Below are 288,358 nucleotides of genomic sequence, written 5' to 3' on the forward strand. Positions count from 1 at the left end.
TCTCACTCTGTAAATCCGTCTCATAAGCTCTTCCGCTGTGACTGTGTCCATCATGTCGAAACTTTTTAGCTTCCACAGTCTCTCTGATTCTCTCTTTTTTTCTCTCCCTCTGCCTACACAAATAGCTTTAAAACTTCTGGGTATAACGTACAGTCCCTCTTTTTTTACGGCTGTTGACGTGATAGAGGTTCAGCAAAACCTTGTGCCTTGTCTGCACCTCTCTGCAGTGATATTACAGATTTTTTCTACACGAGAAAGCCAAAGTATCTTTTTTTTTTTTCATCCTACATTTCACACAAAAGCCACGTAAAATGATCCAGTCGAAGTGCACTCAGGGTCGTTTGGCGCTACGAACAGTGAAGCTTGTACGCCTTTGTGCTTTTTTTCCACACTGCATGCTCGCACACGGTGTGTAACAAGTGGACTTCACTCTTGTAAGCTTTTAATTATCATAGATGTTTGGCTTGCACATAATTGTTAGTCTTCCCAGGCTGCACGCCAACTTCCATTTTATCCACTCAACCAAAAATAACTCATAAACCTCTTGTGTAAATAAAGCATTAATTAGAGCAACATAACGTCTTCTGATGAATCCCCTTGACCGCGGGAGATGCCTGCTGCATACATAAAGCTCAAAGCGATGGCCACTGTGGGTTTGTGCTTCACACTCCTGAGGGCGTGCTACTGTACGTGTGAGACAGAGTGAGGTGGGAGAAATGATCAATAGTGATGGAAGGCAGAGGAATAATGAAAATGTAAAAAAAGATTAATCAAAGAGAAATGATGCTTTGGGCCAAATTTAGCTATTAACAATTTTTCTATCTGTAGCTCCCGGCCCTGTCACAGGTTGTCATCTCCCTGAAGTTTACAAAATGCAGTCGGAGCGTTGTGTGGTGCGGTCCGCACCATTTTTTAAATTTTTTTTCGGGCCGAAAACCCAGATTTCTTTTCAGCGCGCACACAGAAGCGACAGCTAGCGGACGGTGCGGAAATGTTAGCTGATTTTTTTATACAAAACGTGTATTGCTTTAGAATTTGCTTACTGCCCCTTTAAGGGAAGTCCCTTGGTGAGAGATTTAGGCCTTAAGGGCATATGTGTGCGCACATGCATGCACACTTACAAATGTGTGAGAGTGGGATTAGGCGTGCTTGTGTGCACATGCATACAGTACAACTTTACGTCAATATGATTTAGGCTATACACAGGGTTTAATGAGAGTGTGTGTGTGTGTGTGTGTGTCTTTATATGTGATGATAATAACATTACATTTTACCTTCCAAATTATGTCTCAAAGTTCTGTTCCCACTTACTTTAGTTAACCAACGTCTTTTTCCTCACACACAGTGGCAGAGGAAGGTAATTTGGATTTTCCAATTTTGAGCAAGCACACGCCAGAGAGACACTCACTCATACCGCGCCATTGATTAACTGATTGCAATTAGCGCAGTGTTGCTCCTGTCTGGTCAGGCACAAATTGAAAAAAAGCCAATAAAAATTGCTTTTCTCCCGCCAGCTGCCATCTCACAAGAGGATGAAATGGCCGACGCGTGTCTCCCAGCCAGTGGCATCGACTGGCGTGTCGATACATCTGCAAACTTCTACTGGATTAAGTGAGGAAAAAAATCAAGGCGGCGGGTTCTTTAATGACAAAATAAATCCCGGAGGACGCTTTAAGGAATTGATATCCTGACAATAACAACAGTTACAAAGAAAAGGCGCTTCAGCAGCTCGCCGTGTCTGCTGCGGTAGATTAATAGACTACTTAGTCCTGTTTAGGCCATCACCGCAGGGAAAGACACATGGAGAATAATCACCTTCTTCCCCTTTTCTCTAATGTTTCATAGTCGGAGTCAGTGTCTAATCTTAAATCCATATTTTCCCTCGAATTGCTGTTATGACATGACGAGTCGTCACACGAGCACATAAAAAGGAAAAGATTGGAAAAGCTGGTAAATGAGGCTTTGTTTCATTTACTACCAAACACACAAAGACTTAAAAACCCCATCGTATCGGAGATTGACCAATAATAGATTATATAGAATATAACGATAGTTTGGAGCATGCACACGATTGACTCCATTAGAAATTGGATAACTGTCGAATTGAACTTCTAAGTAAAAGTAATAAATAACAAAATAATGAAAATAAACACATCTGGATCACTGAACATCAAACTCAAATGTACGCTCTGCTAAAACAGAATAAATAGATTAAAATCATCTGTATGAAATATACAGCTATTAGCTCTTTTTACTTTTGGCTTTGTATGTGATGAATAGCTTTTAAGATTTAAACGAATGATTAAAGCTGTAGTTTTATATGTGGGGAACAATTGGACTGCAGAAGATTTCTCTGCGAACTAATGAAAGCTTTCTCCAGAATTAGGCTTATGTTTGGGTAAAAACACAAAAAATGGATGCTTCTTGTGTAATGATGCCTGCTATTGGCGTTACACAAGAAGCATCCAAGACACTACTATAATCATATCTATTCTTTCATTCATGGTGTGCTTCACTTCTACAGTTACGGCTGGCTACTTTTGCATTCACCATTTTTAATAATCCTTTTTTTTTTCTTTCTTCATTTTTAAAATATCCTGAAGTCCAGAGACGAGCAGCTCTGTTACCACTCGTGCCGATAAATCAGTCAGACCGATTAATAGGCCGACCTCTGCTAATCGCAGCCGTGGGATTTGTACCTGTCAAGTGCAGTAGATTACATTCACTAAAATACGATGGCATTATAATTATATTATTACATTAGAGGATAATAATGGAAGTTTAAGGCAAATGCTGAGCGTACTACTTTTCTCAAACCCATTAAATGCAAAAAAAAATTTAAAAGAGGTAGAGGGGAAACATTTAGTGTGAGTGAGGAATGATGAGCAGTAGATGGAGTCGAGGAGGAGGAGGAGGAGAAGGGATGGATCGGCTCCCTTTTTGAGTTTTTCCTGAGGTTAGGTGTCAGGTGTTACCATGGGTGGTGAGGCAGGCAAAATCCTGGAGTAGATCAATCAGAAGGCTCCGAGTGTCTGGCCTCTGCCCGGACTTCAGAGATCAATGACAAGGAACGCCAACGGGCAGGTTGACCACGGAGACGATACAATACAGACTGGAAACACACCCCTCAGCTGAAGGAGGCGAGAAAAGGACTGGATGTGAGGAAGAAGAAGAAAAGCGGGGAGAGGAAAGGTTTGATAGAGCAAGATGAGGTCACGGGGAGACAAGGGTAACAGAAACTTGGGGTCCGTGCCGTTTCCCCTCACTTGGCCCTACCCCTCTGTTTTGTACGATCCCTCGTAGGGCAGGGTGTCCCTTTCTTTGGAAGATCAAGGGCTAGGGGCTATCTGCCCCTTCAAACGCAGGGTGGTCCGATGCTGTCTTCAGGTGGAGTGGAAGAATGGACGGGTAGTGCCCACTGAGGGGAAATGGGACGGACCCTTAGTGTTTCTGCTCACATCAGTTGCGTCAAAGCTTGGGTCGGGTTTGCACATGTGCCAGTCGAGTTCCGGTCGGGCGTGGTTAAGGCTTATTCACGCTCAACGTTAAATACGCGGATTGGAGGGGGCCTCCAGTGCGCACTCTGCGCTCATGCCGTCCGTATTTCTTATGTACGTCTGCACGGCACATTTTCAGAGCCACGTCCACAGTCGCCGTGTTGGTTGCGGTCAGAAGCTCTCGACTCCGCTTAACAACCGCGCCACGCAAGGGACTCATGGGAGCACGTGGGCAGTGGCGGTTGCATGGTTTGAAACGGACGTATCTCTAGACAGCATGAATTAGCCTTCATTACACTGTCAGACTTGGGTCAATCAGAAGTATGCGGCTCCTGCAGCACTCCACCGAACATGAGAGAACATCAATGAGTTACTTCCAGCGCATATCTCAATATGTTTTGAGGGCATTTTTTTTAGATGAAAGAGTGCAAAGTAAAAAACGAGACATTTTTGAAGCCGGCACCTATAGAACAACCTCTCTGGAGAACAGCTGCAGCAAAAACACGAAAATCCCCTCCAACTCTTCAAAGATCTGGCACTCGCTCCAACTCTGGCAAACGGGGGAATAGGGATGGTCCCACGGGAAGGCAAATGAATCTGCTCCTCCTCTTCGTCAGACACGCAGGAATACACAACATGCTCACACCAAGAACTTTGTCTCCCATTCAATTACTCAGCGTCACTCCACCCGTCCATCGCTCTCTCTGCGTCTAACCACGGTGCTACTCTGCCAAAATCCTCCCTTATCTGCCTCTCGTCGAGTGAAGGCCTGAGCAGTGGTAGATTTGGGGGTTGGAAAAAAAAGAGGAATAGAGAGACAGCGAATGCGTATTTCTGTTGTTCAGCAATTTTCCTGTATGCTTCTCATTCCTGCCTTGTGTCTATTGTCAACTGGTTTCTTTGAGTCTTTACGGAGCAGAGGTAAAACAGAAGTGTGCTCGGTTTTTAGTCTCCCTTTATTGGAGTGGCAACGGGAACATCACCTGCCTCCTCTAAACCTGGCGGACACACAGGCATCTCTCCTCCTCCTAAAAGCCCTTCGAAAGAATATGAAAAAAAGATCCGTGTCTTGAAGGGGTTGACCGTCAGCTCTTTTTCTGTTCTCAGGGCTCCTGCTCCTCCGATCTAATACCGCAGTGTTGCGGCAAAGGTCAACACCTGCGCTGAGCATGACTAGAGAGAAAAATATGTTTTATCTTAGAGGAATTATATGCAGTGAAAAAAAAAAAACTTGAGTCGTGGAGGAACAGCCATGAAAACATTCAGAACAAAAACTGAGTTGGATGTTTAAAATCACGCAGTGGGCACCGTCCTCCGGTGAGACACAGCGAAACCCCGGACTGGCCCCCGAATGGCTTTGCCAGTGTGGGAGTAATAGAGGGAGCGCTGCGTAAATGAATGGGGCTTTTAGAGTAAAGCGCCTTGAGTGGTCGTTAAGACTAGAAAGGCACTAAATAAATTCAGTCCATTTACCATTATCCTGCTGAACAGGCCCGAATTCCAGAAGCCAGCAAAGGCAAACTGGCCAAAATCTAAAGCTGGCGGAGCCCGCAACAAGCCAGCAGCCTCTGCTATCAGCGGCGAAAAGACCAAAGCCATTACGGATGAAGAAGTAGTCGAGGTTCATTTATTTAATTTGTAAAAAAGAAGAAGAAAAAAAGTTCTGCACTTTAAAAATGTTGACATTTGTTTGGGTGAGAACTTCAGTTCAGGCTTTTTAACTTTTGATCAATTTCAGATAACAAGGCAGAACTCACAAAGCTCATATTTGCCTCCCAGCAAACTGGACTCAATAGAAGATCTCTCATCAACAAACACAAACAGAGCTCAGATCACTGTGTGCCCAGGTTTCTTCCAGTCCGAGACTCTCATTAGAGGCTCTAATGACATACATCACGCAAAGACTGTTCAAACAAATTCAAACGAACTGAATCGCAGCGCGGCTGCTGCTGGCAAAATCAAAGAAAAACATCGACCGCCGATGATCGCCTGGACATGACGGACGTGCCCCTGACAACACTGGCTGTGAGAGAAAAAAGAGAAACAGAGATACAGTATTCCTTTCAGTGTCGTGTCCCGTGACCTATTGACCTTCACCCAGCGTGGCCCCAGCAGGAAGCCGAGTGGTAACAGCAAACAGCCAGACACTTGCAGCTTAGCTCCTGACCAGTGCTGGAACAGAGCCAGCTGGTATAGGAACCAGAGCGAGCGCAGCGAGGGCTTCAATAGAGCGCCTAAAAGGATTGAGGGTGCTCCCACTGTGTGATTCTTTTCCTTTCTTATGGGACACGGAGGGATGGAAATAAAGCTAAAGGCTCTTGAGGCCCAGAAAAAAAAGGAACATAGATTATTTGGTTGGTGTGAGGATGCACGAACAGAATCGTATTTCACTGTCCACTTTTTAAGAATGTTTCACAGACACAGCGGGTCTGCAGCCCTTCCTGTGTGCATGTGCAGCGCGGCACACAGTGAGTGCGCGAGCACGCTGAGCTGTTGGTTTCCACTCCGCTGGCGTCAGGTCACAGGCAGCAAGCGAGTATGAGGACAGTGCAGTGCTCCGTGCTGCACGGGGCCCCGTCTGGGAGTTTATTGCAGGCCCACAGCTCGGGGTCTCCGCCGCCTGTGACCCGGCACCAGGCTGACAAATGCCTGAGAGGTGATATTTAGAAAGAGCGAAAGCACCGGAGCACCCAGGGGGGGGGACAAACTATTCGAGACAAAACCTTCAAATAGATTCCTTTAACAGAGCTGTCAGAGCTGTCAACACACCCGAGTTGGAAAAATGACAGGGAGGAGTTGGCCGCTTGTGGCGTTATCAGAGACTTGTGGCTAAAACCAAGCAGACTGAAGTGAAATAAGGACACGGGGCTCTCATTCAAACTGTGCGCACCTCCAAACTGTTTTCCTTTGTAACTCACCATCAGCGTAGCAATGTGCGCACTTTGGCAAGCCTCGTTCTCCGCCCGAAAACACCCCCTCATGAATGTTAATGTGAAATGGGTCTCCGTATATTCACGCTTGAAAAAACCAGGCCTTCCTGAATCCTGCCACATCCTGGCATCATCCTGGCATTTCAACAGCTGCAGCGTCAGTAACATGCCGCCTGGCCCTCTCCTCCGCGCTCTCCAGAATGCGATGGTGGTGAGACGGCGGCGATGGAATATCGATTCAAGATTTGAGTCGGTTTATATCTTTTGAAATTGAAAAGGTGTTAATGGAAAAGCTACGGCTCACTAACACGAGCGCAAATAACACTGGTGCTGGTTTCAGCAAGTGGACGGAGTGATATGAAGTTAAATTAAATTCATTTGATTTCTCCACCTGGCTCTTCGATTTACCACTTTAGATCCCAACTTTTGCATGGGGCGGTGGCAATGGAATGAGAATAATTCAATTAAAAAGAAATATCTATTACAACTCAGGTCTCATTTTCCTCGCAGGGACCAACATAACAAAAAGCACTTTACTTAAGTGTAAAAGTAAAAGGATTTTTACAATGGACAGTTTTTGATAATGGCATGACATGAGCCCAGGTGAGAATACAGCAGGAAAATCTGGAACATGTCATGAGTTCATTTCTGAAAACAGCTTCTGTCCATCTTACTACTACTCTCAGAGGCGGCCCTAGCCTATATGGGGACCTAAGCAGAATTTGATTTTGACATTGCCTTTATCTTTAACTTCACACGCTACCGCCTTTTCCATCAACTGTCCGACTGACTATGGCCGTATCGTGCCTATAGTTACACTGGGCATGGGGGCGGCCCTCAGCAGCCGCTTGCTTCGCTTATGCCTTGGGCCGGCCCTGACTGCTCTATGGCCTTTTCGGTTTTGGCTGTAGTTGATTACTACTGATTACTTTGAGTCATAAGGTGCCTCAGAAAGAACCAACCCGCCATTAACTAAAAGCTCTGGGCTTATATTTTACAGCTTACTGCCTTGTTTACTCAGCAGCGAGGAGAGGAATCCAGCGTGCTCGCTCTATTATCTGCCATTTAGACTGTCAACCTGTGGCAGTGCTTTGAGAGGCGGCGGAGTACTTTATCATGGGGGGGGGGAGGAATTAACACAACGTTCTTAGTAACAGATGAGACAACATTTGAGAGAAGTGGCAGAAAATAAGGGGGTAGGGCGCTCACGCTGATGTACCAAATGCCTCATGGGAGATCTATTTCCACTTGGCTGGCCGCAGATCCAATCAGCCAGCAGAGAGAACTCTGTCAAGCAAATGTCAGACGTGAGGACACCGAGTCACCACCTGGACTCACATCCATGGATTGCTCACTGACTATCCTTCTTAAATCCATGACAACATCGAATTGCCAAATGAATGGAACGGATACCTTGAAAAAAAACGAGGCGTGTTTCACTAATCTCCGTGGTCTAATCTAAATGTCAAAATGAGCAACGACTCTCTGACACTAATCCGTATGTTTGGGTTCCATTGACATATTACACGAAGCCTAACACCCAGCTATCATCGTAGCCTGGTCTGTGTCGCAGTGTCAGTTTATTTACTCCTCCCCCTCCGTGCTCTCTGCTCCCCATAATTCCCGGGGAAGTCTCCCAGCGCCATCGCCAGCTTTGTCCCGTCTCCCATAAACTTCAAGCGAAGGCCAGAGCCATGTAAGGCAGCCATATTTACAGCGCCGGACGCGACCGCGGGTTGACAATGAGGCCTGGCTTCTGCAAGTTTATGAGCTGCCGCAAAATTGCCACCCTGATTAAAATCTCCGTCAGGTGAAAGACAATGGCGCAGCCCTTTCGTTCAACCCCCGTGTGAAGTATATCCTTACACTCGTAACACTGCCTTCGTCCTCTTCCTCTCCTCGACCTTGTCTGCAGACTTTTATCGTGGCTAACTTGCCTTTTATAGTCCACTGTCTTTAAAGGGGCAGTAAGGGATTTTGGCAAAAGCTCGTCTCTGTCTTCGGTGACGATTTTACTGCACTGACCGGGCCTCGAACCCGCAGCCTCGGGTAAGATGGACGCACTCACTGTGAGGTAGTAGATTTAAATCCCTTACTGCACCTTTAATGTCTGGGGAAGTGCACTGACAGTTGTTGGCCTGTAACATAGGGTTTAAGATATAAATACCTGATGGATTTACTAACCGTAGGTCAAATTTTGTATTTGTGATGAAATTCTCGAATGAACAAAAACAAGAAAAAGTGTTGGTGATCTCGCAGAACCTCACAGGGCGACTGTAATAATGTACAGCTAATGTACTGTGACTCTGCTGCTTCTCTCTACCGTGGAGGAGTGCGATGGAAAGTGACAAGATTTTATTGAAACCAGTGCCATTATCAATTCCTCTTTAGGGTCTGATTCTTTATCGAGTACCTCGACAATTCCTGATCAATTTTCTGCGGGGGGGAAAATAAAAGGGCCGACGCAGCTTCTCTTAAATAAGAATAGGGTTTTACAAAGGAATTAATTGGATACTAGATTCAGGGACTGGACAGCTTTGATGTGCTTCACACCTATCAGAAAACTGTTGTTGTTTTCTGTAGATGCAACATTATGTTAGTATGATGTCGAAAAACACACATGGATAGAACCGTTTTGTAAAACGTATAATTCAGATACTGGTAGGAGATTTCTTTTCATGCAAATATAAGGCTCTTCAAATCTAAAAAAGACATGACTTCATACATTAAAATGAAATGGTAGAAGGAAGTAGAGATAATCATATCTTATGTATTATGGAGGCGTTGACGGTAGTGTAACAGCTCACAGAAATGGATGGCGTTTTGTTGGAAAAGACAAACAATTCTAAATGCATGGGGAAAAAAGATTACAATGGACATTTTCGAAAATTGAGATGGTGAGAAGGACACATCATGCACCAGTGCACACTGAGCGTTGTGTGTGGTGTGTCTGAGAGTGTTACACTGCCCACGTTGTATGTTACTTCCAGATCTCTCGCCGATAAAGTTGTTGCACACGCAGTTCAGAAATCTGCGAGACTGTGATACAATACCAGAATATACACTCACCAAGCACTTCATTAGGAACGGAATAGTAACAGATCCTTGTTTACACGACTGCATCGGGTCAATTCTGCAGGTTTGTCAGCTGCACATTCACACTGCCAACCCCCCCCCCCCCCCCATTCTTCTACATCCCAACTGTGTTCTATTGGATTCAAATCTGAAGACTGAGGAAGCCATTTCAGTGCACTCTATGTTCATGGAACCAGTTAGAGACGACTTGTTCTCTGTGACGTGCTGGACATCGTGCTGGAAGTAGCCATTAGGAGACGGTCAATTTGTGGCCATAAAGGGACGCACGTGTTCTGCAACAATCCTCGGAGAGGCTTGTGGCATTCGAGTGATGAGTGATTGGTATTTAAGGGCCCAGGCGGTGCCAAGAAAACGTTCCACCTCACCATCACACCACCAGCAGCAGCAGCAGCAGCCTGGACTGTTCACACGAGGCAGGCGGGGCCCGTGGAATTGTACCGTTTTACGTGTTTGCTGCAACAATTTACTGCCTGCGTTCAAAAATGTATATTAACTACATAAGTAACCAATGTTATTCTTAATAACCAAAGGTTAGTTTCTGAACCTACAATTTACAGATGTCCCCTAAAAACCAGGTAGGGCGCCAGAAACGCCTCTTGGACCCATTCAGTTATTCCAACCTGTGTTTAAAAATAATAAAATAGGGAGTTCTAATATATTTATCTAAATTGAAACAATTGATTTCATTTACATATTTTATTTTATCTATAGAAATAAAATTGACAACAGTAATTACTAAAAGCGGCACGTCCCAGAAAACAAAACATTCTGAGACGACGGAAAGAGGAGAGAGCCGACGGCTGCCTGTCAAACGGAAGCGGGACGCACGTTTTAATCTATATCGTCTGTACTGCACTGTACATCGTTTGTGCGGCGTATCGATCAGCCGACAACCCTCATTACAGCAGGTCCGTTTGAATCAGAGACAGTTATTTTGAAGAGCGGAGGGGAGCTGCACCTCGGCCTCCGCCTGCTCCTGGCTGGCGCATAAATCAGAACACACCATGGTAGTCACAGAATATATTGTACAATATATTACTCTTTTCTTCCTCAATTTTTCCTTTGTGTGTCGGTCTGAAATACCATTTATCAAACATCCGAAACACACGTGTTCATTAATCTCTAAATCAATGTTAGTGATTCCCAGTCGTCTCCTCTCCTCTGTCTATTTTTGTGCTTGAGCCACTCTTTATTCCCCCCATGAAGGCCCAGCTGTCATCTTTTGCCTTCATCATTCATCCCTCTCATCGGGAACGTGGGATGAAGGGGAGGAGCCCATGAAAGCAATCTACTACAGACATAAAAGCACGGAGGGAGAGCGCAGAATCTACATCTCATCCACACAAGGAACACGCACACAAACACAGACACACAGTCCCACATACACGGCAGCTACAACTGGCATAGGAACAAAGAACACACCTTGCTTTATATAACCTTAATGTCAGGCTGTCAGACAAATTGGTTACCATCTGCCGGCAGCCCCGGAGGTGAGATGCACACAAACGCACAACTACACACACACACACACACACACACACACACAACTTGTGACAGTGTAAATCTTCCGCAGGTGGCCAGAGAGATATCGCAGGTCTTCCAAAAAGAAGAAGAAGAAAATAATAAACCACACTCAGTCGGTTCCGGTAATTGACCGACCCTGACACACTCTGTCAACCATTTAAGCTGCGACTTTCTGTGATTTACAGAAAGGCAAAATAAGGTGCGGAGGCAAACACTGGCTGCTCGGCTGCAGCCTTTCACCGCGGCGGGGGGAGAACTGTGATTTCTTCCTCCGCAGAAGATCCCGCTCCTCATCCGCCCACCTCTCCTCGACTTCTGATTCTCTCTTGTTTCCTCCGATCAACTCGCGTCCTCGTCATTTGACAACAAACGAGAGCGGCGGTGGACAAACTTCGCGGGCTCTTCTCGGAAACATTAGAGGGGCTTAATAAAAGAGCATATTAAACACACTAAACCGTCTCTCTCTCTATTCATCTCTCTAATGGTGCATTCACAAAGGACGCAACGGGAATTTTCCGCGTGGGTACATTACATGCACAGGCAATGCAAAGACGCAACCGGACGCAAATTCCGCTTCCTTGAGTCGGGCGATGCAAAGAGTTTTAAACGTGAGCGAAATATTCGTGGCCATAGCCAAATATATTTGCACACACACGTCCAGTGTCAAACTTATCTTCGGCCATCAGGCCTGGAAACAAGGACTACAGCTTTGACCTTTGGTTTTCCAAGAGGAGGACTGTTCTCACATTGACTGAAGGTGTCAGTTGCGTTGCTTTGGATTTCCTTGAGGTGTTCAGGTATTTGCTGAATGAGAGGACGAGAGACGCGTGAACCACATTGTGCTACACACACAGAGACACACACACACACACACACACACACACTCACACATTCAGAGGTCCAGCATTGCTGGAACAAAGAGCCGGTAAATGGGCGTGTGAATTATAGATGAAGAGAGATGTGGTTAGAGAGCTGAGCTGAAATGTCTTAAGGGTGAGCTGTGTTGACAAGGCACACTCGCACATTTGAAAGGATATAACGTAGTGCTTGTTACAGATAAAGCAGCATTATACATAACCATAAATGGAGCTTCGTCATATACTCCGCAGATCGTAAATCCAAATAAGCAGCCCCCTGTAGCGGCCAATTCCATCTCCCATATTGTAATTGTGAAGATTTAGAGCGTGTTTACCATCCAAGTATGAACACAGTTAATCTAAGTGATCATTATTTGGAGCCAGAACCGCATCTATCACGCGTCGTTTAGGGAACAAATGACAAAGCCGCGCCATTAAAATTCATCCGGGGCGTTCCATAAACTTTCTGACACATTTTAGTGACTTCAGCAGAATGCCGCTCGCAGCGCAGCCAAAAACATTTGAGCTCTAAAGCACACGACCGACTCATCCACGAGAGCTGCTTTTCATTTTGACTGTTGCAGAAGAGAGAAGCCCCTCACCCTATCAGGCAGGTTCGGAGTTGGGAGGAAGGCCGTTCACAAGAACCCCCGCCGGCTTTCCCTTCATCACTCTTATCTCTTCAAGCACATTTCCTAAAGCCTTTGCTTAAATCGATTTTGAAGACGACTGCATTTTATAGAATAAGATATATCGTCTTTTTTTCTCTTTCGGGCTATTCCCCCGTGGCTAGTCGACAGCCGCGCGGCGATATCGTTCTAATTTTGGGGTTTTAACTTTAACTGTGTTCACTCACGCAGCTACAGCCTGTGTGTAACCAAGTGCACGCTGAGCGTTGTGTGTGGTGTGTCTGAGAGTGTTACACTGCCCACGTTGGATGTTACTTCCAGATCTCTCGCCGATAAAGTTGTTGCACACGCAGTTCAGAAATCTGCGAGACTGTGATACAATACCAGAATATACACTCACCAAGCACTTCATTAGGAACGCCATAGTAACAGATCCTTGTTTACACGATTGCATCGGGTCAATTCTGCAGGTTTGTCAGCTGCACATTCACACTGCCAACCCCCCCCCTCCATCCTTCTACATCCCAACTGTGTTCTATTGGATTCAAATCTGAAGACTGAGGAAGCCATTTCAGTGCACTCTATGTTCATGGAACCAGTTAGAGACGACTTGTTCTCTGTGACGTGCTGGACATCGTGCTGGAAGTAGCCATTAGGAGACGGTCAATTTGTGGCCATAAAGGGACGCACGTGTTCTGCAACAATCCTCGGAGAGGCTTGTGGCATTCGAGTGATGACTGATTGGTATTTAAGGGCCCAAGCGGTGCCAAGAAAACATTCCACCTCACCATCACACCACCACCAGCAGCAGCAGCAGCAGCAGCCTGGACTGTTCACACGAGGCAGGCGGGGCCCGTGGAACTGTGCCGCTTTACGCCAAATTCTGAGCGTGCCATCTGTGTGCCTCAGCAGAAATCCAGATTCATCAGAGCGAGCTCCATTTTTCCCCAGTCCACCAACTGTCCAGGATTGACGAGCCTGAGATCCCTGTTCTTGGCTGACGGGAGCGGGGCCCAACATGATCGTCCGCTGTTGGAGACTATTTGTGTGTGAAAATCCCTCATGATCAGTTTCAGAGATGTACTCAAACGGGCTCGCCTGGCACCGACGATCGCGCCAAGGTCAGATTCACCGAGGGAGATCTAACTTTTTTCACATTCTGATGTTTGATGGGGGAATTAACTGAGGCTCCCGGCCCTGCATAATACAAACACTGAGAGCACGTCTAACAGAGATAGGCGCGTGGGCGTGCACAATCGGGTCCTCATATTGGGTGCCATTTCCCGATTAAAGCAAAACACCGCCGTTGATCTCGCAGAATAAATTGTACCGTTACTGATTCCTGTGTAACTCATCTTAATTCACTCCACACACGAGCAGCTTCTCAGGGACTTCCCTTTATAGCCCTCGCGTAATGATCCTCTCTCGCAGGCAGAGAGGTAAAAAGCTTTTTACTCAAGCTTTTTAGCTCAAAATACTAATAACTAGACCCGATACATCTCATTAATCTGTATCTGGGTGTCTGTTTACTGCCGTTTCTCCCCCGGGGATGTCGGCCTCTTCATATCACGCACTCCACCCCAGTGAAACATGCAACGAACATTTAATTACTGCCTTCACTCACAGCTCTATTCTTTAGCACTTCAGGTAGTTTTACAGATAACTGGACCTCGGGCGAGACACTACTTCAAGGTAGACCGCCTGTCACCGTGAGCGGCAAGTGGTGGGGTGGAAACCTGGTCGACGGAGGCGGAGGGAGGGAGGGGCCGATGATAAATCGCAGGCCTCAAGGCCAAACAACGACTGGTGAATCTTGAGAGGCTCAAAAGAGCCTTTTTTGATTTTTACTAAAGCAGACAGAAAACATCTCACTATAATTTGTTGACGTGATTTAAGAGAGTTGGGGTTTTTTTTTTTATGACTGCTCCTCTCATTCTGAGATTAAAACTTGTTGTCCTGTAGAGAGCGGACAACATAGATAAGCAGCGGTGTGTTAAATCAACATTACCTGAATGTAGCAGGCCTTTAACCCCAATTATCCCCTCCGCGCATGAATAAGGGAGATATCTCTCTTTGAAAATTCCCCTCAGCAGACATTCTAGCAGGCATTTGAACACAGAGCTCGGCAGAGACTCGGAGCGCCGGGTTGTCAAAGTAGTGACGGCATGTTTATCACAATTTTTTTGAGTCCTCGAGAACAATAATCCCCGCCTGGACGGCTCACGGGAACCGAACGGAGGGTCCTCATCTCACCACACAGCCGGAGCTAATGTGTTCCGCAGGTTCTGCAGGACTTAGAACTTATCCGTGGCTCCGGAATTGCTGCGCTTAACCCCAAAATCCGCACACTGTCGGGGGAAATAAGCATTAAAGCGCGAGGTTGGTCTCAGCGGCGTAGCCCCACTGCTGCATGTACCACGTTGTAATGATCTCTGGCAGCGGGCCCGAACTCCGTCTCCTGTTCTGGTGTCGGAGAGCCGTCTCCTCTTTTGCGTGTCGGCGTGAAAACTCTCACAGATATACAGCGAATGCTGGCGGAGGGCGGGTTGATTTGCATGATGTAGTCAAATTATATCTGAAGCCGTGGCCCCACCAGAGCTGGAAACGTTTCGAAAAATTGCAGTAGGTGGGGTGCAGAGGCTAAGCTGTAGAATGGGTCTCAGGAGAAAAAAAAGGTAAACTCCAAATCTGACTGCAGATGAGGCCTCTCTTCAATGTTTCCCCTTCTACTTTAGACGATTTCATGAACGCCTCAACCTGCATCCAGATTTCAGACCCTAATCTCTTTTGCATCACGGAGGGAGGGGACGATGTTTTTGGAGCACTAATCAGTGGGTGTAAAGAGAACGGAGCCCACAGTGTTTGACGATAATCATGATCCAGGGCTGGGATGGTTGAATTGCCGATGAGCTCCTTCCACACTCGCATAAGCAATAGAATTCATTGTTGTTGTTTAGTCAGAGGGGTGTGGGTGGGGTAGGGACGTGTAATTGGGCAGGAGCATCAGAAGAGAGACAACGGAGGAAGGAAGGGGGGGAAAAAAGAAAGACTTACTGCCGCCTCGTCCTCCCTGCTGTCGCTGGTGTCCTCACTCTTGTGGTGGCCGGCTGAGGAGCGAGTGTCCCTCTTGCGGCTGGCGTCCGTCCCCTCCGTCTGTCTCTCTCCATCTGGGCCAAGGTGAGAACACACGGACACATGCTCAGAGAGCCAGCAAGCACCATCATCTCCACTACTGTCGGCGTCACCGTCCTCATCTCATCTAATCATCAATCGCTAACAGCATTACTCTGGTTCTGATCTCTGCCGTGAACATCGGCGACGGCATGAATATCATTATGAACGTGGTAAATGGAATGTTTTTATATAGCGTTTTTCAAGTCTTATCGATCTCTCAAAGCACTTTGAAAGTACAAGTCAGATTCACAACACATTACCGCACATTTTTTATGTCACATTCATGCACTGCCGGACAGAGGCAATTCAGGGTTAAGTGTCTCGCCTAAGGACACTTCGGCATGCAGACTCTGCGAGGCGAGGATCGAACCGCCGTGGATGACCGTCTCTACCTCCTGAGCCGCAGCCGCCCCAAAATATCGTCATCATGATGGTCAACAACACTTTCAAGCCATCGCCCATTCTTCTTCCGACTGAACCTCTCCACTGTTATCAAAACACGGAAACGTGGAATGACTGGAAAAAGAAAAAAATGTAATTGGAAAAATGAAAAGAGACTACAAAGAAGAATACTAATTTGTCCAGGTGGCAAATGTGAAGAGAGGGGAGTGAAAATATATAGAAAAAAAAGGGGAAGAGATTGAGAAAATAGAGAGACATAAAGAATAGATTTTTCTTGCAGTGAAGTGGAGCTGTTGGGAGGCTGTCACGCCACAGATGGATTATGGGACTTTTGCTGCACAGTGATGACAGTTGCCCAGGCCGGAAGAGAACAAGCGGAATTTAAAGGCACTCATTACGAGTGTGGGCATGCGCGTGTTTTTTTTGGCGTGTCCGTCGCAAGAGCATATGGTCGAAACTGCCATTTCTCTTTGCTGGTAGCAAAACACCACCACATACACACAGACACACACAGTCATGAACAGTCTGAGCACATTTCAGTACAAGGCAATAACAAGATATTCAACACTTTATGAGAGCCAGGTAATTTGGAGCAACAAGGACTGAACAGACACTCGTAAAGTTCCCTACGAGGGTTTTTCTATCTCTCTTCGAGGGGGTTCATATTAAAATGGGGAATTCAATTCAATTTTTTTTTTTATTATTATTTGTATCGCACTGCATTCGATTCCATTTGGCTGACATGGCTCACAAATGCTACAACATCGCCGCAGCCGAGGTGGGCCGCCGTAAAAAAAAAGGTGGCGTCTGTGCCGTTGACTGCCCTATAAAAAGCGGGGGAGGGGAGCGCGCTGCGGTGTCCCAAATGCATTACGGTGAAAGTGGCTCATTACTGTCTGCTGAGCAGAGGTGGTTGGGAGTGTACGCACGTGCATGCGGCCACACACTCGTGGCCGTGCACGCAAGCACACACACGCACGCGCGCGCGCGCACACACACACAAGGGGATGGATTGTGATTAAAAGACAGAATAGGGAGAACGGGTGGCTATAAAGCATAATGAGTACTAATGGTTTTCCAATATGCCCCCTTAACAATGAGTCTGAGTGGGCTGAATTAGATGGGGGGCTCTGGGGTAAGTGGTGCGCGCGGGTGCGCGGGTGTGTGTGCGTGTGTGTGTGTGTGTGTGTGTGTGTGTGTGTGTGTGTGCGGATTGACGCAGCCAAGAGGAAGAGAAAAAGGCCAATAGGTGAACTCGTGCATGCTCACTTATTATTGAGGCACAGAGACAGAGAAGAGAAGAGAGGAGACTGAAAATACTGTGAAAATACAAAAACACACAAAATGAAAACAAAACAAAAATGTTTGTTTTTTAACTTTCGTATACCACTTGTTATGGTATCTCATGAAAGTGCAGACGATTGGTTTTCCTCATTTGTTCGGGAAAATCTTCCCGCCCGTCTCCTTCTGCACATGTTTACAATTTCACCGATTCCAGACGACCGCAATGAAAATCTGCCTTCGATCTGAAAAATCCTCTCCTTGCGCTGAATAAATGACAGAGCAGGAAACCGCTTCCCCATCGCTCTCTGATTGTGTGCGCTGCACGGTCGCGCGGTCGCTGTGTGTTCCTCGGACTCTTGTGCAGTCAGGGCACGGAGTGCACCGGAGAGGTCGCCTCAACTCAAAAGAAGGAGAAAAAAAAAAGGGGGGGGGGGGGGGGGACGACTCAAAACATAATACCAGACAATGGCAGGCGAGGAAGCCTTCAGTAAGCGGTTGAGCCTCGGGAAGCGATCTGCGAGAGCCGCTGGCCCTGTCGTCCGACTTGACATGGACATTGTGAGCGCGGCCCCCCGGGGTCCATCAGAGCACCGGCAGATCAAAGAGCGGACACCAAAGAGGAGCCGTGCTGAACTTCGGTCTCACTCTGAGCCTTTACTCTCCTTCCATTGTGCAGCCAGAAATAGCAGGACACTTCAACTTCCACGTCTTGATCTGTCCGTGTCCATTTCGGCAGCTTTTCTCGGGCCCGACTGTTCGGGATGCTCACGCACTTTGAATCTCACAAGCACAAAATCAAAATTGTCCAACAAAGAATTCAGCGAATGACCAAAAAATCTAAATCCTCTGCAATGGAAAAATGAATAATACATACACTTCTTGCCTTGCTATTTATCTTGGGCGTCGTTGTGCTGTGTATTTTTGTCCTTCCACACTGCATGAGTCACTGCCTGAGTCAACTGGCAGCACATCTCCCATCAACCCCTTTATTTGGGACTATTCTGAGCAGGCGATGCACCTGGGAGCGAGGTGAGACTCCTCTGCGCCGGGCCTCATTTGAGTAAGTGATCACCTTATATATGAAAGCGCTCGCAGAGCATAAAAAACCTCATATCAGACCTACTCGCGAATGAAATGAGTGACAGTTGCGAACACCCAAAATGGAGGCAGCAAACCTACCAACACTAAACATTACGATGGAAATAACCTTTTTTTTATTTTTATTTTTGAGTGTTGGAACAGAAAACAAGCATCATATGAATCTCAAGCTAATGACAATATATTGTGATTTACATGCCAAGGAAATACGGTCCTAAGCAGTACAGACGCTTTCCATAATATTGGGAGAAAAGATTAACTGCATCGGAGCGAGGTAAAGAAAAAATCACCTATGGAAACATCAGCCAGATGTCAGGAACCTGCAGATCAGAGAATTCAATTTCAAATAATTTCTCTTTTCCTTTTTGGGCCCCGTTGTCTTTTGATGTCTGAAGAGAATCATTTTGGGGCTGAGAATAAAAGTTCTAACGCACTAAAAGATCTACGCGCTTCTCTGCACCCGGTGCAGTATAACATGGAAACAACTTTCTGCCGCAAATTATTTCATAATAGTTACATATGAATCATTAGTGGCCCTTTTCAAAGAGTCCACTTGTATGGATAAATGTTTGAATATATTTTTAAAAAGGACAATCACTGCTAATATATTCTTCTATTCTGCAACCACGCCGAAAGCGAAAGATAATGAGAACTGCGTGGTGCCTGTAGTGATTGTGTGTGTGAATAATTGTGCCCCTTTGTGTTTGTGCGAGTGTCGCGTCCCTCACATAAAGTGAGCCTCATCTGCTGCTTGTCAGATAAAAGAAAATGTGGTGGTGCGACGAGGAGATGAGGACGAGATGAATAATGCTCCCTGTGGACAGGAAGCAGAGGTGTGATGCACAACTCAAATGGATACCGTGGTACCACGAGGCTGCGACTCCTATTCTCCGACGTACCCAGCATGCATGTAGCTCTAACTGCTCTCAGACGTGAACTCGCAGTCGGGCGCGAGTCAGCAGTCAGTCCCCTTGGACGGTGACGGCACTTCCTCGAGCCTCCACGTCGGCTATAATGATGTAATGAAGAGCAGACTGGCGGGTTAATGGGAGCCAATTGACAACGAGCTCCACCACCCGCAGGAGACCAGGAGGACTACTAATGATTCAGCAGCATCCTCCGCCCTCGTGTTCCGTCTAAACTGTTCCACAACCCCAGTCCTGTGAGAGCCGCAGCGCTCCGCTGTGCAGATAAGACAGTGGAGAGCAACTTCTGTAGCCTGCAGAGGACACTGGCTTTCGGAGCAATTTGTAGATTAAGTCTGCGACAGAGTACATTAAACACCACAATAAACATCTTATGGTCTTATCCCAAGGTTGCTGTGGGTGGAATCCGAAGATAGAAAACGGGGATTGGGGGGGGAAGACTTTTTTCCCAGCATCCTCTACTTTGCAGAGAGTAATAAGTTCACCTTGCCTCGCTGCCCTTTTTAAAAACTAATGATATTCCAAACTCGACAGCTTTCAGCCCGCTGCAGCTCTCAGTGCCCCCCCCCCCCCGCCTCCCGCCGCACACGTGTGCGCACGCGTGTATTTCGGCGCGTCTGCGCATGCGTGAGACATGCCGCGCGCCGGTGTCTCGTCTTATCTTTGAACGAGACTGACGACGACTGCTGCTGGGTTTCGCTCCCAGCGAGGCGGCGCTGCTCCTCCGTGCAGAAATGCTAAACGCACAATCAAAGACGCAAGGAACGGCGGCACGCGACGCGAGCTGCAACACAGGGCAGATAGGAGAGAAGAAAGGAGAGACAATTGAACATAAGAGAGGAGATTAACTGAGGCGGCCGAGGAGGACGAGGTCAGTCAAGTCATGACAATTAGATAATATGAATCTGTTTGGGCCACCTTGAGGATGGGTTCCATGTAACAGCCTCTCAGGTAAACAGGGGGAATAACAGTGTACAGTGAAGCACAGCAGTGGCTGCAGAACAATGTCAACGGTCATCATCACAATGTATTTGCCAGAGTGGATCCACATGGCCACACACTGTCACACAATGCTCTAACCTCTAGCGGAGGCCTAACATCAGACCACAAGCAGGAACAGATGCATCAAAGGTGTGCTCCACAAATGCACACGTGCACAACAGCCGGCCATAATCATTTGTTGATATTCAAAGTACCGACTTGTAGAGCATTATTTTCATTATCGATCATGTTTTCAATGAATCATTCATTTGTGCGAGAAAAATACTCCCACGCAGTTACGGTACAGTTACCGCTGGCTGGTTCCTTCGACACAAGGACGCACTGACGGACGACAAAACAAAGGACATTTGTGAGGCCTGATGAAGTATTTCCCACCATGTGGGACCACGGCGGCTTCATTGTCCCTTCTCCCAGTGCGGTTGTTGAGCCGCAGTCAGGCGTGGCCTTCAGCAGATCACCGCTGTACCGGGCGCTTTAATACCTGTGGCTCTGCTGTTAAAAAGTTCAGCCATCTGCCCCTGACCTTTCTCGCTGCCAAGGTGCTGCAGCTGACTGCACTTTTTCTTTTCTCTCTTCGTCGTACTGAAATCCCAGGGGGGGGGCGGCGGCTGTTTCTGAGACGCTGGAGGAAAAAAAAACGATCAAGTAGCTGAGCTTACGCGTCGCGTCCGTTTCCAATGGGCGGTTTTAACAGCAAATCATCCTCTTGGCCTTGTCTGCATAAGCGTCGCACTGATTTGCTGATTGGAGGAGCGGGCTATTTGCATCACTGGGAAAGTTTACTCGGTAAAGTTCCTCCCAAAGGAGTGGGGGGAGGAACACTAACCGAGGGGATGTGCACAGAAAAAATGAGAGGAACTTTGGGTCTGAGAGGAAGAACAGGCAATAGAGTTTTTTTGGGGGGGAATGGATGAGCCCACAGCAACAGAATGCTCTGTATTAATTATTGACGCGGCTGATCTCCTCTGCTCGGTGAGTAAACTGCATCCCAGTGACGTGCACAGCGCAGTTGGGGAATGCTGAACACGCCCCTCACCTCCTTCTCCCGCCGCAGGGGAGGAAGGATTAAAATTGCATAGGACGACGAAACAAGAGGCAGCTCCTTACTTTTTTTAAACACAAGAGTGGGAGACGGACTAAGAGATTAAGCCAGGAGAGAGTGGAGAATGCAAGAGGGGATTTGGGGAGGGGGGGGATTCAATTGGAAAGTGTGGGACACTGGTGGTGGACACCGGGAGAGGAGACCGAGTGGGACGCAAGGATGAGAGAGAAGAAGAGGTTGAAACCACAGGGAGAGAAAAGTATACCTCTCGCTCCGCGCCCCCCCCCCCCCTCCCTGCAATGCATTTTCAATGGACTCTGCTACTTTTTTTTTTACAAGCGGGGGAGCTTATAAAGTTTTACAAGGCTCATGGCTTTTTCTGCTCTGCAGTCAGACTTGACGTTAAAGACACGGTTGTCACAAGGCAACGGAGAAACTGTCAAACTGATGTGCCCGTATAGTTTTTTAATGACTCTTTTAGGCCCAACAGCCAAGCATTCATGCATACGCACACGCAGGGTGGCATGGCGGGGGGGGGGGGGGGGCAGCGTAAGTGCAGCCATCTTCGTGGGGCCGCGCTGGCCAAATGGAGCTTGCTAATTATAGCAAATAAACTGCACTGATCTGTACCATTAGCCAGTCAGTAATGAAACAGAGTGGAGGGCTGCTGTGACACTGATGAATAGCCCCGGCTCTCTGAGTGCAGCACTCCCAGGCCTTTAGTTCAGCTCTAACAACACGGACGTCTGCGGGAAGCGAGTGCATTAAGACAAGAGGCATAACAAGCCTTTTGGAGATGAGATAAGTAAGAGACAAAGGGACTGCGACAGCGTGGAGGAGCAAGGAGAGACGGACAGAACCTAATGGGAGGAGAGATGCTTTAATGTGCTATAATATGGGTCAGGGGCGAGAAGAAAAAAAAAAGGTCCCACTCTCTCCTAAGCTCATGTAATGTTTTGCACTCCATTAATAGCTCAGCGAAGCCACACCACTTAGGGGAAATTCAAATAACAACAAAACAAAATGCCTTGGATGGAGACAAACATATAAAATCAGAGCCCCGAGGCCCCCGGCGCACTTAAAGATTAATAGACAGCCTGAAAGAAAACGGAATGACCTTATTGCAGTGTCACGCTACAAACACACACACACACACACACACACACACACACACACTCAAAAGTGTGTGTGAATAGAATCAATTAAACATGCCTTCCAGGGTACATGAGTTTTGGTGATTTGCAACAACCGAGATGAGTGTGCGGTCTGCTGCATTGAGACGGAGAAGGCCGTTTCATCACTACTTACTATCGTTGAGGGATGCCGCCGAGCATTCGGCAGATTATATCCACAATCATAAAGGCTGTGAAAGCCAGGAAGCCCCCCCCCCCCACTGCTTATCTCGAGACCATCTGCACTCCAACGAGGTTTTTCCGTCCAACTTGCTCTCGACCCCGGAGCTCAAACACAAATATTATCTGCTCTTGAGGTTTTTGCACTCAGCTATATTACAACATTGGCAGCTCACCAGGGCCCGGGAGGCGATAGGCCTAAATCACCAGACATGGCCCGCAGTGCAGGGATTTCAGTCCTCTGATGCATACTAGATATTCTCTGTCATTAGCTGCTCTCAGACATGCAACGGATGTCTGGACGTCTTCCCTGAAATGTTACCAGGAGAAAAATGTCAGAGTGAGCCCCGCGTGAGAGTGCAGCAGGAGAAAAAGAGAAAAAAAGATCAGCGAGCAAAGTGAGCAAGTGCTGATGCCCGCAAACAAAAACACTCGCTTTTCGTATGGGGGGGATTATCCTGCCTCCAGCGTGCCCAGCCCGGACGCCCCGGAACACTCCGAAAACGTTCCTGCTGGTGTGAACGCGTCTGGCTCGGGCGATCTCCCCGCTGCGTCCGTCATTTGTGCGAAAAAAGGCCAAAACTCCGGTTGGCTCAGCTATTGATGAACCTCGCCCCTCTGTTCTTGACCGAGCGTGGCCTGGATTTCTCTATTCAGGGGCTAGTTAGCTAGAAACTCAGGTCACATTGGACAAACGGAGAAAAAAAAACAACCTTATATAACCGTCATTCTCCCGTCTAGTTGGTATTTGTCCATAGGCTGTGGAGCAAAACAGCCTGTTCCCCTGAGTGACCTTCCGGCCCACTCACCCTGAAGTGGGCAGAGACATCTCCTGCTGCTGCTTAGTGCCTCCGTGAATTCCACTGCCCGTCTAGAGGCCTGCGAGGTCTGCTTTGGCCCGACACTGGGTTGCCATGGAGACAAGCGTGTAAAATAGGAAACATTTCAATAATGTTCAGTGACACAAGATGGTAAACTAGAATTATCGCCCCATTCTTGTATGCCTCAAGTTCCAGTTCACCTCTGTCTCTCCTAAGACTAATAAAAGTTATTCATTGTTTTTGCAGAACGTTACCGCGTCCCTGTGAAGCCGACCTATTGACCTTCACGATGTAAGATGTCGTCGCGTCACCATTTCGTCCCGTTTGACATTTCGGCGCAAACTTTTTTTCACAGTTAGCGTACGAATTCCTGAATTGTGGCCAACGGAAACCTGCTTTGTGACCGTTGACCACCAGGATCTAGTACGAGTACGAGCGAGTGTTTGTCCCAAATTTGAAGAAATTCCCTCGAGGCGTTGTGTGTTTTCGGGATATCATCTGTGTTCCGGCTCGGCAAACCGGAAACTCAGTGCCTCTGGCCGCGTCGGCACAGAGGCACGGGCAAAAAGCTGGGGACGGAAAGAAGCTGCAGTCACAGAAAGTGCAGAGATGACGCCGCCGGAAAAATAGAAAGGAAAGTGAACGAAGTAGATGGACTTAACTTATGTGTCTGTACATTGCACAAACAAAATCACACACGCACACACACACACACACACACACCACTAAGAATCCCCTCAGTTGCCAGTGACACCAAGAGGCAGCTGCTCCAATCACAGCAGAGGAGATAAGGAGGCTACTCTGAGCCGCCGCAGAAACACGACTGTCACACTGGATGCGTCACCGGGGAAGGAATTAGAGTGAGCACGCAGGGGTCACACGATTTCTTAAGCCCTCCCCCCTTTTGCTCATTTGCATACATTTGTAAACAAAGAAACGGAGGCGACGAGGGCTCTCGGTGCTCGGCTAACGCGCCGCCACGCCGCTGCCGAGAGTCGGCGGCGAACAGGGCATCTAAATGAGGTGAGAGCGCCGGAGGAGACCTCGCTGTGATAATTCATCCATCTTCCGCGCTCCTGACAGCTGAGCTGCCGGGGCTGGGAGACAACGAGAGAGGAGCCTGGGGTTGTCTGCATCCGGCCTACATCTATATATATATATATATAAAAAAAAAGAAAAAAGACAGAGACTTGCACTAGATAAACTCGAGAGTTTGAGGTCTAGGTCTAACGTCTCCCGGCACCAAACTATGTGAGAGAGATACAAAGAAGAAAGAAGGGGGAAAAAAAAAATCACAATATTCCGGGGGGGAGCAACAAGAAGAGGAGAGACAGACGTGTTAGAAAAAGTAGAGGAAAGAAAGACAAATGGAATTTCTGAAACCTCAAAACACTTGAGACAAGACTGACCCCTAAATAACCCTTTTTGTCTCCCTCGCAAACACACACACACACACACACACACTTCTCCATTTCTCTTTCTTCTCTCACCACCTCATTCTTCGCCGGCTGCTCTCCTCACACGCCTTTCATCTTCTCTGCCCCTTCTTCTTCTGCTCTCCCTCTCAATCACTCTCGGCAGCCAATCTGACGTGTTCGCAACGATTAATACTTAAATATGGCTTCGGTGTAGAACCCCGGGTTGGTCATTATCGTCCGCCGAGAATCTGATTATCATCGCCCCTGGAGTCATCACCTTTCCTGGTCATACCGCCCTTTGTACTAAGACACGGAGATAGAAAGAAGAAGAAGAAGAGGAAGAAGGGTGGCAAAAGAAAGGAGGACTCGAGCAACAGAGAGAAATGGGAACAAAAGGAAAAAAAAGGGGAAGATGCGCCAGGGGGTTACAACGTGAGAATAAAAGATGAAAGATGACAGGAGGAGGGAAAAGGGGGATGGAGGAAGGGAAGAGGAGGAAAGGAAAAGGAAGAGAGGTGATGTGTTGCATGCAGGGGAGGGGGGGGGGGGAAGAAGGAGGAGGACAGAAACAATAATAGCCTTGTCTTATCACTATACAGTGATAAATCCCCTTCTCGTCAGGGAGTCAATGCCCCGGCCGGGCCCAGGCCTGATGACAAACCACCTCCACCCCGTGCCGCAGCCCTGGCTATTTACGATCAGGCGACTTTTACAAGTCGGCCAGGGGAAGCCAGCTGGGCCTATATTCGTCTAGGGCCGCCGTCTTCACTCCCGGCACCCGGTGACAACCTCAAATGGGGCCACTCTGTCACGTCTCATCCACCCACCCCCCCCCCCCCTGCCCCCACAGTCCCTTCAGCACATCACCTTCTGTTTACCGGCGATAACTCAGTACCGGTAACAACTATTTCACCTCGCCGCGCCGTCAACCGGACACACGTGACGGCAGCACAAATCACTCCAAACCAAATTCTGGTGATTCCGTGGATTCATTTGATCATAGAATTATTCACCACATGGATCTGTTACAGTGTTTAAATATAAATAATAATGCGCCCCACTTATTGGCACTGAGGAGGGAAATGCCTCATCAGCATCTCTCTAATGAACAGTCCAATTACAGCAATATTTAGCAACGACCGACTTTTTCATGATTCAACACAGCTGTTACGGTGGAGAGAAACAAAACACACAAAAAAACCCGTATGTGTTAGTGTTCAGCGAAGTAAACAGAATTATACAAAATTCGAACAAACAAATGCATGAAACTGCTCCCACGTCTGACGGCCCACCATCCGCACCATCGCTACGACGACAATCACCACGGCGCGTTGACCCTGAATCAGTCATGAAGGACGGAGCGCTCCGACAGGCAGGAGTGCAGGGCTCAGCCGGGGCAATTAATTCAATGCAAGCTGCAGCCATTGTTGTTGCATTTTGTTTCTTGTGTCTTGTTTGCCCCGTTTACATATTCCTGCGCGGCGTAAATTATTCATGGCTGTTCCTCTCTGTATCCTCTGGCAACAGCAGAGGATGCTCACGCTGCAAACGCCAAGGCAACAGCACAGCCCCATTGATCGACATCCCCCGACAACGACGACGGTTTGGGAAATGAAAAGGAAGGTGAGGGAGCGGGCGCGGGGAAGAGACGCATTAACCGCACACGAGGGGAAGGAGAGGGAGTCACAACCACCTGACAGAGAAATGGGACAACATTTGTATTTTGTTTAAACACATGCTGAGTGTTTTTGTATGTGCCACGTGTAAATGGCGGCTGTCTGGTCCTTGGTCATTACACTTAGATGGACTGGATTTCACATGGACTTTATCAGTATCACCAGTAGAATTCTGCAAATTGTTTTGGGTTTTTTTCTTCTAGAATGAAACATTACAGTATTTCACATCATGGGCCTCTTTTTTTTTTTAAACAAATATCACAACTGTAACCGACAAGATGGACGCGGATGTTTCACTGGACAAAGCTTCATCTTTAGGGTCTAGCAGTGTGTCCAAGAACAAAACCAGCAATAAACTAGTTATTTCCACACTTGGGAAAAAATAAAAGATTCCCGTGCTTCACCTGAGACTCTCTCCATGATTTCTCATTTTGTTTGACTTTGACGTCTCGCACCATCCAGGTCATCCAGGTCACCTGCCACATCCCATCATGAACACCCAAGATCGACCGGTTGCTCAGCAATGTAGATAACTCAGTCAATCAGTGTTTTAGCTTTTATTTATTTAATACAAAAATATAATTTAAAAATAAATGAAACCTGATTATACAATATAAAAAGATCTATGATATAATAACTTTTTATAAAATTCAATAACTGAGTAAACTGGGTAACCGGGTGCTGAACTTCTTTAATTCTGTTTGTGAATCAGAGTGGCGCTGCTTTGTACTTTTCCTTTCTCCACAAACCCAAAAAACTCACACATCTAGCACACATACACATCAGTTTGAGTAAACAAATAATTGAATGAATAACCCCAAAAAGATCCTGTGTATTTATAAACATCAAAGATATAAAAATGAGATGAGACTGTCAAACAAGCTGGAGGGGGGAAAAAACAACAACCTCGCGTCATGGTTTGTGAGAAATTGGGAAAAAAACTATCTGAGAGCTCTGCATCCATTTTTTTGAGGGATGGTCCAGAGGGATGGCCCCACCCGGGTGAGCAGAGGGCACCACCACATCACTTCAATGTGCCTAATTGAAGAGATGCCCGGCTCGGTAAGTGATTGGCTCAATTTCAGTGCGTTTGCCACTGATTTGCGGAGCCGCGGTACAACGTGTCCAACCGTGGTGTGAGAATATCTCAGGCTTCTGTGTCTCATCGCTTGGCAACGAAGACATCGCAGATACGCAAAGGGATAAATATACTCGTGAAACACTGGACAGATGTGGGATTGCGTTGCTGCGCATTCGTCATTTTTGACTTTGGTCGGATACCATCGGGTCGAGATCCCAGGGTTTTATATATAAAGTCAAAATCTAGCAAATTTCCTTTGGTGTGATTATTCCAAAATGATGAAAATCATCTTTTCAAGTGTTCACGTCGAGTCATGCATGTAGTTTCTTGGTTATTTAATTCATGGGGAAAGAATGAATGATGTATTCTCTGACACTAAATACATAATATGGAATATAACTAATAAAGTCATTTTATCTTACAACTTGAAGCGGCTGCTTTTTGTTAATTTGTGTGTGTAAATTTATGATTGTCATTTTCTTTTATCAGCTTGTTCGCAATTACTTTTTAGGTACTGATTGTTAAGCCCTATGAGGCAAATTGTGATTTGTGAATATATGGGTTGCACAAATAAAATTTGATTGATTGATGCATCTTCATTGGCCCTATACTGTATAAACTCCACTGACTGACAGACCTCATCACCTCTGTACCTGAAGTGTTTCCTTATTTCAGAGCAGGGGCGGAGTGAGGAGAGGAGAGGAGCTGCCACAGTTTATTCATTTTTGTGACTGATCCGCTTCGTGTTATGATCCATATCTGAATCTCTCATCACTATGCAGCGATTCAGAACCCATTGAGCCGAGCAACGTGCACCTGATAGGTAACGCTTGTAAACACACCGCTGTACAAATAAAACGGCCCCTTGCTCATCCTGTTTCACCCACGGCAAAATGAATGGGAGGGAAGCCAACATTGACGTCGGGGCGGAGGTTCGAAGCAGCCTCTGCTCTCATGGTCTACGGGAGAGCCGAGGACGCCTCGCGGTCGTCTCCCTGGGCAACCAGTCGATCCACCTGTAGGAGGATTTTATGTTGAAAACCGTCGCCCTGGGCAACCTCATTAGCCCGAGCATGAGCTGGAGGCCGAGAAGCATATTTCAATCTGTAACCCTTAGCAACACTCGCCACGCTCTCCTGTTGTTGACGTACAGACATCGACTGCGGAGCCAAAACAAGCGCTCCCCTGAGGTGTGGGCTTATATTAACCTGACAGAATCTCTCCGTCCTGTTTCCTACCATTCCTCTCCACTTCTGGTTGCAGTCGTCCTCAACCTTCAACCGACCTTAGTAGACAAAATAATGTGTATACTGTGACCTATTTAGTCATGATATCATTATAAATATGGATTCATTGTGTAAAATCTTTAGGATGTCAATAATGTCATTGCCGGGATGATAAATGTTGATTTGTTCCACATCCTTAGTCATCGTCAATCAGAAAAAAAATCAAAAACAGGGACTCAAAGACAACTCATGCCACATCTCTAATTTACAGCTTCTCCTTATCAGCGATGTGAAGTCACGGGGCAACGCCGTTGCGCGAGTAAGACTGCTGCCTAATCATTCACCGATCTGACACACTTTAATAGGCATTACACCGTCTTTAGTGCTCGCAGCTATCCAATTAAGCTATCCGGCAAGGCTCCTGAAAAGTGACCAGAGCGTGCCAAGAAGAGGGTATAGGAACATGAACGAAGTCTGCCGAGTTGTGGGGCGGAAAGAAAAAGAGGGGCGGACTCTCGGTGCTGAAGACAAAAGCCCCTTGAAATGCTCCCTGGAATGACTTCCGAAAAGGCAGAGGACATTGGATTGTCATGCCAGACAACATGGCATTGTGGGAAGCAGGAGGGCGCACAAAGATGGAGCTTGTTCTGGCTGCTGTCGCGAAAAAAAACAACAACCATCCTCTATGCAGGAGGGACGCTGGGGGCGAGGAGGGCGCGGACCACAGAGACGCGTGAGGGTGCGTGGGCGGACGCGAATGACAGGGAGAGAAAGACAAACACGCGTGAGCATTAAAGCCGCTGCGAATATACCGTACAAGAACAAACAATTGTATGCACAGTTAAAACTTTGAAAAAAAACCCGCATTGCCAAAGACAAAAGAGAACAGTGCGAGAGATTGAGGCAGTGGGCGGGATAATGCTCAGGGGGCGAAAGACGACCAGGAAAGGCCGACAGTGGGAGGCTCGGACAGAGATAAATGGCGAGAGACAGAGGAGGTGGGAAAAGGCTGAAGGAGCGAGACAAGGAGAGGGAAGGGAGGACCGTGGCAAAAGTAACGAGATGCGAACGAGGTGACCTTAATCAGCCACTCGTCTTAGAGTACAAGCGCACCACATACACACACACACACACAACACGTATACATTGAGACACACAACAAAATACCAACAAATCTGGCGCCCGCATGTGTGTGTGTGTGTGTGTGTGTGTTTGTTTGCACAGAGGTATTCTCCGTTTCATTACAGGCCCATTTCCCCCGCCTAATATCCGGACAGGAGCTGGCGATAAGGACTCTCCTCTGTGCACAACATCTCATTTGAGCGGAGGAAATTGGAAAGAAGGAGGAGAAAGGCGGAGAGCGCGGAGAGGTGAGGAGGAGCGCAGATGAGGGGTAAGGGGACTAAATGAAGGAGAGAGGTACGGCGAACGAATGTTTGCCGGAGCTGGAGATAAGCCCGGTCCACCAGAGGCAAAGGTGTGTGTCTGAGATTCTGAGTTCGAGGAAGGGGGAAAAGGAGGAGAGCAGACAAAGCCACGCAGTGCTCACTGCTTAGGACAACAGGCCGGCAGCGCCCACACTGCGGCCTGTGTCGAGGGTCACGGGGAGACGCCTTTTATAACTCGGAATCCAGTGACTCTGGGGGGCTTGTGTCAGGGGACGTGAGTAACACCAAAAAAAACCCCAGCCAGCAGCAGAGACGCGTCTGCGGAAGAGAGACGGGGGTGAGAAAAAAAAAAAACGTGCTCACTAGTGCATCTCCAGTCATAAGGAACTCGGCCCAATTTGTATTCATCCGTGCAAACCGGGGGCAAGCAACCGAGGAGGATAGCAAACACACTTGCATACACTGCAGGGTCCTCGCTCTGGGCGTGCAAACACATCAAGGATACAGCGGAAGGGAGTAAAACAAGCACACACAGGGCGGACGGACGGACGGAGTGTGTTCGAGTCGCATTTCTTTCCATCCGTATTGTTCCTAGTAATATGCCAGTAAGGTCTGCAGGCCTGGAATTTAAGACTTAATCTCATGTTGCCTCCAAGTGTAAAAAAAGAAAAAGAAATGCGAAACACATTTCGTCGTAGAAATCGGATTCCGTGGATGAATGAATCGCCGCAGTAAATCTGGACTCAAACAAATGCCATTTCCCTCCTTAGCAGCCGCCACCCATCTGCTCCGTGCTCTGCGCCACATCCATCACTGGGCCCTAATGGTGAACCGATACTGTCGAGCGCTTACTGCTCGGGATGAATGGAGCACCTACTCGCCACCCCCTGACCGTGCCCCTGCTTGACACCAGAAACCGGGTCAAGTTCTCAGACGAGCTGCTCGTCGCGTACGCGTGCACGTGCACTCGGAATGACACATGCAAGCAATCCGATGCACAAACACACACACACACACATATAGGGATGCAACAGTTGATCGATTAATAATCGATTACTAAATTAATCGGCAACTATTTAGATAATCGATAAATCGGTTTAAGTAGTTTTTATTAAATAAAAAAGGCAAAGTCTTCTGATTTCAGCCTCTTAAATGGATATTTAATTGAATATTTTCTGGCTTCTTTGCTCCTCCACGACAGTAAACGAAATATCTTTGGTGTGCAGGCAAAAACAAAACATCATCTCGAGGTTTGGAAACACGATCGACATTTTTCACCATTCTATGACATTTTATGGACAAGACAACTGATCGATTAATCGATTAAATAATGGACAGATTCACCGATAATGAAAAGGAGCGTTAGTTGCAGCCTTACACACGCGCACACATACGGTCCACCTGTGTATTCATTCAGAGCCAGCAGCATGTTGGAGATGAACAGAGGGGGCAGGAAGTAATTGCTGAATCTAAAATCAACCCCACAGGAAAAGTGATTCCTCTCGGTAATTTTCTGTTCACGCACGACTGACCCTCTGGTGAGGCTCCCGCCCGCCTTCATTTCCTTCACCTTCATAAAAAAGGAAGAAGAGGGGGTGGGGAGACGTCTCACTGAGATGCCCTCAGACAATCAGGGAGGGCTGGTGACGCACTATTATTATCAGAGAGCTCTACGGCATGATTACAGGCCGAGGCGGCCAATTACGTTGAAGCGCTGATTGCCATGATTCATTGATTCCCTTCTGTGATTTCTCGGCCAGCTGAAGAGACAAACAACTGGCCGGATGCTCTCAGGCAGTTGAAACGGTTTATTAGAGAGACAAAGGGGAAGAGGGGGCCGCGGCGAGATCCCAGGGGCCGAATCATTTGTGGATTTCGTCAAACGTATAAAGGGAGATTAAGGCAGATGCACTGGTCGCCGCTGTTACGTCAGTGGAAGTATTCGTGTTGCATTCAGGCACAATTGGAGAGAGGGACGCAGCTTTTTGTCCTAGAGGACCGCGAACTCATAACCAGGCAGCAAAAATGAAACTGTAGAAGTCAATGTAAGTTAGAGAACACGGACCAGACCCGAACTGTCCAGAGGGAAAGAAAATTGTCCCTGAATGGCACATGTTAAAGTAACACACGCTCACCGACACACAGTTTGGAGGCTATTTTAAAAATGAAGCAAAGATTGCAGACAGCGAGCGGGACACGGCTGGCCGGCAGGCAGACAAGACAATCTCAGGGAACCATGTTTCTATTCACAAACAAACACAAAGGGGGGCTTTGGAGAGCGAGCCCTCGGAGGTCGGGTCTAATCCTGCTCCAACTCTCACGATACCACTCAAACCCTATTGTTCAGTCAGGAAAAGCACGTGGCCATCTCCATAAACTGGTGTGGAAATCTACAAGGGTCAGCGCTGCTGTGCGTCCGCGTCCGAGCGTGTCCGAGTGCAGAACAAGAACACCGCTGGTTCTGCGGGGTCGAGCCTGAGTCGACTCTCATTATTTTCACATTGTGTTCGCGCCGCTTTTTTTTGTTGTTTTTTTGCCGTGCTGCCCTCAACTCGCTTGTTCGCGGCTTGTTTTTCGGCCGCGCCGCAAATAGTCGAAAGAGAGGTTTAATGACTTGTTAGGATTAAATCGGCTTTGTGAATTAAAGTTTCAGAGTTTGCCCGGCTGCTATTCAATTCAAAGAAGCCCTTTCGCTTAAATTAACTTTCAAACTCATTCATGACCGTGAGAGTGGCAATTCATTTTGCTCTGTTCAAACAAATTCGGACAAATTCAAATACGAAGTAAACAAGCCTGTTATGATCTGAGCTGATGCACACACAAAAAATGACTTGTTGAGTTACTCGAAAAAAGAGCAAGAACTACTTTCACAAGTATAATCAGCAGTACTGAAACTCAAACTTACCAATAATGGAGGCAGAACAGTGAAGCTGCCTCTGTATTTCAGGACACGTCATCTGAAAAACAGCATTGTGGACTGAGCACGACTTACACCTACATTACATTTGGGGACGGCGAGTTTATCCACATTGGCTTGGACATGCCCTCTGAGAGCTTGGTTTATAAAATGTGAAAAGGAAAGAGATGGTTCAGGGGCATCTCGCTCTCTCTCCTCCCAGCAAAGCACAAAGAGCTTGTATCAGCCGTCCTTACAATACGTTTGTGAGGGCAGTGTTTGGGATGAGGGACTGAATCACGCCCCTGAGGCCTCAAGTCCACTTCAGACCCAGCACATCGGAAATCATTACCAGTGTTTCTTTGTGTGTGTGTGTGTGTGTGTGTGTGTGTGTGTGTGTGTGCGTGGGGCTGGGTGGTTGTTTTGGTGCCTTTGTCCGTGGGCACCTCGCTGCAGCCCCAGCGTCAAGGGCATCTCCAGTTCCCACATTAGAGCCGGACCACCGCTTCCCTCAAGATTACAGGCAGCCAAGACAAGTCCACAGCCCGTCTGATTCCACGCCTGCCTGCCTGCCTGCCTGCCTGCCAGCCCGGGTCACGGTAAAGTAATTGGCTTGGCATGGTGCGGCCTTACCTGTACAGAACTGCGGGACCAATTTATGGGGGCAGCAATTCAACAAACCGTAATGTTCCTGTACGAATCTCAGCATATTTTGAGTAAATGCAATCATCGGGTTAATTGGTGCGTTTGCTAAAAACTATTTATATCTGCTAGAGCTACTTCTCTTAAAGATCACGCACTCTTCTGCATCAGTCAAATTGGCCGAGTTCAATTTGACTGATGCGGTGGGCAGGATCTCATTGAACACGCGGCTCCCGTCTGAATCGCAGCTCTTCCGAGTTCACAGTGATAGATTTGCACACCACCTCCGCAGAAAACGAAAGTAAGCAGAAGAGGGGAAAAAGAAGCCGCCACGTGCAGAAACAAGTCGCCATTGATTCCTTGATGAAATAAAAGCAGCCTTGGCGCGTATACGATGACACAAGAGCAGTTACAGTAGCTCCTTCCTCTCATGATGGGGGGTTTCTAATCAAACTGACAGGCCGGCAAAGCGGCAGCAGAATCACACACAGTGGCAGTCTTCTCATCATGTGCGCACAAAAGGCAGAGGCCGCTCCAAAGATTGTATCTACCGGGCATTAGCGGCTCATGATTCAATTCTTTAGGAGTGATCCAACCAGTGAAGCAATAAATCCACAATTATTCTTGTGTTCACGTGGAGTCAAATATATGAAATCATTAAAACAAGAATATTAACACGCCAGCCTGGCACGCAGGAGCGAGCCCGAGTTGATTTCCTATTTGTGATCATCTCAGTATGGTGATCCTCAACATCGAGACGGCCCCCACGCACTGCACTGGCTCTGAGCAAGGCACAGAGTCCTGACCACCTGCAGGACAGCAGAACCAAAAACACCCCGTCTCCTGCGACTTCACGTGTCGGTACGGAAACCTTAGGGGCAACAGGCAGAAGTAAGCTCACAAAATGATAGTTGAAGAAGCCAGCGAGATTAAAAGAAACCCACCCAGAGACATTTGGCGGAGCTGTACAACACCACGCAGACCCGGAGGAAAGCAACTCCAACAGTGAAAGACTTTTAATGAATTTGAAATACTTCCTTCTGGAAGACGACACAAGGTACGAACAGAGAAGAGAAACATATGTAAGCCTTTTTTTATGTCCCATCTTCTGTTGTCGCACTAAACAAATCATTTTGAACTAGCAGTTATTATTCTGGCACTTGGTTTACTACCACAGGCTCACTGTAAACTATCATATTTATTCCACGTATTGTATCAAATGTATATTCATCACATTTTTATGCCCATCTCGCTGGAGTAATCTCATTTATGTATGCATGCCTGAATGTATGAACTGTCTTTTGTCATGTGCCTCTTTGGCACACTGAGTCGCACCATGTGCTCGGCTCGTGGCCGGAGGCAAATTTCCTACACAAGTGGACAATAAAGATTTCTAATCTAATCTATTCCAATCTAATCTAAGGTTTTGTTCCTGCTCGATTAAATCCTATGCGTCAGAATCCACATTAAACATCAGCTGGGCAATCTGTCATCCCAAACAACCCCCACAACACGATGTGCAATGAGCGAGCGGGCTGACAAATACAAACTGGGACAAGTTGTCACGGCAGGAATATTGACCGGTCAGTGTTTTTCTGCAATGCAGCTTTTTCATCAAACAGGATAGATAAAAAGGACGTATTAATTTCAAACTACAGAAAAATGGTGATGGTGACAGTGCTTTGGCTTTCAGGTTTTCACAGCTTTTAGTTCAATGACCTTTTAATTCATTGATTTAAAGCCCCATACCAGTGTAAGGACTTTTATCTCGACGATGACACATCCCTAACCAGAAATAATAATAAAAACACGGGTGATGAAATGGATACGAGAGCAGTGTCACCGTCTCAGCGAGCTGCCCCGTGGTGCTCGGTTTCATCATCACAGCTTCCTTTCTTCTGACCATGAGGCGATTCTGTGCCATCCAACGTGGGGGTTGACGGCGGCAGCGGCGGCGGCGGGGCCACAGAGGGCAAACCCAGCGGGAAAATCGAGCTCTCTTTCTTTGTGTGATTCAATATCACGCTTGTTTACCCATGACTGAATGGCGAGACATACAAGTTCAAAGCCGGTGGTGCCGAGGCCTCGGATGGTTTTGGGAGAGGACCTGATAAGGGAAAAGCTCCCATGCACTTATGATGAGAAATGAAAAAATAAAAAGGGAGGGAATTATGAGGTTAAGTCACCAAGGAACCAATATGGTCTTGGAGAGAAATCCAGGGTGACTTTTAGAAATAATTAAGTGGCAGCAAGAGCGTAAAAACAAAGCCCTCGTGTGTCTGCCAGGAGTAAGAATTAAGGGGACTGCCTGTGCCATTGCTGAAAACCCCTTTTTCAACATCCAAGGAGTTGAAGACCTTGAACTGGTCTTGTCAGAAACGCCAATAAGCGCAGATGAGGGACCTGCAAATTGTCACCTGAAGAAATAACTGTTTTTAAACCTTCAGTTCGCTCCACAGTCGGAGGAGCAGCCCGCCGCACGAAACCCCCAACCCCCTTCCGCTCACACTCGCCGACCGTCCACACGTCAGTGCACATATCCCTCTGCGCTTCCGCTGCTCTCGGCTTTGGCGAGCTGGGCAGGAAGAGGGAATTTGTGAATTATGAAATTGGATTAGGAGTTCAGGGATTCACTGAGCCCCGTATTGTCTGTCAGATGCCCCGGAGAATATTGGAAGGGGAGAGAAAATATAATTTTTTCAGAGAAAAGGGTCTGACATGACTGGGTGCTTTGTATATGAGCATCCTCTCTGCTATTGGTTAATTGGTAGTTAAAAGCATAACGAGGGGAATTATACCTTCCTTATTTTGCTGCTTGTGTTGTTGTCGTCGTCGCCGACGGCGCTCGTGCCTTTGATGACCAGATAAAGGAAGTGTGTAGACAGGCATGCAAAAAACAGAATCGTGCTATACCATGCTATGCTATTTTTATGAATTTTATTGAACAATTTCTGAAAGAAAATCAACCTGATGATATTTTTGGGACTGAATATACGTCAAAGTGTCAAGATAACACCTGGGGAATTTACCTTGCATCCTGATTTAGTTTTCTGAAAATACACACTTTTCTTTTCCTTCTCTCTCACAGATAACTGGTCGAACTATACACTGGGCAAGAAAATCATACGGGAAGAAATCCATCGCTGAAGAGTCTTGTCACCAATATCATCACTTTGACAGTTGCTGCCGAATGCGATGTAACCGGAGCTTTCTTATTTCGCTAATCATTTGGTGGGTTGTTGTTGTTGTTGTTTTCCTTGCTGGGTTTTCACGAGGATAATAAAAGTTTAATAAATAAATACATAAATAAATAAAAGCCTCTGTGGGGTGAGCAAAGCAGAGAAACGGATAAGTGGATATTCCCCAGGGTGCGGGACAGTTTGTCAGACAACTTGGGCTGAGATCCAGATTATTGCTTCGCATTCTCTTGAGGTGAAATATTACATCGAGGCTGAGCAGTCACTGTCACTCCAAAGTCTTTGTGTTCAACCACTCCGTCCACTCCGGCCTTCCCAGAGCTGTTCGCCATCCGGGCAGAGAGGGGCAGGTTAAATAGGCTCTTATCTCTGGTTGTTAATCAGTCACGGGCGGATCTAAGTCCAAGCTTTAATCGGCTATAAAACACACTCAGTCTCCTTGTGCTGACGATGTTTTCGCTGCCCATCAACGATACACTACACTTTTGCACAATCCTGTTCTCCACAGGCTGCTGAAAGAGATTTGAGGTGGGAAACGAGGGCATTGACTACCTGAGGTAACGGAATGCGAGGCAGCCCCGATGGAAAACACCAGCGCATGACTCCTGCCGTGCCGCGGACCTCACGAACGTTTCTTTAACGAGTGAAGTTTGCCAGTTTACAAGTTGGACTAAGTAAACGTCGACTGACTCCCCTACTCTGTATTCTGCGAGACACAGTTCCTCAAACAGAGCAGCGGGGGGTCTCTCTGCCTCTCTGCTGTTCTTTGTCCCGTACTGCTCGGGGGGGGGGGGGAAGACAGGCATCAAGTTTGTCTACATGGAGGAACAGAGTTTGTGTGTTAACTCGGCCGTGTATGTTTTCCGTCTACCTTGGAATTTCGCATGAACACTTCAGGTGCCCGACAATCATTTACTGGTCTTCTTCGTGAAAGGTACTCGACCTTTGATCGTTTCAGGTCATAAAAATCTTCACGTCGTTCTAGTTACCTAACTTGTGTACCACTTCAGCAACATACAAAACGCATGTCAATTCTATAGCAGTTGCGAATCCTTCAGGAAGATCCCTGCAATTATTTAGTTTTTTGGCATCGGCTCTACCCCTTGTTTAATATTATGGATTGGCACATTTAAATCTCTGTTCTGCCTTGACCTGAATAAAGTGCCAAAGTTTCTGCAGGTCGCTGGCTCGTCTGAGCCGAGAGGACGAGAGGTCGCGAGACGAGACTGTCTGAGACGCTCAGTCAAGTGAAAACCACCACCACATAGAGTTTGTCGGACGGTAGACAGGGAGTGAAGCGATAATGGCCAATTTTTCAGCCCCGACTTTTGAAGTGATGTCCACTTCATTTATCTTCTGGAGCTGCTACCGTTGTGTGTGGGCGTGAGAGTACAGTCTTTCCTCGCGCGAGTGTGTAACTGTGAGTGTGTCCGTCCACGGGGATGCGGTGTCAAACTCCGCTGACTCACATGGAGCCGTGTGAGTCGACCTGCTGACAGGAAAATGTAGCAGAGGAAAGCTGATATTGGCCTCAGGTTGTTTCACTGTCATTTGCAGGATATAATAGCAGCGAGAGACACACACACACACACACACACACACACACACACACACACACACACACACACACACACACACACACACACACACACACACACACACACACACACACACACACACACACACACACACACACACACACACACACACACACACACACACACACACACACACAAAGCCTATAGAAACGAACACAGTGTGACACCCCACCTGATTTCAGCAAACTGTGTCCAACACATCAGCAGGATTCTGGTTTTCACACAGCAAGTATGGCACAACATAGATAACAAAGTGAAAAGCAATAAAGCCCCATGTTTGATGTGGCATAACACACTGATGGTATTCTCCTTTCGACATTTCTTCCTTCATAGCTCCTACACCTATTTTCCCTGCAGCTGGAACTCGGGGGTGGGGGGCAAATGTGAATGCTTCCAGCGTCGTGTTCTCTGCAGCTTAAGTATGAGGCACGCGAGCAAATTCAGCCCACAAATATGTGTGTGCCTGTGTGTGCATGTACTGCACATATACCCCATAGGTGCGGACTCCCACAGCCCCGGAAGGAGTAGCATCCAGCCAGCAAAACAGGAAACCCTTGTAGAATATGAATGAGCGGAGAGCGCTTGGGTGAGTGGAACGCACGGAACAGAGGGCGTGCGAGTGCGAGTACCAGCAGGAATATATCCAACACAGAGGTGCAAGCAGCTCGTGGCAGAATACAGGTGCAACCTTCTACGGACACATCACACACAGACACTATTCTAACTGTGGCACGGACAGTGAGAGGTGGAGGTGGTGGGTGTGACAGAGACAGAGCTGCCTTTCTCGGCACACTGAAATGAAAAAAGGCCAAACCGCACTCCGGCTTTTAATTAATAATCAGTTCCACCAAGGAGAATATCTGGCGCAGAGTAGCGAGATAAGCAACATTTCATCGCTTAGTCGACTAATCAAGCACAGCGCCGACACTGTGGTAAACAGAAAGAGGCGCGCCGACTTCACCGTTCGGCTCACTGGACTCGAAAAAAACAAAACAACACTTTCGAAATCGTGATTTTCATCACAACTACCGTCAACTGATCTTAACCAGGGTGGACCGTGTTGCAGTTGAACCACAATAATAAGACGCGTTTGTCTTGCAAATATGGAACACTGAGAAGAGTCGTGGCGCCGGCCAGGCCACGGAGATTCTGCACGAACGGAAAATTCTGTCACACGTGACTGCACCAAGAAATTATTAAGTCAATGTGTTCAGGGAGGTCATTTATGATCTACAGTATCTATGACAAAAAAAGGTACAGGGTGTTTTTTCAGCGCAACACCATTCCAACATTTTGCATTTATCATAGTTTGATAATAAAAATCCTGCTAGCCTGGTACAGTCTGGATTTTGCCAACTGTTTCAATAATGAAATCCAACATTGGCATAAAACAGTAGCGGGGGTCAAAAAGATAAGGGTTTACATTTAATCTGAGTTTCATGTCCTGCTTCTTACCTTCAGTCGTATCGCAACATACAATGCTTCTCAACCGCGCTTTCCTTTCTTTGTCATATCAGTGCAGCACAACAAAGCACTTGGTTCAACACTACCAACAAGAGACCGTTCACAGGCTGATGGAAACACAATGAGAGCAGAGACAGACGGCATCGACAGTCCGTGCTGTGCCGTTCGTTCAAGTAGAAAAAACTAACCCCCCGTACACACCTCTGGCTTAAAAAATGATAATAATTAACTTAACCCGGCTCAGTGAGGCGTTCGCCTGCACAATGAATGGCCGTGTCTCAATCCGATCGGGGTAATAAACGGAATCAGTTTCAGTCCGCGATGACTCCATTCTGTGAGGGCGGAATTTAGGACTTAACAGCAAGGACATTTCTGTTGTTTTTAATTATTCAGAGCACCAGCAATCATTAAAAGGTAGAATAAGCCACTCAAAATCCAACTCTTTTCAAATTTGGCCGGTCTGTTAGCAGGAAACAGAGTGGCTTGCGCCGCACCGCACGACCATCCGAGCCAATCAGATCAGATGCACAGGTAAGAGGAAAGGAGGGAGGAAGCGAGGAAAGGGAGCAACGGGAGAGAGAGATGGTAAATCTGGCACACACTAGTGTGCCGCAGCTGCCAGAACATGTGGTGTTTTGAGCGGGATTGTTCGCGCGACTGGCGGGGATGTGACGGCGACTGCATTGAGGCAACATCTACTGCCGACAGTGTGATGGCACCGCAGCTATGGGGCAAAAAGACAGACGCTGCAAGTTTAAACGTTAAAAACGGTGTCTTACATTTCAGGAAAACGCAATTGCATGTTCATTATTACAGCAGATATTGTTCTTCAATGAGGACTGAGGAGTAAAATGAACTAGTGTTGCATTGTGGGTGTTTTCGGGGGTTCGTCTTCAAGGTATTTGTTAGCCCATGATTAACCTGCAGGAGTTTCTGAAGGCTGCTGTAACATGTTGTGCTGCCACAGAGGATTTCAATTCACGACCAGTGACAATGAGTTAGCACTTCCCCCCTTCACTGCAGGAAAAAGAAAAAAAGGAAAAATCTGTCAAACAGCCAAGAATGTCTGTCACAGACGACGAGCGCAGAAAGACTGATATCTGAAAAATGTTCACTGTCAGAGAAATTGATTATGCGAGAGGAATGAGGGTGAGGGAGGAAACTACTGGCTACTGGAACCCAATCAGATGACAAGTGGTCACATTGTACATAGAAAGGGCAACGGTCTCCTGAGATGCACATCTTTGTTTTTCTTTTAAACAATAGCTGTTTTCCATGTCATTTTTTTTCAAAGAACTGCACAAAAGCATTTCATCTTTCATCCTGAACAAATCCATCGCAATGGATTTAGGAAACCGTATCTGGAGGGGATTCTGATTATTTGGAGTGTTTGCACTTAACAGATGTCAAGTGTGATGCCTTAGCCTTTCTGTCATTATTGGCACAATGGTTAGTGCCGATTCACTGGAAATCAGCCAAACCACCACTACACAGTAAATGGAGGGGGAAAGTGTTATGGCAAATCTCAAGCTTGAAAAACTGAAATACTCCTCAATGTGTTCAGTAAAAGTCCTTTTTCTCTCCTTCTTGGAACACGGCCTTTTATCTAAGTATAGGTTCTCCTGAACTTCTATTTCCAACCTGAGCTGTGATGCTGATCGTATTTTAACAACTAACTGAATATACATTGCAAAAGTTCAATAAAAAAAGACTCCAAAAGATTAATCAGGTGTCCAAAAACATGTTTATGATGAAACTTTAATCATATATCCAGTTGCAAGGTCTAGCATGACTTCACAAAGAAGGTGTTTTTCAGATAAAACCATAACATGCGTTTTATCTAAACCTTTGTAATGTCAGTTTTATAATGTCTTGATGCTTTGTCAACGTTCTTTTTACTGCTCTTTTTCCATGCAGCAATTTTTTTTATCATGTAGATTTTACTCTCCCTTTAAATGTGCGTGCACTGTAATGCTGCACTTCATTTATTAAGTGTATATTTTATGTTTTCAACAGAAGGGAGCCAGGAAACAAGCCCTTTGTTTTGCAGAGCCCACTGCATTATTTTTCATGGACAACACAATAAAACTTGAACTTCAGGTCAATATGAGCAGTGCCAACTCATCCCACGAACAAAATCCCATATGGCCTGGTATAAATTATGGAAACCATATCTCTAGTTAGTTTTATTTCTATATACATATTAGTTTAAATGTGTACACATGCTGTATATGTATAAAAAACAACAACATCTATCCAACATGTCAAATCCACCTTAAATGCAGGGCATTAGAAATCTCACTTTATTCTTCGGCACTCAATAATTAGGGGGCCTTGGCTGTTTTCTCTGTGTTCTTGAAATCAATGAAATGGTCAGTAAGTGCAAGACCAAATATTACACCCATCAGCTCATTGCCAATTCTCCTACCCTCTTTAGAAATACAAAAACATCTCATTTCCCGACTTCCAAAGAGTGTTTGGAAGATGGCAGCGTAGATCGAAACCATCAATTTAATGTAAAAGCTCTTACAAGACACTACAAAGTGCCCCAAGAATGAGTGGTGTTAGAAGCAAGAGTGTGCCAGGGAAAAACAAAATGAGCAGAGGGACAACAGAAACTCCCACAAGCCAAAGTAACCGGCCTAGAATGGAGATCGCATCACAATAACATCCACATCTGGGGAAGGTAAAGAAGGAAAGTTCAAAGATGACACTCGTTCATCAGAATGCTGAGCTGCAGATCCAACAAACCCACTGGACAATTGGCCGTAAAAACCTCAAGATGAAACCGTTTCAACATCCATTCTAGTTTATTTTCAAAAAGATATGACATCAAACACAAAACAGCCTGGACAAAGAAAATCGTCTGCGAGGTGAAACATGGTCTCATTTGCACACGACTCTCCTACCAAAGTGAACGATGCACTCAAGAGGGTACAAAGATATAGAGACAATTCTCAAGGAGAAGCAGATAAGTTTCCAAACACTATACATCCTGCCAACATGAGGATTCAACTGGAAAAATTAAGGAGTCCGAGGCTCAGAGATTTCCACACAAGAAAAATAAATCTCAAATGTCCGACTCTAGCGGTGCACGTGAAGGTGTGTGTGTAGACATCAGACAAAGTTTGCAGATTATCTCATTATTATTATCATCTGCTCTCCGCTGCTGCTGCAAGGAGCAAATACTCTCAGTTTATAATTGTATCTGATATCGATAAAACTATTCTGGTACGGTATTTTGGAGAATCTTGCGGCGTATTCTTGGACAAGCGGTTTTCATCGACGTGCCGAATGTCACTTTATTTGGCAGATCTGCCAGAGGGGAACAACAGCAGTGACTGCGGCGAAGAAAAACAGCAATCATTCCTTAAAGGTTACAGATTGACCCACCTTCAGTAGATGATTGGCCTGAAGTCAACCAAGCGATTATTGAGATGGAAAGAAAGACTTTCATTTAAAAAAAAAATACATATATATATATTTGAATTAGGAAGGTGGTCGTTGCATTTTCTCCTCTCATCTCCTCTTTAAAATTAAAATTTATGAATTTTCTGCTGTATGCTTGTCCAATCACAGAAAGAGTAGTGCTATATAAGGGTCCCCTGTCCATAATCAATAATACATAATGTCCGGAATCTCGATGTTATGGGTGTCTGGTGCCGGGCCACAATGTTGGACTGTGCCGTCATTTCCACCAGCAGGGCAGAAAGAGAGATAATAAAGTTGAATCTTCTTGCTATGCTAAGGAAAGTGAACCTCTGTGTCAAGTGCAGCCAGGTGAAAGGTTTGCATTTAGCCAATATTTCATTTGTTTACGTAAAAGTCCATAGATGTGTCACTTCACGGAGGAAAAGAGGTGGATGAGAGGCAAGAAAGAGAGATATAGGCAACCAAACGGAGGAAATTGGGACATACGTGTTTTGAGGGGGAGGTTTGGAGGAAGTGTGGCATTTCTGTCATGGATGCTTTTAAGAATGTTGTCTCAGACGGCCACGTGATGCAGAGAGAGTAGGAGCGCCTGATCCAAGCCCCCTCGGTCTAAATATGCTTTCACACATTTCAGAGATGGTTTAATAACGCTGGCCAAAATGTCACCGGGTGCACTTTCAGCAAAAACACAGGGGTCTCTGACAAAATGTCAGAATCCGGGGGAAATAGCCTATAAACTGAGCTGAGTGCAAAACTCAGCTCCAGCTTAAATGTTATCGGGAGAAAGGTGGAACAAAAAGAACAAAAAAACGTCCCACGTGGAAGACAACAGTTTCTGAGCTGCTAACTGAGGCCGGGCTGAGTGAGGGCTATCAACAGGAGAGTCAACTTGCCACACAGAGGGTGGCAACACCAAAGACATTTGAATGACAATCTCTCGATGAAAAACAACTGGAATAAGATGCCCGTTCAGTCTAGCATGACCACAATACCGCTGCGCATACAAAGCCGTCCATTTTAGATCCACTTGACCAATCAGAGGCTTTGTTACAGACTTGTACCAATCAGACGCTGTGTTGTCGACTGGTCGGAGAAAAAAAACAAAGATTTTACACTGAAAACAGGACCTCTCCCTCCTCCTGTTTACTCCTACCACTGACACTCCTCTGTGTCACAGCAGACAGGAACTGCTTTGCAGAATGACACAAGTGACTTTTTGAAAAATCAAAGGACTTATTTGTAGAAAAATGTACGTAACTTTTGATTTGCATTAGTAAGAATGTTTTGAATTGGTTTCCCTTATAGCCTAGGCTTCAAAGAACAGCATCATTGTTGTTTGATGTGTCATTATAATGAATGTCTGTGAGATTCAATTTCCGTTTAGTTTTTTTTCTTTTATCTTTATGGTCATAGAACTATTTATACATTCATGTGATGTCACTGAAGCATACATACTGTGATAGCCTAGGTTGTCCTGAAGAAAAGGATGTATATAACTTGACTGTACATTACAGGGTTGAGATTTGACAAGCATTATTACACGAGGCGACGCGGCGGACCAAAAGTAGTCAAAAATGGCTTAGGGTTCAGAGGGTTAAACTACTTTAAGGATTTCACACTCTTCGTGGAAAAAAAGGCAACATCAGCTTTAGTCCCCATCAAGTTGGATCTCAGGGGGACAGAGTCACTTTTGCCTTGCTCAGGAGAGGAGGAATTTATTGCCTTTGGCTGCAGCAGCCATCATCATGCTAGATAGAGAACACTGTGATTTACTGTACTGAAAACAAAGCCAATGGCGGCTGATATTTAAGAGCGATTCTCTCGTTGGTGATTTGATGAGCGCTGGCCCGAACCCAGTCATGTAATAGGCAGAGGTTGAACCCGAAAATGGCCTTTCCACGATATACGGCCAATGTAGAGAGGTACATCATTTTTGAATATTTTAACTGTCAAGTTTTAAAATATCAACAAAGACACAGGGGGAAACTTTGAGATTTGGAGAGAGCACATTTTTCGTTAGAAGTACCTCCAATCACCATTTTTGTTCACTTGAAAATAGTCAGAAGATTCTTGACAGCCTGCTTCATAACCTTCTTGTTGCCTGCAACTATTCCCCACAGCGGTTGCCATGTATAAAAAAAAAAAAAAAACTATTAAAAACGAAATGTTGTCAGTAAAAGTGACAAAACATTTTCTATCAACTGTACTGGTGTGATCGAGACTCACACTAGAGGGATAAACAAACAATGTGAGTACGGTACAGTGAATACTAAATCACAGCCAGTTAAATTAATGAATAATTTCAAATTCAGTGCACACTGGCGGGGCTCAAAGCAAGTATGCACAGTTATCCAAACACAAACATAGCTCCGGAGTAAACATGAAACTTTCCTTCTCTCCTTGAATATCTTTCCTTGTGACTGGCTCCAATAGAAAAAGTGTTTGACAGTCCTCAGAGAGCACCGCCACGCTCCTTCAGAAGGCAGCCACACAGTAATCACGCTGGAGAACAGGCCTTTGAGACTCAAAAACAAAAGGATGACAGAGCGTAACCCTTGTCCTTATTCTGTTCTTACACCCCCCCCATCCCCCCGACACGCCTACGCTGCACGCAGAAAGATTACATAAAGGATGGTGACAGACAGATGTAAAAAGACAACTTGGATGGCAGGTGAAATAGAGCCAGAGGCAATGAAAGATGAAAAGACAGAAGAAAAAAAAGACGCTGCAATGATAACAGAAAATAAGTAAAAAGGGGAAACATATAGCATTCAGCTCAGCTAAGCAAAAATCCCCGAAAAGCTCTGAGATTTTCTCAATTGGAGGCTGTCAGCAGGTGAGCTGCGTCCGACCCGCTGAGGAGCAGTGGGGAACCTCATCACCAGCGTTTTCCTATTCTAGGTGGTCTCATTCCTTTAAGATACATTTTCAGATATAGAGCACAGGATTTGGTTTTATCTGAACTGGCAACCAGACGTGTTCGAGAAAAAAAGCATCACAAAAAGGTGGAGTAAGTGATTCTGGAGAAAATAGTATTGGAACTCAACAGCAAAACAAATACACCTTTCCCTTCAGTGCTCCGCCCCCACCCAAAATCATGGACCATGAAGTTGCCAAGACAACAACACAATGGCAGACACAATAGCTGTGTCCAAATCCAGTCCAAATTCGGAGGCTACATTTGAAGACCGAGTGCACAACTCTTTAACGCTGCCTGATCATAACACCGCTTCTTCAACTTTTGTTCTTCTCTTCTTTGGCCGTTTGCCATCCCTACTTCTCGACAACGCAGATATGTTGCACAGTATTTAACCTCCATCACACCACCGCCGATAGACGTTCCTTCCCGGGTCTCTACGCCTCAGCGTCGCAGCCAGTCTCTCGTCTACTGTCCCGTTTGATCCCATTCAAAACTCCACACGGGGCCTGGCGGTGAAGGAAAGGTAAGACGGCTTCTTTTCCGTCACCTGGTAATCCTTAAACTGGCACTATCCATTAGCACAGCGCCCGACTTTACCCTCCCTGGCATCTCTTGATTTCTTCTTTCCCCTTCCTGTGCAGAAAGCTGGAAAAGCGTCGTGCGGCTCAGTCCGAGCATTTTACAGAGCTAAGTCTATGTGCCACAAACACTAGATTGGTTTTCAGCACACACAGGAAGAGATCACAGCAAGTGTATTGGATTTAGATTGCTTAGTCTACCTTTAAATGTCAAAGTTAAGAAAACCTTAACCTCTCCCTCTCTTTGCTCGACTTTACCCCAAAAAGCTGAATGGAGATGAATCCAACCTCCCGATTCTGATTATGTAAATAATAAGTGAGTGATGAACGGTGGGAGAGCGCGTCGTAGTGATTTCAACAGTAAACAATGGTGAAAGGGAATACGAGTGAGAACTACAGGAGAGATGCACACAGGGACTGGCAAGTTGCAGTCAAGTTACTCTTTTCTGTGCTTTCTACTATCTTACACTTGACTTCCCATCAGAGCAGTGAAAAAAGGAAATCCTCCAAACTTATTGCAATGCAAACCAACATCCGCGTTTTCCAAAAGTTCTTCCCTCTTCTGTCCGCGAGGTTCGTCGGTCCCCCTCCTGTGATCGCCCCCTCCGCCCTTTGTTGTGAGCCAGCGCGGCCTGGAGGAGAGGTGACCTTTTCCATTAATCGCCACTACAGAAAGCTCATTCTGAGCAGCAGGGAGCGCACAGGCGCACTCTTTGAGGATTGATTGAAACCCTGCAAGCACTGGATCGCTTACAGTAAGGCAACACCAGGGGCAGGTACGGCCCGGCGCTGTGCGAAAACCCCATGAAAGCGAATCCTTCCGCAGCGTAAAGAGCAGAACCGAGCACTAGGAAACTGACAAATCCCATCATGACAAGGATCACGATCGTCTACAGACGAAACTCCCACCTGTCATCTGTCTTCCTGGCTCCCCCCCCCCCCCCCACCCCACCCTTCATTTTTCTCCACCCACTCTCTTGACCGTTTCTTCATTTGTTAGAAATCGACTCACTCTGCTCTCCGAGTCTCACTCCCCCTTCCTCTCCATCTCCCAGCAGCGTCCTGGTAAATTGTCCAAATTGTGTGGGGGGTTTTTATGAGTCTCTCCTGAGGAAATTGTTTGCTAATTAAATCTTGATGGCATTGTTTAACAGTGTGACGGCTGCATTATTAGACACCCCTGTTGTATACGCCGGCTACACCTGAATGATTTTCAACTGTGTTTGTATACGCATCCATGGAAGGAACCTCGATTCCGTACGTAAACACATCACACTGTGAGGGGCTGGGTTTATTATGAGTCACACAGCCACATCCTCTTGCGATGCACCCTGCTGCATGTCCCACCTGTTGCGTGAGAAGGGTGTCCTTCTTCTGCCCCGTCCCTCCCTCCCTCCCTCCCAAATGCTCATTCCCCACTCGCAGCGAGCATGCCAGCGGGGCGGACAGTGCCATCATTCAGCTGCTTCCTCTTCTGCTCGGCTAAACACTGGGGGCTAAAGTGCAGACGGCAGCAAGATCGCGGAGGTGCACACTCGCAGACACATGCAATAACACGACTCGCGGAAAACAAGCTACATCGCACACGTACACGTTTCCCCCTGTCTTTTACACTAAATCTCACTTCACTCCCTTGCTCTCTCGCGCAAACACACACACACACACACACACACACACACACACACACACACACACACACACACACACACACACACACACACACACACACACACACACACACACACACACACACACACACACACACACACACACACACACACACACACACACACACACACACACACATCTCCTGCGGCAAAGCCGTGGCGGTGGGCCAGAGCTCTCATCTGCATGGGGCCGAGCTGGTACCGTGATGGTGGCTTGTTAGGCAGGCCAACATAAATTTCATTAACCCCGAAGGTTAACACACTCTGGATCCGTGTTTTTTTTTTCCCTCCAGCGCTTCCCCTCACCTTCCAACCTAACCTCCCTTTGTCTCTCGGTCCCGTATCACCATCTGCTCATCTTCGGCAACAGCACTTGGGCGCCCATGAAATGCACTGTGGGTAATTTAAATTTAAATTTAACTCATCCTGGAGTGTGAAATATCTGAAGTCTGATACAAACAGAAAATGCAAAATTGCCCTAGCAGGAGAAGTAGAGTGCTGCTGAGTGAGAGATAACAGGTACCTATCCTCACAAAAGGTACACGAGCCTGAGAATGAGTGAAAACATAAGTATAATGAAATGGAAGCAAATGCATGTGCACATTATTTCATCCCTCTGTTGTCTCCACCTCCACCAGGCAGCATCTTGGACATATTGAGGATGTGGCGTGAGTTATTATGGGGACATTGTTCAACCTCACGATGGCCTTACCCAGAGGGAGAGATTTACTGGGTTGGCCAGATAAGCTGCGGCGCAGATTCATGGTTGAGCCTGTGATATGTCCCAACCCTGGCTCCCGCGTGGGGACTGACAGCCTCATGTGTGCTTTTACGACGCCGCCCCTTTAAACGGAATACTGTGTCGGTTCAAATGAAATGAATGGGAACCGTTATATTTAGCAAAGCCATTTTTCAATCATCCGGGTTTCGGTTGGATCGGCATCTTCCGTCTGAAGATGGAACTACACGCTGACAAGTACAGCATCGGAAATACTTCTGTGAAGCCAGCCGAACAGAAACGGTCCAAAAGAAAAATAAATACCACCACTCCTTTTGGAACTTCTGATAAACACTGCTCTTCCACAAAGAGGCCCATGCTTCTCCTAAACGGAAGCAATCTTTACAAGTAGCACCACCCAGCTGGGTTCGTGCGTCCCATGGTTTACCTTGCCCACACCACTTTGTTGATGCAGACGTGCAGACTGCACCTACGCTGGGACTCGGCGCTCCTACAAAAGCAGCTAAATTCAGCTCCGTCAGAAGCACACCAAAAGACATACAGCACAACTGTCTCAGAAAATTGCTTTCTACTAAGCATGCCGGTTGTTCTGTTTGTTTCACTCTTTGTTCTGTTCTTGGCTCTCGCAATGACAAATTAAAGACGGTGCACGTGGGCACAGAACAGCTGCATTATTCACAAATCGGAAAAAGGTAGCGGACGAGATTAATCGTCGCATGAATAAGTGATAACGTGAAAGGTGCAGTCTATGAGCGCACACACACACACACACACACACACACACACACACACACACACACACACACACACACACACACACACACACACACACACACACACACACACACACACACACACACACACACACACACACACACACACACACACACACACACACACACACACACACACACACACTCTAAGGTGGTGTCTGTTACAATTTTGCTTCCAGAGTGGTTCTGGGCGAGGTAAAGCTGACCGACCGTGAGAACCACAAGAGCTAAAATTAGGGAAAGTGACATCAGAGGGCATGGTAACCATGACAGCAAGGCAGCCGGAGGGTGTTGCTGCTAAGATACAACAACAAGCCAAATCCTCCAGTCGGATTTGATACTGAACTGCAACTGCTGGATAGAATACCCAGGAGTGTGACTGTGAATGTGTGTGAGTGTGAGTGTGAGTGTGAGTGTGAGTGTGAGTGTGAGTGTGTGTGTGTGTGTGTGTGTGTGTGTGTGTGTGTGTGTGTGTGTGTGTGTGTGTGGGGGGGGGTTCTTTAAGTCAGAGTTACCTTAATACAAATTGAGACTGCATGCGATGTCAGCCTTCGAGTGGTTATTTAACACATCCAAGCTTCCTCAAAACCTTGTTCTTGACAAAATAAACTCGTCAAAAATTTCCCACCAGTCCACCACCACGCGCCCCCACCCCCTTGGGTTTTCTCTGTAGGCAACCAAGCAGCCGCTCTGTGGAGGACCCCTGAGACGTCCCCGTCCTCCCTGATGAAATGAAGCGCATGTGTGAAATTGTGCACCATTTTACAAAGATATAGGTAACGTGCTGTATTTGTGTGTTTGTGTGGGGATGGCTGGTTGTATGCATGTGTGTGGTGTGTGTGTGTGTGTGTGTGTGTGTGTGTGTGTGTGCTTGCACATGTGTAATCATAGTTGATCAATAGGGGCCTGTATGCCGCAGCCAGCCTCCTCCTCCTCCTCCTCCTCAGTGGACCTGTTGATGCTGGAAAACAGGGGGGCTGTTGTACAACTGGGTGGCCGCATAAATGTGGCACTCATCAAATATGCACCGCAGCGCTGCCTGCCAACACACTTCCTCATTGAAATTCTGATTAAATAAGGCCAGTCTGGCCAGTGTGCAATCTGAAACTATTAAATCATACCTCTTTGGCTTCCCCCAACATCCCAGTAACAACACCTACCTTGGCTTTAAAGAAGATGTGAATTAATTGCCCCAGGAAAAACACGGGACGATCAAAAAAAGTAATGTCGCTCTATTGCTCATAGTTCTGTGATAATATTTCTCTGACTGGCCTATTCATAAATAAAACACATATTTATAAATGACAGATATGAGCTGTGTGAGGAAAATAAGTTTCCTCTCTGAGGCCATTTGCTTTTTCAGGATAGGAAGTAAGTTCAACTTTTGGTTTTGTTAAAAATCTGCAGTCTGTACTTGAAATTTTTTGATATTCCTCACTTCTCAAAAATAATGATCATGTGCACGGTCATCATCATCCTGAGATTAGTTCCGCTCCCCTCCTGTCTCTCCCTTTTCTACTTTCTACAAAAATCACAAAGAAGGGGTGAGTGAACTGAATCACCGCTCAATCACGGCAGCTCCATCCTGTGCTGAATAATTTAGGGGCAGAAAACGATGGCTCGCTTCAGTACGGCTGTGTGGCGAAAACTCTGAGCGATACTCTGACAGCCGCTGAATCAAATTGACCCCATGACACCTCCGTGCCATCGATTCGTTGCATACAAAATCAAAGTGCTGTATTGATGGCTACGATGTGACTTCATGCGAGTCATGCAATGTCATGGCCGGAAGAGAGAAAGAACATAAAGAATTACCAGCAAGGTAAAAACACAAGCATTCCTCTTTGAAGCTGGGTCAAGGCAAATAACAGCTGGCAAAGAGTGTGTTTCTTTCACACACTGACTCCACGGTGTGATTTTTCCAATTTCCACAACCAATGCAGTCATGACCACGTTCCCATATTTGTGTGTCTTTTTGTCGCTCTACCAGGCCGACACTGAGGACTTCCAAACACATTGCTGCGAAAGGCGGCAACAGCAGTTGGTGGATTTAATGCACACACACAAAAAAAAAGCCCAAATAAGAGGAGAAAGCCACTGCAAACTTACATAAACAGGGTTTCAAATAATTCAAAAAGATATTGAAAAAGATATTTATGGAGGGAGTAAATGTGTTGAGCGCATTTGTTGAGATACAAACGGTGAGAAGCATTGAACACGTTCAAGAGCGCGTTCGTTTGCCATGTAGGGCTCCACTGAGAAGGCTATTCCCCACGTCTCCACGTCTCCGCTGCCGCATCATGGCGACAGCAACGATCAACACGGGAGCACACGGAGGTGAGTATAGAACTCAGTTTGAAACACCACCGCCCGCCAACCGTCTCCGACGCGCTCCCCCAAATCGTTTTTCACAATTAAATGGACGCGGCCTCAATGGGGCACTTTATGCCAAGATGTTTATATTTCTCATAAGTCGGCTGGACGCATGCCAGCGAGACATTAGCGGATGAAGTACGAGTAGCGTGTGCTCGCTGAAGGAGAAGGAACTTGGCTTAGGTCTCATGTCCTCCAAAATGGGGATAAGCGGAATGGAAGTTTGACAAATTGTCATTTCATAGGCAAATAAAAGGAGGGACAAAAATCAAATGGCTACCTGCCCCCGTGCACCTCGGCACTGAGAACCAATGACGGCTCCATGTGTGGAGAGAGAAACACTATACCAGTTTGGTATGAATATTTACACACTTCATAGAGCCCCATATTCCAGTAATGGCTACATCTCACTTAGAAACTGCTCGGCGCGAGAGGGGACATGTTATTCAAAAGAGGTTAAGTGAGTTGACCTGCTCAGATGCCTGCCAAATGGAAGACAGTCAATTAGACGCACAGCACATGGCAACAGCTTCCCTCCTCAACCAGACGGCCGCTGCAGCCGACGACGAGTCACAAAAGGCGGACCACAACGCTGCATCCTTAAAATTGATGAACGCGGTAATATCAGACAAAATATCTCTGTGATGAACGAAAGGCGACCTGTCGAGCTCTCGGGCAAGTTGCACAAAATCAGCGGGGCTGCAAAATCAGCAGGGCTGAAGAAGGCACGGCGCCATTGTATGGAGTCACCTGCTCATTACATCACCTTCAGTGTTTGCACACGTGGGAATGGATAATGTAACATGAACCGGCCTGTGCAACGTAGCCCACCGCAGCCCCTGCAATGACTTCTGCTTATGATGTTCCACTTTTCTTGAAACAAAATAAAGCAAGAGATGTTGCTTCATCAACGTAGAATACCCTCCCTCAACACGAACCCACAACTCACTTAGCTGCAGTTGCTGAATGCAACAAGCCCCGGAAGTGACCACCTTCGAGGCCCCGCCGTGTTATTAAAGCCCCTCATCATCAGAAAACTGACTCCAGTAGTCAGTTGCTGGAAGGAAAAAAAAGACCCCTCACGGCTAAGATCAGAGACAATAAAATGATCCCTGTGTGCGTGTGTGCGTGTGCCTGTGTGTGTGTGTGTGTGTGTGTGTGTGTGTGTGTGTGTGTGTGTGTGTGTGTGTGTGTGTGTGCCTGTGTGTGTGTGCGCATGTGTGTGTGTGTGTTTGTGTGTGTGTGTGTGTGTGTATGTATGTGTGTGGCGTATACGCTTCAAGGACATCATATTCACTGCTGGGTATCACTTTACACAGACAGCTGCAACGGACAGAGTACACCACCGGCCCATGTTAGATGTGTGGTAGGTGATGGTGCACTACAATCACCAGACACCTTTTTTCATCAGCATTTGTTTTTTCATTGATAGATTTTCCTGTGTAATACTAGAATCTAGCATCATCGTCCGATACAAACGGACACTCGTGCCGAACGCAATCAAAGAACCTTGGTAATAACAAGCATCTCAGCTGCAGGTGGATATCTGTCTGTCTGCCCCCCCCCCTCCCTAATATGTTTTTTTCACAAGGGTGACTGGCAAGCCTGTGACCTCTGAGGCCACCTTCCTGAAAAGCCCTTTGATTATTAATGTTGAAGGCGGCGTGCCCTGGCTTTTTCGAAACTTGGCTGCCCCCCCCCGACCCCCAAAAGACCACGGCGCTCAGTCTTTTCTTAGCCCGGAGACGATTGTTAATTCATGAGACTTCCTTCTTGTGGAGTATCTCTTCCGCACACCAGCGATACAACTCAGAAGCGAAAGTCCGTGGGGCAGATTATGTCATAAATTGCAACTAACAATATTTGTATAACAACCTTATTTACACTGACCTCCTGCGTGAGTTATAGAATCTTTCCCCCCCTTATATGACTTATGTGGTGAGTTCGTGGCCTTATGGCATTATTAATCGCCCGTGATGTCACCTCAATATTCCTGCAGGAGCTCTGGTGACTTGTCTCCCGAGGTGTCACCACAGTATTTTCACACATTAAATGTCCTTTCAAATGGTCTTAGACGACTTTTATGTTCTCATCCATCAGGCTCCAAGACTAAAGACCCCCCCCCCCCCCCCCCCCCCCCCCCCGGACAGGTGAATCCACGAGGCTCCGTGTCAGGACCTACCTTTGCCGTAGTTGAAGTGGAGTCTGATGGTCTTGCCCTGGTTGATGTGCAGGTAGGTGAACCACACGGCGGAGGTGAGCAGCACGAGCAGCAGCAGGAGCTTGAACTGCTTCCGGATCTTCTTCACGGGGAAGCGCAGCATCCTGGCTCGAACATCCTCCGGTGGCCTCACCCGGTAAATAGAGAGAGAGAGAGAGAGAGAGAGAGAGAGAGAGAGAGAGAGAGAGAGAGAGAGAGTCCAAACGGATCCCGCAAGGTTTGTCTCTGCTGCTGCTGCTGCTGCTGCTGTTTGTGTGTGTTTTCTCTGGCTGTGCCGACAGGGCAACCAACCTCTCCCCCCCCCCCACCACCACTCCTCCTCCTCCTCCTCCTCCTCCTCCTCCGGTCACAGCGATGGCATTCCAGGGCAGCCCTGCGCGGAAACACGGGGGAGCGAGCAACTTACTGAGCGAGTCTCATTGCCCCGGACGATGGAGCCCGTCGCGTCCTCAGATCCGAGTCCCAGCGCCTCTGTGTCGCTCATTGCGCATGGACGCAACCCCGCGGTTCCTCCAGCACCACCACCACCTCCTCCTCCACCACCACCCTCCGCGGGTGGCGTGGCTTCCCCCGGCAGGCGGGCAAAAGGGATCGAAAGCCGCAGTTAAGTTCAGCTAAGAAGCGCGTGTCACCCGGGTGGACAAAATAGCAGTCTGGCGCAAGATAATCTGCGCAAATCCTCAAGCCCGGCTCGTTATCGAGCGGATCATCCCTCACAACGTATCACAGAGCATCAAAGAGTGAGAGGACGAAGGAAGTTTCCGTGTGGGTGTGTGTGTGGGGGGGGGAGAGAGAGGTGCTCCGGTCACCCCGTCCCGCGGAGTGGGGTGTAATTTAAACGATGCCTTCCCGTCCCGTCGGAGAAACGTGACACGGAGCTGCGTCTATTGTGACCCGCGGCTGGAAGCTGACACTCTCTGTGGCTCTTTCGGATGGAGCGCGCTTTGGGTTTTTTCTCCCCCGGTAGAAGGAAGGAGGGGCGATCAGCTGTCATCCTCCCCCTGCTGCTGCTGCTGCTGCTCCTCCTCCTCGCACTCGGCTGCCAGGTTCGACGCCGCGCCGCGACGGGCGGACGTTGGAAAGGTGTAGATGGAGAACCGCGGTGGCTCCATGGCGACGGAGGGGTTGTTAGGTAGAGAAATGCCCGGATGCGACTTTACAACTGGAAGGGTCCGCCGAGCGGATGATTGCTCCCATGTGCTCGATCGAGGCTCACGGCAGGTGCATCGTTTTTTTTTTTGTTTGTTTTCCTGTATCCAATTCTCCCCCTGAAGTGCCCGAGTGTCCGAGATACGATCTCAAACAGACAAAAAAAAGGACCAGCAAATCCGGATGAAAACAGAATCTACAGACACCGATAACGTGTTTGCTGCTGCCCCGTGTTGTTATTCTGTCATGAGCTCTCTCTCCCGGTTAAAACGCCGCGATAGCATCGTCCGAACTCGCTCGTCACCGCGCGCAGGGAGAAGGAGGAGGAGGAGGAACAGACGGCTGAGCTCCAGCAGAAGAAGAAGAAGAAGGCGTCTCGGCGGCGAGCTGCGACGGAGCCGGGGGAGAACATGTTTTGGGTTTTTTTAGCTACAATGGAGCACGCATAAAGAGAGTATCCTCCTCTCGCTGCACACAGCGCGGTACGCCCATCAATTGAACATCTTTGACGCTGCAGGAGCAACCTAACCTGCGCGGACGCGGCGTCCAATGGCAAGCCCGCGAAGGGCTGCGAGGGGGCGGGACGACGAGCGAGTGGTGATCCGCCCGTCCAATAGCCGAGCGCACAAGCCTATGGGAACTTGTTAGGCCCCCCTCTCCTCCTCCTCTTCCTCCTCCTCCACCACCCCTTCCCCCCTTCCATTCAGTCCCCGCTGTCAATTCGATGAACAATGATAAGTCGTTTTCTGAACAAAAATACAACTACTGCTGCAATATGGGCCATTATCCTCCCCCTCTCACAGGATAAATGAGTGAGCAAGGCTGAAAAGAACTAACTGTGCACACGAATTATCCTTTTGTGTAATTAGTTTTGGGAGTAGAAAGTTCAAATGAGTATTTATTTATTTATTTATTTCTTGTCATGTTCTCCCCAGGTACATTAATTTCCCCATCCTGAAATCACCAAAACAACAGGTAATGTATTGTATATTATTTTTTACTTCAGTCTGATATGTAAGAGAGTATGATTTAGATACTTCATAGATTTGTTTTAATTTGGAGGCTAAAATCATAATGTTTAATGTGTGCTTGTCTGTGTTCGCCGGCCAGCAAGAGCGCTCGGCTGCCCCCCTCTGGTCAAAGACAGAAGAGCAATGACTACATCAAGTGAGCCTTCAGTAACCTCGTCGTTAAAGCAAGGTTGGTTGTCTGTTATGGGGCAAAATACATGTAGAGAAATAAGTTGACATGCTTTTTTTTCCATCTCACCATCCACCAAACTATACTTTAGGATTAGTTTCGCAGATTATAAAAACCACACCCAGGTTTACCTTCTAATATCACATTGGACAAAAATGCATCCAACATGTGGTTTATCCCCCACTTTAATACATGTCCAATCATCCAGCTGGAGCTGCATGGTAAGCTATGAGAATGTAGATAAAGGGATCAAAGGACTCGCAACCTGGCCCCCACAAGAGTATGACCTCAATTTAGTTTGTCCCAGGCTGTGCCTTCTGAATGTGTCGGACTACAACAATCCGTAATCCCCTGTCCTCCGTGGATTAATAATGTAATCTTCGGAGCAAACATTGTGAGCGTAGATGAAATGCTTAAGGTATATTCACCACGGGCCGTATTGAAATGAATTGGTTAAGTGAATGACCTCAGCCAAACATCATTTGCACTGAACCTAAAAAAAAAAAAAAAAAAACCTTCACAGCACTCACCTTCGTTGGGCGGTTGCTGGGAAAACTGAAGGTATTTCATCACACACACATCAGACACACATCACGCACACGCACACACACACTGGGTTTGAAAGTCATCCAAAGCATTTGATCAAATAGTTTCATGCACTGTTTTGTGTTTTTTCTTCTTTCTTTTTTTGTTCTCTCTCCTGGCTGCAGGACATCATTGTGCCTTTTGAGGTCCTGATTCCTTTTTATGTTTGATCGTCTGACTTGTTTTTGTCAAAGGGAAGGCAAAAACAACCCTGTTTTCTGCTCAGTCAGTGAACCTGATTTTCAGCCTCTATTTTCCTCTTGTTATTTTCTGTTTCATCCGAGGGCGGGCGGGCGTCCAACGCACAGCGAGGGACCTGCACTGTTTTAACTTTGCATTAAAGGTAGACAGAAAGTTTCACACGCTGCACGGCTCCATTTATTGGCGCGTAGCAGAAGGATGAGGCGTAAATTGGCCAAAGGAAAGGTTTTACACTATCCGAACCACTTTCACATTCAGCTGCATGTCTTCTGCAGTTTAAAATTTATCTCATGTTCTCTCTCTCTGTCTTACCCCCCCCCCCCCTCTCTTTCATGCCTGCAGAAAACATTTGGCACCAGGGTCCATGCCCCCCGGGGGATCCCGGCGTTTGAATCCAGGGGGGAGTCGGTGTGCGGAGGAATGATATGGACAGAGAGAGGGTGTTCAAGGTGGGGGCTGGGTGGAGGTAGAGGAGCTGCAGCCTGATGGGGTCTTGCAGAGACGCTGCCCACAGGGGAGGAGTGAACGCTCAGCTGTCTGAGACAGGTGTCAAAGGGCGGGGCACTGAGGTTGTGATACCGCCGAGCACAGCCGAGGGGCAAAGGCACCGCTGAGGACTCAGTATGCAGAGGGCATCAGCGCAGAGGCGCGACGGTGTTTGCATTTTGAATAGATAAGATGTGATTGCAGACAAGAAAGAGACGAGAAACTGGCCTCTTCATCGAGGCTGCCACAGTTTTAATCAGCAATTCATCTGATTCAAGACACGCAAGCTTCCCAAACTTTCCCTCCTGTGACTAATCCAACAGCTGCTTGTCTTTCTCGGTCCATCTCTGCCCGTGTCTCCGTCCCCTCCGCCTTCCTCTCCTTCAACGTCCTGCAGACCTCTAACCTTCCTTCTTTTCTTTTTTTTCTTCTGGGCAGCACAGCAACCTGCAGGCTCTGATGAGAAGTCTGAGCTAAAATGTCACAGGGATTAAGGGGGTTTTGCCTCCTGCATCCCACCAGATCAGTTATGGCTGCCCCTCCTCCCCGAAACAGGTGCGGAGCGGCATTTTCTCTCTCAGTTCCTCTGTGCCCTTATTGAATTTTCCTTCTGGGGAAATAACATTCCTCCGTGTTTACGGATGAGTAAGGAGGGAAACAGGAGTCGGGGAGAGGCGAGGGCAAGGGATGAAGAGGAATGAGGAGGAGAGCAGATTGGAGATGAAGAGAGATAAACCGAGGGGAGCACGGATCAGGGGAGAGGAGAAGATTCTTCAGGAAGAGAAAAAAGTGTTTCTACAGTTTTGTACAGTGGGACTATGCCTCGAATTCGATTGTAATGGTAGAAGTGTTTAAAAAGTTATAGTTTCATATGGTAAAAGTCGAATTTAATAATTTCTCCTTCCAGACACACACACACACACACACACACACTTTTCTGCAGCTGTTTCTTCAATAATACAGTTAGACAGATATGAAAATTGGATGTCTCCGGAGATGTCGAGGGGTTTTACATCACGTAGTTTCAGCTGCTGCCATACAGAATATAACATATTATGCAGGGTTCTCTTTCTGTCTGCGCAAAGTTAAGAGTAAGGAGCCCAATCACCCACATGGGTGACCCTGCCCATCTGCAGCAAAGGACACATCAGACCTTGTCAGTGGTGTTGTGCTCTGTTATCGTGAGCAGATAAAGTGTCTAAACACAGTAACGGTACAAAAAGTGTTCTCAGTTAAAAAGTGTTTTTGTTCTGAGGAGACTGTCCCGACGAAGTGGGCATCATCGGAAGACAGAGTGACTTTTGTCGACAAGCCTCGACAGCCTCTTTCTCCAAGCAGCGATTGGGTTCGTCGCAGGGCCAGCGAGAAAGCTCAGACATCTGAGACCAACCGTTGTAGTGTGTCACGGGTGTGTCCGTCATCGAGATCGAATGTCCATGCTTGGCCTCATTCTCAGATTCAACAAATGACGGGAAAGAGCAAAAAAAGAAAAATCCATCCAAGTCATTCATTGTTCTGTGCCGTGGGTGTAAATGTGCCAAGACAGAAATCTAGGTCATTTCTCCATCATTAGTATGCCAGCCAGGTGTTGCGCAAAGAGGATTAAAGGGAAGTAATGCCAACGGGGCTCTCTATGTCCTATCTCTCCTTCTTTCTCTGTATCTGTCTATCTCTGTCGGATTCAAACAAAAACAATCACACTCAGGAGCTCCTGCTGTCATCTATGAGCACCATATCCATGACAAGTAGTCCCAACTTGCAGTAAAACACGCATGCATCACCCGACTCTGATAATTGAACAAGGAATATTTCCCACATTTGAATTCTGACACTGTGTGAGATCGTGAAAGTGCTGGGGCCAAGTCGGTCTCCCCTGTGACTTGCTCCTCCCAGAGAACATCGTATTCGAGTCGGTGAAGTAGCGATGTTGTATTTATTCCAATTTCCAAAAATGAGCTGGAAGCATTGCCTCGACGTGGAAAAGCCCCTGATTAGCCCCTGGAGAGGTCGATGACAGGGAGGAGGAAGTCTTCATGATGGAACCCCAGCCAATCACGATGTACTTCAGTGAGTTGAATATCATCAGTTAATACTATGACAGCTAGGTGTGATTGTTAATATCATCATCATTCATGTGATAAATAAGCATATATTTTTTTCTGTTGTATCTTTCCTTTTCTACACCAGCTCGTGTCATTAATGCACTAAAAGTAGATTAAAACTCAGTAGCTGCATGTCACTGTATGTATCAGTAGCAACATGAAGTTGGTAAGGATCAATTGTTAACTACTGACTGTAGGTCATTAAGACTTATCCAACAGTGATTTAATTGTGGTCTGATTATCTTCAAATTTATTCTTAAGAAATGAATCTAACTGACAGTTCTCCATTTAAAGTTACGTACTGTATGTATTAATTGGCAGTGTCCTGGTTTGCTCTTTTGATTGTTCCCTCATTGGATTGTTTGGACCTGATTCCAAAGTGTTATCAAACTAAAGAATAAAGCACAAAAATAAGATGATAACTAATGATGACACCAATTCAATTCAATTCAATTCAATTTTATTTGTATGGCGCCATATCACAACATACCTCGTCTCAGGGCACTTTACATAGTGAGGTCAATATTACGATATTACAGGGAAAACCCCAGAAATCCCACAATGAGCAAAGCACTTGGCGACAGTGGAGAGAAAAAACTCTCTGACAGAACCGGACTCAGTTGTGAACACAATACGACTACTGAGAAAACTCGACCAACACTGTCGGTGTTCGCACAAGGGTGTTAATGGCGTCTGACAAGGGAGGATTCACTGTGAGATGGGTGTGAATTATGAAAAACCAAAGTCAGTGTGAAAATATAACGTGTCCTGGAAAATACGAGGATAGAGAATATTATTTGAAAAAAACTATTAAAAAAACCCATGTCACACAAAAGGTATGTGTTGCAATCCCACTTCAGGTCTAACAAAATTAAAAGAGCAATCTGTGAAGATCTGTGCGACTACAGTCAGTTTTCTTTTCTAAAACAGCTATGGTGTCACACTTGAATAGAAATGGACCAAAAGTGAATTAATAAAACAAATTAACCAAGAATAATAGACCGATTTTTAGCCTCTTCAAAAGAAAAGAGAATGGCATCCAGTGGAGCGTGTACAACCGCCAAGGCCAAACAATCCTAAAAATACGAAGGAAAAGGGAAGTAGTCTGAAATTCTGCAGCAATTTATAGATCTCAACACCATAAATATGTCTGATTTCTTTTCTTTTTTTTACATTATCATCTAGGTTGCACTGGCAGCGGGAGCAGCAGGAGCCGATGTGTGGACGGGGAACCAGGAGGAGGACACACAAGGGCAGGAGCTAGAAAGGAAACGGGGGTAGATTTTTGAATAAGTCCAAAATAGGAAAGAAAGCATGATATACGAAACTGTGAACGCAAGATTAGATTTGTCTGAGCAAATCCCCACCTTCATAACAACAGCCTGGTCCAGTGCCGGACAGGCTCACGACAGATTGTGTGAAGGGCACCAGGGAGTACACACAGGGTCACACACTAGCAGTGAATGATGATGTATAATTCATGCAGCACGGTGGAATTGTGAAATGATGCATTTTTTGTAATGCTGCACTGAGGCCTCTGGAAAAATAAGATGTGCCTCAAGAGACGGAGCCTGCTAGAAAGTCTCCATCACCACAGGCCCTTTGGAGAATGTTGACGTGGGGAAAATACGGGTCGACCTTCAAAACGACCGACCTGTGGGAAGCGTCATCAAGATGATTTCATCCAGCCCCTGCACAGGCACGGCGAGGTCCCTGAACACACCAGAGCCTTATTTGTCCAGAGACGGGACACAGCAGGTGTCGAGGCTGAATGCCCGGTGCCTCGGCTCATCCACCAAAAAGGGAGCCAAAGGAGTCAGAGGAGACCGGGCTGCTGCAGGATCACGCCGAGAGGGGAGCGGCGTGCGGACTGGGAGCATCATAAGAGGAGACATTTGGGCTGGGAGCAGTTGAGCCGGAGACCTGGAGTGCAGGCAAAATCTGTGAGGGAGAACAGGCTCTGCTGTAGCAAGTAAGTTTGGTTGTCTTGTTTTTTCTTTCTGAAATACTAGAGCCAAATAATTTTGCAATTTGCCAGGCTGGATACTCTGAGGCTCAGAGAGAGGGAGAGACCAAGGACGCCGAACAAAGAGGCCGAGAGGGAAGGGCAGGCAGAGACGTGTTCTTGTGTTTCACCTGCAGTGAGACGTCGCTTCAAGTTACTTGCTGCTCCTTCAGACTGTAGTTGAACCATCAAAGAGTTCGGTCGCCGCAGTCGCTTACAAAAACCCAACTTCCTTTGGGTTTAACCTCAAAGTCGACACAACAAAGTAGTTCACCGCCCCCGACACGAAGCGTGTTTGCTGCAGGAAGCAAAGCTCACACAAATGGTTTTTCGGGGATTTACATTTTTCTATTTAGACACTAATCTTGTGGTTTATTATTTCTTTGGCTCGTAAAGTGAAATGTGCATTTGCCTCTCTTTTTTTTCACCAGCTTATAGATATAGATGTCTTTATATCAGTGTGTGTGTGTGTGTGTGTGTGTGTGTGTGTGTGGGGATCTTTTTCAGTAGGTACAGTGGGTGACATATTTTTCAAAGAGATGCTCATGCTTGGCATTGTGGATTTACACATGTGTCCGACACTCTTCCTTCAGCCAGGGGTAGTATATGCATTCATCATATGCAGGCAAAGATGCACATGCGCGCCACTCCACAGCTTGACCGGACGCGAGAGAAGCAAATCCAAATCAGCAGCAGGAGAGGAAGAGCTCATCAGCTCATCCGTGGCACAAGCACAAAGCTTGATCTCACACAGCAGTCGTGTGAATTGCCTTTTTTTAATTGAAACGTTGAACGGGCCTGTCTGAGGCAAAAGGGCTATTGTTGTCACCGTGGAAAGGAAGACGACAGAGCAAGGGGACGAGCAGAGCAAGGGAGGTGAGTTTCAGTAAAAACAAAATTGGAGCGTGCTTCTGAAAACACAAACCTAATTACCAGCGAGACAGAGAGGAGATGTGTGTGTGTGTCCCATCACACGCAAGCAGACGCGAGGCCAGGTTTGCATCTGAACATCCTCTTTCGCTGTCCGAGTATGCAGCGCAGGATATTATCTGTGTCAGTGTGTGAATTTAGAGAGGACAGTTAGTATTGTCCTGTGCCGCGCCGGCCCACTCGAATCAGGGGTCATTGTCTGCCCCTTGCACAACAATCATTTCACATCAGTCTTTGTGTCATCAGGCCAACAGCCGGGCCCAGATTGGCACCAACTTGACATCATCAACATCATCATCATCATCATCATCATCAACATGGCAGCAGAGCTCCTCCAGGCCACCGGGGGCAGAAGGGAGCAGATGGAGCAGCAGATGATGCAGGTGTCCTCCTCCTCCTCCTCCTCCTCCTCCTCCTCCTCCAGCTCTTCCACTTTCACCTCGTCTACAGGCTCCAACAAATTGCGAAAAGTGTCCCAGGGCTTGCCAAGGACCCTGGAAGGTTTGAATTATTCATCAAGAGCGTATAATCTCCCCATCTGCCTTGTAATGGGATTTATCAATGGAGTTATCATTACAGAGAGGATGTATCATTGATGAATATCAATAGAGCATGACGTTTAAGTGACATTCTTAACAGTCCCACTGTTTAAAACACTATTTATTTTTTCTAAATTCTAAACCTTTAAAGTCATTTTCATGTAAGTCTGCTGTTGCTTAATTTGCCTGATTGTGATGTGCGTGTCCTCGACACGCCCTCAGAGCACTCGGGGGTTCAGCGCAGGGCCTCGGCCCTGGTGGAGTCCTTCAGCCAGGTGCAGAGAACCCCCCAGATCCCCAAGGGAGAGTCTGTCCCAGATTTCGAGGAGAAGCTGCGGCCCATCACTGCCCAAGAGGGTGAGGTGAACTTCTCCCCCCCCCCCTCTCTCTCTCGGGGTGCCTTGAAAATTCCGTAAATGCCCTTTGCATCCCCTCATATCTCTCTTCACATCACATTAGAAACAACCGTGAGCCCTTGAGACTGTGCGAGAACGACAGTACGTGCAAAGCTAATTTTAGATCCCTGCCCGCAGTTTGCCTAGAAACCTCAGATGACTAAACTCCACTGGGAAGTTAAAAAAAAAAGTTTTCTTTAAACTTCAGATAACAATTTGTCTCTCGGGGTGTGAGCAGGGTGAAGACACACAGAGCACAAAGACACTTAAATAGAGTTTGTGTGATGCTCGTGACCTCCGCCGAAGAAAACCGTGGCTGCTTCTGTTGAATACAAGTACCCGTTCTGTGTAAACTATGGGTTCTTGAGCCTTATTCGCCCTGGCTCTACCTGTGAATTATAGATTAAGGGGCTTGTAGAAGAAAGCCTGTCACAATTTTCGCAGAACTCTGCGGAGAAGCCACAGCATTAGTATTCATGGGCTAAACGGCGGCTCTCTGGTGTCAGAAGGAAAACAGGGAAAGGCAAGAGAGACAGAGTAGGTTGATCTGATCCGCATTAAACATGCATCATCAGTCCTCTGGTATCTTTAAATTGTTTTGGGCTCTTCCTAAGAAAAAGAAACCCAGTTAGTATTCTGCCTATATTCCCAAGCAGATATTGGGCATTGACCCGATGCGTCTCCGTGTCACCCATAGGCGACGGTGCAGCGTTCAAGGCCAAAGTGACGGGGAATCCCCGGCCCAGCGTGAGCTGGGAACGAGCCAGCGGGGGCCCGCTGCCCGAGGCAGCGAAGTCTTTCTGTGACAGCATCAACAGTCAGCACGTGCTCAAGGTTTGACGACACGAATACGTAGCTCGACGCGTTTCCTCGCCGTTGTGAAAGGGATCTCGCTTTGGGGAAGGAAACTCGAGCCTGTGATTGAAGAGAAGATGGAACAGTCAGCCACAACGACGTCGAATCTGGAGCCACTGGACTCGGCTGTAGCTCCTTGAAGACGTTTCACCTCTCACCCGAGAGGCTTCTTCTGTTCTGAATATGTTGTGGCGAAGCCCCCGGGTATTTAACCTCGCTGAATTAATTAAAGCAGGGTTAAGTGCCTGGGTGTCACCACAACTTACTTTGAACTGAACAAGCCTTCTTGGATTAGAGGTGAAGTCCAGTTGCTTCTGCTGTAACGCCCTTTTTTTATAGGATTTGTATTATTATTATTATTATTATTATCATTATAAATAGTATGTAGTTTTGTTTCGTTAAGATTCAACTTGCAGAACTCGGAGGCAGGTAAAGGTTTATTGAATTAAAGGTTTATTGAATTAAAGGTCTTTGAACTGGCTTTAAGATAAGACAAGATGAAATTCACCTTTTTTGATCCACGTAGGGGAAATTCAAATTTGACACATCAGCACAGAAGTGTAGCAGCACAAGGGGAATAAGAAATGAAATAAGAATAGAGAACTGAATCTAAGGCAAATGAGATAAACTAGAGAGACTACAATATACAATAACAAATACTGCACACAATAACAATTACAGTGCAAAGACTGCTTTTGTGCAATTTGAAAATACAAGTTGTGCAGTTTTAGATTTGCATTTTAAGATTTGCTTCTGTGGTGAGGACTTGGTAGTGGGTTAAGGTTCTGACTGACTGGACTGGAGAGTCAGGCGGGACAGGGACAAAGATGTAAACCGACAGGGCTGGAGAGACCTGACTTGACTTGGGGTTCGAGGCTATAGTTACGGGGGGGTTTGTTGGACAGCGGGACAGTCAGGTCAGGCGATCGACCAGGCGGGATTCGAGTCAAGAAGCCGTGGCCAGCGGACAATGGATTTAATGAATGAATCCACCTGCATTTAAACCGAAATATATCTCCCAAAAATGACAGCATATGGTCAAAATGCTTGGCCTCCAGACTCTTGCACAGAGCGGGGCAGCTCGACGGGCCCTGACATCTCGGTGTTGTCTGCTCTGACAGCACACCGTGCATCAGGGGGGAAAGTGGATTGGAAGAAAAGAAGAACTCTCTCTGATCCTTTTATCTATAACCACTCTGGAGTGGATTTAGCGCTTTCTCTGAACCAGCCGGGGAGCTTAAGTGAAGCCTAAATAGCTATTATAAAGCAATTAACTAGTGGGTGCTGACATATGCATCTCCCCTTGCCATCTGCTTCTCGGGTGAGGGATGACTGTTGACGGTGCTAAATGTCTGCCGTGTAGCGTGACACTGCCTCCCTTTGATTTAAATAAGTACTGCATTGGGGTTTAAAGTGTCCAGACAACATAATGAGTTTTAAATGGTCTTATAGTGTAATAAGCCATTTAATTAAATTTGATTTAACCTCCTAAATCTGTGTCCTCCACCTTTAGATCAAAAGCTTGGCCCTGGACGATGCTGATGTCTACAAGTGCATCGCTTCCAACGAGCACGGCGACGCCACTTGCTCCGTATCCCTCGCAGTTACCGAGAGTGAGTGTGCCAATTTCCTGCAACATGTAGCGCGAACCGCTCCAGTCCCGACAGTTGTTGATAAGCTTCCGTCGTGGTTTTTTTGCGTGCAAGTTTTGTCACTCGGATGCCGCGCATGAAAGTTTGCCTGTCTTTGTTTCCAGACCCAGCGTTGGATTTCAAAAAGATGCTGAAGAAGCGGTAGGAGCACGAGCCTCGTTGTCTGATAGCAACCGTGACGCTTCAGAAAAACCTGTCAAGGTTTGATGGAGCGCTCTCTGATCCACCCTCAGATCCCCCCCTTTTTTTTTCAATGCATCCAGAAATATCTACAGGATGGGATTTAAAGAGCGCCACCGTCTGCCACAGAGGCGTTTGAGCTGTCATCACACATACATAGACACCTTCAGATGCAGTGTCAGACATGCATACAAACACACACACATGCGCACTCATTGTTTCTCATCTGCGGTCTTCTCTTTGCAGCGTGGGGAAAAGAGAGGAGAGGAAGCCGCCCACAGAGGAGGAGATGTTGACGATCCTGGCTGGAGCTGACAGGAAGGACTACGAGAGGATCTGTGCCGAGCACGGCTTCACCGACTTCAGAGGCATTCTCAAGAAGCTGAAGGAGATGAAGAAGAAAGTGGAGGTGGAGGTGGGCCTGTCACACTCGAGAGTGTGTTTTCTCATGCCACAGGATCACATCAGGCTGAGAAAAAGGGTTGGGGATGTGATATGGAAAAAGAGAGAGCTTAAAAATAGGACAAAAGAAGGTAAAAAAAAATGAACTATCCCTCAACACAGCCAGTCCATCACATGACCGCGCTCAGGTCCGCTAATGTGAGGATGGGAAAAAATGCTTTTGGTTTGTTTATATGCAAATGAATGTTTGATTATTTTACCAGATGGTGCGCGTGTTAAAGCCCCTGGAGGACATCAGTGCCAAAGTTGGCACCAACGTCGTCTTCGACACCGTCTTGGAACTGAAGGATCCAAACATCAGGATGCAGTGGTTTCTGGTAAAAACATATACTGCATGCTGTAGTCTCAGCCGGGGAGCGGGAGGGCCAGTGGTTTGATAAGGGGCTCCTCGGGGTGGCGTATCAAAGTGTCCGAGGGCAAGATACTGAGCCCCCAAATGGCCGTGTGAATAAATGTGTGTGTAAATGGGTAAAATGGTTCATCTGTGATGTAGAGCAGCTTATATAAATGCAGAGTGCATTGACAATTCACCGTCCCCCCCTCATCTCGCCGTGTCATTTACCACCCAGGGCACGGAGCTGCTGCGGATCCAGTACTCTCACGAGAAATACGAGGCGAAGCAGATGGGAACCAAGCACATGCTGTGCATTTCGAGCGTGGGCCTCGGGGACACGGGCACCTACGCTCTGCAGATCGGACACAAGAGGCTGTCGGCCAGGCTTAACGTCACAGGCGAGTGCAGAACGGGAGTCAAGTCCTCCCCACCGACTTGCCTGTAACTTAAAAAGACAGTGTCGCCATCGATCGCCTCCACCCACTCTCAGTGTCACTTCCACTGTTTTCCCACACGCTGTTCCTCTCTCAGCACCTGAGCCATGTGGCGTTCAGGACTTATTAGACTCTCTTACAGACGGGGACAAGCTTGATATGAGCATAATGACCTGCAGATCTGTGCTGTGTTTTTTCCAGTCATTGTCAGTTCCCGCTTCCGATTGTCATCTCTCATTTCATCATGATAGACAAAATGGTGACTCTGGAGCCTTGTGGTAGTTGTCCCATGTGTCTCTGAACACCCACATATCAAAGCTCCGATGTGTGTCATGCCAGACCTCTTGTGCAGCTCACAGTTATTTGGCATGGTATAATTTTTTACGTGAGGTGCCTCTCATGATTCAGTATTTGACATAATAACAAAGCCTTTTTTTTTTCTCCCCCATCTTCCTTTCAGATGAACCTTTGAAATTCCTGTCCGACTTCAAGCCGAAGAAAGTGACAGAGCGCCAGACTGCCGTGTTTGAGGTCCGTCTCTCCAAGAGGACAGATGCGCCGCTCATCTGGAAGGTTTGTATCCCGACACAGAAAGACAAATTGAAGGGACCTAATCACACTTTTACAGAATCATCTTATATCCCATGTAGGAGATGATATTCAGAAATGTCTTCTTTGAGATTTTGGCATCTGCAGTAGGTTACTTGGATGAATAGAACAAGAAAACGCTGCCAACAGTCCATGAAAATATGATATTTCAGGGCATAAGAAGATTCACACTATCACGGAAATCGTTTTCCCACAACCCTTCTCTTGGGTGTTTTTCCAGGTGCGGGGAAAGGAAGTAAAAAGGGACGAAAAGTTTGATGTGACCTTGTCCGACGACGGTCGGACCTACACCCTGAAGATTAAGGACGTGAAAGTCAGTGACACCGGAGACTACGCCGTCAGCATCGGAGACCTCACCGCCACCGCGCCACTTTTCATCGAGCGTACGGACAAGCGCGGGGCTTCACTGTCATATTTTTTTTTAATGTTTTTTTTTATTATGCTTTGTTTTGTTTCTCCCAGAGCAGCCGTGTCTTCCTCTTTTAGTGGAGCTAGCAATTCTGAGGGAACAAACCTCCCCCCTCGGACTCAGTGGAGATGAGCAGATCTCCGTCCCCTGAGATTGGAGGCTTCGTTCCTTCATAGCCGCGCTGAACAACATCATCGTCCCTCTATCTTCCAAATGAAGACGTGTGGGCAGTGTAATAAATTCTCCCTCCGAGCGCCGAGTTGAAAGTAATCCATCCAAATCCCTCTCCACAACACGTTATTATGCCTCTGTCTAACAAGATGTTTACTTGCCCGAGGTGCAGGCTGGGGCATGTAAATATCTTGCAAGGACACGCGGGCCGTCCTCCGAGGTCACAGGAACGGAAAGCGCAGTCACTGGGGTTGTGTTAATTACAGTGAGCCATGAGTTTTCATCTTTCTTCTTCTTTAAGCATAATCCAAAAAATGAAGGTCGACTGTATTCGGCGAGACTGAACATGAAGAAGAAAGCTGATTGTGGACGTGGGCACGCAATTAGTTTGTGAATACTTCAACTCTATGATTACGTTTTAAATTTTTGATGCGATTGAGCTCAATGTGTTTGTAGGACATCATTTGGAGTGCGTCGTGCAGCTGAAGGCCACAAATACCCTCAAAATATCTCCCTTTCACTCTTTCTCAGTCTTGTCTTTTCTTTCTCATTCTTTCTCCAGGGATTCCCATCCACTTCACCAGCCACTTGAAGAGTGTCAGCGTGCGGGAGAGAGGTAAGGCCCACCTGGTGTGCGAGATGAGCTCCAAGGACGTGCACGTGCGCTGGCTGAAGGATGGGCGCGACGTCGCAGCGAGCCGCCGGCACATCTTCGCGCGCGAGGGCAGGAGGGCAGAGGTCACCGTCGAGGACTGCGAGCTGACGGACGGGGGAGAGTACTCTGTCGTCTGCACTCAGGACAATGACACGCACGAATATGTCACATCTGCCAATCTAACCGTGGATGGTAGGGAAAACCGTCTGTCTCTGGTCATCTGACTGAGAAATGAACTCAGAAAGTCAATACGCTTTCTTTTCCGTCGCCGCAGAGCGCTTTGCCTCCGTGAAGAGTGGCCTGTCAGATGCTCAGTGTCGGACAGGCTCCCCCGTCGAGCTGAGCCTTGTGCTCGATGACGAGAAGGTGGACGGAGTGTGGCTGAAGGACGGAGAAGAGGTAAGAGATCCAATTAGAGGTGATGAAAATGTTGAATCTGAAATGCACAACCCGTCTGTCAATGACTGACTTTGGTCCTTGCCCTTCTTTCCCTCAATGTCAAACACTTGATACTAAGTGTGTGTGTGTTTTTTTTTTCAGATACTGTCATAATCCCCAAAAACATTTGCTCTACTTCATTGCCTCCGTTGGCGACTCAATACAAAGAACAGTGTTTGTTTTCTGACAGGTTTCCGATCTGAGTGGGGTTCAGGTGGTCAAACAGGGAGCCGTCCACAAGGTGCTCTTCTCTGGTGTGACTCATGCCCACGAGGGCAAGTACACCTTCAGAGCCAAGGGGGCCGAGAGTGAGGCTGTGCTCACTATCGCAGGTCAGTGTGTGTGTGTGTGTGTGTGTGTGTGTTTGTAGCTTTACATTAGTATATGTATTCAAAAGTGGAGCAGATACTCACTGGGACAAGTTCCTGCCACCGTCGTAGAGTTGAACATGCAAGTAAATGCGAATTCTGTCACTTTTACTGTGCTTGTGTTGAGCTTGTTTGCCACAGTGTCTTTTTTTGACCACTAGGAGTCGCCAGACATCTTGTGATTTTACTGGAGCTACCGAACTCATAGTGTATCAAACAATCAATAGAAAACCGACCCGGGCGCATGTGAACTCTGTTTCCCCAGACCCCCCAGAGATTGATTCTTCCGCGCTGGACTTGTTGGGGGCCCGACCCGTGACTGTGAAGGCGGGACAGACAGCCGCCATAAAGATCCCCTTCAGAGGCAAACCGCCGCCCAAGGTCACCTGGTACAGGGACGGGGTTGAAGTGATGGAGGATGAGAGGACCAAAGTGGAGAGGACGGCTGACAGCACCTCCCTGGTGCTCAGCAGGTGGGTGAGCGGATTAAGATCGCACAAATGAAAAGTACCGATTTCTGAATATTTCTCCTCACCTTCTTCCAGATGTGTGCGAGAGGACAGCGGTGCAATCATGCTCCGTCTGAAGAGCGACTGTGGCACCGCCGTCGCCAACCTGCATCTGAACGTGATTGGTGGGTGACGACGCGTGTTTTCGGAAACCAAAGCTGAAGCAGTTTTTGACCTGAAATACTCCAACCCAGGTTTTTTTTTACCACGTTCTCGTCTAGATCGCCCAAAGCCGCCTCAGGGGAAAGTGGAGCTCCTCGAGTCGTCAGGACAGTGTGTCAAAATGAAGTGGAAGGCTCCCCGGGACAACGGCGGTAAGCAGGTGACCAGCTTTGTGATCGAGCGGCGGGCGGCGGGCAAGAAGTCCTGGACCAGGGCTGGCGAGGTGGACAGCGGCACCACCGTCTTCAGTGATGACAGAGTGGCGGAGGGCCAGGTGTACCAGTATCGCATCCGAGCCGTCAACGCCGAGGGAGTGAGTGAACCTCTGGAGACGGAGGAGGTGCGCGCAGGAGAGCCCGTAGGTGAGAGCTGACTTAAAAGTATAAATGATCAAAGTCCTCCCTCAAAAAGTGCGTCAGAGAGAAATATTTTCAGAGGTTCCGAGGTTAGTCTCGGGTATTCACCAACACTGTTCTCGTTGTTGTTTCGCCTCCTTGTGATTATCATCACCCATTAACATAATAATCTCATTTTGAAACTTCAACACCCTCCGTTGTTCATTTCGCTGAATTAACCAGAGCCTCCAGGCACCGCGTCCCAGCCCCAAGTGTCCGACGTGACCAAGAACACCATGACGGTGAGCTGGGCGCCTCCGGCCCGCGATGGAGGAGCCCCAGTTCTGGGCTACAACCTGGAGAGGAGGAAGAAAGGCGGCAGCATGTGGCTGCAGGTCAACAAGGAGCTGCTCACAGGTCAGACTCGGCCCCCCTCATGTCAAGCCGTCATGTTTCCTCGTCCATGGCAAACTGCTGCGAACTGTGTCCCCGTGTGTGTGTATATTTTTGTGTCCAGATACAAATTTCAAGGTGGACGGGCTGGTGGACGATGTGGAGTATGAATTCAGAGTCTCCGGTGTCAACAGGGCCGGAGCAGGATGCCCAAGCACCATTTCGAATGCAGTGCTGGCCAAAGACCCAATACGTGAGCCCCTTTGGCCGCCTCCTTCATTTTGCTTCCCCGTCCAACTATCCCACAATTAAAGTCCGCCTTTTTCTCCCGCTGTAGGTGCCCCCGGCCTGGTGAGGAACCTGTGCGTGACTGACTCCACAAACTCCTCCGTCTCTCTGAGGTGGACACCCCCCGAGCACGGAGACGAACCCTCGGGCTACATCCTGGAGGTGCGCCCCGCAGACGCCAAAGAGTGGATGAAAGCGTCCAAGTTCCCCGTCCCGGGTACGGCCTTCACCGTTGGAGGACTTCAGGAGCGGATGAAGTACCACCTCCGCGTCCGGGCTGTCAACGAGGGAGGGGTGGGGGAGACCGCTGAGCTGTCGGAAGGCGTGTCGGCCATGCCTCCACCTGGTAATGCGGCGGTGTTCTCTTGTAGTCTCCTTCGTCCCCTTTACTCTCTTTTGTTTACTGCTATTTACCATTTTGTTCTTCTTCACACTCAGTGGCGCCCAGGTTTGACCTCCAGGGAAAGCTGAAGAACCAGATGGTGGTCCGAGCTGGAAGCACACTTTGCCTCCACCTCAGCTTCACTGTAAATCTCCGAGAAGAATCAAGCAATGTTCCGTCGGGCCACATGACCTGCACGAACTCGCACGCGAGTACTGTTACAGGCCGATTCTCTTCCTCCCCCTCACAGGCTTCACCTCCTCCGGTGGTAACCTGGTCAAAAGATGGCGTCCTCACCACAGGAAAGGAAGTCATTACCAAGAGCCAGGACAACTCCCGGTTCGTCATCTCCTCCTCTGAGCGATCGGACTCTGGCGTCTACCGTGCCCACCTGAAGAACGACCACGGGGAGGCTCACTATGACGTTAGCGTGAGGATCACAGGTCAGTGACAGAGGCTATTTTTCTCCTTTTTGTACTTTCTTAATGGTAATTTACTGTATTTTGACAAACAACTGATCACTTAAGAGGGGTTTGCATTTCTGCAGCTGCTTCCATGGTACTTACATCAATGCCATTTATTGCGCGCTCACCCCCTTTCATCAGACTTTCCTCGCCCCCCGAAGAACCTCCGCCTGGAGGAGGAGGTTCCGGGCACGGCGACCCTGCAGTGGGACCACTCCCCAGACCTGTCCGACGACAGAGAGGGAGCCCACTATGTCATCCTCAAACGAGACTCCGGCACGGCCTCCTGGTTCACCGTGGCCGAGCGCGTCTTCAGCAGCCGGTACGCGGTCACGGGGCTGCTCCCCGGCAGGAAGTACCACCTCAGGGTCGTTGCGCACAACTCTATCGGGGCCAGCGATCCCTTGGACACCAAGGAGCCTCTCATCATTGCCAAGGAAAAAGGTGAGCGGTTTTCCACGTTATTCAATCATCATTTATTACAATTATTGCGAACAGACGTTTAAAATGTGTCTCTGTTCACATAAGAGTGCATCAGCAGCCTTCGGTTGAGAGAATACACCTTGCCGCCGCGTCAGGGGAAGCCTTCTTTCCTGCTGCCGCTCAAGGACCACGCTGTTCGCCGGGGACACGACTGCACCATGAGCTGTGCCTATCAGGGCATGCCGACTCCACGGGTATGAGCGACGCGTCCGAGCATTGATCATCGACATTCTATGTGAACTTTTCTTTGCCTTTTGATGTCATCTCCTACCCACCAAAGTGATAACGGTGTGTCCGTGGTTGCCCCTGCGCAGGCCTGCTGGTACAAAGGCGAATCCAAGATCTCTGACTGCCCTCGGTTCTGGCACAGCACGGCCAACGGGGTGTGCACCCTGGTCATCCCCACCTGCGCAGCCAAAGACGGCGGAGAATACACACTGGTGCTGGAGAACACTCTGGGGGTGGCCGAGTGCTCCTGCAGCCTGGTGGTCTTTGGTAAGAGTTCAACCACTAAACTCAAAAAACTAAAACAAAACTTTTTATTGTGCTTTAGCTGACAATTCTTTATGTCCATCGTGTTTCCAGACAAGGACGACATGGGTCTGCTGGAGAGTCTGACCAACCAGGCGAACAAGGAGAAGCTGATTTTGTAGGAAGTCTGCTTGAGCTGCTGCCACGACAGATTCCCTTTGCTCGCCTGCTGACCTTAAGCTGCATGCCACCGACAATACGTTTTGAGGTTTTGGACGTCACACAATAAAGATGTTTACTGACTCAAATTTCAGATTTTGATTAATCAAATATAATTTGCAGTTTTCAACTTGCCTTTACTAATTACTAATTGGTTCTGGCAATACATCAAGAGACCACAAGAGGTCAGACTCATTCTCATCTTTGTGTAGGGCTTTTTGCTCCAAAAGCAGATTAATGTTTGGTCTGATGCTTTGCTTTCTAAAAAGCAATCTCACTTTAATCTTTTCTCAGAATGAGTGTGTCTCCACACACAATTAAAAATAAATAAACCTTTTAATACACAGTCCACAATCACACTGCCAATATGGCGGTTTGCTGCAATCTATGCAAGTAAATGAATCTAAATGTCACTCATGCCGTCTCGCTTTCCCCAGTTTGTCCTGGTGTTTTCCACTGTGGAAGAAAAAAAAAAATGCCTCGAGATGTATTTCAATTAAAGAAGGAAATTATTTCCACCTTCCCCAAGAGAGTGCAGTGCAGTACAGTGTTAGTGTGTGACGCATTTGTTCCTTATTTTCTCTGCAATGCAATATATTATTGTGTTTGAAATGAAACAAAGAGGTCAAGGTGTTGACCCCCAGCTTCTAGGGCGTTATCGTCCACATCAGAGGAGTTGTGTAGGTGCTGGGGCCCTTTTGTCAAACAGTTTTTAAATCTGAAAAAAAGAAAGCAGTTATATTTAATATTCGGTTGCAGTTCCTTTTAAGGTCTGACTCTTTCCCGATGTCGGTGTTTTTCGGGAACTTTTTGCTCAGTTGGACAGAGTTGTGTAGGACTCAACATTGCTCATCCAATATGATATATATATATAATATAATTGTGCTATCAAATTTTATTTGAACCTTTTGATCCTGAAAGTCCATTTTAACCTCACTCTGATTGTTCATTTCAAATCCAATGTCTAGAATCAAAACAAAAAAAGTGTCTTTCCATCTGCAATATGCGCGATGGCTTCCGTGCGACAGCGTCTCCGTCCCCGAGTGGTCTGCTACATCCTGAGAGGGTCGAGTGTGGTCCGATGCTGAGCTGCCAGACGGACACATGACCACCCCTCTTCTCCCTGACGTCACAATGCTGGCTCCCACAGAACCCCATTTCTACAGAGCCACCGAGGGACCGGCAGAATCCCTTTGCCAGGTTCAAATCAACCAATCAGCGACTCGCACTGAACCGACGTCACTGGTACCTTCCGCCTCTTCACCGCTCGGCTGAAGCACAATAAGGCGGAAGTAGTGTGGAGTAAAGGCCTGAATAGCCAATCTAGGTATTTGACAGGAACTAAAGACTCCTGCACCAAAGGGGAACTGAACACTATGGGGTGTTGAATCAGTTTCCGTGACGTTTTTTTTTTTTTTTGCAAAGCATTCAAATTTCAAAGTGATACAGGATGAAACACCCATTTATTCTACAAATACACAACCTGAGCATAGAAATATTGTGCCGCTTTCATTTGTTTCTCTTCTTTCATTCATTTGGAGATTCTGCATTTATTTGATCAGATTTCACCAAAGGGCCGTTCCAGGAGATGCCTCGTTTTCACAGAAGACTGGAGCTCTTTGATGGCAGGACCCCGGCTGCGGGTGAAAGAAACACACTGGGAGCGAACTGGCACAGATCCTACAGGAATAAACTCTGTGTGTGTGTGTGTGTGTGTGTGTGTGTGTGTGTGTGTGTGTGTGTGTGTGTGTGTGTGTGTGTGTGGTGTGTGTGTGTGTGTGTGTGTGTGTGTGTGTGTGGTGTGTGTGTGTGTGTGTGTGTGGTGTGTGTGTGTGTGTGTGTGTGTGTGTTCTTTCTTTCTTTCTTTCTAGATAAGAGATAAAGAAGCATAAACCAGAGAAGAAGGAAGAGAGAGAGAGCTAGTGCCAGTTTGAATGCGTTTCCACGGGGTTAAAGGCAGTTGAAAGCACATTTTCCACCTCTGCCAGACAATAGAGTGCAGCAGTTACGAGAACAGAGTCCTCCGTTGTCCTCCAGCCCCGTTCTGCCTTGACGGCTCTTTAGCTGCGGAGGGCAAAACAGCTTCTGTAGAAACGCAAAACACCAAACTGTTATAAATACCAGCAGACATTTTCAAATGTGGTGCCTTTCGATTCAAGGATAAACAAACAAATGCGTAACAGAAGAAGAAAGAAGAAACCAAAGGGCAAACTGTGCTGACGTTGCATTGCAATTGCGTTTTGCATTTATTTCTCCAATAGATATTCACATTCATAGCAGTTTCACTACAGCAAAGAAACTATTTCATCTCTACAGTCGTGGAAGAAATAAATCACAAAGTGTAAATCGAGGACAACAAGGTTAAAGTGGATCAGGGAATTTTCAAAACATGTTCAAGAAACAATGCATCTTAATGGGCCCTCGAAAAAAATCAACAGTGGATATTTGTGGAAAATGAACCCCAGCTTTTTCCCACAGTGACACGCAAATAAAAGATAAAAACACATTTTGGGCTTCTTTTTTTTTTTTTTTAAACTTAACTTTAAATAAAACGATAACACTTCTTAAGGGGTTCGTAACACTTAAACAGCAATCAATGCCTTTAAAAGAAGAAAAAATGCTGATTCTTTCTTGTGCTCATACCAGCAAAGATAAAAACTGTCTTACCAACTCTTCTTCCATTTGAATCTCTTAAATGGAGAATAAAAAGGAAAGACGGGCATATGCTTAAAGAGAAACTACAGCACACGAACACTGACCACTTTCAAATGAGAGATTGACTGGCCTCACTCTGGGTTTCAGAGAGGTGCAGCGCACAGTGGAGAGGACAGGATACTTTACGAACTCCTCAGGAGCTCATACTGATGTTGGGTGTTGACTGTCAGTCGTAGTAATAAAAGCACCTGGGTAGTGTAGTGCGTGCGCTTTTCCATCGGCGAGCGAAGCTGTGCGAGCTTTACGGATTCGGTGTTTTGGACGCCGACTTATTTCGGAGGAGCGAGTGAAACCACGGGCCCCCTTCAGCTACCGGTTCCGGCTCGTCGATTGCGGCGCAGGCCACACCACACCGGCCTCCCGCAGATCTCCCAGGTGGCCTTTGTCTGCACGCACAAAGCCCAGAACAACAGGGCTGTTGACAGGCCGAGGTAAAGTGATGCAGGCCTGCTGGCCTGCCATCTGTGAGGGGGGGGGGGGGGGGGGGGGGGGCAGGATGGCAGCTATAGCGGCGCCAGATGGAAAGGGAGTCTTCCCCCTATGGGTCATATTTCACCCCCCTCACCTAATTCCAGCGACAGTATCCGTCGACATTAACCGCCTTCCTGAGTGGAAGGCCCCGAAAACCCCTCCAGCACCAACGAGGGGACATCTTGGCCTGCCGCTAGACAAAAGGTAGTATGACACACGAGGGGGCTCTAATTCTAACTCAGCTCCGCTCGGAGAGATGAGTTCGGTTTTCTATTGTGCTTTTGGCCTTGGTTTTCTGTGCCCCAAGTCAAATGAGGGAGGGAAACAATTGAGGAGACACAGTGGCTTTTGAAGAGTAAATCCTCCACATATAGGCATAATAACATTCTGGCTTTGTGGCTCGATTTGTGGCCGGAGTTTATCACTTGCCTTACAAGCTTCCGCACATCTATCGCCCTCATAAAAAAGTGAGATTTTTCCAAAGTGGGGGTTGGGAGGTACAAAATAATCCCAGAAATGCTTCAAAGTTAAGCCTTTTCTTTTGGCTTGCGGCCATTGGACCGCATGAACAAAAGTCAGGAGGCTTTAAGTGGCGGAGGACAAAGAAAGAAGTGCTCACACAAATTGCCCACATAGTAAGGACAAGTCAGACTGCTTGACTCGACCTCGTCGTCCCCCTCTGGGTTTTCGTACGCCACTGAACCACGATTTAAGACCGACGCAAGGCTTTCATTGTTGATGACTCTGTCGGTCGAGTGCTTTAGCATGAGCGCCGGACAAGTACTGCAGAGTGTGTCTTTGCAACGCAGTGCTGGGAGGAACGGAACGGAAGACGAGCGGCTGGTCCCACAGACGGACTTTAGACTGACGAAACGTCGATTGACAAAGCAGAAATACATTGCGCTGACACGCCAGAAAGGGGGATTGAGGAACCAACAGGCACAGCGGCCGTCAAGAATAACCACGCGGTCTGACACGGTGACGAGTGTCAACACCGCAGTCTGCCTGCAGACCTGTCGTGGTGGCTGATGTGATGCATGAATAAAGATTTGATTGTGTCTTTTCAGCATATGCGGGTGAGTCACCGACAGCTCCAGGGGTCATTGACCCAGCAGAGGGAACCGTTAACACAGATCTTTTCTTTTCCATGCGCGTACGTTTTATAGACCGCAGTTTGTGGCCTGAACCATTAGACATAGAAAAAAAAAAACTGTCCCCTTGTTTACTTTTTGTGAGGGAGAAATACTTTAAACTGCTGGTGTGCATTTTGAAATTGATGTTCTTGCGGTATTAATCGGAAAGTGACAAATACTCGAACTAGTGACACAATCAAGAGGGAGCGTGTTCAGCATGTGGAAATGCTCAGCTGTGGAAATATGAAGGATATATATCCCCTAAGTTTGAAACTACCCATTCAAATACTAAATGACAGCACATAAGTTATTCAGGGCATGCTGTGAAACACATAAAAGAGGCGAAGGGATGTGGAGGGAATACATGAATGATATCCAGCAGTCTGTGTACTCCACACGAACTATGATGGCTCACAGCATTTCTGGCCTTGAGTTGGTTTTGACTGGTCGCAATCACACACACACACACACACACACACACAGATGTTCACCGAACGGATAAAACAAAGGCAACAAACTCTCACACACACACACACACACAGTCAAAACATGCATATACGACATGCATACGAGGACAGAATATCTCTTAAAAATTTAGTATGACACTTAAAATGTTGGGAAGTAAAAAATGAAAAGGGAAGGCGAAAGGGGGAAATGTGTCAGAGATAAAAGAAAATGTAAGGCAGCCCGTCGGGGATTACCTCCGGTGGATTTTGCCGGATTAAAACTGATTAAGTGCCCTGTGAGACAGAATTATTGGGATTAATGAGTTAACTGTTCCATCACATGAGAAGCCATCTCCCTCCATGTCTGTTTTTCTGCCCCGGGGCAATGGGCATGAGTGAGTGACTCCATTCTGAGAATGAGACACACACTTGGGTTGATAAACAAAAAAAAGAAGATTCCAGCCTGCAGCAACACAGTCCTTTCGTTTCAGTCTCAATAGGCCAATGACAACATGGGTTAGGCTGAACGAGAGCAGCAGTAAGAGCCCCGTCAACTTTTTCAATAAGCAACCCAGCGGGAGCTCTAGGTGTCAGGTGTGCGGACACGACCACTGAAAGAATTCACGCTCTAAAAGAGGGGATGCACAGTGTGTTCAGTTGGCCACGACCACAGTGGTCACTGTGTTCTCTACGCGACGGCGGGGACAGTGTTGATAACACTCGACAGGAAGAGTCGCGCTTCCACGAAACAACCTCCACATCTCCTCTAAGATCACACCGAAGCTACGATACGCAGCGGTTGTCGCACTTCCCCTGCCTGCCCTTTTCCCCCTCATTGCCTTACTTCTTCTCCTGCACAACTAGAGAGACTGGGTATAAAATGTTAAGCGGTGGGGTGAACAAAAGGCAGGGTGGTGGTTGTTGTTGCTGCTGCTGTTGTTGTTAAGGAAATGGATAGTGACTGCAGATAAGACAAAAAAAAACAGGTGTGGATATGCTCCACGACTTAAGGAATAGCACCCTCGATTCAGGGGAACACGGAACAACGGAGACGGAACATGGGAAAGTCAGTAAAAAAGAGATAGAAAATAAGATGTGTTATTGGACCTCCTAAAATACATGTGTGTGTTGTATGTGATGAGACTGTGTGGAAAGCGAGGTAAAGGTGTTAATCAAACACACATAAATGCGCGCACACACACACACCCACACACACACACACACACACACACACACACACACGCACGCACGCACGCACGCCTGCAACACATACATAGAATTGCTCTCTCACAAACACACACACGCGCACGCACACACACTCCTTGAAGGTCCCCAGTGGCACGCTCCTCTTAAATTAAAACATAACGGTGAAAAGTAATACTCTCTATATATAGCAGGGTTAATATAACTGCACGTGTCTCCGTCGTAATCAGGTTGAGAGACAGATTATTCGAGAATCGGAGGAAGCAGGTAGGACTGTTGTCGGGAGAGGCTGAAGATAATACTACCCTGTCGTCGTGGTCAGAAGACAGGTGTGAGACTAATAATAATAATAATAATAATATAGTGGAGGTGTAGTAAGGTGATAGTCATGTGAAGACTGTGGTGGGCCAGTCGCCATGGTAACAGCTGTGTGGGAGCACCACACTAAGATGGAGGGCTGAGGGGTTGTGGGATCTGGCAGTGGGATGTGTCCATGATCACTTGGGGCTCGATTTTGTGGAATTGGCCGCCAGCCTCTCTGCGGAGACCACCGTGGTACCTCATATTCTCTTCCTGGCAATCTCCGCATCCTGGCACTCGACGGCCGACAGCGCTATCAGCATCTGCGCGGCGTAGTAGGTGGCCATGATGATGGCGCGCGAGTGGGGCACGGGGAAGCAGAACTTGTTGACGGCGATGGTGAGGTCGGAGACCATGAAGAGCACGGCGCCCAGGCAGGCGGACAGCTTGGTCCAGGTCCACACATCGTTGGCACGCTGCAGGCCTGCGATGGCCCTCCAGGCCATGAAGCCGATCAGGGCGATGTAGACGGCCACGAGGTAGGTGAAGGGGCCGGACAGGTAGGGGTACAGCAGCATGTAGCTCAGAGAGGACACGGCGGTGATCACGAGGCCAGCACGGACGTTAACAGGCTTCATCCCAAAGGCAGATGAGTAGAGGATGTGGGTGATGGCAAACATCAGGAGGCCTGTAAGATATAAGTGATTAAATATAAATTTCAATTTACATACAGTGGTATTCTATCTATCGATAGCTGTTTTCAGACACGGAATCCAGACAATGTCTGCAGAATTGCATCGGGATATCCTCCGGAGTTTGCCGTTTACATTATGACGAACGCAGCAGGAGATTGTCCGAGTCAGCTGCGTTCACAACAGCAGGATGATCTCCGGAGCATTCTATGATGTCTGTGTTTTTGTTTACGGTCACCAACATGCCCGCTCGCTTGCTGGCTGTGAATTCTCCGGAGATTCTCCTGCTGTGTCCCTCTGCAAACATTTCTATTTTTGTATACAAGCCCCTCCGGATAAGTTACCTAATTCATAAGGAATTAAAGGATCATTGAGTTTCAATTGAACATGGCTCTTGCAGTTGTAGTTTTGGCCAGTGTTTTGATTGGTTATGACAAAGTCATTTTAGGAGGTCTGGGAAAACAAATGATATAACAACAAGTCCAACAGGGCAAAAAAACCCATCAGCAGTCACACAATCAAACAATTCTCAAAAACTCAGTAATATGTCGTTCCACAGTAAATACAGGTCAAAGTTGAACCAGGAAGTATGTCTGCAAACAATGATTACTGTTTAAAATGGACAGTTTGGTGATAATTCTGCTATTTGCCTTTGTTTTCATTTTTCATGTAAGGTTGGCCCACCTAAAGGTTTGTCTACCCAACTTATACTTCCTGCCCCATTTAACTTACCATGACAGTACCTGGTGCGTTACCAGTAGCAATCATGGCCAAAACTAGTCCTGCAGATGACACAACTGCACCTATGTGACTCAGTGTGTGGGGGACTCCTGCTCACCGTGGACGAAGTAGCCCTGCTCCTGCCAGATGAGAAAGGCATCGCCCAGAGCCGAGAAGATGAGGCCGGCCAGGATCTTGCGGGCGCTGGAGTGAGCGCCGAGGAAGCTGAAGCCGTGCGCCAGTAAAAAGACCCACAGGCAGAAGATGGGGAGACATTTGATGAGGGCGCTGAACCAGGATGGGCTGGAGGTGGGCAGCCACAGGACAAAGTAGACGCACGTTGCCTTGAAGAACGGCACCAGCTTTGGGCCTTCACTCTTGACCTGGAAGCAGAGGAAATATATACATTGTCAACCGAGTCATTGTCACACGGTTATTTTATTGCAAGGGTCTGAACAGTGATACCTTTGTCTCGCTGTCGTAAACTAGATTCATTAAAAGGGTCTTTTATCTAAAGGCAGAAGCCATGAAATGTATCAGAGGAAGCAAAAACCTCAGAACAGTCAACACGTTGTAGATTTGAGGTAGAGTATCTCTAAGCATTAAAGTTCAAGTACTTCTCCCTATTTAGGAGGCTGGTTCCTGTTAGGACTGGAACAGTCTTCAGGCTTTGTGTGGTCGCTAGTTTACACCACAGAGTCAGACATGCGCGTATCTTGTGGCTTAAGCAGAAACATCAAGCACAAAGGGAAATGCAAAAAAGCTTACATGCTTTTCCTTTGACTTCAAGTAACCCTTCCTTTTCTTCTTCTTTTTTTTTTGTGCCCTTGCTCCCTTTATGTTTCTCTTTCTGCTTTATCCTTTTCTCTGAATCTCGTGCCCTTGGGACCCGTGCAGCACATTCAAGTCTCAAATTCCTCCCTCCCAACTGTGTTTTCCAGACGTATTTCTTTCTGCCCCAACAGAGGAGGCCAACGGGGTCATTCCAGAACCATAGGTGGGTGATCGTTCCGGAGAAAACTCGGCGGAAAGGCTTTCTGAGAATTACTGTCACGGCCCCCATGGGACTGAAAGGGGGGAGGAATGAAAGGTTGAGCTGGGAAATGAGGAGAGGGAACTAGAGCTGAGATCACTGGAGGAGAGATGAGGAGGACACAGGACGACGAGGGCAAAGATGGGGTCATAGTGCAACAGGATAAGGGGCGAAAACACTTTGCAAGAGCTGCTGTTTGATATCCCAGATTCCTCCTGCTCGCCTCGCCAGAAGTATTCTGCGGTGAGAAGGGGGGAAAGCTGGAGGAAGCATGGGGAAGTGAGGCAGGGCGGCGAGCATGAGATGGGGTTACTAGCATTCAGACGACAGCCGGATTAAGGAGAGGACAAGTGAGTCGGGGGACGGAGGGGGGTGAGGAAAGGAGGAGGTGAGAGAAAAGGAAGGGGTCACTCTGGTTCATACGGGTTTATGCTCGTGTGGAGGGAGGGGGGAAAGGGGGAGGCCCTCGGTTGCCCAACTGCTCAATAAAACAGCAGGCCACATTACAGTACGGGATCAGGCTCAGTGTTCGAGTGGCCTTAAACCTTCCCTGCTGTACAGTACATGGCGGGGCCGACGCAGAGCACAGGAGGAACACAACAGCGGCTTCACACACAGGTTCACACATGGTCACGAGCACGTCCACACGAAACCCACATGATTTTAACTTTAAATCACGCTTTGTAGAGAGACCGTCCGTACGGGGATGTGCATCCCTCTGAACTACCGTAGATCTGACTGGATGGAGCTCTTAAATGACTCAGGACGGGCCAAGAATACAGACATTCTTCATGCACAGTGCCCTCACGTTCACTCAGAGCTGAGGGGTTTGGCAAATGTTCAGAGCCAAAAGTTAGACGCTTTATTTTCAACTATGCCTCCAAACCTGAGGAATACCATTCCAAAAAACACACCAGTAATTTTTTTTTCATTTCATTTCTAGTGCTCGTGTCACTCTGCCCCCTGCTTATTCCTCAGTGTCTTAACTGCAATTATTACACAAGAAATATTGATGTTACTTTGCTTCTCTTTATCATAAAGCACTTTTAGATAGATTACTGCCGGTGTTAGTGAACAACATGGTTTATTTCTGACACATGCCATATTTGTACACAACCGTAATTTCATTTTTTCTCATGAACTGTATCTTACACAACTAAAAGGGCAGTTTCAGATATTTGCAGCTTCCCACCAAAATGGCAGAACGAGCGATCGCCCCCATCGCTCGAGCCCAGCGTCTAAAATTAGATGAGCCTTCTGCCTTCATGTCCATTTAAGACGCTGTCCGTCTCTTACAGACACAAAGTGGCATTGTGGCTATAGGTGTATAATGTGAACTAATGAACTCTTGTCTCCATTAGGTACTTTGCCTGGCCTTCATAAAACAAATGGAGACATAGATAGAGATTAAAGTACGCGGAGTCTCTTTATTCCATTAAGGTCAAATGCTGTGCCAGCTAAGCACAGCAGACAACCCTGGCAGCACTCTCCTATATATATATATATTATATGTTGAGATTCAGGGATGGCTCTGAGCATCAGTATTACACACATAAGGCCCATCTATTCTTAAATAAAGTGCAACGCTTTGCCTGAAATCTGCAGGCCGAGGCCCGTTGATATTTAGACTCAACCATCCATGGCCAAATTTGATTATTATTATTAGACTGTTTGTGTGTGTGTGTGTGTGTGTGTGTGTGATCCGTGTTTAGTGAAAAGGCTTGGAGGATGAACATAGATTCCAGGGAGAAAGCCAGACATTCCCATACCCTTTGGTCCTATTCATGTAGCATTTGAGCCATAATTTGCAGTTTCCCTCTCCATTGTTTGTCATGTTCACTCGCTGCATCTAAACAACAAGAGTTACTTGGAGAGAGAGACGGCGCTAAAACAGCATAGGAAATCACACTGCGCAGCATACAAGAGCTATACCATTTGAAATCTATCTGGAAACCATCACCCGGACTGAAACCTCTAGGAGTGGGTCAATTACAAATAGGCCTCAATCTAGTTTCATGTTCAATAAAAAAAATGTATTTAATACTTCAACCTAAATTACGATAATGACTCGTGTCAGAATATTGTTGTTTTTTGTCAGGCACTAGTTTAGGAAACGGTCGATGTGGTCGTTTTCATCACACACGACACAGTTCCAGCAGCTGTCGGGGGCCACTGATGCTTCTGCACGGACCAACAAAAGCATTGCTTTGAAGCACCGAACAACAGCCAGCCAGGGCGACATCCATTCAGCCATTCTGGGTAATGCGAAAGCAGAGTGTCAGAAACGCGATACACGGAAACATATTAAAGAACCTGTAACTGTAGTGTACTTAATTTGGCAGAGGTGAACTGTAACATGAATATAGCCCTGGCGGCGACGACAGCAGCTGGCATGTGAGTCATATGACAATGTTATTTCTACGCGGCGGCACACACACACACACACTAACACCACACTGTTTCCCCTCCATCCTACAGCTGCTTTAACTGCCAAGGATAACATGAGGTCAGTTCGGGACAGGCAGTAAATACAATAAATACCCAGAACAGAATACCTTGTGTAACATAATGTATATGCTCTGCTTTATATACATACTTCTGTCTGACAAACATATAATTGCACGATGCCTCAACAATAGATCCAGAAAGCCAAGTGAAGCTGTATCTCTGTGCTACAGCAGGTAATTCACAGCGAGTGCATAAGACACATGAGTTGAGGAGAGTTTGTCCTGGACTGAATGTTCCCCGAGTGTGGCCATTTCTGCGTCATCTGCAAAAGGACAAAGGTTGATACATTTCCCCTTGAGCACAATAATCTGTTCACCACGTGACGTAGTGTGCCGGTGTTCATTAAAACCTTAAGCATTAAGGACTAAATACAGCTGCTCACAACGTAGCTGTAATAGTGGATTCATAGCAGCCTATGATGTGTTTTAGTTATTACGAAGTTTCTCAGTGAATGTAAATAATAACGGATGATAAAATATTCTGAGAAAAAAGTACAGGGTAGGAAAAATAAGGTCAATCAAAAGGAATTTAGATTTAGATTTACGTAGATGCAACTTTAATGTCATTGTGCAGAGTCCAAGTAGAGAGACAACGAAATGCAGTTAGTGTCTAACCAGAAGTGCAAAAAGCACTAGTAAAGTGCAGAGTATGTCACTGTAATGAAACAGTATAGACAGATATATAAATATAAATATATATATATAGTAAAGTATGGAGTACTGTGCAGTAGGGTATACACAGTATATGTACAGTAATATAAGAGCAGAATATAATATGACAGTAGCTGTTTTGTTTGTTGGTGGTCAACCATGACGATCATCAAAGGAGATGTTTTTTGCTCGGCTTTTCATTGCTTTTCTTTAAAGTTCAACTGGACGGAGACGGACTACCGTGCCCCTTAAACCTTGATTTATATAGATAGTTAGGTCTCGCACAGCATCGCCGTCCATTGCTCAGGCAACCGAGTGTGCGTGGCAGAACATTTCTCTCCACACACGGACTCGTCTCGCAGCAGTCACACACCAGGGTTGACCGCAGGCCAAGTTACACCGCACCATCCTCTTTTGCCCATTGCACATGGGGTCAAATTTCATAGCGACCCAGTCAAAGTAAGAGGATGGCGAGGGAGGGATGAATTATTTATGTAGCTGTGAGATATACAAAGTGCTCATTTTCCCGCAGTGGCACTTTGGTCAATTGTGGAGCGAATGTATGGGCCAAACAATAGAGTCTGTGCTGCAAAATAAGATGAAAAGAAAGAAGACCACTGCTCGGCGCATGCGTATTAGGAGGCTACAGGAAAGGGGGGGGGGGGGGAAACAGCCACAAAAGGAAGAAAAAAAGAAAGGTCGTCACATGACAGGGTTTCTTTTTTGTCAGGGGGTCGCCTTTGGAAATCTGTGGAAACGTCTTTCAGTACGTGGAACACGGAGGAGGATCAGAGTGAACAGTCGCCGGTACGACAGTACAGTACTGTTACTATGTACTACAGTACTGTTACTATGTACTACAGCACTGTACATGTCTACTACAGCAAATGTCTACTACAGTACAGTTACTGTACATGTCCACTACAGTACTGTACATGTCTACTACAGCACATGTCTACTACAGTACAGTTACTGTACATATCCACTACAGTACTGTACATGTCTACTACAGCACTGTTACTGTACATGTGTACTATAGTACTGTTACTGTACATATGTACTACAGTCCTGTTACTGTACATGTATACTATAGTACTGTTACTGTACATATGTGCTACAGTCCTGTTACTGTACATGTATACTATAGTACTGTTACTGTACATGTATACTATAGTACTGTTACTGTACATATGTGCTACAGTACTGTTACTATACATGTCAAAGAAACGGCTGCACATTAAAAAAAACAAATGAATAACACAAATGTGAAGTTCCTGCTTTGATCTTCCCCCGGACACAAAGAAGATGCTCGGTGCGAACTGACGAAGGAGTTGCCGGACAACCTCGGCTCACATCTTACATTCGGCCAAACAAGACAAAGCATGACAACAGATGAACGATAACACACATGAGACAGTAGGAGCTGCCTCGGTGACTCGACGCAGTCTGTGCATCACATCTCACGTCAGAAACATCACAAAGCAGATCGGTGAATTCCATCAGCAGAAGTGTTGTCGCGCAGCTAAACTAGCCGCCACTGTTGTTCCTGTTCGGGATGTGAAAAGATGCCGATGGCTACTCACCACTGTCACCGGAGAAACCATGTCTCCCTTGGCGGTGTCGATATGATAAACAAAAATTCGGGTTCAGGTCCCCCCCCCCCCCGTGTTTTTGAGTGGAAGTGTCAGTGGATGCGGATTGTTTTTGTTCTCTCTCCGGTGGGCGGTCCGACGTCCGGCAGGAGCCGAGCGCACAGCCGTGACGCGGGCTTTGCCGCTCGTTGACCAATTGGAGCGGAGAGTGGCGGGGGGCGGGGCCGAGACGGCAGGGCGACGCCCCCGCTGGGAGGAGTCAGTCCTGCTGTTTACTTGTCGGAGCAGATGGCCTTTATTTACATTCTACAGAGACGAAGGATGTCGTTTGTCTCTTAGCTTCTTTTTAAAAAAAATTAAATTGTGCGTCGACAGATCAGTGTCGATGGGTCAGATTATGAAATCACCATTAAAATTTATATATGAGATCGTAATGTTGCTCTGTTAAAATATCGAGCAGGCTAATGTGTGGGTCTCCTTTCATTTCCCTTCACTTTGAGCAACTTATCCTCCACCACTATTATATTAACTGTAGTTTGCTGTTTGCTGTAGTTGAACGTATATGTGTAATGACTGGGTGCTGATGTGACGCTGTGCTCTCTTTATTACCCACGAGAAATTTCCCGAGAAATTGAAAGGCTAATCTAATCTAATCTAAAATCAAATTAATAAACCTGCTAAAAAAAAAAAAATCCGCATGGCAGGAATAGAAGACTGCTCCTCAGATTGGAGTGTTTGTGGTGTTACTAAAAATATGATTATACAGAACTCAATGGAATTTTGTATGGAAGTTAGTTTGAGTATAATCATGTGGTATTAGGCTGTTAGCTTTTAAGTATCTAGGACATTTTTTTTAAATCATAAAGATGTACAAAGAGAATACACCATACTTCACACAAGTATTATGATAAGATAAAATAATCCCACGCCAGGGAAACTCACTTACAGCAGCAGCAAGAGTCAAAAGGCAAAATATACAATGTAAATAGAAAGAAAAACTATAGTGAGTATATAGCTTTAAAAGATGTATATACCTTTTTATACAAGAGAGCAAGTATTGCCTTGTGAAGGCTTAAGTGTGCAGTGGTTATGTATGTATATATCGCACAGGATGATATAGATACAAGTACAGAGGATGGTGACGACAGTAGTGATTATTGTGTGCAAGAAGTAACAGGTTTGTTGTGAATTGTGTGTTGTGTGTTCTAGCAGCAGTTTTGTCTGGTGGCTCTCACGCTTGGATAAAGTTTAGATGTATTGAGGCAAGTTTATGATACTACATTTTATGAATATATGTTCCATTGTACTGACACAGTACATTAAGTTTTCGAAATGACTACCACATCAACTAACAACATTAAAATGCTGCACTTTGTGGGAAATATGCAATATAATGTATAAATAAAAATAAAAAGCCAAGCAGGCTTACGTTTTGCTGTTAGAACTGATGCTCTTTTTCTCTCAAATAATGTTGGATACAGGAGGACGGTTTATTTACAACTTCAGTTAAGTAAATAGTTTTGGTGACGCCTCGCATTGAATTTGTAGAGTATTCTAGATACGTGCAATAATCACAATTGTAGCGCCACCGCGTGGTCTACAAATGTCAATATTGTTTCGGACGGACATTGCGTAAGGGAACCGTGTAACGAAAAGCGGAAGTACTAAAAGCAAATACATTATTTATAAGTGAATAGGGTCATAACGGGGGAAACCACCGTGAATAAACATGAAGTCAGCAAAATGCCTCCTGTCTGTCACTGATGACCCACATTCTGTTTTAAACTAAACGGGTTTTCACGACTTTCTGGGAATAACCCCTTTTTATTTTTTCACCGTGTTTAATGTATATATATTTCCACATGCTAAACGTTCGTATCGACTCAAATTGATTCATTCCATTGATTTTTAATTTCACTAATGTTAAATTTTGAAACCAAAATCCACTTCCGGCCGAACCTGTCCAACCTATTCCTACTTGATCATCTATCAAGATAGTTCACCCCCCTCTCTAGCCATGAATTGGCATGGGGATAAGAGGATTGGCGGCACCATCGTAATAGAACACGTCCATGAAGCCGTCCTGGTATGCACGTGCATAACAAATATGTAAAATATGTTTAAATAATGTATGGGTGTATGTATTAAAAACACTGTCTGTAATCTACCCAATAATCGTTTCGTTTATGCCAAAATACTAGTTTCCACGCTGATATCAGCATTTTCTCACTTATAAAAGATTAAACGAGTATAATTTTGAACAACATATGTTTATTCCTAATTTTAAAATATAAATGGTAACATATGACCTATTACTGAGCATACTTTGATGTGTAAAGTGGACTCTTCGTGCTCTCACAACGACGGAAGTTCACGACGGTGAGTATTCTCGCTTCCTCGCGTTGCTCTCTGAGCTCTTTAATATTTCCCATCTCGCTAGCCGTTAGTTTGGTTTGTTCTACCTCTAGCCGACGCTCGGCGATTTGTCATGGCTGAACTTTTACAGTTTCACCCCGAGCGGCCGTGAATCACACCACTGCTGCGATGGACACCAGCTGAATATGGTGTGTTATATCCGGGGCATTTTTTCGTTTTTTTTGAAGGCTTCTTGGTCGGCTATTGTTGGCAAACGTAAGGTTAGCTAACGTGGCTAGCATGTGCTAACGTAAGGCAGCGTCGACTGGTCGGTTGGACACTTTTCCTTCTCCCCTGTGTTTTTTTTTCTTCTTCTCCCTTCTACGACCTCAGAGCCAGTTTGTTAAACAATCCTTCACCTGGTTCACCTGTTCTTTGGAGACAAACAGCCGGCGGTGAGGTCGGTCGGTCGGCCGGCTCTCCTGGCTGGCAGCTGCGCTCGATTCGCTCTCGGGCAGTTAGCTTCCATCACCTGCTGCCAACATGATGGACTTTGACAACGTGTTGGACATGGCCTCGCAGAACCAGGGCCACGGCAACGTGCAGGTATGTCGACGAGCGACCCCTCGAGCTCATTGCAGCTCAGACCGAACTGTCCAAAGAGTCAAACGAGAGCGATTTGCGGGCACTCGTGTAGACGCTCGAATGCCAGCTCATCCCTCAGTGGTGATAGGACAACGTTGCTAGCTGCTAACTCCAACCCTCGCGACACGAGGCTATGAAGACGTCTACAAAAGTGTGACTGCCACGTTTCTTTTTTTTATTATATAAACCGATCAGTGGGGATGAGCCTTAGATTGACATAGCTAGATAATTATTACATTGCCCCGCCCACTAATAGATATTAGTAGTGAAGAGAACTGTGTGTAACCGGTGTCTGTCCCTCCCTGTAACAGAAGAGATACAGTCTGCAAGCTGGACCCCCCAAAAAGGACCCGAGGTCTAAAGGAGTCAACCCCGCTGCGGTGCAGGCGCTTCTGAAGAAGCAACAAACTGACAGCAAAAAGAAAGGTACTGTGAACAAAATCAAGTTAATCGGACTTTGCTTTCCCCTCACATTAATTAACTGATTCTTTTAATGTGCTTCTACCCCCCACAGAAATACAAATGAGGAAACAGAAGGACGTACTACTCGCCAAGAGGGTTGAGCTCAAGTCGGACCGCAAAGCGAGAGCGATGGCGTCCCGAACCAAGGACAATTTCAAAGGCTACAACGGCGTCCCGATGGTGGAGCTCCCGAAGAAGCGGCGATCGAAGCAGGAGATGGAGGAGGAGAGGTCGATGAACGCCGAAGGATTCAGGAATCACTCGGTTGACCCGGAGGACGAGGATAACTTTGAGTACGAACAGACTGATTCGGAGCCGGAGCCGGAGCCGGAGCCCCTGAGACCAGGGAAGACCACGGGTGTTAGTGGGCGCAGTAGCAGCAGCAGCGGTGGTGGTAGCAAGTCCTCCTCCAAAACACCCAAGCCTGCTCCACCTCCCATGAACTTTGCAGAGTTACTGAAATTGGCGGAGAAGAAGCAGTTTGAGCCGGTCGATCTGAAACCCAAGGTAGCGAAAAAGGACGAGAGACTCCGCACAGCTGATGAGATAAGGGAACTAGAGATGGAGCGCAACGCTAAGAGACCTGACAAAAACAAAGACTCCAAAGCAGAGCGAGAAAGAGATGGGAAGTCTCAGTCCAGCTCTAGTTCGATAAGGACGAGCACTGTAGAGAAGGAGCAGAAGAACTGTAAACCGCAAAAGAACTCGATAGAAAAACATAGTCTGCCCAGTGGGTCAGGGAAGCAAAGCAATAGAGGCCACTCTTCTTCTAAGTCCTCCGTTAGCGACAGAGAGAGAGAGAGACCCAAGGCATCGCACAGCGATAGAGACAGATCCAAGACTAGTATGACTAGTTCATCTGCTGCCACAAATGGTAAAGTTCTTTCGAAAACTACATCATCTCAGGTTTCAGTCAAACAAGGGGCCCCTAAGACCTCATCTAGCCACAAATCCAGCACCTCAAGTGACCTTAACTACAAAAAAGAAAGCTCATCATCACTCCAAAGTAGAGCTTCAGGTAAACCGGGGCCTAGGCCTCCTGGGACATCTGTGACGGGCCAAAAATCCCAACATGGGACCTCCCAACAGACCAGACCCAGTCAGGGTAGTTCGTTGAAACAGGGGGCTGCAGTCGGAGGCAACAAGTCTGGACGAGGGGAACCACTAAGGACTGGAAATAATTCTGCAGTTAAATCAAGTGGTAATTCAATGGTGAGAAATTCATCAGGCGGCCCTCCTAAGGCAGGGAGCCAACCTCAGCCGAGGCCTGGAGGTACATTGCAGGCGAAAGGTGGTGCCCCACAGGCCAGGCCTGGTGGGAGTGGTCTGCAGGGTCACCCTGGAGGTAACGGACCCCGACCCCCAGGGACCGGAGGTGGTCGACCGGGTAATGGGGGACCAGTACCCGGAAGATCGACTGGCATAATTGGATCAGGGCCCGGGAGACCAAAGTGCACCGTAGTGTCGGAGACCATCTCATCCAAGAATGTTGGTGGAGCCAGACCAGGGGTCCCTCCTCGGCCGGGAATGCCACAGAGACCTGGAATGCCACAGAGACCAGGCATGCAACCCAGACCAGGCATGCAACCCAGACCAGGCATGCCACCCAGACCAGGCATGCCACAAAGACCTATGATGAACAGACCACCAGGTAAGAACCAGAGAAATGAATAATACGATATTACTAAAGACGTGGATTTTTTAACCAGGGTGAGTGAGGGTGAACCTTGAGTTGTACCGCACAGTGTTGCAAATTGTCAAGTTTCAGACAGATGGGAGTTCTAACCAGGCTTAAACAGAAAATAACAATTATGATACTGAAATTGAAAAAACATTAAACTACAGATCATTGGGAGAAAACAAGTTGAAGAACGCATGTGTAAGGACACAGGTGAAATGAAGACAAACATTGACTTCAGCAAATGTGTTCAAGGAAGGTCAAAATGAGACTGATAAAAGAAGGCTCTTTGTACTTGCATATATAGTTCCTTGTTTTAACCAAATCAACTAAAAATAGTGCCCGTAACTTATGAGCATTGATACTATGAGATGATATCTGCTCTGCTTCTGAACGTTCACTGTGTTTAATGTGAAATAACTCAATGACTGCATTAATATTGTATGATATTAATTCAATGTTCAAAGAGCTCATGTGCATGGTGTCATATGCCAATTGTGTGATTTCATAGTGTAGCATTAGACATACATAGGATATTAATGACTTGCTCCATATTTGAAGGCATTACAATGAACATCATAAAACACAATGCATGTTTTAACAGAAATTTATTATGTCAATATAATTTTTTTGTTTTATTAAAGAAGGGATTCAAGATGTAGGACATGAGAACACAGTTAGTGTGTGTGTGTGTGTGTGTGTGTGTGTGTGTGTGTGTGTGTGTGCGCGCGTGCGCGCGCCCGTGCGTGCGTGCGTGTAGCTGCTACTTATCTTCAATACAAATGTGGAATGTGAGGTTCCCAGTACAGTTAAAACAGGATCAGGTTCAATGTGGCTATTAAGTGTTTGAATTAATAGTATAACACAATCAATACAATACAAATATTACTTAGACCGATTTATAAACAGCTGCTGAAGTTTTTTGTAAATGGTCTGAATCAACATGGTCAGTACGACAGGGCAAAGAGTTTGTTTGCCAAACTGACGAAGCATTTCAGCAGCACTCAGCAGCTTTTGCCGTTACTCCTGGGTCAGAGAGCAGACGCGATTATAACACAGATAAACCAAAAATCATTTCAGCGGCGTTGACTTTCTTGCAAGAAAACGGAGATATGAAATTGTAATAGTAGATGTAGATAGTAATAGCAGATGGTTAAATACAACAAAATAACAAATGAAGTATATAAAATATACGAAGATTATTATTATTCTGAAAACTCTAGCCAAATTTTTTCCAACTTGTCCATCTGTATCAGTGTGACAAATGTCAGCCTACTCTACAATTCCAGCACATGGACCATTATTATAAAAATGATAATATGTCACTTTTATACACTGCCGTATGTTTGAGAGGTAGTTGCTGATCTATCTGAAGAGGTTTGAGTCCATGGCAATATCTGAGTTTTCTTTCTGATTAACTCCCTAAGAAAGACCAAACGTCCTCTTTGTGCTGTATGTTTGGTAGCAAAAGGTCAACGCTCATTAAATATGCGTTTCTGTATCCATTATCCAGGTACAATGTTGCCACCAATCACATCCGCCTACAAGAGGAAATTGGAAGATGAGGAAGATGAGTATGACTCCGAAATGGAGGATTTCATTGATGACGAAGGTGACGAACCAGAGGAAATTTCCAGGCACATAAAGGAAATTTTTGGCTACGATCGAAACAAGTATGTGTGTTTTCCCAATATATTGTAATTGATAATATACAATAGTCCAGTTTTATTCTCATTCAATATGCTATGTGTAAAAACTGTGTTTGCTTTCAACTGCTCAGATACAAGGAGGAGAGCGACTATGCACTCAAGTTCATGGAGAGCAGCTGGAAAGATTTGCAGAAAGAAGAGGCCAGGAGGTAAAGTTAAAATGAACTGAAAGTGAACCACAGCGTCTTTAACACCACTTATGTACTTTCTGTCATGAAAGCGTCACTGTTTACCTTCTTTATGTAACATTATTTTCTTCCTGTGCCTTCTTACTTTAGCCTGAGACTGGCTGTGCAAGAAGATCTGGAGGAGGAGAAAAGAGAGGAAGAGGAGCTGAAAAGGAAAACCAAGCGGACAAAAAAGGACTGAAGCACCCTGAATGAATGAATAAATTAATTTAAAAAAACAACCTTCCTGTGTATCTGGAGACATGGAGCAGTAGGTCTGCCATCTCAACACATGAAGCCCAGCGACTATGTTCACCCCTGCGTCCGTTTGCTGTCGGTCTGATTATTTGTTTCCACTGTTCAAACGAAAAACTTGAGTGGAGTGACATGGTCTCAAGAGGAAACGAGAAGAAGAATTTCATTCAGAGACAAACCGACGAGGTCAAAGACGTACTCAAATCATTCAGGCATTAGGGTCGACAAGGCTATAATGAAAAGTTCTCATATTTTCCATCTGTATTATTTGCTATGCAGGCTTTATTTTGTCAGCAGGCCTTATTCCTTAAAGGGAACTGGGCTGCAAAGAGAAATATTAATATGGAAGAGTGTGATTCCTTTTTGTTTTTCTTTCTTTTAGACTAACAATGCCAAATGGGGAAAATGTACTCTTTTTGAGCACAAGATGTTTATTGCTTATTTTTCCAAACAAACTTCAGTTTGAATATGCAGAAAATATTAACGTGTCGTGTGTTTCTCTTTTAAAAGATTTGAGAAGCAGCGGTTGCATAAAAGGTTTTTATTTAAATGTCTTAAGTTTTACATCAATGTTGTCTCAGAAAATGACAATCTTAGTGATATATATATATAAAGAATTTGCAATCTACAGAAATGTCACTTGATTTTTTGTTTTTCAGTGAAAGCAATTAATTTTTTCTTTCTTGCCATAAATTGTGTTGCATTCGTTTTTTTAAAGGTTATTAATTTTCTTCAGGGGAAACAAAACGTAACGACAGATTGTTTGTAGCCAAAGCCTGCTGATCAAATAACAGCAGTAAGTCACGTTAACAAAGTCCAATGTTGTTGTTCGCGTTTACTCTCGTCCCGCTCGGCTTGCCGTAGCTGACGCGCTGTGTGGGCGGGGCCCGCCTCTTCGCTTCCCTGGCCACTCGTGAAAGTTTGCGGAAGTGACCGGAGGAGCTGACGTCCTGAAAGTTGTGAGGTGAATTAACCGGGAGGAGGATAAACTCCCCGAGACACAACCGGCTTCCCCCTTTTGTTTCTGTTCCGCTCACATAGATGGACCTCGGCTCAGAGAACATCCAGCGGATCCTCTCCAGGGTGAGTTCCGTGTTGACAAGCTTCAGCGTTGAAGTCTGTTTTTCCAACGAGCTAAGCGGGCTAGTCCACGTTAGCCGCTGACAGCTGCCCGTCACTCAACTGGATCAACAAGCTCCGTCACTCTCACGTGTTCTGGACTCAAGTGAGAATCACTGCAGCAATTTAAAACATCGAAGCACAACAAGCCGCTGAGGGGACAGATTTTTAATTCAGGCCAAAGCTAGTTATTAACGCAGTGACAGAAATTAGAGCTGCAACGGTTAATTGATTAGTAATCGATTACTAAATCAATCGACAACTATCTGAGTAATCGATTAATCGGTTTGAGCAGTTTTTATGATTTCAGCTTCTTAAATGTGAATATTTTCTGATTTCCTTGCTCCCCTGTGACAGTAAACTGAATATATTCATCATCTTGGGATTTGGGAAACACAATCTTAATTTTTCACAATTTTTATGACATTTCATGGACCAAACAACTAATCGATTAATTGAGAAAAAAATAATCGACAGATTAATCGCTTATGCTTATTTTTTTTAAAGTTGGTCAATGGATATTCAAAGTTGTCTTGACTTACTGCTGTCAAAAACAATGAGCTAAAAATTAAGATGCTCTTCCAGTGTATCAGTTGAGGCTACATCTCATTTTAATGAGTGAAAATAAATAAGGCTGCAGCTAAATGATTCTTTTTTTATAATCAATTAATCTGTCGATTGTTTTCTCGATTAATCGATTAGTCGTTTGGTTCAAAATTTGAATAATGTGTGTCTCAAACCAAGATGATGTTTGCATTTGTCCACAAACCAAATATATTCAGTTCACTGTCATAGAGGAGCAAAGAAACCAGAAAATATTCACATTTAAAAAGCTGAAATCAGAGAATGTAGACTTTTTTCCCCCCATGACAACTACCTGAACCGATTTAATCGTTTATCAAAATAGTTGCCGATTAATTAAGTAGTAGGTTGCTAATCGATTCACTTTTGCAGCTTTAAAAAATAAAGTGTAAATGACCTCAAAATCAGAAAATAGCTGCTTTTATATGTCAACTACTGACGTCTCTCTCTTTCCCTCCTTTGACAATTAGTACAAATTCCACGATGTTGCTGTTGAGGAGCTGCAGAAAATCCATCGAATCCACTCTGGGATGAAACCGTCCACCGGCACATACAGTGGGTTTCTCTCTCGGGTCGGGGGCACTTGACTCGTTTACATCACAATTGTGTTTGAGCTCACTGCTCCGTCCTATGTCCACTTTCAGCATTCAGTGACGGCACCCAGAAGGATCTCCTGAAACTAGTCGGCAACATCCCTGTCAAGTATGACGGTAAGGCTGACTCAGTACTCTAGAGAAGGCCTCATGATCTGATGAGAAATAACACAGTGAATATGTCATGTGCCATCTTTATCCCTCAGGCCGCTCCTACAACTTCCCCATCCAGCTGTGGCTCATGGACTCCTTCCCCTTCACTCCTCCCATATGCCTCCTGAGGCCGACACACGACATGGTCATCAGAGAGGGCAAGCACGTCGACGCCAGGGGACGGATCTATCTGCCGGGGCTACACAACTGGGATTATGTAAGGCGTGATACTCTCCGAGTAAAAACATTTTCGGGGGGTTCTGTGGTGTTCTCATCAGGTTTGCTGCTGTTTTCTTTTCTGCTCGGTGACAGCCCAAGTCGTCCGTGGTGGTTCTCATGACTGAGATGACGGCCAAGTTTGAGGAGGATCCTCCGCTGTCCTCGAAGGCCACGGGAGACACCAAAGACCCCCACGAGCTGCTGGCATTTGTCTCTAATCTCCAGATCAATGATGGTGCTTCACTCGATAACGCGGCTTTGCTGTTGGCTCAAAAAATCCGATAAGTACTCGCCGTTGTTAATTTAACCCCCGTGTCCATTTCAGGTGGAATCAGACACCACGATCAACAGATCAACAAAGTCTCAGTTGTTGGGGGCGGAGATTTAGGAATGGCTTCTGCGATGAGCATTTTGGCAAAGGTAAACCACCCTTTTATAGGATCATTCAGTTATTTAGACTGATATTGTTAATTTTCCCTGCTTCATATTAAAATTTTCCGATTCTTGAATTCCAGTGCTGACGGCACATTTCCCCTTTCATTTTCACACAGTGTGAAGTGGACAAACTGGTTTTCATCGATGTTGCGGAGAGTTCTACCAAGGGCGGCGGTACAGATCTAGAGATTTTCAGTCTGCCAAAGGTTGAGGTGTCGAGAGGTACGTCACTTTCTGCACTGTCACTAGTACACTGGCTCTTGGCGGAGTCATCGCTGATGTCACATTGTTTTCACAGGTAGCATTGTACTTTAGGACTCGCCTCTATGACGGCAAACATTAACTGAATTCGACCAGCTGCTGCTCTGTAGCTGACCCTATCCTGATCTTTAACCCGTCAAAGTAAAAAGAAAAAAAACATTTAACCATTAGGGATTAATTGAGAGTCAACACAGTGTCTGTGGCTAGAAACAACAATGCTTTAAGCTTTGACAATATCTCTCTGCCAGATTTGTTGTTAGACTTGCGCAGGGCTATTACTACTGACGACTCTCCTCCTTTCAGATTTGTCGGCGTCTGCGGGCTCCAGAGTTGTCGTGGTGACCGCCAACGCGTGGAGCAGCGAGCAGTCGTACGTGAGCCTGGTGCAAACCAACGTGGACTTGTACAGAGGAATCATCCCAAATGTGGCCAGGCTCAGCCCGAACGCCGTGATGCTCATCACCTCACAACCAGGTTGGTGACAGTGGCCCAAAGACACTGTGACAGACCGCTCGCTCTTGCTTGTTAACCCGCTCACACCGTCAACTCCCTCTCCCGCTCCAAACAGTGGACATCATGACCCATGTGGCCTGGAGGCAGAGTGGCTTACCTCCCACCCGGGTGATTGGCGCGGGGTGTAACCTGGACTCCCAGCGACTCGGTCACGCTCTGAATATTAACCTTAACATCCACAAAGCAGCCTGGGTCATCGGAGAACTGTCGGACAACAAAGGTGAGCCAGAAAAGGGATCGATTAAATATTTACACGTACTGCAGATTTCGTGCTGCCTTAGTCGTCGTGGTGACCTAACATTTCCACACACTGCTCACGGATATCCTTCGTTCCCTTCTCACTCGTTTTGTTTCTTTTGCTCATCTTGACTCTTCTTTGCACAGCCAGCAATGCTGCGCTACCAGCTCGTCGCGAGTATGTTCTTTTTCCATTCTCCCCGGTCTGGCCTCATGAAGGCCACTTAACTTAAGTGACGCACACGACCGAGCTTGCGAGTGTTTTTTTGTCTTGCAGTTGCCGTGATGAGTAACACCGGGCTGGGCGCCAGCGCGCAGCCAGAGATTGCCCCAGGATCCAGCACTACCAAACCATTGTTAGACAGGTACTGACACAAACGAGGGATTCAGATTGTGTAATCTGGTAACTATAGAGACTTTGCAGCTGCATCCACTTGAAACTGCAGACACAGGATGTAAAATGTAACATCACAGAAACCTCAGGATTCTTTCTACATTTAAATTTAAAGCTACAGTGTATAATATTTAGAAGAACTTATTCACAGAAAATTCAATATATTGTCCTTTACTATGTGTTCATATATGTATAATCACCTGCGACAACCAATGTTTTTTCGGCAACTTTGAATCAGTTAAATATAGTTACATGAGGTGGACCCGACCTCTGTGCGAGTCGCCATGTTTGCTACGTCCTGTTGAATAAGGTTGTTGCACAAAACAGTCCAGGATACGCGTCACTCGCGTTGAATTTGCGGCACTGCCGGAAATGGAATTAGCGGTGCGCCACCGTAAAGTGTCCCCTGTCGGTTGGTCAGTTGGTAGCGGTTTGACACTTTGCCACCAGATGCTGCCTGAAAATTATAAAAATAGCACACTGTAGCTTTAAAGTTTAGAATTTTTTTTCTTTCTTATGAACATTTTTTCTTTATTTGTAGAGCGTTGGAGATCATGAAGAATCGAGGCCAGCGGTCGTGGTCCGTGGGCCTGTCCATCGCTGACATCACCAACAGTATCCTGAAGAATACGATGAAGACCCACTCCATCTCCACACTGGCTCAGGTATCATTATCAAGTATCTTGGTCAGAAAATGGCCTCATATTCACTGCCACCATTCTCTGAGGTAAAACAAAAAAGTTTTTTTCATGGATACTTGATCATACAAGATGTTGCAGGTCCATTAGTGTTTTTTTCTGTTTGCTCTAGGGCTGGAGTGGTATCGGCGCAGAGGTGTTCCTCAGCCTGCCGTGCATCTTGGGATCGGCCGGTTCCACGCGTCTGGCCGGAGTGTCGCTGGGAAAGGAAGAAGACTCCAAACTTAGGGACAGTGTCACGTCACTTTCTAACCTCATGGCTCAACTCAGGATGTGACCGTACTCCCATGTCTGTGGCTTTTTACTGAGTGTTCTGGGAGAAGCTGCTGTCTGCTGGCAGGGGCAAGTTCTCTACTCATCAACACACCCTCAGCATGAAATCAGTTGAATTCAGGCTCCGTTAGCGGCTTACTTTTTTTGAAGTCGTGGACAGAAGTTCTGTCTTAATTATGTGCAATCTATTGTCTTTTGACACTCTGTATTGAATGTGGGTAAAGAAAAAAAATTTAATTTTACCAGCGCTATCAAAAGTTACTCATTATGTCTCATACAACATTTTGAACGTGACATGAAGGTACTGTTATATATATATATATATTTTTAAAGGCCTTAAAATTCAATGCCTGTAGTTTTCAAAACCATATTTTTGTCAATAACTGCTCGAGTTGTATGTAATAATGTAATTATTATCAATTCTTTGGAGAAAATCAGGGTGTAGGTAAATAAAAGTATGAATCATGTATATTATATTCAGGTCACTGATATTGTGTCACTGATAAAGCACACGTTCTGCCTTAGTGCCTTTCTCACTTTTAAATTACACTATGAGAACAGCTTTTTAAAAATGCCTCAATGTTTATATAGACTTTTCTTACTTACGTTTACTTTGTGTAAAGAGAGATTCTACAACTAGAACCTTAACATATGTACAGGGAGTAAAACATGATTTTGTGGGTAATGCAATAAATAAATATCTGACACCAGATGTGCCTCATCTTTGTGGGGGAAGACAAGTAGACAACACAACAGACGCCTAAAGGTTCATCTCTTTATAAAACTCAAAACATGTAGACGCATAAATGTGCACAAGCTTTGGTCTGAGGCCCACGACATCGCTGGTGTCAACCAGATCCATAAAAGGAGCAGTGGTCAGGTCAGGTGACTAAAAAATACTTTTGGGTGTGAATCACAGCAGTCAGGCCGACGTTAATGAACAAGCCGTTAAACATCCGTCAACATCTCTGAATGAATAATGTTTCTTTATCAAGTGACCTGAACCTCCACCAGAAAACAACAGGACACTTACAGAGAATGGTAAAACCTGTTGGGAATAACAATAAGGTCAGTGCAAAAAAACAACAACAACGAAACAACAAAAGTGAAGTTGAGGCCGTATATATATATAATGCAATATACAGTATAACTAAACAAAAACACCAATATAAACATGTTTTAACCATCAGGTCCTTACATTGTACGGTATGGCTCAACTTCCATTTGTCAAGAACATTTATGCTCTGCACCATTTAAAATAAACTGAGAAAGTCGCAGCGATGGCTCTAAATTATGGCTGTGCATATGAATATAATTAACTTTGATTCAATAAATTCTCTTCCCCAGTCTCTGACGATAAGGAGCCTACACTTAAGTGTGTAGCTTACAACGTGCACATTCATAAACAGACATTACAGGAGCTTCTGTTAATCTTCCAACCACCAGAGAGCGCCACTTCATAAATACGTGCCATTGATCACTGTAAATCAGTTTGCACTGACAGTATATCATCTTATTTCCATCTTATTCAACATGCATGGAGCGGTACATTATTGCTGTGAAACCAAGTGTCTGACAAACAGATTTTGAAAACTGATTCAATTTCTTTGAAATTCTTTTGAAAAATCTCAACAAAACAATTATTTAAAAAAAAAAGAAATAAAAATGGAAACAAAAGCAGCAGAGTACCCACAGAGTACCGCTGCTACCTGCCTGAAGCTTCCTTCAGGATTTACACCAGTGATATATCGCCACATCTTCCCTGCTGCTGCTGGTTAGAACTTATGTAATCGTTTTTATAAAGTTTGCATGCAAACTGCTTTGGTGGAACCTGGATTAGTGGTCGTTTTTTTTTTATTAAGTACTGACCTAAAGATGCAATTAAGAAACTGTTATAATAACAGCTTCTCGTTATAGTTTGATATACATTGAAGACGTGTGAGCCTGCTCACTGTGGTGCAGTAGAAATGTAAAGGCCTTTGGGTGCTTTAGCAAAGGTGACCTCATGCTGCAGCCTCAAAAAGCCCTTTGAGTTGAGAGTTGCTACCCCTCTGTGCACCGCAATCTGGTTAAGACACCGTGTTGTTGGAACAAAAAAAAACCCAACCTCAGATGAGGAAATGGTGAAACGCACAGCAGGAAAAAGATCAGGCCTCATTTCTCACGACCGTCCATCAAATTGACAATCTGCATTCACACTCAATAAGCAGAGCAGACGACTTTATACACTCACTTTTTGTAACACAGACAGCAGTTTTAAATACACTTAGAAAAGTTAACTACCCATACAAAAAGGTGCAAGTATCACAGAAATCTGTAAATACTAATTGAAACAAATCCTTTCACACACATATATACACACACGCATAAACGGTCGACACACAGAGGAACTACTGGCCTTTCACCTCTGTACGTGGCGTTGAAAATGAATCGAGCATTTACAGAGAAAGTCCGAATCATTCGGGCATCGTCGCTAACATTTACTTCAAAATGTCACTGATTTGGGCAGCTGCTGTCCACCCGGAGGCATCCTGCAAAAGTCTGGGCTGGATCGGATCAGGGGTATCCCCCCTGCTGCGGACGTTCCCGAGGGCCTGGAGTTGCCCGGGGGCGACCCAGTGTACAAGAGCGGTGCTGGAAAGGCAGAATGGTCCCTGGGGCCCCTGGAGAAAGGCTTTGAGTAACTGGGCGAGGCGGCCCTGTGAGTGTCCGAGCAGCCGGCGGCGCCAGACTGGAAGGGGTTGAGTCTGTCAGCAAAGCTCGGCGGAGGAGGGGGGATGATGGAGTCTTCCACCCAGCGGTCCTCTCCTTCATATTCAGGCTCCTGTGGCAAACTGGGGAGGGCGCACAGTGAGAGAGGAACGGGAGATGGGGAGGGAGGGATGAAAATGGGAGGTGGAGGAAGAGGGTAGAGAGCAGGGTCGTAGTCTCTGGTAATTGCATTTGGAGGCTTGCAGAGCATGCTGGGAACTTCCTCGGGGGTGGAACCCAGCAGCCTCTCCAGGTAGCGGTCGTCCTCATCGACCTCGGACAGGTTGTCGTACTGGGAGGTGTTGGACGGTCGCCTGTCGCCCGCGTGCGCTGGGACGTAGAGTGAGACTGGGAACTTGGTCGGCTTTGGGGGAGGAAGTCTCGGGTTGGAGAAGGAGAAAGGCTTTGGAGGAGGAGGTGGTTTTCTCTGTGTGACGTCGAGAGACAAAGGGGGTTTTGAAGACAGCTTCATTTGAGGGACCAGTGGTGAGGCTGAGCGGGGAGAAGGGAAGCTGCACTGGGTGTCTGGACCAGTTCCCGTCCTGGGAGAGGGTGATTCACAATCCAGAGGCCTTTGTTCGAGCTGCTCGGGGGAAAAGAAAGGTGGAGGTGGCAGATCTGGAAGGTCCATGATCTCCTCAGTCTGCATGGTGAGAGTATCCAGGGCAGGGGGTTCATAGGGTGGAGGCCATTCCACGGGCTCTTCCTGGGTCTCCAGGCCCACAGGCTCACTCTCTGGTTCTACTCCGTCTTCAGTCTGGCTACGCTCTGGGAGCGTCTCCTTCACATCTCCGTTCAGCCGGACCTCGGCACAAGGTTTGTCTGTTTTTGGGGGCAAAGGAGGTGCTCTACAAGGCCTGATAGGAGAGGGTGTTCTCTGGGTGTGGCCTTCAACTGGCTGAGGCGAAGGCAATGAAGGTGCGTTTGTACCGGAGGGGCTTCTTGAATCCAGGGGTTCCGCAGGATAAGGGTTCTGGTTCAGGGTGTCGCTGTCTGTTTGCTGGCTCTCTGCCTCCGGCTGGCTGTGGGGCGGCAGAGTCACTTTGACCTCCAGAGGCAAGTCGGGCTGCAGTGGCAGCAGGACAACAGGTCTCTCTTGACCCAGAGGTTTCTTTGGTAGCTCCTCTGACTTGGCTAAAATAAAAAAAAGGGAAATGGAAGATGAGGAACACGGCAACGAAGGAGGAACCAGATACTTTATACTGTAACAGAAACACAACTGCACCTGGAGGACATTGGTCCAGCTTTTTACTGCCTAGCTCGGACATGGCAGCCTGTAACTGTTCCACCACCACGTCGTCAGGCAGGAAGAAAGAAGTAGCCAGCCGCTCCTGGATAAACTCCCTCAGGTCCTCTAACTGGAGCTTCTGCAGGCGCTCTGATTGAACACACAACACAGACACACAAGAGAGGGAATTTAGATCATAGAATGAGGTTGAATGTCAGGTAACGTCTAATATGTTGAACCATGAATAGAAATGATATTGGTAAAGACAGTACTATATTAAAATGGGCCGATCTTCGAGATACTTGGGGGAAATAAAGTGGTTCACAAGAAATCAACCAATGTGAGGCACTGCTCACGCAAGCGTCCAATGAAAAGTCTGCTCTCTATTCTTCTCCTCAGCAACTGGGCACTTGCATTATGTAAGTCATCCAGTTAGTGGGGCAGCCAAGCGTGAGGCGGCGTGCAGAGTAATCCACGCGGTAGCGTTCACCAGTGCGACAACAGTAGCAGCCGCCGCGATTAATTTAGGAACGGCACGGAAAGATAAGTGAAAATCAGGCCTCATACTCACTCTTGTGTAACTTGAGGGTCGTGTACGCCATGGCAGTCAGCGTCTTGTCTCCCTCCATTATGTAAATGTCCCACAGACGCAGGGTGAGGGTGAAGGGGGTCTGTTATGTGAGACACACGGCGGCCAGAGTCAGTCTGATTAAGGAAAACGACAGAACGACCTCAAATGCGGTGCGATGTTCAAAAGGGAAAGCGAGGGAGGATGCACTGTGAGTCCAAACATCTGGGACTAGACGATCTGGAGATGGAACATCCATGCAGTTCATATTCTTTTCATACAGTTGGGGGGAAAAAAGTGAGAAAATACTCACTCTATCGATGAAGCACTGTAGAAACCATTTGATGGTGTAAATCCCTGCTGTCATCTGCTCCCTGTCCTGTTGGGCGATGGGAGTTCATTAGAAATATAGTGTCCGTTTGGAAGTCACTTCATATAATCTCTTCTCAGCTTATAAATCTTACTTTCCAAATAGTTCAGACTCTGAGGCCGTTAATCAGATAATGAAAAACGACAATGATTAAATCAGCCGCAGCCCCACGACTTTCGAAGCAGATACGCTTTTTGTCGCTCGGTGTGTGTGTGTGTGTGTGTGTTGCATGGGACAGAAAGCATCAGTCACACAAATCGTACTGTAACTCACCATGTGCTTCTTCAGCTTAGGCAGCATTTTGGAGAGGATCCGCTCGTGGTGAGCCTGGAAACGGTGCAGCTTGGGAAACCCAGGGATGAAGAAGCCTAGCATTGAGAAGAAAGAAGTGGGGTGACAGACGCAGACACTGAGTCAGTGGTGGCTTTTCTTAATAATTTCAAACAAGAGACAGTTATTATTTGGTGATACATCTGTGTGCGTGTTTAATTCCGTCATCAGTTCTCCCTCTTGTCTCACCGTGCATGGCATGCTTGCTGTTGGTGAGGAGCTGGGACAGAGCCCAGAACGCATCCTCCTCATTCAGGTACATGAGCAAGATGGCGGCAATCTGACTCATCCCCTGGCAGTAGCTCACCTCCTGAGGGGGGGGGGACGGGGGACGCAGGAAAAGAAGTCGGGTTCAATTAAACGGAAACGGAATTATCCATAATTCAATAGAGAACAGACGAGACACACAGGCCGAGAGGCGAAGGGAGGAGGAGAGGAGACCACCTGAATGTCTGATGTGGTCTGAGAGCAGACGGTGGATGTTCAGACCTACTGTACATGCAGCTACAATATTAACACATTTAATTAATATTAAACCGCAGCCCAAAATACATTCTCCCTAATGTGATGTCTTCAGTTTGAATCACCGCCCAACTCAAATGCTGTGATTCAATGATTTACAGTAAACACATTACGCTTGGCACGCGCAGATACACAGAACCAGACACACACACCTGGTATTTGTCCATATTAAGCTGATTTATTGCAGCAGCAACAAATGGCTTCTCCGAACGTATCCTTTCAAGGAAATGTGGTGGATATAATTAGAGTGACACTGAGTTTAAACTACACATTCTCCACATTCTTCTTCTTCTACCATCACATAGGCGAAAAGGACAAACAGACTTTTTTCTCCCTTATCCGTCCCTCCTGTCTCTCCCTCGCTCTCCCACTGACCCAGTTTCTCATGAGCAGAGTAGTGTGTGAGAAGAGGGGGAAAAAGGAAGAAAGGGATCAGCACATTTCCATTTCCTCTGGCTAACACACCTCTGCCACACAGGAACAGACGACGGAATCAGAAAAAAACAGACATGGACCGTGTTTGTGTGTGAGGAGACTGTACTGTATTGGACAAGCTACTGTCTCTGGAAATCTGTGCTTACACAAGACACAATATAAATGCTTAAGCTGAGAAATATACTGACAATTACCAATAAACAGAACAAACCAAAATCCTCAAGATATATTTTAGATTATTATCATATAAGACAAGGAAAAACACTTCACAACTAAAAGAGAAACTGGAACTGGTTGACGTTGGACAATTTTCCTTGAGAAAATGACTAATCCACCATTAATCAGTTTGGTTTCCGTGCTAATATTTTTTGGGGCTCGCTAGGTGAAGTACATGTAGAGTCAAAGGGGAACTTTGACTCTCAAAGGGGAACTTTGACTCTACTGAGAATAGATGTGGGTTCACCGGCGGTCTGACTGTTACACTGTGTGTCTGCACGTTCGGGCTGAGCCACACATAAATAAAAGATCTCACCCGAGGCTCTAAAACAAGGGAAACAGATGGGTTTGGAGTGCCTTGCCTGTTCTCTGCTGTATAGAAACTAACGCACTTAGTACACAAGACTCCTCCATATTATGCAACACACATTTAGGTATGCACACACGTAAAAAAAACAAAAAACGCTCACCGTGTTGTAGACGGAGTAGGCTGCTAGCACGTGAAACAGGGCCTGTTGCCTAGAGAGGGAACAGAGAAACTGCCAGTTTGAAAACAAGGATGTGATTCCTTGCCAACAATCAAACACACTTGAAACAGTGTAAAAGGAGTTAAAGCTGAGCGTATTCAATGAAAAAATTCCCCCAAAGTCATATGACGAAATGGCTTCTCAACCTCCTCATCCTGAAATATAACTCCATCAATCGGCGCAAACTGACTCAACAGCAGCTGCAAATATTTCTGGAGGATGGCGAATCCTGGCTGCGACACATCAACCTGGTAGTGTTTGTGTATATCTGTGTGTGTGTGTGTGGGGGGGGGGGGGGGTACTCTTTCCCTTCTATCCAAGGGACCCATGTCTGAGCTATCCAGCATTCCCCATTGCAACATTTCACTTTATTTGAAAGGCATGTGTGGGAGGATCTGTGTTCTATTAAAGCTGTGGTGATCACACTATTAAGGATTTCTGTTTTTAGGGATCGGTGAGCTGATGTGTAAAGTGGATTTTTTTATTTAGCATGATTTCACATATGTGGACAGACATTGTGATACAGGAATACAAGATAAAAAAATATGCTAACCAGGTTCTATGACCGCTTGCTGCGTGGCTGATCACATCTAGTAGTTTCAACTGTTTCAGACAGTGAACACAAGGCGGCCATTGTGTGAATGTACGTGAATGTGCGCTGAACAGGGGGGCATTAAACACTGTAATGTAGACATAGAGGAGAATGTCTCCCCTCAGGGCCTCTATAGTAAATAACATGTCTTATAGACAGTGACAGAGGCAGGAAAGGAGCTTTAAATAGCAAATCGGTGTCTCGGTGCGAGCGAGACAGCTGTTGATTCGCCGGGGAAGGAGTGGGCAGCCAAGCAGGATGGAGCAGTGTTTTCGGTCTGCTTGGACTTAGGAGCTTTGAAATTAAGGGGACGGACATGACAGAGAGCCAAGGAGGGAGGGAGCGCTCTGTCACACACTCGCAGTTGAAGAGACAAAGACAAATCGGCAGTTCTCACAACTGTCCCGACATAAGAGTATTGGTGTTCTTATTATATGTATGTGTTGGTCACCAGTTAACACTGTACATGCAAACTTCATGTCGGTGCACATTTCTGTACGAATGCTATTTCCTGTGGGGCTTCTAGTGCTGACAGGAAGACTAATAAAACACTGAGAAGAGGAAACAACCGCTTTGGTTTTGTGTGCACACGTGTGCGTGTGTGTGTGCGGGGGGAGGGGGTAATGCCAGAGGTCACACCCTGCAGAAGCCACAGTGAGGGCAAACCTGAACATGGGAGATGACAGAAAACAAAAACCAAGAACTCTGCAGTCGCCACATGAGGCAGAAGAGGTTGAAGATATTTGTTATGAGAGTTAACTAAACTTTGCCAATTAAAACAGTCGGAGTAGAATTCACATGGGGCCCACAAGACTATAAGCAGTGGCGATGATGTCATACTGTGGTGAAGAAGAAGGAAATGAAGAGACCGTCACGCTCCATCCGTAACACGCGTTGGGTGAATTGAAATACAAAAGTTCCCCCACAGCTCTCTGCTGTGGTGACGCTAAAAGAACTCACTTGACTCCGAAGCGGTCCATGAACATAATGTGGTTCCTGAAGGTTCTGTTCACGTCCAGGTCTATCTGCTTGATCTCTGTGGAGAAGTCACGAGCCTGCTGCTTCATTTTCTGGTGGACAAAAAAGAAAAAGGAGAAATGCGTTTAAAAAACAAACAAAAAAAACAAAACTAGACAACTTTTAGAATTGACTGTTTCTGTCATCGGTTATATTTTCATACCTCATATTTTCCCTGGTTTTCCTTTTTGACTTTCTCTACATCCAAAAGCAAGGCCCACGCCTGTCCTCTCAGCTGCAGGGGGATGCCTTTATATACACGCTTCACCAGCTGAAACACATACGACAGGCTTGGATTGGCTCTGTCTCTAAACATGGGGAGACAGCCTTCATCACAACAACTAGAGGGAAGAGGCAGAGGGTCACGTATGAATGCTGCTCTGTGTGTATCTCTTGTTAACTCTCTCGAATGACAAGGACTCGCTTTAGCCGTCTAGACTGGAGAGAACGGAGGGATATGGGAACGAGCAGTGGTAAAATGGGAATGGAAAAAAGATTATTAACGGAAGGGGAAAGATTACATCACATATCTCAGCTGAAGAAAAAAAAAAAAGGAGAAGTGAGGAGAGACGCAGGAGAAGTGCGTTGCTGTGGTCTTTGTTGAGGTTTGATGTGCATCACTACTGGGACACAAACCTTTTCACTGTTCCTGTACTTGTCCCAGTTCTTCACCATCTTCAGCCATTTCTCCACTCGCTCGATCTCCTGTTGCTTTTGCTGTGGAAGGAGAACAGACAGACTAAATATATCACACGCAAGGTAAAAAATCTGGACTTGCAATGGAGGGGAGAATTAAAAAAAAAAAGTTCATACCTTCTCTTCAAGCGCACTGGGCGTTGGCAGTTCTTCTTCACTGGAGCAGAAGGGGTTAGGGTTAGAAAGGAAATACACAACATACCATTTAGAGGATAATCCCCGTTTAACGCGATCATAACAAAATCTTTGTGATGTGAGAAAGATGAGAGAGACGGTGTTTTCTCCGTCAAGTGCTTCAAGTCGGTAACTTACTGCAGGAAGCCGAAGCGGTCGGTGACCTTAAAGATGCTGTAGTCAGCATCCTCCCAGGGGTTGATTTTGACACCCTCCTGCCGACCCTGAAACATCCACATACCACAAAATCCTTACTAGAAAAAAAATACTGCGTGCAATCAAACCACGATACAGATGGAGCGAGTAGAGTAAATTATGAAATGCCAGGTCAAAGTTTGAGACGTGGTAAAAACAAATGGACTGATGGCTAATTCTGCATTACTTGACTAAACCTTCCAATTATTTTCTTCTTCTCTTGTTTTCCTATTCCAACAGAAGCACTAAAAGGGTTTTAACCCCAAGGTATGACACACAAATGCAAACATTCCTGGCCCTCGTGTCATTAATTGATCACTTCACTTAATGCCATTACCTGTTGGTAGCAAATCTATTCGCTGTTCAAGAACGACCATCGACTCCTCTGGCTTCCCTTCTTTGAGGGCAAAATTATGTTCCCCGATGATCAATGATTTCACTTTTAAGGATCAATCATCTTTATGATAAAACCTTTTTTTTAATGAACTGTCCCTACACTGTTTTTACCTGTGCTCACACTTACCTTGTCATATTTAGAGATGATATCAGCACGTTCCTCTGCTATCAATGTGTCTATGTCCTTCTTCATGTCAAAATCTGAAAGGAATCAGTCAAAGATGGTCATTAGGTGATTATCAGCATTGGCATTAAAACATAATCAATGTGATGGAATACATGTAGCAGATCGTCAGATTAAAGCCAGAACCTTCTTGCTGTGAGGGGACAGTGTAAACCACTGCACCACTGTGTCGCCCCAACATATCAACCTAACAATACTAACTCGTTTAATTAATTATCCATCACCGAAACCCAAAAGCAACAGCAGCACATCCGACAAATCATACGAATTCAAGCCATCGCTCATCAATGTCAGGGGTCTATATACTTCTGTGTACGACAGTGTTGGGACACAAGGCCTACTTCACTATGTTCTTTTAAAATGAGTGTTGCAGCGTGCTGGTGTTGCAGCATGCTGGTGTCTATAAGGAGGCAGGGAGGGAGTAGCCACAAGGCCAACGCCAGCTTCCTGTTAATGTACCCACAGCTTCGGCTGACAAAAAAGTTGGGGCAGATTCTCAGTGAGGTGGTGATTGGTGCTACACTGCAAATTGTTTTTTTAGTTTTTTTATAATTGTCACTACATTCTAGGGTTGCAACTAACCATTATTTTCATAATCGATTCATCTGTCGATTATTTTATCGATAATCGATTAGTTGTTTGGTCCATAAAATGTCATAAAATAGTGAAAAATGCCGATTGTGTTTCCCAAAACTCCAAGATGATGTTTTGTTTTGTCCAAACCATAGGACCAGGGTATTTATTTTAGTGTCACAGAGAAGCAAAGAAACCATAAAATATTCACATTTAAAAGCTGAAATCAGAGAATTAAGACTTTTTTGAACCGATTAATTGATTATCAAAATAGTTGCCGATAAATTTAGTAATCAATTACTAATTGATGTTGCAGCTCTACTACATTCAAATTTGTATTATCTGTAACAGTGTTTTTCCTCACTTTCTTGCAAATTTCAGGTTTATAGGCCAACTGGTCATAAAAGTGACACAGTGACAGTAATGGGGCTTCATTTTTCTATGTGTTTGCATGTGCATAAACTTGTATACACATATAGTGCCCTCTCACAGGAATCAAGCACTGTCTGACCTGAGCCAATGGAGAAAGAAACAGAGAAGTGTTGAGCGAACACCAGAGACTCCGGCTACCTTATTTCTCACAGTATAACTTGACCCCGGTCGGACCCTGTGAGCCTGGCTGTCGCCTTCCCTGGGCTGGGGTTCTCTGTCCAGCACGGCTCGGCCGTTTAGCAGTTGTCAGGGGGCTGAACAAAAACCCACGAGAGAACAGGCTCGCCACCCGGTTGCTTGCAGCAGCATCTGAGTCGCATTAAAGCATCAAGGTTAAGAGAGCCACTCTCTAGTTTATTTTGAGGAACCAGTTACACAAGTGGGCCTTTGTTTTGCTGCACATTTAAAATGCTGTGATGTGACAAATGCCCCGAGATGAAAAGTTTTACATCAAACAGGCAGTGGAGCAAATAAAGAGAATTTGGCGTTACTAGAATAAAAAATCAAAGTGAATTCGATTTTCTAGTTGCTACAGAGATCAAACTACGGCAAACGTTCAACAAAATGAACCGTTAATAACGGTGTTGGTTTAAAACCAAACTTGATTTTCTTTCAGAGACACTGTTTGCGACACTGCGAGGAAAACTCTGCAGACACGAGCCCACTGCAACACATGCTGTGCAGTGCACCGAGGAAGACTTTCACTGACAGGTGGCGTGTGCGTGTATGTGGGGGGGGTGCCTTGCAGCAGCAGCAGGTGTGAGGGCACCTGCCGCCGCTCACAAAGACCCTTTAGTTTTATCCTACAAACCCCGTCATAGTGCTGATGGGGAGACATTTCTTCTGAAGCCACAATTCCCCACCATAATTTACATCTCAACACTGGAACAATGGGAACAATGGCAGATCAGTTAAAAGGGTAGAAACTAGGGCACTCAATTTCAAGATGTCATTTATTTGTTTTGGCGTTTTGGCTCAGATGCGATATCTCCTCCTGTGTCTTTACACACAGGGCAGTGAGGACGTTAAAAAAAGAAGAAGCAAAGCTAAAGCTTTAATGTGACATTTCTTTAGTTGAAACGTTCACCCTGGTGGGGTAGTGATTCTGGTAACACGCACGGTTTATATATAACAAACAAGGATCATCTGAGACCACCCTCGGAGTAGAGGGTGAACCTTCCCCAAACCATCTGTCCAGGGTTTTATATAGTTTAGAGTAGTTTATACACTTCTTCACACTTTTGAGTCCTGGGCTATTTTGGTTGTTTTTTTTAATGCTTCTGATTTTGCCTTTAAATACATATTGGACCCCAAAACACACAAGACACATTACATGATGTGATCACGCCGGCATGAAATTTACACGAAAGATAAAACGCTCAGTTAGTTGAGGATTTTTCCTTTAACACATGGTTAACTTTTGCTCCTACTTCGCGTACAATCAGAACTAACCAATAAAGGATGTTGGTGCCTTAGACTGTACTGATGTCATTTCCTTTTCATCATGTCGCAGCTCCCCTTCACACTACGTTCATGTCTAATGCCACAGCGTCCACAGCGTCTTCTCCATCAAACAACAGCTGAGCCTCCTGTCATACAGGTGGTCAGTGAAACCAGAGCGCCGAGCAAACGGACTCTGCTGTTCTAACGCTGTCCCTTTTTTTTTCACCACCCATTTTCACTTTTTCTCGTCCAGCTCAGGGTATTTCGGGCTTTTTCGAGGCATCGGCACATTTTCCTGAACAGCTGAGTGTAACGTCTGTGCCATTAACCGGGATCTGACCTTGCCCAGATTATATAAACGTCGAAGCCTGTTCATATATGCTGTTTATCTGAATCACGCACTCAACATAGTGGGCTTTGCAGTACATTATTGATTTCAATGCGTGAAAATACGAACATGGTGTGGAATGCAACACTTTCCCATTGCACCTGCTAAGTTATTTAACATTGCTGGCATTGACACAGAGTACTAAATATATACAGCAAATGGATACCAGACAAAGTCAAAAGTTGTGAGAATTATTTCGCGTAAAGATCCCTCCATGTTTCATTCAGCTCCTTTTTCTTTTTTTTCCCCCAACATCACAGTCTACTGGTGTAAAGAGTCTGTTATGTTTCATCTTTAGGTTCAAGCTGCTTATTTCCTGTGTCGGGTCTCCAGACTGCTGATAGTATTGTGTTGGGTTCAGGAAGAAAAGGAAACCGCCACTCCTTCAACAAACAGGTTAAATGAGAAACTGCAAAAAAAAAAAAAAAGAGTGCGACAACAAAATGGGTCCTCCGACCAAGAAAAACCCTTTTACTGGCAGAAGCTAGTAATTATCCAGGCTTGGCATTTTAAAGTCAGCAAAATAAAACATGTGCATGATACCACACAGTGGTCAGCTCCCATTAACTGCACTGGTACTTTTGCTTGTGACTCACCAGCACAGCCGAGGACCTCCACAATGTTTAAAGAACCGTACTTTCAACAGCTCTTTTCGAGTGGAGACTTGAGGTGGGCAGCTGTGGTGGGACCGAAGGTGTGAGACAGATGGGAGCTGAAGGAAAAAGGTGAGTAAGCGGCCGAGAACGCCACTGAGTGGGAGAGAGATCACGCAAACACAATTTAATATCACACCCGGGGGCGTGTATACGTAGTTAGTGGGAAGGAGTGTGAGAGATATTAGTTAAGGTTGAGATTTTTGGAGTTTTGAGAAATGTGTAGATTTTGAGGAGAGAGGGAAAAAAACTTGAATTTCAAGCAGAAAAGGTGAGCCGGTGGTGAGTAAGTGGTAGTTTGGCCAGTGGAGAATTACAGAGAGTGAATATGCAGTGAAAAAACCCCCAAACACTCCCCTGTATGTAAACGTTGATTATCTGGTTGCTTACAAGATACAAGCCTTTGAGCTCGGAGGCCTTGGTGACATCATTTCCTGTTATGACACGGCGCTCTAAATCTAGCTTGTGTATATAAGCGCTCAGTGCACTGCTGTATCTGAATCACATCCAGCTAATCAAATGATGTTGAGCAGCGATGCGGTAATCCAAAGAGATTCATCATCAACATTTTTCTTATTGCATCTTCGTGCCGTCTTCAGGCCGGGTTATGACCCGTGCGACCAAAGATGACATTGACGAAGACATAAATACTTTGAATTACTTTGAGTCATTTTACTAAGGAGACTTACAGGAAGGAAAGGTGTAAGGCGGCCTCCGCAAGGAAACCCAAAAGAAGAATAAGAAGAAAATAAGAAGAAAAAAAGGAGACTCAGACATTGCACCATCCATGGTCTATCTATTACTCTTTCTTTTTATTTACCCCATTTCACAGGGGGTGAATACGATAAAGGACGATAAAGTCCTTGTTTTAAAAAATTTTTTTACTGGATCCATGATCAGCACTTTTTTGATTTATGATCAATCCTAATCAGATTTAAAACAGGGGAGGTTTATACAAAAACAAAGTCAGTTTGGAAGCAATCCTGAGATTAGGAGAAATTGGGCAGTGGTCAGTTTACTATGGGATCCTGGAAACGGATCAACTCTGCTCTGATAGTTTGGGTTTGGTTAGGGGTCTGTGTATGTATGAATGTATATCAGTGGGCTGGAGACTCCATCTTGTTTCATCTCAACTAGTAGCTGTTTCACAATAAAATACAAAATTGGAATCATCATACAGATGTTGCACCTGTTTATCAATTACCGAGACATGACCATGAATCTTCACTCTACTTCTCGTCATCTACGCGGCTCTGGCACTCACAAGCCCTGGCCTGACCCCACATTGCTGATGGCGTGATGAAGCAAAGGACGACAGATGCTTGGTTGTTTTTAACCACTGGATGATTAGTCGACGCTGCGCGGTCGGCCAAAGAGCGCTCTGGCTTGGAGATCAGACAAGCTCGGGCCGTGCACTCAGTCAAACTTGTTAACCTCCTCACAAAGCGTATTCCCATACACTGACTGTGCTGAGCCTGTTTCTTGGATTATCAATCTGTATCATAAACCATCATCTGTCCTGCATGTGCACACAAACACACCAGCTTGTTCTAAAGATTGATACGTGAAGGGACTTCCACTTTTGCTTTTGTGCTTCATTTGTAAAGATTGAAAATCTAAAATGTAGACACCTGGTGCTTCATCAAAGATAATATTAGACCCAATATGATTGAAACACAATCAACGTCAGTCTTCTGCATATATGAATATCTGTGCGATTTAACAATATCTGTAATGAATAATTGACAACAATAGACTTCAAAGACTGTTCTGCAATGCAGCGCATGTTATTGTCCCTGTCATTACGTTAGCCCAAATCGACAGGCTCGTGGTGGTGACCGCGTGGAGAACAAGCCTCGTTCCAGTTCCGAGAGGGAAGGAGGCTAACAAGTGACCACACGGCTCCAATTTCCACATGAAGAGGTCTGACGTCCCAGATGGCTTCAGAGCTCCACTTTCCAATGGGTGTCAGATGCAGTGTGTGTGTGTGTGTGTGTGTGTCTAAAAGAGGCAGAAGATGAAGGGGGGGAAAAAAGAAGCAAAGTAGTGGAGAGATATCAGGATATCTACAAAGCGTCTCTATTTTTAGCAACCGCAAGGTATCTGTGAAAATGGATCAGAAAAATATTTTTGTTTTTTAGTAACAGACGTGGCTCCTGATCCAGGTCCACACATTCCCCCCCGCAGACTGCAAAAAAAGTTCCACAGAACAAGAACTTTCAATCTTTTGTTCAGTTCTTCTCAACATAAGGTGAATCCGTCAGTTTGAAAAAAAGATAGAAAAACCAAAGCATGTTATAAATAGGAAGCCCCTCGGAGACTTGAAATCACTAATTGACCCCACAGGAAATCTTTGCGGGCTGATACGAGATATTTGACACCAGCCCTTTCTTTTGGGGCAGGTATTGACTCCAGAAGGAACTTCTGAGATAAAGTTAAGATGCTGAAACTCATTGACTACATACCGTTGTATATATCAACCTGCTTTCAGACACGCACTTTTTTCCGGAACTTTTCCGGCGTGCCTGTGTGTGAGAACGCAAACGTCCGCAAATGATGCTCCGGACATTTTCCGGAAACTTTTCCTGCCAGTCCGAGTAAAATCATTTGGAAAATGTCCAAGTGAGGATACAGCAGGAAAATCTTCAGAAGATTCACTGCGAGCGAGTGGGCAACCCTCGCTTGAATGTTCTGGAAATGTTTCTTGCTTTTGTGAATGCGCCTGAATCTCCTAATGCGCTCATCATATGTGAATGAAAAAAGGCGCAGACCCAATTTTCCAGACAGTTCCCGGAGTTCAATTAACTAGCAAGGTGGTGCAACTGAGTTTCATCTTGTTTGCCATCTTCAAGCATGTAATCTCCATTCACCACATCCACAATGATAATGTCTGTGAATATCATCTATCTGTCAAAAGCATGTGGAGCCTCTGTAGACATAACAAGGATGCAAATGTCAAAGCCCCGTGCTAGCAGACACATGTTTTGCAGGTGTGATGGTGCATTGGACAATGGGCAATTGTTTACCATAAATCCCGGTGGTTCCTCTGGAGTTGTTCCAAGTGGCCACGGACTCACGCGCTCACTCAAAGCTTAGCATGACACGCAGTGTGCTAACTTCATCTACTCTGAACCAACAACTTAAGAAGAAGAGACAAGATCTAACGGTTCGAAAACCTCGATAGCCACAAAGTCTCCTCAGAGATAAGTTCCTCGTCTCCCTTGCTGTCTGAAGGCTCTCCGTCTTCCCCTCTCCCTTCATTTCTTTTGTTTGGCAGTAATGTTTGTGTATCTGCATAGAAAATAGCAGCGACACAGAGACCGTGTGACCCAGGGGGTGAAGCATCCAGAGCACAGGGACTTGGGGGGGAAAGAACCAGGCTCAGAATAACTAGTTGTCCACAAGGGCCTTTTCTGTCCCGCTCCACTCTCTAATACCACTGTGACTCTGTCTTTGAGTGTTTTCTCAAAGCTGAGCACACAAAAAAGAAACCAGAGACCCACCTACAACACTCACAATCCCAAACTATCTAACCTATTCCCCATTTTAACAAAGGAAATAACAAGCTGGAGGCTGAGGAAGGGGGGTGGACCCTCTGTCGCCTCACACTGCATCTGACCCAGCCTGAGAAACACTCTGCTACTTCCTCATTGCTGCCTCCCTCATTACCTGGGGGGGGGAGTGTCTAAATATAACAATCACGATACGTAAAGTTTTACATGGAGCATGTAGCAGCCCAGCCAGAGAGGCCTCGTTTCCCAGAGGGGCAGCACTTTTTTCTGGGGTGGTATGAGGAGGAAAGGAATGTCAAGGGAACAGTGTTCCTAAACACAAAACCACAGGACCCTGCTGAGAAAGCCACATTCTCATAAATGGATCTTCTTCCAAGCGAGGAAGGAGTCATAACACAAACAGAGACGCCAAAGGGAAAGCACACATAATTTGAGTTATTAGTGCTCTTACATTAAATTGTAGCACTATTATGTTCCAAAAGCTTGATATTAGACAAAAATATTTGAAGGATTTAGAAATGACATTCAACAAAAATATCCTCCGAACGTCTCTTCGGCAGAACAATCTGCTCATACTGCGACAAAAACGAAATAGGCTCCAAACAACATGAAATCTAATACCACTTCGACTGATGGTATACCCTTGTCACAGCACAGCACCAGTTTTTACAACGTCAAACAGATTAAATAATTCAAGAAGCAACATGACAAAGGCCCAACCAGATGCAGAGTCGGCAGGTCCTCCGGATCAGAAACTATGCAGAAATCATGCTCGGCTCACTCGCGCACACACGCCACTGGTGATTTGGTGACCGTAGTTTTCCGTGTACAAGTCATGTTTACAAACACAGAAACAGATTAGGGTACATGGGGGATGAGCAGGCTTGTACTGCGGGGAGATCATTCAGAAGGAGGTTAAGTAGTTGGAGCAAAAGCAGATTTTCCAGCGGCATAAAAAAAGAAAAGAAGACAAACTAGAGGGGAAATTCCAAGATAGCCCAGTATAGCCTTTTATACAAAAGCCAAAAGACAAACAGCTATTTGGGTTATTATCATCCCTCAGAGCCATCACTCATCTCCTCAGTGGTGCAGCAGACTTCAGCCTCAGTGACCATCTACCACCTCAACAGAAATGTGACCTCAATTAATCTGTGTGTGGGGGAATAGACCGGGGTAATTTATGGACAAACTGGCGCATCCAAATATCACACTGATTTCTGGCAGAGGCTCATGCTACTGCCAAAAGATAACAATCCAACACATGATGGTGTATTGTCTTTGTGTAGTAAATCACAAATATGTCCTCTCTCTCACTTTCAAAAAGTGGCATCTACACATTCCTGATTCCAAAATGAAGCCTTGATCATCACCATGGCAAAGTGAAGATCTAGATATTAGGTGTGTTATATTGAAAGTAGTAGTTCAGTATAATCCAGGGGGTCACAACAATCCCTGGCCACCTGTTTTTTCTGGGTTTCTGAGTTTGCATGTTCTCCCCAGGGTCTGCAGGTCTGGTTAATGGGAAACTCACACATGTAACGGTAAAGTGTGACAGTGTTTGTCTCTATGCTTAAACCTCTCCAGCGCGTACCCTTACCTCCCAGCCCCTCAGGGTGTGAGGAAAACAGGCTTTGGGACCTTGTGACCCCCTGAACAAAATAAGCAGGTATATATATACAATCACAGGCTGCATAACTCTGATAATATATCTAGTGAGTCACACAGCGAAGGCTAAAGCCTTTCTGTCTCTTTTAAGCTTCACTGTCCGGTGCGTTTTGTGACACTGGTCCGTTTGTTGGTCTTTGACGTCGTCCATCATAAAGCAGCCATTCAGGCAGACAAGAAAAAAAAAAAGAGGCTATTGATGCCTCTCCGCTGAAATAATATTATCACAACAGAATACAAAGCTTGCTGCTGGAGAATTATAGGGGAAATTTGCTGTTGGAGTAAGACATTAGGATTTAATGATACCAAAACTGTTAATTAAATTTAAAAGATGATTTGTGTCAGTTAAGTTTTTTTTTTTAACCAAAGGCCTAATTGAACTGTTTGCAATGCTTTCATCTTGATCTTAAGGCCTGCTGACGCCTCAAAGTGATGACCTACAATAGAAAGATGAAAAACGACCTGACCACCGACTCTTGAGTGAACTAAAACAAGGCTAATGCCGCTGACCGAGGCCCATTCATGGGCATAAAAACAAAATAAGGGCTCACATGCTCTGCCTCACACATGGCTCACATCCTGTTGGCATCAGGAAGGGGCTGCCAGATTACTGTTGAAGAGCACGTTCAAGTGCCCTGAGAGCTTGAAAGGCTTGGTTTACTCTGCATCTCTTAAAATTCAGCTTTTCAAAAAGATCAAACATCTCCGGCAAAGCACCACGTCGAGGCGTTTCCTTGTTGTTTAAAAAAGTGTAGAGAGGAATGTAATTCTATTTGCACTGATAGAAGGGAGGCAGCCTCTACATATCGTACCGCCCTTTTTGAGATGCCTTAGTTGTAAATGGTCAGTCAGTACAATAACATTTGGTTGGCTCACGGGGATTTGATCTCTGAACAATGATCCTGGTTTGAACAGAAATCAGGAATCAAAACACTTGACACCAGTAAGAACACGGAGCAGACAGACAGACAGACAGACAGACAAACAGTAATGCTCAAGGGTGTGTGTGGGTGTCTGACCTGCTGCGGTACGCATCACATTAAAGTAGAGGAACTAAGCACAGTCACCTTTCCATTGCGAGGCCTCTTCCTCCTCAGACCACAACCGTAGTATCACGCACACACAGTGTGACACACACACAAACCAAAGGCTGAACAGTAAGACACACAAAATGCAAAGCCTAGCTATGCTATAGGCTTGTAGCAAAAAACAACAACAACCAACTATGATATTAAAGCTTCCAAGATTTGCACAGCGAGTACAAGACCGTGTGCACACCTGAACACGCACGTGCACAAACACTCACACCAGCTCATTTATAAAAACCTTCCCCTTCCTTCACAAATGCCCTCGCACACGGCGTTGTCCATCACTCAGCGAATGACATGCACACTTAACACTGTGCAGGAAATGGACTCACCAGTAGCGAGCATTGGACATTTGTGACGTTAGACTGGGAACACCCCAAAACTCAACGAGTGGGTGCTGACAGGGACACAAGGAGTGGCAGACATCTGGCAGCGGATGATGAGGGCTACACATCTGCTGATGGAGGAGATCTTTCACTCAGACTGTCTGTAACCTCCCCCCACACCCACGGATGATCCAGCACTCACACACACACACACACACACACACAGACTGTGAACCCTTCCTGAGGAAAGGATGGACCACGCATGGCATGGCATGACCATACAGACCGGCCTACTTCTTCTGGCTGCTGCAGCGTCTGTGGGGTCGAGTGTAGCGCAGTGAGGTACAGTACGTCTCCCGATCGTCTCGATCACGAGTATTTCCTGATTTCGACAATATTCTTGAATTGCGGAACTCGGGGGACGAACCCCATCGAGAGGAGTGTCAACACATTTGAGTGGACGCCGTGAGAGCAGATCACGACAGACACAAGATCACGACAGACACAAGAGGCAAGTCCCGTGGACTGATGTCTCCGCTCCGTGACACAAGCCAGAGGTTCACATGGCAGACGACTGGGTGGAAAGCCCGCGATGAGTGATGCAAAACAATCTGAACCCCCCCCCCCCCCCCCCCCCCCCCCCCCAAAAAAAGAGAAGCGCTCGCTCACGGTCCTTGGCCACAAACAGGGGAGTTGTGCCGTTCATCCATCTGAACTCTTTGACTCTACAACCGTGTCTCCGCTGCCAGAATGAAGAACCAGCGTCGATCTGCGTTGAGTCACTCGATCACTCGTCGATCACTCGACGAGCCGCCCGCGCGCGAGCGAGTAGCCGTTAACGAGCGTTCCCTCTCCCGGTTGGTTTCTCGTGAATTAGAAAAGTTGTAGAAACATTTTTTAGATATGGAACCGAGCGACAAGTCTTCACAGCCCCCCCCCCCCCCCCCCACGACAGCGACGCTAACCGTTCAATAGCAAACCCGTGGTCGCTGCTTACCGTTTGAAGAGACTCCCCCCCCCTTCTTCTTCTTCTTCTTCTTCTTCTTCTGCTTCTTCTTCTTCTTCTTCTTCTGCTACTTCTTCTTCTGCGCTGCACCGACAACTTGTCGGCGACAAGTAGAAAACAAATCCACTATTCTCATTATTCTCTCCCTCGCATGCCCGGAGGGGCGGTGGTGGGTGGTGGAGGGGGGGGGCAGCCGTCCGTCACCCACACGCTGTCACTGCTCTGACGGCTTGTGCCCGACTGTCGACTCGCTCATCTGAAATCGATGCTGGTCAAACGGACTCCCCGCCCCCCCCCCACCACACACACACACACACACACACACACACACACCCCAGCCCAGCTCCACATGTCGCGCGCCGGCCGCAGCTGTCTCTCTGGCACGGCCGATGACAGCCGCGCGCGCGTGCGAGCGTGCGCGCGCCAGCGAGCCGCGGCGGGGAGCGCGTCCTGGTTCTCGCTGATTCGGTTGATTCCGGGTTCGACGTTGCGGGGGAAAGAGACGAGACGGTAAGTGTACGCCGTCATAATTTACGGTGCGCGTGTGTTTTAGCAAATACAACACTCAAATACAAACAGTGAAGTAGCCCCCCCCCTCCTTATTTTGTACGGATATTTATTATTAACTGACCTTTTAACAGCATGTTTGAGCAAATTGCCGTTTTCGCTCGCTGCAGCTCGACACGTTCATTTAATTAAGGATGTTCAGTGCGCACATTTATTGATTATGGTCAATGGTCGCAAGCAAATCAAACGACTGACTGAACTGTTTGACTTAAAATTGTCACGTCGCGCCCTCTGCTGGACAAAACCCTGAACGTCAGAATCAGAATCGTGTTTATGGCCAAGTTGTTGTTGTTTTTGCTGTTAATTAATGCTGCTAATTTGATGCCAACGAAACATCTTGAAATCACACAATGAGAAACAGGCAGAGAAAAAAAACTGCAACCACAGATGCACCACAAGAAAGAGTAGAATCCATCATCACCTTGTCAAAGACAAGACAATCATATGCCCTTACAATATGAAAAACTGCAACCACAGGACAAAACAGGGGGAAAAAATATTCTGTTATTGATCTTTATCAGTTTCATTATCAGTGCTTGTCCAAGCTAGCGGAACCAGGAAGTGGCTCTGCAAATGCAATAACTAATACAGTGGAAATGTAGGGTGAGCACAGTTGAAGGGGTTCATTTGGATTTTATGTCACTGGACTGTATCAGTTACAGACCAGTATTGACATCTACAGTTGTTGCATCATCATAACCTCAGGCAGCAGGTCCTGTGGTTGGAGATTTTCCAATCAGCAGCAGCAGCAGCAGTGCCTTGTGAAGACAACATAGCCTCAAACAAAACAAACATTTTTAGTATTCACAACAGAATATACACTATAGTCAGTGCACTTTGCTGCTTCACATTGCTCATAGATCACACTGTCTCTGTAAGATAGGTTTAGCTTCACTTAAGCTTGGGTTTTCTTAAAGCCGTCTAGGTTCAAAACCAGACTTAACGTTGGCTTGACATGATAAATAATACAGTCAGTCGCACAAATAAAACAATGTTCTCACCAAAGTGGGGGGTCGTGTCGGTGCTGAGTGGGTCTGGTGTCTGCTTCGTGACCGAACATAGACATTACAGATTAGGTTAGTACGACTAGTGTCAGTTACTAGTGAGGAAATTGAAATGGGCGAACCCACGATGCGTTGTGCATTATTTACTCTGAAGAGTAGCTTACCTGGACTTGTTCGTTACTGTGGAAAGATATTGCCAGCTGCTGTCATCATTTTGGACCCATGATGCATTGAGATACAGAGTTACATCTTTGTGGGAATGATAGAACAGTATGTTATTTGAAAAAAATCACTGTGGAAACTACAGCAATGCTGTGTTGTAGTGTGGAATCCTTAAGCCCATGCACCTCAGTACAACAGTGGATGTCTTCCACTAAAAGCTTCCAGTCAAAGTCCAACTGAATTCAAGACGCGCGACCTCTGCCAAGGACGATAAGTTTGGCAGAGGTGTGTGATCTACTGATTAAATGCCTATCTAGTTTTAGGGTGTGACACAAACAATGGATAATACGTAGAGTGGCAGAATCTGTTCGTTTAAAAGCAGGAACAACCACATAAACTGATTCATTGTCTTACCGTAAGTACCATTGCTGCTAAAAACAAAACAAACAAACAAACAAACAACAATCTTCATGCGTTGTCCTCCTACAACCTTTACAGTAGCCACCACAGACCCACAGGGGGCGCTCTTTCTTCCGATGACTCGTTTTTTTTTTTTCCTGTGTAGGCCACTAGAAGAGGAAGATTGGTGACGCAGAGAAAAAGGGGGCAGGCGGTGTGGCGGTGTATACAACAAGTCTGTGCTCTCATTCATGCACAGTGTGTGAGAGAGCACGAGTCCTCGCCGACGACCGCCGGGCCCGACGCCACGTCCTCGTCCTCGTCCAGACGCTAAGCTCCGCTCGGCTCTCTCAGGCTGATAGATAAAAGGGGTCGGTGAGTAAAAACAAAACAAACGCTCCTCTTTCTTTTCTTTTTTTTTTTAAAGCTGCGTGTCGCGGCTCGGGACTCCGGGTGTGTGTGTAGTTCTGGAAGTAGCCGTGCAAACATGGCTGCTGGGACACTGGAGAGAGAGAAAAGAAGAGAGGAGAGACGTCGGCAAGTTCAAGAAACGCCGGTGAAAGCTGTCTGTGTGTGTGTGTGTCGACGCCAATGTCAGTGTGTCGCGTTTCCTCGTCGGCGCTGTGCGGTGTTTACATGACGTACAGGACGGTTCAACTCTTCTTCTTCTTCTTCGTCATCTTCGCGTTAGACGATCTCATTCGGGCCCCAAACTGTCACAAACCACAGGCAAATACGTGTCCATGAAATGTCCAAAAATAAATATTGGTCCATTTGCTTTCTCAGCCTATTTTAAAACAATGTTAAAAAGCAGGCTGTGTAAATAAACGTTGACTATCTTGCACGAGTCATGAGATCCTTGTTGAAGGGGCCAGGTGTAGCTTGTCAAAGTCTCCTGCCAGCCTGGATGTAGGTAAAAGTCCAAGTAAAGGTCATTCACTGACAACCACCCGGCAGCTCTAATGCAATGCATATGCAACTCTTTAAGTCATATTGGGATATGCTCTGTGGTCCAGACAGTGGTCCAATGACGTGTGGTTGTAGCAAAAGATAAAATTCAGAAAAGGGTGTGATATATATGTGTGTGTGTGTGTGCAAATGTCATGTCACCTGCTGCCAGTGAAGGTCAGTAAAAGCGGGGTTGTCATGTGTCCTTCCTGTAAGAGCCTTATGGACGTAGTAAGCCAAGTAAGCTTGTTTACATGTGGCTGAAACCCACCCCCCCCTTTTTTTATTTATTTAATAGATGAATAGATTATAGTTTATTGACATCGGTGGTTGCACACTGCTGACCTCATTTCACACAGACCACGTGGGCAGGATACTTGATACACAAGACCAGTGTAACCCACATTTCCTGAGTGCATTTGTCAGCACTGGTGTGATGTCTAATATTATATATATATATATATAATATGTAATTTTTTTTGTCATGACAACTGGATGGATGATGTGATCTGAGTGCAGATACATAACGTTATGTGTATGAGGGAGGGAGGGAAGGAGGGGGTGGTTTATTAAGGTTACACAGCGTTTTGCATCTGCTTTGAATCCTAGAAAATGGAAAGACGCTCATTGTTACTATCCTTTCCAAGCTTTATTGCAGCCACGATGTGATAAATGTAGATGCTGTCTGTCATACGTGGGTTTGTGTGTGTGTGTGTGTGTGTGTGTGTGTGTGCTATGTTTCCAGTTTTACCGGTATCTAAAGCGGCGGCAGCGCTGCGACCTTTCCCCTAGTTTCTGCAGCGCAGGCGGGATCATGTGATGTTGGAAAGTAGCTGCTGGGGGAAGGGAGGGACTGGCTGCTGAAACACACCAAGCTAGGGATGCTGCTGCTCCTCCTCCTCCTCTTCCTCCTCCCGGCGACTGTGAATGTGCTCAGGCAACGTGTCCTGCGTCCAGAGTGCTCTAGTTGAATTGAATTAAAACATTTGTGCAAAAAAAACAACAACACATGATTGCCTTTCAGAGGAAGAAGTAGAGCTTTTACAGGAGAAAACGTCGCTGTAGCCGTGACACCATAAAATGCGTTATCGTGATGAGATGCCAAACATTAACTTAACCATGAGAAAGGCAGTTTTCTGCAGTCAATATACAACTTCCCCTGTCGTTTTAAAGGCAGTTGCTTTATTTGCATGTTCACATGGCGATTATATTTCCCACAGCAATTGAAGGCAACAACCAGAGTCTCGTCATCCAGATGCTGGTTTGTAATAATCAATCAAGAATGAGCCTAATAAAAATAATATAATGTGTCTGCAACATCACGTGTTATCCAAAATGGTACCTTATATTAAATAGCTTAAATTGAATTGGCTATAAGAAATTATTAGATCTGATCCTTGCATTTCTGTCCCCACAAGAAATATCAAGAATACCTTTTAATGAAAGTGTCCTTATTTATAGTCCAATTACTTAATGTAAGACAGAGAAGAAATTTGCAGTCTTAGTTGCTGGGTAAGATAAGCTCCCACAAGACCCACTGTACCAAAATACAAGCGTCAGACCGTTAGATCACTTGAGAACACTTCAGTAATGAAAGTCGTCCATCGACTGAAGGTGGTGGATTGAAAAGGTATGAAGAATAGACACTGTCGTGCTGCCACCTCTGCTTCCTTAAAGTCAGAACTTCCCACGGGTGCTTTCCTCTGTCTCGACACACTTCTGCTCTCATCCCTTCCCGTATGAAATATATAAAAAATAATTAATTTTATTGCATGTGAACTTTATTCACAGATGCAATAGCTCACTGAAGGTTTAACACATTTAAGATTAAAGCAGTTTATAGAATGCAAGGGTAACCCAGTACCAGCAATGGTTGGAGATCACAAATTATAGCAATAATTTATCAGGGCCACTCGCCTCATCTACCGCGCTGACTCACCTGGTTTCAAATTGAATAGATTCTAGATTCAAACACTGGATGAATAAAGGTATTGCTGAAATATAATTGACAACACTTGACAAAGCTTTCAGACTCAAATAGAAAATTACATTTTGGGAGAAGTATGACTTCTTTCAGCCTTTTACAGTCACGCTAATTCTTCTTTAATAGAAATTGGGGAAACATGATGAATGATTAGGTAACTGAATGAAAAAACTACAAGTAATGGTAATTTTCAAAATTCTACAGATTAATTGATTATGAAAATAATCGTTGGTTGCATCCCTAAATTATATAAATATGTATAATGTGTATATATATATATATATATATATACATTTCATTGCTCCTCCTTATTTTTCTTTTCATCTTTACTGCATATAATGTAATTTACATTCCTCCTGCTGTACGTTCTGTCAATCATGTAAACTTATAGACACATTGAACGGTGTGGTATAAAGACCTCCTCATAATCCATAACATATTGGTATTTGGATGTTGTGGGTGGCACAGTCCAACATCCCTGCCAGGAAAGTGTTGTCCTTTAGTACAATAGAACTGATGGCAGGTAAACGTTGCCACACCTGCCTAACAAGTCCAGAGACCGGCAACAACACAGGCACCTCCCTGTGCATCTTCTTTGGTGTCAGCTTGCAGGAACCACTTTGGTTGATATAGTAACTGAATACAAGAACATGCCTGTTAAGCTGATTAATGATTTGTTAAACCCCCCCCCCAAAAAAAAATTGGGGGGGGGGGGGGGGGGTTTAGTGTCAGTGCTCACATGTTGACTTTTTAGGACACACACGGCACATTGTTATGAGACATAGTCAAATGATTGTGGTGCAGTTATGCAATTGACTGGTCTTCACTTAAAACAAAATCTCAGTCTTTAGAGACAGAATCAAAGACCCAAGTTTAAGTTGCGAACAAGATGATAGAGGCCTTTAAAAAAAAAAAAAAAGTGGTGTTTAGGACCGTTTTGTCAAAAAAGCTGCTCATCAATTGCGTTTCTTAATTTTAGCGCTGTAGCAATTTCTTAATACAAACCATTGTACGGTGCTTTTTGAGTAAGCATGTACGCGGCCATCTAACTCTGTGTTGACTCCACCTCAACAAGAGGCCATCCAGAGGCCGTGACCCTCCAAAGAGCTTAAACCAATTAAATCTTGGAACTCGGGTTAAGTGTTGTCGAGGAATAAGGACGGTTGACCATGAAGAACAGTGACAGGAGCTGATCACTGTCAAGGATTGTTGTAATATTTTCCTCACCACAACAATTCATCCAGATATCTGGATGTTGTGATTGTACTTTTTTGTTGTTGTGATCCGATCATTCTTGAGGTTACCACGCATGTTAACCTAATGTTGTGATGAATTTACTTGATGGAAATGAGCATAAAGTGAGAAAAGATCGTAGGAACACAAATGCAAATATGGATTGATCATTGTTTTTGTTATAAACCTTGTCTCTTTGAAGTAAATGCTCTTGAAGCTTTAGTAACTTGCACTTTTATCTTTCCTCCAGTGACCCTATACAGTAGTCGTCACCATGGCAGAAGCTCACCAGGCGGTGGCCTTCCAGTTCACCGTCACCCCTGATGGCATTGACCTGCAGCTGTGCCACGAGGCCCTGCGCCAGATCTACCTCTCTGGCCTCCACTCCTGGAAGAAGAGGTTCATTCGCTTCAAGGTGTGACACGTTCTGCATGTGTTAGAGCAACGTGCAGACGCTCTCTCTCCCTGTCCAGTACGAGGGTAATTTGGTCAAGCTCTGACCGAGCTACTCTCACTGTTTGTTTCCTGCTATTAGTGTCTGACAAGAACTTCTTCTTGACAAGAAGTTAGCAAACAGCATCACAAGGGCCCCAGTTGTATTCCAGTATGTGTTTTTATTGACTGATCGATTGTCCTACTGTAAGTCTTGTTTGCTTGTTTACGCCAACTCACTGACACTAGCAGGTCACACAGACAGTGACAGCAGCCTTCCTGTCTGTTCTTTATGTTCTACCCTTTAGCCTAGTTGTCTGTTCACTTTACACACAGTCATACTGATTCATTCAAATCCAAACACCTGCCAGCATTTTTACCCATTCAACTTTTTAATTAGTTGTTGATAAATAATGTTGACTTGCATCATGTATAAGCAGGAGAACCACGTGACATGAAATGTTATGAGATCACATATTGTATAAACTCTATTCTAGTATGTTATTTACTCTCTGTGACCTTGATGACCTCTGTAACCCGTCATTTTGAATAACTCTTCCACAGAATGGGGTAATGACTGGTGTGTACCCGGGCAGCCCTGGTGGGTTCATGGTAGTGGTTGTGTCCTACATGTCCTACAATAAATACCAGCAGCTGGATCCCTCTCTGGGGTTGATAGCCAAGCTGGGCCAACACATACCTATCAGGTAAGGCCACGGGTATTCTGACATCCTGTCCTAGTATTACATGGTGTTTGATTGGGGCTTCTTTTTTAACACTACATTAAAACATTATTGCCCATGATAAAAGATGCTGGGAAAATTCCACATCTTGATATATGCATAGCAATGACAATAGAATGCTACATTTATCCAGTTGTGCACATGCCTCAGGTATGTACCAGAACACGCACAGTTCTGTTTTTTTTTTTAAATCTATGACAACTTGTAGGTGTGGTTTCGTTACAGATGGGTTGATTTGATTTGTTTATTATTGTTGACTCATTCCAATTCATTCACATTCAGTTCTTCCGGTTCGCTTCAGGTGGGGCTTGCTTCGTGATTTTGTGCAAACACTTCCTGTAACACCTTACCGCCTCTCTCGTTAACAATGTCTGGGATTTTCCCTCAAATCCAAAAAATATTTTTTGATGACGCCGATGTTCGGCTTATTTCTCTCAGCACTGTCTCAAGTTTTTTGTCACAGTTCATGCGCATATGTATTTACGTTAGAGGAGAGCACCTGTTGCCTTTGCCCTGTTTCTAACTTTGAAATGACAGATAAAAGCGAGGTTACACAAGCTATCATCGATAACACCGCCGACACTAAAGGTTTAGGATTTTACCGTTTGCATTTGATCAATCAATGTGTCGGTGAGTGTATAATAATCCTGTCAAGATGAATGATATGCATTATTCTCCATCAGTCATGGTCAGATGAGAGAAATGTGGCAGCTGCTATATGACATTTGTATAGCACCGCTCCAGTGTTTCTATTGCGCTTTTGTAGCGCACACTCTTTTAGATTGGTGGGGCGGAAAAATGTAATAGCTTGTGTTATTACCCTAATGAGCCTTTAAGCCAGAGAAACAACTTACTACAATATGTCATTCCTTACAGACCCACTTTTAAGTCCCACTCATTTTAATGGTATGAATGTGTCTTTGTCCTTGTCTCACCCTCTTTGTTTCCCCCCTCTTCGACCACAGCCGGTACATGTCCACGGACAGCCAGAGGATAGTCGGAGGAGTTCTGGTGGGCACGGGTCTGTGGGTCACCATAATCATGATCATGAGGAATGTTCTTAAGAGCCTGCTGTCGTGGCACGGCTGGATGAATGCGCGCCACGGCTCGGTGTCCTGGTCTACTCGTCTGTGGATGGTGAGCCTCATGAATGTGTTCCTTTGTTCAAGTCACTTTGGTCAGGATGAGCAAATAATGCAGTTTTTATTTGCCCACACATATGGAGGATTGAGGGACTGTGTTGAAGTGAATGTCCAAAATGTAACTGTGTTACATTTTATACCATACATTGCACATGTTTCACTTGTTAAAGCCCACTGTGTCTTTCTGAAGGTCAATGACTTCCTTTTGTCTTAAAAAACCCCAGGTACAATTTAATTATTATCTAGTGTATATGGCTTACTGTAAGTGCTACTTTGGTCCTTTTTGTTTACCCTACTTCTTACGTATTTGCACTTTGCCTCACAATCCTCTGCCGTTTACCAAGTGAAACTACATACTGTAAATCCCCTTTGCCCTCTCTCCCCTCTCCTTTATCTGCTCTTCCTGTCCAGGTATTGGTGAAGGTGTTCTCTGGCAGGAAGCCCATGCTCTACAGTTTCCAGAACTCCCTGCCACGGCTACCTGTTCCCTCTGTCAAGGACACCTGCAGTAGGGTAATTTACACCTGTGGTATCGTTTCCTGTCCAAAGCTGTGCTTTGTGCGCATGCCTGATTGTTCATAACATTATGGAGAGAAACAAATCCAGGTCTGCTAACAAGTTGTTTTCAGACACTCAGGCAGCAGTGTTGTCTGTTGGCCTTTGTAACCTAGCAGAACTATGAGGATGACTGGTATCCCATGACTTCACTCTTTGTGACTTTCCTCTGTGTTTACAGTACCTGGAGTCAGTGCGCCCGCTGATGGATGATGTGCAGTTTGAGCGAATGACGGGCTTGACTAATGACTTCGAGAAGAACCTGGGGCCCAGGCTGCAGTGGTACCTCAAACTCAAGTCGTGGTGGACATCCAACTATGTGCGTCAAGAAGACTTTCTCTCCTCTCTGCCCTTTTGTCACAGTCCTCGGTCTTGACTCAGCTTCAAACTGTCAAAGAGAAGCAGTGTGTCTAATACTGTCACCCTCCGTCCTTTTCTCCCCTCCCTCTCTTTGTGTTGCACAGGTTAGTGATTGGTGGGAAGAGTACATTTACCTCAGAGGCCGTGGGCCCATCATGGTCAACAGCAACTATTATGCCATGGTAAGACGTCTCTACTGCAGTATCTGTGTGCAGACAATGGCTCTGCCCTTTTTGTTTGAAGATTAACTTTCTCCTTGTTGGTTGTGATTGATTTTTCTCTTTCCAAATGCTTTGGATACTTGGACTGTTATGCGAGTGTGACCATCTTGCATACAATTGGCATTTTCTCCTTTTTTTAAATCATGAACTGATGTGATGTAACATGGTAGTAACATGGTCACTTCATGCACAGCTTTTAATCAATGACAGTTTTAACAAACACAAACATTTCAATGAACACTAAGATAATCGCATCTGTTACAAAATGTTTTGGTCTGAATATAGAAATTTATTCATCTATTTGATATCTTACATCAAGTAGGTCGTAGCTTTTTCCTTCACCTGAATTTGCTGTGAATATATTATCTTGCATTAAGATCCAAGTTAATTTATTGGAGTTCCACTAGTTTTTATGGTGCTAAATGTGCGCAACTGTGTAGTAGTTAGTGGCAAAACTTATCTCTGTGTGTAGAAATATGCACAGGGGAAATTACTCAGCTTTACAGTTTTAGTCTTGCAGTTTTGTGATTTTCGGCATCTTGGCTGACGTTACTATAATCACTCCACAGTGTGTCTTTACTTAGTGGCCACTTAGATCGCTCCAAATCTGTCATATTCCCATCTGGGTTGGATTTTGTATTTATGGACCCAGTGAAGTCAACAGGATGAGTAAGAGGAAAACCCACAGCTCATTCTGTGTGGTTCTGCCTCAGTTGGTGAGACTGGACTGTTACTGCAGCAGGGCAGTTATAGGTCACTGCTTATCAAGCAAATCAATGAGACTGCAGTATACCAGCACTATCAAAACTGTAGTAAATTTTGCAGTTTACACAAAATGCATCTCTGCTCTCGCTTACGGAGCCATATCACAAAAGCACAGCTGTTAGAAGAGGTAGACTTGGTGTTGGGGTCAATGGAACAACACTCAGCAGGTCGTGATAGCTGCTTTGTATATATTAAAACATTGCTTGACTAACATCAGTTAATCTACGGAGGGATCACACAGCCTTGTGTGCAGGGTGTCTTTCTCTTGTCATTTAGTCCTGCCCATGTCTTCTCTCATGCGTAGTTCACACTAAGCGATTTTCAAAAGCCCCAGATCGGAGCCAAATTATTGTTTGATCGGCTGTTGCTAAATGCCGTGGGAACTCAGATTGGATGTGATTGGAGGAGGGCGAGTCAAGCGCATAGAGCTGCAGGAGCGTTCGCTTGTGGGTTGGATTTTTTTGGGGAGACCAAACATACTAGTCGGGGGTTTCTCCTAGTGAAAGATCATGTGCAGTGTGTGACGCCAGTCAGAAGTGTAGGGTGAACTGCTAAGCGATCCGACGACTCGACTTAAAAGTTATGTAGTCTGAACACGGCTTAAGATAAGAACATTTTGGATGAATTATGGTTATTGATTGAATGTTATTATTCTCTTTTTTTCTGCAGGATTTCCTTTATGTGTTCCCCACCTCCATCCAGGCTGCCAGGGCAGGCAATGCCATCCACGCCATCATGCTCTACAGGAGGAAACTGGACAGAGCCCAGGTCAAACCTGTGAGTAGCCAGCTCTTCAGTCCCCCCGGTTCACTTCTTAAATGATTATTTTGCACCCTGGTTAATCTATAAACATCGTTCAAGTCGCGATATCAAAATGTAGTGCATGTTGGACCGTATTAAAATCCAACTTAGATGTCAAACCCATTTACGATTTATCGATTGATGTTGTTATCGGTGTGTTTGTCTGCTACGTTTACAATGGCAGCTGCTTATCTTTCACAACCTGTTCTTGTGTACTTAAAGTAAACGTTATCCAAAATCTCACCTGTGATGATTTGTAGAGTTGTTGATATTGTCCACAGCAGTGATAACAAGCGTTTTCTGAGTGAAGCTTGACCTGATGAATTTTACTGAGTGATTTTACCATCACTCAGTAGTATCATCTCTTTTTTTCCCTGCACCTTATGTCAGTCCTTTTTTCCTTTACCAGTCTGCATGAAGCTTCAGTGCAAATTCTCTTTTGCCTGTGCACAAAACAGCGACGACACACGACACCCTCCGACCTGTTGCATAAACACACGCTGATCTCCTGATTGTATACACATACAAACAGCAATGCATGAGCTCGCTCTGTTGCACACTTACATCCGTTTGTCTCTGTGACTGTTTTGTCCCTTCGCTGTGTCGGACACTGCGTTAGATATACTTGCTGGCGAACAAGGTTCCTCTGTGTTCGGCTCAGTGGGAGCGGATGTTTAACACCACCCGCGTCCCTGGTTTGGAGACAGGTAAGAGGAGGGCACAACTCCGCCGTGCCCTCTGAACCCACCACCCGACCCGACTCCCTTCCTCTACCTTGTGACCCTAGACACTACCATGGCAACATCCGTTGGAAACTCTGACTCCAGGACTCATTGTCAACAGCACAGCCCTGAGACCATCCGGCCTCTCATCGTCTTTCAGAGATAATAAATATTCTGATTCGTTCAACTGATTCATCAGGTCTAAATTTTCTGAAAAGTAACTACGTTTGGGTTCAAATCCTACGCAGACATCAGGGTTTTGCTGTTAGCATCGAGCTGGCAGGCCACTTGTTTCTGGACCCTGCTCATTTTTTCCTCTCCCGGCAGCCTTCTGTGGTCTCTCCCGCTTCTCAGACCAATCCTCATTACTCCCTCTCCACTTCATCTGCGCTGCTGTCCCTGTACGCGCGTGTTTGTGTGTGTGTGTGTGCGCGTGTGTGTGTGATGCTGCTCTCTAGCGATTTTTTTTTTTTGTTAGTGGATTAGTTTGTCATCTGTGTTTGACTCTTCCCTTTTGCTTTTCAGCTCATGCTCCTACACACTATTCCCATGTGCTCAGCCCAATACGAGCGTATGTTCAACACCAGTCGCGTGCCAGGTGTAGACACAGGTAGAGTCTTTAGCAAACGCTGCCTCCTCCACACTACTCCTACTGTACTTCTCCTGTGGACATATTGTTCCTCTGTGTGGTAATTGGAAATGATGTAACCTCAGTGAACTAATAACGCATGTGTGCTGCTCCATGCACATGTGAGGGACTAATTTGCATGCGACTGAAATGTAGTGTTTGAGAAGGTAACACAGCGACAGTGCTCAGGTAAGATCTGAGAATGTCAACCAGGCCGAGGCTGTGGATTTTATTAGTTCACTGCAAGTTTGTGAGCCGTGAGTGACATATTGAAACACAATAGTCACCTGGTGATGCTCGTGGGAAGGTGTTGACTTTAATGGTAAATTACCTCTGAGAAGGCAAGAAGCTATTCTGCTGCAGAAATTACATTTTACTGACTTAAGTGAGAAGAACTTTGTTAAAATTTGGGAAATGTGGAAAGGATTTCTAATTTGTTATATAAAACTTATTTCTAAGGACCTGTTCAACATTTTTGCCTCAGGACCCAGGCCAGTGTGTATGTTACTGAGACACCCGAGGCCTGTGCTACGAAGCCAGTTCAACACACCCAGGATATGTTTTCCTTATCTGGCTTTGCTAAGCCTGACATTGGCTGTCCTGGATAACCTGTAATATAAAGCTGGTTATCAACTCTGGCTTTGTTATCTGGCTTACAAGGCCGTTCACGTGGATGAGGCGGAGACGTTAATGGAAACGCTGATTCCTGCTGGTAAATGACGAGTCTAAATATAAACGGCATTAACACATAACTAAATTTTAAAAAAGGAAACACTTGAATAATCTTTGTTTTATTAAAATAAAGCAATAATATTGATTATGTATTTATTTATTCTGATAAATCCACAAATCCTGCTCCGTAGCACAATCCCCTGGGCTCTGACCGTTTGAGTTTAACACTTGGCAAGGGAATTTGAACTCATTTCAAACGAATTTGATTGCATGAAGAAAAGTGGTTGAGATTCAGTGTTTTTGAAAAGGGATTACTCTTGAATAATATAAATTCTCCATTGTTTTTTTTCTCAACAAGTGGTGCGATTTGAGTTTGAAGTTACCCATCAGGTTATGATAGTTTGTATTTACAGGTTTTGGTAGGCGGAAAGATGGGAGTTGGTAATGCATGTGGAACATCAGTGGAAAAAGTATGGCAAATTTTTTTTTTCATATTCTCATAGTGTCTTTACCATCAGAGGAGTACTATTACCTGGATATGAGGTTGTTGTTGTTCTTGGGGTTGTTCCTAGCGCAAGTATCCCTTCCTTTTGTTCCGCCTATTACAAGGCAATACTTGTTTGAACATTACAAGGGCCACCAAAACACACATTAATATCCAAGATGCAAACATGTGTAATTTTGAATTGGTTCCTCTTGGTTGTGCACTGTGCTGTTCAAACAAACATTGCCTCAATTCATCGTGTTCCAAACCACTGCTCTTCTCCCAAATTACTTTTCATTTTCATCTCACCTCCTGCACTTCCCATTTCAACCTGCTGTAGTTTTGGAACTTGACTAGTCCCTCCCATAATCTAGTATCAGTTATTGAATGAAGTTGTTGTTTTTTTGCCCTTCAAAAGTAATATAACCTCATAATAAGGATTTCACACATTAAAAAAAACAGCCCATAATAACCCATCTGGCATTTTGGATATTACTTGCAGAACTGTCATGCTGTGAAGTTCATACTACATTTGAACTGAAGCCTCACTTGTTTCCAAGATCTTGGCAGCCACAGAATTGTAAATACATACAAATTTAAAATTATAAGCTGCACCAAGAAACAGGTACATGTAGAAACACAAAAAAACCTACTCTCCAACACTTCAGTTGTCTTTCTGTCTTTTTATTTTTTTTATTTTTTTACCACCTCTCCTTACATTTGATCCCTCTCTCCCAGACACCCTTCAGCACACGAACGAGAGCAAACACATAGCTGTGTACCACAAGGGCCGTTTCTACAAGGTGTGGATGTTTTACGACGGACGGCTGCTGTTGCCACGGGAGATAGAGCAGCAGATGGCGAGGATCTTGGCAGACAATTCGGAGCCCGGGCCAGGAGAGGAGCAACTGGCTGCACTTACTGCAGGGGAGAGGTGGGTGGCGTTACAGAGATGCGGTGGCCATATCATTTTACAGCATGTAAAAAAAAAATCTGTACATGAAACACATTTGTCGCCGTGGTATTGCATGATCAGTGGGGTAAAGATTTATTTATGCACTGTTTGTGTGCTGAATGTATATAGTAATAGATTACAGTGACAGCCAGGACTGACTAAAGGTCAGCAATTTTGAGGCAGATGTCAATATTTGACAATTTCACGCAAATTGCCCCCAGATATGAACTGAGTTTCTAACACACTGCCTCGGTTGTGTCTGAAACGACTGTCAAATAACAGAAAAGATGTGCCTAATTCCTGCATGAGTATTTTTGTACCAACAGGATACCGTTTGCTGAGTTTTTGTCATCTTAAACATTGTGCAGGACCCCATGGGCAAACTCCCGTGAAACCTACTTCAGCAGTGGCAAGAACAAGCAGTCTCTGGACGCCATCGAGAAGGCGGCCTTCTTCGTAACCCTCGACGACTCCGAGCAGCGCTACGAGGCAGACAATCCAGTCAAGTCTCTCGACCGTTACGCCAAATCCCTGCTCCACGGGAAGTGCTATGACAGGTGGGGAAGATCAACTTGATGAATTTTTTTTGTTGCCGATTTTGGAAAGAGTGTGTGGCATAAATATAAACAAACTAAACTTGTTAATTGTTTGTTTTTATTCAGGTGGTTTGACAAATCCTTCAACCTGATTGTGTTCAAGAACGGCACCATGGGGCTGAACGCAGAGCATTCTTGGGCAGACGCTCCAATCATTGGTCATCTGTGGGAGGTACGACAAAACTTACTCAATCAGTTTCAATCTAGTAGTTTGGTGGCGCGGTGAGGTCGTGCCTGACTAAGCTTTATATCAGGAGAAGCATCATGTCGCAGGACTAGATTAATATTTATATTTTTGGCCAGCAAGTTACCTTTTGTTGTCAGTAGGTGATATTGAGATGGATAGACATCTAACTCTTACTGGTGAGGTTAGAGTTTTTCTAGGCAGGGTTCAGTATATCATCACACTTCACAGACACACAGGAACGCTTCGTGAAAAAGTCAAATCTGTGACCGACAACATCTGGAGCACAGGAAGTGTAAATCCATACAAAGATAACTAGTCAAACAGAAACACCCGGCTGGCTCCTCACTGTGAATCACCATCATCTAATACAACAAGGGCAAATGGGTTAAAGGATGATTCCGGAGAGCTCATGTAGAGATCAGTGAAGATCTATAGGGTGTGACACCATGAGCCCAGCAGCTGTATGAAAATGTACGATTTAGAAAATATGCTATGGGAAGAAACCACACATTGGTAGAAAAAAAAAACTCATGTCAAACAACTTTTGAATATTTACAACTTCAGTGACAGAGAAAACTCGTAAAAAAAATTCACATTTAACCTTTTTTTTTAAAGTCTTTTAAGACAGAAAACAGAAATCTATAAGTTTCCTGTCTATCATATTAATACTCGACTGTTCTGCAGCATGTGCTCTCCATGGACCCTATTAAGTTGGGATATACTGAGGAGGGTCACTGCTGTGGGGAGCCCCACCCCAACCTGCCTGGTCCCCTGAGGCTGCAGTGGGACATCCCTGCTGAGGTAAGACCTGCTGGAGCACCTGTCATACTGCAGGACTGCGCCTGGGATTTAGACTTCTTTCACAGGCCTTGGCTACCCCCTGCTGGTAGCTTGAAGTATGTGCACCAGTGTTTGAATTTGATTACTTGAATTGGATGTACAAGATTTATAGAGAAAAGTGGAATTAAAATGGGTTTGTTAAAGTTAGTAGTCCTATCAAATAGCCATAAGCTAAGAGCTTCTTTTATTTTAAATAACAATATTTTGGAAATGTTGTCAGTGATGCTCTGCCGTGTCTTCCAGTGCCAGGAAACCATCCAGAGCTGTCTGACGTTAGCCAAGAGTCTGGCAGACGATGTGGATTGTCACATTTTCCCCTTTGCCAACTTCGGCAAGGGTCTGATCAAGAAGTGCCGCACCAGTCCCGATGCCTTCATCCAGATCGCCCTGCAGCTGGCCCATTACAGGGTCAGTACTTTCACCTCAGTGGTTTTCTCAAAATCCTTTTTTCAGCTTACTCTTGGCTCTTCTATGCATTTACTTATTTGCAATTTATTAGACTTTTAGATGCATTGATTATAAATGTAGATATATATTGGATATACCAACTATTGTCACCAGTTGGTTAATTTGTGCATATTATTTATTTATTATTCTTTGCATAATATCTTGCAAAAGAGTACAGTTTTCAATTAATGTAAATGGTCTATTGTTTCAGATTATTAACATTTAAGGATAAAACATTTTGAAGATAAGTGCCAATGCTCTTAAATGCCAGCAGAGGGCGGTCACGACTTACCACTGAAGACTACTGGAATACTGACAGTGAAGGATTTGATCAAAACGTTGTTCAGCAGTTTGATGCAGTAATTTCCTGTTAGTGTTTTCAGTTTATTTGATAATATAAAATGCTGCTCGGGCACATGTAACATGAGCAGTAGTTTTACACCTCTGGCATTTAACCTCAGATAATTCATTTATGTAGCTGCGCTGGTCATTTTAGTTTAAGTGTGGAACAGCAGTGTAGTTGTAGATATATTTCATCACTCTCCTCTTAGTCAATCCACGTTTAGTGTAAAATGTTAGACTTCCTGTCTTTTTAATCCTGAGATATGTACTCTCTTGACAGGATAAAGGGAAGTTCTGCCTGACGTACGAAGCCTCAATGACGCGTCTTTTCCGTGAGGGACGGACAGAAACCGTGCGCTCCTGTACGTCGGAAACCTGTGCCTTCGTTCGCTCCATGATCAGAGATGAGACGGTAAAGCTTAAACAGCAGCGACACATCTCCCCTCCGGTTACAGAGCTTCTTTCAGTCATAGATAACTGTTAATCAGGCAAATGGTATCATGCTCTTCAATTGTTCAATTTTTCTCTCCCTTTTTTTCCCTGTCCTTTCAGAGAGAGGAGCGCCTTAACTTGCTCAAACTGGCAGCAGAGAAGCACCAAAACATGTACCGTCTGGCTATGACAGGAAAAGGCATCGATCGCCACCTCTTCTGCCTCTACGTGGTTTCCAAATACTTGGGAGAAGACTCACCTTTCCTCAAGGAGGTATGAACTTGTTGTTGCAAGTGGCTGTGAGATTCACAGAGTCACAGTGACTCTTGTGAATTGCCCCCCATCAATGTCATATTGTGAATCAGCACAGTCTGCCTGTTGTCCTATTACCTCCACTAAGGGGGGCAGTTTTAAATTAAGCCTTTTATTTACTAAAGGGAGATTATTGGAGAATTGCATTCGGTGTAAATATATCTTGTGCAGGACTTTTTAAATATGTGTTTCCTTTATGTTTAGGTCCTGTCTGAGCCATGGAGACTGTCCACCAGTCAGACTCCTCTGCAGCAGGTCGACCTGTTTGACCTTGTCAGACACCCAGAATACGTGTCCTCCGGGGGTGGATTCGGTCCGGTGAGTTATCCCATCATTTTTGACAGTAACTTTAAAAATCAATTTAATCAAACTTAATTTATTTAATAATCACCAAACATTGGATGTTAAAAGTGAATTAAAGACTGATTTAGAGACTAATGCCGACCAAAATATTTCATAATTGAAAAGATAACAATACAAGAAGGTTGCTTAAGATAGTAAAATACAAAAAAAAAACTATAAATAAAAGTACTACACAAAATAAATGATCGTAAAGATAGTAAAAGTTAAATAGAATAAAATAAATAAGTAAATATAAACAACTAAACAATAAGATTATAAAACACTACTTTAGAAGCCTGACAAAATTGGTGGATTTTTAATTTACATAAAAATAAAACAGACACTTCTGTAGTTTTCCTGCAACTGAACAATACTAAATCATGCAAGTCACATCCTGTATGTATGAGTCGACCCCTCATAAGTATTTGTTTCATCATATCTAAGGGATGGCATGTAAAATTGTGTCCATCCACCTGTTTTTTACATCTCGAATGTGAAAATAAAGCATCTATATATGTACATTGTAGAGATTATTTACTGCTCACCGCTGTTTTCTTTCCCCTTGTTCCAAAGGTGGCTGATGATGGTTATGGCGTCTCCTACATCATTGTTGGAGAGAACCTCATCAACTTCCACATCTCCAGCAAACACTCGAGCCCAGAAACTGTAAGTTCACAACTTTTCCACTGAGTTTTAGATTATTCTAAAAGTCAATTATTCTGTATCGAAACTTTTGGGAATCTGCTTTCCTCCTGTTTTTTTAGGACTCGCACCGTTTTGGCAGCAACATCAAACAGGCCATGTTGGAAATCCTGGATCTCTTCCAGCTTGACAAGAAAACAAAGTGATTGCCCTCGTACGTTGGCTGAAAAACACAAGACGCTGTTGTTATTATTATTATTTTTAATATTGCTCAAACTTGTACAGAATCAAATGTTGGATTTTGTTTTATTTTTAAGCTAAGTGACGTTACTCAAGCGGGGATGATTGAGAAGTATTTGGAAAATATTACTATCTATATTTGTGATGCGCTTATGTATAATGTATGTATAGGCAGGGGGGAGATTCTGGTGGTAATGGGTGCAGATAGTGCACAGATCAAAGTTTTAATTTAGCGGCCAGTACATACCCATGCCTAATGTATGATTTAATATGATATGATTAATGTTGAAAAGGGCAGAAAGGGAGGAGAATATTTGAGCCGATCTAGCCTGAGATAAAGTCTGTATGACCACAGTTAATAGACATTTCAGCTGAAGGATTGTTCGATAGCATCATCCCATATTTGAATTACATTTTAAACTTGAGAGATGGTGCAATATTATACTAGCTTTTGTCCCAATTTTTTGGAAAATCCTTTCAGAATTTTCAACGTTTTTTAGTTTTTTTGGTTTCTTCTGTCTCCTTGATTGAATCACCCGAGTCATTTGTAACTGTCCAAAGCAGCGAACGTGGTGTAAAGCATATCGAATAGCATTTTGTGTGGTGTCCACCAGTTTCACTTGGCTCAACGTAAATACTGCTTTGGTGAGGCCGAGCAGTCGTACACGGCCATCTGGTGTGCGACGCCGGGCACGAGGACAGAAGACCGAGAGCCGTTCGTACCGTCTAAACCGATGGATCCCTTTTTGCCCTCCCGACTCAAGTGCACAGCTGGGGTGTTTGCTCACTTTCAGCTGCTTTGATTTTACGACGTAGCGACAAAAAGATCGTGTTCACGTGTTGTTTGTTTTCATACTCAGGTTTTACTTACTCGGCCTAGTATTGTGTTGTGGTGGCGGTGCTGGTTGGCCTGTACATGTGCGACAGTAGCCATCTGACCTCGATGACTTGGTGGGTAGAATAACATTAGGTTTGCTGTTAAAGTGAGCGAACGGCAGCGCAGGGGCTTGTGTGAAAATGTGTGTCTGGGGTGAATGTGACATTGGATGATTTTCTTTTATAGATTCTTGTTTAAAAAAAAATAAAGTGGGATAAGTGTACTTTAACGCTGTCGTGTGCTCAGTGACAGGCCGTTCAGTTCAAACCTAACAACTTCTTACAAACCGTGGTAGCCTTTTGACAGATCAAGATTGAGTTGTAAACTTTTATCAGCAGACGTTCAAGTTGTCAGTCGCAGGATCATGGCATTTCAGCTGCTGTCGCCGGGACAGGGTGAGGTGCAGAATCGCCTGTGTCTCTCCAGTGCAGTGGGAAATCATCGCTTCTGTTGCTTCAGAGGGGCTGTCGTGTGTGGGGCTGCATTTTTGTTCTCATGTCATGTGTGTGATGTCAGTTCCATCATATTATTTATTTTTTTCCCCCCATGTTTTAACTTCTTTATTCACCCGACAAACTGTTTTTGAGACGTGTGTAGCACTAAGTTAAAGCTTTGCTGATTCAAGAAGTCAAACAGAGATAACTCTTCCTCTCTTTTTTTGACATGACACTTATGTTATCACTGACTTGTTTTAGTTGTATGACTTTTTATCTTGGTAAACTTCACGTTTACACTGCATGGTTTTTGAAGATGAAGCTGTATATGTTTGCCTTTTATTTTAAAGATGTATGTAAAAAAAAAAAAAAAAAAAAGGAAAGACAAACAGCTGATACACCAAATCAAGTTTTAACAATAAAGTGAATGTCGGACAGCCTGTGTCATCTCTTACTTAGGCTACAATCTGTTTTCCATCTACTTTAATAACTTCTTAACTCGGGGGATGAAAAGCACCACTAGTGCCAAACATGACGATGACTACAGACACCACGATAATCAAAATGTTGGAAACATTTGAAACAATCTGAAATGATCAGTAATTAATACAATTGTGGCTAAGTTGTTCATTATCTTAGTTTAGCCGCTAAACTAAGATAATGAACAACTTAGCCTGCACACTGTTAGCATGCTCAAATTAGCTAATTAGCACCGAACAGTGTGTGGGTATCTGTTCATTTACCACAGTATTGGGCAGATTGAAATTTTGACCCGACCGACACAGGAGGAAATTGCCTCAATGACTAAAATGACATCTGCGTGGCAGTTACACAAACAGTTGGGTGATCACCAAAGTCATTAGAATTATTAATGAGGGGGGAGATTTTTTTTTTTTCAATTTGGCATATCAAGAATAAAATCGAAATGTCGAGATTAAAGTGGAAATCGCCCTCAACTTCCGTGTTGGGGTCCAGTTCAGCTGTCACACATCCACGTTTACCAACGTTAGCGAAGCTACGTTAGCGAAGCTACGCTAGCTTCGGTAACTGCACGCCTCTCAAAATCCATCAACGGTCGTTTGCAGTTGAACGTTCTCGTGTCAGGACACACGTTGACGTTCACGTGCAAACACCCGTTTGTCCCATCGCATCGTTTCTTCCAGCTTCAGCCTGTCGATAATAATATCGCAACTTTACAACTTGGTTAGCAGCTAGCGTTAGCTTAGCAAACTGGCTAGCAAAACAATCAACATCCGGGTGTTTGGTGCGGCTGAAAAGTCCTTCCGGGTCACAATTATCGACTTTATTCTTGAAATAGTATTTCAACTTTATTCTCGACATTTTGATTTTATTCTCGATATTTCAACTTTATTCTCATTTTGTTTGTTCTTATGACTGGCCCGGATACTTCTTCCGTATGGGACCTATGTTGTTCAATTTTTGAACTGACAGATAATTCAGCCACCTCCTTTCCCGAGAATCAGGGAACTGAAAACGGAAAAGGCTGACTCAAGGTCATAGTTTTGTTCATCAGCTTTTCTTAGTTCTGACAATATGTAAACCCCCTGAAACCGGGTCTAATGTGAAAATGAGATATTTCCGGACGTGGCTCAGTGATTGGGGAAGCTGCGACATGCCGTCTTGCCAGGTGGTCGGGCTCAAGTGTACGCCACCGGAGCAGCCACTTCCATCGCTGGGGGTATTAAGTCCCCTCCACTGGGGCCGCAGCATATTCAGCTATTACGCTGAATTAAAGTCATTGCGAGGTGACAGATTTCCAAGGAAGACATAGGCAGGAAGTGTACATCTTGCCTCCTACTCCTGTCCACTCTCTCTCTCTCACACACACACACACACACCTCCACAGTGTTACACCCGCCCCGATGTCACCCTGCCCCGGGCTTCCGATAGCAGGCTAATATTTCCAGACGAGCATTCCTGAGGTCTGCTTACTCCTCATCTACTCTGGGAACCTGCAGTTTGGCTGCTCCAGAAAATGGAAATCACTTTCCAGGCCATCCCTTTTGTATACGTTTGCTTTTCATGTCTTTATCAAATGAAGAGCGTCCTCCTGCCCTGGCGCGCGATTGAGAAACTTTTTCTATTCGTGTTCACACACACGGGCGAAAGCCAGTATCGCCTCCATTCAAAACCACAAGACAGACATAGTATGACAAATCCATACAGCATAATCGACAGTCTTCAACTGACTGGCCTCCGGACAACACGCCTTTAACTCGTACACCTACTGTAATTGGCAAGCTGGAAAACCCATTCACTCAGGAGCAGACGCTGAAACCTGAAACTTTGACTTGCACTTTCTAAAAGTAGACTTTGGTGGAGATCTGCGGCCTCCGCGTGTCACCAGTTTAATTCATGTGCCACTTCATGTGCTCCGAAAACACCGGCAAAGAAAAGAGGAAGAGCCTAGTGTTGCCTATTCACGCAAAAGGGGGGAAGGGACGTTTCCAATTCTGTCCGGCGGTAATCGCCGGTAGCTGTTAACAGTGGAGAATAACATTGTTCCCATTGCAGCTACTGTCTGAAGACCGTTCGTGTCATTATTGATTCAGGTTTTTGGCAGCACAGTTTGTTTTTCCCTGCAATGCCCGACAACTTGCGTAACAAGGCCCCAGTCAGGGCCCAAAGTAATTGGGTTGGATGTTGACTCGGGAAAGGATTTGACCACTGTGTCCCGCTGCTTAATGTTCATTTAAGGGGTAAGTGTTTTTGACGTCAAGATTCCGGGAAGGAATTGTTATCATGCCATGATTTCACAAGGCAAAGATCCATTCTTCAACACACATATCAAGCCCATTTATTCTACACAGGTTAGTGGGGGGGGTAATTATATTTTTGCAGTATTTAGGAAATTGGAATAATATGCAATCAAACACTGTGCACTGCTATTAACTTAAAAAACACACATTTCCAATGACTTAGGTCACTTAAGGTTTTGCACACAATCTGACCCGGCTCCGGCTCTATAACCTCTGCTGTCCTCAGAAGCAGAGTCCTCTCTGGCCTCCGGCAGCTGTAACTTCATCACCTCACAAACCACGGAGCCACATCAGTATGTCTTGTGAATTTTATCTGACTTAGAACTGCACCCGTGCGGATCAAAAAAGACAGGAAAAAAAAGGGCCATATGAATCAAAGTGATTAAGTCGAGGGTGTAAGCGGAGATGGGCGAGCTCGGCGGGTCGGCGTGGGGGGGCCGTGCATGTCTGCGGCCAGCTGCACCTGTCTTCTTAACTGTGCTAAAGGAGCAGGGGCCTTTTTTGGGGGGGGAGGGGGGCAAGGTGGGAGCTCGGCCAAGGGGCAGCGGGAGAGGAAGGTGAGGAGGAGAAGCTCAGCGGAGGTCGGGCCGAATGTGATTCCCCTGAGAATCCTTCCCACCGCGTGCTCACCAAGGCTATAAATAACTTTTAATAGGTTTGAAGAGGAATCAGTGGGAGATGTTGGTCATCAGCACGCTCACAGATATATAGTAAAGACAGTTTTAAAACAAATAATAAGGTCCTTGTACACACACACACACACACACACACACACACACACTTTTACTTTCTCAGCAGCACGCCGACACAGACACGGACGCAGCAGACAATCGGGCTAAGAGCAACCGATTTACTCTATGACATCTTTATTTAATGAATCTCTATATTTTCATATTTCTGTTTGGGATCTTTCTGGGTGCTGGAGCCTATTCCACAATCCTTTGGTTTTAAGATAATGACGGTTGCATGTTCAGTCAAACACCCAAAGGAAATATTTTATAAAAACATGCAAGATAGAAAAATGCATCATCCCGCCTCCTCCCCTTGAAGTGTGGTTAGCTGCCCACCGTGCTGCCCCATTGTGTTCACTGTATAAAATGATGGTGTCATAAACTAGGCATTAACTAAATGACTCCAGGAAGTGAAGTAAGAAAATGTAAACTTTATTGCAACTTTGTCATACTAAGTTCTCTGATTTACACGAGAGAGAGAGAGAGAGAGAGAGAGAGAGAGAGAGATAAAAACACTTGTAATGGCACAGTCATCGTAATATGTACATTGCTGATTCTGCAATAAATCCAGACGCACTTGTGTTACTGTCCAGATTTAAGAAGTGGCATATTAAGGCACGTGGCGTCAGGTTCCCTCCGTCCGCAGGAGAGGGCGAGGGATTTTTCCTGCCACTCATACACGAATATATACCACAGCATTCCATAAAAAGCATCAGAACGGGAAACTAGGAAAAAAAAGGGGGCACGGTGGGGAAATCACAGTTTGTCCATTGTACATTCAGCGTTTCAGAGGGATTAAGACGTTGATGTGTTCACAACATACCGCGTTGTACTAAGACATTTGGTGACTTTGATAAGCTTCGGTAGACCTGAGTGTTGAAGTCGGTTACAGTAAACGTGTTAGATCAGAGTTACACAGTCAATTTAGTGGTAAAGCGTTCGCTACGTGATACGTTTGCAGTCTGAATGATTTTTTCACTGCCGGCCGGTTAAGATTGTGTTGTGAGGAACAAGATGGACACAGAGAAGCACTGCCACTCAACTAACTGTGCACAGAGCATCGTTTTCTTTCCTCCATGCTATCCTCCTAACGGAGGACTAGTTCGACATTTTAAGAAATACACTTATTCGCCTTTTCTGTCACGAGTTAGATGAGAAGTGTGATACCACCCTCACTCCTGTCAGACCGGAGACCGTAAGCTTAGCATTTAAAATGGAGGGGAAAATATTTCTGTCCGAGAAGTGGTCCCGCACATAACGCCACAAAGAACGCGTTAACTCATTTAACCGATTTGTTTTTGTTTTTACACTTTGCTTAGATGAACCAGACAGGACAATTTAAATGGTAATGATGGTTTGGATTTTGTCAGATTGGGATCAGGATGACTGTTCCCTCTATGTCCAGTCTTTACGCTGAGCAATGGCAGCTTCATATTGAGTGTACGGACGTGGTGGGAGCGTCTCAACTAACTCTCTGCACCAAAGCAAAATAAGCCTATAAGGAGTCACACTACTTATTTTAAATATCCTTCTTCCACATCCGTGGGGGTTGTCGACGAGGCTTTCTTTAGCGCTGCACTTGGCACTAGTGAAAGAGCATATCGACGCGACATCAGATAGTTGTTTTTTTTTAAAAAAAGAAGAAAAGAAAGACGAGCAGCTCATTTAAGAAGCCATTACTACAGCAGGTTAGTAAGAATATGCAAATTCAAATATAGTCAGAGTTACAATGACAGTTCAGCTTGGCCTCAGGTGCATGTGGCCTACAGTACTAAAGGACATTCAGACGTGTCCGACAGAGTGGTATGTTGATTTTTTAAATTTCAGTTACACTACTCAAAGAATAAGTGCTGCTACGGGGTGGTGGCAGATGGTTGTGTCTGAGGACTCTGCAAGGCAGTGAGGAAACCACAGCTTGAGGTACATTCATAAAAACATCAGTTCAAGTAAAGGCCTTTTCCAATGAGCGAGCAAGCCACACGGTACCCCGGGTGCGTCGGTCTGCTGTGAGCCAATTTGCATCCCGGTGAGTCCCTTCGAGCATCGTCCTCTGTCCTTTCTATTTCTTCATTTGGTCTTCTCGAGAGATTCAGATTCTTTTGAAGCAAACAAGGCGCTTGCTTTGTTCCTCCGTATCAAGAGAGCCAGCAGCGAGAACAACAAAAAATTAAAGACTGTAGAATTGCAGTATGTAAACACAGAAGTTACATACACACCAAAAAAAAAAAGTCCAGAGATAAATCAGCCGAGAGGTAAAAACCAATTAACGTTTTTTTTTTAAAAAAGGAAGAAGAAAAACTGTCACAAAGGAAACAAAAAAAAAAGATACAAATCATATTGAACTGTAAAGTGCAAGTATAAAAAGAAATCTTTCTACGTGTCATCTCGAGACAGGAGCCTTGAGACAGGGTCAATGGTCTTTAGTGGAAAAGTGCAAGTTGGGAACAGCACAAGTTATTTTTTGTTTGTTGTTGTTCTGTTTGAGAATTTCAAAACCGTAACAGGATAAGTCAGGCGACTCCGCCGGATCCTCCCCGCGACTCAGCTCCTCCGGACGAAAACGGCCACCTCCTCCAAGGGCACGGGATAGTCCTGTAGGAACGTCCCCCCGTCGAACACCTGCGCGTTCCGGCTGTCCTGCCACTGGAAGCCCCCGTCAGGTAAATAAATATCCCTCTGCGCCGCCCCCTTCTCCACCACCGGCGCCACCAGGACCTGGAAAACCGGCAACGGCGACACGCGCCCATATCAGTTTGGCAAAACAAACTCAGATGTCAGACAGATTGTGCACTTAATAAGCCGGGCGTTGGGTTACGGCGCTCGATCGTATGCCAAGCGTATCGGATGCGGACACGGGGAACTCGACCCCCTCCCACCAGAGCGCCATTGAGTCACCTTGTCTCCTATGAGGAACTGGTCATCGATGGTGAAGGTCACGGGGTCACTGGGACTGAGCCACCACATCGGCCGGTAGATGGGGTTCCCCGTCGACCGCCACTCCTCTGCGTACTCTTCTATCAGCGGCACCACGTCCCTCTGGTGCTTTGCCACGTAGACGCGAGTGAGGTTTAGCACCTTGGAGTCACCGAACGCAGAGAGAAGACAACCATGAGGTGGATTGCGGGGAAAAAAGAATTCATCACCTACTTGTATGTTCCCTGCCATTACAGAAGTTACCTCATGAAGAATCTATGTGGGGAGGTCGTCTGCCTTTTTTTTTTTCTTTCTTTTTTTTTGTGTGGAGCTGTCGCTGCCGGGGCTTCGGCTAATATCCAGACAGATATAGTTCCAAGAAATCTCAGAGGAACTCACGGACTGAAAACTGACGAGAAACTAAACGATCTGCCACAAGGACAGGAGTAATACGGACGGCGAGGCCCGCTGAAGACATTTGTGCCGTCTCTACGACCAGACATGCAGACAGAACTTGTAGTAGCAGCTCTTTGTCGACTTAGTGAGTTTAACACTGTCCAAGTCTTTGTCCCCCCCCCCCCCCGGCCACGCTCCTCCAGCATTCCTGGAAGGGTCACATCCTCCTCGGCGTTGCCGTGACAAAAACAAAACGTGACCGCGACTAAAAGCCGGAGGATTGAGAACCAATCGCAGGAATGAGCTCGGATCCTTCTCTAATTGAGAAGCCAGGCATGTGTGTGGGTTTGAGGTTTTTTTTAATCCGCGATTCGATTCCCCCGGCGCAGTCGCTGCCGTGACCTGTCAGTGACCGCACGGAGTCTCGCACACTGCGGAAATAAAGGTGGGCCGCCACGGCGGCGGAGGAAAAAAAAGGATTTCGCATCATTCATCACGCGTCTATTCTCCTCTAAAACGTCCTCTCTGTCTCTCTTCACCTGAGCTCAGCAGTTGAAGGCCAGCGCGAGAGACCCGAGATGGAAAACATTTCTGCTGTCAAACGTTTAGCTGTTCAAAAGGGCCTCTTTTTATCTCACTGCACGAGTCACAAGCAATATACATTCTGCCGCCTCAGTCCTCTCCTCGTGGGAAAGAGAAAGAAAAGAGGGGCAGCCGATCGCGCCCGCTCCGTCACACTTGTCGATTGCTCATGGAAATCTTAATTGCCACAATAAAGTATTTTTTCCAAGACTTGTCCTCAAATTCATTATCATTCCTGCCGAAGTGGCTCGTGAGCGCGAGCCATAAATCTGAAAGGAGGGGTTGTAATTCGGACCAGATGGACGCTTAACCACAGGTGACGTTGGGAGGGGGCCAAACAATCGCTCCTATTGAGGGGAAGAAGGGAAGGGGCAGCGGTGGGGGGGTGGGGGGTGGGGGAGATGGCCTTCACTGGCTTGAGAAACATCGAGTAGGAACCTGAGCTCCGGTTCCACCTTGTCAAACGCATTGATATCCGCCACCGGACTCTTTGAGCCCGTGGGCATTGTTTTTGCGGCCGTGCGCATGGAGGGATACATTCCTCGTCTCCAGCGGAGAGGGGATGGGGATCGGTCCTGCCTCCGCGCCTTTGGCCCACTGATATGGTGGGAACTTGGCGGCACTGACCCAGGGGCTGAAGAGGGTCAATAAACTTTTATTCTCTACTCCTTTTTTACTCCTGACTCTTTTCATCTCTGCTGTGCGCGCGACGGAATGATAATCTCCCACTCCCCTTTAGAAAACGTCTCTTTTTGGCAGCATTCCCACACCACTTGATCCTTCAGCTGTAGATCTCACAGGTGACAATCTTCTCATCAAGTCTGGAGAATTGAATGCGAACCTGAGGAAGTGTTATTTGGCCACACGGGGTTGCTCCTGACTGGTGTGCGTGAGTGTGTGTGTGTGTGTGTGTGTGTGTGTGTGTGTGTTTTTGGCTTGTGGTTGTGTACCCGGTCCTCCCCGCAGACCCAGGGGGGAGTGTGGAAGCTGATGACAGGGAGGAAGGCTGCAATTTCCAACCAACGGATGAACAACTCCTCGTCCGTGACCAGGTCTCCGGACAGAGAGCCACCTGGGGACAGAAAAATATCACGTTACATTGGACTCGGATTGTTCCTCTTGCTGGTTAAGAAAAGAAAAGAAAAAATATCCAGGAGGAAAAACAGGTTGTGTGAGCTGTGGGGTTTGGGAGACGGGGGAAGTGAGTCCCATTCTTCTTCTTTTCTACACTGACTGTAGTGTTTTCAGAGGGTTCATTGCTCCATAAAAGTGTCAAATATTATGGCACAAAGATGATCGAGCCATGGATTCATTCCTTAATTTAACTAGCACTTATTCGTATTGCTCCCATCTTGTAAATACACAATATATCATTCATTTCGTGAGTGATTTGTCGAGTTTGTCGTTGTTGTCATTTAACCATATTTTATTCCTCTGAGAGTTCCTCTGAGAAGGATCCTGATACAATGAGCGCGCCTTTCACGGGAGACAATAATATTACCATGAGTCAGAGAAGCGACCTATTAGGCGGTGGCATTACCTACTGCATCAGGAATGAGGAAGTTGTATCCCAGCAGAGTGTGGTGCAGCAGGGAGGGAATGATGCCCTTCAGGCCCATCAGGCTCCAGTCGGACCGCAGGGAGGTCATCCGCACAAACAGTGGCTTGTGGCTCGACCTGAGACGCAGAGAGAATCGGAATGAGGACTGCAGGAGAAGTCTCCAAAAGTGTCTCCACAGATGATAGCAGTGACGCCTGAGCGCATTACCCCGTCGCCGCCGTCATGATGGTGGAGTCTCCTATCCTCGTGGCCAGGTCGGCGAGCAGGCGGATGTACTTGTCTCCGCCCAGATCCTGCGGCGGCCGCAGGTCTTGCTCCTGGAACAGATTCCCCTCAGCGCCCTCCAGCACGATGTACTCCATCCCCAGATGGGCCTGCAGGGACCCCACTCTGTCCAGGAACCAGCTCACCGCTGCCGGGTTGGTGATGTTCAGCTTCACGCAGAACTTTCCCCGCCACTGGCTCATCACAGGGATCTGAAGGGAAGAAGAAATGCCATTTGAAATGCGAGTTTGCTGAACCCTCTCATCTTTCTCTCGGTCGATAACAAATCCCTTCTTGGCCACAGTGCCTCTCCCGGATGAGGCCGTTTCACTCCGCCTTTTATAAAACTGCAAAAGTGGGAAAAAAGTTCCATGTCTGGTATTCTCCATGGAAAATTGTACGTCTTAGAAGTGGAACGCGTTCGCTGTGGACGGAAAATGTAAAGGACGTGGACTTTCTTACCCTCTTACAGGAAGGTGACTCTGGACCACAACAATAGCCACCCGAGCCAAATATCAAAAGAAAACCTCAGGCAACGGCAAACAATCGTGTGCTTCACGGGATGACGGATGTCAGGCCCTCACCAGCTGACCGCGGGGGCCCGAGGGGAGGCCGAGCCAGTGGGCCTCGGTGCCGTCCGTGAGCGAGGTGTGGAACTGCGCGGTGTCCACGCCCAGGAAAGGGGACAGGGTGATGGAAATGTTAAGAAGCTTGACAAGCGGGAGGTCCCTGGTCAGTCTCTTGGACATCCCCCTTTTCCTGACGTTGAGGTAGTCGTGGTCCTGTGGGGAGTCAGAGAAGACGAGCTACGGTCAACACTGTGCAGCCTGAACGTTTCACAGTAGCTGAATCAAACACTCTCTGCATCGTCGCCTCAATCATTTACATGCAACACTGTGATTCCCCCAGTAGAACAATTTAAATGTATATTGGCTGCCTCGCTTTGTAAACCTGTCGCCCCGACAACGCGACCTGTGTCAGAATCACGTTACGTGTATTATAATCCTTTTTGGAATTTACATGTTCAAGTCAAACAAGAGATTAGCAGATTGCATAACTGCGGGGACAAAACCTGGTAGGAATAAGAACAAAAGGTCGACCCCCTGAAGGGCGAAGCTGCGGTGGGAAGAGAGGGAAGATTAGCACAGACATATTATGCAATTTCTTAGAAATGTTTTTTCCCCCCTAAGTGTTCCTTTCTCTTTTTTTCCAAACTGGAAATGAACGTGACATCCAAATAATTGTCAAACTACTATTAACGGACAGTAAAGAAGGAGACAAAAACCTGGGATCGCCGCCGGCCTTTTTCTAAAAGCTTGATTTGCAAAAGCTAAATTATGGAACGTGTCAGTAATAAGCTTAGAAACATGGCAAACTTATTACTAGGCCCCAATTTTTTTTCCAATGCCAGCGAGTCATTTCCAAACTGCGATGGAAACTGGAAAAGGGAGGTCACAGTGTGACTGATGATTTAGGAAATACTTGTAAAACTGCAAAGTGCAAGAGAAGTTTCTTAGTTGTTTTTTTTAACAGGAGATCATCATCGCCAGTCGCACTTGTGCTGCGGAGCCTCACAGTTAACGGACAAGTTCAGCTTCGCCACGGGTTTCCACGCGGAACTGTTCCCTTGGCTGTTTCTTCGTGGCAGTTGCCGAGCGGAGCCGAGCAATGGAGCGCAAACAGCACTGGTGTTCGACATCTTTGACGCACCAGAAAACATGTGGATCGTGAGTAGTAAGGGGAAACTCCTGTTCACCGAAACGGCATCCATCGAGTGTATTTCTCCCATTATTTCTGCCCTGTGCGGACGGGAGCACACTGTAAGCATCGTGAACGCATGTAGCATGCAGACGCATGGACTCGACCTCTCCGACGGACTGATGATGTGAAACTGTGGCACGGACCAGGTCGGCTCACAGCATCCAGCCGGTGTCAGCATCACCTGCTCGAGTTGGTCTTGGCTGAGATCCCTTCGATTCTCGGCGATTTCGTCTTCGGCCTCGGAGCAACCCGAGATTCCTTTTGTTTGTCTTCTCCTGGCTATATTTGTTTTGTAATGGAATATCACCATGTATTGACTCGGATCCGCTCGACTTTAGCGGCCAGTGATCTCGCTTTCCTTGGACGTTTCATTACACGTCCAAGGAGAGTATAAGAAGATCAACGGGGAAACTGTCCTCCCACCTCTGTGGGGTCATGAATAAAAGATGCACAGCTGTAGGAGGATGTAAAAACCCCCGGGGTCACTTCATTCTCTGCTTCTCGGTGAATTGAAGTGTCTTTCTGTTTTGTTCGTGGTAATAACGCGATATAAACAAAGTGCGTGGTCAACTGGAGATGTAGCAGTAGGCTCTAGTCTTTTAGTCCAGTTGCTCGGGCGAGCTCTGACCGGTGGTGATCGTACCATATCAGAGAGGAGGGTGGTGGAATGTTCACTGAGGCTGATGACTCCCTCCCCCAGCTGGTGTCTCCTCAGACGATTGGAGAAGATCCTCAGCTCCCTCTCCACCTTCGGGCCCGAATCCACGTTGGTGAGCAGCTTCCAGAAGGGCAGCCTGTAAAATCACACGCACAGGACCTGGATGAGTTTTAGTTCATGACTCCCTTAAATGCCAACAAATCTTAAATCAGCGCCCGCAGAGGCACCACTGCTTGACTTATTGGTGTTATGACAACCCCAGAATGCCGCCCCCCCCCCCCCCAACCCCACCGTCCACTAATCTTAATCGAAACTGAACTAACCACAGCGCTTTCATGTTGGGCAGCTCCCTGCCGGGCGGGGAGAGTGTCTGCGCGGCGTCCTGGTGAGCGGCCTTCACGTTGCGGGCCACGCACACGGTGTACTGCAGCGGGACACGCTCCATACTGGGCAGCGACTGCAGGCAGAACTGCTGCCTGCTGTCCAGCCCGAGCTGCAGGGGGGTGTCGGGCGACACGAGAACCGCGACACCTGCGGGACAGGAGAGGGGACGTGTCAGGGAAATTCACTTTCAAAACAGATGTAGCACGTCGACGCAAAACAAGCGTAAACCACAGCGCAGGTATGAGACAGTCCGTGGCAGATTCCGCTCGTATGACATAGTGCTGCCGAGACGGGAACGAGGGTGACGGATGGAGTGTTGTGGGAGTCAAGAGCGTAGGCTGTGTCAGATGATACTGCTCCACTCAGATGTGAAAAAACAAATCAAAAACCCCCCCCCACTCCTCAGAACGAGATGTAGCAGCATGCGGCCGGATGGGTTCACCCTGGCACTGCTGGCGACGCGCCCGGAGGCAGGTCACACTGCACGGCAGCGAGACGAGGGCTTGAGCGTAGCTGGGGCGTCCAGTGTAAGTCACGGCCGATTCTGAAGGCGAATATTTGTTTTTTCATTTGTTGCCAGGCCCGCGCCTCATGTGGCTGTCGTTTCTCCGTCCCACTCTCGGACCAGCGGAGACACAGAGCCCAGAGAGTGCACCTGCGATTACATGAGTCAACTTGCAGTCAAGAGCAAAGGGACTCCCTGGTTTGTGCGTACACAGCGTTTCACAGGCCCCGTGAAATGATAAGATTATGGCAAGCAGATAATTGTGTCCACAGATGTAGCTGCCCTGCGAGGAATGCCTCCTCCCTCTCGGATTACCCCCACCCCCCTACCCTCACCGCTTCTCACCCTTCCCGACTCCCACCTTCTCCCTTCCGAACTTTAACTACCTTCCTGTCCACCCCTGTGCCCTCCGCTCCGCTCCTGCAGGACCCAGCCCAGGAGTCGATCTCTGCCCTCGACCCAGAATCTAAATCCGTCCCCCCCCGCCCGCCCGCCCCCTTGCTTGGGCTTTTTGCACAACAAAAAAAAGCAGCCAAACGGGGATTTGGGATTTGGATGAATGAACAGATTAAGGTGCAACAAGCCCGCCTCCCAAAGCGAGCGGACAGTCTGAGAACCCTGAGCCGGGAGAGCTCGGCTCACTCGGGTCACCATCTCTGGTTTCAATGGGCTCACTGTTCTTATACAGGCGGGGGAGCAGGAGCAGGCAGGACCCTCATGTACCAGTTTATAATCGGATTAATAGTTTCAGAGATCAGTATTCGAGCGCTGCTTAAAGCCCAGCGAAGAGCCCTCCACCTCGGGGTAATTCTCACGTGTTTGCAACGGATAATGTCAAAGAGATACTGGTAACACCTCAGCTGCCTCTCACATGGTATTAAGTCACCGCGATCCGACGGCTTGTTTAAGGTTCACAAATGGCTGCTAATAGAGATTTTCTGGACGGAGAGAGCACACTTTACGGCACACGCTCAAACCGCAAGTGGTTCGAATCAATTTTAGACGAAGCCCAAGTGCGTGTCAATACAGCGCGCGTACAGTAGGGGAGAAAGTGGGCCAGTGGAGAAAAATGTTATAGCTTCATGGAAGGATGGAAGAGGAATGTGGGCAGTGGAAATAGAGGCGACCCGACCACACCAGACACCGGGCAAGCCTTGGAGAATGGTGTGCAGATACAGCAGGCTGCAAACAGTGTGTTTCACAAAAGTGCACGCAGAGTGGAAAGTGGACTCTGAGTTTGCCGGCATGACTCCTTGAGTCATATTTAATTTTTTCTTTATGGGAAGTGACACTGAAGGGGGCCTTGAGGAAAAGGGACAGTCTGGAGAGAAAACCCGCTGTAACTCTTAATCCCATCTTCCACTAAATGTGCAGATCTGAATGTTTGTGTGTGAACACTGTCCATCTCTCACCAATGTACTCTGCATGTACCACTGTGCATTTGTAATGGGGGGGGGGGGGCGACTCCTGATCGCAACTGATCTTCGAAAAGCCCTGGTTTTATGAGCGAAGCTCTCTGTGACACAGACATACATCTCTGACATAGACATGTACCAGACAGGAGCAGGAATCAATAAGTGATATTTAAAGAGAGTGAAGCAGGTTTGAGTTACAGCCAAGGTGGGGAGTTAAAGGGGAAGTGAGGGGGGGCGACGACCCTATTTTTAGAACAATTCCTTAAACACGTCAAGCTTCCCCCGAAATATTTTCCACTAGCTCTCGAAAGTAAAATTATATGCCCGGCTGATCGTGTTCGCTCGCGTCCAAAGCAGCAAAAGTGCAAAAATGAACAACGTTTATTGAGAGATTTCCATGACTAGACACCAACGTGCTCCAGTTTTACAGGCGTTGGGGCAAACACACAAGTCAAGCAGCCCCGAAAAAATCGCCTCCTCATACACATACGTGTGTTCTCACATGCTTTTTTTCCTTTAATGGGAAACCGTGGACCGCCAAGAAAAACAGAACAGGACTTATAGGACCATAAAGGTTCGGCACTTCCTCTCGCTCAGTCTGCGCCAAACGTCCCGAGGTGGCGGCGGCGGCGGCGGCGGCGGCGGAGGTGACCCCCTGCACCTTCCGAGGGGTCAGGGAGGTTTTAATGTGGAGTCTGGGCCCTTCGGAGGGCGACTGCTCTGGAGGGAACAAGGCTGCATGCCGACTCACTGCTGCTGCGGACCAGATGGGCCGCTCTCTTTTTTACCTGTCATATATATACTGTTATTTATGACACCTGTGCACGCAGACCTGACCGGGACTATAAAAAAATGTGCATTGAAACACTTACTGTGTGTGTGTGTGTGTGTGTGTGTGTGCAACTGTGTACGTGTGTACGTGTGTGTGTTTGTGTGTGTGTGTGTGTGTGTGTGTGTGTGTGTGTGTGTGTGTGTGTGTGCAACTGTGTACGTGTGTGTGTGTGTGTGTTCAGGCATGTATTTCCTTAACAATGGAAACTTCGTTTCTGTGCCCGACCTCAAGAAATTGATGGCCACAAACCTGGGACCTTGCCACGGTAGTAAATTTCCAATCCCCCGTTATTGAAAAAAATAATGAAACACTAAAGATACTTTTTCTCCGCTCTATTCCTATGGTCAATCAATTTTATTGCCTCAAGTGTGAGACGCCGCTCTGGACAAATATTACAAAGGGGTCCCTCTGACTATATCGTTAGATGAGATGAGAGGAATCCACATTCAAACACTGCGATGTCATAGGCCATGTGTTTCTTCTCCTTGACCCTCATACTTCACGTCAGTCTTTTTCTTTTCCTTCATGTCAGTCACTTTTCCAAAAGGTAGTTCAGTGTTCAATAATGGAAACAAGCCTGAGCTGACGCGCTCAGATGGGCTTGCGTCTTGTGTTGTGAACAAGCAGATATACTGTAATATACTGTATGCTGTACTGCGGCTGTATCGGCCCCCTTCCTCCCTCTCTCTGCTGCCTCTCGCTCGATGTCCTTGACGGAAAGTATTAGGTCGGAGATTGACTGTGGAAAATGTTGTCAGAGGGTTCTCATACAGTAGCCTTCTCATACGGGAGATGACAGTCTGCTTTTAACACAGCGTCAGTTGGGCTAAGTGAGTCATTATTAAAGCGTTTCACCTCTCACTTGTCCGAGAGAGTCGAAGTTTCGGGGCAGCTGCCCAAGGACCTCGCGGTGACCTATCGAGTAACACGGGAGTGGTTTTTGGGGGCAGCTTCATTTTGTTCGACAGAGAAAATGCTCAAACAGAAATTCTGAAAAATAAAAGAAGACAATATATGTGTATTAATTAAAAAAAACCCTGAAACAAATAATCATAATCCGGAAAGGGGAGAGAAAATCAAATCTTAATTCTTGACAGCTACACAAGTTTTATCCCTATCTCTGTGTTGTGCTTGTCCAGTTCCCTCCAAGAGGCCGACAACAAATTGGCAGGAGCATTAAAGTATCATTTCTTTGGATCCAACATGGAAAGACTGAGTCAGAGATAGAAATAAAAAAGAAAAGAAAAAGGGGGTGGGAGGCAAAGGGGAGAAAGAAATACAATAAATTGAAAGGTGGACGTGCGACTGAAGAGAGAGACAATTAGTAGATGTTTGCCCATATGGACACATACAGTGTGTGTGTGTGTGTGTGTGTGTCTAGGAGGTGGTCTAATAGCTTAAGGTCATGTGAGTCTTGTAGAATTTTTGAATATGATTATATCTCACTTTATAAAGACAAGCATGGAGAAAAAGCAGATGTGAACAGACAGTAGATAAATTACTTTTATTGGATCGCGACCGTAAAAGAGGAAGGTGACGTCGAAGCTCTCAATGAAAACAAACAGGATCTCTCCGGGCTCCTTATTTGACATGGTGAGCAGGGGGAAACCCCGCTGAGAGCCAAGTTATTTGTCTTATGTGTATGAATATGGAGTATGAAAATAGTGCACATGAAGAAAACAAGAAAATGGAAAAGAGAACGGATGAAATAATGCTTATAAATATAGCAAATATGCTGCTCATTGGATGCCAATATTATGGTCTTCGAATGATTTCTGTGTTCTCCCTAGTGGACCCTTAATTGAGTTGGTTATTAAAACGTCAAATTTTGATTTCAATTAATATTTAGCTATTTCCGAACTTGATATAGGAAAATAAATGGATATGCAATCTTACATTTTTATTCAATAATGGCAATGATGTGATTCCCATCCTGAAAGTTAGTCACCATTGTGTTGAGGCGCTGATATTTCACTAACGGTCAATTGAAATATAACTTACAGAGAAACATGATTAAGAATTTAAAAAAAGATGGCTGCTGTGTTATGAATACTTCAGAGCAAAAAATGATTCTGCCTGATCAATATCCATGCAAGGATTTTTAGCAACAGTACTGTAGCTGTCATTGTACTCTAACAACTCTATTTCTTAAGTCTCATGTATTTTGAATTTCAATAAATTATAAATTTAATGGTTTGCCGTAGAGCGATCATGATGGCATCTCAGGGAATTAATGAAGATAACCGTTGGTGCATCTTGAGTTTATTTGATTCTTTGCTTTAGGATGTGGACACACTGACAATTCCAGTTACTCCCCCCCCCCAGGGATGCATCAGGCCGGCACATGATCACTGCCGTGTGATTCTGACCATGTTCAGTGTTTCTTTTCCAGATTATGGATTATCTGCCTGTCGACAATGTATCCGACACTGTTTCTGCTCAGGTTCGCTGACTAAGACACAATGTGCAACTGTATCCTTGTGGATCTGAGTTTGATCAAATGCAGAAATAAGCCCCTTAAAGCTGTGGGACAGGGTCTCCTCTTATATTCTTAATGCAGGATGTGGCCTCGGTGATATCTAATCTGCCCTTAGTAGCCCAGTTGTTTTTGTATGGATAAAGACAGGTGGGGCTATGACAAGTTCCTCCAGTTGGCAACGCTCTCAAATGTCACTCTACTGCCTGGTTGCATTATATCCTCTCTCCTGTCTCCCTCTGTCGCTCTACTTCTACTCCACTTTGCCGCTCTCCTTTGTGTTTCCTCTATATCCTCTTTAATATATCAACTATTGCCGTACAGTACTGTACGTAGTCTGTCGTTTGCTCGGCCGCTCCACGTTTCAGTCCGCCCGTCTTGCTCTTTAACTGTCCCCAGGAGTCCTCTTAGGTTCGTAACATCAGTCGCAGCTCCGCTTCCCCCCCCAACACATTTATAATGTGCCCCTATGACTAACTAGAGTCAGTGAGGACAGGTCCCATGCACACACAGCGAGCGTCACATGTACTGCAGAAATACCGCGGATGGTCAGTGGGGTCACACAGCTGTGGAGCCGAATATTACTCTAAAACTAAAATTGGTTTCAAACGCAAATTCAAGAGAGAAAAAAAAAGACGGCGTCATAGCTCTGATGAAGCATTGCCAAAATGCAGATTTGTCAGTCCATTAATCATCAATAATATATTTTTAAAAAGACATGTGGTGACGCTTTCACTTTTTTACTACCACTGGAGTGCTGCCTTCCCTCAATCTGTTTTGTGGAAAACAAACACTGCAGTCCTTTTTTCACTGAACTCAAAACTCGGTGCAGGAGAACTCGTGGACTCGTAACTCATGAAAATAAAACTGTGAGGTTTTATTCTGAGACCTTATTAGTGCAAAGAACAGTCGTTGCATTGCCAGTGAATTGTGTACGTGCACCTGCATCGAACTTGGAAATGGTATGGAATCATAGTTATACTCTTGTGTTCACATCTGATGTATTCTTAGGTGCCTGCGTGCCTCTTAATCGGATCACAGGGTTTGGTTCGTGTGTTTAATTATGTTGTACAGTGTGGTGTTCTTGGGTATTTAGAAATAAATAATAATGATGATACTTGATTATAATAGGCTAAATTAAAATTGGTTTTGTTAAGGACCAATATCGATCATGGTCAATCGCACCAGCTCCTCTCTGATGTGCTGAGAGCCGGTGGGGACAGTTGAAGTGTAAAGAAGCTTTTCTTAAGCGTTGCACATGCTTATATTCACTATATATATTCAGAATTATTTTAAGGTTGCGTTCACTTCGGCAGACACATCGGAAGCCTAGTCGTTGTCTTTTGAGAGTAATTTTACATGGAAAAAAACAATGAACACAAAAATTGCGGGTCAGATAATTTATCTAACACAGTTAGATAGTTTTAGTTTCTAACTTAATCTAAACCCTTTTTCCACCAATAACAAATCATGTGGATCCTCAATAAAACAAAACAAAACCAAGTGCAATTTTTCAATCTGTCTGCGTGAAATTGTGAAAAATGATTTTCTCTGAGGTCAAATGTGCACATTATGTAAATCTAAGGCAGCGAAAACCAGCCAAAACAAAAACATCCTTCAGCTAAAGTACGATATCGTGTTAAATGTACCTTTAATGGTCCAACAGCCATCGTTGTCATTGCTGAGCACCAGTTTGCTATGTTTGGGGCTATGTACAGTATGTGTCTGTGAGTGGTTACTTGGCAACGTGGGAACAGTTGTTCTCATTGGGATGTCATCTCATCCGTGTGTGTGTGTGTGTGTGTGTGTGTGTGTGTGTGTGTGTGTGTGTGCGTGTGTTTTCGCTGCCGAGACAGAGTAACAAAGGGTTACCGGGTCCTGATAATCACCGCCGTCCACTCACCAGGTGGAAAAGGGATTTCTGTCATGTGACTCTCATGTTAAGCCCGCCACCGTGTTACATAACACCCCCCCCCCCACACACACACACAAAGAAACGCACAGGGGTGTATGTGGGCATGCATGTGTGCATTGAATTCTGTCAGTGTGTGGATGAATGTGTGTGTGAGTGTGAGGCCACTGCTAACAACCACTGAAGGCATAAAAGATAATTCATGATATCACCTCAGCGGTTGATGTGTTGCCCTCCACTGTGACCCCCTTTAGCTCCTCAATGTTAAAGCTACACACACACACAAAAAAACCCCCAACTGTGGTTCAGGTTAGTCTCTGCAGCAGTTCAGTGAGCAAACTCCACTTAGACCCAGCTCGAGAGGCCGGAGTACCTGAGGTTAATGCTACACCAGCTACCAAAACACACACACACACACACACGCACACACACGCACACGCACACACACACACACACACACACACACACACACACACACACACACACACACACACACACACGCACACACACACACCATAAACGTTCCTCATCAGTCACGTTAACCATTCACATCCGCCAGTGGTCCCTGCCTCCCCGCTTTGCCCCCAGGATAAAATCTAACACCCCCAAAATAACCTGGTGAGTTATAAGAGTCGGCAGGGCCCTGATCCAACCCGACCTTTTAATAGAAACAAAAGGCAATTACCCCGCCGGTATCCCAAAGAGTTAATTTAAGACGCCGAAGGTGGTTCGCTTCCCTTTGTAGTCTAATCTCTAAATTAATAAACTGAGATTGTTTTAGACTCTATTTGCGGGGCCAGTCGCTCCTATATCCCCGTCTGTGGTTTGTGCTGTGTGCTGAGACGCCGTTTTCTGGAGACGACGGGGGCTCCATTTTTTCTCAGCTCAGACACAAACAGGCATGCCCATGAGCGGTGTGTGGGCTGGGGTGGGGGGGGGGTAAGAAAACACAACAACATCCACAGGGCTTCCCTCACGCCCTGGGATTCACGCCACACGTCGTATACCCACCGATGTGGGGTCAGATTCCCCTGAGCCCTTGTGCTAACCCCCCGCACCATGAGGCAAGTGTGGAAAAACTGTCCACCCCGTTGTCTCCTTAAACACTTGAACAGATCTTTCACGTCCTAACAGACCGTATCGGCGTGACGCAGAGCTATGAATCCACTTTTGCTCATGAGATATAATCTCCACTAAAAGTAGCGAAATCTCAACTGATATAAAAAAAAAACCGTGACGCTCTTACCTGACGAGCCCAGGAAGTAGCGTTCCAGGGCAGAGCCGAAGCCTGAGGGGTTGTCCTTGAGGTCGCTGACGACGAAGGGCTGCATCGTTGCATTTTGATCATTGATGGGCCATGTCTGACCCCGGACACTGGCTCCGCCGTACCAGGACACATTGGTCATGGAGAAGCAGTCCTGGAAGGATACGCACACACAAGCAAAAGCAAAAGTCACTCATAAGGAACGGAAAGAGATATAAAAAAGGTTCAGGAAGACAGAGTGAAGACTGAAACAGCAGCTGAACATATGAAACTGATGCAGAAGAGACCTCACTGGGGTCACAGTAGACAGCTGAGGGTAGGAGAAAGGGCAAGTTTCATTTTCTTTGGGTTTTTTAATATATCACATTTACATACGTAAGAGAAAATGATGAATGTGGGTCTAAGTGGAACGTCTTCAGCGCTGGTAGTCGTGGTCTCTTTAGAGTCAAACGCTCAGTGCGAGTCACTGTCACTCCAGTGCAGATGTCCCGGGCACAGAGAGGTATGTGATGGCTACATGAGACTGTCTCAGGAAGCGTCGCACGCACGAAGGCATTGGATGACAGCGTTTTGTAAGAGAAAGCTTGTCCTTTCCTCAAAGCGTCTTTGCGCGTGGGGGGGGGGGGGGGGGACAAATGCGCAAACCATGCAGGGGGCTCATTTATTTCAGCAATCCGGCCTCGCTTTCACAGCTGGTGCCATGAGGGGGTCACCTGAGGAGGATTTTGGAAAATAGAAAAATAACAATAAGGCGACTTAAGTTTGGAAAGATTTTTTTCTGTGAGCAGTTGCTCCTCATGACGAGGGAGTTATGGCGAGGAATGTTCCAGTGGGGGCGGATTAACCTCCCCAAACATCCTAATGGTTAAACGCCTTTGATAATTAAGCTGTGGGGGGAAAAGTACAGTAAGTACTGTGCATGTAAAAAAAAAAATGCAACTGTGACGCAGATTTAACACGAGATGTATTCTGCTCTGTGCAGTTGGATGAGGGCTGTGAATGGAAAAGGACGAGGGAATCACACAAATACTTTTTAATTGTCCAATTTCATTCTAGTTTAACTGAGTAATTCAAACACAATCATGTAACGTTTCATTCATTTAAATAGGAGGCAAAGGATAAGAAACCGTATTTCAAAACGACAAATGCAACAAAATACAATCACCGAAATTAAATCTAAAATTCTGAATGTTTACAAAAAAAAATCATAATCACATAAGCCAAACTATGCATGACACTGTATCCACCCCACATCCTGCAAAATCCCTGTTTTCACGACACTTATTTGATTTCCAATTGAAAAAAAATGATGTTTTTAATGAACCACCCTGTGCGTTGCCTCTTTTGATATCATACACAGCTCGTTGAGATCGTGTAGATTTAGGAATATCTCCAAATATGAAACAAAAACAAAACCTATGGAACCGTGTGAGAACTAAAATGTGTGATATAGTGCGCAAAGGTGTCCACTTGAATGGGTGGTGCCTGATGAATGCAACGTTTTGTCAATGTTTAACATCATGCAGCAACAGGACATCGGCCATGCACAATCACAGGCCAATGGCTTCTCTGTAAACTGGAAATGGAGAATACGCACGAATCACGTGAAAATGTGTTTTGGCGTACAACTTTTTTGTGCCTTTTCCCAAGAGCCTGTCTGTGTGTGTGTGTGTGTGTGTGTGTGTGTGTGTGAGGTGCCGGCTGAGAGAACTCCCACCTTCAGCTGCACGTGACAATGCACCGGCGCCCAGGTCATGCCGTAGCACTCCGTCTCCGTCTCCTCGTTCACCTCCAGCGAGATCTTCACCTCGGCCAGCGAGTCCCACGTGTAGCAGAACTCCGTCTTGTTCAGCCAGCACAGGTTCCTCACGAAGGGAACCTCGACGTCGGGGTTCCCCACGTTCCCCACGTCTATCTCCACAAAGGTCTTGTCCTCGGCCAGGGTCTGGATGACCAGCGAGTGGGTCCTCCTCTCCCAGATCAGTCCGCTGAAAGTGCCCCTGAGGATCCAGTTCTTGTTGGGCTGGTCCACCACTTGCCAGTATATGATCCCGATGGTCATGACGAAGAAGACGGCCACCCCGAGGCAGGCGATAGCTCCCTTCCACGTCTCGTTCATCTCCTTCAATCCTGTGTCCCATGTTACCTCTGGGATGGGGCTAGGGTTCCTATTGCGAGCGTGGGGCATGTTTTTTTTTGTTGTTGTTTTTTTTTTTTAGATCAGCAAAGAATCAAACACAAAAAATGCTGCAGAAAAATGTGTGCGTCGAAAAGCTCTGCTGCTTCTTCATCATGTCATGGGTTTTTTTTGTTGTTTTTTGTTGTTGCAGTGAGGCTACGGGGTAAACCAGCCCTGCGTTTGTATCTTTGCACCGGTTAGACTGTTGGGTTTTTCTTTTTGCGCAATTGTGCCAGCAACAGAGACCTGTCATGTGAAGAAAGCTGTGAGAGGAACAAAACAAAAAAACAAACATCCAGCAGGAAAACAAACACAGCATGAATGAATATTGACTTACCACATACTGCTGCAGTTCTAAAAGAGTTTGGATTTGTAAATTGCATTGGCTGCACTGAGCTCGGGAGCAGCCCCGAGCCGGGTTTGGCAGCAGTGCGTATACGAATAGCTCCTGAGACTCAGTCTTGCTTGCCCTGCACTTTCTGACGTAACGCCCGGTTGTTTCTTCACAGGAAAGGTAGAGAGAGGGAAACGGTGCGGATCGGGGAGGCTTGGCAGAGTCGTCTGGGAGCTGCCCGCCGGGGCGAGGAGGCCACGGACAGCCTTGAAAGGGAGCAACCCCCATGCGCGCTCGCAAAACTCTCCGTGCGCTCTCCGTGCGTAAAGACTGCTGGGACTTGTCATCCGCTGGTCCGGTAGACGGCGAAGGGGCGTCGATTTGGCCTGGCATGGTTCGGGAGACTTGCCATTCCTTATCCACATGCGACAGTGTGGTGTTTCATATTTTAATGGAGGGTTATAAAAAAGTCATGTCTGAACGAGTCCATAGGTGATTTCAGTGGAATAACTCCAGACCAGTGATGTCTCCATGCTGCAGTGTGCGTTTGTGTGTGTTTAAGCTTATAGGCTCATTAGTCAAACGGACCAAGACTGACAAAACGTTTTCATTAAATACTCATTACTGCATTTGTTCCTGGAATGTATGAGAAATGTGTTTGTTTAATGGATTTATGGACTTTGTAGCAGGTCAAAGGGCTTCGGACAGTTTGTTTTGACAGTTTTTTGCTGAGAGATGAGCCACCTGTCATCCGGCAAACATCCCTGCTGAGGCTGCAGGGCCAATGTTGCTCACCATAGCCGAGTATCACATAGTAACTATATCACTTTACTTATTATCTGCAGAAAACCTGATCGTTATATTTGTCATTTGATTATTACTAAATTACATATTCTACATTAGGGACTCAAATTTCTATCTCAATACCTAATTTAAACATGTCCTGAGAATTATAGTTAAATTATTGATACTGTATCCCATAAGACAATCCTTTAGTTAAACCACATTACATGTTATACGACAACAGCATAGAATAACTTAATCAGTCAATGCTTTCCAAAAATATTAGCTTTTTCAGATTGTCCTCTCTATTAGTGACATTTTCTTGCAGCATGATTTGTTTTCCCATTTTATTTTGACTTTATGATATAGCAACAATATCTATTTCAGAACCCTCCAATATCAAACTAAATTAGGGTGAAAAAACAGAATCCGAACACACTGCATAAGAGACAAACTATAGCCTTAGTTTAAGTTTAAGCAAACGGCTAATCGGCCTGCAGTGTTCAAAATGTTATGGCTGTCACAGAGATTTTCTTCAGCGTGTAAAATGTTTGTTCAGTTTATTGATCACTTTATCCACACATTTTGGGCAGGTAATTGCTTGTACTTACTAAGAATTACATGCAAAAAAACAACAACAACAAAACAAAGCAATGCAAGAATGTGTGATGGATTCAGGGTCTGTTGTGATATATATATATATATATATATATATAAATACTTGATATTATAGATTGAGCTGTGTGGCTCGTGGTGAGCAGAAAACATTTGAGGGCAGGAATGTTGTTTATGAGATCCTCAAGGGTATAGCGGGTGCTGGTGTGATTGGTTCGAAGGTGGCGTACTTTTACAATAAACGCGTGTGCTGAGTCAACGTGAGAAATCTGAGGAAACCAGCGCTCATCTCTCAGTTCTCACAGAACGTCCTCTGTCGCAAGTTTTAAGTTATACACTGATCATGTTGCCTCTGATATTAATTCAGTGTCACTATCCATTCTCTTCCAAGAGGGTGTAACATGGTCATGGCTTTATCGGTATCCAACAACAATTTTATGGGACCCAAAAATAAGACAAGAGGAATCATATCTTGAACAATGTTGTTATGTTTGTAGGTTAGGGTCTTCCTCTGTGCCGTGCACTAGATACTGTATCCCAAGAGTGTCGGCTGACATACCTTGAAGATCAGTTGCCCCTGTCCCCGTTTATGCCCCCCCACCCCCACACCCCTTCCTCCTCCTCCTCCAATCCATCACATATCTCTGGCAGGGGCAGAGACACTGGATAAGGCTGTGGGAACCCGTGTGAACACTCAGCCTAAATCACCCCATTTCAACCTCAGTCGATTTCAAAATCGATGGAAATCAGTGAGTTACTGTTAAACTCTCAGACAAACGATTCCATTCTTTCTTTATTCCTTACGGGAAGGAACCAGAGCTTCTAGTTGCACACCAACAAGTTTGAATGTGAAAGACAAAGACGGTTCACTCAGTCAGCGTGTCAGCTGTCGTCATGTGAAGGCCTGAGCTTTGCTGCATTTTCTAGGTGCATGTGTGAGCGCGTGTAGATGAATTAGCGTGCAGTGGGGTCAAAAATGCAAGTGTGCGCATGTGTTTGTGTGTGCATGCTTTTGGGACCCCTGGATTTCAAGTTCAACACGGGCCTCGCGGCAGCGGGGCTCCTGGGTCAGAGGTCAGGCCATATGACATCAACGGAACGTCCAGGGTGGGGGATGGTATAAATTTACTCGCCATCCAGATTGCCCCTGACTCCATCCCTTGCGGCTATTAATAGGCAGAGGACTGCTGTGTGGCACGCACCCTCACCCTCGGAGAGTGTGAACACAGGGACATGAAAAAACAGAGGAATCTGACCTGAACTGGCCACTACCTCTGACCACTCATTTAGTGTTGATGGCAAAGGGGCACAGATTTAATTAGGTGTGGGGTGGAGGGGCTAATGCTTTACGTTTTGCGTGTCAAGTGGACTTACAGCCTCTTTCAGGCTGGGGAAAGTTCAAAGTTGCAATTATTAGGAAAACCATCAAGTTGGTGGCAACAATCGCTCATGTGTAGAGCTGCCACAGTTAATCAATTAATCTATTAGTAATCGACGACTAAATTAATCGTCAACTATTTTGATAATCGATTAATCGGTTCAAGTAGTTTTTCAAAATTCTCTGATTTCAGCATTTTAAATGTGAATACATTTTCTGGTGTCTTTGCTCCTTTATGACATTAAAATAAACATCTTTGGTGTGTGGACAAAACAAAACATCATCTTGGGTTTTGGGAAACACGATTTGACATTTTCCCCCATTTTATGACCTTTTAAGTATGTCAACAGACATACTAACATTGCCATTCATAGAGCACTGACACAAAACATGAGTATAACTATATATATATATATATATATATATATATATATATATATATATATATATAGTGATGTCTTGTTCAGTGACCCGACAAGCTCCTGGGGCCCAACGCCAATTGTTTCTGCATCTCCTGCACATTGTCAACAGGGGATGAGAATGGACTCATAAACAATTGCTGCCAAAATTGACAATTGGGGAACTGAACACAGTTCTTTCTCATCCCTGAGTGTGGTACTGTACATAACACACAGAACACGTAGTCCAAACCTTCTGTGGGAGATTTGCCTGTGGCAGCAGAAGTTAACACGCCACCGTTACATTGACTCTGGACTCAAAGTTCTTCATCGCTCTCTCCGTCTTTGATCTTGTTCTGGCTTTCCATCCACTTTTCTCAACAAATGAAGGTGCTTGTGCTGCTGGTGACACAATCTCTGGATTAGGTGTTTATACAAAGACTCAAGTCGCCATTGTTACATATTTTAGCCAAGCAGCTCTTTGGTGAAATGATTCAAGATGATCTTCATGGACGGCTGAAGTGGCTTCAGAGAGAAACACTCAAACAGCGGGTCCCGTTGCACACACAAAGCTCTTCACCCCAACTGACAAACTTTTCCATCTTCTCGTCTGGATCTTCAATTTACCTTTCCCCTTTTTTCCCTTCTCTAGGATATTCAATACCAACAAACCTCTCCTCCGGCTGCCGGAGAGTCGGAGGGGGAAAGTTTCCATGTGGCCCCAGCGCCCGCTCTTGGCGGGACAATCCCACTGTAGACCAAACTGTTTCCGTCTATTCCACCTCTGCTGTTAGAGCATTTCCCTCCTCCTCCTCCTCCTCCCGTGCTTTCTCCCTTTTTGTACTGTCACACAAACAGCCACTTTCCACTGCCCCAGACCTGAACCTTCATTCCAGTTCTCCCCAACTCTGCCTTGAGCTCTCTCTCTCTCTCTCTCTCTCTCTCTCTCTCACACACACACGCACACACACACGCACACACACACACACGGTGTGAGTTTCAATTTCATTTAGTTGTTATACCGTGTGCATTTCTGAGTGTCGGAATTAAAAATGAATAGTAGCTGATTATGTTGATGATCCAACCAAGTGTAGGTGTTAAGGTGTATTTTCTGTGTGTGTGTATACATACGTGTGTGTGTGCGTGTGTGTGTGAGAGGTTTTGTGTAGGTGTGCATGCTTGCATGTGTATGTGTATATGTCACATTTCTCATGACTGTAGCTATAAAAGCCAGGCAGGGAAGTGGCCAAGCCCTTCGACCGGAATTTGACTTCTGCCAAACTCAAACTTTAAATTTCACAAAGTGCGAAATTTCAAGTTTGAGAAGCAACAAAAGGTATTCAATCAGGTTTACACTTGTACGGCAATCAAGGAAATGAGATGATGTAGTTGACTTTTATTGTCCATCATAGAGCCTGTGAACTGTGTACATTAACAAACAGGCTTGAATCGCGTCTATAAATGGCAGAGTTGGAAAACAGTGTGAGACCGGACCTTTGGCTGAAGGTTGCATCGGTTCATGTTGCTTGCCCCCGCCGCTCCCCCTTAGATCTGGCTCGGTCTGCGTTGGCTGGAGCCTCGCTAAACATTGGCACCCTGACTGAAGTAACGAGTGCAGTTACCTCTCCTTCACCCACGGCCGGCTCCCGGTCCTACGGGCCAGCGGAAAGACGAGTGTCACAAACACGCGGAAATCAATCGTGCACATAGCACATTACTAAAACATGGTTTTCTGCAAAGTTAATATACCTTGTATGCTTTATATAAGGTACATGTGATTTGTTGAAAATAATAACCATTAATCATTCTTATAAACAAAGCAGAAACATCATGTTGTCAGCTGTCTGCTAATCTACAGTATGTACCCTATAGATGCATATGAAAACACAGTACATAGTCAGAGCTGGATGGACTAACGGGGCCCAGGACAAAAAATCCCCTGAGCTTTTCGCCCCACTGAGTCGCCTCGGTTCCCCAGATTAGTTTGTTTTTAAGTTAAGTAGGCCTGCATCTAACAAAAACATTTTAATTATTTTTTTTATCTTAATCTTAATAGCTTAGTCTGTAAAATGTCCAAAGACAAAATGTCAAGTTTCTCAGAGGCCAAGGTGATGTCGTCACACACACACACACACACACACGGTGTGAGTTCAATCTCACTTAGCTGTTGTTATTAAGGATTATTCACCATGTAAGCACAGGATTATCTACAATATTAAACTAGGGCTGCAATGACATTTGCGTAGAATGCGTCGTCGACGCATCGTGTAATAGCTGTTGTTATACGGTTGCTCAAAAACTCAAGAACACCACTCAGACTAGGAATCAGGATCTGCACACTTTATTCTTACAGGAGTAGCGAGGGACACAGTCAATATACACACAATAAACATGTCAGACGCGCTCTCTCGTGCTGCATTCCATTAAACCTCGGAACTCGGACCCCGGAAGTTGGGTTGGTGAGTTTTTTTCCCGGCCGCAGGGGGCGCTCCATTTGCAATTACCGACTCAGATCTTGTAATTCCGAGTTCCGAGATCACACTGGAACGACAAACCCGTCTTCCGAGTTCCGAGGTAAACTGGAACGCAGCATCAGTCCCCAGCACAAAGGCTTCCAGCCAGGTTTTTGCCGGGTCACTACAGCGCCATTGTGAGTGTCGTTAATTTAAGTCCGCCCCGCTACAACAGGTGACATGGAACTATGAAAACCTCACTCATTCACGATAAAGCTTGTGATATGCACACAGAAATATGGATTATATCGTGGCGAATATTACACACGGGTTTTGAGAATGTTCACCAAAATGAGGAAAATGCAGGTTTCAGTCTGTTCATGAACACCGCAGCGTCCAAAGACAAGTGAGAAGTTTCTTTGTTTTTATTTACGGCTGTTGAGGAAGTGACCGGGGTCAGAAGGAGACAACACAACCCTGGAGAAATCATTCTATTTATGTTGTGTTCCATCATCATTAACTCTGAACCATATATCTGATTAATTTATATATATAGAGAGATAGATAGATAAAGATATATATTATTTATTGGTAAGTTAACCAAAGGATTTATTGACTAATCCAAAAAAATATGAATATACAGATAGTTCCGGCTGGTCAGGGATTTGAACCAGCATCCTCCCATCACATATTTTCCCATTATCATGAATTACTGATAACACAATATTGACGAAACAGTTTGCACATTACCGTCTGTACTCTATAAACATTCTAAATATGAAAGTAATGTTGAATCATGGCATTATGGAATTCAATTTAACTTAATTATTTATTTCATTGAACAACCCTGTGGTTTAATGTGTAATATGCAGCAGCAAGCACCCATTTTGAAAGCAGCCCTCTCATCACCACCTTTACACGCTCTCATATCAGCTGTCAGACCAGCCAGTTCCAAAGCAACCAACAAGTAAACAACCAACGAACTCCTGTCAGTGGACGTTTCTTTTTCTTGTGGCAAAAAGACTCAACTGGCCAACTGAAGACACGGCAGGACATCCTGATATAGTGTGATAAATAACTGTGCCAACTGGTGAACATTACAACAACTACATAATAATCAAATGCCTCCCATGCACGCACACACACACACACGCACGCACGCACACACACACACGCACGCACGCACGCACGCACGCACACACACACACACACACACACACACAACCACAAACACACACACACACACACACACACAACTACACACACACACACGCCATGGCATCTTAACTGATGGAAACTTCCCTCCGAAGGCATAGTGTAGGCTGTCAGTATGGTCCAGTGTCAGTGTGGTTTCCTGCCAGGTCTGAACCAGCTGAGCCAGGGACTTATGTTCCACTCAGGGGACCTTCAATCATTCTTACCCATACCACCCATAACCACCCCCCCACCCCCCCACCCCTCCTGCAGGCACATCGTAGTGGGTGTGAGGTCAAACATTGGGGCACAGTGCGATGGGACGAGGTCTCCCTCTGCTGCTGTCTCATCACATGTGCCCCCCAAAAAATACACTTACATCCATGACATTCTCAAAATGGAAACCCTTTCTTAAAATTAATATGAGCTTTGCTGTTATCCAAGGATGACAGTCATGCAGCTGGTTCAAATGGGAAACATTTATTTATGGGTATATTACAACCCTCAGAGGATGTTTTAGATTTTCTGAGCCATAACTGACTAAGTGTCAGTTGAATATTTTGCATGATAAAGCACTGAAATTATTGCATTGTCAAAAATGAGATGCGTTTTTAGGGATATACCTCTCCATCTGTCCAACTGTAACGGATATAGTGGCCATGTGTGAATTCATGTTTTTATTTCATGTAATGAAATTTTAAACTATTTTAAAGAGTAAAGACTTCAGACATTACAAAATGTCCTCACAAAACATCAAAGATGAGTTTTTTGTGACTTTAACTGTATAGATAAACACCTGCAGTGCACCGTGCCTCGGTGCCTCTGACCCGTATGAACTTTTCCTCAAGGGCACGGCCCCAAATCGAGTGCGCATGCGCGCTGAAGTTGCTCCCGGAAGTACATCAATGCACGTGTAGCATTTGACAACCTTGAGAGGACTACAAACAGTTAACCTGCTGTGAGTTTATGTCTCACAACAGACCGCTCCCGCGATGCGAATACCACGATTATTGTAAGTTTTGTTGTTTTTCCTCCTCATTTGTATTTGTAAATACCCGTAAAGACACGTCAGGTGGTGACTAGCTAGTCCCCTTTTCAGGCTGTTTGTTGAGCTAGCTAAACCAAGCTAACGTTAGCGTCTCCCAATCTCAAGACTGTCCAGCTCTCATTTGTGTTTGAACGCAGTTGTTGTTGTAGCGCAGCTGATGCTCATTCATTGTGTTGGTTGTCAGCGCGTGTGGAGCAGAAACGTACGCGCTAAATGTGTTACATAGGATGCAGGCCACCGTTAGCAAGCTATGCTATGCTAAGCTAAAAACAACTTGCTGTGAACGTGCAGCATGAACGCTAACTATGTACGTCACCGCGACACTCGTCATTGTGACAGTCTGTAGACATGGAAGTGACTCACCCGTGCCAAAGGATACTCACTATTATTGCATATGTAGACAAAAATATCAATGTGGGGGATGCAACAAGGGTCCGAGGGCAGGGAGCCTTGGTTACTGTACTGCTTTGAGTCCACAGCAAATTCAGCGTTGATATAATTTTTTACATTTTACAAGTGGAAAAGAGATGTCTGGGTTGATGCTGTTTTATCCCCCGTGTCTAGAAGTGGAGTACATACCGATATTCAGGCTTTCTTGTCAAGGACTATTTTTTCTTGATGTTTACTGCTAAGCAGGTTCAACACTAAGTTGAAGGAGAATTATCAGGAGGAAGAGGAGCGCTTAGATGATCAGACACGTCATAAACAAGTCAGCGGAGCCAATGTGTAAATCACTTTATCATAATACCAATGATGGTGATTGTACTCTTCTGAATGAATGAACTGAATGCTGTTCCACAGTCACTGTACACGCCCTATGAAAAGATCTGATCCCAAGGATTTTGGAGGCAAAAGTGAAAGTAGTCGGATCTGTAATGTTAGTCATTCTTCACTGCAGTTGCAAGAAAACCATGTGCTGGCAGGTTAATACATTTATTCTCTGCCATATCCAGAAGTACACGGTCAGATATTAAAACAGGGTTTATTTATCCTCTGTTCTTTAAAAAAAGAAAGAAAAATCTCTTCACAGTAAAATAACTGTCAAGTGCATTATAATCCTATCAACTGTAAGGCCATTATGGCCGTTCAGGAGCCAATGATGTTGTGGACCTAAAACTGTGTTCTCCCTCTCTTCACAACTATAGCAACAATAAAAATACTTTTACAAATCAATGACCTAAAATACCTTTTGTGTGTGAAAGAAAGGTCAAAATGCATAGAAAAAAAACTACGTGATAAAAAGAATGTGGACAGGGCCTTGCAATGCCTTTAAGGAAATTCACGGTGGCTTTTTGCCATTTCAGATTTTTTTCTTGTAAACAAAATAACATCTTTTTTATGGCTCCAAAAAAATTAGCAACCTTGCCTCCAATATCTCATCAGTTGTTGGTGTGATGATTATAGGATTTACTACAGGATGTCTTTGAATGATACTGCAGATGATGATAAGTGTCTGCCTCTCCTTTCAGGTACCCACTCTACCAGCTGGGCAACCCTCAGCTGAGGATCTTCAGACCCAAGTGGTCCCTGACCCTGGTGAGGCCGGGGAAAGAGCAGCCTCCTGACACTGTCCAGTTTCGCATCCCAATGGTGTAAGTCTTTACCTACACTCCTTAGTTTCTATCATTTGACGACTTATAATCAAACAAGTGAAAGCATTACTAGTGTTGACATCTGAGCCACAAGGGTTAGTTATTTCATCAATTTATCTCATGCTGCTCATATATGTTTCAACTATGCTATATGTATTCCATGTTTCAGTTTAAATTTATTACCTTTGTCATTCATTTTCAATGTACCATTTTTCACACCCGAGTCAGCGCATTTCAGACACACCAACATACCATGCATATTATCCCTCAATAAAATCCATTGTTTTTAATTATTACCCGTTACTAATGTCAAATCTGATCTGACACATCTGATCTTATGTTCATACACGATTGTTTTTGTTAGTTCCTTTGTCACAAAATCTTTCTCCAGTCTCCATGGAGCCATACACTAATTACCACAGTACACTTCTTCCTACAAAACCAACGCTCACAAGTTTAAAGTTTATTGTGAATGTGTAAACTAGCATCATATTAAATGTTTAACAGCTTCCTTGCGCAAATTTACCCATTTTTAGTAGTTGTCTTCTTAAAGTAGTGGCTACTTATCCTCAGAGCAGGTATGGATTCAGCACTTCATTATTTTTAGGAGGTTGGATGATGAGTTTTTCCATGACTGAAACATAAAACATAACATAAAAAACATAACAAATAAAAAGCTTAGGATCAGTCAGATATATTATACAGTGAACATTAAGTATGTTTCACCCTTTAGGGTGCAAGCAGTTTGTTTTTGTAGGCATTGAAGTTGCTGGATCAGTTGTATGCAGCTGGACTGGGCATTGTGGCCACCAGGTGGCGTGACAGCCTCAAGAACAGACCTCCTAAGGCTTTTGTCCTCAACAGTACAGACAGTTCTCACCAACTTATGGCTGTCTTTAATGAGCTCATTTGCAATGATGACTTGTGAAAGTCAGCGGGGTTTGATGTTGTAAGGTCAAAAGTGCTTTTGTTTGGCGCTGCAGTCGAGTTGTAAATGGGGAAATGTGAAACATTAGCCACATACAGAAGGCGCAAAATATGAAAGCAGAATGTTTTGGATCGTTCTGCGAAACTTGTTTGTTTGCAGTTATTGCGTGTGTATGTATGTATATAATCTGCGCACACACACAAGATAGTGCATATTCCGTCATCAACGCAACAGGAGGTCCAAGCCAGTCAGCACTTGAACTGAGCAGATTTTGACTACCTCCGCGAGCCAAGGTCACTAAGGTTCGCAGTGTTCCTCAGGCGATGTGAGGCCCAGAGCCCACACTGGGGAGAAAAAATGAAGTTTGAGGCAGATCATCTATGTGTCTCTGGTGGGGTTTAGACCATAATCTGTTCATCCAGGTGCTTGGCCTCCCACTCTGATTCTTGCCTCTTCTCTGCCAAACTCCTAGGGTGCTTATGTAATTGTGCGTGTGTGTGTGCGCACACTTTTCAGTGTGGGTGAGCCAGTTTGTGAGAATGGTGTGAGTCTTTGTGTATCTATGCACAAAAGTGGGTAAGTGCAGGGTGCGTGTGTGTTTATAAGGGTGTGTAAGGTTTTTGTTTCTGTTTTTTTTCTTCCTCAGTCTTTGATGCCTGGGAGAGGTGCATGGCTGATTGATATGCTGCTGGGGCCTCGGTGTGTGCTTGAAACACTGTTATGTTTTACTTTTCAAACACATGGATGTAGTAAAATGGACACAGAGACAGTGACACAAACCAATTATTACTCCCACTCCCAGCTTATTGATGCGTTTGAGTCATTACAGTGCAGCGAAAGCGGTTGTAGTAATGACTCTCGAGGGTCGGCGGTGTTAGCGTGCGTTAGTTGTAGTGCCGAGCAGCTGTTAATGAGAAGTGGTAGTGTTGGCGTTCTCAGGCCAACAACACAACGAGGCCTTTATCTCACTGACACCTGGGAGCTGATGTCCATGTTTGTCTGTCTTGTTCTCCCTCTCTGTTTTCAAGTTTGCTTTCTATCATCTGTACACGTCTGTCTCTCCCCCAGTCTCACCCCTGGGCACTGCTGTTTATTGTGCTTTTCGTAAACACTTTGCTAGCATCCAAAAACCAATCCCTTTTTGGCACTTGTTGTTTGGGACACCTGGGCTCCGCTCTCCCACAATTCCCTTTCTACCTGCTGGAGGGAAGTATTTGTTTGTCTTTTTGATTGTTCTCAAACCTTTTGTGTTACTTAGAATTTCCTCTCTGCTCTAGAAGGAACATCATCAAATTTCTAGGTTTACACCCACATATTCACACACACACACACACACACACACACACACACACACACACACACACACACACACACACACACACACACACACACACACACACACACACACAAACTTGTGCCTCACCTGGCATGGCTCTAGGCCAGTGCCCACACATACACAAAGAAAGGAACACAACACTGGACGTTGTATTCAGTCTACTACTACGCAGTCACATATAATGCTACTTTCCTGTCTAATAACTATAAAACCAGACCTTGCTGTGGTTTCTCACTGTAATCAGACTTGAACACACTCACCCTGCTAAACGGCAGCTCACACACCGTCTTTCCTGCTTTCACAACTGTACAGTACCTTTTGGATCAAACAGTGTTATGATCGCCATGGCAATCACTCTGTTTCCCATCACGAACACATGGATCGAGTTGGAAAACCAGGTCATTTTTCACGCTAATTAACCTCAGTTTATGTCGTAGGAAGTCATTTAGCGCGCCGGTAGAGGAGTGAAACAAACTGTCGAGTTTTTTACTGACTTGTCTCCCTGCGAGGAGTTTAGTGACTCCTGGTGACCTGCTCTTTGATCTATTTCTGTTCTATTGTCAAAACCAAAAACCTGAACAATAAATCTAATCCTTCACACGCTGCTCTTATACTCTCAGCTTCTCAACTGTCTCTTCCCTCCCGAAGTCTCAGGTTCCTCAATGGCCTTTCCCTCTAAACAAAGTCTGCTATTATGATCTTGATACTTAGTGTTGAGCAACTTCTGTACATGTATTGTCTGTGTAGATGGGAGGGTTGAAGTAGTGAGTGTGCGTATCTCAACCCAAACCCGACAATGGGGCAGGCTGACAATGAGGAGCGGCTTTCTTTGCCTTTCATCTGCGCAGAAAACAACTCTCCTGTTTCATTCTCACCACTAAGCCGCTCTGACACAATGTACTTTGATGTAGTGCGTATGTGTGCATGTGTGCGTATACAGACGTTTTTTGGTCTGCCTTGGATGTTTACCCTACATTGTGTTAATAAAGGTTTTACACATAAGATGGGGTCTGAGAGGCTCATTAGAACACGCAGCATTACGTATCAGGGGGACAATTCAGCTGCCTGTTGTTGAGAAATTCTCTTGCTCTTTTGAGACCACAGTATGTCTAGTGAGTTTGTCCCTTTTCTCTCTGTAATTGGAAAATCTCTTTTTTGCTGTTTGGTTTGTATTGTCCACCGTACCATTACATAATTTTGTGGTATTAGCTGATGCAAGAGCTATTCCACAGAGTATTTTGTCAAAGAATTAACAAATTAAGGTCCAGCAGGGGTTTTCAAGTCAACATAACGTAACCTGCACATATTAAAAACAGTTCGCCATCCTCTCTCTCTCTCTCTCTCTCTCTCCCTCTCGCCTTGGCCAGGTGACTACCCTTCTTGTATCTGTCGCTTCACATTAGAAGCGGTCTGCAGAGCAGTGGACTGCCACTGCAAAATGTATATAGTGGAAACACTATGTGTGGCCGCATCCTCTTCCTCTCCCTTTCCTTGTAATACTGCCAACCAAACAGGCACCACAAAAAGCCAAAATGTGCATGCAGCCCAGTTTCAAGCAAACGAGCAGCCCCATTAAAAGCCTTCCAGTGGTTTGCCAAGTCAAGTTGCTAAAACAAGCAGCCTTTCCAACGAGGATTCATAGCAGCCACAAGAAGCTTGATGGTCCCTGAATCATCCACATACAAAGTAAAGTTCATCCTAAAGCAAGGGCATGACGGCACCAACAGCTGATCCTTTGGATCAGATCTTTTTATAGGGTGTGTACAGTGACTGTGGAACAGCATTCAGTTCATACAGAAGAGTACAATCACCATTATTGGTTTTATGTCTTTGATGACAAGGGTGTTTTATGTTCTTGTTTTCTTCAACTTAAGTTATAAATAGGGTTGGGTTTTTTTGCTTCTGCAAACAATAATCAGCCAAAAATCCAAATCTGCTTAGGCTACATTCACATTGCGATGTTTTTGTTTTGAAATGCATCAATGTTGCCACGTTTATGCCTGCCATTCACACTACTCCGATCACAGACTGTATATAAAAATGGAAGAAGTCACCGAGTCCTGTATTCTCTGGAATCACCAGCAGAGGACGACTCCCTGGTTACAAAAAGAAGTCCGTTTTTGTCTATGAGGAAATTACCCTTACCTCTCTGTTGATTTATAATGTCAGTGAACATTTTTCTGAGATGTTTATGGTTCAATGTCTAGTTTTAAGTCTTCTTCGATATAGAATAATGTTAAGTTATAAATTGTGGTCTCATTAGGGTAAAATAGACGATAAACCACCGCAGGGTGGATACAGTGTGATTGACAGCTGGTCTTTTCAATCGGTGCCATGGTTGCAGGTGCAGGTGGGAGCGCACTGGACAAGCTCTCAATCAGACCCACCCCCAATTCTACATCCGGTTTCAAAAAGACCAACATGGCGCCGGTCAAAATGCTAAACTCGAGGCTTCACAACAGCAGTTCACAAACCAACGAGCCACTTGTGTATAATATGTGGTTGAAGATCCTCGAGTTGGTGGCTGTATAGGGCCCTATCCTTTGTGTACAACAGAGGCACCACCCATTCAGCTGGCAGGTGTCCTTGTAGCACCAGCACATTATTGGACGAGTGGCATGCGGTGGTCTCCGAGCTTTAAGAATTTATTCACTGTCCTTATTGTCAAACACTGTCAAAGCTGCCTCTGTCCCGTCTTGCACTTTTTCCAACTGTGCCCTTTCACCTACTTCTCTCATATGCCTTTGGAGCACAGGTGTAAATGGACCGCCTTAAACTGCTGGAACTGATACTCCTCAATCTCCTTGGCTTGGTGTGCATTGGCCCACATTTGAGAATAGGACACAACCAGGATTACATAGGTCCATTGCAGAGGAGGTCTTATATTTGACAGTTGACAGGGGGATGCACGGATTATTCTGCAGATTTGACAAATCTGCTCCAGTGTCACTCACACAAACTCTCACAGCGCAGCACAACAACGGCATCAAGTTTATCCTGTTTTATTCATCCATGCCCTTATCCCTTCAGAGACCTGTTTCTTTTAGACCACTTGATATCAGATTTAGCTGTTCTATCTCCCCTGTACTCCTCCCCCTGAACAATATAACATTTTAAATTGTTTTCAGGCAACGATGCCATCATGCCTGCTATTAGACTCTGCAACAACCAACCATAATTGAAACAGTCGTCTGCGTCATCTGATGCCCTTCTAAGTTTTGTGTTTAGATTTCTTTCATCATCCTGGGCGAGGAATTTTTGAAGCATGTGTGTTTGCGTATAAATATATACCAGTTGCTGAGGAACGATTCCTTTAGCCCCGGCAGTTGCTTGAGACGGGTTTTCGTTCTTCCTGAGAGGCAGAAGTGTGAAAGGTTAGCTTGTGGAGTCAGATGGGTGTTTACACTGGGATGATGATCAGATGCTGCCTGCATCACTGTTGGAGACACCGCGCCCTTTGTCTAAGTTTAGTCTTGTTTATGTACACGCTTAACTTGACATTTTCTCCTCCGCTTTCAGCCCAAGGCTTCCTCTCAGTCTGGATTCCAGTTTGTAGCTGAGATGGGAGTCATGTATTGATGTTGGTCAGAGAGAAAACAGCTGTCTAATGTAGCCCCTGTGAATGTAGTGTTCAGTATTTATGGGTGTGTGGGTGTTTTCTACTAGAAAACTAGAAAATTGATTTAATAAATGGATAAAATGTGTAGTTTAATCAATAAAAGATTCATCTTTAGCCTTAGTATGGCATATGGTTGATCTCTGTTTTTTAACCATTACATATTTGCTTTTTCAGCCATAGCTAACACCCCCTTCATTAAGCATTTTTTTGTACATGATGAGTAACAGATATGATTGGTGCATGTACGTACATGCTACCTGTATGTTTGAAAGTTTTGTGGTGGCTGCATAATTTAAGTGGTAAAGGCAGCAGGGATTTAGAAAATGTTCTCCTCATTAATCAGGATTACTGTTCCCTTTGCTAATGATCCAGAGGAGACCTAGCAGTCCCCAAGCCACTTTCCTCTCATCTAGTTCCCCACCGATGCTTTCTAGGAAAAGCCGTCTCTCAGTGCAATCACTCTCTCTTTCTTCCCCTCTTGATCTCAAGTACCCCCGGTCACTGCGCTCTGCTTCACTGACCTCTGGCACACACCAGACGGGGGTTTTGGGGGGAGGTTGGTGCAAATGGAGCGGAAAGGCGCATCTGCATGCCACATCTTAGGAAATACATCTCTTTCCTCTTGGCTGAGTAAAGCGAGACAAATGGGCCCAAAGAAACCTTTAAAAAAGTTTGTTTACACCTTTCTTAACACAGTGATGCAGAAACCCCTCCAGTCTCGCTCCCAGTGGTCCTGGACTATTATTGGCTCCGAGCGAGGGAGAGCTCAGTGACTGCTTGGTTCTCTCTTCTCTCAAAGGCAGCATCCCGAAGTTGGTATTTGTTAGAAAAACCCTGTCATACTGAGGAGTGACCACATCACACCATCCTGCTCTCTGTAATGGTGGAATCAAATGTGGAAATACTTACTAAGTTTTGTAAACGTGAGTTTACCTCTCTTGATCAAATTGAAGTGTTTTAGGTCTACATCAGTGTCAGCTTTGCCAAAATCTAGCCTATAATAGAGGTAAGGGCAATTGTTTGTACAGCATGGAAACATATATTACATCACATCATCAGGTACAAAGAGTCTTTGTGTTCTCAGATGGGATTTTCTCATGCAAACGCTTGCTTCGCCTAATATCGGTACAAAAGCTCAAGATATTCTGCTGAAGTCCTCTGAAAAATCACGTTTCCTGTTCTGTCAAAGAAACATATGAGGTGGTAGAACATGCCATATCCGAGGCACTCATGTAAGACCACAACGTCGCTATTAAGCACTTTGTCAGACGCATTTGGGAAGTGCTTTCTACCAAGCTAATCCAATTGGTGAGATTGATTAGCAGTTAAAAGCCTTTCTTCCTCTTGGCGGAGCAATCTCTTCCAAATGCTGCCCTGTGGGCTAACTTCAGTTGGGCTTGTCCACTGGATCAGTTGGTGCCAGGCATACTTCCTGTGTAGAGTTTCACCGGGTGCGATCAATACATGCAGACAGCTAATTGGATGAACACTGACACTCACATTTTTCTCCTCTCCACTTTATGTTCCAGAGAATTAAAGCTGAATATGGGTTTATAGGGGAGTGTACTGTCTGTTACAGTAGGTAATGTAGCAGCAGAGTTTATGGGAATGCGGTGTGGAAATAGGTTTTATCATTTCTATGTCGGTGTCAGTTTCATGAATGTGGTGTTATTTCATGGCCAGTGATCCAACATGTAACCCTGCAAGTGCTGGACTGCGACCCTCCCTCACTCCATTGCCACCTCACAAACATTCAAACCACGCCTTGCTCCACAAACACAGATGCTGAATGACTTGCATAACGCCTGTTCTTCGTTTTCTCTTTCTCCCTCCATGTCTGTGTGTTTTTCTCCTCCCCATCTGTTCTGGACATGTCTGGACAGAATGACAAAGTGTGACCTAAAGGGTTACCTGGAGAAGATCTATAACGTCCCGGTGGGAACAATCCGCACTAGGATACAGTTTGGTGAGTGCCCTCACTGCTTTGCACAAGCACGTACAGAGAGCTAATGACATCTACAGAACTCTCTCCAAGAACTTTCTCTCTTGGTATAACACAAGACACGATTCAAACTATATTTAGTGTGTGTCAGGTCGGATCCCATTGTACAGCCACAAGTCAAGGACCTCTGAGCCAATATGTCATACCAGATCTGTTATATTTCACTGTGACTTATATTTCGACATGAGGCCTGACTAACATATATGTAGCCTGCAGAGACAATAGTTTAATACATAATAATATAAGTTATACATAATACATAAGTTCGAACTGTACTCCATAAAAAGAATGCCAAAGACCTTCAAAAATTTGATAAACTGCTATCTTTTTACCCAAGGACGGAGCGAGGTTGAGGGCTCATGCGTTGCTGCAAGAATACATAACATTTACTCTCTTTGTTTCTCATTTCACTCCATTTGTGTACATAGCTTGTATAACAAACATTGTGCAAACAAAGAGATACCATCCCCTCTAAAACCTTTTGGAACAGCAAGGCCAAGTCCTTTGTTGTTACTGTGCACTGAAGCCATTTGGGTCGACGATCAAAAGATGAATATGAGCCTTCACAAGTGCTCAGCTTTAGTTTGCTGGTATCTACATCTAGATGTGTTAGAAAACAATTTGCTTCAATCCACTCATTATTCTAGTGAGCAAAATATTGGATGTCACTGATGGGTGTTTCTTGTTGCCTAGGTGTTGCCTTTTAGATTGATTGGCTAAACATTAAATAGCTCTGAATGTCTACCCTGCATTCGATGTTTGAATGTTTGAACCAAATGACCAAATGTTATTTAATTATGGGAGAAAAGCAAGCCTTTTTGAAGCTGAAACATGGGAATAGTCAACACAATAATCTTGAATGTCTTGAAAAATAAAGAAAACTACTGGCGTACTAAGTAACATTACTCACTCACTTACACTAGTTTTGCACTTTTTGAACTGGTCCGCCAAGGACAATAACCGCAGTTGACGACAGAAACATTGTGAGAGCTGTGAAGAAAACCCCCAAAAACAACAGCGCCACCAACCTCCACATGTCAGGGGTCAAGGTATCACAATCCTCAGCAGAAATATAGAGAAGATGCAAACAACCCATCAGTGGTAAGAATGGAGAGGCCAGATTGGAGTTTACAAAGAAGTACAGAGATGAGCCACAAAAGTTCTGGAACAAGGTTTTATGGACTGAGGAGACCAACATTTACCTCTACCAAAGTGATGGAAAGGCCAAAGTATGGAGGAAAGGAAGGATCTGCTCACGATCCAAAACATACAAGCTCATCTGTGTAGCACGGTGGAGGTGGTCACAGGGTTTGGAACGGGCTCACTAATCCTTCTGATGTAACTCCCGATGGCAGCAGTGCAATAAAAGTAGAGGTCTGCAGAAACATTTTGTCTGACAATTTACTGCATCCAAACTAATCAGGGGGAACTTCATCATGCAGCAAAGACAATTCCCCCGAATCACACCAGAGTTGAGTGAACTGATCTACTTTTTGTCAGCTCAATAAAGTGTTGGACTTTCTTAAACTTGCCCTCTGAAACGGGGCCTTGGACTAATGGATTGATGTTGACTATTGGTTAAATATTGAATTTAAAATTTTGACTTGCTGGGCATCCTTGGCAATAAGGATACTCATCTCTCACTTTGTAGTACTCAGCCAAGACAAAGTATATTTTTATAATATTGAAACCTTGAAAGATTATAAAGAAATCTGGGGGAGTCTTTTTGAATGGGCCTAATGAAGCTTATAAAATAGATTATGATATTATTTGCTATTTTCATAAATCACCACATACATTTTCTCAAGGCAAAGTAAGGTCAAAGGTGTTAGTGAGAGAACTCTTCCCACAATGAGCAATGCCTTGGTGACAGTGGAAAGAGAAATCCCACAGATAGTAGCCACTCAATTTACTCTCCTGAGCTTTGTTCCCTTCCAGCCCGTCACAATTCGGTTGTATTGACACAGTTGTCCAAAGAACTTATTGCGAGCTCAGACTGTTTGCTTTCGCAACCTCAAAATCAATGGATAATTAATGCAAGTTAAAGGTGCGTTGCTGATGTTACCGGTTACAGCCTTAAGTGGTGTTGAGTTCTTAAAATATATTGAAATGTTGTTAAAGGGGATCTTTAGAAGAATTCAATTTTATAAGACTTGATGTGATATCTCCACATTGTAAGTAGGTGAAATAACTCAAAAACTATAAACCCTGCGGAGGTCTGGGGTGTTTAAATGATGTGTTTAAATTTCATCTTTGTTGCCAATATAGATCGTCTTTATTCCTCACATTACATTATGTGAACTGAGAATGGGCAGTGTAATGGGCAGAAAATGAAAATAAAAAAATCTACAATGCAGACATCACTTACTGAATCACAGCCATATGACAAGGGAAGCAAGTGATGGAAAAACATTACACTCACCATGACTGTACAACTATGTAAAGACTCAGTCCATCCAAATTGTTGAGAAAGAGGGTGTGGTGTTAGAGCAGTGGTGAAAACACTTGATTCATGGTGTGTACACCAAGCCACAAACATTCATCCAAAATTAAAATCCAAAGTTGTTCTGTAGCTTTGGGCAATAATGTGACCAAATGGCACACATTTGCTGTAGTCATCGTTGAAGACAATACATAGACTTTTTCCCAGATACTCAATATAACCCTGACCACGATGAGCCTAACTTAAACCTTAAGATAACTTAATCACGGACCCAGAAATCAGCTGTTTCTCAATGGGGATATGACTTTTGACAAGCTGCCTCCAATTAACTAGTCCTTAGTCTGAAATATGGAGACACACACACAAAGGTATAATGAATTGATATTATATTGTATTCCAGTCACAAAGTAGCAGAAAATGGCATCAAAACATCCACCAGAACTTCTGTAACTACTATTTATTAATGTGCGGCCATTGTTTCACAAAAAATATTGCTAAATACGATTGAATTGCCATTATTATTGTCATTGACAAATCTGAATTTATCTTTTAACCTTTATTTGTCTTATAAAGTCTAGTGTACTCTGAGAGGCTTTTGATCATTGTTTAAAAAACATGTTATTAATAATTATCATATCTTGGCTTTTGTTCCACTATTATCGTTAAGGTTATCTCCATCCAAATAGGCTTTCAACAGTTGTCAGTATAATTTTGCTTTTCGTGTATAGAATTCCCAGAACGCTGTTTTTTTTTGTTTTTGGAAGCATAAAGTCAGATTGATTCTGTTTTGGAGACTGTCAGCAGCGGTTCGCAGCAATTAGCAATTTCAGCTTGCGATATAGACGGCCTTCCCATTGACATGCAGCAGCGGGAGTGCTTTCCACCGGCTAGTTGCGGTAGTGGTTGGCGTGCCCGGCTCTCTTTTCCCCCCAAACACACACAGCTGCTTATCTGACAATCTGCTGCTGCAGCACTCCAGCCTCCAGCTGTCCCAGGACACCCCACACTCCCTCCACACAAACACATACTATGCATTTACAAACTTGCAACTTCAGGGCCACTTTTACATCCATCCAAACCCCCAAATCCCCCATCCTGCCCACTCGTTAAGGATGACCACAGAGCCGAGAACAGTGTTATATCATTGACTTAATAATCCTCTCAGCTTTTTATGTGGGAGGAAACGATTCGAGTTTGCAATGCACTGATTTGAGGGCTCTCTACAAGTCTAGGAATTTGCAAGGTCATGGAAGAGCAGAAGAAGAGGACACAGGGGTTGCTTGAAGTTTGAGAGACACTGAGGGATGGGCTGGGAAGACGAGGCACGAGCCCCCTCCATGCTGTGCCTGAAGGAGCCACGAGGAGCCCCCTCTACCTCTGGAGGAGAGACTGGGAAGGAGACGTGGAGGGAGGAGGAGAACGGCGCCTATCTTTGCCTAGCTTACACTGTGAAGGACCCATTAAGGCTGTTTATTAGGGTTGTGTCATTAAAAGCAAGGGGAAAAGGAAAGCCCCTCGGGAGAGTGGGTGTAAGTAAAGCAGTGAGTGTTTGGGGCCAGAGGGGGGATGGAGAAGAAAGGGCGGCTCAGGGCCCCTGGTGATCCCCAGCTGCGTCAGAGAAGGTATCCCTGTCTGCGTCAGGAGTTCCACTCCATTGGCAACATAAAGACAGGAACAGGCAGAAAGGAGCGAGGGGTGCAAACGACCCTTTTTTCCCCTCCATGGGCGGCAGGGGTATTTTGGAAGGTGTTGCCATGGTTACCCCTCCAGCCTGGGATTTGTAACGTGATAGCTGGCTGCCAAACCGCAATCTCAAAGTGGGAGAAATTGTGCTTGCGTTAGCGACTGTTTTATGAAAGGTCTGTCTGTGTGTCTGTATGTGTTAGGAATTAGGAAAGGGCTACACGGAGTAAGAGAAACACACATTATACCTTTTCAAGGTGCGTGTGTGTGTTTGTTTATGAGGGGGACAGGTCAGGGTCATACTGTGCTGTTTCAAAGGTTGTAGCATTTCCCTGTGAATTTCCTCTTTCTCGCACGCACGCACACACACACAAACACACACACACACACATAAACACACTCACACACACTCACACTCTTATCTTGTATCAGTTGTGATCACGGATAAATGCCTCCTCCTGACCTAAACATAACTTTGAACCTGAACCGAACCCTTAAACCAGTCTTAACCCTCAAAAAGCCCTTTCAAAATGGGAGAACTGACCAAAATGTCCACACGACAATGGTTTCAAACCAGAATTTGTCCACACAACCATTGCAAGACGTACACACACAGACACAGGCGTACACAATTCGTTACCTCTGTCTCCCACCCACACAGGGGCCTCCAGTTAGCCACAGGGGTGTGGGGGGCGGGGGGCTTACAACCCTGCTCAGGGCTTTCCCTGAGCAGTGGGCTGCCTGGCTAGTGATTACTAGCTACATGTACCTCACACTCACATGCACACACACACGCACACGCATACGCACACGCACAATACACACAAATGACTCATTACAGTGGAATGTTTCCCTTGTTTTTCATGTCATAAACCGTTCCCATGGCAATGGCAGTTACTCAGAGGGCCTGTTGACTTGACCACCGGGGTCTCATTGAGATTAGAGTTCGAACTGTTTGATGCTCTGGTCTTTATCCATCATTGATAACTGGAGATTTTTCCTCATAACATAAAGATTTAGATGCATGTGTGAAGTTCCTGTTAGTAGAGTTTTGGGTTTGTTTGAAACCAAGCTCTTGACCTAAAACACACACACACACACACACACACACACACACACACACACACACACACACACACACACACACACACACACACACACACACACACACACACACACACACACACACACACACACACACACACACACACACACACACACACACACACCTCCCTCCGCATCTCCCTGAGTCCCCTCTCTTCCTGACATGGAGAGGTCTTCCAGGAGAGAGGATGATGTCGTCATTATCTCCAGTCGGAAAAAAGGTTAACCTGCCTTCCATAGTCAACAAGATCAGGCTCTGCTTCACCACGCACAAAAATATATTTTCTTCAGATAGGATAGAACAAATGTGTTAATTGCTTTGCAGGTAAATAGATGTCAGGATTGTGCTTTAGTAATTTAGCTAATTTCCACAATGTGGCTACAAATTAAGTTTACAAATCCCTTCTAAACTAGTAATCTGACAATTTTTATCTCAACTAATTTCCTTTTAATTTGGTAAATAACACAAGACATTTGGAGATTTAGAAAATAATAACAATTCCAGAGCCTTTGGTGATGTCCTCAAATGTCTTGATTTGTTCATCAGAATTCTAAATAAAATATATAGTGACTTTATATCATCTATACTTTATAATTTACTTAATAAGTATCTCTACTTCTAGATGCTTTAGTTTAAAGTAATGTTGAAATCTGGAACCATCAAATGATTGACATTTAGATTATAAAAATGATTTAATCTTCTGCTAATCAACTGATTGGGTCCTCCACTAATTATTGCAGTTCCAACAATGATACATTATAGAATTTCATAGCAAAAATCTAAATCAAATCTATATGTCTGCATTGTCTCATCCAGGGAATTAAAAAACTTTCAGTTTGAGGTTCTTCATTACATTGATTCAAAGTTGTGCGGGCGTGCTCGATCATTGCATGCCAAGACCCAAAATAACTTTTTAAAGGGCAAGCTACCTCAGTAGAAACAGCAAGACCAGCTGACACATTTCCTCCTCTTTTGGGGTATGACGTCATGGTGCACAACCCTATTCCTACCGTATCCTTAAATGTCATCATCACCATCATCATCATCATCATCATCACCACCTCACCTCACTGTCCCACTGGCTGCTCAATTCCTGTTTGCCAACAAATGCAATGCTTTTGTTTTTCTCAGGCTCCAACAAGAAGAGGAATCATCTGAACCAGAGGGTTAAGCAGCCCGACTTTAAAGTAGCCTACGTTCAGCTGGTGAGAAGACACACACACACACACACACACACACACACACACACACACACACACACACACACACACACACACACACACACACACACACACACACACAACGCTGTATAGACACACTAAACACACAGCTCCCCTGTGGTTCACACACTCTGGCTGTCCTCTCGAGGAAGCAGCAGTCTGGGTCGTTCTAAGGGCCGAGGGTGAAAGATCGTCTTTGGTTACACGCCAGACTTATTACATGAAAAATTGAGATATGGTTATCATCTGGTATAGCGCTCCTTTCTGTGCACGTGTGGCATGCCATAGATGGAATGTGAGCAACTTCGTGTATGTGCACTCTTGTGCGTGTGTGTGAGTTTGAAGAGTCTGATGGTGGACTGAGGTAAGTTTTGGGTCGGGAAGGCCCGCTCCCTGCATTTCTTGCCAATGATTGAAGTCTGTTGGTCTTCTAACCCAAACAAAGCGGTTTTAATGCACCTTTGATGCACACGTGAAAAGCATGGGGCCTTTGTTTTGTGCTTGCCGTTTTGATCTTGCCCAGATAAATCAACAGTGGTGTAGATGGTTGTTTACGCTGTGCCCCACCAACCCAACCCAACCCCACCGCTGACGGGGAGCCATCAATCTTGAAACCGATGAATAATGAAAATTGTCTAAACACGACAATTTGAAAGAGGATACATAATTGAAGCGACCATGAATCTTTTAAAGGGGAGACTTCCTCTTGTCTGACACCAAGGAAGTGGCCTGTGATTTTGTGTGCGTCTCTTTAATTCCCCACCGAGTCAGTAGTGACTCTTCTGTCTCACCAGATGTACACGACGATGATAGGTGTGAGGATGCAGAACAACACACACATCTGTGACATGTGTGCATCATTCATGCATGCTGAGCCCTAGAGGACTGTCTGCGTCATTCGCTCTATAGTCGCAATCACGTCGCGGTTTTCTAAAGTCATGCTCATTTGTTGGTGAGCAGCAGGCAGAAATGCTGTGATGCAGTCTCTTTGTGCTTAAAATTACTTGATGTAAAACCGAATATCCGGCCTATTTCTATGGCAGGTTTTTGGAAAAACATGCTCTCTCTCAACTCCCTTTCCTACCTCTCTCTCTCTCTCTCTCTCTTGTGTACGCACACACACACACACACGCACACACACACACACACACACAGACACACACACACACACACACACACACACACACAGAGCCCCAGAAAAACCCTCCTTTCTTTTTCAGCGGTGGGTAGAAAACAAGATTGTTCCTAATTGACTCCACATGTGGGAGAGTGTTCTGTGGGTCGATGCTCACACCGCGGTCCCCCCATTCTACCCTCATCCTTTCCTCTCCCCCCTCTCTCCCACCCTCTACCTCCATCAGCTAATATTGCAGCAGTAATATGTTTGCTCTCTCTCTCATTCCTTACTCTCGGTTTGTGGTTGAGGGGAGGCCTCCGTTAGCGGGGTTCCGTGACGGCCATTTTCCTCAGGCTTGGGGGGGGACCCCAGTATTGAGGGGGCTGGAGAGAAAGCGTCTGCATGTGTGAAATGTGCACTGTGTGTGGGAAAGTGTGTGTGTCTGCGTGAGGGGCTGCGAGGGGTGAGCTGCGGAGGTGACTAAGGGCATGATGGAGTCATGCCAGAGCAGGGAGGTCTAGAGACGGGGCAAAGCGATCAGGGGTAGGGGGAAGAGACTGTGTGTGTTTATGTGTGTGTGAGACGGGGTGGTGGTGGGGTGACAAAAACAACAGTGCAAAATGAAAACTCTTGGGTCTATCAGACCGGCTTTTAGGTCTGGCTGCACTTCAATGTGTGTGTTTAGAGTCCGACTGCTTTCATGCACCGCTAGGACTAGCTCAGGGCTCACTACAGCTTCTACGCTCGGGGGTAACACTTGTATCCGACTTTTGCAGTCAAGTCATACTATTCCATCCATCTGATTCTGTAAAGGGCTGATCTTGATAAAATCCGATCGCGGCACTGCATTTTTTTCCCCCGGTAGACATTACTTCATATACAGTAGGTGTAGTTGGGTTTCTTGTCTCGTTAACTGTACCTTTTGTCTAGAAACATTTTCCTCCGGTTTTTAAAAGAAAATCCCTTGTAGTGAATTAATAAGTCACATCAACTTAACTTCCTGGAAAACCTGTAGCCTTTTTTTGTGCATCAAATCCTCTTTCAAAGTTGACTAGGATCAAAATCAGGATATGTCTGGTAGCCGAAGAAGGCTTTATAGTCAGGCATGTTCATAATGCATGTCAGACCCTGTGGTTTACCCTTATTAAATTCTCTTGGCCCTTCTCACCGCTGAAGTTCACCATGACACCGTTTCCAGTTAAACATTGCTTTCAATGAAAAACTTTGTGAACTCAACCAATGCCTTTCATGGAGGAAAGAGAGCAGTCCCCTTCTGAAATTATAGTCATTTTTAAATGTTTTCAGTTCATCATTTCATTGTTCAGCAACATTATCGGCAGTCAAACATTTCCGATAAAGTACTCGCTGCCTGGCATGTGAATGAAAAGGCTGTGGTGAGGTGGAGTTATTTTTTCCTTCTTTGGAGTAGCAGTTAGTTTGCAAACGAACATCGCTGGCCGGTGCCAGCTGTAGCACCTCAGCAGACTGAGTGCTCCGACTGCATGTTGAAATCTCCTGAAGGGACACTGTGAATATATGAATGGGATGTCTGACCCGTCTCAGGATTTCTGAATGACCCAGCTCGGTGCCTTATTTGTGCAGCAAATGCATTCTGTACACGTAACAGTGTCCAAACAAAGTTTTCAGCTGATCTTGTCAACGTGCTGTACGTCAACATTGTTTAAGGGATTTCGAAAAATGTAATTTGCAGTCCTGCGGTTGTTTTTTTCCATTGTGTTAAAGGGGAACCGTTTTGGAGAAGAAAAAAAACACAAGTGGAACATTGCATTATAAAATTGCATTAGGAACATATTCCTAACTTGATTTTCTAACTGAACAGTAGAGGCTATTATGAAGAAGTGAAGGTTCTCCATCATGTTATTGTGTAGCCATGATGATCTCTTTGTGTAACAGAGGGAATCTCAAACATTTGTTTTCAGAGGAGGTCAGCAGGGAGCAGCAGCACTTTGTCGGGCACCGCGTGGCACGTCCAGGCACCTGTGGGTCGCCTCCAACCATTTAGCGTAAAAATTCACATGAGTTAACTTTTGTCTAACAGTCGACATACGCCTAATAAAATCACACAGTCTTGGCTTGCACGGAGTCTTTAAGTATCGTTGCAAGTTCGTCTATTTGAGGGGTGTGGCCGTACGCATACCACACAAGCTCCATTCAAGAGTTTGTAGACAAAAGCTCACAACATTACAATCGCTGCAGAGCCTGCGTAAGGGTGAAAGCAGTGAAAGTGGATGACGAGTGAAAGGTTTGCAGCAGACGGGAGAGCAAAGCGCGCAGATGGTCCAAGTTGTTATCACGATGCTGACCTTTTAGTTGTCAAGATGTGAACAAGCTAGTTTTGTTTACACATAAACCAGGGATGTCATTGTTTTGATAGTAGTCATGCCTTTTCTCCACATCCGAGGACAGGCTAGACCCATGTCTAAAGATAATTTTAGGATAAGTCAAAAAAATTAATTTCCATGACATTAAAACACAGCACAAGTTCAGTGTGGTCATATATATTTTTTTAATACATTTTTTAAGAGGTTGTGTTTATTTTAAGGGTTACAAACTCAAACCCTTTAAACCCTTAGTTTTTTTTGTTCTTCTGTTCTTGTGGGGACATTTGCACATATTAAAGGCAGATCCCTTTCACACACACAAACGACCCTCAGTCTATACTATTTATGTGCCTGGCGGCCGAGTTTACATAAAAGTAGTAAAAAAGGCGTCAAGGTTTCTCTCCGGGGCCCAGGTCACTGGCAGCGGCATTGCAGCAAACCAGATGCACCAGTCAGATTGCCCCAAAGCGATGTCGCGACCCAAAGGCCACAGAACAAAACAAGATATGGGGCTGGACCAACAGTTGTAGAATAAGTGGTAGCTTCATTCAAATTGCTCATTTCCTGTGTTTCTTTCTGTCGCTTTCTCCGCCCTGGCTCGATCCGCGGGGAAGACATAACTTGAAGAACAGCGAGAGAGAGAGAGAGAGAGAGAGACAAACAAACAGAGGGGGAGACTTAATGGTAAACATGGAGACATGGAAGTGACACAGCTGAAAAGTGGGGAGAGAAAGAAACAGCTGTATAGAGAGTGGTTATGAGAGGGGGGAAGCTGTGGCCAAGTGTGACTCTACTCTCCATTTGACTGACACTAGATGGCAACGTTTTGCTGCTCAGCTTCTCTCACTGGCCTCCGTTCGTCTGCTATCAGTTCTTGACTCTTCGTTGCTTAACAATAGGCTCTCTGGGGTTGTCTATGTCTGCCTGTGTGATTCTGGCTGGGGGTGGTGGCGGAGACGGGTACAGGATGGAGGGGGGGTTACTCCGGCTGCAAACCCCCGTGACCCCCTACCTCTTCCTCTTGTTCCCCGCTCTGAGCGAAGCCCCGGCTCTGTGGAGCTGGAGGTGCTGAATCAGGCAGTCAGGATGAGGGGGGAAATCTTGCTTATCTGCGTGGAATTTTATTATTTTCAACTATTTGGATCATGATGGCTCCTGTTCTCCCTTCCCTCCCTCTTCCTCCGTTTCACCTTGTCACGCAAACACAGGCCTTCCTCTCACAGCCTCGTCTGTCTGTGTGTCTCTGTCTGTCTGCCACTCTGCTTCCTTCCCTTCCCTGCACTGCCTCACCCTTGCTTATCACACCAATTAACATTTTTAACTTCTGCCACTTTTCCCCCAGTGCTCTCTTCCCCTCGGTTTGTCTCATTTTTCTCTCGTTCACACAGGACTGGGTGACTCATCAAAAGAAAATTGCCATTTGAAGTCATACCACTCATTTTTACATGTTACCCCCTGTATGCTAAAGCTCATTTTCAGTCCCATGGAATACAGTTACTTACTATAGGCTTCTTGTAATGAAAACTTCACATCATTCAAAGTAAAGCATCAATCAGAATAAACTTGAAACCACCCATGTTTTTTGTGAGTAAACTTAGTTAAAAATAAAAGACAACATGTCAATGACTTGTTCATTTTAACAACCTACTCTGGACGTCAGCAAAGAACTCAGACACAAGACCATGAATTTGCATTTTCTTTCCTGCGTTTCCTGATGCATTTTAGTAAAATATATCTTGACCTCCTATCAGAAGCTTTAAGGAGGAAAAATATAAGAAAATGTCCAGTCCTTCCATTTGTAGAACAAAAAAAATGTACAAAAGGCTCACATATCACAATAATGGACAAAATGACGATACTATCAAGGCCAAGCAACTATTCCAGAAAATCTCGCTATTGAGTTACTATGTGGTAAGTCACTATGTTCACTGAGCCCTCTGGCACAGCAAACAAATGATTTTTCTAAGAATTTACAGCCCCCCAAAACAAGCAATGTCCGAAATCAAGATTCACTTTATGTCCTGGGACATGCAGCCCCGACTTTTACTTTAATGTATCCGTCAGCATCCCACAAGTATAAATCTTCAAAACAAAGGAAACAGGCTGATGCAGTAATTATTGTGCATAGTACATATGTGTGCGCATACATTCAAGTATGCTGGTGGTGAGCCTAATAAAAGGAGAAGCTTTTGCAGGCGATCAAGCCATATGCTGAACATCATCCCCCCATCTCCCTATGTGTCTCTTGATTTGGAAAATTCACTCCTAAGTAAAATCCTTTGTGTGTGTGTGTGTGTGTGTGTGTGTGTGTGTGTGTGTGTGTGTGTGTGTGTGTGTGTGTGTGTGTGTGTGTGTGTGTGTGTGTGTGTGTGTGTGTGTGTGTGTGTGTGTGTGTGTGTGTGTGTGTGTGTGTGTGTGTGTGTGTGTGGCTGGCTGTGGCTGTGGCTGAGATTGGTAGGTTTCATAAGAGCACGGTGGAGAGAGAGAGAGAGAGAGAGAGAGAACATGAATTATTGAGAACAGAGGAGGGTCTTAACCATCCGTTTTGGATTCTCACACGCAAACCTTTTTTTTTGAATGGCTTCGGTCGAGTCCCTGTGTTTTTCTTTGCTTACATGTACGACTGTTTTACACCCATTTTGCTCCAGATGATTAAATGGCCTTGGAGGTTTTTTACAGTGGCTGATTCTTATCAAGAAAAACAAAAGAGAGACAAGTGGGACAAATGTCTCTGTCTAAGCTGTTTAGACGTCCAGTTTAACATGATAAATAACCTCACTTCAGCCGTATGACCACACAGTTAGCTCTGGAGCTTCAGGACTCATGTTCTTTCTTTCTCTCCCTCTCTACATCTCATTCTCTTTCCATTTTTGGCATTTTTGACTGATCCTTACTTTATCTCTCTCTGCGGCGTTTCTCTCCTCACCCTTATTTCCTCCCACTTTTCCTCCAGGTCCCCCCCTATTTAGATAGCCATGGCAACACACATACACACACGCACACGCACACCAACAGGCCCACACACACATGCACGAGCGTGCATGCTCGTAACCTCTCTTGATTACCCCTGACCTCCTGACCTGTAATGACACAGCTGCCACTTTGATCAGCCAATCAGCATGCGGTGCCACCCAGGTTCTCAACGGGGCTGCCACCGGCCTGATAAAGCCCTGCTGATGCATTTCCTGTTTTGCTATGCTTCTTCGTATTTTATTTTCTCGACCAGCTGGTCCCCACATTCCTCGGTGTTGGGGAGGGGGGCAGGGGCATTGCCTGGATGTTTATGTTGCATGTAAGGGTGAGTGTGTGTGAGTGTTTTTTTGTGCAAGGGTCTTCTATGTGTATGTGTTCGGTAGCCTAGATAGTGGGGTTGGGCTGAAAGGGGGCGGGGTAGGTGGAGGGGATGCTTGAAATTGGGGGGAGGGTATGTGAGGGTTGTTTACATGCGTTGGTGAGAGAGAAATGGGGTACATCATGGGGGTTGGGGGGGTGACTGACATAGATGGAGGGGATAATGATAGTGAACAGCTGTGTGTGTGTGTGTGTGTGTGTGTGTGTGTGTGTGTGTGTGTGTGTGTGTGTGTGTGTGTGTGTGTGTGTGTGTGTGTGTGTGTGTGTGTGTGTGTGTGTGTGTGTGTGTGTGTGTGTGTGTGTGTGTGTGTGTGTGTGTGTGTGTGTGTGTGTGTGTGTGTGTGTGTGTGCGTGTGTGTGCGCGTGTGCGTGTGCGCGTGCGTACATAGTGAGTGAGAGAGAGAGAGAGAGAGAGAGAGATATCGTGGGTGGATGGTTGACACGGGCAAGGTTAGGTTTGATTTGGCGTCAAGGTACAGGAGGTGGGGGCAGTGTTGACGTCAGTTGCTGTGATGTTGTTGTGACCAGATGGACGTTAACGTCTTTGGCTCGGTGTGTATTTAGATGGTGATGATCTTTTTCTGAGAGCTCTGTTACTAGGGTCCAATGTCTCGAGCAGGCTGGGAGAAGACATGCCCAGACAGGAAAACTATCATGTGTACACGCACACGCACTCTCTCACACACACTCCCACACACACATACACGCGTGCGCACACACACACCCCCTCCGTTTGTCTCTGGGCAGAAATATGGGTGCATGTATCACTAGTATGTCTGAGGTTCCCTGCGACGGGCCTTTAAGTATTTTCAGTAACACCAGAGTCGCTGCTCGCCCCCACCTGCCTGACTCCTGCTCTTTGTCCCACAAAGCACATGCACATACTGTAGGACTGAGGATGACTTTGTGCCCCATAATTAGATAATGTATCTTAATTCATTTCAAATGTTTTTTTAAGTATAGCTGCATTATTAAAAGGATAATTTCTTATATTATTTTAAAACTTTTTAGCGCATACTAAATACCAATCCATTGCACTACTGTAATACTATTATATATATATATAAGAAAAAAAATATAAGAACAATATTTCTCAAAATTTGAAATGATGCCTCACTATGTGCAAATGATCAGGATGATGTAAAAGCTGTCTGTGACTACACATCACTTCCCAGCTAAAAGTGGACGCAAGTTCATGCAGCATCATTCAACATTTGCTTTTTATAATCATGTTACTTTATACTGTAAAAAAAAGATTATACGTTTTATAATAATAAAGAATACTATCTCAAGTGATGGCCCTTTAACTTCTGTGAAGGCCATTCAGTGTGTTTACATTCGGTAATTTCCTCTTTATTTAGTAGTTTTTCAGCTTAAGCTCGGGGGATTCAAAGAAAAAACAAAGCATGCATGTAATCCATTGCAGTTTTGTTGCAGTGATAACAGCGTTTACTGTACATGTCAGAGCTGTGTTTATAAGTTACCATTAATGCAAACAGTCAAGTTTACTTGTATAGTACATTTCATACAACAGACTTAGACTCAATGTGCTTCAAGGTAAAAAGCAAATAAAAACAGGCATAAATCCTACATTAACATCTCACTTGCCAGTATACGAAATTATAAACAGCCATGCAAGTATAAAAGTTGGTCATTAATTTTCCCATTTACACATACAAAATCCATTGATGCAAAACACAACACTGTTTGCAAACATTGTTGAAAATAAATGTCGGCCTCCGTCATGTGTGAACCATGGATCACGATTGTGACGGTCATTAATATGAATGACACGGGAGAAGCGCACAAACATTACACTGCTGCAAGCCAAAGCTTACCAAGTTATGTAGCTGTTGCTGGGCTGTGGAAGAGTTGTCACTGTAATTGGAAGGAGGGTCAGGGTCATGACCCTGAACGAACCCACAGCAGGATACTATTGGTTAGTGGTCTACACTCTCACTGCCACTTATCTGTCTTTTACAGCGAGAGAGATGATTTCACTGTCCCTCATGCTCAGCAGTTATTTTCATGTCATCCCACAAGTTTGACTTTTTCTTAAGCTCTTCTTACTTGGTTGAAGAAATATTAAATTTGATCTAAATCGGCTTCATTAATTCTTCCAACTGAGTCATTCTCACCTCACTATCTTTCCTGGAAGGAGACCATCCAGTTTTATCAATCTTGGAGTATTTGACTTTCTTAAATCCCTCTGCTCCCATTCTTTTCACTCCATCTCTGTCTCTCGCTCTACTGTTCCTGGAATAGTTCGTACCAGAAGGTCTGGATGGAGGCACATAAGGGCAGATTACTCTCTCTCTGTGCGTGTGTGTGTGTGTGTGTGTGTGTGTGTGTGTGTGTGTGTGTGTGTGTGTGTGTGTGTGTGTGTGTGTGTGTGTGTGTGTGTGTGTGTGTGTGTGTGTGTGTGTGTGTGTGTGTGTGTGTGTGTGTGTGTGTGTGTGTGTGTGTGTGTGTGTGTGTGTGTGTGTGTGTGTGAGAGAGAGAGAGAGAGAGTGAGAGAGAATGAGATAAAGTGAGAGTGAATGTGTGGCCCACCCAGGGGCCTGGCAGCAAGAGCTGTTTACAATCATCAGGCTACATCTCTTCTCCTCTCCTGGCCTCTTCCATCGTCTTTCCTGCCTCTCCCAGTTTTCTTTGAGTATTTTTTTTTCTCTATGATTACAGATTAAAAAAAACAACACACTACTACGAAACTTCAGAATAGAGGTCAACAGTATAGACACAGTGTTAATACAGTACCTTAAATCAATACGTTTGAATGTGTTGAAAAGCATTTCTATTTTACTGATATGGTTGTAATCTATTTTTTTTTAGGGAATTTGCTGATTTGAGTACAAACCTAATTTTCTTTCTTTCAACCTTTCAAGCAGGAGTCATCATAGTGGATTTGTTTGTATGTAATTCTGTTCAAACTGTATGGCACCATTGCAGCACATTATGATAGTTATTTTAAATCTGTGACACATGGTTAAAATGATCATATCGATATGCAGAATCACCTAATTATAATGATAAATCTTAGGTTAGGGTAATCATTTTCTAAATACTTTTTATACAAATTTCTTCAAATTTGTGGGGCAGCATGCTTGAAATTCTTCATTTGGACCGAACATCTAAGAAATACAAATTTAATTGAATTATCAGGTCACATACAGGAACAGTGATCACTCCCTTCAAGGGGTGATTTCAATTTAAGATGTTCGGGTGATACTTTGATTGGTTTTGACATTTCATGTGAATTCTTCGGGACCACACCAGAATTTTTAAACACAAAACACCACACAACCAGTCAGAAGTGGAGGCGATACCATTTTATTGGACCGCAACGAGTCATATTGCAGCTTTCACACCCCACCAATCATACTAAATGTCAGAGGAACCTTCTTCAACTGGCTCCAGTGGGAAAACATCGTTCCTAGATTTAGGAACATGTTCATTACAACACAAAGTGTACTCGGGCACAGTTTGTTAGAACAGGGAACTTAATCTGAACCCAGAGCAAATAACAACCCCCGAAAAAAAACATTCTTGTGAGCATGTTGCCCATTGTTTGGTCGTATTTTCATATGACTGACAAGGAGATGGATGTTGACATCGGATAGCCAGCAGTTACTCAGGTTTGGAAAACCTAGATGAAAATGAACCAAAGCAAGCTGCAGCCTGAACTGATCCGTTATTTGATTTTTTTATCTGGTATGAAGACCAGACATGGTAAACCTTAAGAAACCAAATCAAATTTGTTTTGATCCCCCTTGCTTCCGTCTGCCAAACTCTGTAACCTTACGGGATGACAGGTTGCCAAAACTCTGTCCAATAAACAAGCTACTTGTGAGTCCATCTGACTTTCCTTTACAAGCCCAGGTTCACTTGTAAGTGGGCAGTGTGAACTTCAGTCAACCGAAACGAAAAATGCAACAAAAATGTAATCTGTGGTTGAGACCAAAGAAAATAGACCCACAAAGATGTGATCACACCTTAAAAAAATCCAAAGTTGGGCTGCTAGAGCTTGTTTGGACTGTTAGTAATTGCTCTTCTCTGGAGTTGAGTTGCCCTTGAGCAAGGCAGACGTCAGATGGAGCTGGCGACCGGCCAACGGAAATCACCAACTCACAGCTACGGGTGTTGACGTGTACAACACTGCATGAAGTGCTGCAAAAGAGCATGATGCATGCTGAGTCAACGTTTCCCCTCAATAAATAGGGTCTATTTATACACACACACACACACACACACACACAGCAGGGGGTTGCCCTCAGCTCTAATCCTGGTAACCCTCACCACTGTGGTCTTTCCCTCTGCAGTCTGCCAGCCTCTCCTACAGTATGGTCAAAGTGGATTCTACCACAATGTGAACACCTCAATGTCTCTCTCACATCACCACACACACAAACACACACACACTCTCACACACACACACACACACCCACACTTCCGCCAGCAGGACTCGACACGTCTCCATGCTTTGCTTCAGCTCACCCCGCCACACCGCCACAGCCTCATGAGTTTTTCTCCCCGCATCGTCAACACCTCTCCGTTTCACTGTGCGGTCGAGATTTCACTGTACGCTAATGATAAATACCAACATCTGTTGGTTTTTTTTTTTGCTGCTTTGCGAATGACTATCTTTAGGAGTCCTTTCTAGATTTTCTGTCATCAAAAAGGTGGAATTGGATAATGTACTTCTGGTGTGAATGACTCCATTTCATATTTTCAGACCAGGCTTTGTCAGCACATTGAGAAGCTCCTCTGTTCTTTAATTCGGTCAAGTGCGGTCATTCAATAAGTCAGTGTACTTGCCCCCATACCCCCCCCCCCCCCCAAAATCCCTCAGTCACATTTTATTTAGCTCCACAATAACTCTGGCTGCTCAAGGTTTTTGAGAGAGCACATACGAGAGACTGATCTCAAGTCGTAAAAGAGAGGTGTAATTTCTGATGGATTCCGTTTTTAAGTTGTCTAGATTATCTGAATGGAAGTCGCCGTTTGACCTCAAGTAGTTTTACAGCTGTTGAACGGTCTTCAAAGCAATAAAATGGTGCTCCAAATTTGGTTTATTCCAGAGGACATAAAATCTGATACCATGAAGGCTATTCTGTGGATTGAGGATATTGGAAAATGAAGTCGAACCTACCTCAGTGGGGTTTGAGTAATCATCTTTGAAAGCCTCTGTTTTTTTGTTTTTTTTCTTGAGATTTGTAGCATGCTTTTACTCCGTGCATACCCTTCAGCCCATTCAGAGGCTTTTTATATGCCGATGTGTATTTCATCTATCACATTGCTTCATCTGGTGGCGCTCCGACCCGACCCGAGCAGTTTGAATCGGCCTTTTGTGTCCCTCGGCCCGGTGACTGTGCCATAATGTTCTATTCAGCTCCAGGTTGGAAAAGCACCTTCCTGTTTTCATCAAAGACATTTTAACACATCAAGCCAGAATAACTAAGGCTTTCACATTTCATTCTAAAATCTCAGCTTTTGAATAATATAAGAGTCCCCCCCCCCCCCTTTCACATTTCCCATGTATTGATTTCACATGCATTCCAAGGTCGCCGGACACACATTTGTCCATTCTTTAACATTCTTCTGTTTTTCTTTTTTTTTCTCTTAAGAGGAAATTGTAAGAAAGAAACACACAGAGAATACAGTTGTCCTTTGTGTGTCTCTTTCCATCTCGCACTCTCCTTTTTCCCCTCTGGGGATGCAAACAGGATTACACACACACGCTCGCACGCACGCACGCACGCACACGCAGACGTGCGCACACACACACACACACACACACACACACACACACACACACACACACACACACACACGTGAAAACCCCAGGTTTGATTTTTGGAGACATTTCATTTACGTATCAGCAGCCTGGAGGCTTACACCAGCTACATGTGAACAGCATATGCCAATAAAGACACAAACCACTTTCTGCCGAGTGTAACTGCTGTGAAAACAACAAGGGGGACACTCGATTGTTGTTCCTAATTTGACAGCTGTCCCCACTGAGTTGGTTAAAAGTCTCACTGTGATCCCCCAAAAATGTGACGCAGGGCAGGCCGACACGCTAAATGCACACTTCCTGGAACAGAACGAGACATTAAATTAGAGTTTAAAAAGGAAAACACACACATACATACAGATGTGGAAAGTGAGTCAATGACAACATTTGCCTTCCCCTCTTAACCCCCCCAGTCTTTCTCCTTCTTTTCCCATTGAGAGGGAAACTGTGGGTGTAATGGGTTGTTCATGTGCGTAAGAGCAGTGCGTTTACATCGCCAGCAGCGTGAGACCACGTCCCAAGGTTCCTGGATGGCAGCGGGATTCAGTTGGGAGCGTGGTGGCAGATCGAGGGAAAACTATTCACTTGTTCAATTTGTTGTCTCGGAAGTGTTGTAGGCAACGGAAGGAAAACCCCTCAGAGGCAAACCAAGTCTGACTGTCTTTCTCCACCGTTGTCCCTTTTGGACAGTCCTTGGTCTTCTCCATGAACCACTCGTGTGCCCTCATAGACACGATCCCTCTCCCTCTGTAGCGCACACTGGAGGAGCTGTGTCGGTCAGACATCACACACCGCACGCACACGGCAACAATAAGACTTGTTTAATGAGTCTCAGCGCTTTATTGACTTTAATCTCAGCGCTGTGTTTTCATTTGTGAATCGTGCTCCCCAAGCCCGGTATTAATCTTCGCCATGTGTATACACAAGGTCCAGTGTTGTGCCGCTTTAACTGGGAATTGTCATGCAATGAATGACATTTGGTTTAAGTTGGGTGAAGTTTTGTTTGGTTTTACTGCTTCATTGTTCCTCCTATTTCCAGGTCTGGTGTTTTTTAGCGCCGTGGACCCTCCTCAGCTCTTCCTCCTCTCTGAGTCATCCCCCCTCCTCATCTTTCTCCATTCTGCCTCCTTCTCTCCACACTTCTTCCTCCTCTTACTCCTGCAGCGAACTTCCCTTGGCGTGGACCAGTGTTTGTGTTCTGGATTCTGCGTTCCTCGATGACAATGTGTGCGAGTGCAGAGAGACACCGAGGGCCTTGGCAGGGCCACCGGTTTCCAGGTGCTTCTTTGGTGTTTGGCAGCTTTCTGCCTTTGCCTGACTAAGCTTTCTCCTCCTGACTGGCTCTGCACTCTCGTCTGTGTTTCTGCATTACTGCACTCCCTTTAAAAAAAGAAAGCCTCCTGTAGTTTGCAATACAGGAGTTGCTGCAAGACAGGAACACAAGAACAGAGTGGCCCCTCTTTTTGATTGAAGGTTGTGGCATATTTTGCTCTCGCTGCTCCTCATCAGAGAGTTTATTCTCAATGGCCTGGTTTTACTGAGTAACACGAATTCAAGTCTGTAAACTATCGTACCAAAAATAGTACTTTTCCTTAATACCAGTGTTTTGGGTGTTTGAATGTCTTTGATGCCTCGTCGTGCCAGTATTGTCACATTGGACACGTCGGGTCCGATTGTTGTTCACATGCACGAAGACCAGGTGACTGGTAAAAGAGACATTATGCTTTTTCAGTTTTTTCCCCTTTCCTCCAGTTTGTTATAATAGTTTTTTGTGTGTATGTAAAGGGTCCGCAAAGTTAAAACAGCCGAAATGGAGCTCCTCTCCCCGACAGGAAACACTGTGGACAGCTGTGGCTCAGGAGGTAGAGTCGGTCGTCCTCTAACCCGAAGTTTGGCGGTTCGATCCCAGCTTCTCCCAGTCCGCATGCTGATGTGTCCTGGGGCAAGACACTTAACAATGAATTGCCTCTGAAGGCTCTTCCGACCGTGCATGAATGTGACAGAAAAAGCGGTGTCTAATCTGTCTAATAGTTAAACAGCTCATCGGGCTAATTGTTTTTTTTTGTTGTTCGTTTGTTTTACCCTGCACTCCTGTTTAACCGATTGTAATTATTTTTGGATTTGTGTGTATTCAAAATAACTCAACATTGTCCAAAAAACACATTTTATCACCAAAAATGTAAGAGCTAGATAGAAAATCTAAAGTTCATAGTGATCAGAAAAATACTTCCACATCTTTTTTAATACATTGATAAGTGACGTCGTGTAGAAGCCCGAAAATGACGTCGGGCACAGTTGAAATTTTGTCCGTGGTATCTCTGCATTGTATTGGAACTTTTGCAACCATTAAGATGTGAGCCACAACCCCTCAGCTTCTTTAGATGAACTAATCACTCATCATATAGTTAAAAAGATGCCATGACAAAGTCATTATGAAATGGCAGTATTACAATATAAAAACAAAGCATTGTCCCTCCAATTATTATTGTTTGTTTGCTTTTATAGAATAAAAGACACCATATTTGAAAAATGTAATTATACTGCAGCTGGAAGTAAAGGATTCTTTTTGCAGCATAAACATACTGTTCCTATTAACATTTATTCATTAAGAATAACAGTTCATTAGCATTTCCTGCCCATTTCTCTCTTCATTTCCTATCATCAGAAGCCAATTAGTAGCCCCCGCAGTAACTCTGTTTGCTTTAAACTAAGTGTCCTCTCAAAGCTTTTTCAAGGTTGTGGATCTACGAGGACCTAAAAATAGCAAGGAAATTTGTTCAACGCCAATCTGCTGCTTTTAAATATGTGATACGGAGCATCACACAACTTGTGTGTGTGCAACTAAGCTCCAACCAGCGTTCATCCTCTCGCTGTTTTTTACGAACCAAAGTCCTCGGAGCATCCAGCCATTATTTATCCTGTCTAGTCTTAAAAAAAAAGGTATTTTATGGAATAGTAAGGTCACAACCTAACTAGCAAAAGACAAAAAACATGCACCAGAACCCACATATTTATAACTATAAACATAGCGCAATAACACCTGAGATTCCAACTGCATCTGCAACTTTGGCTGAGTTGCGCTTCATGTCGTCTCCCCCCTTTGGGAATTAAACAATGCTATGTGGTAATTATATGCATGTTTCTCTCGGTATTTTGGGGGTTGTAGACAGACAGAGTAACATTCAGAGCCAGACCATTCCTCAACGCCTACACACTGACCCCAAACAAAGTATTTCACATATTCAAAAACCAAGCAGTTGATTGACAACTGTGTGCGTGGAAGCAATTCATTTTACAGTCGTAGGTCTCAGTAAAATGATTGAGATGTTTGTGAGTCATGGCGTTTGACTATTTGTCACTAAGAAAGCTGTTGTTAACAGTTTGCACAAAAATCCGAACAGACTTATGACGAAAATAAAACCTCTAAGTGCAGTTTCATCATCACAAGTTAAGATATAAAGTGCAGTCATTCTAGTATGAGACTGATAACGGAGGATTCTTGTTGCCAGGTGTCTATGGCAGAGACGGAGAGGGATCGGCCATGGATACGTGTGTGTGCGCCTGCACCCTCTGACCTGTTATTTTTTTTTTGTGTGGGCGTGCAAAGCATACATGTGCGTGAACTGCACTGTACTGTACTCCGTGGCAGCCCGACACAGACTACGCTCGGGCCAGTGATGCATTAGCTACGGCCAGAGATGGGTTGGTATGGAATAAATAATGGATACCATCCTCTCCCTCTGAATAAATCAAGACCAGAGAAATGGAGAGAGATGAGAGATTAAATGTGGGAGAGTTGGAGTAATTGAACGCCAGAGAGGAAGAGAGCGTTTGTGTAACTGGAAGAGGGATATAGAGGGAGAAACAGTGTCCTGAATTCCACATCCAGTATCTCACTACTCATCTCTGTGAATAACTGGGAAATGGTTAAAGGAAAATGCAGCTTGACACATTTGTTTGTTACACAAAAAAATTGTTTTTGTGAAAAGATTTTAAGTAGTTCCAAATTCCTCCTATGATTAGCTCAGAAAATGATGGTTTCTTGGCTCATTTTGTTATTTTTATTTTTTTTTTGCCTCTCCCTTCCAGGCCCAAGGCCATACTTTCACCTTCCCTGACATCTTCCCGGAAAAGGACGGGACGCCGGCGGAGGGCTCCATGGAGGAGATGCAGGAGAAGTTCATTGAGGATGAGAAGCAGAGGCAGAAATCTGACCCGAGGAGAGGAGGCGTCACCGAGTGGTTCGGACTCTGAGACAAACCCTCTGACCAGGAAGTCTTTGCACGTACACGTGCGCGTGCAGGGTGCTTCACTGGGAGCCACGTGCATTGTTTTACAACGCGACTGTTGTGATGTCACTTCTATTTCTGTATGAAACCCTCACGAGTATGTAGTAAAGAAGAACGAAGCATGTGTGTGGGAGAAAGGAGACGTGTTTTGTTTGTGTGTTTGTGTGTGTGTGTGTGTGTGTGTGTGTGTGTGTGTGTGTGTGTGTGTGTGTGTGTGAAGGAGAGAGAGCGAGTTTGCGAGGCTCCAGCCCAGTAACGATAGCCAGAGCAGAATCACAGGAGGAGGAGAGTGGCCCTGCTCCATCTCTCATGAAACCAGCCCACCGTACAGAATCCCCATCACCTCAGATGACCTCCTCTTCGTCCTCCCTGACTCTTCCACCTCCTTCTCCTTTAACTCCTCGTCTTTGGCATTGGTACCTCAGCACATCCACCTCACTGGACTCACCCGTTCCTCAGTGTGTCCCCTCTCGTGTCCTTCCGTGTCCTTGTCCAAGTCCTACACTCCCCTTCCCTCTGCCACACCGGGGGGAGTGGTATAGCGTGGTGTCCCGAGTCGCACTGGATCTCAGCCAGTTGGATCAGCCTACCTGGACGACCCGCATCCTTTTCCTCTTTTATGAGTTTGCCTCGGATTAATTGACCACTTTAGGTAAACAACAATTGAGATGTTGTTTCAGCAAAGCAACGGCATGGAATTTGCTGGAGTGTTTTATTATTTTGTGGCAGCGCCTCTCGCCATAACTCTGGCTGAGAGACGATGGTACACATTGTGTTTTGTGCGCGTGCGTGTTTGCCTTGGATGTGGGACTTGCCAGTGAATCTGTCTAATTGTAAGTGCTGTTGGAGTCAGAACGAATAAACGGTCACTTGTCCAAAAGTGCTCTGTGTGCTTTTTCTTGCGTTCCCCCTCGCCTCATCTCCTACGGCTGCTGCGCTCAACAACTGGCTCCCCGAGACTTTGTTTGCCACACAGCCCGGCCCGCGCGTGTGCCAATGTGGTCTGGTAGCTGTTTTGACAAAGTAATGATCTGTGTTTGAATCGGGCCACTTGAGGACGAGGCTCTCTTACGGTAATGAGGCCCATAAAGGGGAGGGGACCTCTCCTGGGCTTGCTCAGACCCTCCATTATACTGAGAGGCCAAGGTTACTGTAAGTGTCCCCCAGCCATGACCACTAATGCTGGCTGGGTTTCACAAAGGTCCAGTGCCTGACCTCACCCAGCCAACTCGGCTATCACTAAGGAGAATGTCAATATTGAACCTGTTGGCCCATTGTCTGCTGCCTGGAACCATTCACCCCCTGCGTTGCTATAAAGCAATCTGATTTGGAACCAAACCAGCCCCCTGTAACACAGCCAGTCCATTTCTTCTCTGTCTGCCTTGTTCTCACTTTTTTTCCCCCCTCTTTCTCTGCTCCTCAGCTCTCTGTTGCCCAGTCTGGTCCTCCAGAGAAACAGCTGCTCAACCAGCAGAGAAGGAGACCAGATTCCTGTTGAACAGACCCCACATGGAAGTTGGGAAATCAAGTTCTGGTGTTTGCCAAGCAATAATATGTCCCTGTTCTCCTTCTGTTCCTTGTCATGGGGATACCCTGTTCCCTCTCAAGTCAGATACACATACTTTCGCTCACTTTATACTGCAGCCATTTCTTCTCTCATTAAACCGGCTCCGAGATGCTGGTATTATTACGTTGTTTAAGGCCTGTTGACAGTGGTGGTCATGCTCTGTGTTTGGATACTGCTACATTAAGAACATGACAAATTTTATAGCGCACAGACGGACACAAATGACACGTTTGGGTAATGAGCTCATCTCTTGCTCACACGGATTAATGTGTCTTAGTCACTTTAGCTCTTTACAGACAACAACTAAACAGCGACAACAAATTAAGTGATAAAAGAAAAACAGTTAGGGCGCAGATGGAGCAAAACAATAAAAGCAATAGATCGATGCTCTACGATGTAACACACTCTTTCCCTAACGGGCTGTTTTCTGAATAGTCGAAGTAACGTGTTTTTCAAAAATCATTTAAAGTATACTGAGAATAAAAATAAAGATTTATGATTCGATTTTTTCCCCATGATAATAGTTGTACTGACAATATAATTTGGGTTATAATTCTAATCAATAAAAATGTTACATGAGCCGAAGAAGCACAGCCTTTGATTTTTAAGTGGTAACATCTGCGGAGGCGCTGCCAAAATTACGTAGTGTTTGGACACGAATAAAACAGATTATTGTTTCTCTCTTCCAGAGGAGAAGAGGGGTTGACCTCAAAATGCAACGTTTACCTTAAAACGCATGATGCAAGTTGAATTCCACGCACTTTATGTGGGTCTCAATTACATTCCTTAAGTTTTGGGGAAACAGTTTATGTGGGAAGAATTGGCCTCGTTTGCTATCGCTGTAAAAGTCATTGAAATTCTTGTATTTCAGCTGATCAGCGGCGTCGGAGGCTGGAGCCGTGACATGAGGATGAAGTTTTTCAAGGGGAACAGACCGGATCCACTTATCCTGAAAAATCTGGCTAGGCTGAAGTTCCAGTTATCCTTTTCATCATTCTCCCCTCAGTGACCCCCAGCTCGCTGCATTCATCAGCAGGAAGCTCCTCGATTATAAGGCCCCGCATCCTCATGTCGCGGCCCTTCTATGGCAGCTCCACAGAGATAATCTTAGTTATAAAAATGACACATACTTTAATATAAACACATTTTCAATGATTTTCTACCTTGACTGTCCAATTCACTTGAATGTCCTCCAGGTTAGTTTGAGAAAAATGCCTAACCAGACGCCTTTGATCCATCTGACTCTTTTTGGTAATAATTCAAACGATTTAAATGTAGATAGTAAGATTATGATATTAGACTCTTAATAAACAATTGAATAATGTCAGTGATAAAGGAACTTGGCTTTATATTAGCAGGTGTGTTGCTCCTGCAAGAGCAGATCGGACCAGTCTTCGCTGGCAGCGACCGGCCAGCTCGCCGTCTCCTGCGGAGCGCTCGACCCTAAAGTCACAAAGCTAAGTGCGCACTTGTCGGTGTTTTTTAAATGTTTCCCTAATGGAGGTCTTTTTTTTATCATTATTTCTCGTCAGCGAGTGATATACCACACCAACTTCACTGCTGTAAAAAATAATGACCGCTAAATAGCTTTTTCCTTTGTACGTACACTCCCCTCACCCTCCTCTCTCATGCATGTTCTCTCCATGCCTCTCCCTTCTCTTCATATCCAATAAAAAGCGAGCACAGTGTGTTTCCCCCCCCGTCCGGCCCTGTCCGTGCAGCTGGCAGCCATTTCCCTGTTTGTTAAAACCCTGTTCTCGCAGCCTGTCAGATGATGCTGTGTGGCTGGATTGTGAAGGAATGGAGAAGGTAATGCGGAGAAACCAACACACACACAGACAGACACACAAAACCTATTTCTTCTGGACGCAGGTTGAGTGTTTAGGTATAGCTTCAGATTTATAGGGATCTGTGTAGGCTGAACAAGATGCACATTGTGATGCACCACGCGTCGTGCAAGTGCAGAGGGAGGGAGGTGATGCGAGCATGTGCGTGCGAGACGCAGAAAGCTCGGGAAGGACGGAGCAAGAGAGCAGATGGAGGTGAGGGTAAAGTGAGAGTGAGAAAGAGATGACATCACTGAGAAAATGCTGAGCTGGATTTAAGGGCTACTGGATGAAAGAGGTCTATTCCCACAGTGCACCATCTCTCTACCTCCCCCCCCCCTCTCTCTCATGAGATGTACAGTGCAGGTCGTGTTCCCATCCCTACATGGCTAGTTAATGGAAGGGGGGTTGAATATTTTAAACAGCCCTTCACTCTTCTCCTTTTTCCTCTCCCTACTCTCGTCGTTACCCTCCCCTTTTTTCTTGTTCAGTTGTGCATTAGTCAAGTGCACACATGACCCTGTTTCTGCCTCTGCAGTCCACGTTTGGAAGCTGCATGACATCATGCTGTATTTTTGGTATCGGTAGGGGATGAGTGGACGGTGTAGTGAGCGCCCTCCCCGACTCTTTGTGGCCTCCCCAGGGGGGACACATCTCCTTCGTGGCGGTATTAACCGCCCACGTGCAAGGGAGCTCTTTGCCTACAGACGCTTCCCTGCATCCTGTAGCTGTAGAGGAATTTAAGATCAAGCACCTCACAGTAACACCAGCAAATGCTGTACCTTTATCTCACCAGTATTGCGGGCACAGTGTAGGGATGGCTGTCTGCAAGATAGACCTACAAATAAAGTAGATTAAAGTCTGCCCCGCAAGGAAGGTTTAAATTAAAGGCTTTGTCCCATACATTCACACAATCAATCGTCGACCGTCTGTGAAATTGCACAAACTCATATCGTTGCACAATTACCACCCCTACCAGCCTCTTGTGCAGACGCACAGACTTTCACGCGCTCACACTTGTGCTCACTAAGACAACCGGGGTTGCCTGCTGAGGATTCTGACGGCCTCTCTTGGACCCGCGCCATACACATTCCTCTTTCCCCAGGTTGCCATCGGTTCATCTGAGCTCAGCCAGTGCACTCTGTCACCCCATAAGTGTGTGTATATATGTGCGTGTGTGTGCGTGTCTGCTCCAGTGTGAGTCCATGCACCGTATGCACCCTTACATAAAAAGAAAAGTTAACATCTTCTGCTTTTTTACAAGAATTTACTACACACAGAGAGAGACATAAAATGCCCCCTGATGTGGCCCCTAACTGAATGTACACGGTCATACTGTACTCACATCTATACACTTGTTGGCTCAGGGCCAGGAGCAACAAGCGAAGGGGGACATTGTAGAAAACATGTGAACCGGCTGTTTATCGTTGCCTAGATGCGTATGCTTTACTAATGAACAACTATTTGCTAATATTCAGAATAAATGGCAGATGATCTTCAATTGTCAGCATACAAAATTGCAAAATAAATCAATAAGTCAATACAGTTTTTTGTGCAACTTTGAGCTTCATGTAAACGAAATCCAATCCGATCTTCACACTACAATTGAAACATGTTGACTGTACACAAACTGTATTGATTGACAGTCCGGCTGGACAAGAACAAGGATTCATTTAATAATAAGTGTTTGTCACCATTGTTGAAATTCATTAATGAAAAGCATTAGAAGCGCGATGCATAACCTTTGCGCACGCTGTATATACAGCAATCAGGGGATGCTTACTTTGTTATATTGTAATAATGCCATTTCATAATGACGTCATTATGACATAATTTATACCACAGGATGATGAATGATTGGTTCATCTTATTGGTTGCGAAGGTTAATGCTACACTATATGAAGCCAAATTTCGGACTTCATAGTGACGTCATTCACTACACATCGACGACATTGCTTATCACGACATCATATGATGCAGAGTAATTTGAACTTGACCTTTGACAGATCTGCTCCAAACGTTAAATATCTGGAGATACTGTCCCAAAGATCTCAGCAAGCTTGGAGAAAATCCGTACATGCTTTACGGATTTATTTTCGCACGCACACACGTACACATGCACACGTGAAAACAACAATGATTTTGGTAAACAGCAACAGTAATACTCCATAGTTGCATGTCATTTCATCTCTGAGTAAAGCAGTGGGAGAAGTACTCAAATCATTATATATATATATATATATATATATATATATAGAGAGAGAGAGAGAGAGAGAGAGAGAGAGAGAGAGAGAGAGAGACAGAGAGAGAGAAATACACATGGTTATCTTAATTCTTTCTTTACTTTCTTTTAAAATCTCACCAACAGGATATAAATAATTAAGTCTACATTTAGCTGCTGATGCTTTTTACTGTGGTTCTTGTACATCAGTTAAAGATCGGAATGGTTCTCCTTCCACTGTTTGTGGAGTTTGTTAATATCTTGTCCTGGGTCTGGTTTGCGTGAAGCATCTTATTGCTTCATCATTTTTATCCACTGGCTTTCAGTGCAACACAAAAGATCAATCAGCAAAGCCCGCCATGTCTAATTCTGGTTTCTCCAGCAGTGCTGGTGTCTAATAAAAACTGAATGCTGTTTTCCAACTCTTGCGCTCCTCCAGAGATCCTTCCCCTCTCCGTCTGTCACAACATCAATTAGGATCAATTAGAAGTCGGGACAAAAGAAGATGGCACATGCCAGCCCTAATCACTGAATGGGAATGGCAGCGTCTTTGATCCGTGTTTTGCGCTGAAAGATTTATTTGCGGCGAACAAGGGGGGGGAGGAGCTATCAGGCATTGTTTTTTTGTGGCGTGGTGTTTGTGAAGCTTATGAGCAGCCGTCTGTCTGAAAGAGGGGAAGAATTTATTCTGACACTCCGTTTCAGCTTAACGTCTATCAACACAATGCTTCCCTACCAGCTGGGTGGTCCCTGTCACTGCCAGCCATTCAGCACATACATTTGCATTGTAAACGACTCGATACATGCGGACTAACTGCGAGTGACCAAGAGGAGCTAGTTTACTGCACAAGGTTAACGTGGTTTTTTTCGGGGGAGAGACGGATAAGGATTGAATGTTCAAATGGATTCAGTTAACATAACAGAAATCAACTGATGCCTGGCCACCCATCTGGACCACAGAGCACTGAGCCCTGGTCTGCACACATACACATATGTGCACTTGTGCAGTCAGTGAATCCCACTCTGATGGAATTGTACTGGCTGGAGGCTTTGCCAAGTCAATAACACAGAATGATCCCTGATGCTGAACTTCCTGGAAGTCCCGCTTCGTGTACCTGCTCGGTGCTCCAGCTGCCGGTCGGCTGCACGGTGGGCTGGACGGGGATCAGTGGGTCTATCACTGCTCCGCGCCTGCCCGCAGGTCACCCCCGACTTGAAACACAGAGGAGAGACCATGGGAACAACGGGCCTTGGAGATTGGGTGAATTAATTTCCTCCGAGCAATGAGATCTTATGTACTTTAACACAAGTCCCTTCTCATCACGCACAATCAAACCAGGGTCACTAATCTCTTTATCACCCAGGGAGAACAGCCTTGAGGTTAATTGCCCGACATCCTGATGGAGACAGAGGGTAATGTGGTGTGCGTGTATGTGTGTCGGGCTAACACATGCATTCTAGTACGAGATCCCAGAAAGGAGATGCTTTGAGGTCTGAGAACGCTTTGGTTTACAGTCTTGCAGGGATCTCAAGCCCCACCTTAGCTCTCATTGTCAAACAGACACTGGCGGGGGAGCTGCAACAAATGCTGGCTGGGTTTTAGTATCCCTATTGTTGACACAAACACAGTTACACAAACACATTCTCAGACTTGTATGTGTTCAATTTGTTGACCCCTGATCGTTTCAAACCATGTGTACGTGACTGACTAAAGGGTGAAAGTGCGGTAAAGGGGTGAGTGGTTGGGGAAAAGTATTTGAGAAGGTGAAGTGGTGAGAGACAGATGGGCAGAGAGAGAAATAGTGAGATTTAGAAGCAATTGGTCTTGGTTTTGGGGGATTAGGACGGATGGATGGCACAGGACTATTTGTTTAACTCATCTCTGGGTCTAAATGGCAGTTGGCCACCGGCTCTTATTTAAAGCATCTCCTCTCCCGTCTTACATCTTGTTGCAGTGCCAGCCCTCAGCTGCGCAGCGCTTACGTCAGACAGGCCCTCTGTTAGCCAACACTTAGCCAACATAATGACAGAACTGCTCACCCGGCCAAAGATATATCTGCCTTTTGTGGCTTGATTTCCAGCAGCACGGCTGGACTTTTGTGGCCTGGATTCGTTCAACGGGGGTTGGACTTCCTTGGCCTTGGTTCGACCACCATGGCTTGATCAGAGTGACCTGAGCTGAGTAGACACTGTGCTTGAAGAGTATGTCTTCGCTGGCACTGTTTCAACAAAGGGTACTCGACTAATGCGACCTGGATTTAATTGTCTGGCTGCCACTGATGTGGCCAGGGTTCAGTAGTCGGAGCTTGACTGGCTTGACCCGAGTTCATCTGACGGAGTGCAACTTTTTCTGGCCATGAGCCTGTCAGACAGGGCTCTACTGGTGTGGCCTTGGCGGATACAGGGCCTCTGGGTGATTAAGGATGTGTTTGTTTCCCAGGGCAGCAAGCAGGCAAGGTGGCGGCATTGCTCCTGCACAGCCAAGGACTTGGTGTGGGGGTAAGAGTGCCAAAACAAACTACTGTGATTGCCTTCCCATATGCCCTCCTGACCTCTGCGTTTCATTTGCCAGGCGAAGAGGAGGGTGAGGGGTGGAGGTTCATGGGAGAAGCGAGGAGAGCGGGATGGGGGTACGAGAGGTTGTGGTTGAGGTTTGAAACGGGGGGGGGGGGGTTGTTGGCGGCAGGAGGTCACTTGAGTACTTCAGCAGAGAGAGCTGGCTCATGACCCTTAACCTGATTAAACATTTGTCACTATCTATCTATCTGTATCTATCTATCTCTATCTATCTATCCATCTATCTATCTATCTATCTATCTATCTATCTGTCTCATTGTAATTCTTGATGATGAAATTAGTAATTGGTGTGGCGAGAAAGAGGCAAAGAAGAACAACAATGAAAAAAAAAGGAGCGGAATAAAGGGGGGAATGGACAAGGAGAGAGAGAGGGAGAAAGGGAGTCTTGTCGTCTGAGGGGTGGTGTGGTTCGGGTTAGGTTGTGGTTGAAGCCTTGAGAGAGCGGGAGGGGAGAGAGGAGGGAGGCACAGGGGGCGAGCAAGGCAGCGCATACCCGCAGCATTCAAATGGATCTCCCATTGGGAGGTTTTACGCTTCAAAATGGTTTCCTGTGACGTGGATTGTGTGTTTGATTTGAGCTTTGAGGGGTTTGTGTTATTCTCAGGAGGGGAGAATCTAGCACGCTCTCATTTCCGCAGTACCAACAGCCAGCAGAAAGTTGGCAAGCCGAAACAGGGGGATTGTAAAGACAGATTTTTCTCTCCCTCCTCGTAAGAACCACATTTTTTTTTTCTGCTTTCACTGAGCCTGCTCCAGGACTTGCTCTGCGTATTGATGGATTGTTCTTAATAATTGGACCGGGTCAGACCTGTGTCCTTCCATGCCTCCCCCCCCTCCAGCTTACTGATTTTTCCTGCTGATCATAAAAATGCACAGAAAACGTGTTTCTGCTCAGATGCGTGGGCACATTTGCACCCTGTGTGCAAGCTTGCAAAAAAAAAAAAAAAATCCACCTTCAAGTTTGCACACATACAAGTATGCGTGCTGTCGAACAGATGACTTGGAACTAATTGCGGACAATGGATGCCAGCTGGAGAGTGGGTGCAGCAGGCAGCACAACTGGGCCCAGGGTTGATTGTGCTGTCAACCGGGTTGCTGAGGAGAGCACTAGAAGAAAAGGGGGCAGACAAGTGAATGAGTGAAAAGTACGGAAGAGAGAGTGTAGGTAGAAGAAAGGGTAAGGAGTCACCGCGGAGGGGGGGAATCGGGCATACGCTGAGGCAGCGGGAAGCCACCGCTAAGACCATGACATCCAGTCATACAAACCATAGAGAGCCTACTGTTCTGCCAACTACTGTACTTCACAGAGCCAAGAAAATGACAAAAAAATCAACTCTGGATGTGTTTGTGTTGGGGGAATATCCGTGGAACCCCACTCTCTTTACTGATCAGCAGTTTTCTCTTTCTCTCTCTCTCTCTGTGTTTCACTTTCCCGCTCGCCATTCCCCCTGTCTTTATTTTCTTACTGTAAATACTGTACTGTATATGCACTCTGCTCGTGTAAGAGGACAATTATCGTAACAGCGTCTCTACTGTGTGGCGCACATGGAAAAGCTAACTGCTACGGGGGCCAATTTTCTCCAAGGAGTTATGTAAATAGTTTTGATGGAATGACTGGGCTTTCCCCAGTATGCGGAGGCATCGCGGGGTCTGAGGGGTTCCACTACCTTCCTAATCCCTGTACCCTCTGCATCAGTAACCCCTTTGTCAGCCGAGTTCGCAGCGAGCCTGCGCTCGCTGTGGTTGTCCTATCCGTGTATTTATCCACATAATAACATGTTGCACAGTACAAGGCCGTCAATTAGATGCTTGTCTGACTGTGACTGTCTTTAAAAGCCTCTCGACACCTGCGCGTCTGTTAGACGTGCAGTCAGGTGCATGTCTACCGGAGCGTTTCGTACAGCTCTTGAGGTTTCAAGCATATTATGGAAAAAAACCCAAACATGTACAGTCTACATCAGAATTGGCCGACCGATCAGACACCAGCCAGGTGAGGTTGTGTCGTGCCATTTTTCCTTTTTTTTTTACATATATGGAATGTATGCAACATAAATTAACAAACAAAAAGCAGCTTAGACTTGCAGCCATGCTGGTCACGATTGTGTTGCTGATATTGTTAAGTAAGGTTTAAATGAAAACAGGATGCAAAAGACTATTGCCATCTTAATTGCTCAGGAATCAGTGACGCCGACACCTATTGATGAGGAGTGGATCCCATGAAAACCGGGTGGCAACATCTTTATCGTAAGCTCTTTTCAGACATGAGCTCAAGAGAAATGTCCACACGGTATTTTGTTTTTAGAGTTTGTCGTTCACACATGACAAACACAGCGGGAGATTTTCAGACGCATTCCATTCTGCAGTGTCTGGGGTAGAGCGTGCAAGAGGCAGGACACGGCGGCGATTCCGCTGCGTGTCTTCGCTCACAGTCCTCAGCGCGTCTTCTTGCTCGTTGCGAATGTTTTCGGGAATGATCTTCTCGCTGTATTCTCATGCCAGGAGGGCTGGCAGGAAAAGGACAATGTCTGGGAAACAACGGTTGCATTCCGACACGCAGCCTCCATACCTCCGTACCGACGCAACAACCAGTGCCACTGGGGTTTGATAAGAAAGAATAGAAAACAGTCTTGGCCATAATGATTGAGCCCTTATCCTCCTTCATATGCTTTGGTTACTCTTTTTAGATTATCTATTAAGTATTTGAAAATGTTTTCTTAAATATTTAGAGCAAGATGTAATAGTCCATGAACCATTAGTGTTTATGAGGCAAACTCTATGATCCAAATATCATGATATGCATCTATCTGGGAATTTGGAACCAGTGCAGTATGTATTAGTATGTGGTGCAGATGCCACATTTATGTCTGCTCAGGTCTTTATTTATACGAAAGAGATACGGCCATAATGCCGCTGTGTACGTGTCAGACAGACTCTTATATCCCCACACGGCCTCTTGCCCGCGGTCGATGACACGCACACAAGGAAGCGAGCAGAGATGGTTGTCTAACAGTGACGGAGACTCTGCGCCTGAGGCAAGACGAGGAAAAAGAACAGTCTCTGGCTGATCTCCCACCCCTACCCCTTAGCAAATTTGGTTGTTGATCGTCCACAGACATCGTTGTTGGTGCTATCCCGCACCAATGAAGCCCGGTGTAGAGCCGAGCAGGGGCCCTCCAGGTCTTGTTATTGTAACAGGAGTACATTTTGGCTTGCACTCCTTTTTCTCAAGCACGAAAAACAACAATAACAACATCAGCCCACAGCCCTTGGAGCTGGACCCGAGTCAGAGGCAGTCCGGGAGGGAGGGAGCGAGGGAGCGAGGGAGGAGGGAGGGAGGGAGGGAGGGATGGAGGGCAGGGGAGTCGATGCCCTGTTAATGCTGCACGCAGTGGTTCCAGTCTGACTCTTCAGCTGTGCGTCTGAAATGAGTGGAACTGCTGTCGGCGCCTCACTCGATGCTCAAATGCCCAGTAAGAGCAGCGTCCAGGAAGGGTCCTGCTGCTGGTGCAAAACGTTGCTCCAAGTTTGGACTCATGTGAACTCAGGCCTGCCTTCCCTCTCCCTTTTCCTTTTCTCTCTGCCTCTCCTTCTTGTACACAAATCTGCGCTGGCCCCCGACTGCAGAGAGATTCCTGGGTCTCCTGAAAGACAAACAAAAAGGGGAAGGAATCCGCACAAGTCTCAAAACAAAATATTGAGGGAGTTTACACAGAGACCACACAACAGCAGTGGTCTAATCTATTTGTAATTAAAAAGTTTGCTCTGTGACGTCCTCGTCCAGACAGCAACAGATCCATCCAGCCTTGGCCTTGTGAGCAACGGCCTCTTGGTTTTTTTTCTTTTCTTCCTTTCCTTTGCCCCTTCTGTTCTTGGTTGTTGTTCCTGTACCATAACATGTGTTTGCGAGAAAGATCCCTCTGTTGTGTTGATGACATATTTAGAAGGCAGCCCGTGACCAAATGACTCGACAGAAGAGGAACTCCTCTCAGACCTCTCTGTCAGTCAGGTAGTCTCTGCGTCCTAAATTCATCTTACATAACGACATTATACAGACGAAATTACAGTAGACCCATGCTTGTATTTCAATGTATATCATATATGTGCTATATGCATCTCTTTCCCCTTTAACAGCAGTGCAGAGTGTGAAAGCTTCTCCTGTGATATTCTACAGTATGGATCAGTGTCAGTGAGTATATTTGCAATAAAGAATGTCTTTTCCCTTTTTTCCCCTTTTTCTTTTGGCTCAGCTCTACACTCCGTGGCAACCTCCAAAAGGCCGAGAGAGAGAGAGAGAGAGAGAGAAGAGATGGAGAGAAAGAAGAAAAAAAGAGAGAAGGATGGCTGAAGATAGATGGAGAGAGCTGGAGGGCAGAGGGGCGGGCTCAGGTGACTCAGCTTTCCCCCTGGAAGCCGATTGAGGGGAGCTGCGGGTTTGAGCCCCCCAAAGTTTTACTAGAACACAGGCTTTTTTAACGGGAGGGAAAAACAATGTTATAGCTGCTTCCTGCACCACCGAGTGTTCCCCACCAGTAAACATAACAAGGATTGGGTCATAATGTTATGGTCTGGCATCAGGTGAATACAGTGTTTTTTTTCTCGCGCCAGGCTTCCTTGCCACCGCTCCTCCTCCTCCTCCTCCTCCTCTTCTTCTGCTGCTCTTTTCCATGTGGAGGAATAGGCTCCAGTGTTAAAGAAATATCAGTCATCAGCGTTGTTATTGCGCACTCACTTGCTCCATCTGCAACGCTGGCACTCAAACGCACTCTTTGTGCGAGTGGACACGGTGGCTGCTCTCTCTCCTTCTCCCTCTCACTCACTCCATCTCTCTCTCTCTCTCTCTCTCTCTCTCTCTCTCTGTTTCCTTTTGTGCCTGTTAAATGCTACTTATTTTTTCCCAACAAGGCGGACTGGAGGAAACTCTGATGTAAAGGAACCCAGCTCACCTTCTGACTGTCAGGGGTGTGCACGCGTTTGTGTGTGTTTGAGGGGACGCCTTTGTTATCCGCCATTAATGCATGAGCGTGTACATTTCCATTAGGTTTGAAGTTGTGTGTGTCTGTGTGTGTGTACTATGTACAGTGTGCGTGCCAGCTTTATGATACAAAGGAGCTCTGTCAGGTCGGGCGGCTCGAACCAGGTCGAACGTGTGACAGTAGCAGTAAAAACAAACAGGAGTTCTCCACTCTGGAAAAATTCTAATGCTATGAAAATGGCAACTATGGCAATGATGGGAAGCGATCCATGTTGAGTTTCCAAACTGTGTTGCGCTTGGCTGGGTGAGGAAAATTGCAAAGGGGTAAAATAACATGGGTATACAGTATCTGTAACGGGACACGTGCATATGCCCAGGCTTCGCACGGTACGTGTGTGATTCAGGAACACAGGTGCTTGTGTGTCGTCCTGAGGTACATGTACTGTAGCTCCGACTTGCAACGCATTGCTACCGAAAGCACTTGCTGTATCTGTATGCACGTGTGAGTGTGTGTACATTCGTCGGCTGAGGCACTGTGATTCCGCTGAGCTGAAATCGGAATCTGTTTGTGAGTTCTCAGCAGTGGCTCTGCACTGCGGCAGGTCGTTGGACAGCAAAGCATTCCAGAAATGTCTTAACAAGCAAGTCACCTTACAGAATTGATTACAGATATACCTTTTTGTTAAGTGTCATGTATATGTTTTTTTCTCTTTCTCTGCATCACACATCCTCCACGTAGTCCGAGACTCCAGTGCCCATGGGATCCACTTTCATACCCCTTTCCCATTTTTAAAATCCCTCCCATCTATACGTGTATAAATCTAATGAAGCAGACATTAAACATCACACAATGTACTGTGCCGGACCATTAGCCTGAAGATGTATGACTTGTTTTTATAGGAGAGTGACAGGATGTAGTGCCCCGATTAATCACAGATAAACAGCTAAGAGAACGAATGGTCGACGTGTGTAAATTTCCCTCTCGACCATATGCAACGTATCACCCCGCACGCCGCCTCCTGTGATTGTTTGGGATTAAACGGAATATGCCATGGAGCTGGCTGGGAAGTGTTTGTCTACATCTGTGTGTGTGTGTGTGTGTGTGTGTGTGTGTGTGTGTGTGCATGCGCTATGGAGTAGTTAACAGGCCTCAGCCCAGGGGGTCGTTTGCCTTTGGTCAGACAGACGTTCATCATTGGATCCATGTTATCTCATGTCTGGAGCTTCCAGATGAGAACTGAGCACACTCTGCTGACCTGAGTCACACTGTGTGTTTGTGTGTGTGTGTGTGTGTGTGTGTGTGTGTGTGTGTGTGTGTGTGTGTGTGTGTGTGTGTGTGAAAGAGAGAGAGTGCGTGTGAAAGCATTTGTGATAGTCGTATGTGTGGAAATACACGTGTATGTGACTGTGTGTCTGTGTGAAGTGTGTGTGTGCGTATGTCAGTGACTAATATACCCAGCGTATCCATCCCCTTGAACACGCTGAGTGACCTCATCCGTGGAGGGGTCTAATAAATTCCCTGCAGGTGATGAGTGCGGAGCTGCACTGTGAAACAGCAACGCTCAAACACAACTTTGCCCTTTGGCTTCTTTGCACAGGTATGTTGTTACGACCGGCGGGTCAACAGCTTGATTTTCTTTATCAAGGATAATCTCGCACTGAGGAACGTCGTACGGGTCCAACCGTAATCATTTCTGATGCAACCCCCCCCCCCGCCCCCGCCTCCTGGCTGCTGTAGTACACGTGGCGATGGTTCAGTTAATGCGAGTCTGTAATCTGACGTGGACGTAAGAGGACCGTGCTCGGAAGGAAGTGTGAACACAGAGGAATTTTGGGAACAGCAGGCTCCTGTCTCCAAACTCTAATTCCAAAGAAAAGCGCGGACTTCCCACAGCCTCCGGGAAAAGTGATCTCAACTCGGTTTATCACTGTTATTCGGAGCAGATTGTCTTATCGATAGTGACGTGGCCAGATCCGACTACATTACGAGGGGAGTGGTACAATGGTGAATGAGAGGGAGCTGTGTTACTGTAAGAACACACTCTCAGACCCTGAGCCACAAACACAGGCTGACCAAACTCTTATTCTGTTTACTAGACTCCTCTGAGTATTCGAGGCTGTTTGGTGGCAGGTGAGAGGAACTGGCCGGTCTGGCCTACATTGGTCAGTGCAGCATCTGGCAGCTCATGAAATTCCCCGAGGTCGTGCGTTTCCCGACAAATAGATCCGACGACCAAAAGGAGGCCTTTCATTGCACTTCTCAAATCGTCAGGGGGGGAATACAGTAAGTCTAATACAAACATCAAGGGATCTGTTCTGTCTCAAGACCTGGGTCTCTTTAACTATTTAAAACACAAACGATACAAAGGGTCACTATTTGTCTGTGATTTAAATGCTCATCCGACTTCAAGCTAAATTTGATGACAGCCGGCTTTGATTTGTCTTCGGCCACTACTTTGCAACCCATCTTACACATCTATTAGACAGGAAGCAACAGTGTCAAGCAAATAAATAAATATATAACATCGTAGATCATCATGTCCTCTCGCCTGTGAGGTCACAGTCTCAGTGTTACTCACCGCCACCGCCAATCATCAATGGCGGCTTTCGAGAAAAAGTGAACGCGGATTGTCGATTATTCTTTGGTCATAAGTAAAAGACAAGCCAGTGCGCCTAGTTTATGAAAACGCATCTCCAGTCAATCTCCAGCATCATCCGAGCAGGAAATATGGAGCTGAACTGGATGAGTCATATTAAAAAAAGTAATCAAAAAAATCCACGCTCTGAACCCCTCGTCCAGATCTACGCCAAAAGGTTATGCATTCTTTCTTCCAAATTTCCATGGAAATCTGTTGAGTAATATCTCTGTAATCATCCTGCTGACTAACAAACAAACAAACAAATCAACTGATGGGGAGAAAACACAACCGCCTTTGTGGCGGCAATAACTTCTCCTCACCCCGGGCAGGGGTGTCTGGGCTCCTCCATGCCTCCTACAGGCAGGTTGCATTGTATTTGTACGTGTGTGTGTGTGTGTGTCTGTGTGTGTGTGCGCGTGTGTGTACACGAGACAAAGTGTGTTCGTGTGAGTTGTGGGAAGCCCTGGAAGAGAAGAGCTGAGTGTTTGGGAAGTTGCCATTAAGACACAAAGCAGAGACGTCCGAGGTGGGCTGATGACCTTACATGGATCTGTGTTTGGCAGAACTTTCTCAAATGTGGGGTCGGACGCACACATATACATGCACACAAACACACACACACAAACACACACACACACAACTTGTCTTTGACAGGGTTTATAGTGGAGTTGGGGGACTTTTAAGGGGTTTCGGTGTTTGGTTTTTGGCCTTTCTCATCTCAACTCTTGACTGTGGTGTGGACCACCACTCAGCGAGCTTCCATTTATCAAGGACAATACTAACACATTTATACAGAGAGCATTTTGAATGTACGAATGCATCTTCCTATATACAATCTTCAATGATTGAAACTCATTTCGGCAAGCTTGCGCTGGATTGAGAGGTTGATGAAATCATTTGGCACATGCTTCATTTGTAAAATGTCTTTTTTTTGCCGTGGATCTCTTCCCTGGGTTTAGGAGGGGTGGGATTATTAGCATTTTGTAGCATGATTGTATATGAGAGTCAATCTGTTTGTGTGACGTATATATATAGCAAATGGATAGTGCGTGGATAAGGACAGCATCAGCTGTATGAATATTTAACTTTTGATACTACCTCCCAGTATCTGGGTAAAAGTTCACCGTTATTTTTTACTTTTTTTTGGATATCCATCCTTTAGGTCATGTGTGTCTGTGATGTCTTTCAGAATGTTTAATAACTGTATTTATCTGGCCGACTGACTGTCCATCATTCCTGTCCTGTCGTACCCTCGCATGTTGTTTGTTTTTTTTAACTGGAAGCATGTGTGTCTTCTGAATGTTGAAATACGTTTGCTGACAATAAGCATTGACAATCCATTGTTCGCCAAATGAAAAAGTCAAGTTGCATTAGCGTGATTTCACAATATGCAGTTGGAGATGCACATATATCTGAACTTAATCCTGTCTTCTGACAAAGGGGCAAACGATGAGATGATGTTAGAGAAATTGGACGTACAGGCTACGTCCACATTACGCATCCACTCCGGAGTTTTTGAGTTTGGAAACGCTGCTGGTTGTAATGTATGGACGGGCAATAATGGAGACGTTTGAAAACGATGGTAGTGTCATCCGCGTTTGCTTCCTGGTGGGATCAGTCATGACTGGACTCATCAGTGGTCAATGCAAAACGTTGTAAATACTCACTTTAAGTACTAGTTCCACCTTGTCATCGGTCCATTTCACTTTTATTGTTGTAGTTTCTTGAAGCTAAAATGCTCGTGGGGATGGAGATCGTTCTATTTTTATGTTCTAAAATAAAGAAATGCTCAAAGATAGAAACAAGTAAATGACTTTTAAAACAAGGTCATTTCAAGCTTTTTCTTTGATTTTAAATCTTGGCAAGCGCCGAACAGTTTGCGGTGTTGGAGATCCGACCCATGCCACAGGCTTACGAATGACAACCAAAACTTTGTTCGTGCTCTGCAGGATCGAACAACTCGGGCTGTCGTCGCCGTTTTGATTTGACGCTGTGACGCGGACAGAAGCCTCTTTGTTTTTCCACCCGCGGTGGCTCTTTTACAGCACCAAAGCAGTGGTAGTGTTGTGATTAATGACACTGAAAAGAGCCTGTAGACCTGGGAGTATGTGCTCATTTGATTTCTTTGGCTCGGGCCGTCTGAATTTCTCGTGACCATTAAAGAGGATTTCCCCTTTTCAAGCATCTTTTCGGCACGGGGGCACCGGGAGACCCACCTGCATCCTCCTCTCCCTCCCCGGGCACGCTCCGCAGGATGCCAACCCCTGACACCAACCTGCCTGTTATCCGGGATGTGCTTTTTGTCAGCCGCCGGGGTCATTGAGTGCTAAATATGAGACAGGATATGTCTTTGTCCAGTGCTTCTTCTTTTTTAGCCTGATGTGTTTTTCAGGAGGTGTGGGGTTTTTGTTTTTTTTTGCTCCAGTCTGTTGTTTGGCTTTCCAGGACTGGTCAGCCCGCCCCCCCCCCCGGATCTGATATATCTCTATTGTGAGGGGAGACGTTGAGTTTTCCAGAAGGATGTGTTTACTAGTTCATGGCTCCAGATTGTCACGTACTTAGAGAAAGGAAAGCTGCGAAATGAGACACCAGTGCCAAGAGAAAGTGTGAAAATGTATTTTTGTGACTCTCTGGCATGCCACTGTGGTTCCCCGTTCAGAGCCGAGTCAGAGGTTAAATGGAAAATCATGGACATAATAGTGGCTGATTTCATGTGGCTACCAACCGAGCACTTAGCTTCCATTTCCTTTGTAGAAACCCGGTCACCCCTCACCGGCCTTGACACGTTCTCCTCCCCGATTCCATTCCGGGACGAACTCGAAGAGCTTCTTGTTCAGTTGCACATATGAAACGGGCACTGGCGGAGGCACACGAAGGTTATGTAGCCACCGCTCCTACGGTGGCAAATTTTAATTACATGAGAATGTCACTCATCATTCAAACATCTGGCTGAGTGGACGACACCATGGACGTCGTAGGTTGGAATTAGAAGAAGTTTGTGTGTTGAATTGATGTCATTTTCTCACTCGTGCCGAGCAAATCAAGCCACTTTAGAAACGTCCATTCTGTGTCAAGGTTGCATGATGTGTATTTACATGGACATGAATGTGCATTTGTAAAATGGTTTCTTTGGAACCATATTGGACTTTTGCACCTGATTTTAAATTAAAATATGTTACCACACACACATATACTATTATATACTACTATCTTTGTTATAGTGGTTAAATAGTTTCTTTGCACACATTTGGTAGCCCCAACTCATTTTTTCTTTATTAGCACATTCAAATCATGCAGCAAAAGTGTTTAGTTTCCTGGAAAATAAAGAGCGGACCTGTCCTTGAACACCCCTGAAGGTTGTTTAACAAAACCTACAGCTGTTCTGAAGGTCCGTCCAGAATCTTCAAGGACTTCTTCAAACCATCTGGATGAAAAAAATAGCCAGTCTGTTATGCAATCAAAAAAAAAAAGAAGGTTGCGACTCATCCGCGGCACTCGCTGCTGCACACGGCACTTGCTGGGACGAGCGAGGCTGTTGTTCTTCTGAGGACAATCTCAAACATCGATGAGGCCGCGACCCGTGTTTCACAGGTTTTATCACTTCAGTTCTCAGACAAAATAATGATTAGACAATTCTGTGTGAGCCCGAATGCTGTACCCTTAACTCGAGCGCGGTGATGATACACGAGAGGCACAAACCGCAGCGGGCGGCACGTAATACTTTCTGCGCGGCGGCCGAAGTTCTATGTTTCTGTTACAATCACTGTGAGATCCCTGTTTTATTAGGCAAAAAACAAAGATGAAAATGTTTAGCGTGTGATCTTCCCGGTGGGTCCGTTAGCTAAGAGTCCCATGTCGGGCCTTTGTTGCATGCGATTCCCCTCATTTCCAGTCATCCCTGTCTTTCTGCGAAGGATCGAGGACAAAGGGAAAATTGCCTGAACAAAAAGGAAAAAAAGAGATCAAAACCATAATGTAAATGTTTAGACTTTTCCATTTAATAACCGAGTCGGACACGGCTGGCACAGGACCCGCTCCGAGAAGCGGTACCACTCACGGCCTCGATCTAAATGAATGCCAGTCGCAAAGTGCTGTGGCGAGGACTCTGACACCGACAATAATGAACAGTCCCTGTCCTACACGTGCACACACTCAGAAACGCACAGCCTCACTCACGCATACATCATACCCAAGGGGGACACACTTAGGAAAAAACACATCCCTCTCTGGGCAGTGTGACGGTAGGAAGGGGTTCATCGCGGAGGTGGGGGGGGGGGGGGGTTGCGGGTTGTTTTTACAGGAACCACATGTTTTCGGGGGGGGCGACTGGTGACTGCTGAGTATCTGTTAACGAAGCCCCCTTCTGACAGCAGCCTCCAGTCGCCACATCGGGACCCGGTGACTTGTACTCTCCCTGATAAAGTCCTACTTGTTTTTCCTGGGAAACTCGTGGAAATCCAGACAGCCAGCCCCCCCCCCCGCCCCCAACCCCTGGGAAAAATTAGCTCTCGGAGCCGAGGTGTACCCTTTTTGTTTTCTTTCATATGAGTTGCCAATAACGGCCCATGTGAGCGGAGCATTACAGGGAGATTTTTACACAACAGTGTAAACACGTGTGTTGAGCCACATCTTCCAGAGCCATTGTTTCTCTCTTCATGGAGTTTGTTCATGCTTACTGTTACTGTATAGCGCACACATCACCGACTTGACGTTGATCTGTTGTCATCCGGAATATTATTTCATGGAAATAAAAGAAACGACAAAACGGATAACAGGTTAACAATTTGATTGGAGCAACGCGTATACGTGTGCAGAGCGATTCACTTTCATCCGATCTTTCGGTCACGCGGAGCTTCTTTTGTGTTTTTTAAATGCAAATGCGAGGGATATGCAGGGGCCGTTTACAAGCAGATGAAAACAGGTGCCGATGGCCTACAGGGGAGGCTCGCGTCTGACTGCTGCGTTTCCATCGCTCTCTTTGTTGTTAAAAAAAAAAGAAACTTGCCGTATAAAACCTGATTCATGATTGCTGTTATCACCGCGTGTATGTTTAAATTCCACCACCCGTGACCCACTTCTACCTGTCCTATACCGGTTGTTGTAGTGGACATGCGGCAGACGTGTGGTGGTTCTGCTTCCACGGGTCTCCAGACAGAGCTGCTGTGGTTATCAGGTAGTGCGGCTCGTATGACCTCCCCCTCCAACTCTCCCGTATCACCCTGTACGCAGCCGGCCTTCCCCGGGGGCCCTCCCCCAGGTTTCCACTTTCCTCAGGGGGGCTCTCCGCTAGGCACCGGCGGGCTACTGTTGGTGGATACCGTATCGAGGGATGGCAGGCCCCTGGAAAACATGTCTGAGTGAGACAGATGGGGAGAGGATGATGAGAGAGAGAGACAGAGAGAGAGAGAGAGAAAAAAGAGAGAGAAAGATTTAGAATATAAGAGGAGAGAAAAGGGGGGGGGGTCACAGGAGGTAGAGAGAAAGGAGGGAGGCTTATTCAGGGGGAAGATAAAGTTCTCCCTTTTCCCCCTCTTGTTTTTGACAAGCCCGTTGATGTTTTTTTCTATCCCTTCCCTTTTTCTTTTTTTTCTTTCTTTTTGACACAAGCCGTCGAGATTGGCTCGCCCGAGTGAAACCACCTGGTGTTGCCCTCCCTTCTTACCCCCTCTTCTCCTCCCAGATATGCACTCACTGACCATCTCTGTCCCTGGCGTCACGCCAGGTCACCTTGGCAACCCTGCCCCATTAGAATGTGAGAGGAAATATTTTGCCCATTTTTATTATCTCTTTATGTGCTGCTGACGCTGTGCTTTTGAATAATGTGTGTGTGTGTGTGTGTGTGTGTGTTCGTGTGCACGTGCACGTGCGCGTGTGTATTTTTCTAAACGCTCCCTTGTATCCCTTCTTTCGTGGCAGGAGCATCAACATACCGTGTATTCCCCTTCTCGGCACATTGCGGGAGACCAGAGTGAATGTGCAGCCCGCTTTAAGTGGAACTTCAAGAGTCACACAACACACAGCTGGTCTTTATTACTTCCCCTTTGGTTCATTGAAGCATAATTACATTCTGACTTCATCCCAACCTTAGCATGACCTCTGCTCCCCTGTCAGACACACTGGCAGCCTCAGACCCAAATACACACGCACGCACGCGCACATATACAGTATATATCCGCGGCGGCACACGTGCAAACTTTGGATGTCGCGCGTGCACATCTTTGCACGCATGCATGCACACATGATGCAAGCACGTTAACTCAGACACACGCACGCACTCACACACGTAGACACAAAATCCCACCTGCAAACAGACAGACACAGACATTCAGCCTCAGTCTGAGCTGAGATCATAGAATAGTGTAAGTGAGCCCAAACACAAATTGGGCTTCTGCTGGAAAACTCCACTCCATGCAAGTTCTTGTTTGTGTGCGTGCGTGCGCTTTTGAAGCTCGCCGGATGGAAATGAATCCCGCCGACCCCCGTTCCTCCCTCCCTCTGGTTTTCCTGTCCACGGCCGTTCTAATTGGAAACGGTTGCTAATCAGTCACAAATTTTTGACTTTTTACTGTCACTTTTCCATTCTCCTCCTCTTCCCCCCCTTTCGCCTCTGGTCGGTACTTTTTCTCGAAGGTGTTCCCACTTTCTCTTTCTCTCACATCTGGCGTAGTGATCTTATGGGGTTGTTTTTCTTCTTTTGTAATTATCAAGCAGGGTTTCCCCACATCAAAACATCTGCGCCATGTCTCCTTCAGGGGGCCAACACTAAACGGCCCTTTCGCCTGCAACCTGGTGAAGGTGTGGCCGTCCACGCGAGGCTAGGAAAGGTTGCGCAGAGCTCGAGTGTCTGTTGTCGTTACCCTAGAGCAACACGGGCGGCCAGGTTAGGTGGGCGTTCGATTCTATTGCCCTCCAAAGCAGTCAGACGGGGGACTGGGGGCATATCAAGGTTGTTTATAGGGTGAAGCTGGACTGGGTGGGCTTGTTAAACATCATTAGGGCCTCCTGATGTCACCGCCCTAATGTTTGGGAAACACAAAATGTCCTTGTGATGTGCTGATGCCATGCAACTCAACTCACAGCAAATATTTACCAGCACAAAAGCCGCACGGCTGGCAACGCCGAGGCCGTATGGAGGCAAGTAATCTACTTGATTACACTCGGTTTACTCCGTGACAGCCGCTCCAAAGCTGTTTCTTCCTTCATCATATAGTTTGAGTAAAAACAGCGATGAGACAACTGTTCTCTACTGTACGGTGAAGATATGCGTTCTGATAGGAACCCGGCAATGCAAACCATTCGCTTAAATCATGTGTCATGTGATTAGCGGACTCGCTGGCACCGAAAACGGAGCGGCCGCGGAGGCATGAGCTGACATCATGTAAAATTCCCCATCGCCAAGTCTGTTGTAAAATCATACCACTTGGCGCTGTGAGATTATTATCGCGGGGGACAGAGATGTTCGGGTGCCCTGCCACTGTGCTGTGTTCCAAAGTATCCATCAGGGTTTCCCTCAATTTAGAAGTGAGGTCATTCTTCGTATGGCAACATGATTCTAACTTTAAACCAGGTTTGGTCCACTGTTTCCCACTCCGCCCTTCAACCACACCAGGAATATCACTCGCTCGCCCTGTCTGAGAACACTGTACGTGTGTGAGTGTGCGCGCGCGCGCGGGCGTCCATGTGTCTGAGCGATTGCACATAACGGTATAAAAGAGTGAGTGTGTGGAAGTGAAATAGAGTGCGAGACTATCACATTCTCCAAATAAAAACCGGGGGCCCGAAATTGTGAGACGGGAAAGGGCTCGGTGAGTGATGTCAGGCGGCTTTTTTACGCAGGACTCAGCTGTAAGGTCACTGCTTCGGTCATGGAACAGAACTCGGCACGCTGCGAGCTCAAACCCCCTTTTAAGTGGCTCTTCCCCCCTCTTCATATTTCTGTCACCACATAAAATAAAAAAAAAGAAGCGGCCGAGCGTTTGCCTTTATATCAATTTTCACATCATTTTCATCGCCCACCATCTGAAGTGAGTGTGTTTTTTCGTGAGGTCCATGACGGGATTGTGAGGATTCATATTCATGATGTTTCGCCGCTTGTCTCTTCTACCTGATGTCCCAGTGAAGACGGTTCTCGCTGTGCCAGTGGCCACCGCACGCATGTCCAAATTTAGCCACCTGCCACGGTTGGCTGATCATTTTTGATGGTGCTTTGTTCCTGATGGTGGGCGACTATCAGAGGAAAGAGACGCTACCATGCGCTGGTAAATGCGTCTGTAACTACGCGTCTGTCGTCTTCCTCCTCGTCTTAGTCCTCCCCTTGTTTCTTTTTCTTTTCCCTCTTCTATTTCAAGCAGCTCACCACAGCCTGGGCCCATTACAGGGGAGAGAAATGCTGGATGAGTGTAAGACCAGATTTATACGTGTCTGTGTCGGGGTGTTGCAGAGGCTCCGTGTGAAGTAGCCCGGACGCGATGTGGCACACCCCATCAAAAATGTAGCCACACGTATGGGCCTGCGGGAGGTATGGAGATACCGCATCGCAAAATGTTCTGATTCGTGAAGTCGTGCTGCATTGTGTTTTGAGGAAGAGTCTCGTGCTTGAAACGCCACTACGACAATTAGAATCCTTTCACGGGAGCTTTTAGCTCCGCAGATTTTCTCTTCTTCAAACTTTCTGCTTTGTGGTTTCGTCAGAGATGGTTCAATGTGAATATGGAGCCATTTAAACGAGAGCTTACTCGTTTTTATGCCTCTTCAAAACAGTAGACACAACAATATTTTGTGCGCTACAGCGTTGTTCGATTTCCATCGTAAAAGCAGTTCTCCCCTTGGTCATCTGGTAAGAAGTGAACACAGAACCCTCAGCTCAGTAACCGTCTCTCTTTCAGACGCCAGTCAAGTTTGTTTTTGTGCGGTCGAGTGGAACTTCCAACGCAGGCCCTCCAAAAACTGGCTTGACACACTGGGCATGGTTTCCACTCCGTTTCAATTTGGCACACAAATCGCCAAATGCCACCTATTACAACCTCGGAAAAAATGCCCGTGCAGCGACGGCATCATACACGATACAGACCCGTCAACATAGATTTCACGTGGATTCTTGTGACCGTGTCTGAGCGGACGAGGTGCCGTGCTCGCCCCGTCTCTGTTGACCGCGGCACAGTGTTTCCCCGCGACGTGCTCCTGCCTGATTATCGCCCCATTTGACTCCGTGTGCTGCCTGCAAAGTGGGTTTCCCTGCTACTGCCAGCCAGTGCAAACACAATTACTTTGGGTATGTAATGACGTCTGTGTAAAGCAGTAATCATTTTCGGGGTTTGTCACAGCACAGTGGGTGCCACACCGCGGCATGATTAAAGCTGTCTAGAGCTGTCTTGGTTTGGTTGATCGGTCCACACCAGGGTCCGATTAACAGCTGTCGCACCAAACCCGAATGAACCCTACTGACATGGGCAAACATTTCCACCAAACCAACCAGGTTAGGTGAGAAATCACGACACGCTCTCACAACCCCATTAACGACAACAGCGATCCGCCAATGTGGCCGGACCCTGTTCGGTAATTGTGACGTCACGCGCCGGAGCAAAACGAGCGCTCCGCATTTGGTGAGCGGCGGTTTGCCAGTGAATTTCACACCCTCCCAGTAAGTTCCACGTTTGCCGTCCATAGAGGTCAAATCTTGTGCAACTCGACACTCATCGGTGAGCATGTACTGCCGACAATGGTGATTGCGTGACGGGTGGAAGACTGTGATTAGCAGCGGATTATCAGTGAATCCTAGTTGTCGCCAATGGAAGTTTGTAAAAGTACCTGGTCGCTGCGGAGCCGGGTGATGGTGGTGATCCTCGGACGCTCATATTATTACAAAATGTAATGAAGGAGAGCCGTGGGGAAATATGCCCAGCTGGGATCAAACCTGCAGGCCTAAGTACATTTACAACTTGAAATTGAGCTTGACAATAACTGACTCCAATGCGGTCTAGTTTTCATAATGTTTGTGTTGGGGGAGGGGTTATTTTAATTTATTCAGATAAGTATTTGACATAGCCTTCTTCAGAATTATTCCCTTTACTTTGCTTGTGTTATCTTTTCATACCAAACATTGCATATCGCCTATTTCAGCAAGACACACAAACTTGAGGCCGAAGTTCGCGACTTTTCAGATTAAAAGATCTGTAATTCAGATGGATTTTGCTTTTACTTTGAAGAAATATTTTTGCTAAAGAGATGGTGATTATATGAATACTGCTGCCGCGTCGGAGATCAACTCCCACGGCCCCCGAGAAATGTTTGTGTCTAGTCAGATATTGTGAAATTTAAAAAAGGAAATTCTGAAAATGATCTGGAGGACAGATTAGTGCTGGCGGGCCAGTTTTGGCCCATGAGGCACCCGTGGCCGACCACTGCCCTAGAATCATTTATACCTTGAAAGAGGCAAGTATAAATGAGGCTTTTTTGTGTTTGTACATTGTGTGTTTGTACATTTACATGCTCCGGTATGACTATACAATGCGTGGGCATGTGTGGGTGGGCGCAGTCGACAGTGTGAGTGAGTGCAAAGTGAAGACTGCTAATCTAAAAGGGGTGACATCATCCTACGTGAGAATACGATCTAAACGCTGCCCTCCCAGATATTTCCCTTGTCGTAGTATAGTCACCACAACTCAATTATGCTTTGGCATGTGCTTCCTCGGCTCCGTTCAGAAACTCGATTCTCCAGTACGTCACATGATGACGTGTACACCTATGATAATGTCATTTCCATTTCTGAATGAATTTGATTCATTGTCCGAGCCATGTTCCAATCATAGAACCATGGGGATGCTTTCATTCAACTTGAGCATTTACATCTCTCCAATCCCTCAGCCTTCTTTTGACATCACACTGTGCTATAGATCAACGTTGAAATGTTTACATGTGAAAAGACTGTACGAGCCCAGCGACCTGAGTGAGTGCATGGGTGTGTATCCTGTAGTCTGCAGGTCCGGGGGCCTCGGGGGGAGCAGCAGTTCAATCCAAATGAATGGGGGCATTATGCAAGAGCTTACAACATCGAGAAATTATGTAAATGGCTCCGTTGCTACACAACAAGGCTCCTCCTGTCGGAACATAAACAAAAATTGTACAAATGGCCAAATGCTAACAATGATAGAATATGATGAAATCCAACCCAGAGGTGGTAGACGCGATTATATGCGCACTCATGAGGGGAGAAGGAATCCCAGTCCGCTCCCATGAACGCTGAACTTCGACGAAGTCGACTTCTTTGGCCGGCGCCCGCGCACTTCCACGGAACACGTCGGGGAATGATGCGTTGCGAAGATTTATAGAGATCCCAAGTAGTTCGCAAGTGTTTGAAAAGGGATTTGATATGAGATTATGAGTGGCTGGTCGTCTCCGTTCATGTTGCGAGGTGACGTGGGGAGGTCCAGCTGTGAGCCATCATCGAACACAGCGCTGTCCCACCTCGTGCGCCCTTTATGCGTCACTGGCTGTTTGAACTTCCCTGGCTGTTTTTATTTGGTTGTGCATCTAAATCATCAGGGGTCAAGTAAACAGCTCTGGTGGAGGTAAACAGCCTGAGGGATAGGCTTTCCTCTGGGGCCTTCAGCAGCTGAACTTCACGCACACGCACACGCACACGCACACGCACACGTGCACTAGCCTGTGCGTACGCTGGGTGCAGATGTCTATTTTGCTCGTATCATTGTGGGTTCAGCTCGGGGATTTTCTCTCTGCACTGAAAGGTCCCGCGGTGCCGCACAGGCACCGATGGCTGTTGCTGACGGATGCGATGGTGTTTTCGAGGATTCATGATGAACTCTGTTTCTCACCTCACACACCCGTACGCGCGCACACACACACACACACACACACACACATCCACCTCCTCACCAGCTCAGGGTAAGCAAGCGAGAAAGAAGGGCAGAGAGAGAGAGAGAGAGAGAGAGAGAGAGAGAGAGAGAGGATCAAAGCCAGTGAGTGGGATGGATTCTCTGAAATGAATAGTGCTGCGGGATATTGCTTTAACCTTTGTCCAAAGCACTGTGCTCAGGGACCTCCCTGTTTGTTTTAACGGCTCTCTCGCCGCAGAAGGAATCTAGGCTAACAAGACATATTCGCCCCGTTGAAGCGGGTGTTTCGTGTCACGAGAGAGAGGCTGTTCCATCTGCAGACGATCCCGTCCGCCTCTTCCACTATGGATCGCATAGGATCCCCCCAAAAAAACCCTGACAAGGAGTTATTGTGGTCAACGTGATATTTTTGGCAACCGTTCTACATCGAGCGGTTTGATCGTCCGCTGAGGCAGATGTACAGTAGTGTTTTATTTCAGGGGTAGATCAAAAGTCTCCTCATGCTGCGTCTGACCACAACTAGGATTATATTAGGATTTATTTGCTTTAGGCCTATCCACTTCACAGGGAGGCCGGGCCATCAACAACGCTCCTCCGCCACTCCCTGTTTTCATCACAAATCTCACGGGGCTGGAGACGAATGTGGCCGCGCGTCCAAACGCTCGTTGTCTATTATGCACTTATCACTTTGTGGGCGGAGCTCCGCTCCGCTTTAAGTTCTGGGTCCCGCGGTGTCACGTCGGAGTCAGCCACTGGATGATGTCGGGGAGTTTGGGTGGGAGCCCTCCTCCCCTCTCATCGCCGGCTGTGTCATCACCCTCTCCTCCTCCCATCCCTGTAGGGACCAGTCGACAGATGTTTTTGAAACACACACGCACGCGCACACTCAAGTGTGTATGAGTGTATTAAGGGCCTGTTGTCATCTGGTGGACCAGAAAGCTACTGTGTGTGGTACAAGCATGTTCAGTATTTGCATGTCTTGAATGAGTCATCGGGCGAGAGTTTGCAGAGTTTCAGCTGCCTTTGTCGACTTCAATACCTTGAAGGATCGTCTGCTCGCATGCTATGTGAACCGTCGTGAAGCATGGAGGTCTTTCTTTCAATATTATTGTTTGCCCACATGCGAGGCTTCCAGTGAAGTTCTGTTGGTAAATCACAAACTCCTTGTCCATAATGACCTTATTGTTTCATCCCACATGCAGCAGCTGACTCCTTCAGAGCATAATGATTGAGGCGGGGGAATGTGCGCAGAGGAGACTGAGGAGGGTCTGAGGATGCAAGGGAGAGTGGGTGGTTAGAATAACAATCTGTAAATGCAAACACTCTCTCCTTGTGGCTGACTAAAATTGGCTTCTCCCAGCTCATCTGTCCAACTTGAAATGCTAGGGGACATGTTGAAGCCCTTAGTTTCCCCCTGTCTCGCTAATAATCAGCAAATTCCCTGACCCTGTTTTCTGGGCCTCCCTCCGCCCTTCTCCTCCCATCACTGCCCCGGCTCACACACAGCTGCACTGCAGCACACAGGGGTGGGAAGACGAGGGGCAGGGAGGGGGAAGGAGGAGAGCTTTTGAAATGAGGAGGGCATGAAGACATACTACTGTACTGCACAGTGTATGTATTTACAGTATAGACTATTCTCTATGTGTAGATAGATATGTAGCAGGAGGAGTGAAAGAGATGTCAGGGCGAAAACATGGAGGAATGATGGATGGGAGGAGACACAGCACATCTATGGGAAACAGATGAAATACTGCCGAGTGATGACAAGGATAACTGCCCCTTTGATTTATGATCTGTACTTATATCAAATATGCATCGGTATTGAAGGTTTACTGTTCATATACAGAGTCTCTCCGACTTCTCCTTGTCGCCGTCGCCCGAGGGACACTGCTCATGCCTGTGGCCGTGGCTCTGGTGACTTTGGTTTTGAATCGGAGACGGTTCATTGACTTGCTCCGTGTCAATCTGCCTGGGTGGGAAAAGGATTTTGTGATTCCCAACAAGTCTCTCGCGTTCATTGCGCACATTTGGCACACACGTGCACACGCGCACACACACACACACACACACACACACACACACACACACACACCAGCTGCATCGAGCCAACTTCATTCAAGCTTTTCCCCCTCACATAGCGTCTCTATGCTGTTGTCTTCTCGAGCACCCCCGTGTCCTTAAACCCAGCGAGGCAACATGAGGAGAGTGGTACTTTGTGGTTTCCATGAAGGAATTTTAACGTCCGCCTCGACCTGATCCAAACAGTGTTCAATGCAAGCCAGGTGTATTTAGTCGTCGGTGTGTGTTGGACTCCGGGGTTACGGAGAGTGTATGGTGAGGGGCCGGGGTAATAACTCACCGAGGTCTCACACTTCTCTGAAAACAGCACAACAAGCCCCACATCAAGGGAGCTTTGGGGAGGAAATGAGCACAGAACCAAAAGTACACAGCGGGAGACGGAGGAGCCACATTTCCAAAATTATTAATATTGTTTTTCAGAGAAATCCAAACACTCTCAGTGGATTAGTCGAAGGGGGCCGGGCGAGAGAGAGAAGCAGGTAGATTATCTGTCCCCCGGCAATTTTTTGGTTCAACTGAACTGTCAACATGTGAGAGAGAGAGAGAGAGAAAAAAAAACTCCGTAGTGGTTATACAAAGACTGAAAGCTGAATGAAACATTATCTTTATGGCAGGGTTACAGCACGAACTGCAACTGGTGCTTTGGCTGTAGCTAAAAAAACATCCTCAGCTCTGAGCTTGTCGTTTTCATTCAGACTCTTGTTTTCTTTCAGCTAAAGGCAAGCTCCCCTGCCAGAGAGCTGGCTAGTGCTGGACACACAGTCGCACAATGTGTTCTTCACCCTCCCACTGCCAAGCTCCGCTCTGCGCTCGGGGTCTTCGAAAAACAGCCGGGACCAGACACATGCCGCCACGGCACTGCACTGATGGTCATAACATCCCCCCCGACGAGGAGAGAGACGAGGCTTGGAACACCATGCAAATAATGTCGTGCAGGAGGAGATGCTGATGCTGTCGAAAAATGGCCGTCCGGAGATCTTTCAACAATATATATATATATAATATATATATATAGTCCCTCTGAAATTAGAGTGATATTAACAAACACCCTCATTGAGGGGATGTCCCGTCCCGCCCCCCCCCCCCGGTCCGTTGGGAAACACTGTTGTAGAGATGGGAGAAGTTGTCACATTAAGCCAGTTGTGTACAACGTGGAGGTCCATCTTGCTTCAATTAAAAACTCCAAGGCGTCTGGTTCTGATTAGGGGTCCTGGCAAAACCAAGGTGATTCCTTCCTTAATGAAAACCACCACGGAGGCTGAGCAGTGCTAAAAACTGGTTAACAAAGAATAACAGGCGAGCGAGGCAAGGTATCTCGCTCTCATCCTCTCTTCCCTGCCCGTTCCCTTCCTCCTGGCCTATATAGCCGGCGTGCCAGATGGACAGACCTCACCTTGGAGGGTTGCGCGGGGTGATGGGGCAGGGGGTGAATAGTTTACGAAATCAATCCCTCTCCCCTAACACTTCTTTATCCTTTTTAGTCCTGCGTTTTTTTGCTCCCTCTCTCTCTCACTCCCTCCCCGCTTGCTGTTTCACCTCGCTCTCCTCTCCCATCCCTTCGCCCTGTGAGGATTTCTGTGAATCCGGCGTGTCTCAGTAGAAGCAGACTCGTGCTTCTGCTCCGAGGGGCTGAGGGTTTTACTCCAGGGCAGAGGCCTTTCTTTTTTTTTTTGTGATTTGACGTTGAACCATTCCTTCTCCTCTTTGGCCACAGTCACCGGTCACCTCATACCTCATCTCCATTTTTTTTTTTTTTTTACAAGCGCACTAACGTCTTAACTCACGACCTTGACATCCCTTAAGTTCAAATTCCAGATAGATTGTAACCACAGATGCTGACTTGAAACAATTAGGCCTTGTTGCTCACGCCGACTACGGCAGAGCTCTGCAGCGCGGCGCGTCTGGAGTGGGGAGGGAGGAGCTGGGTGACTGACAGACAACGACAACATAATGTGTGCCTCTGTACTGTCTTCGGCGTCAGGGAATTCTCCAGTAGCCGCAAGTGGGCCTCTCACACTGTGACTTTGGCGGGCGGGGGACTCGTGGAAGTGCGTTGGTCACCGAGAGTGCAAGGGATGCAGAACGTGAGCGGGGCCAAAGTGCAAAGAGAGAAAAAGCCGGGATGGAAGAGACACACACCACCCAGTCTTCTCATCGTGCTGGGCGTTTTCCGAAAAAATGTGGTCCGATCTAATGTGCGATCCCGCTGGTGACGCAGTGATTACCTCCTTTCATCCTCTCATCTCTTTTATTCTCTTATCTCTGCTCGTCTCTCTCCCCTTCATCTCTGTGATCAGGTCCTCCATGGACCTTACGCATGTCGGTGGCCCATCCCCTTCTGCCTCAAAGGAGAGGAAGCCTGGAGGAGTCGGGGGCCGGCGAAAATATAACGATGACAAATACACAGATGGGGCCCATCTGATAGACTCGGCGAAAGTATTTTCTGAAGATGCGTGGGATGTTGTGCGTAAAAGATGGAAGGTAAAAAAAACAAACTCTCTTACAACGGCAACAAATGACGGAATGTGCTGCAAATTTCTGGAAATGTAAAGCGTTTGCCAACATTTAACACAAAAATGATGAAGAGGGAAATGATACCTCTTTTTTTCTGCCTCGGTTAGGCTGTCCTTTCCTCTCTTTTCCCTTTGTTTCCCCCGGTTCTCCCGACTTCCTTGTGTTACACGACTGTCCCCAGTTGATCTGTTTGTGTGTCTAGCGGCTTCACCTGTTACCAATCATCCGACACACCCGAAGCTCATCGACGAATCAATGCTGCGGTATGAAGACCGGGCTCGTCGCTCCGACCTCCACCACGTTGTTCCGTTCACCGTTGTTGAAACTACGTTAAAGGGATAGTTCAGTGATTTTGAAGTGGGGCTGCGTGAGTTATTTATGCAAAGTTAACATGTTACCGTGTGGAGATGGTGATCAGCGATGTCATTTAATGGAGTTTGGAGGGGAAATGGAAGTAGCGCAAGTCTAAGTCCCACCGTAGTAGAGGGCACCACCGAAAAACGGTTTTGTTTTTTTTTTCAAGCCTGCTTCGACCATGCATTACTACGCCAACTCGCCGTGGTAGCTTTGGGTCGAACAGCTGATTTGCGGAGTGATACCCCACCGGCGCGAGTTGGCGCAGTACACTCATGTCCGAAGCACGCCGTTTCTGCCTGTTCTGCTCTTCCTGCTGAGCCCGCCTGTCCTTCTACGTTGCCTACCTCCTTGGCCCAGGACGTGGATTTCCTTGCCTGCCCTCCTCAAAGGGGAAGTAAGTGATTTGAAAACCAATTATTTTTTTTTGTAAATGTCATCGAATATTTCCTCACGGTCAGCTACCTGTCGGTTCTCTGTGTGTGTGCCGGGAAAGACAATCCGTTTTTTCTTTGGCTCTGTAAATTGAAAACAACAAAAGGAGACAGACGCTACGACAGATGCTCCGACTGGCCTCGTGGTCGGCGCGTCCTTCTCCCATACCTGAGGCTGCGGATTCGAGCCCCTTTCTCCAAAATGGCTTACTGCCCCTTAAATTGTCCATTTTGCCTCAAACCCTGAAAACCTCATCTTCTGACGTTTTTGCTGCGAATCTGCTTTTGAATCTTTTACCATCTCATCTCTGAATACTACCGTTGGTTCCAAATTACATTTAATACGGGGGGAAAAAAGGCCAAAATGAACTCAGCTGACTTAGACTCTGACTCGACCATCCTACAACAAGCCATTTGCAAACAAGGAACACAACTAGGTCACCACAAAGAGTTTTTCAGGACCCTCTCTAGACAGTGATAAAGCCATGGTAACTCACTGCACTTTCGAATCAGGTTTTTCTTTAATCATCTCTCTGGAGCTTCTGGAGCGCAGCCACTGCCATCGTACGCTCCAGCTCTTCCACCTGTGCCTCCTCTGTTCTGTGAATCCCACGCTTTTAGAGCCAGAGCCTTTTGCCAGGGAGTGGAACAAGTGCAGAGATTTCCTCATGCAATGCTCCCTGGTGTTCCGTCAGTGGCCGCTCACATTCCCTTCTGGTCGTTATGTTAGGGGATTGTTATGAGCCAGTGCTTTAGCTTGCTTGGGCAGCGGTAGCAAATGTGAATCAAGCAGTGCCAAGTTGGTGTTACGATAACTTTGTTGTCGCAAGGTTGCTTTTGACCACGCTGATCAAGTGAACTCCTTGAAAGAATGTAAACTGTAATAATGTGGATTACTTACTTCATTAGTTTCTGACTTATTGCAATGACAAAGCTTTATGGAGGGTGGTTGTTAAAAGATTGAATGAACAGTAGAAGGATGAACTTCTTGTGATGAACCCACTAATGTTGGCCCTCTGGTTTCTGTAGCTTTTACAATGGATAACCGCCTGCATGAGCAACGTCGTGAGTCCCTGCCACACTCGTGGGAGTTCTACCTTCCCATCTACCTATCTTGCCTGCGCACAGCGTTATAATTGTGCCTCAAAATCAACAAGTCAATCCTGATTGGCTGTTTAGTGTACAATCACAACGTTTTACCACAAGAAGAGGAAGAAGGAGGGATGGGTTTGGGGGGACCGCAGCCCAGGTATCCAGCCACTGAATTTGTTGCTCCTCCTATTCTCCTTTCTGCCTATGAAACTGCTGATCCTCGGTTTATCTCTCAGGCATGGAGGCTGTTTGGCCAGCCTCTAGTGTGACGACACTTCTGTTTTTCCATCCTTAGAGAATTAGGCAGATGGAGATGGCCATGGCTGCCCAATGACGTGTTAGTGCCTCCAACTCCTCATCATGGAGCACCCTCCGGCCCTGGACTGAAAACGCTCTGCCAAAGGTTTGTCTCCCTCTGAAACATCTTTGAGTTATGGGTCACCTTTGTGTCCCTCCCAAGAAAGCAAATTCGCTGTACCCTCTGTCCAAATCCCCATAGCTTAGCTGTGGCTTGCCCACCCAATAAGAACAAGCAGCTGACAGACAGATAAAAAAGAAGCAAATTCCGGGAGAAGAAAATTGAGGTCTATCTGGGTGAAGCTACTTTAAAGACACAGTATCAGCACTTCCGACACTGGTATCGGAATCTGAACATCTCTATCTGTGACACCACTTATCCCCCACCTACAATACCATTCTTTCATCCCTTCCCAGGAGACTTAACAACTATTCACACTTGGCCTCATGTGACAATGTAAACAACATTCTCAGGTGACTCCATCAACTCTAACGACTGTTGTTCCAACAGCCAGGAGCATTAATGAACTAAGTGACATCGATGGCCTTCATAATGACCCCGCAGAGGTTAAATACCTGGGTCTCCACATTAATCAGTCAGAACTCGAGAGTCCTCCTGGATGAGAGATCAAATGTCTACAAGTGTCTGCCCACAAATCCTGTTGCCCTCGATTCAACTTTTCTCAGAAAACTATGACCTGGATGAAAAGAATCTTCACCGACATCTTTGTTTCAGAGTTTACCTTCAAGCCGTCTGCTCTTCAGTGGAAAAAAAAAAAGAAAAAAAGTCAAATAATGCAACTTTAAGTAAAAAGTATCAATGTCAGTCTTAAATCCCCACCTGACACACATTATCCAGAACTCAACTCCAGTTACAAAAAAGAGAGAGCTGTCAGAAACACAAACATATTCAAGGAGGTTTATAAAAACCATCAAAAATAATTAGTCAGAGGCCAATCGCGGTTGTTTTTGCATCAAGTGAAATATGTCTGCTGACATTTTCCTTCAACCCGGGTGTCATAAAGAAGCCTGATTGCTGCCAAACCATACAGCATATTTCAAACCATTTAGACACTGCTCCTAAAGTGCACCATAAATATAATGTTCTCTCACTCTGTCAGTAAATAAAATAACTTTTAATTCACAGAATGTGTGATGAGTGGCTTCCCTTTATGTGGTAGGACGGGGTCAATTCCTCAATCTGTTTCAGACAATTGACACTTTGTCACTCACACTATAGAAGACACAGTGTTAACTGTTGAGTCACCGTGCTCCATTTAAGGCGACTCACACGCTATTATGCTGCATAACCTTTTCTACATTGTCATCTGGCTTCCACACTACTTCAAGGGTTCTGTGCTCCCAAATCTGAGCTTCTTGGAAATGATGCCGGCCCCATGTTTCTTTGAAAACTCTGGGGTTTGCGTTTTAGTCTGGATGTACCGAAACCTAGACTTTTGGAACCATTGACACCATCACCCACATCCTGATTTTGGTCTTATCAGTCACGACACGACCTCCAGCAGGAAACGCAAAGTGTTGCTAGCCATTACTTTCGGGAACGATTTCACTTGTGTCATCCGTCCAAGCTAAGAAATCCCTGGTCTTGCTTTTCGCAATTGCTGATCCATGTTCGCAGTTTTTTCTGCAACTAAGCAACCCACTGCAGAGTTGACAATCTGCTTCCTGTTTACAACTTGCGCATGACCAGTAGACATGAATGGGTGTGTTATGCATTTTTGGGTGTGATCATTTCTGTTGTGAAAGTAAAACAATAATCTGGACAGAAAATCATACATAAAATTGCACAAAAGAAAATAAATCTGATTTTCTATTTATTCAAAAATAAGATAATGACCGGTAGACCTCGCTCTGTTTAATCATCAAATGAAGATAAATGACTCCACAGAAGGACGAGGGGGCCAGAAGAACAACAATCCTTTAAACAAGAAAATGAGTTACAGGCCAAACTTTTGCGGAGAACCATGTTGACTCTGACTTATGGTGGCTGCTTTCAGACAAGGCGCTGTTCTTGACAGTCGCTTTTTCAGATGGAGCTGGCTGATTTCATTGTTTACAATTGCAGAAAGGGAAGACAAACATAAATGACCACAACAAAGAAACAAAACTACCTTTTGTGCAAGTATTGTGGTTGGACCCTGACTTTTCCTGGCAAGCTTTTCCATCCGTGATTTATGTGTGTTGATTCATATTTCCCAGCATAGTGCTGCACATGCAGCCAGCTAGCCAGCAACTAAGGCTAGCTCTTTCTACCCAGTGAATTTGGGAAAATCTACTTCACCTCATTGTTGTTCCGAGAGCCTCTACACACTTTCCCTGGTTTTTGGAGATGTATCGCCTGTTGGAAACGGGCTTTCAGATTGTGTTAACACAAAGACATCTGACAACTTGCATTTGTATTGCACATCCAATCCTTCATTGGTGTCAGACAATGGTGAGCCAATGTGTGATGGTAGGACATAAGTGCTCTCATACTGTTTTTCCCCAGATAGGTTTGCATGTTGTTGCTCTGCATCGTTACATCAGATTTAAATATTGAATAATTTCACCCCTTAGTCTGAAGCGATATGACGCCTGTTTGCGTGAAGCTACCAGGCCCACTGTGCCTGTTTAATGACCACCACCACCACTGCTAGGAATCCAAACATAAATCCCACCACGTTATCCAATCCCTAAGTCCTGAGGAAGTCCAGAGGAAGTTAATGATCAGGGCAAATAGTTTAGAAAGAGTGTATACGGTAAGTTTTTTTGGAACTTCGTTTGACTTACAAGTGACAGCTGTTTTGCAGCGGAGGAATAAAGAATTGATGCTGCATTCAGGGGAAGGCCGCTGGGCTCCAGGGGACAGGAGAGAGGTTCCTCATGAAATATTGAAGGAGACAGGAGATGGGGCCAGAGCATGTCTACCCTTCCTCCTCAGCTCCTCAAACCAGGCAACAATGTGCGTGCTCCGGAGGGGAACTCGCCGTCCTGCCAGCGGAGGTGAGAGGGTTCCTGCGGGCGTGTGCGTGTGTCCATCCAAGTTGGCGTGTGCTGCGTGTGCGGACAACTGTTATCTTATATATTTAAGAGCAGGCCCGAGTGTGTACGTGAATGTGGGTTTGTGCGTGGCCCAGGGCGAGTCGCCTCACTTGGATTACACTCCTCTGAAAGAGCAGCGGAGGTTGGCAACCAGTGAGCCGAAAACCCGGCTTTATTCCAACACAGAAAAGAAACAGTGAAAGAAATGCTGACAGGTAGATCACGGGAGCGAGGGCCGAGCCAACATGTCGCACACTAGCTAGCTACAGTATTTTGACATTACGATTTTAAGAGTTGCCAACGGCACCGACCTGCTCAACGAGATCCTACTGCACGCTTTGACTAATGTTACCAGTCACTCATCAAATTACCATTTTGTGACAAGTATGCAACCACCTTTGGAGGGACCATAAAACACACCAGACTGTAGACAGTGTTGCCAATTTGTGCTCCCGAGGTTATTTCAGGTTTCTGTGTAACGAATTGGAATAATTTAGTGTGTGTGTGTGTGTGTGTGTGTGTGTGTAATTGTACTGCAGGTGCAAATCAGGTCTGGAGCAGGTATAATGTTTCCTCGCCTGAGTTTTATGTATTATCATTGGCATTGTTGGGCTTGTGTGCTGTATCTTTCCAGAGTCAATTCAGAGTTTTCATATGAAACTCGTACTTGTGCACATGAGTAATTTTTCAGTAATAGAAAAAAAACAAAGACTGTTTCTGAGGAGGAATTTTGTAGTAAATTCCAGACCTAATTTATGTTGTTTTCATTATCAATTACAGCATCTCCATGGTAACTAGCCAAGACACACACACTGCAATATTACGTCTCCAGCAGTCGCGCTTCACTGGCACTGTGCGCTGTGACAGCTCGGCTGCACAGAGACGCTTTGAGACTTTTATCATCCAGAAGCAGCCGGTGATAAAATGAAAAAATAATTAAAAAACACGATAGAATGTAATATTTTGACAGATCAAAATGGCTTGTATGACGAATGATATAACATAATATAAATATGTTTAAATAAAAACAACTGCCTAAATGATAAATATACAAAATAAAATAATAACAATTCATGTTTGAAAATGAAACACACACACATAGTACGTAGCTCACGCACGGACACAGGCACGCTCAAGTTACACACTCGTCTGAATTGCCCCTGGTCGCTCGAGTGCCACCGGCCGTCTTCTTGTGACAACAGCTCCCTCATGCTTGGGTGCTAGCACAAACACAATTAGAAAAAAAACATTCTCATGCAAATGGGGCGCGCTCAACAGCCGTAATTGTTGGTAATTGCTCATAAACATCCCCTATCAACACTGGCACATGCGATCGCACGAACTCAGGAGAATGGAATCAATAGCAGCAAAGCCAGGCAGATGAAGCACACGGGGATAGAGGATGTATTTGTTTGGGTCATTAGTAACTCATGGTGACCCAGTAAGCCACAGCATTACACTGCGGCAGCGGCGAGGCCAAGGCTCTTCCTTGCTGTTGTAGCTGTGCGTGTCTGTGCAGGGCCAACTGGCCTGCACTGATATCCCCGCTTCCTAGAATCCCAGTTGTTTGCATGCACTCAAACACCCAAATAAGAGGCAGGGCAAAGGCAGAGGGATACCGATGGGCATCGTTTGTGTTCCGTGGATGCGTTTGGTCGAATAAGCTGAAAAAGAAAAAATGTCAAGACTCTGCGATCCCTCATAATTGCTCTGATCCTCTGCATCGTGCGGTGGCGGGCAGAAAAATGCAGTTTGGCAAAGCTATCGCAGCTCTGGTTTGTTCACGGGAAACGAGGGGTGAATAATAGCTTTTTTTTTGTTTTTTACAGCAAACACACCTTTGTGGAGTCATTAACTGTGGCGCTAATGACGACCATCGAAAGCCGTCGACTGGTTCTTTCCTGTTCCTGATGGCTCTTTTTTTTTTTTATACATTTCCATATGATCATCTGAACTTGATCCATTAAGAGAGAATATCTCTTGTTTGTTTTCTGTATGCGTGTTGGTGGCCATCATATTGCAGGGAAGGGGGAAAAGTCCATTATTTAAGGAAACAGCGTTTAAGCGAGGAGAGAGCATAGGAAGAGAGACTTTATTTTTTTTTTAGAGTCGCAGAAGAAGATCTAAAACCTGAGGGAGCTCATCAGTCAGCGGTCATTGGGACATCCAAGGGCGAGACTGGAAGGCCCACCGGTGCTGTTGCCAAATCCTCGAAAGAGTAGAGGAACTAAACAGCCAAGCGGAGTGGGCGGATGAAGAGTAAACACAACGTTTTGCAACCATGTTGCACACTGTTGATCTGACACACCATCCCCTTGCAGCTGCGCCGTCTTTTAAACACGCACGCACGCGCACAATTGTTTTTTTTCTCGCCTACCTCGGATCGTTGTTGACGGGGAAAGAGATCTGTGTTGCGCGGTTGTGTCGAGAGTGTGGGGCGTCGATCGTAGTACGAAACGTGCACAGAGAGAAACGGGCCCGATGGAAACCCAACACCTCCGCCCCAGTGGTAGCGCTTTAACAAAGGAGGGTCAATGCCAAGTCAGATGAGGTTTATTTATGTTTTTCTACTGCTCCCTTTCATCGGCGTCCGTGGCACAGCAGAAAGTATCCCCACCATGCTTATTTACTCAGCGAGCCCTACCTCTGGACAGCTCTCATTCAGCACTTAATGTCCATAACGCCTCGGGTAATTGTTGTTTTCCTCTGCCCCTGAAATGGCAGCGCTTCACAAGACTAAGCTCCTCTGTCCTCCTGTTTATTTTCAAGAGCCCCAAACAGGACAAACACCCTCGGGTCAACCTCAACAGGCCGGCGGTCTTGTGTGCGCGCCTCCAAAGTGCCCTGAAAATCTGTTGAGCTGACATACAGTCAATTTGTTCCAGTTGCATGAAGAGGCAGGAAGAATGCGGATGGCGGTGTGTGTGTGTGTGTGTGTGTGTGTGTGTGTGTGTGTGTGTGAGAGAGAGAGTTCTGGTGGTGGGACTGACTCGGGTCTTGCCCAGACTGGGGCTTACAGCAGGGATTGCTCAGCTTCGGTCAGCTCCTCCTCGCTTCAAAGGCTGGGAGGAGAGGTTCTGTGAAATCATACAATAACAGTGAATCTAACCACCCTTTCAAAACACAACCCAACCGAAGTGGATAGGTGGGAACGAGACAGAAGGAAGCGATGGGGTTTCATTTGCTGATACAAGGAAAGATAAGAACATATAGTACTTGCTCCTGTGCTGTGGGAACATACGGAAAAAAGGATACGGAAATATCACTGATTCAAAATGACAAAAAAAAATAAATCATATTTGCCCGACAAAAGTTTGCTCTTTTATTGGCAGTGTCTCTACACATGAACCCCTTTTTTTTTTACAGGGGTTTAGTTTTTTAAATTTCATGTTCTGTTTCTTTGGACCCCAAAGTGCAGACACAGTCAGGGGCCGATGTTTGGGAAGAGGTTCTAATGATGACGTCGCTGAGGGAGCAGGTGAGCACTGGGCTGGCGTCCGGATCCTGAACACATGGAAAAGGCCGGCTAGATGCGATCGCAAAGAAATGCAACGAAGGAGCAATCAGAAAAAAACTCCAGCCATGCAGCCGAGAGTCAAACTAGCACTGAGTTGGGCCGGAATAATCCGGCGAAGACTGACTGGAGAGCTGGAGACGTTTTACTGTCGAGGAGTTGATTAATCATTGCTGCTAAAAAAAAGAGGGCGACTTAGTCATCTCTTGATGCCAGTAGACGGATTTCTTTGTTTTTTCCAGGTGTGTCACAAACATGCCAGACAACACGGTTAATAAACTGCAGAGCAGCATTGAGGCCAATGACTAGTGTCTGCTTTCTTAAAGATATTTTTCACCTCAGTCTCTTCCAACTCAAACCCATGGTTGTCAAGTTTCCGTCATTGCAGATGTGGCACTGCCCTGCAGCCTAATTTGTCTCGGACATGAATTACAATTTCACCGTTACCCACTGAAGACAACAGCCAGATGCAATTGGGTGTTGGTGGTTTCCTTTGTGCAGTGCGAGAAGGTTTATAGTCACACACTGAAGCTGCACAGTTCCACGTCACTCTCTCGTTTGCCACTGAGCAGGCTGAGGTTATTACTCATGGGCGCCATAACAGTAGCCATTGACAGATATGTTGAGTGTTATTCCATATTTCACTTAGAAACCAAACACTTGCAATGAATTCATCCTTCTTGCAAATTACAGTTTGTGTCTCCAAAGCCCGATACGTCTCAATGGTCTGTACGTTAGCCTCTTCTGTCGTCATTCTAACAATAAACACGGGCCCTGTCGTTCACCTTGGGTCAGTTTACATACATTGTCCTGCTGCCGTCCATGTGCTCCAGGGTACCGCATTTGTGTAAATCCACAGTTCAAAATAGCATTTGGAATTAGGAATACTGAAAACGTATTCAAACTTTCAAAATTGTTGGAATGAATGGGCTCAGCGCTGAGAGCAAGGCCCGGGAAAGTTTCGGATAGACGGAGCCGTCCGTCCTTGTCTCTTATGGGATTCGTTGATAATAACACAAATTAGAAATATCACCAGCTCTTAGCGTTCCGTGTTTTTGTATGTATCTGAATAACAACACAAGAGCAAATTGTGAGTAATGGTGTATAGTGTGAGTTGTATGATCCACAGAAATCGGTTTCCCACTGGGGGCAATCCGCGCTTAAACTGTGCGACCGCATCTAAGCGAATGGGTTAGGATTTCTTTTTTCTGCAGCGGCTTTGCAGGACACATTTTGGGGGATGCCACTATGTCGGGCTGCCTTTCCTTGTTCATGGAAAAGGTACTATTTCACCATGCACAGCACATGGAAGCCATCAAGCAGCAACTGGCTGCTTGCGGTGTGGAGACCGTTAGCAGGAGGCCGCAAACTCGTACACACTCTTACACATATCTATATATCAAATATTCTGGAAACAGTGCGCAAATGACAGTGTGCGTGTCTGTGTGACTGGGTGTGAATGTGTGCATCATCTGCATTTGAAGTGTGCGAGTGATGGCTCCTGTTATTATCTCTTTGACAGCTAAATCTCCCCTCCTCCTCCCCTCCCTGTATGTAATCTCAGAAGATGATTAGTTCATATTTTCCCCTCAGTCACCGGGGACGAGTCCGCTGCTATGTGTTTTATAGATATGCTACAAGTCACCCCGTAAATGGGCCAACTGTCTGAAGTGTGATGTGTCATGTGCTCCTTTCCAGCTCCGAAATGTCTTCTCTAATGAGCCCTGGTGATTTTGAAGAGGAAAACACCACCGCTCTTTTTCCAGTAAAGCCGCTCTCTGCCTCTCCGAGCCTCGCATGACAGAAACAAAAGCTGTTTGTCCTTCTGGGGATTGGATGTGTGTGTGTGTGTGTGTGTCTGCGTGTGTGTCTGCCATTCTTTCTTTCAATTTTTTTTCTTCTGCGCTGCTCTCTCTCATTCATTTTTATATCTTCTTGTTTGTTCATTAAACCCCAAAGGCGTTTCTTGACAGGTTAAACGCCTTTTTGTCGTTGTCACCTCCGCAGACATTTGACCTTCGAGTCGAGATTCGACGCGAGACATTCGTTATTTTAAATCCTCTCCGATATTTAGTCTGAAAGTTTTTGGTGCAAATTAGCGCCTCTGTATCATTTTGTCTTCCACTGATCTGTACTCGTTTTCAGTGAAAGTCTGTGGTCTTTAGATTGAGAGCAACACAAAGGCAACAGGCCTCGCAGACAAACAGAGAATAGAGAAACAAAACAGTTGGAAAACGGGGGCCACCGACAGCATCATTAGGGCGTCATAGAAATTCCGTCCGTGGTGGCACTGCAACGCCACCTGATAACACACGGGGCGTGTATTCTGTGTGTAATAATACCTCGACGTTCGCGCACTACACGGCAAGAGTGTCCGTAATCAAGGCCCGGCGCTGATTATCACCGCGCTGGTGATAATCATATGCCGGCTCTGGGGGCCCGCCCCCTTCTTTTCACCCTCGGTGCCATGGATTCACGGGGCCCCATTCCCTATCTCTGCCCCCGACGCAGCCTCGGAGTGCACAAAGGGGGCATAGTATCACTCCAGTCTGTCGCTGTATCAGGGGGGAACACATTGCCCTCCGCTCCTGTGACGCTGCATGCCGGTTTGCTCTATCTCTGCTTTCTGTTAGCGACAGCGTTTGGCATCCCAATTAAAGCCCATCATCATCATCATCTCCATGATTGCGCGCAGCGCACGCGCGATGGTGGACGACTGTAGTGGCCACTGACGCATCTCTATGTGACACGCTGTTGGCCACTGGATTATGACTACTAGCTTTACCGCCGCTTGCCTCCCAGAACTCTGACCGTTCGCCTGTGAACGGGAGGAGGATGATGGGAAATCTGTGTTTTCCTTTTGATAGTTGGTGTTTTCTTTTTTCCTCTGCCTCACATTTTTTTGGGAAAGCCTGCAGTATTAATCAGTGACACACATGTGCACAGGGCTCCCCAGAGCCTTTAGTTCAACAGACTTAGCAAAGAATTTCCAGATTTGATCCTGATTTGCATGGAAATTCTGGACGAAAACAATCTTTTTTCTGTTACCAGATTCTTAGTCAGACCAAACGTCTGTTTACAGTATTCATGTTGAGTACAACTAGTCTGAAAGCGTTAGCCGACCTTCGGGTGTCCTCCTCTCTATGGAGCTGAATGTTAAAACTCATATGAAGATTTAATCAAGGTACAAATCAATCATTATCTGATTATCTGATTACCTGTGAATTACAATATTTTGCAAGTTGTGATAACATTTATTACATATAATTTTACATCTGGGACCTGAAAGGAGACATATCATACCATATTCAGGTTCATAATGTTACTACTTGAAAACGTTGACATGCTCTGATGTTCAGAAAACACAACAGTTTCCTCAGACTGTCCGTTTACTCCAGCTCCTCTTTTCAGCCTCTGTCTGTAACACTTGGTTTTAGCTCCTGTCTCTCTAAAGGCCCCCCCCCTCCCGATAATGCCAGTCTGCTCTGATTGGCCAGCTGGCCCAGATTGTTGTGATTGGTTAACCGATAACAGCGCATACTTCAAGATATCACAATGTTAATGAAGCATCGTGCGGTACTGGCGAAGAGTTTCAGGAGCTTCAGGAAAACTGTTTTCCATTGGGGAGAGGAGCTCCCTTTACCGCCAACTTTGGGCTTTTTAAATTTGCAGACTTATCACTTATACAAAAAAACACACTAGAGGTAAAAAAAACCCCGAAAAAGCCTTAAATATCTCCTTTAAAATCCATATTTCACATTTTTTTTTAAATGTCACCTTGTCGTGACCTTTTCCCGATAGCGAACATCAAACCACGGAGAAGGGAGTGATGACTGTGCAGCCACCTTTTGTCTTTGATGAGAGCATTTGTCATTAGTCAGCACTCCATCGGCTGCTAGGACGTATTCTTTGACACCAAGTATGAAAAAACATGTCATTAACACTGGAGCTCAAGGAGTGGACCTGAATGGGGCTCGGTTCTGCATGATCGGCCCATCGAATCGGAGGAACGTGTTTGAAGTTTCACGTTGGGGGAATTATGACGTGGACGTTAATAAGGACCCTGCCTCTGTCATAATGACCCACTGGGTGTACGGGGCTTTAATAAGAACGCAGGAATTTAGTTACTGTAGTAAGCGTTGCCCACGACATGAGGTGGGAAGCCAAGCCAAGCCGATCAAGCAGAACCCTGCCGCTGAACTCAGAGAGGACAGATGAATGAAACTGTGTATACATTGTGTGTCGGGGCCTAAAGGTCACAAAGGCACCGCCTGTGAGCCCCATTTTGGTCTGTACGCTTACACAGTGGGCACGGCTATGATTCAATAACCCTTTCGCGGCCGTCCTTTCGCTCACTCGTCTCGCTCTCTCTCCATCCTGTCGATTAATCCTCCAACGACGGAGCGAAACAAGGCAAGCGGCCTCGTTCTGGAGGTATAGCGGCATGCCAGTGTCCTCACTCAGCTCATTCACTGACACATTAACCTCCAAATGAGCTCTGCTGCGGGGATCTTAATCTGTCTTTGGATCCACGCACTCACAAACAAACACACCCACACACACACACACACACACAGACACACACACAGGCACACACACAGGCACACACACAGGCACACACAGGCACACACACTTAGTGAAAGGCACCTGAGGGGTCAAGGAGCAGGGTATTGATTGTTAGTGCTGCCGACACAGAACTCATTTAACTCCCAGCTGAATGACGTGTGCATTGTGTGTTTGTGTGTGTGTGTGCATGTCTGTGTGTGTGTGCGTGTGTGTTTGTGATTGCATGTGCAGAGAGGAGAGGAGAGGAGAGGGCACTTTCATATGGGTGGAGAATTCACATGTATAAGATGCTGGCAGCTCCCATAGTGTTGCAGTCAATGGAATTTTTGCTTAATCCTCATTGAAACTGGGAGCTCCTTTCATGTTAGGACGACAAAGTGACCCATTGTGACCTTTTGTCCTCCCTCTTTGAGGCCTAGCTCTAACGATTAGCCCGTACTCACAATGCCAATGTATGGAGAGGAGGAGACCAGTGTTCCTATGGCTCCAGTACCTCTCCAGGGTCTGAGGAGCTCCATCCTCCATCCACCCAGACCTACACACCCTGAATCAAAACAGGGTGCGAAGGAGAAGAAGAAAGGGAGAGATGAGGGAAAGCAGGGAAAAGGGGGGAGGGAGGGTGAATAATAGAGGAAATCCTTGAGACTGGTGGCGGAGGGAAAAGAGGAAGAAGGAGGGAGGGAAAGAAAGAATGAGAAACAGAAAAAATACCAGAGCCGCAGTCAGCATGGCGGATAAAAGACGCTCTTAAGATAAGATTGGCACAAATGTGTTTTTGATCGTATTGCAGGGTCCACGGCAAACTTTGGAGAGGTTGCCAACTCACAACCACAGACATGTACAGATGTTTGAGATATTAATGTTCACCAAAAAAACACATCCAGGATGGGTGAATTACCTTACATGGATGTGTGTTTGGGACAAATCTGCTACAGTGTGGAATGGAAACCCAACACACACACACACACACACATCCAAAACCCCATTCACACAAATGATGCAGACAGACGATATCAGCTTTCTCATCAACCTATCAGAAATCTTTGACTTTTCTATTCAGAGATAACAGAGGCAAGCTTAAAAAATCAAGACAAATTGCCGTCAGTGTTGCGTTTATCTGTTGAATTTTCACACACACACACACACACACACACACAAACGCACACGGACACACACACACACACACACGGACACGGACACGCACACGCGCGCACACACTCATCACTCATGTATGAATGCTTGCCAAAAACATATCATTCAAACAAAGGCCATTTCTCAGTGTGTGTGTGTGTGTGTGTGTGTGTGTGTGTGTGTGTGTGTGTGCGCACTTCAAAAACACACTGTCACTGAACTCCTGTCAAACCCTTCCAACATATGCTATGAGTTTGGCCTGTTTCCCATAACAGAGAGCCCCAGACAGCCCCAAACAATCAGACGATCCAAACGCCGAATTGCACTCTCAGTCCCAAGTGGTGGGATCATTTGAAATGTGATACAGGGAGAATAGTTTTCAACTGTATAGCCACAGATTTTTAGATTTAAATTAGCTCCCCGGTCCGATATTGCTTTTCATCCTTGTGGCTTGAGCGCTGGAGAGCATATTTCAGACCTCGGTGAAAGAAAAAACTCAAATTCTCCCTCGGTATCAATCGCATTTTCTCTTGAGCGCTCAAAGTTTTCCAAGTTGCTTCCAAGTAGTAGTACACAAGATGACATTGTTTTACTTTTTCTTCAAACACTACTTTCTCCTCTCACCGCTGGCGTCATAAGACACGGAAACATATGTACACACACACACGCACATGCACACACACACACACACACACACGCACACGCACACACACACACACACACACACACACATAGCGTGCGTCTTTGCGTGTGTACACAAAGGAAATATTCACCTTATTCTGAGAATGTCCAAATTTTACTCAGAAAGATGAGATAATTCCAATATTTCTTCCTTCGTTTTTTTCAGTAATGTTTTGAGAAAATTAAGGCATTTTCCCAGAGTGTCTTTCTCAAAACAAGGCAAACCACAAGTGAGATTCCACTCGCATGAGGGAAATAAGCTGTTTGCTGCAGCTGGAATCCTCTCAGCCCGTTGGCACTTTGCTCACTGGCAAATGTCAAGACGTTAATATCAATACCTGAGTCGACAGTGTATATGTTGTTGTTTTTCTGGGGGGGGGGGGGGGGGGGGTTTGCAGTGAGCACGGGTTAACGAGGCAGGTCTCGGTGCAGTGTCTCTCCGAGCAGCGATACTTGATACTTGTTTTCGTCAGGAGAAACAATGAAAGTATTTAGTCAGATGTCACGCAGAGTGAGTTTGTCTCTTGTGCAATTCCAACCTTTATTCATCAGGGCTTCCTCGCGCACTGCATTGCATTTACACACGCGCACGCTCACACACGCGCGCGCGCACACACACAAACACACAGAGCACCTTCCCTTGGTAGCGGGGCTCTCTGAGTCAGTGCTCAGTGTGTGTTTTCAATTACGCGCCCTCTGATCGCCCTCTCCGCCGCTGCAGATTCCCCGTCTGTAGCACGGCTAACGGATATGCAGCCATATTATAGGTGGAGGGAGGAAGGACAGGATTAGAGAGGGGCTGTATGGTAATAAGGCCTGCCAAGAACCTCTCTCCCTGTCTCTCTCTCTACCTCACACACACACACACACACACACACATGTCCACAAAGGAGCTGTTGTTTCCTCGTAGTAGCAGTGTAGCAGGTTGTGATAATTTACCTCACTTTTTTGCAACAAAGCACCAAACAGATACACACATGCACCGTGTTGGCTCCTGTAGGCGTCCACAGCATGTACCTCCCCATTCGCCATTCATGCCTTTCTTGGTAAGCTCGGGAATCTATGTATTTCTGTCTCACTCACGTCAGGATAATGTTTCAGTGTTTGTGTACCTCGTCTGCGACTTCAAAGACCTTGGCACGCCGAAATCTCCTTTAATCGTGGCTGAGGAGCCATCGTGTTGATGATATGGTTATGATATTACGCCTTTATGATGGAGCTTCATCAGTGCCAAAGACAGTTAAGACTAATCCGCTGAGCACACACGCTCGGCAGCATCACTTAACTCCCCCGGCAGCTCAACAAAGCACGGCCTGTCTCCTTACCTTGCCTGTGTTTTGGAGCCTTAATGAGTGCTTACCAGGGCATCAAGGGGGCTCGTGGTCCGTGTGTGTGTACGCACGCGCGCGCACCTACAGGCGAGCGCGCGCACAAGTTATGATCTGCATTTCTGTGAATGGATCTGGTGAATGCGCGCTGTTCGGCTCCTGGATGTTGATCCACGGCTATTATCTGAGTCGCTCAAGTTTGTCTGAGAAGGAGAAAAAATAAATGTCGACTGAGCCACTTAATGCCGTTCAGAAAGGTAATCTTCTTAGCCAAGTTAAATATCTCTGTTCGCATTTTCAGACAGTAATATTCAGCTTTGGTCTTGGAGAGGCTCTCGAGAAACACGCGGGCAGGAAAACATGTTGTTTTCATCTGGCCCTTCGCTGGTTCCTATGAGTGCTTATCTGTGCAGCATCCACCCTGGCTGACTCCATTGTGCTCCATTGTGCCTCCCCCTAATCCTCAAAGACCAAGTCGAGGAGTTGTAATCTGGAAGAACACCTCATTCTGCCTCATTCACAGGCCCATGTAATGAAACCCCCCTTTGATGAATAAGTCGATTAGAAACCTCTATTTATGGTAAGTTATTCAAAAGGAGCTTAGGCGGTTAGAGGGATGAGTTGTTCTTAAAAGCACACACTGTACTGGGTGTTTAATAGCCAGGCCTCCTCCTCTTTCCTGTTGCTCCCCTCATCTTTACGCCTCTATCGTTTCTTCCACGAAACTCCTCTGTCTGTGTTCATGACCCCCCCCCCCCCAACCCATCTCTCCCCTCTCCCCCCTTGTCCTCCTCTTATCTAACTCTCACCCAGCTACGCTGCCAAGTGAGAGCACCAAAACTGATTTATGCATTGGCCATCACAAGACAGCAACCATTCTAGGCTGTGGCCGGAGAGAGATAAAACCTCACCATAAAGACAGCATTGTTCCAAGCCTGGAAAAAAAAAAAAACCCCGACCCAGCCACAAGTGGGATAAATACTGCAGGCTTTTTTTTTTTTCGCGGCCTCCTCAAGGACTCACATCTGCGTGGGCTTGTGACTGATCTTCCCCAGATCTCACGAGTGCCGCATCGCTGTGATTGATCACGCTGATGTATTGGTTACCTACAACAATAAAGGGAGAGCTGTAATCATCTGCGTAACGGTGACTAAATGCGGTGAAATGCGAGATCTCGATGGAGATAAAGGGCCCTCAAAGCTTCCGAACGGCGCGTTTGGATACAGCTGAGTGAACGTGTGTGAACACGAGCAGTTTTAAAGTGAAGAAGATTAATCAGATAACGACTCTGCACGTTTCTGAACAAATCATTTTTCGAAATAGTCCGATGGCAGCTCCTCTGCTTTTTCACATCCTCATGGAACGCCCGATGTGGCTCCCTTAGCTTTTTGTGTGTGTACCAAATGGTGTACAGGCTATGTAATTAGCCACATTGGCTATCCACCTTGGGCGCAAATAGCCTCGACCTCCTTTCCAGGAATCCCACAAGCAAAGAAAAACACGTTGCCTGCGTTTGGATGGGTGTCATCTGTAGCTTCCTCTGTCTTGGTTTCACCTCGTCGTCTCCGCCTCTGGTGTGCGTTCTCTCTGGAGGTGTGGTCAGATCCGGTCAGGTCCGGTCAGTTGCGGGTGGGTCAGTTGTGCGGTGTTAATCAGACCTCTCGGAGACATGCAGAGGTAGACAACAGATGCTGGTAGGAGTGAATCACACAGCAATGAATGTACCACATGTCTGGAATACAATAACCACCCAGTCCAGACACAATACCCACACATAAACATGGCAAAAAATACGCCAGCTCACTGGCGACACTGGCATAAAAAACACACTGGTGTACGACTGAGCGCGCACACACGCAAACATGTTCGCACGGACTAACAAACAACAGAAGGAAAAACAGAGGGGTTGCCCCATCATCCCATCATCTCATCATGATTATGACAATTCACACATGCCAGACATGTATTGGTTTGTCTGAATCATCTTCCACAGGGCCAACTGCGACATTCCCTTTCTTTGTCTCTTTCTCACTCGTGTGTTCCTGGAAGCCAACGGCCAGACGGCAGTGAATCAGTGAGACACTAAAGCCGTAGGATGAATGCCGACACACAGTGGTGTTTTTAGTTGGTCAACTGTTGCTTGTGCTTGAGGAGTGGGGGCGTGTGTGGAGGGGAGGGCTCATCACTCGGACGGAAAAGACCCCTTTACCATCACCTCGGGGGCTCTCAGTCATTTCCAGCCCACGAGGAACATTTTACACGTTGGCTAAAAAGGGCATTTAGTCACTCGCACAGTAATGGAGACACACAATCACAGTTGCTAACATCTTGCATCTTACCCCCACCCTCACCCCTACACACACACACACACACACACACACACACACGCACGCACACACACACGCACAAGTGGACACATGTGTGCACACTCACAGACGACAGCCTAATTATACACAGAAGTTGCTAAGGCCATTTCCAAGAGGGTATTTACACTTGTATTTATTTGTCTTTTTTCAAATATTCGATTTATGTCTCAGACTTACTGGAAGCGCATGCTGGCAAGTGCCAGAGAAAGCATTTGGGTCCACTTTAAAAATGATATGAGGCCAGACAGACGGGGAGATGAAAGGAGTCATGGGGAAACAAACAAAACACAATGAAATGCCATAATACAGATCAGAATGGGGAAGGGAATACAGGGGGAAGAAGAGATGAAGAAGAAGGAAAAAAAAAAAAAGGAAAGGAGAGGAAAGAACAATTTGCTGTAAACTCCTTTGGTAGTAAATCGCAACCAAATGGCCCAGAGAATGAGTGGCACAGTGGAGAAAGTGCCGAGAGATCCTTCGCCGTGATGGCTGCATGGATGAATGAGACGGAGCTGTGTGAGATAATAAACTGTACAAAGCTTGCCCGTCGTTTTCCAAGAATTACAGCGGTCAACAGCAGTTGGTACGGTTAACATGATGCTGGCTAAGGAAGGACTGTAATTTGACAGGCTTGAATCTAGTCCAGTGTGTTGAAAGTGAATGTGTGTGTGTGTGTGTGTGTCTCTACTGTCCTGCTCTCTACTAACTGTGTGTACTGTATGCTGTAGTGGTAAATATACATAGATAAATAACCCAGTATTAACTGCAATTAGTCCTCCGCATCATTCCGACCCTTTTATGGCGCTGTTCCCCTTCCCTGACTAGGGAGAGGCAGTGGTAAGGCAGACGTTCCTAACGCATCTCACAAGGCTGTAACTTATCACTTTGTCCTTCATGGCTGTTACTAGATGTTCTCGACGTAATTCCCCAAGGCTGTATCGTGTCACTCCGTCTCTCATGTAATGTAGAAATGCTGCGCGAAAAGACAAAGCCGCTGGCGATTCCCTCCACACATGCCACCTGTGGCATGTCGGTCTCGATCCTTCTGCAGAAGCTAATGATGAATTCACAAAGATTTCACTCTCACAGTCTCTTTCTTTTTTTTGTTCAAAACTCAAACCACTAGTACGGCGCTGTAACGCTTTACACACACACACACACACACACACACACACACACACGTACGCACAGGAGGGAGGTTCAACAAGTGGCTCGAGGAGGGCAAAATCCAGCAGCATTTTCTTATTTATGGCCTATAAAATCCCATGTAATTTGGTGGTTAACTTTAATGGGTAATGGGTGAAATCCCCCCTTTGTCTTCCCCTTTAATCGTTGCCACATTAAAAGGGGGCAACTGTCAAAATAGGATGACGTCATCACGTTAGGTCACCACTTGTTGCCACCGTCCAGCACTTGACTTTTCTTTTTTTTTAGAAAAGTCAGGATTCTGCCTTTTCTGGGTTTTCTGTTACGCGTGCGGAGGAAAACCGTGAGGAATGCTTGAGTCATTCTAGGAGGGATATATATATTTTTTTTTTTTACAGTGCAGGTAGTTTTCGGTCTGTAGAGCTGCAGGTTTTTATGATCGCAGCCAGACTGGGTGATAGAAAGGCCCCGGAGTTGTGCAGCTGTAAAATGAAGACTGACACACGCAGCCAACAGTAGCCCGTCTGCTGTGGCATTGCGGCTAACGGTTTGTGTAATTTCTCTCCGTCCAACGAGGATGAGATAGATCCTCCGCTCTATAATGGTAACTCTGTGTTGCCAGAATTCCACCGCTTGCAAGTCTGCCGCGATGGTAATGTGGTGGGCGACTTTATTCATAGAGACATTCAGGAAATACTTGTGCACAGCTGAATTTAGTTGTTCCATCTGCAAATGGGCTTTAGTATGCTAATGCTGCGCGTCCCATGAAATAACATCTGAGTGCTCTCTCCAGTCCACCATCGGCCCTCCACACGGATTAGATACTTGAACACGTCCACTCCTGATTCTTGAGTGGACGGAGCTGTTGGATTATGTTACTGCGAAACCCTCAGCTCCTGTCAGTCAGAGTGTGCAGCACACAGCATTTGGGATTACATTAAAATAGCAGTGAACCCATAATTTGGAATTGCTATTTCTGGCTGTACAGTGTAATTTAAAAACAAAATCATCAAGGTGACCCCAGCTACAGTATGCTGCATATTTGAAATCTGTTGTGAACACTAATACAAGTAACCTTTTAGGAATTTAATTCATATACAGATGATTAGCAACAGCAAATACATTTTTGACAGAAATTTAGAGGTTAATAGATTATGTTTTCTATTAATGCAATGAGGGAATGCTGTTAATTTATGTATTTGTCAAGTTTCAAATACGTTGATAGTGATTGAACTTTTTTCATGGTTATGTTCAGGCACTTGCAGCCCTTGGTTAAGGTTGGAGAAAGATGGTGCTTTCACGACAGTGGTTTCTCTAACTTTAACCAAAGTGCATTTGCTGCCTGAAGTGGACGACAGACAGGGCTGTGGATACAGTTAAAGATGGGACAGTTAAAGATGATGTATACCTCAGGTCATCTACCAGGTGACTCTGCTTCCCTCAATCAATGTATTGCTTCATTCATTCATTCACCCGTTCATTTAGTCATTAAAATAAGACAGTTGCAAGATCTTTTTGCAATGCTGCAACCTCGAGGTACCTGGGAAAACAAATTCCCAACCCACGGCAGCGTGGGTTGGGAATTTCTGGTTTGTTCACCTTTGTTCTCGCTCTCTTTACACAGTGTTCTTGTTGGTGATCAACGGTTTTCAGTTGGGCAAATCCACATCTCAGCAATTTTTTTCTGGTGAGTAAAATGTTATCCTTATCAACAGAAGCGATGGCTCAGAACTCCAAAAATAGGGTTGAGTGAAACAGAACGGTCCAGCATTTTTTTGAATGAGTGCTGGTTTACTTTGACTCTGACCTAATAAATCTGTCTGACTTATAAGGGCAGGGTAACTGTGGTTAGCCAGCTCCATTTAACCCACACTTGACCTTTGTGGAAGCCATGAGGAGGCATATGTGACCACTCCAGGCTGTGTTTGGTGTTTGTTCTTGTTGTTACAGCGCATGTCGACACAGTACGTTTGTTCTTTCTTTTTTTCTTTTTTTTGACTTACTGTGTGGGCTCTCTCAAGTGAGCAACTGAGGAGAAGGAAGTTCGGCTCTGAAAATATGTTTTGAAAACCGGTTCTTAGGAGGGTTGAATTCATTTCATCCCAGTTAAGTGAGTTGACAGACAGTAGAGCAGAGCCAGATTGCAACATACCTTTCCATCACAGTAGTAGTAGCACATCTATTACAAGCCAGAAAAAAGAAACTGTCCTACTGCTGCCACAAGAGGAAGGAGGTGTTGATTCCACTTTCAAACGATCTCCATCCTAATGGACCCTAATGGACCAAAGTTGGCCTCCAAAATCTGGGCATCAGACAAACAGAAATGAATTGAAGAATTATATGAGTTTTTTTGGAGCCAAATGTAGCTGGGGATGATACGTGAAAATGATCTTAAATCCCTTGAGATATCTTCAACTTTACACCAAATGTATTATATAGAGCAAAAGGTCATCTGCGTAAAGGGATATCTTGTGGGATACCTAGAAAAACCTGAAGTGGTATAGAGAGGGGTGTAATTGCAGAGGCAAAAAGTACTGGGGCATCTCTCAAGTATGGAAAGCGTACACACTGTTTCATTCATTCAAATTGGAAAGCGATCATGGAATCATTATATTGATCTATTACAGAGGCACTCAAACTATAGACGCTCAATTTGGCTCCATACTCACTAGTCACCATTGACCATTCACTAGTGACAGGACACTTCTCAAAAAGCATCTTCTCATAAGGGCCAAAGCTCTGCAAAACACTCTGACGGCTTGACAGATCGCTGCTTCTAAACATTACATTTTGTATGTGTTTGAGTTAAATATGATGCAGACACATCACATGGGTTGGGGTAGGGTTAGAAATAAATGAATACAGTCGTGATAACTGTTCACTCTCTGTGGGTCAAAGTTCATGTCACTATTTTTTTTTGCAAGAGAGTGGAGACACTCAGGATGATTTCAGCAATACATTCGCAAGTTGCAATAAGTAAGGTCAGGGCACGATTTACCAACACAACTAAAAAAGACTTTTTTTCGAAGAACATGAACGCCAAACTTTTTTTGCGAGATTGTTCTGACTTAATATCTGGCCTGTAATTACTTCCACAATTGTATAATTATTATTATTATTGAGTTATTGAAAATCAAAAGATGGGACAGATATTTCTTTGAGGCCAGTTTGCATGTTCTCTTAAGCTAATTTCATTAGAATTTCTTGCATGACATCAATATATGAAAATATGTGGCGGTGATTAGATTTCCTTTCCTTGTTTGACCTTCTGTGACAATGACTTACAGCAAGCGCAGTACATTTAGCATTAAATGTGATTTTTATTTTATATTATGTAACTGCACTGCTGTTGACACAGTCACCTGAGTCACGAGTCAGGTTCCAGCTGACACACAGTGTGAGAGAGAGAGAGAGAGAGAGAGAGAGAGAGCTTTGTCACATGTGGGCAACTGCAGATGGCAGCATACCACTGTGTCCTTTGAAATGCACAAGGCATTTCTCCAAACGCCTGTGAGCGTGCATCAGCAGGAATGCCATTAATGCATTTATTTATTTTTTTGGACACAGAAACTCGTCTCCTAATGGTTAAAGCTTGAGGTCGTTTACTGCTGCTGTTACAGTAAACTTACAACTCACTCTGCTGCTGCTGCATGTTCAGCTCCCGCAAGACTTGAGGTCACCATGACCCAGACAATATCCCCAGAGGCAGCCAAAGAAGACACAGTCTGCATGGAAAGCCGTTTGGCAGCAGCGATGAAAGCCCTCGTGGTAGGAAATTCTGTCACACTTCATAGTAAGATGAAATCCAGTCTCGGGCACTTACAAAAAACCCTCTCAGCGGCGTGCGCGTGCTTTGTGTTGACGCTGGCGACGATGATTATCGTTGTCTCAGCGTTCCGGCCTCGGGAATTGCTATCAGGTGATGGCAATTATGTCATCCGAGCCGTCTGAGGTCACATCCTGTGTGACATCATGATATTATGATCCGCGCGCTGAACAAATAACCTCAAGTAATATTGGGGGGGAAAGGATGACTTCATCTCTAAATATTGTTGTAATACCCTCCATAAAAAGAATGAGGCCATCAACAGCCCGTGAATACCACAAAAACCGCAGGTGACCCTCCGGCTCTTCCTCTCCTCTTCCAGCCTGTTGATGATTCCGGTTATTTTGGAGAACTGCAACTTCTTTGAATTCTCAGCAAACCGAGTTTACTGAGAGTTTCCCCCCCATTTAAAGGGCACCAATGATTTTCCTTATCTTGTGTATAAGTAATCCATCTGAGACGAAAGCCCAGCCATCAGACTGTTCAGAGCGTTATGGTTTCCAACATGGTTTGTCTGTAACTACTGTATAGCTGAAGTCATATTGTCATGGCTTTTTTTCCATACAATCCCAGAACCTTGAGTAGTATTAAAGGCATTTAACATTCAAAGAAATAACTGACAGTGCAGGTTTTACCATACAGTCCTTTGGTGAAAGGACTTATATGCAGTTCCGTCAGGAAGACTTCTCTTTTACATGCTTTGTTCATGGTGTAATTTCATGCTGTCATTCCCCTGATCAGCCATTCATCAGCCGGTCTCATCTATCCAATAGCGTACAGCTACACACCTGCCCCTTGTTGCCGTCTTTTTAAATATGATTTTTCCCAAGCTGCTGTCACGCACGCCCTCCCTCCACCTCCCCTTCACCGACGCAGTCCTCGCAGATGCTTCAGACTCATCTCTTCATCAGTCTTGGCAAGTCATCAACCACCACCGCCGCCGCCAGTGTCTGGACTCCGCGGGTAGATTTATTTTCCCGCTGCTCAGCGCAGATTCCCTCGACTGAAATATTTTTCCCTTCGAGCCTGCAAGCGTCCAAGACTCTATCAAGGCTTTGTCATCACATATCATCTGTTAGATCTGTGCTGAATAATTGTTCCTTATCCACCCGTCTCTCCTGATTGAAATCATACATCGAGGAGGTAACGGGCGTAACATTTGCCGAACAGAGACGTCCTGTCGTAATCTGTGTTGCTGCAGACGTCCGCGCTGTCCACCTTCGTATTTTGGATCGAATTCGGGGTCGAACGTGTGTGGATGGATTGGAGAAGTTGCCATTTCCAGTGGGTTATGATCTGTTATATAGTTTTACTGTTTAATTTATTAGTATTTCTATTTTATGCTCTATTTTATGTTATTTACCTCAGTTTCTATATCTACTTCATTTTATATTCTACTTCATTTTATTATCACCTTTTTTCGATCATGAATTTGAAGGGGATCAATAAAGGTTCATCTTGTCTTATTTTATTTCAGAACCTCTCCAAAGTTAAGAGGATGAGGCCGTGTTCAATATTTCTGTCACAGGCACAATATGAATGGTTGCATTAAAGGCAGCTTGAGATAATAATAATGATTAAAACTGACCTTTGCAAGTCACTTTGAAATCATTTAGATTAGTTACAGGGATAAACATCTCTAAAACCAAACAGAAATGATAACATCCTCTGTGGTGTCTGAATGTCTGTTCTTTTTAAAACAATGATGGCTTTTTGTATGACTATTCTAAATTTGATTATATAATGTAATTGGAAAGAATAAAAAGGACATTCAAAGGTGAAAATTAATATTTGATTGTGCCCGAAACAAAAGCAGCACTATTGCTGCCTTCCCGAGATCTTGCGCGACGGACTCACACAATGTCACTTTCATTGATTAAAAACGAAATGTAGGCCAAGCTAAAATTAGCAAATAATTCAGCATGTGGAAATGATGGAAGAGAGTTCCCAACCCAACTTGGCTGCAGAGAGAGAGAGAGAGAGTGAAAGCAATTTGCACTCCAAGCGATCTCAAGACTTCTGTTTGAAGAAATGCTTTTGATCACTCGATGGTATATTTCTGGAACCTGGAGATAAAGTTGTATGTATGAAGCTTAGCGCTTCTGCACCAACAACTGGAGAGCACATCTTGAAAGGATAAGCGTTCAAACGACCATGTGTAACATGCACGTTTGCCCTTTTATGGACACAATGTGCAAAAATAGATCTTAAATTGTGTTTTTTGTTGGTTTTTTTTGGTCGATTTTGCCCAAATGACATCATGATGAAATTAGTCTGTTGATCCACGTGATTTCGGAACATTCCTTTCCCAGGCCACCTCTGCACCTAAAGTCCAAAATCTGGCAAATCAAACAGAGTTATCTGCTCAAGGGCTGTCAGCCCTAAGCAAAGGTTTTTGCTCCCTGCCTGGAAATATGATTCGCATGAAAGTTCACCGTTTGCAGTGGAAACGTGTGACACGAGCTGCGTGTTTGTGCACATATGCGAGCGTGTCATGCGCTTGTGTGCAGGTGTTTGAGCTGTCTTTGTGTACGTGTGTTCGTGTGTGTGTGTACGTGACTGTGTGTGCGCATCACAGTTAGGGAAAGACAGAACTAGAAAACTGAGGGGAAGAGGCAGGTGGAGGTTTTAAGGAGGAGGGACAAGTTTATGAATGATTTTAAAGAATGAGGGCTAAAAAACAAACAAACACTTGGCTGTAGGAATTTGATCTGAAGAAGTTCTGAGAACAGAAACATCATTACCAGTGGTCAACAGTATAAAATATATATATATATTTTTTGATTCGCTGCACCTATAAGACTTTCAGGTGTGCAAGAACTTTGTAATTATTGTTAAAAAATGAGCAAAAAATTATGAAAAATCTGTATCCATTAGGAATCTCTCCGTTTCCAAACAACAACCTCAAATTTAATCTACACGTAACTTTAGCTTGCGGTCAAATCAACAAATATATACTGACTTTTGAATCGATTGATAAAAAAATTGGAACTGTAATTTCAAATTGTTTTGTAAAACAGCCTTGTGCTTTTGTTGTGAGATGCTTCTGTTCAAATGTTGTATCTTTTTTTTTCAACAATAATTCCGAAAACACTGATAACAAAAATAGATATTCTTTTTTATCAATGGACTTGTATTGAGTTTATGAATGAAGGTTTTCGAAAGGTCTGATCAAAGATCAAAGTCGGCCCCCCCGAGGGAGGGGAAGCCGGACAGTGGAGTGCGAGCAGTCGGTGGTTTAGCGGCGGACAGAGCTGGATGTTGGCGGAACGAGTTCATGGAGTCTGTGACCATGTCCTCTGCTCTTTGCACCAATCGCAGTCGGGGTGGAGTTTGGTTTCTGTCTCTCATGGTTGTCTCGCCGTTAAACCATCGGCCGCCGCAGACAGCGTCATGGTCTTTGAACTTCCTGTACCGCCACACGTCACGTTCCCAGGAATAACGATCAGGGGCTTCTGGTGTCGACCTCAGAGGTTTAGATACGGATCTGTAAATGTCTGCCGTGAGCTGCAGGGGCAGGAATACTCAGTGCACAGAGCCAAAGGAGGGCGCAAAGTAATATGTGCAGAGATGGTGTAACCTTTGTCAAGTCGAAACTAGCTTTAGGTTTTTTTGTATTGTAAAATCTAAATCTGACCAATGGAGCTGCTGGAGGGGTTTTAATGTGAGAAGTCAAATCTCTGAAAAAGTTGCTCTTGACATTTTCCAGAACTTTTCTTTCACAGGCACCCGGTCAAGTTTCTGGAGAAAATGTCCCACGTGAGAATACAGCAGGAACATTTCCGGAAGATACAGGGCGAGCGAATGGGCCGCCGTTCCTCACCTGAATACTCCGCGTCTGGCTCGGACAATCTCCTGCCGCGTCCCTCATTCGTACATAATGTACATTAGTAGAATTATTAGCTGCTGCAAAAGTTAAAAAAACGTCCATACCGGCTGTGAAGCGTTCCCGTCCTAAGGAGATTTGGGGACAAAATCCTCTCATTGTGTGAAAGTGCGCATTAATATGAGGCTTCAGTCGACCCAGTGAGAAAAATCAAGTTGGAGTCTTCCAAAGTTGTGTTTAAAAAAAATGACATTCCCTCTTTGTGTGATTTCAGTGATTGCATAGAAACACAGAGGGGCCGTATTCTTGGAAGATAATAGTTTTTCTGATTTCAAGGGGCGTCTACGCAGCAGATATTGACACTAATTATTAATAATTAGTGCGCTCTCATACTTGTGGGTATTGCTTTAATAGTTGGGAACAAAAGTGAAGCTATACTTCAACCGGCTTCCCAGCAAATTGGGAAGCGGGAGCACTACTTTAGTTTACAAAAAAAGTGTCACCTTGGTGATGTATGTTGATTGATGAGATTTTACAGTGCTTGGCATGAATACCATTACAACCCTTTTTGCTGTTTTTGCTTCTTTTTGATTTAAGGAAAGCATGTTCCCCAGCAGCCTGCATCTCCTCGGCCTCGTTATTTTTAAACGATTTGGTTTCCCCTCGATTAAGTAAAGTTAACTTTGTGTAATAAACACAACCCAACCTTTGTGCAGTGCAACATGCTTCTTTTTAATTTGCAGAAATGTCACAGAAGAACATCTCGCAGAAAGGCCGAACAGAATCAATCAATCGACCTTCCACTTCTACGAAAAGACAGGTCGCCGCAGAAGCGTTGGTGTTTCATAATGCTGCGCGAGTGTCAATGATCTCCCCTTGTGTTTGAGACGAGAGGCCTTATCAACTCAGCCAACAGATCTTATCAAGTCTCTGGTCAATCAGTGACCAGCCACAGCGAGTTGGAGCCTGCGACACAGGAAGGGTCAATGCTGAGCGCCCGCATCCCCCTTTAACACTGACGACCAAAAAAGCCCAGCTGAATTCCGAGAGGGCTCCGCAATTGGTCAGTTTTTAGAGGAAGTGTTCGGTTGTTCCTGAGAAAATCATGTGAGTGTGTGTTTCAGTATGTGGCTCCGTTTGAGCTGAGAGGATACTTGGCCAAGTGAAAAACTAAACACTGACTGAGCTCCTGCTGGGAAAAAAAGAACCCCGACTGATCTTTGCTCGTCACCTTTCCACTATGTGCATCGGATCTTTTGTGTGTGCATTTACAGCATTTATACTGATTTTAGAGAAAAAGGGAGGCAACGGAAGAGAGTAAAAGAGCAAGATGAGCGTAGAGATGGATGAAACGACACGGTGCCGCACATCATCACAGTATGGATCTCAGCGTCCACTGTAATGGATCATCTTATCTGAAATGGAGTGGATCATCAGCTCAGAAGAACCACGTTTGTAACCGCTGAATTGCACACGGAGAGTTTAAGTTAGTTAAGTAATTAAAAAAAAAGAAAAGAAAGGATGGTTCTTAAATTTCAAGCAGAAGAAAACAATGGCAGACTTTTCACAGTCTGTGAATTTAAGTAGAAAAATGTGTTTTTTGTTCTCTCTCTCTCTCTGGTCATGAAGTTTGGTGAAAAGTTCAATCAGTCGTGACTTTGACTGTTGGGCAGCCGTGTTAAAAGCCAAAGGTTTATTGACCCGTCCAACCTCTTCCCTGTGTGGACTTTGTTTGTCTTTAATACAGTAATTATGCTCCCACGGTCAAGAGGCATTATTACTGTGGCCAGAAAAAGGGCTTTGTCACGTAATGTTGTTTTTTTTAATTCCCGCTGAAATGACTGATTCTTTCATTTTTATATACGTGTATCTCTCAGCTGTTCCTTTTGTGCACGCTACCAATGTAGACTCCCCTGATCAAAAATGTTTTATTCAGTTATTTAACAGATTGATTGAGGACTTCAAAAGTTGAACAACGATGATCAAGTGTATGTGTCAGTGTTGGACATGAGTGAAGTGGACATTATTGGGGTGGAAGGTCAGCAGCTCACAGCGGGACGTCCCCTGGTTTATGGTCTGTGGCTCGAGGTGAGTAAGACACGTACGCACATCCGCGGCGACTCACCCGCCCCCCGTTAACATCCACACTGTGTAAAAGCTGCGAAAATTTGTCCAATTAACAGATTCAGTTTGACCTCTTGGTTTTTTTAGCTGTGTGGCAGGATGGTATTAGGGATTTTAGAGGATTAGTCACACACACACACACACACACACACGCACACACACACGCACACACACACACACACACAGAACCTAACCAGCAACCTACAACTTTTTTTTTTTTTTTACAGCATGTCTTTTAACTTTCAGAAAGCAGGATGTTTCGTGGATTCAGACACTTCCTGTGGTGATGTTTACCGGGGACGTCTCCTCATGCATTATGTGCGCCGTTCGAGGTGAGTGCTCTGTTCTTCCCGGCACACTTACTTATTTGACTTCTCAGGAGAGAGCGAGAGGGGGTGAAAAACAAAGGGAAGTTGGCATGCTCGGGCGGAAGGGGAGAGGACAAGAAGACAGGGGGAAGCTGTCTGGCAGATAGCTTGCTCTGTTTACATTAGACTTTTAACTTTTAAAACTTTTAATAGCTTTTAAATTTTTCATGAGATTTGAAGTGAATCGGCACATCTTCGTACGGAGGGCTGCTCCCAGGCAGAGCGGCCGCGTCTCGGGCAAATGTTTCTTCCTCACGTTACGTTGCCGGACATAAATGCCGTGACACACGAGTGACACGTTTTTATGTAGCAGTGTTATGCCATAGTTCTCTATTTGACGCATTCTTTTCTATCTTTGACGTTTGCGTTCTGGTGAATAGAGGCAACGTCACTGGATTATTTTGGGTTGCGAAAAAAAAAGGATCAAGTTTTTTAAGATTGCTGCCCATTTCCTTCTTGAACTTAACCGCTGCTGGTGTTTCCCGTCGGTGAAATGCCTGGTCAGTCTGTTCTACTTGCTCTAGTTCTATGGGTGTAGATGAGTGGTTCAGCACCATGGACAGAGACTCAGACAAGTGCACAGTCATGTGTTGGATGTTCTGCTCCTCGAGCCTCCCTCTTCCCCTCATCATCATCATCATCACCATCATCCTCACTGATGCCATAATGAGTGATTAGTAGACGAAGTAAAGTAAAAATGATGACTTGCATACAAAAGAAAATACATATTTCTGTTTAAGAGCTCACTTATGATGTGATTTTAAACAGGAGAGACACGTGAATGAAGAATGAATGTCTATTACAGATTTAACAGATGATAACTGACTGACTTGCTGAGTCTGATGAAGAGATGAATCTCATGTTCAAACAGACAGCAGCGAGACAATAGGCTAAGAAGACAGGTGTGTTGGCAGTGCTGTTGGATGGAGAGATAAGAGCAGCTGATGAACAGCCGATCGGCGAAATGACAGTCCAGGAACATGACAGCAAGAAACTGAGAGTGCAGATGCGTGTGCGTGGCAAAGGCAGGATGTGAAGCATCTGAACTTTTCGCTCAAGCTTCATTTAAAAAAATCCCATACATTCAAGCATATATGATAATTACATAAGGTGGGTCAAAGGTGGACAGTGTGTGTGTGTGTGTGTGTGTGTGTGTGTGTGTCATTGCAGCAGGGAGTGTAAAGTTCATATTTTCCCAGACAGTTAGTCAGAGAGTTTAAAATAGGAGCAGACTTTAAAAAAAAAAAACGGGATCCTTTCTCTGGACCCCGGTCTGTCGCAGCATTCTGTTAAATAAGCAGGACACCAAATTTTGGATTTGTGCCCCAAACTGTTTTCATGTTCCTTCATTATGACACTGCTGATTTGCAGTGTCATAATGATACGTAAGAAAAAATCTTACGTATCATTATCTCGTAAGAAAAAAATCTCTTTTCTAATTCTGTCGGATTGTGTAAAAAATGTGTCATGTAATTATACGAAAACAGCAACGGTTTGATTCGGAGCGTGGGGCAAAATGTCATGCTCTCACATGATTGATCACTGGACAGTGCGCGCTATCTTTAGCTGCCCCGCTCGCGCCAGTGAGTCACCGAGTGTGCCGCTTTTTAGGAAGTGAAAACATTTGTCGAATGGTCACTCAGTAGTTTCTCAATAGTTTCACTCCCCCCGGAAGAAATTCTGCAACAACTGCAGTTTGCTGATTGCGCAGTTTAAAAGTGCATCTGCTTAGTAAAAAAAAAGTGGACATGTGAAGAAAAAAAAGCTTCCAGTAAACCATGGATTTATATGTATATATATATATATATATATATGTATATATATATATATATATATATATATATATATATATATATATATATGTATACATTAGGTGGTCTTTGACCCCTACAACTTGATATCAGCAGATTGGGTAATACATAGCTGACTTAAACAGTGGACCAATGTTCTCTCCAAACCACGCTCATGAGGAGGACACAGTTACAACAAGATGATTGATGTCTGCACTTATCTCCCTCATGTATCTATTTTCTATTTGTCAAGCTTTCACTGACAAAACATTATGCATATTAAAATTTTTTTTTTCATATTGCTGAGTAATGCTCATAACAAACCCTTCTCCTGGTCCAACAAGGGAAAGGTAATGACAGTAATATTTACGGTTCATCATGTATATTCTCACACATCAGTAATGATTCAGATAAAGTTCAACATTATTTATTTATGTAAGTGCAATATATTCTCACATATGTCGGGTGTACCAATAGTCTGCTGGAAATTATTTATTCAGTCTTTTATATATATATTTATTCATAGAGCTCTATTTTATGACCCTGGAGCCATGCCCGTATTTTCGTTCATGCTTTACATATTTCTGTGTTTTGCTGAATTACAATGAGAGTAATGTTGAATTTTGAATCTTGAAACCTTGAATCTTAACTTAATTTCCGTAAAGACTGTACACGACACATTTGGACAATAATTACTTTACAGTATGAAATACATGAGGGGGAGAGAGAGATGGGACATGATATGCAACGAAGCCCCCCGGCGGGGATGTGAATTGGCTAATGGTCGGCACCCGGCAACACAATCAGTTTTCAGAGCAGGTAACACAGCTCCATTGAGAGCTCACAGGTGAGTGTGGCCAACACGTTCTGCACCTGCAAAAAAAAAAAAAAAGGTCCCCGGGACTCTCCCCCGAGTCGGGCGGACAACAGACTCATCTCTTTCAGCTCATCCATTTTCCTGTCTTCGTCCATCTCTTTCTCTCCTCGTTCCCCCGCGTCTGGGCACAGCGCAGCTCTCTGTTCATCACCGGGTAGTCGGTGCCAGAGCTACTGCTCATTACAGGCCCACATCTGCACTCAATAACAGCCACACTCTCCATGAATAACGGCAGTGTTGCAGACATGAGTGAAATGTCAGTGGAAGGCTTTATTAGTGGTGGGCAAAGAAGTGTGCGTGCGTGTGTGTGTGTGCGTGTGTGTGCATGTGTGTGTGCGTGTGTGTGTGTGCGTGTGTCTGCCGGGCCTCCCTCCAGGTCCTTCGCCACTCCAGCGCAAAGGCTGTGGGTAACCTAGCTTAACCTCTGACCCTGCTCTTCCCCCTGCGTGACCCTGCCCCTTGCCCCCGCCTGAACCCCCTTTTACCCCCTCTGCCCCCTCGGCTTCTGGCAGAGATGGATGAGAAGGAGGCCGACAAGAGATCACACGCATTCTGCACCCCTCCTCAATGAAAACAAAGCGTGTGGCATTTAAGGGAAACTGGGAGACCGAAGCTTTAATCTGACAGGCCGACAGGCCACAGCGGCCTCAGGCAGACCTGGGGAACAGCTGAAGAACTCGGCGGTACCACACACAGAGGGGAAGGGGGAAAGGGAGGGGGGTGAATGACCTCAGATAGAGACGTTCCCCTAAATTCCTCCTGTTGTCCAAGGGAGCTGTAAATATTTGTCAACAGCCTGCAACGTGCCTTTACTTTCCCCTACTGTTTCTGTGGATTCAGCCACATATCTTGCCTGTCTGGGCATCATGACCTGCAGTGTCTCAGGTGGCGGCCCGAGGTCCCTTTATTGCCGTGTTTGGTTTCCCCAAAAGCACCTCCGGCTACTTGTTTGCCCTTCGCGTAAAGAAGTAAAACATGGCCTTTCACTTTTACAACATGAAATTGTGGGAATGGAGGAGCAGAGGTGGAGGAGGATGTGGAGCGGTGACCCGCCTGTCAGGACGTCTAAACAAAGAGGGAGTGGAGGGTCAATCAGACAGACGCGACCTGATAAGCCTGGTCCAGGACTCTGCTATAACCACTGTTTACTCTGCAGGCATACCACTGACCCACAGTCACTTCCTTCCAAGTCGGTCCCAGAGATGGAGAAGGATGAGAGGGAGAAGGGACGTAAACAGGAGAAGACGATGTCGGGCCACCAGAGCAAACTTGAGCTCTAGAATGAAGCAAAGAGTTTGTCGATGTTGCTAAGCGTTACAGAACTGCTCTCAGTGTTACAACTGTCATGGTTCTGACAAAAAAGTGAATTGTTTTTATATCAAATGTTAGCCATGTAGGAGGGAAAAGGGGGGAACTCGAGTGAGAAATTCTGGAACCGAAACAGAACGCGAGGTGAACCCAGCCGCAGCCGAAGGCCGGTTTCACTGGTGGGATCTGGAAAGGTGATGTAATTTAGAGAGAATGGTTGCGGTTGGCTCTACAGAGAGAGGTTTACTGGCCCCAGGCTGGCTCTAGAGGGCAAACACATCTCTTTGCAGACACTGGGAAACACAAGGCCATAAAACTGAACGAGCTCATGTGTGGAGCACCTCATAAATTAGGCCAAATAGTCATGAAATAATAACCCAAAACATCCATATTACAGACAAATTTGTAAACATATTTTTATGCTACTCCGAGTAGGAACCTGGCAGTGTCCTGTCATTACTCTCCTGATCCTTTTTTTTTCACGGGGCTGTGGGGGGGGGGGGGGGGGGGGGGGGGGGCTATGCAGTATTTCCTCTCCCCTCATCTGCTCTCCCATGCTTTACATCATGACTTCTCCGACGGAGTCTCCCCCATTCTGTTTTGTTTTAATGACTCCTGCCGTGGACACAGGCCAGCAACCATTTATCACTAAAGATGTCTAACTTAAAAGGTATTTCCTCATATAAATTTCCTTCTCTCATCGCGGTGGCGGGTGGGTGGGTGGTGGTGATGGTGGTGGTGGGGTTGGGGGGTTGGGGGCTCCTCTCTTCCCTGATAACATATCATCTATTGGCTTAAGATGTTGACAGGAAACAAATTCCCAGGGATGACAAAAGCTTGGAATGCGCTACAAGGAGGCTGTCTCTCACACTCCCTCGGAGAAAAAAAAATAAAACCCCCCCCTCCCCCTTGCTCACCCCCATCCCCTTCCCTCTGAAGGATGTTTTTGTTGGGTAATTGATGCAAAGGTGCTATTGATAAGAAAGAATGAAACATCAAACCAGCTCACAGAAAAGTAGACAGGTTTGGGGAGGCGGGGATGGGGGGGGGGGGGGGGGGGGGGGGGGGGGGGGGGGGGTCATGCGTTTGAATCACACATCTTGAGAGAACCACCAAAGGGATTAATCAGTCTTTCTTCCCCGTTTCTGTTCTCACGTTTGCTGTTTTCTTTCCCTCCAACCCGCCCTCCATCAGTGTCTTTTTCATCCTTGCATGCATGTGTGTCTCCATGTGTAAATCCACAAGTGTGCGTGTGTGTGTGTGTGTGTGTGTGTGTGTTCGCATCATTAAAAAACCTCGTAAAAATTGCAGAAAAATGACGCTGAAATCCAAATTACATGTTGCAGGTGGTGTATTTCTCTTACCACACGTGACAGCGCAGATTTGACATCTTGCGTTCATCACGTGAAAGGGTTACCTGAGGTTTGGCCAGCCGAAGGCTTAGCCGCGGGAATGCATTTTGACTCGGGGGGGGGGGGCTGATCGCACTGTTCGGGGCTCAAACTCGCGATCTCGGGCCAATGGGAGACGGAAGCTCAAGCAAGGAGGCTCGAACCCCTGGCTCCTAGCGTCCGTCGCTAGGACGTCCCTTAAGGTGTCGGGGAGCGAGGTTTGCCCAACGAACAGCATTCGACCGGCCGGCTACCGTTACGCTCATACACATGCCGAGGCAGAATCCTGAATTGAACTCCCTCCCAGAGACGCCTGCGATGCCACCGTACCTCAACGGTTCCACACATTGGCGGAGTCATGAGCTCGATCATTGACAGTGTCATGTCTTCGCCATCATAACAGTCAAGGTTGAGGAAGTGAAACTGTTTGGCGTACGGTTCGGGTTTATGGCTGTGGTTATGTGTTTGCAAGCCCTTGGTCGTGGTTAAATAGGATAAACTCACCACAACAACATTTGTTTCGAGTTAGTAATGTTCCTGTTATGTCATCTGTTGTTGCATTCTCTCACTTTTTGTGCTTGTTCTAATAACATGTGAGCAAATGTCTCTTTCTCCATGTGGTTCGTGGGTGTGTATTAATGAATGAGACACAGACAGCGGGGCTGATCACTTACACGGGAGATTTGAAACGGAACCAAAACCTCCAAATCGCTCCACCTGGACTTTATAAGGCCCCAACGCCAGACAGACTTTGGCCTCTTTGTAACAGACTGATGTCATAGGGTCGAATTCCTGTGCAGAAGTAGGCCAGGACCCGCTATGATAGCGGATTGCTGACTAATCATCGAGAACAAGCCAGGGGGGGAGACAATGGTCATTCTCAAAGGAGCTTTGTATTGACAGCGATTCACTGAGTGTCTCGACGCCACTGGGGCCTCAGCCACAGAAGCTCCCTGTCCCAGGAGGTTTGTCGCTCTTTGAAGCCACCTCCGAGTGGCTTTATCAACAACCCTTGTTTGACAGAAAGGGAGTGTTTGTGTGTGTTTTGCTTCTCCTCCTGCAGCATGCGCGCCGGCCTCTTATCTAGGCACTGTATGTAGGAATCAGTTGGCTGACTAAAGTCCAAGGTAGGCGCAGAGCTTAGCCGTTATAGATTCTGTTTATTGTGCTGCTATCGAGCAGATCTCTCACTGTGGCCTCTTGGAGAGGGGAGATGCCTTTCCATTGTGAGGAGGGGAGGGGGGGGGGGGAAACAACAACAACAAAGGGAAGGGGGTAGGGGACTGTCTGCTTATTGTGTGTATGTGTATGTGTATTGTGTGCGTGTGTGTGTGTGTGTGTGTGTGTGTGTGTGTGTGTTACAGAGGGAGGCCGTGAGGATGAAGTTGCCCAGAGGGGGGGTTTGGCCTCGCCTGCTCTTGGGGTCGGGCATGTTCCTTGAATTCAGACCCTGGAATTCCACGGCCCGGGGTCAAGACTTTTATTTGCAATCCCACCTTACACTATTCCCCGAAAAACACGCGCACACACACACACACACACACACACACACACACACACACACACACACACACCGATTTTCCGCCGGGCCAGAGGAGAGGAAAAAGCTCCTGTAACTGAACTGAAGTATTTGCTCGTACTGCTAAGTTAAAAAGAATTTGCTGCCAGCAACAACTCCTCCGCCAATCATACAAACTGATACAGTACAATCAGATAAAGCTGTGCAAGTTCTCTCCTGCAAATTTTGGTGCCACGGGTCAGATCGCGCACAAAAGAAATGTGAAAAATGCAGATTTTTGAGAATCCACTGGTAGCACTGCCTGCAGGCTGAACAGCCCCTGCTGCAAACTTCAGACTGGCGGTGGCAGCTAACTCGAAAACAATTTCTGCTGTGTCTGCACAGGCAAAACATCGGGATTGCGGCCAAAAGAGCTGACCGCAGACCAAGCTGGACGTGAGCATGCGGGAACCTGCTCTTCTTGCAGCATCATTTCTCTCCCCTTGATACCTGCAACCGGGGGACAATATGGTTTGAATTGTCCGTGCGTCTCGTTTCAGTTATTCCAGTTGCAGTGCAGTGGAAATTACATTTACATCTTGTTCTGAGGAACTTTAATGTTGTAGCTGCTCTTCCACCAGCATGGAGGACATCGAACAAACCCCAAATCTCTTAGCATTAGCTCGCAGCACTGCATTCGAACATGGGTCCGGGAAGACCCCCGATTTAGATGTTGTTTTGAACAAACTGTCAGCCCTAAATGCAGAGAAGAAATATACAGCTCACCACTCATGTCTTGGTGGTTGTCGTACAGATCCGCCTCTGTGATATATACATCTATAGTGTGTGTGTGTGTGTGTGTGTGTGTGTGTCACGGTCAGACGAGAGCTTGTTGTAAATGTCAGCTATAGGACGAGCAGCTGCGCTGGTGTCTGTGTCGAAAAAGCCTTTTTGGGGAACCGCCGTAGAAGTGAAACTCCCTGTAAACTGTGCCGGGGATCAGCCAGCTCAGCCCCAGCCATGTGAGGACAGCAGAGGGCACATTGGGAAACGCACAGCCTCACATGGAAAACAGCTTGGACATAATGGCTCCTCTAACAAGGACCATACACTTAATGGTATTGGGACAAGCTGGCTTTGAGGTTATAAAACCAGCGTTTATTATATGAACTGGCAGACATGATGTTTTTTTTAATTTATTTTTTTAGATAATTCAAAAAGTGTGTCTCAACATATTCTATTGAAATATATGTACTGTATATGTAACGCAGCATGCCAAATGTGTCACAGACCATTAAGGTCTTAATTATATCCACTTAATCCTGTGGGGAAAAATCTCATTCTGTTATGAATTATATTTCATGCATTGTTCTGCCAGAATGTTTTCCAGCTCTCCTGAGCCATATGCTGCATATGGACGGTGAGTTACCTCAGTTACCCAGAGCAAAAACCTGGTGATTAAGCAAGAGAACGGGTAATACGATGGGAGTGAAATGATATACAAGGAGCTATAAAGAGGTTCATGCAAATCGTTCCCGATCCAAAGATCCGCGCGAACCTTCTGGAGTTACTTAAAGCACAGTTCTGTCCTGTGCCGTATATTGGAGAAAATGGCCCACAGACGGCATATGGAGAACATGGTGTTCCAGCAGGGCCACCGCACCACAGTGACGAGGCTTTGACGGCACATGCTGGCTCTCGCTCAGTATCAGAAACAGACTGAGATTTATTAGCCCAGTGTCCCCTTGAGTGGCTCTCAATGTACGTACACAAAGTACCCATAACAAAGTCCAGGGAGACACATATGGACATACAGCCCAAACTAAGTCAACACTCCTGAGCGTAGAGAGAATAAGCGTAAACATATGACTAAGTAAAGAAGAAAAAGAAAGAATGGGGACAACATTTAAATGTCTGTATACAAGCGAACCGATAGGAACCAGATGGTGCAAGGTGTGGGAGAGTACAAGCGGTGCCGAAATAAATATTAAGTGGGAAGTGTCGCAAATTACTCTATACAGTAGGTGGTTATTTACAGTGTGTGTACACATATTTACACAAGTGATGGGCGATATTATGTTGTTGCACAATGTCAGATTGAAACTAATATCCATGTGATTTGTAGGCGAGGGGATGTTTCAGTGTCGCCTCTCTGAATAAACATTTTCACCACTCAAAACGAGGCAAGGCCCAAAATTGATGTCACTCTCCGCGGAGGCAGCGGAGAAACGAGAAATATGATCTATTGGTCGATGGGGCCAAACAAATGTAGGGTAATCCTGCTCCACTGTCAGCATCTGTCTCACGTGTTGCTGTCTGCGATGTTATACTGACAATGTTGACAACCGAACCTCAAAAGCTGCGCAGGGAACACTTTCCATACCTCCTACTGTTTCCCAGGAATTTGTGCTCGCGCAAAGCAAACACACTCCGACACACACACACACACACACACACACACATGCACACACACACACACGCACACACACACACACGCACGCTGAAGCCTAATGAACATAGCAGAGCAGCAAGCCATTGCACATACCTCATTCGTTTCCCCATACTGTTTTTGCTCATAGCACACGTACAGCTGCAGACACACACACACACACACACACACACACACTCACATGTGCATCCTCTCCGACACACTATCTATCAAACAAACACATACACACACGCACACACACACGCACACATAATATCACACATAGTCGCCAAATCGCACAGACTCGTTCAAACTTACACACCGCCCCATTTTTTGTTTGTGACTCTGCGTTAGCGGGAAGCCCGGCTGTGAGCTAACCCCGCCGTGTTTTTCTCGTTTCCTCTGTTATGTTTGGCACCTGTTGTCGGCTCGACACACACACACACACACACACACACTCACACGCTCACACACACACGCACACACTCTCTCTCTCGCTCTCTACTTCTTTGCCATGTGCTATTAATAAGTTCAAAAATAAATCAAAATTCTCTCCATCCCGGAACGATGCAGAGTTTTTGAGAGTGCTTTATCATTTCTGTTTATTCCTCAGGTCGTATGTCACCACCCTTTCCCACTTTTGCGCAGTTTCAAAGCTCCCACTGTATCTCAAAAGGTCTTTGGCTTTCCTAAGACTTTTTTAAAATCCTCACAGATGATTAAAAAAGGGTCTCCCTTTCATTCCTATTCCTCAGTTGTGTGACTTGTGTAATGTAAGAGCATGAGGAGGATTTAGACACAAGGAACAAAAGCAGTCGCACCAGTAGAAAAGTGACCCCTTGGGTTTTGAGCGTGTTGTGAACTGTCGCGTTGCCTCGTCTGGCTCATTTTCACACGTAGAGTGTTATTGTTCGCTTTAATCTCAATGTTTTTCTGCTGTTGTCCGCCTCGCCCTTCCCCCACGCCACCTAAAAAAAACCCTCGCATGGGAGTTGAGCTGGCAGACATATCATCCCTTATTATCAGACTGCAGGAAAGCCAGGGACCCCGGGACCCTCCGGAGTCGCCCCGCGGGAGGGGGAGAGACTCAGATGTGCAGGTGATACTGCCGGAATGTCGACCGGGACAGGTGGGGGAGAGGGGGAGGCCCTGCGCCGTCATCCCTGTCCCCCTTTCTGTCTGCTGGCAAACCTCCGACAGCAACTCTGGATCCTGCGCGGTGTTTTGTTTGGCCACCGTGGCTATTTTCACAGAAAGAACATCTTTATTGATAAAACTTTGTCTGTTGTCGGGGTCTGTTTTGTTCACTTTTTTGTTTGGTTTGCCAGTCCATGGCGGGAACTCTGTTTCCCTCCTGACCCGTGAGAGACACACGACTGTAAGACGGATATCTTTGTTTTTTGAAGAAAGTCGTGTTTATTTTTTCGAGAGGCAATTATTGAATGTAAAAAAAAAAAAAAAAAATCCAAGCTAAGGAATATTAAAGGCTGGTCCCAGTTTAGGTTTTGAAATATTATATCAATACATTACAACATATTTTCAGGATTTTTATTTGACGCCTTTTCTTTTTTATTTTATCTCTAATGGGGAATAATTTTGGGAAATAAAGCCTCACTGTAAATGAAAATTGGTGGGTCTGATATCTCCGGCAGGATTCAAAACTATCTTAAACTCTATTCTAAATAAGATAAGATAAACCTGTGTGAGTCCCACTATGGGGGGAATTCCGGTGAAATGGTACCTAGCCTACTTTTTCAACTGTTATTTTACTGTTATAGTCTGTTTCAGTGATATTATCATTAACATCATTATTATTATAATTATTAGGGCCCGAGCTCCACTGACAGTCAGAGCGAGGACCTATTGTAATGGAGTGAATTATTATTTTTATACTCTGGCAATTAATCGGCAATTTGAGGCACTTAACGTGCTCCGACCTCCCCGAAAACTTGCACATGCGTCAGATCTTTTTGTTCACCACACCGAGGGCTGCAGGTGGCTAAACCTACAGGGCTTAATAACTGACAATATTAATTAACGCACAGCAAGCCGCACGAGAAGGATGTCTGAAAGCACAACCCCTTCATTTAGAAAAAAAAAAACAGCATGGAGGTCAAATGAAGACAAATTGTTATTTGCAGCGATGGACCAGCAGTAATTGCAGTTGATTCACGGAGCACGAGGTTTGGAAGCGGCAGTTTGTCTGGGGGAACATCTCCCTGCTTGACCCGGCCTCAGACGGCGAGCGAACTCTCGCTTTAATCGTAATAACACGGCTTACACATAGCCTCTCGCCCTCTGAGCCCACAATTACTAGCCTGGCACACTGTGTACGCACACAGTCTGTCTGGGGAGCAGGCCACTGGATAATTCCTGGTTACCTGTCACAACCACCTCTCACAAACACACATGACGTATACAAATAGAAGAGGAAGAAAAACCCGGGTCACGGGCACATATGCACAGACATGCTTTGAGGAACATGCTCGCAGTGCACATAGGAATTAGTCAAAGATGCACCGGGAGCCAAGCGTGGATTAGCAGCTAATTTTCGAGTCGAAAGGCGTCTTGTTATGGTTAAACCGCAGCTGTTACCTCATCGCTCGGGTTCATTCAAACCCCAGAGCGTATCTGCTTTTAGTGAGTAACAGGAAATTACTGACAATGTTCTGTGGTAATTGACAATAAAAACAAAGGCAATTTTGGTGCTTTGTTTCCAGCATTTTTGACTCCCTTATAACACATGAGCGAGGCGACTGACTGTGGCCGCGGAGTCGCTGGCACTGCCACGCCGGTTTGTCTTGGTTAATGAGAAGTCGACGTCTGGCAGATGATAGGCTTGTCACGCCGAGAGTCTATGGTTTGATTTGTTTTAATTCTCACGTGGGTTTTTTTTTGGTTTCTTCTCCTTGGGTTGCCTGAACGCTACACCCACATGCACTCCACGGAGGTCACTGTCAAAGTGTCGATGTCAATGTCCAATAGTGGAAACGTAAGCTAATAATCTCCGTTTACGACGGCTCGTACTCGCAACCACCCAAGGGTCATAAATCCACGTCATTATTTCACTTTCTGCCACTTTTATGGCTCAGTCGTATCCCGTAATTCAGGCGTTATCTGGCTGAGCATTAATCAGGGCCCGTTGCATCACTCGCCCCATTTATCTTAAATCCATCCATTGGCTTTCTTGCGCTCCACATGGCAGCGGGTGGACGTGACTTTCTCTTTTTTTTTAGAGCAGGTGTGAATGTTGAACTATGGACCGGTGTGCGGCGAGGTTGCTGGCTGCGTGGCGGGCTGCGCGGACGCGCATGAGACACAACGCACACACATGAACACGAGAAAGTCCAAAAGTGAAGCAAAAACGACTCCCATTTGGTCCGAATTCTCAAAGGCAGCAGCGCATCGAGTTTAAATTAAAAATAAATTAGCATCAAAATAAAGAAATTATATTTATCCACAGAGCCATTTTTAAATTTGCTTCCTGGTTTTCATATCTGTGCCGCTTATCAGCTTTGTTTAAGTGGAACAATATAACAGCAGATGAAAGCTGCGCAACAGAAGTTGCCTTCATTTGAATGCTGTTGCTTTTAACACCTCGTGGTCACGGGCAGAACGCGTTTCCTCCCCTGTCATTTTTATTATTGTTTGACCTTCATAAAAAAGCAAAGTGCTGCACCATTGAGATAAAACCCCTGATCCTAGAAAGACCTATTCCAGAAAGAAGAAACAAACTGCCCGCTCCAAGTTGTCTCTTTTCCTACCATGGGGTCGAAGGGGATTCATTCAACATGGTGAACCTTCGTCCCCCTCCTCGCGCTCACACTCACAGACAAACACGTCGTTCCTCGCCCTTGCGCTTGCCTGGAGGCTTTGGACTTAACACTGGTGTGGTCGAAAGGCCATCGGGCCACAGAACTTCATGTCTTTTGTTCGATCCGTCTCATCATAAAGATCAGCAGATGAAGTGGTGGTTTTTCCAGTCGAGTCATAATATCATCCGTTCCCTTTCCATCATGTCTTGCATCACTGTGCATATGTTCCCCCACTGTGGCACAGTTTACTGGTCTCCCATAGGCAGACCATTAATTGCTTGGCGCCTCTCAAGAAAAAAACAGGAAAAAAAAGCAAACAAAGAAACAGTTTTGTTAATAGCCCGCTGCTGTTGGCTGCTGATTTGGCCCAAGTAGTAATGCCAATTCTTTTGGAACACACACAAACATCATACTGCCACCCATCATTAGCAGGGGCTCCGCGAGCACAAATGTGTGCGTTTAGGTATATGCGTTTGAACGCGGGCGTGTGAACGGGCGTACACATGTCAGCGTGCGCATATGCTGTACGCGCTGTCGTTTATGTTTGTTTATGCTCTCTTGTTTGTTTATGTTTGTGTACATCTGAGTATACGAGTGGGTTTTTCACAGGGAAAACCGTGGCATCACTTGTGTGTGGAACTCATTATGTTAAAGTGCACACACACATACAGGCGCACACACACACACACGCACATTCTATATACATAGTCTTTCTTAGTTGTGGCATTCTTGGACGTCTTCCCATCTGCATTACTGAAGCATGAGAATGAAATTGACAGTCTTGGGCTGAAGGATGGCACAGTAGACACAAACATCCGCTGCCAGCTTCCATGGCAAGTCTCGGCGGACAATAGTTTGGGGCAGCCAAATGGCACGGTCGCAAGTGTCCTTCTCAAGCAATTTCCACACAAATATTCACACTCTTCTGTTGTGTTTTTGTCCGCCGGTGTTTGTGCATGGGCCCGCCACAACATCTGAAATGTCTGCCATTCATCTTTTTGTCAAATTGATTCTTTAAGGGGATCCAGCCGGGTTTCTTCTTGCGCACAATGCCGGTGTCTGAGTCCTGCAGAAAAGCTTTGCGACGCGGAAAAGCAGAAGTTGCGGGGAAAAAGCAAGACGGAAAAAGGTCAAGGGGAGGAGGAGACAGAGAGCAACAGAATGAATAAACTCCATAACCCCTGGGCCATGGCCAGGGCCAAAGAAATGGAGCTTATCTCATTAATGTGGGGAAGATAACCAGAATGCTCATCTGGCCATAGAGCGAGAGAGAGAGAGAGAGAGAGAGAGGAACCTCCACTGTAGCTGTACATGCTGACACTATGGAGCCTGTTAATGTGCGTGTGGGAGAATGACAGCTGGACACACACACACACACACACACACACACACTGGCACTCACTCGACGGTTGCATAAAAGTCTAACTCAACACTTGTCATTCAAAAGCACATAATGACATCCACAGGGATCGGTGTAAGGTTTTTATAAAAATGGCAGAAATATGCAGAAGTGAGTGGAGGTGACTGTTCCCCTTAGGCATGTTTGTTTTATCAATCAAGTATTGCATTTTTTTCTCTTTTTTTTGTAAAAGATTTAGAAACGTGCAAAAACTAGAAATCCTGCTGTCGAACTGCGCCAGCTGATTCCAGTGTTGTCGGTCTCCGAGCTCAGTTGCAGCGCTGCGTGTGTTGTTTGTCCCTCCCTACCTGAACAGAAATATTGCCAGCCATCCCAACAGAGAGTCATCCAGCTGAGTTATTTGAAGTGACGGATAGGTATGGATCACGGCCTGCCTTGTAATTAAGAGAGATTGCTATTTTCCCCTTAGAATGGGCTCTCCTATCCTGATCTGTAATTATATGTTGTTCAAACATCGAGGGGAGTGTCCCTGGCTATTGTGCAGCCGGCTTTATGCTGCCTTCACCGGCACAAGTGCCAGCACAACTGATTGTCGTCTGCCTTCCAATTCCTTTGGGGATTTTCACCCACACAATAAAGTGTGTGTGTGGAATTACACTTGAATTAGTTTAACTACGACACTTTTGCATCCTTTGCTTTCCAACCTCTAATGCCTAATGGATTGTGTGTGTGTGTGTGTGTGTGTGTGTGTGTGTGTGTATGCGTGTGTGTGCGTGCGTGCACATGTGTGTGTGTGTGTGTGTGTGTGTGGAACCAGGTAGTGCCCTGGTGACCTCCACATTGTGACACCGACGTGCAACAATGATGAATTCCCTGAGAGAGCGAAGCAAGGACCCACCTGGATAATGTTAGAGTTAAAAACTCAGAAACCTTAAACGTTACAAGATGCTGACCTCCTTGTTTAATTAAGTGCAGCGTTTCGCTTTTAAACATTTACTGCCACCCACTTCACTCTTCCTGCAACACCTCCAATTAAATTTAGCCTTTAACAAATCCACGAGTATTCCAGCAATGCCAAAAAGTGACGGAGGTCACCGTCGCCGCGCAAACGCCGTCAGGGCGAGCTGATGTTTTAATCTGTTGCTCGTACGAAGGATGGGAATAGTTTTAAACGCTAAACAGAGTGTAACATTTGACCCCTGTGAATAAGTATAGCCCAGGCGGTCTCTGCACCACACACAGAGTCGATTTCAGTGTAAAGCTGTGACCCCCTTGTTTTCCAGTAAGAGGAAATTGTCATGCAACGACCCAGTGACCACACTGGAAACCACTTCCCCCTTTGTTATGATTTTTCTACGGCTTAACTCCCTCGTTTCCCATGTTCTGGTCCTCCACAATACAGTCTTCCCCCACACACGCCCCCGCCGCTCTGCCATTTCGGCTGTCTCTGACCTCTCGATGGTGTGTTGTGACAAAGACACCAAAATCCTCAAAATTGCAATACTCGAACAACTGCAGCGTCCAAACGGCGCTCTATGTTTAGTGTGTGAGTGGGCTGTAGGGATCCTCCTCGTGCTTCTCAGGAGAACGATCCGACGCTTGACACCGTGCAGTTGTTTTTGTGCGCCGAAATAGTTTTGTTTTTGTCTCGTCCTGGTGACCTTGGAGTCACAGATTCACACAAAAGAAGCAAAAGAAGCACAAATGCAAGAATTATGATTCGGACGACTCCAGCCGTTGACTTTTTTCACAGAGAAAGTTCAATGCCCTGATCCTCTTTTCTTCCCCGCACATAGTTTTACTTTGCAGAAAAGCCACTAAAACTTTCACTTCATTGTTAATATGTCAGAACCTTCGGTTACATAATTGGAAAAGCCTCCTCGCAGCTCCTGGTTGATTGGGATCAACAATTAGATGGTTTTGTGGGGCGCTGAAGAAACACAATCACCTCTTTATGCTCTGGCTCTGCTGTAACCACCTCGGAGCCCATGCAAGGATGTAGATTGAATTATATTTTCGCATTATGGAATTAGGCTCTTTGGGGAAATTAGCCAAATGCTTGTGTTTTTGAGTAATTAATGAGAGCGAGAGCGAGAGATGTAGACGAAGCGCTGGATGCTCGAGCCGGTGCACACACCACACACAGGAGTTTCGACTATTCCAAGGGGCCAGTACAGTTTGTTCTGGCCATAGAGGTTCGGTGGTATGACCCCCTTTCCCTCCGATTCTCCCTCTCTCGGTCTCTTTCTCTCAATCTCACTCCCCTCTCTCATCCCTCTTTTCAAGTCCATGGCAATTAGAGAGGCAGAGTGGGAGAGGAGGAATGTGTGAGCACGCTTTGTGAGGATTGGGAGAAAGAGAGAGGGAGCACAAGGGAGAGAGTGAGAGATAAAGAGAGAGAGCGAGAGATGAAAGAGAGACAGAGGAGGGGAGGAGAAGAAGGAGAGGAGAAGGCCCGTCTTAATTGGCCTGTGTGGCCACGCCGGGCTGTGATGGTCTGGGCTTGCCAAACCCTGTGCCTCAATACTTGGCCTGGCCTTACATGCATCCCGTGCATCCGGCCAACCACAACTAACTCTAGTGTGCTCTTTGGCAGTTTCCAATGTCAGGCCTGGGAGAGTTGTGCCACCCACATCTACACTCTGCGCCACGGTTCAGGAGGCCTCTCTGGTGGGGATGGATGCGTGGCTTTTGGGGTTTATGGTTTATTTGGCTCCGCCAGTTTAGGTTGAGGTGGCATTCCATGTGCTCCTTCTATTGTTTGCTTATGTAGGATAATGTTACAGTGACTCTCGAGTCTCGGCTCCACATTTAGACGCGGATACGGATTTACATTTGACAACAAGTTAAAAATGCACCTTTCCCAAATGACACGCACACCGTTCGCTCTCAGCCTTCCACACTGCTCGGTCCCGTGGATATTTTTGCAAAAAATGAAAAATAAAAATAATGAATTGCACGGCAATCCCACAATAAATGAGACTGTAATTTCCCTCTGTTTATCTAGACTGAGCTGCCACATTACTGCAGTATCAGCGTCAATGATCTTGACAAGATCAAACAAACATCAACCATCAAAGTCAACAATTGCGAAAACAAGTATATGTGTCGGCTCACATTGGCCCCGGTTTTCGCTTGTGTGGTTGACTTATGCTGTGCCAGATGCTTCCCCTGCCAGGCACAGTGGTGACGTGACGAGCCCTGCGGACCAGATCGTCCCCGATCTCATCTCCGAGCTCGGGGGAGTCGCACCATGTGCAAACACCTGCAGGGGACGGGCGCAGTCCCAGAGCAGGGGAACACACACATGCACAACCTGTCGGAGGGCGAAAGAAAGTGTGGGATTAAAGAGGTTTAATTGGGAATGAGCAACGCTGCACGAATATTGGATTTATCAATACAGGGATTTGGTGCAGGATTCACTTGCCGAAAGGGAAAATATGCGAACATCTGCGTGTGTTTGCATGCACGTTCAGTATGTGCATGATTGTGTGTGAACTTGTGCAGCCGCTAGCCATCTTTCAGAAGCGAACTATTTTTGACAGCTGAGTGTTTTTCCCCTCTTCCTGCAGGACGGTGAGCTCCTCGGTAGGTTTCCCGAGAAATGGCTGAGGTGATTTTAATCGAGTGATTTATGAGCCTTAAAAAACACAAAACGCAAGCTCCTCTACGACCGGAGCCGACCAGCTCCTGCACTTTCCCAGACGCAACACATGGGTCACAAATCACGGCACGGCGGAATTTACACTACAGCCAAAGAAAGAGAGATTCCTGCCTCTGCTGGCCTGTAAACTTCAAACCCTTTCAATCTGCGCTGCACCCAAGATAACCCCGGTGTCCAAAACAGCACCATTCTGCATGGGAACAAATGTAATGCACTCTTGAGTCTGCCCCGTAACAGACAGCTCACGGGTGGGTATGTGCACGCATGTCAACAATGAAAGGTCGCGCCACTTTCGGAACGTGCATGTGATAATTTGAGACAAGGTTGGTTACTAAACTTAGCCACTGAAGTGGAGCTTGCTTTCAGTAGTTAGCAAAGCCACTGGGAGACGGTGGGATGGATGTACGGATGGGTGTGTCGGAGAGAGGCAGTGAGAACAGGTCGGGTGCAGTGTGGCATGCAGTAGAGGAAGGACTGGCGGAGTTGCGGCCAGTCTGCTTGCCACTCTGTGAGTGCTGATTTCCTCTTTGGCACACTTTGCACAATCACAGAGCAGGAGAGAGAGAGAGAGAGAGAGACAGACAGACAGACAGACAGACAGACAGACAGACGTGGAGGCCCGCAGAGCTGGAGATATGGAGAGAAGAGAGTGGGCAGGGAGGGAGGGAGGGAGGGAAGGGGAAGGTGGGTGGTTGAGAGAGGAAGAGAGAGGGTGCTAAAAGCAGCTGGAGATTCTTTGCAAGGCCTTGAGATGTAATAAATCATTTACAGGGTACATACGGTTTAATTTATATAAAAAGATTTCAAAAAATGGCCCTGGAGCTCAACACACACAGAACAGTGTTAACACACAGCCGGGACAGGCGAAGTACACTGAGCCAAGCAGTAAATCTTTTAGACATTGTACGTTTGATAAAATGATTTTTTTATTGATATTAAAAATGAAAGTACATGAATTGTGCATTTCGGACGTTCTAGCGTGCAGAGGTTAAATCAATAAAAATACACACAGGCTGAGTGAGCTACTGACACAGAAAAAGTTGCCGTCGCTCAGTAATATATCTCTTCATATTCAGCGAAAAAGAAGTGGTTGTCTTTCACGCCATCCATAGGAACAATAGAGTAGCCTGTTTGAACATGACAATAGTGAATGAATGCAGTCCTAGCAGGAAAATATAGAATGAAATAGAAAATATAATAATAATTATATAATTATTATTAATAATAATAATAATAATAATAATAACAATAATAATAATAATAATTGCACTGCCTGCATTGTTGCACAACGGAAGTAGAATATAATTAGAGACAGGACGTAGCCTTGATAATTGAGATCTCTCTGATAGTAAGAAGATAGAAAGTATTGGGTTGACTCTTCAACGCAGTATGGCGAGTATCCGTTACGTCTCCATGTCGGGGGGGGGGGTGACGCATGACACAACGGTGGAGGAAACTATAATGTGGCACAGGGATGACCTGGTTTTCTGACAT

General features: G+C 45.7%; 10 protein-coding genes and 1 long non-coding RNA gene across 23 annotated transcripts in view; 5 read left to right on the top strand and 6 right to left on the bottom strand.

Annotated features, from left to right (window-relative positions):
- Positions 1 to 55,712, bottom strand: part of b4galnt4a (beta-1,4-N-acetyl-galactosaminyl transferase 4a) — a 121,453-nt gene extending 65,741 nt beyond the window's left edge. Inside the window, exons 1-3 of one of the 3 annotated variants that reach the window (XM_047333534.1) lie at positions 55,122 to 55,712; positions 54,885 to 55,087; positions 15,588 to 15,700 (exon numbers count right to left, since the gene is read on the bottom strand). In XM_047333534.1, coding sequence (XP_047189490.1) covers positions 15,588 to 15,700; positions 54,885 to 55,026 — 255 coding nt within the window. In that variant the 5' untranslated portion in view covers positions 55,027 to 55,087; positions 55,122 to 55,712. Of the gene's footprint in view, positions 1 to 15,587; positions 15,701 to 33,328; positions 33,477 to 54,884 lie in introns of those variants that run through there. The other 2 variants (XM_035642108.2, XM_047333535.1) reach the window with 2 other exon arrangements.
- Positions 55,713 to 55,739: 27 nt separating this feature from the next.
- Positions 55,740 to 75,278, top strand: LOC118315101 (immunoglobulin superfamily member 22-like). Of its 5 annotated transcripts, none has more exons than XM_035642103.2 (30): positions 55,740 to 56,554; positions 57,008 to 57,047; positions 57,183 to 57,272; positions 58,401 to 60,611; positions 61,832 to 62,618; positions 63,828 to 64,082; positions 64,343 to 64,477; positions 65,213 to 65,349; positions 66,884 to 66,983; positions 67,127 to 67,163; positions 67,449 to 67,617; positions 67,868 to 67,981; positions 68,234 to 68,396; positions 68,893 to 69,005; positions 69,262 to 69,424; positions 70,184 to 70,468; positions 70,551 to 70,675; positions 70,905 to 71,046; positions 71,348 to 71,555; positions 71,628 to 71,716; positions 71,813 to 72,115; positions 72,332 to 72,505; positions 72,606 to 72,734; positions 72,819 to 73,115; positions 73,208 to 73,296; positions 73,402 to 73,594; positions 73,757 to 74,059; positions 74,144 to 74,292; positions 74,413 to 74,593; positions 74,684 to 75,278. In XM_035642103.2, exons 6-30 carry the CDS (start codon positions 63,899 to 63,901, stop codon positions 74,749 to 74,751), a joined length of 4,050 nt encoding a protein of 1,349 aa, XP_035497996.2. In that variant the 5' UTR covers positions 55,740 to 56,554; positions 57,008 to 57,047; positions 57,183 to 57,272; positions 58,401 to 60,611; positions 61,832 to 62,618; positions 63,828 to 63,898; the 3' UTR covers positions 74,752 to 75,278. The 5 variants fall into 5 exon arrangements, with proteins under 5 accessions (XP_035497996.2, XP_035497997.2, XP_035497999.2 ...); XM_035642104.2 differs by having other exon boundaries at positions 55,740 to 56,144; XM_035642106.2 differs by having other exon boundaries at positions 55,740 to 56,144; positions 57,187 to 57,272.
- A 1,727-nt stretch (positions 75,279 to 77,005) lies between these two features.
- tmem86a (transmembrane protein 86A) lies at positions 77,006 to 88,399 on the bottom strand. The gene is made up of 3 exons (XM_035642596.2): positions 88,243 to 88,399; positions 82,587 to 82,851; positions 77,006 to 81,744 (listed from the first exon to the last, which is right to left on the bottom strand). The coding sequence occupies exons 1-3, from the start codon at positions 88,261 to 88,263 to the stop codon at positions 81,317 to 81,319; spliced, it is 714 nt and encodes a 237-aa protein (XP_035498489.1). The 5' UTR covers positions 88,264 to 88,399; the 3' UTR covers positions 77,006 to 81,316.
- A 2,264-nt stretch (positions 88,400 to 90,663) lies between these two features.
- On the top strand, positions 90,664 to 96,150 carry spty2d1 (SPT2 chromatin protein domain containing 1). The gene is made up of 6 exons (XM_035643221.2): positions 90,664 to 91,212; positions 91,563 to 91,677; positions 91,766 to 93,364; positions 94,905 to 95,064; positions 95,172 to 95,249; positions 95,379 to 96,150. The coding sequence occupies exons 1-6, from the start codon at positions 91,150 to 91,152 to the stop codon at positions 95,467 to 95,469; spliced, it is 2,106 nt and encodes a 701-aa protein (XP_035499114.2). The 5' UTR covers positions 90,664 to 91,149; the 3' UTR covers positions 95,470 to 96,150.
- A 288-nt stretch (positions 96,151 to 96,438) lies between these two features.
- Positions 96,439 to 101,709, top strand: uevld (UEV and lactate/malate dehyrogenase domains). Its single transcript, XM_035643222.2, has 12 exons — positions 96,439 to 96,605; positions 97,694 to 97,778; positions 97,868 to 97,933; positions 98,023 to 98,186; positions 98,282 to 98,423; positions 98,514 to 98,608; positions 98,740 to 98,845; positions 99,188 to 99,358; positions 99,453 to 99,617; positions 99,912 to 99,999; positions 100,570 to 100,693; positions 100,839 to 101,709. Exons 1-12 carry the CDS (start codon positions 96,564 to 96,566, stop codon positions 101,001 to 101,003), a joined length of 1,413 nt encoding a protein of 470 aa, XP_035499115.1. The 5' UTR covers positions 96,439 to 96,563; the 3' UTR covers positions 101,004 to 101,709.
- A 51-nt stretch (positions 101,710 to 101,760) lies between these two features.
- si:dkeyp-19e1.3 (USP6 N-terminal-like protein) lies at positions 101,761 to 122,441 on the bottom strand. 4 transcript variants are annotated; one of them, XM_035643215.2, is made up of 14 exons: positions 122,278 to 122,441; positions 111,144 to 111,217; positions 110,564 to 110,649; positions 110,369 to 110,408; positions 110,192 to 110,272; positions 109,719 to 109,826; positions 109,499 to 109,608; positions 107,890 to 107,938; positions 106,436 to 106,556; positions 106,190 to 106,284; positions 105,860 to 105,925; positions 105,550 to 105,649; positions 104,976 to 105,128; positions 101,761 to 104,884 (listed from the first exon to the last, which is right to left on the bottom strand). In XM_035643215.2, exons 2-14 carry the CDS (start codon positions 111,207 to 111,209, stop codon positions 103,485 to 103,487), a joined length of 2,475 nt encoding a protein of 824 aa, XP_035499108.2. In that variant the 5' UTR covers positions 111,210 to 111,217; positions 122,278 to 122,441; the 3' UTR covers positions 101,761 to 103,484. The 4 variants fall into 4 exon arrangements, with proteins under 4 accessions (XP_035499108.2, XP_035499106.2, XP_035499107.2 ...); XM_035643213.2 differs by lacking the exon at positions 122,278 to 122,441 and adding an exon at positions 121,950 to 122,203; XM_035643214.2 differs by lacking the exon at positions 122,278 to 122,441 and adding an exon at positions 121,287 to 121,452.
- cpt1ab (carnitine palmitoyltransferase 1Ab (liver)) lies at positions 121,490 to 143,191 on the top strand. Of its 3 annotated transcripts, none has more exons than XM_035643219.2 (20): positions 121,490 to 121,622; positions 124,585 to 124,793; positions 128,834 to 128,998; positions 129,580 to 129,722; positions 130,724 to 130,895; positions 131,312 to 131,413; positions 131,637 to 131,774; positions 131,920 to 131,997; positions 133,471 to 133,578; positions 134,222 to 134,309; positions 136,847 to 137,042; positions 137,432 to 137,620; positions 137,726 to 137,831; positions 138,531 to 138,647; positions 138,930 to 139,094; positions 139,756 to 139,887; positions 140,028 to 140,180; positions 140,424 to 140,537; positions 141,135 to 141,227; positions 141,326 to 143,191. In XM_035643219.2, the coding sequence occupies exons 3-20, from the start codon at positions 128,858 to 128,860 to the stop codon at positions 141,407 to 141,409; spliced, it is 2,319 nt and encodes a 772-aa protein (XP_035499112.2). In that variant the 5' UTR covers positions 121,490 to 121,622; positions 124,585 to 124,793; positions 128,834 to 128,857; the 3' UTR covers positions 141,410 to 143,191. The 3 variants fall into 3 exon arrangements, with proteins under 3 accessions (XP_035499112.2, XP_035499111.2, XP_035499113.2); XM_035643218.2 differs by lacking the exon at positions 121,490 to 121,622 and adding an exon at positions 122,662 to 122,796; XM_035643220.2 differs by lacking the exons at positions 121,490 to 121,622; positions 134,222 to 134,309 and adding exons at positions 122,662 to 122,796; positions 134,850 to 134,934.
- A 3,490-nt stretch (positions 143,192 to 146,681) lies between these two features.
- si:ch211-236l14.4 (SITS-binding protein) lies at positions 146,682 to 166,554 on the bottom strand. 2 transcript variants are annotated; one of them, XM_035643336.2, is made up of 11 exons: positions 165,705 to 166,550; positions 164,906 to 165,613; positions 163,171 to 163,342; positions 154,724 to 154,931; positions 154,386 to 154,536; positions 152,566 to 152,763; positions 151,925 to 152,193; positions 151,697 to 151,833; positions 151,107 to 151,228; positions 149,161 to 149,340; positions 146,682 to 148,980 (listed from the first exon to the last, which is right to left on the bottom strand). In XM_035643336.2, exons 2-11 carry the CDS (start codon positions 165,374 to 165,376, stop codon positions 148,807 to 148,809), a joined length of 2,082 nt encoding a protein of 693 aa, XP_035499229.1. In that variant the 5' UTR covers positions 165,377 to 165,613; positions 165,705 to 166,550; the 3' UTR covers positions 146,682 to 148,806. The 2 variants fall into 2 exon arrangements, with proteins under 2 accessions (XP_035499229.1, XP_035499230.1); XM_035643337.2 differs by lacking the exon at positions 146,682 to 148,980 and having other exon boundaries at positions 149,203 to 149,340; positions 151,701 to 151,833; positions 165,705 to 166,554.
- Positions 166,555 to 170,274: 3,720 nt separating this feature from the next.
- Positions 170,275 to 177,794, bottom strand: LOC118315526. The gene is made up of 3 exons (XR_004794875.2): positions 177,687 to 177,794; positions 175,689 to 175,796; positions 170,275 to 170,527 (listed from the first exon to the last, which is right to left on the bottom strand). It is a non-coding gene; the product is annotated as an uncharacterized LOC118315526 (long non-coding RNA).
- On the top strand, positions 173,380 to 207,266 carry mrpl23 (mitochondrial ribosomal protein L23). Its single transcript, XM_035642873.2, has 5 exons — positions 173,380 to 173,534; positions 175,040 to 175,162; positions 182,929 to 183,011; positions 189,410 to 189,483; positions 206,192 to 207,266. Exons 1-5 carry the CDS (start codon positions 173,515 to 173,517, stop codon positions 206,354 to 206,356), a joined length of 465 nt encoding a protein of 154 aa, XP_035498766.1. The 5' UTR covers positions 173,380 to 173,514; the 3' UTR covers positions 206,357 to 207,266.
- Positions 207,267 to 287,768: 80,502 nt separating this feature from the next.
- igf2b (insulin-like growth factor 2b) overlaps positions 287,769 to 288,358 on the bottom strand; it is an 8,394-nt gene continuing 7,804 nt past the window's right edge. The window contains exon 4 of the mRNA XM_035642853.2: positions 287,769 to 288,358. This exon is cut by the window's right edge and continues 3,036 nt beyond it. The gene's annotated coding sequence lies outside the window, so the exon portion shown is untranslated.

This window comes from Scophthalmus maximus, chromosome 7, assembly GCF_022379125.1.
Source record: "Scophthalmus maximus strain ysfricsl-2021 chromosome 7, ASM2237912v1, whole genome shotgun sequence".
NCBI classification, from domain to species: domain Eukaryota; kingdom Metazoa; phylum Chordata; class Actinopteri; order Pleuronectiformes; family Scophthalmidae; genus Scophthalmus; species Scophthalmus maximus.

Coding starts and splice junctions, on each gene's coding strand:
- si:ch211-236l14.4 (XM_035643336.2), bottom strand. CDS start 165,376: ATGCCCCACGCTCGCAATAGGAACCCTAGCCCCATCCCAGAGGTAACA. Junction 151,834..151,924: donor ATCATGACGGCGGCGACGGG/GTAATGCGCTCA, acceptor TCTGCGTCTCAG/GTCGAGCCACAAGCCACTGT. Junction 148,981..149,160: donor AGTTCCTCATAGGAGACAAG/GTGACTCAATGG, acceptor CCGGTTTTCCAG/GTCCTGGTGGCGCCGGTGGT.
- tmem86a (XM_035642596.2), bottom strand. CDS start 88,263: ATGGTTTCTCCGGTGACAGTG. Junction 82,852..88,242: donor TGGTTTCTCCGGTGACAGTG/GTGAGTAGCCAT, acceptor CTCTGCTTCCAG/GTCAAGAGTGAAGGCCCAAA. Junction 81,745..82,586: donor GCAGGGCTACTTCGTCCACG/GTGAGCAGGAGT, acceptor TATATCTTACAG/GCCTCCTGATGTTTGCCATC.
- uevld (XM_035643222.2), top strand. CDS start 96,564: ATGGACCTCGGCTCAGAGAACATCCAGCGGATCCTCTCCAGG. Junction 97,934..98,022: donor CATCCCTGTCAAGTATGACG/GTAAGGCTGACT, acceptor TTTATCCCTCAG/GCCGCTCCTACAACTTCCCC. Junction 99,359..99,452: donor GCTCATCACCTCACAACCAG/GTTGGTGACAGT, acceptor CGCTCCAAACAG/TGGACATCATGACCCATGTG.
- si:dkeyp-19e1.3 (XM_035643213.2), bottom strand. CDS start 121,986: ATGAACGGCACAACTCCCCTGTTTGTGGCCAAGGACC. Junction 109,609..109,718: donor AAAACCAGGGAAAATATGAG/GTATGAAAATAT, acceptor TTTGTCCACCAG/AAAATGAAGCAGCAGGCTCG. Junction 107,939..109,498: donor ATGGACCGCTTCGGAGTCAA/GTGAGTTCTTTT, acceptor TTCCCTCTCTAG/GCAACAGGCCCTGTTTCACG.
- LOC118315101 (XM_035642103.2), top strand. CDS start 63,899: ATGGCAGCAGAGCTCCTCCAGGCCACCGGGGGCAGAAGGGAGCAGATG. Junction 67,982..68,233: donor TCAGGATGCAGTGGTTTCTG/GTAAAAACATAT, acceptor TTTACCACCCAG/GGCACGGAGCTGCTGCGGAT. Junction 71,717..71,812: donor CCTGCATCTGAACGTGATTG/GTGGGTGACGAC, acceptor GTTCTCGTCTAG/ATCGCCCAAAGCCGCCTCAG.
- spty2d1 (XM_035643221.2), top strand. CDS start 91,150: ATGATGGACTTTGACAACGTGTTGGACATGGCCTCGCAGAACCAGGGC. Junction 91,678..91,765: donor AACTGACAGCAAAAAGAAAG/GTACTGTGAACA, acceptor TACCCCCCACAG/AAATACAAATGAGGAAACAG. Junction 95,250..95,378: donor CAGAAAGAAGAGGCCAGGAG/GTAAAGTTAAAA, acceptor TTCTTACTTTAG/CCTGAGACTGGCTGTGCAAG.
- cpt1ab (XM_035643219.2), top strand. CDS start 128,858: ATGGCAGAAGCTCACCAGGCGGTGGCCTTCCAGTTCACCGTCACCCCT. Junction 129,723..130,723: donor GGCCAACACATACCTATCAG/GTAAGGCCACGG, acceptor CTTCGACCACAG/CCGGTACATGTCCACGGACA. Junction 137,832..138,530: donor TCATTGGTCATCTGTGGGAG/GTACGACAAAAC, acceptor ACTGTTCTGCAG/CATGTGCTCTCCATGGACCC.
- mrpl23 (XM_035642873.2), top strand. CDS start 173,515: ATGCGAATACCACGATTATT. Junction 173,535..175,039: donor ATGCGAATACCACGATTATT/GTAAGTTTTGTT, acceptor CTCTCCTTTCAG/GTACCCACTCTACCAGCTGG. Junction 183,012..189,409: donor CCGCACTAGGATACAGTTTG/GTGAGTGCCCTC, acceptor TGTTTTTCTCAG/GCTCCAACAAGAAGAGGAAT.